Here is a 285,333-nt window from a genome sequence, read left to right as displayed (position 1 = left end):
TACCTGATTTCAAGCCAATTATAAATCTATAGTACCTAAAGCAATGTGCTACCAGCAAAAAATTTGACATAAAGATCAATGGAACAGATTAGAGAGACCTGAAATAAACCCAAGCATATACAGTCAATTGATTTTCACAAAAGTGCCAAGGTAATTGAATGGGGGAAAGATGGACTTTTCAACCAATGGTGCTAGAACGACTAGATATCAATATGGAAACAAAATGAACCCGACTTTCACCTCCTATTACACACAAAAATTAATGTGAATAGATCATAGAACTAGACATAAAAAACCAAAATTATTAAATTTATAGAAGAAAACATAGGAGAAATCTTTTTGACTTTGGATTAGGAAAAGATTTCTTTAGATCCGACACAAAATTCGCTAACCATAAAACGAAAAAATTGTATGTTGAACTTCATCAAAATCCAAAGCACTGCTCTTTGAAGATGTTATAAAATGAAAAGGCAAGCTACCAACAATACAAGATTCTGAGAAAGGATTTGTATCCAGAATATATAAACAACTCCCTCAACTCAGTAATAATAAGAAAATCCCATTTTAAACATATTTGAACAAACACTTTACCAGAAAAGTATACAAATAGACAATAAGCACGTAAGATGCTTGACGTCATTTGTTATTAGAGTCATTAGGCAAATACAAACAAAAATGACAGTGAGATGGCAGTACACACACACACCAGAATGGCTATAATTAAAACGACTGACAATATAAAGTGTAGACAGAATGCAGGGCAACTGGAATCCCCATATGTTGCTGGTAAGGATGTAAAATGATACTTTGAGAACAGATGGACATTTGCTTTGAAAGTTAAGCATTCGTTTACCACATAATCCAGCAATTCCACTCCTAAGCATTTACCGTAGAGCAGCCATGTCCAACTGTTTGAATGCAAGGACTTTTTTGCTTATCTGTGGTGGTAGATATGAAATTTATGCATGGACTTTTTTTACTTTTAAGCTCATCAGCTATCATTAGTATTAGTGTATTTTACGTGTGGCCCAAGACAATTCTTCTTCTTTCAATGCGGCCCAGGGAAGCCAAAAGTTTGGACACCCCTGCCCTAGAACAATAAAAACACATATTCACATAAAGACTTGTCCACAAATGCTCATAGTAGCTTTATTCAAAATACAGTACTCTCGAACTGGAAATAATTCAATGTCAATGAAACAGTGACTGTATAAGCAAACTGTGATATATCCATACAATGTACTGCACAATCAAAGAAGTGAGCTACTGATATATACATGAATGAATCTCAGAAACACTGTACTGACTAAAAGAAGCCAGATAAAAAATATCCTTGGCTGTATGATGCCACTCGTATGAAACTCCGTAAAAGGCAAATCTAGTCTATTGTGACAGAAAGCTGATCCATGTGGACTAAGGCCAGGGGTAGGAGGTATTGACAGTGTGGGTTATGAGAGAATTTTTAGAGCTGATGACAATGTTCTATATTTTGATCATGGTGGTGGTTACATAGACGTATAGGTTTGTCAAAACACATTAAAACATGCATTCAAATGGATACATTTTATTGCCTATAAAACTGTATCTCACTAAGATTGCTTTCTAAAAAGTAAACAAAATGTTTGTGGAAGGCAAGCAAGACTGTAGAATTGTTTAATCCTATAGCATTTACTAAAGACCTAAAATGTGTCAAGTTCCTGGGAAAAACATATCATGGGAAAGATAAATATAGGCCCTGCTTTCAAGAAGCTTGCAGCAGAGTCGCTGCTGTGGAGGTTGGTACCATAGAAGGTTAAGTAGAGTCCTGTCCTCTATGGAAGTTGGTTCTAAGGTCAGCACTAGGGCCGAGCGTGGTGGCTCGTGCCTGTAACCCCAGCACTTTGGGAGACCAAGGTGGGCAGATCACTTGAGGGTAGGAGTTCAAGACCAGCCTGGCTAACATAGCAAAAACCCGTGTCTACTAAAAATACAAAAATTAGCCATGCATGGTGGTGCACTCTTGTAATCCCAGCTACTCGGGAGGCTGAGACACAAAAATCACTTAAACTTGGGAGGCGGAGGTTGCAGTGAGCCACTACACTACAGCCGGAGCGACAGAGTGAGACTCTGTCTTAAATAAATAAAGTCAGCATAAAAGGAGAACACTGGACACCATTAAAATTATTCCTGAAAATTCTTTATGGAATTTCACCATGTTGAAGTCCAACATTCTATAACATCTCTCACTATGTCCATCACAGCCAGCTTTTCCCCGGCACGGAGCTGACTGCAGTTTCTTTGGTTGAATGAAAGATGGTTGGTTTACTGGGGCCTTGTTACAAACACATGTGCACACACCCACACACATTTATGGGTTTTTTTTCTTTTTTTTTTTTTTGAGACGGAGTCTTGCTCTATCTCCAAGCTGGAGTGCAGTGGCGTGATCTCAGCTCACTGCAACCTCCGCCTTCCAGGTTCAAGAGATTCTCCTGTCTCAGCCTCCTGAGTAGCTAGAACCACAGGCATGCGCCATCATGTCCATCTAATTTTTGTATTTCTAGTAGAGACGGGGTTTTACCACGTTGGCCAGGATGGTCTCAATCTCTTGACCTCGTGATCCACCTGCCTCTGCCTCCCAAAGTGCTAGGATTACAGGCATGAGCCACCGTGCCGGGCCTTTTTTCTCTTTTTTTTTTTGAGACAGGGTCTCACTGTGTTGCCCAGGCTGGAGTGCAGTGGTACAATCTCAGCTCACTGCAACCTCCACTACCCAGGCTCAAGCAATCCTCCTGCCTCAGTACCCCAAGTAGCTAGGACTACAGGCACCCACCACCACGCCCAGCTAATCTTTTGTATTTTGATAGAGACAGTGTTTTGCCATGTTGCCCAGGCTGATCTCAAACTCCTGAGGTCAAACAGTCCTCCTGCCTCAGCCTCCCAAAGTGCTGGGATTACAGGTGTGAGCCACGGTGCCCGGCAACATATGTGTTTTTAAACACTAGATCCACACTCAGTCTGGAAAGATGGCACCTGGGAACTAACACCTCCAGGAAGAATGGAAGAATGACAGACTCTGGTCTCCAATCTTGCGCTCACTCCAGGCCATACATTCCCTGGGTGGAGTGGAGGGCGGAACCATCCACAGCATTGACCGTGTTCAAATTCTCTCTTATTCTCATTCTCTCACTCTCACTCTCTGAAACCTTACAGATGATTGTAGACTGTGTCCTCCACACCATTCAGTAAGGAAGGAAGGCCTTGGGATGCAGAAATGAAGTGATGCCATTGTCCCAGCCCTGGGTGTGCTTACTGTGGCAAAGCTTTCGTAAGTTGTGATGTTGGTGCAAGAATGAACCCACCATCCAATGAGACAGAATCCAGAAGCTGACTCAGGCATACCCCAGCAGGGCTGGGGATGCTGGAGCCAGATGCAATCAGAGTTGATTTATGACAACTGTCATGTGGTGGGGAAAGGATAGTGTTTCAACAAATGATGCTGAGTACGGATGGAAGCAGACACATAAATATCCATGATCCAGGGCTAAGTGCTGCAAAGGATGAAGGCAGAGAGTTCAGGGATGAAGAGGGGGCTGTGTGTGTGTGCATGCATGTGTGTATGTGTGTGTGTATCGGTAGAACTTGAAAGATACATTCTAAAACGTATATGGAAACTCAAAGGGCCAAGACACTCTTGAAGAAGAATAACAAGATAGAAGACTTGCCCTACCAGCTGTTAAGACTTAGCATAGTACAGGGTATCGTACATTAAAGCTATGTTAAGAGTGATGCTGGTGCAAGAATGAACACACCGTCCAATGAGACAGAATCCAGAAGCAGACCCAGGCATAGATGGACACATGATTTATGACAATTGTGATGTGGTGGGAAAAGGACAGTGCTTCAACAAATGATGCTGAGTCTATCAGATATCCATATGGCAGGGAAAAAAATGAACCTTGTCCCCTACTACACACCACAAAAAAAAACCCCACTGCAGATCTAAATATAAAAAGTAACCATAAAGCTTTTAAAAGATATTACGCACTTGAGGTAGGAAAGGATTTCTTAAAAAGCAGTAAGCATAAAGGAAAAATTTGCTGCATTTATTACATTACATTTTTATATGTCTGATCACCAGAAAGTGCAATCAAGAAAGTGAAAAGACATCATTGGGTGCAGTGGCTCACACCTGTCATCCCAACACTTTGAGAGGACAAGTCAGGAGGACGGCTTGAGCCCAGGAGTTTGAGACCAACCTGGGCAACACAGGGTGACCCCATCTCTATAATAATAAGAAAAATTAGCTGGGTATGGTGGCATGGCATCCAGCTACTTGAGAGGCTGATAGGGGAGGATCGCTTGAACCTGGAACCTGGGAGTCTGAGTCCACCAGTCTGGGCGACATACCAAGATTCCATCTCTAAAAAATTTAATAAAAATAAATAAATAAATAAAAAGGACTTTTAAGGGATAAAATTAAACTCTGTGGTTTAGGAATGCCTATGTAGATGCAAACCTATAAAATAAAGCAAAATATGATCAAAAATCAACCAACTCTAGTAGACAGAGAAAGGTGCACTGGGGGTTCTAGTTGCTGATAATGTTCTATATCTTGACCCCGGTGTTAGTTAGGTAGGTGTTGGCTTTAAAATTATTTGTTAAACTATACACATATGTTTACACTCTTTTCTCTCTATATGAAATATTTGAAACTAAAAATATCATAAAATATAACAAGAAAGAAAATGCTGAGAGATGTGCAGTTGAGAGAGAAACTATATGTGCCCGAGGAAATCAAGGAAGACTTCATGGAAGAGGGAGTTCCTCCCTGCATACTAAGAGTCCTCCACATGCTAGACCCTGGGATGACAAAGGTAACCAAATACACACTCCCTGCCCCCAAGGAATTTACATTCCAGGAAGGGAGACAGACAGGAATCAAATAAACATGCTGTAAATGCTTAAATTGCAGACCAAAATAATGGCCATATTGGTCTGTTCTTACAGTGCTATAAAGAAATACCTGAGACTGGGTAATTTATAAAGAAAAGAGGTTTAATTGGCTCATGGTTCCATAGGAACCATGGAATGCTATGTATGCTATGTAGGAAGCATAGCAGCGTCTGCTTCTGGGGAGGCCTCAGGAAACTTACAATCATGGCGGAAGGTGAAGGGGGAGCCAGGACCTCACACGGGCAGGGCAGGAGGAATAGGGAGTGGGGAGGTGCCTCACACTTTTAAATGACCATACCTCAGGAGAACTCACTCACTATCACGAGAACAGCACCAAGGGGGAATTCTGCCTTCATGAGCCAATCACCTCCCACCAGGCCCCACCTCCAACACTGGGGATTACAATTCAACATGTGATTTGGGTGGGGACACAGACCCAAATCATATCAGTGGCCTTGCAGGTAAAGTTCATGGGCCCTCACTCTGAATATGCTGGAGATGCCGAATGAGCTGAGATTTGACGGGTGGGCATGGGTTGCTCAGCATGGTGAGTGAGAGGGGGCAGAGGGTGCAGCACCCAGTAGAGGTCCTCAGGAGGGCAGGAGCTTGTCTGTGTCCCCTCAACCCACAACTGCTGAAGGGTCACGTGGCCACGTGCAGAGAACCAGTGAGGGAGTAGTATGACATGAGCAGCATGGAGAGGTGGGAGAGGATATTTGAACTGGATTTTGAAGGGTGGATAGGAGTTCAACAGACAGAAATTATGAAATCCTTGAGGGCTTGGAATTCTGTGTCTTGCTCACCTATGTCTCCTACGTAGTCATGCTCAGTAAATACTGTTTCTCCTGGAAAGTGAAAAGCCAGAGAACAGAAGAATGGAGAGGTTATAAAACGGAGGCCACTGGTCTTGACCTCAGGGGAAAGGAGTGCAACTCGGGGAGAGAGTTTCCTTAGCATCCTGGGTTCTGTCTTCTCTGTCAGCAGCTTTAGTGGTCCAGTGAAGTCACCAACAGAGGGAGGTGGCAGCTGGAAAGGACGACTCCAAGAGACAAGTCATCTGCTTCTGGAAGCGGCTGAAAATGTTGCCCTACCTGCCACCACCACCATGAGGCTGGCTTGCACCATCTCTGCCACACCCCTAACCCAAACCCCAGGGTCCCATGAGGGTGACAGCAGCAGGGCTGGGGATGCTGGAGCCAGACGCAATCAGAGTGGGCAGCCGCGGCTGCGGTGGCTTCGGAATCTGGTTGTTAGTGGGCGGCTGAGGGAGCCGTGCTGTCTCCCCTGTGTTTACTTGGCTCCATTGAGGGACTGGAAATTCGATCTCCGTGGGGACCAGGCCCTGGTTAGCCCCTGCCTGGAGTCCAGTGGGGTCTTAGCCTCTCAGAGCTGGTCAGAGGCCATCCTGTTATCTGGGGAAACTGAGGCCAGGGAGTAAGTGGAGAAGGGACTCTCCCAGTCATAAACTGAGTGATAACAGCCACCGTTTAGGGGGTACTTCTGATGTGCCAAGCACTGGGACAAATGCTTTCTATATAATATCCCTGCAAGGAAAGTACTATTATTCTTGTTTGGAAACTGGTGCTCAGAGAGGGCAAGTAATTTGCCCAAAGTCACACTGAGCTGGAACCAGATTGGCATCCAGATCTGCCTGATTGCCAGTGTCTCTAATCAGCCTGCAATCCTGCCCGCAAGGGCAGTGTTCAGCATGTGGCTGGGGCTCCTCAAAGATCTCCGACCACAGTGAACCTGGAGTTGGGGACATCTCTTCTCACCTGGCCTGCCCACCTTCTCATAAGGAGGCTTCACACCTAGTGCCCTCCCTAAGCCCACATTTCTTGAGCCCCTGCAGCTCTGTCTGGCGCTCCGACTGCCTCTATTTACTTATTTATGTTTCTTTCTTTTTTTCTCAGGCGTGGGATTCAAACCCACGTTTCCACGGGAGACTGCATCCACTGCCTTTATGTCCCTGGAATGGGTCTGGGATTTTGAGCTCCCAATGGCAGGAATTCCTTCTCTAAACTGGCCATAGAAAGTGTGTAACTATGAGAATGGGGTCTGTCCTGTTGTTCCTGATCCACAGCCCCCGACCACCACCATGCAGCACAGCTCCTGACACAGAGAAGGAATGAGAAAGGCCCCCAGCCTGGGCACCTGGCACGGGTGTCTGTGGCACAGCAGAGAAAGCTAGATCTGTGTGACCCTGGGGGCAAGGGATGCGACCTCTCTGAGCCCACAGCCCTCTACTGATACTGACTTTTCACCACACACTCCACGATTTCATGCAGGCAAAGGACTTGGCCCTCAGTGTGTACTCAAGTTTAATGTCCTGGATTTGAACTTTGACTTTTTTTTCCTTTTATTTTGGATTTTGACTCTCTAGTTTTCAGATTCTTCTAGCAATGTACTACTAAGTTCTGGGGTAAAGGAACCATGTGCCCCTGCCAAGATGCCCAGTGCAATACCAGCAAGATGGCCAATGCCTAGAGTTCCCTTGTTGATCTGAAACCTCCCCTTTTCCTTACTTCTCCCTCTTTGTTCAGAGTTTGTAGACTTCTCTAAGCTTTGTTAAACCTGTTTACAACTTCAGGCCAAATCCCTCTCAGCGTAAAAGATCCAAGTGACTACTTAATCTGGTTGAACTAAGTGTCTAACTGTAATCCCTCTTGTAATTCGAGCCCATTTTCTCACATTCGGTCAGAAGCATGGAAGCAGCTGTTCTTTCTCCTCTGGGAATCCTGTGTCCTAAGCAGGGAGAAAGCACCCACGCCCCGCAACCCAGGAATCTCCCTCGTACCTTTCCTATAGGAAATTCCTGCACAGCATTGCTTTCCTCTCTTTGATGCAGACATGCTTCTTTGGGCCAGTCCCTCACCCACCAGGCCTTTTAGGGAAATGCTTTGAGCTTTCCCAGCTTGGGGAATTCCAAGGAACTCAAATCAGACTTCCACGACCCTCCCCACTGCACAGGAAGGAACCTAGCCAAGGCCCCTTCTTGGATAGATGGGGAGCGAGAAGGTCACCCAGTGTGTTGGTGGCACAGCAGATTCCTGACTCACTGTCTGCTGCTCCCAAGCAGCTGGGCCCACCTGTGGGGCCCTCGCTCCCCCTGTCTCCTGAGGCAGGGTCCCCTCCAGCCAGTCTCAGAGAACAGAGGGTCAGGCTTTCTTGCATAAAGAATGTCAGGTATCCAGTGGTCTCCAAGCCTCCAGCCCTCCTGTCACTGTCCTCCTGGAATTTCGTGCCCATGTCCTGTGTCAACATTTGTGACCTCAAGTGCAGACTGTTCCTCATGAGATGGTGAAGGAAAGAAAGCAGTGTCAACTCAGCATATCTACGCACACACGCATGCGCACATGCATGCAAACACACACACACACACACACACACACACACACACACACCGCTCTACGTGTGTTAAGGGCAGCAAGGGGGCTTTGTGAATCAGCCAGGTTTCTTAGCAATGCCTGGCGTTCAAACTCTGTGACCCAGTCGTGGGAACTCATCAGCAATCCCCACAATCCTTCCCAAAGCCCACAGGTGCATCAAAGAGCTAAGTCCTAGAGCCAAGGACCATCTATTCTCCTTTCCAGAGCAGAGTCCTCTCCCAGTTGGCCCAGTGAAAGAGAGCTCATTACCTCTCAAGGCATCTTACTCCGCTGTCAGATGACTCAGGAGGCTGCCTGGAGGAGCAGAAGCAGGGCTGTGCAGTCAGAGAGACCTGAGTTCAAACCCTGGCTCCAGTGCTTCGTAGCTGTGTGACCTCAGGCAAGCCACTTCCCCTCTCTGAGCTTCTGATTCTTTTTTTTTTTTTTAATTAATTAATTAATTATTTTTTGAGACCAAGTCTCGCTCTGTCGCCCAGGCTGGAGTGCAGTAGTGCGATCTCGGCTCACTGCAAGCTCCGCCTCCCAGGTTCACGCCATTCTCCTGCCTCAGCCTCCCGAATAGCTGGGACTACAGGCACCTGCCACCACACCCGGCTAATTTTTTTGTATTTTCAGTAGAGAGGGGGTTTCACCGTGTTAGCCAGGATGGTCTCAATCTCCTGACCTCATGATCTGCCCACCTCGGCCTCCCAAAGTGCTGGGATTACAGGCATGATCCATCGCGCCCAGCCAGCTTCTGATTCTTTATCTGCACAACAAGGAGTCAAATATTTGCCTTGTGGACTTGGTGTGAGCATTAGATGAGAAAGCGTACTTGAAATCCAAATGTCAGCCGCCACCTCCCTGCCCCCAGAGACAAGGAAGCATAGGAACCATAGTCTGTGATCAGTATCAACTAATATCAACAGAGAAGTGTGTCAGGGGCTGCGCTCAATGCCTTTTACGGATCCTGCTATTTCATCTTCGCAACGAAATCTAAGGAAGCACTAATGTTACCCCCATTTCACAGATGAGGACGCCAGCACACTTAGAGAAGTGTGTGTGACTCGCCAAGGTCACATGGGTAGAAAGGGCAGGGCTGCGATTTGGGCCCAGGTACCCTGAACGGGGGAACCTACTTGTTTAGCCACGGTAACTCACTACAGGCCCGTGGAAGTTGCAAGCCCTCCCCGAGATTTTCTCATGGGGGCTCTTGCCTTCTCGCAGTCTCTCTGCTCCTCACCACTGCCTCCTCTGAGTCAGACCAGCTGTGGTTCATCTCAGTGGCCCTTTCATCACCATCTCAGCTCCTCAGTGTGTCTCCTAAGATAAACCATTCAGCCTCTTCCTCAATTACCAGGAAAAACACCTATTCCCAAGAAGCATGTGAGTGGGTGTAGACTGAACTGATGATGGAATGTGGAGGCATGTTTACACCGCAGTACACACTTCACACTGAACATTTGACGTCCCTGGTTTTCAATATGCTTTTCTGCCCAACTCTGCCCCTCCAAGAACCTTCCTCTGCCCACTTTGCCTCCGAGGGCCCCCACCTTCCAGGGACCCAGTGTTCCACCCATGCCTTCTCCTCTCTCCTCTCCTTCCACGCCTCCTCGCCCTGCACCCATTCAGGTTTGCTCTCTCTGTCTGTTAAGACTAGGAATTCCGATCCCTCCAACCCTTAATCCCAAACCTTCCCACAGTCACACCCACCAAGGGACCTTCCAGCTAGCCAGACCCACCCTCTTATGGGACAGTCTTTGAGGGGCTTCTTCATTCCTTGGCTCTGTGCCTGTTGACTCCAGTTACATTAGCATAGAAAAATTCCTCCTCAGATTAAGTAGCAATGAGCTCCTTTCCAATAACAATCTTAAAATATCAAAAGCCACAGACCTGGGAAATGATCCTGCCCAGAATTTCTCAATGAGACACAAATGGCCTTCATGATATGAGACTATCCTGTGCATGGCAGGACACTTAGAATCCCTGGATTCTCGGCATTAATGCCAAGAGCATCCTGCCTTCACCCTTGTGACAACCAAAGATGCCACCCCATTTCCAAATTTCCCCATCTCTCACACAGGCACACTCATGCACAGCCCATGAACACACACACACACACAATGAATGGAGATCCAATCATCTCTTTGTACACACGGGTTCATGAGACCCAGAAAGGCAAAGGTCTCTGCCTGAGATCACACAGCAAGTGAGGTTAGAAGAGAGGACTGGCGGACTGGGGGAGAGCCTCTCTCCCAATATGCAGGCTGAGGCTGCCCTGCCACTAGGCTGGGAGCCAGGGGACAAGGGCCCTGTCTTGCACCCCACTCCAGATTTTTGCAAACCCAATTCCCTGGATCCCTTGGTAAGGACCAGCAGGATGCCAGACAGACACCAGCAGAGAAAACCTCAGCCTCTCATATTTTGAGGACTCGGCAGATTCTGCCTGGTTCCCAGTAAACCAGAAACATGGTCATGAAGTGAGGTTAACACGGAGTGCTGCCCAAGAAGGCTGAGCCAGCCAGCCCTCTCTGGGGAGGCAGAAATCCTTCCCAGAGCCTGAGACCCCTCCAGCCTGGCTGTGGGGAGTCAGCTGCTCTCAGCTGCCCAGAGATGGAGGTCAGGGGACAGGAGCGGGGATTTCCAGAACCCAAAAGCCAAGTGTGCCAGCAAGCCTATGCCTTCCAGATGTGAGGACCTACCAGGCCAAACACAGCTCCAGTCTCATCCAGAGACACAGTGCCAGGAGACGGGGAGGCAGGCTCAAGGAGGAAGATGTGATCCTTGACGCACCCCTTACAGTGCACAGAGCACCCCCATTCACCTCTGTGAATCCTTATAGTGACCCTGCAAGGTAACCATAGCATCCCCATTTCACAGATGAGGAGACAGAGGCTCAGAAAGGCAAATCTGCCACCTACTAGCTGTGTGACCAAGGACATGCAATGTAACCACCCTGGGCTTCAGCTTCTCCTTCTGGATCATCTGGAGGGTATGGCCTGCCTTTAGGATGTTTTTGAGGCTAAATGAGGCAAACCTTTGTTATAGTAGCCCAATGCCTAGCTAGCAACAGATGCAGAAATAATGCTATTGGAACCAGCAGGTTGAGCAAGCCAGACTGGTAATGTAATCAAAAGCACAACCTTATTTTTGTGTCCCATTACCTCTTCAAAATGTAGTCAGTGGGACAACTCCAGGAAGGGTGGGTGGGGGTGACTTTTTTGCTCTTAGTAATGACTGTTCCTTTAAATTGCAAACACAGTCCAAGACAATCATGAGAATGCCCAGACCACTGCAGAATTCTCTGGTCCAGAAATAGAGAGAATGTCGCTTCTTCTCACCTCCAAGCCCATTCTCCAGGCTGCGGTTTCAACCCACCCAAGGTTTGAGTAGTCAGGAAGAAAGAGGATTAAAGCGAGTGCACAGAGGGTTCTTTCTCAGGTCATTTTAAAATTGAGACACACATGACATTTCTTAGATGTCTGAGTGTGTGGTTGCATCTTCATCTGCTACACGCGCGCACACACACCCACACACACACATATTCTAATACTGTTACTTTTTAAGAATTCTGGTATGTATAGAGTATGGTAGATACTGCAGCTAAGTTATGTGCCTTGTGCTTTTCCTTTAATAAACAATGAACACTGTCTTCTCTCATTGCACACACTTTTTTTTTTTTTTTTTTTTGAGACGGAGTCTCACTCTGTTGCTCAAGCTGAAGTGCAGTGGCGCCATCTCGGCTCACTGCAAGCTCCGCCTCCCGGGTTCACGCCATTCTCCTGCCTCATTCTCCTGCCTCATTCTCCTGCCTCAGCCTCCCGAGTAGCTGGGACTACAGGTGCCCGCCACCACGCCCGGCTAATTTTTTGTATTTTTAGTAGAGACAGGGTTTAATTTATTTTTTGAGATACAATTCACATAACGTAAAACTCACTACTTTAAAGTGTACAATTCAAGCCTGGCATGGTGGCTCACACCTGTAACCCCAGCACTTTGGGAAGCCGCAGCAGGTGGATCACCTGAGGTCAGGAGTTCGAGACCAGCCTGGCCAACATGGCCAAACCCCACCTGTACTAAAAATACAACAATTAGCCATTAGCCAGGTGTGGTGGTGGGTGCCTGTAATCCCAGCTACTCGGGAGACTGAGGCAGGAGAATCGCTTGAACCCGGGAGGCAGAGGTTGCAGTGAGCCAAGATGGTGCCACTGCACTCCAGTCTGGGCAACAGAGTGAGATTCTGTCTCAATAAATAAATAAATAGTACAATTCAGGGGCTTTTAGTATATTCACTACCTAATTCTAGAACATTTCTATCATCCCCAAAAGAAATCTTATACCTATTAACAGGTTGGTGCAAAAGTAATTGCAGTTTTTGACATTTTAATTTTAAGTGGCAAAAACCACAATTACTTCTGCACTGACCTAATACTAGCCAATCTCTACTTCCCTTCCCCTCATCTCCTGGCAACGGATCTGCTTTCTATTTGTCTAGATTTGGCACCTGGATAGGTTATATAATTGGAATTCTACAACATTTGACTATTTGTAACTGGCTTATTTTCAAGGTTAAACATTTCAAGTTGTAGCATAAATCAGTACTTCATTCTTTTTTATGGCTAAATAATACTCCACTGTTTAGATAGATCACATTTTGTGTATCCCGTTAGCAGTTGATCAACATTTGAGTTTTTCTACCCTTTGGAAATTATTAATCCTGTACTATGAGCATTCGTTTACAGGTTTTTGCGTGAATATATTTCCACTTCTCTTGGATCTATACCTCGGAGTGAAATTTCTGAGTCCTGTGGTAACTATTTTTTTCCTTTTTCCTTTTTTCTTTTCTTTTTTTTTTTTTTTTTGAGACGGAGTTTCATTCTTGTTGCCCAGGTTGGAGTACAATGGCATGATCTTGGCTCACTGCAACCTCTGCCTCTCAGGTTCAAGTGATTCCCCTGCCTCAGCCTCCCAAGTAGCTGGGATTATAGGCATGCGCCACCACACCCAGCTAATTTTGTATTCTTGTCAGAGGCAGGGTTTTTCCATGTTGGTCAGGCTGGTCTTGAACTCCCGACCTCAGGTGCTCCACCTGCCTCGGCCTCCCAAAGTGCTGGGATTACAGGCGTGAGCCACTGCACCTGGCTATTTTTTTCTTTTTTTGAGACGGAGTCTGGTTCTGTTGCCCAGGCTGGAGTGCAGTGGCATGCTCTTGGCTCATTGCAACCTCTGCCTCCCAGGTTCAAGCAATTCTCCTGCCTCAGCCTCCTGAGTAGCTGGGATTACAGGCAAGTGCCACCACACCTGGCTAATTTTTGTATTTTTAGTAGAAACGGGGTTTTACCATCTTGGTCAGGTTGGTCTCAAATTCCTAACCTCAGGTGACCCACCTGCCTCATAACTCCCAAAGTGCTGGGATTACAGGCATGAGTCGCTGTGCCTGGCCCCTATGGTAAATCTATGTTTAGTTTTTTGAGGAACTGCCAGACTCCATATCCACTTCCAATTTCTCCACATCCTCACCAACACCAGTTATTTTCCCTTTTTAAAAAGTTACAGCCATCCTAGTGAGTGTAAAGTGGCAATTCATCATGGTTTTTATTTGCATTTCCCTAATGACTAATGCTGTTGGTCATGGGTATGCTTTTAAATTATGATTTTAATGGCCATGCAAATTCCATTGTAGGTTACTATAATATATTTTTAAATTGGCTATTATTGAATATTCAAGTTGTTTCTATTTTTTCAAATTCACTTATACATATAAGCCTTTATGAATCATAGTCATCTCTGATTCCACGACATTCATCCATTCACTCATTTATTCAATAGCTATCTACCAAGCCAGGCCTGTTCTAGACAAAACAGATCCGATCTCTGCCCACCTAGAGCAGACGGTCCAGTGATTTATTAAATGGTTGTGCAAATAAGTCTATCAGCAGGCTGACGAGTACCAGTAAGGGAACACACAGGACACATAATGTAAGAGGAGCACATCATTCAGAGTGGGTGGCCAGGAAAAAACAGCCAGGGGTGGGAAATGGGGAAGAGCGTTCCAAATAGAGGGAACAGCATGTGCAAAGCCGTTGAGAAACTAACAGAGACCTGAGTGCCCAGGGGAACAAGAGCAAAGAGGGAGGTGAGGGCTGAGGGGGAGGGGATGGAAGTGGACATAGGATGGACTGTGCTGATTGGTAGCCCGCTGCGGGAGGGCTGAATATGTTGACAATTGTTTTATTTCCAATATGCCCTTTAAAAATAGCAAAGAAGGGATGAAGAGAAGGAAGAAGACAGGGAGAGGGGATTTCTGAAGATGGAACACTTAAAGGAATGGGGTCCTGCCCTATCTGTGCCTACACTGGCCAAGGTGAGCATCTGTCAGTTGTCCAGCCTGTCAGTCACCTGCCAGCGTCCATGCCCAATCTCAACAGCTTACACCACACATGAGACTGAGTGATCTTTACCCCTGACCAAGTGGGTATTTTGACCTAAGAGCAGCCAATCTTGAAGTTGGCCAGTGGGCTGAGAAGTGACCTGGTGTGGTATAAAATATAAACATTTGGTCTTGGTCTCTGATTCCTGGCACAGAGCTCCTAAAACCCTTGAACATATTGCCTTTCATATGCTAATGAGATGACTTATGAAGGAGCCTAAGAGAGCTTCATGATGAGGGCTGGTTACCCCTACACCCCCCAGCCTCCAAGGGGGCAAGATGGGCTGGAGATTGAATTCAATCGCCAATGGCCAATGATTTAATCAGTCATAATGAAACTGCAAGAAAAACCCCTAAACAATAGGGTTTGGGAGCTTCAGGGCTGGTGAACACAGGGACTTGCTGGGAGGGCATGGAAGCTTTGTGCAAACCACCCCATGTTTTGTTCTCTGCATCTCTTCCATGAGTCTGTTCTTGAGTAGTATCCTTTATAATCCACTGGTAATAGTAAGTAAAGCACTTTCCTGAGTTTTGTGAGTTGTTCTAGCGAATTATCTAACTAGAAGAGGAGGTTATGGGAACCCTGAAATTCAGAGCCAGACAGTCAGATGTACAGATGGTTCCTGGATTGTGACTGGTGGCTGAAGGGTAACAGCCATGTGGGGCTCAGCTCTAAACTTTGGGGTCTGCACTGACTCCCGGAGTTAGTGTCAGAATTGAACTGAATAATTGAACACCTAGCTGGAGTTAGGGAATCAGAGACCTCATATAAGAACTCGCTAATCCACTGCCTGTCCTGATGGGGGACTTCCAAACCAATCAAGTCCTCCCTCTGGGGCACTGAGTATAAGTTAAGAAGTTGGGAGTGAGCGTCGAAGCAGGAAAGATTCACAGAGGGAAGGAAAGAGAAACTGGGCTACAGAAGCCATGAGCTCACCGGAACTGGACGGCAAGAGAAACCACAAGGAGGCAGAGGCTGCAGGAAGCAGAAAGCATGCGACACAAAGGGGAGGAGAAGACACAGGAGGTAATAGGGCAGGTAGAGGAAGAGACAAGCTGATCACCAGAGAAGGGCTGGAGATGACAAATTACCCTGGCTCTGAGCAACTCTCCACTTCTCCTAAGAGCTTCTCAGGCTCTGAAAGCCCTGGCTAGGCTACGGCGGAGGTTCTGTTTTCCTCGTTTCCTCCTGGAGTCTACTGCAAGTGACCTGGCAGTATCTGCTCCTTACGCTGTCTCTGGTTCCAGGCACGTGGGCCTGGGCTTGGCTCAGAACTCCCCACCCTCATTTTGCAGAAAAGGGATCTAGGAGAAGGAGAAAGTTCTGAAGAATGGCATAGGAAACCCTTAGGGTGGGGCCGCCATGGAGAACAGGGGTGCTAGGATGGGCATAGGGGTCCTGTGGGTACAGCTCAGAGATCCAGGAGCCAAAAGGCACAGATTTGACTCTGAGTCACTGGAGGCCCCTGAGAAAAGGCTGTGCCCTCTCTGGGTCTGAGTTTCCCCATCTCTGAAAGTAGGTGACTTCTGCATCCCACCCTAGTATGAATATTTGTTGAATCTGTGACATGAGAGGAAAAATCATTTACAAAAGAAAGAGCCAGAAACTTAGAAATCCTGTAAGCCAATAAATGTTTAAGAAACACAACATCAAACATTTAAGATAACTAATCCTATTTCATTTCTAAAATCTGAAGTTTCAAACTTCATAAAGTTGAGATATTTGAAATACTGGGCTCTGAGGGCTGGTGGGAGGACCTCCTCTACACCAAGAGGACACCATCCACTCTAAGACCAACAGGGCCCCAAAGTGAAATCTCTCAAATTCCACAACATCAAAAGATTCCTAAAGTTCCCCAGGTTTAAAGATTCTCTAGATCCTAAAATGTCCAAGATTTCAAAAGATGCCGAAAGCTCTGAAGTTTCCCAGGTTCTCAAACTTTCACAAGGCCTCAACTTCCCAAATTCTAAAAGTCCCAGATACACACTGTGAGCCTAGTCAGGATCTGGCTTGAGAAGCTTGAAAGCACAGGGCCACCATCTTTACCACCTGCTTTTTCTCCAGCCAGAGGCTGAGGCCCTCCCTTTGGGCACAGCTGTCCCTGAGGGCAGTGTTTTCTGTGATCAGGGTGGTCCCCAAGTGGAGTAATTTGGGCCTTAATCCTTCTCCATGCCTCCAGGGGCCCTAACCCATCTCTCAGTAAGGACAGCTGCTGTCTGGGGTCCTGGGCCCCAAGACTCACCTTGTCATTCATTCCCAATGGCTCTGTCCTTGAGAGCTTACTGTCTAGTGGGGGCCACAAACAAGCAAGAGAAAGGGTCCCTGGAAAGGACATTCACAGGGCAGTGGCCTGGCCAGGTGTGACCCCCTCTGGGCGGCCTGAGCTCCTGCCCTGCATGGCATCCCCACCTGCTGGCTGCACCCAGGTTACATCCCAAGGATGCCATTCATCAGCTCCAGCCTCAGGAGAAAGCATCTTAGAGGCTCCAGTCCATGGCAGGTCAGAGGGCATCTCCGAGACTGCTGCCTGCCTTGGCTTCTGCTGTTTTGGACCTGCTGGTCCAACTGCCCATCCCAGGCCTAAGCCTCCACCTCAGCCCCATCAGGGCAACTCCAGCTCAGCTTCCGCTCTGGTTCTGCTGCTCCCTGAGCCAGGCCCCCACTTTCCAGCTCTGATCCTTCATGGGATGACTGTACCTCAAGTCTCAGGAGAGATGGAAGATGCCTGAGGTTAGCTCCCAGCCTCCAAGTCAGGACCCCTCCCCAAAGGGATGTTGGGTAGCACCAGGTAGAGGGAAAAGAGACCTTGGAGGGAGCACTGGCCCAGAACCCAGACTTAACTATATATCCCCAGGTTGCAATCTTAGAAACATCCATTTCCTCCACTATAAAGGGGGATTTTAATTTCTACCTGACTCGGTAGTAGGGGAATTGGGTGACCGGCTGCCTCCCTACTTGTTAAAGGACCTATCAGACGTACTCCCCTTCCTTTCCATTCCCCACCCCCAACCCTGAGTGAATGCTGGGAGCCGAAAAGGTCAGTCTCTCAGGAACCAGTAGCACAGAGCTAAGGCTCGCCCAGGGGTGGAGAGTCAGAGAATGGGTTTTAACACAAACACTAATTGTGGATCCCAGAATGGACTCCCTGGCTCCATTCATGAAACTGGTATTTTTAGCCCAGGATCAGCTGCCTGCGGCCCCAGAGGGGGTGGCCAGGCCATGTGTCATGTCTCAGTGATGATGGACTCACTCTGCCCAGGAAACAAGCCCACAGGGGCCTGCTGCCAGATCCCAGGGCTGCCACTGTATCCGGGAAGAGGCAGATGTTCAGTTAAACCCTCTCATCCCCAAGGGGCACACCACAGGGTGTCAGGAATGACAATAATAATGAATATGCATTAAACATTTCCTAGGTACCCAGCACTGTCCTGGCATTACACGCATTAACTTATTTAATCATCACTACGAGGTAGATACTATTATTATCCCCATTTTATAGATGAGCAAACTGAAGCTGGAGCAGTTAATTAACCTACCTGAGTCCACACTGCGGTAGCTAGTGGAGCAGCGCGATTTAAAGCCAGGGAATCAAACCCCAAAGTCCATGCTCTTTCTGCCTGGTCACTGGGAATCTGGACCAGGAGTGGACAGCCTTCAACAGCCAGTAGGTCCTCCTGCCTCAGCCCACTGAGTTTTCTGGGATTGCAGAGTGCATCTAGTCGGTCCTTCCCTCCTGCAGAGGTGAGGAAATTGAGGCCCACCTTGATGTCCAAGGTTAAAGAACCATTTGGCCCTAATTCCCAAACCACAACTTTTCCCACTGAATGACTCCATGGGACAAGTTCACCTTGTCACCCGCTCACCTCCTCAGCCTATCCCCAGCTCCCAGATCAGATGAGCTTGCTTTAGGGCAAAGAGCCTGGACTCTGGATGCAGATATGAGCCCCGATCCTGATGTGTTATGTGACCTTGGGCAAGTCAGCTCACTTCTCGGAACTTCAGTTTTCCCCTCTGTAAAATGGGTGTGACTGGGCTATCTTCATAAGGCTGTGTGGTGGGTATAAATTGCCTGGAGATTCATCAAACATGGGTCTCCTTACTTTGGGCTCCTTGAACTATTAATTAATCCCCACTCTGAACAAGACACATGGTATACACCTTCCCAGGGTTACTCCTGGAAATGGAAGATCTGGTGATGGAATTGTAGACACTGTGACCACCTGTTGGGGAGATATTTGGAGCAAATCATGCCATGACTGCATCTATCCAGTCTTCAGATTCCCAACAGAAAAGAATTTGGCAGAAAGAAAGGAAAGAGAGACAAGGCCTGTCCATGCTCTGAGCCAGCTGCCAGGGTAGGAAAACAGAACATGCATGGCAGAGCTCAGAACCAGCTTAACCACGTCCCCTCTGGATGACCATGGGTCAGTCTCTCCTCTCCCTGGGGCCTGAATCTCCCAAATGCAGAGAGGGAAACAAGACTCATGCTCTCCCTGTCCTGATTTCTGTGACTTGATTAGGACAAGCCCCTCCCTCAGGGGCTTGGGACCCTGTGTCCTGCCCCATACTCCAGCATGTGCGCGCACGCGCACGCACACACACACACACACACACACACACACACACGGACTGTCTGCTCAGGAAGCCGCCACAGCTCAGCTTCCACATTCACTCTGGGCTTGCCCAGGGAACACGGGGGTGGGGCTCCCTGGGTCCTCAGCCTCTGAGTCACAGTCCGCAAGTGCAGCTCCCATCAGAACAGGCGACTCTTTCCAGCTCTGAATCCCAATCGCAAATTTCCTGACCGGAAAATCCGATTGGCCCAGGTGGCATCAGGGGGCCCAGTGGGCTGGGTCATGTGTCCTGTGTCATGGGCCAGGGGTGGAGCAGTTCTCCAAGAAGAGGGGGCAGATGAGAAGGAAATGAAGGCACCTCTAAGTCAGAAGCAAAATGAGTTCACCCGGAATGTAAATTAGTTACGTAGAAAAATCTATCTACACTCATTTCGCATTGATCTAGAAAGCTCTCAGAAAGCATCTGGTATTGGGGTGAAAATTAGAAAGAAAAAAAACTACCCCTTATTCTCAGCTGCCAAAATAAATGTCAAAAATCCATGTCCCTGACCCATCAGAGAATCCTCTCATTCATCGATCATGAACTCTTACACTACATACCATCCTGATACACATGGATTATTGGTTTTTCATTTGAAGGAGTCATGATAACATGGTGAGAAGTAACTGCTGATATCTCACAAGGAAGAAATCTTTAAAAATATAGAAGCAAAGCAGAACTTTTAAAAGCAGATACTAGGGTTAAGCAGCTTGGGGGACATTCACAGTTCAGGCACAGTGAGTTTAGGAGTCCCTAAAATTTACATCAATGCATATGGTAGTTAAAACTCACAAAGACAACCCTGGAGCATTGAGAATGAGTAAAATTACATTTCCTGACCTTCACTTAAGGTGGTATAAATAGGTAACACATGGGGAAAGACTTCCATTTAAAAAAAAAATAAAAAGAACAGTTTTAAGTTTTTAACAGAAAAAATAAATCTCATCTGGAAAATGCATTCTTGTGGAATAATGCACTATAAATGATGTATGACTATACGAGGGTTTATAAGCCAATCCAACAAAAATAATAAATGGCACAATTTTGAAACCAAACTCTGTAACTAGCAGCTCGAGTTTCATTACTGGAGGAATAAAGTGCTTTAACAGTGATTTCAGTTGGATCAAGGACCCCAGAGACCCTGCCAAGAGCTTGAAAGCAGATAATTGTTAGGAGCAATGCCCAGTTCCAGCCCACCCCATAATTTTACCCTCTAGCTTCATAACTCTACACTTCGTTATGAGGGGGAAGGAGGCTGAAGAACTGTGATGTGTTCAAACTTGAGACTGGGTGGAAAATTCAAAGTCCTTGGTGTCGTGGGTCCCAAAACTTACATACATCAAAATCATTTAGAGGTGCATAAAAACTTTAGGAGGTCTGGAAGAGGAATCAGAAATATCAGGAACAGGCATAAACACATTCCCTAAATGATTCTGATACAAGGTGGTCCATGGACCCCTTGTTGATGAATGTGGCTCCCCTCATTCTGCAGATGGAGAAATCAAGCCCAAGGAGGAATAGAAAAGTGGCTCTAAGTCACACAGCAAGTCAGAAGCTGAGCTGGCCTCTGGCCCGCGCCTGGGGCTTCTTTCCACCAAATTCCGCCTGCCCATGGGCTGCCCCCTGGGGCTCACATTCCAAGGAGCCATGTAACGGGAAAGGAAATGTCAGCCGTGACTGTTCCGATGTTTGAAGGTCCATTGTAACTCCAGGTTCCGCCAGACACAGTCCTCAGAGCTCGGGCGGCCAAGATTCATGAGCCTGCTTTTTCCAGATGGGATCAGGGATGAGATTACAACAGCCAGTATTTATTTTTATTTCCCCAGGAAAATAAATCGGCAGTTTTGCTCCAAGAAAAGTGATCAGAGGAAGGAGTGTTCCTAAGCAGAAGGAGGGCCTGGACCGTCTCCAGCCCCTCACAGCCCCCTCCAGGCCTGCCTCCCATCCTGAAGGTACCTGACATTAAGTCCCAGCCTCAGACAAAGCACCCTTTGGGCTTGGACTCAAGAACCCTCTCCTGCCTATCTACGGCAGTGGATAAAAGTCTTAGGAGCTAGAGGGTTACTTTCTCCCACCTCAACTTAGGTGAAAGACATTTGGCAATGTCTGGATTTGAGAACTGGAGAGGGGTGCTACTGGCCTCTAGGAGGTCGAGGCCAGGATGCTGCCAAATATCCCGCTAGGAAAAGGACAGCCCCCACAACAAAACTCCTTGGCCCAACATGGCAACAGTGTTGAGGGTGAAAAACCCCCAAACATGCGCAAGTGGCCGCAGATGTTAGGAGTCGGGATGTGAGTCCGGGTTTTGCCTGTAAATGCTGTGTAAGCCTGGGCAAGGCTCTGCCCTCTCTGGGCCTCAGATTCCCAACTGCACAAGGAGGAGGCAGGGGAGGCTTGTCTCTGGGGCCCCTGCCATTTTGGTCATTCCAGGCTTGGGAGTGTGCCTTGCCTTACAACTGAGATGTGGCTGTCAGAGGGGAGGGGTCTACGCAGCCCCACTTGCCTGAGGGATGCACAATCAGCTCTGTAGTGCCCCTCCCCCAAAGTGCTGTATCTGGAACTCCTGCTCCACCAGGAACGGAAAAACCATTATCTGCAGATGACATCACCTTGCAAAAATGCAGGCGGGTGGTTGCCAAGCAGAACTCCAGGGAAACGGCGGGAAGGAAGGTCTCAGAGCATGCCAGCCACCAGCGCACCAGCATCCGGCACCTGCACAAATCTCAGCACAACCCTGGGCAAGTTACTCCACTTCTCTGGACTTCGGTCCTTCCATCCATGCAAAAAGAGAATGCATCTGGGTTTTGCCAGGAGCCCTTCCACTGGAACAGTCCAAGATCCCGCGACTCTTTCATGTCAAGCCTCGGAGGGCTTCTGGGCTGCAGGAGCACAAAGGGAGCCTCTCCGGGTACAGGAGCCCAGAGTTAGGACTGAAAGGAGAGGAAATTGGCTGCCCTGCTTGACTGACCACACAGAGGCTGCTGATGCCACCAAACTGCTTGAGAGCACTGGTCATGTGTCCTGCCCACCGACCCAATTCCTTTCTTGGTCTAGCATTTGGAGCACATCGTGAACCAGCAGAGTGCTGGCTAATTGCGAGCCAGGGGACTTGCTTCAGTGGGGGAACCACAGTGACCTGCAATGCCCATCTTTCTACCTGTGGGCTCCCAGGATACGAAGGGTGGTAAACACCGGTTCTGATAAGCAAAGCAGGCTCAGGTCACACTGGATGGAGTCCTGGGTTGCTCCCCAGAGGCCTGGGTTCTAGCCACAGCCATAGGACCTCAGTTTCTCCTTCTGGACAGTGAGTAGTTTGATCCAGAGAGTCTGTGGGGTCTCTCTACGCTGTAGCAGGTGGTGGCTCCAGGAGCAGATAAGAACAAGTTACACATAAGGCAGAGCATGGAAGAGCTGTGTGTCTTCAGCAGGGTGACAATTCCCTCTGCTGCCTGCATGTTCATCAAGAACAGAATTGCCTTTCAGACCTGTTGCTTTCTAAATGGAAGAGGAAGGCCGAGCACGGTGGCTTCACACCTGTAATCCCAGCACTTTGGGTGGCCGAGGTGGGCGGATCACCAGAAGTTGGGAGTTCGAGACCAGCCTGACCAACATGGAGAAACCCTGTCTCTACTAAAAATGCAAAATTAGTCTGGTGTGGTGGCGCATGCCTGTAGTCTCAGCTACTTGGGAGGCTGAGGCAGGAGGATCGCTTGAACCTGGGAGGTGGAGGTTGTGGTGAGCCGAGATTACACCATTGCACTCCAGCCTGGGCAACAAGAGCAAAACTCCGTCTCAAAAAAAAAAAAAAAAAAAAAAAAAAGGGAAGAGAAAGGAAGGAGAAGGCAGATCAGCCTCAGTCAAGCTGAAGGGAGGGGTGGCATCTGGCATGAAGGGCACTGCCCCCGCACCCTCCCTCATTGGGCGCTGCCCACTGCCAGGAGGCAGTGTAGCTTACAGGTTAGAATAATCAGGCTGGCATCACCTAGACGAAAGTCCAAATCTTGATCCAATTCCCTCTAAACTGTACCAAACATGACTCTCAGTTTCCTCAACTGTAAAATGGAGTCAGCAACATATCCCTCTTTTTGGGGTGATTCTAGTTCCCCCCTTGCCCCCACCACCACCGGATTCATTCTCACCCCTCCCTGTCCTGCTCTGATCCCCAGGAGGCTGACCTCACCCAGGTAGGATATTGGAAGGCAGCAGGAAGAGAGAGAGGTCGAGGACTTTCCCCACTCCCTCTGCTGGGCCATAGTTTGGCTGTGGCTGCATCCCTGTCCCAGGGTCCCCCATCCTGTCGGGCAGCCCCTTCCACAGCTCCTGCTCTGTGATTCTGGTACCCAATGCCCTCCTCTGGCCCACAGGGCTAGAGGTGGTTACAACATGCTGCTTTCACTAGTCTCTGGTGCATCGTCATCCCCTACCAGGTCTTTTCATTATTTCTCCAAAGATGATTTACAAACAGCCGACAAGCACATGAAAAGATGCTCAGCACCATTCATCATTAGAGAAATGCAAATCAAATTCATAATGAGCTAGTACTTCACACCCATAAGGATGGCTACCATCCAAGAAACAAAATAACAAGTGTTGGCGAGGATGTGGGGAAATTGGAGCCCTTGTGCGTTGTGGGTGGGATTGTAGAATGGTATGGCTGATGTGGAAAACAGTAGGGTGGTTCCTCAAAAAATTAACAATAGAATTACCATATGATCCAGCAGTCCCAATTCTGGGCATATATATTCAAAACAATTGAAAGCAAGGTCTCAAAGAGATGCCTGGAACCCCATGTTCATAGCAGCATTATTCACAATAGCAAGAGGTGGAAGTCACCTCAATGCTCATGGACAGATGAATGGATAAAGAAGAGGTGGTACATACATACAACGGAATACTGTTCAGCCTTAAAAAGGGAGGAAATCCTGCCATACATGACAAGGATGAACCTTGAGGACCTTATGCTAGTGAAATCAGTCAGTCACAAAAAGACATTCTATGTAATTCCACTTCCTTTTTTGTTTGTTTGTTTTTTGAGATGGAGTCTAGCTCTGTCACCCAGGCTGGAGTGCAGTGGCATGATCTCAGCTCACTGCAACCTCCGTCTCCTAGGTTCAAGCGATTCTATGCCTCAGCCACCTGAGTAGCAGGGATTATAGACGTGCGCCACTATGCCCAGCTAAATTTTTTTTTTGGTCTTTTTAGTAGAGATGGGGTTTCACCATGTTGACCAGGCTGGTCTCGAACTCCTGACCTCAGGTGATCCACCTACCTCAGCCTCACCAAGTGCTGGGATTACAGGTGTGGTCACTATGCCCAGCCTGTGTTCTATGAGGTACCTAGAGTCATCAAAGTCATAGAGACAGAAAGTAGAATGGAGGTTGCCAGGGGTTGGGGGAGGGGGAAATGGGGAGTTGTTTAATGCGTGCAGTCTTGGTTTTACAGGATGAAAAAGGTCTGGAGATCCTCGCACAATATGAACATATATATGAATACACTTAAAAATATACCGTGGAATGATACATTTAAAATGGTTAAAATGGTTTTTAAAAACTTATCAAATTGTATTTTTTGAAAATATCCAGTTTACTGTGTGTTGATTATACTGCAATAAAACTTTTTTAAAGTCCCTTCATTAAACTCTCTTCAGGAAAACTGGTGGTTCCCAAACCTGTGTGCATGTTAGAATGTTCTCGGATCTTTTAAAAATTTCCAATCCCGGGCCACTCCCCAGAGCCATTAAAGCACAACCCCTGGCAGTAGGATATAGGCAGAAGGCATATCTGATACACCCCAGCTAATTTCAACACACAATGACACCCTACAGAATTGCGTCCTTCAACTGGGCCATGTGTTTTTTGTCAGGAATCTGCATAATTAGCTACTTCTTAAGCTTATTGTGAGGATTAAAGGGGATGGTGAGTGCAAAGCATTTAGCACAGCTGCTGGCACTGACAGCGCTTATACAATGTACTGAAAACATCGTTGGTGTTGTTGTTATTATTATTAGCATTATTTCTCTGGGCCTCCAGGTTGCTGTGGGTCTCAGAGATACTACAGAGGAAGGTAGAGGGGGTATCAGGACCAAAGGCAAGGTACGACAGGAAAGCAAGCAGGGCAGGAAGGAGGGGTGTCCTCAGAGGCAGAGAAAGAGGGGAATTCCGTGCTGGCTGGGGAACCTAGTTGCAAGACTGTGAGGAGCCCAAGGCAAGAGGATGGCAGATCTGCCACGATGCCAGGAAGTGCCTGCCTCCAGGGGCTGCTGCCAGGCAGCAGGCACCACTCAGAGGCTCCAGAAAACACTGGGTGACACCCAGGGCCATGGAAGAGTTGGTCCAAGCAGCAGCAGCCTGCAATGTACATATGCTTACCACTTAAGGACTTTTAGCTGGTCTGTGCTTGCGGGGCCCCTTCTAATTTTTCAGGGTCCCCAACCACCCTTGGCAGCTGTGACAGGCCCTCTCTCAGCCTCTCCTCTGGGCTCCCTGGTCTGCGGCAACCACGGACTGCCACATCCGATTACCTGCAAGTGTCTGCCCTGGGGCCCTTCACCTTGCTGGGCTGGCCGTGGTTGGGGGACAGGGGGCACGGGCCGTCAGGGAGGGAGACCACATTACCTCCCTTGGTTGCCACGTGGGAACTGGAAGATGGCCTAAGGCCATGGTATCGAGGTTCACCAATATGGTAAACTCTTCCGGCCAGCAAAGGATTCTGGTCAAGGAGGTGGAGCCACCGGCCCAGCCTGGATTTTCTGCCCTGCAATGGTAGGCCAGGCATCCATTCCAAAAAATATTTCCTAGGCTCCCACTACATGCCCGGCCTGGGGCCCTGAGATCCGATAGTGAACAAGACGCCCTGGGAGAGCTCAGGTCTGACTGGAGGGAGCGGGAGTGCAGGAGGAAGGAGAGGCCCCCGTGGCAGACAGACAGGGCTCACGTCCCAGCTCTGCTCAGTACCAGCTGCAGGTCTTGGGAGAAGTCGATCCACCTCTCCAGCCTCAGTTTTATCTTCTACAAAAGAGGGTGACAAACCCAGCCTCACAGAGCTACTGCTGGAGGGAATGAGACAAGATGACATGAGGGTCCCGTTTGGCACCACTTGGAGTTCCTTCCAGGAATGAGGAGCAAAGAGCAGGCGCCTCCACCGGGTTCCAGCACAGGCCGCTTGCAGGGGCCTGAGCTGCAGATGAGAGAGGCAGCTCTTTGGGGACAGAGCTGTAGCCAGAGGCCAGCACCTGGGGCTCCAAGAACCACAAATCCTCCTCTAGAGCCTGGAGCCTGGGTGCCCGGGTCCCCACACTGCTGGCTGCTGACAGCGCTGGGTGAATGTGGGCAGTCCCTTCCCCAGTCTGGAGTCCCCCTTCCTCCTCTGGCCAGCAGAGCTCAGGCTGGACACCAATGAATCCTCCAGCAATGACATTCCAGAAAAACGGAAAGCCCTCATGATCCCTTCTTGCAAGTGGGAAACTAGAGGCCTAAGAAGGACAGTCTATTCAAGGGCACACAAGTTCACACAGCAGAGTCAGAAGTAGAAAGCCAGATCCCCTGACTCCAAATCCATAGCACCTGTCCACACTAGCACCTCTCCAAAGGCTTGTGTCACGGGATGAGCCAGAGTACCAGGAAACTCAGTTAGAAGGTGTGGCTCCTTCTCCAAGGAACTCCTCGACAAAGCTCTCAGCTCCAATGAGGTAATCAGCCTCCCCTCCTCCAAGATCTAGAGAAGTCACTCCTTTAATCAAGAACCTTCCACAGCTCTCCATCACCCAGTGAACATCTCACCCAGCATCCAGGGTCCCAACCTTCCTCTCCAGCGGCTCCCCCGGGTCCCCCACCTTTGCCTTCCATCCTGGTCGCCACACAGTAATGACTATCCCCATCTCCTGGTCTTTCGGATTCTGTTTCCCCATCCTAGAACTTCCTTTCTCCTTCCTTTAAGACCATCTGAATGTTACCTCCTCCAGGAAGCCTTCCTGCTCCCCAGGTTAAGCATGACCTCTCCCTCCCCCAGGCTACCAGAGGAGGCAGGCTCAGGCTGTATCTGGATACCTCATGTGCCCATCTGTCTCCATGAGATGGGGAAGTCCTTGGGCACAGAGTCTAAGAAACGTCCACTCCTTGTCATCTTCTCATCCTCTGTGCCAAGAATTGAAAGAGGAAGGGTTAAGTGACTCCTGGACCCACAACAGGACAAATAAACAGGGACTGTTTGGTGCCCATTTGGGACACAATTCCAGGTCAGAGGTGGCTAGAGGCTGGGCCTGGCGCCCAAACACAGGCGTTGATCCCGCCTCCAACGGCTGTTTCTGTTTTCCTTTTCCCTGGGCAGAGGCTGTGGGGGCGTTCTGGGCCACAGCTGGTTTCTATTGCATCAAGGCTCAAAAAAGCCCTGAGCATATTTTTAGAGAGAAGGGGAAAAAAAGAATCTTTTCTTCCCTGACCCAGGATGAGGGCTTGCTCCAAGTTTCCATCTGCTCTCTCTTCTGGGTGGAGCTGGCCGGGAAGTTTCTCTGCAGGGGGATCCTTCAGGACGGCAGTTTGTGAGCTCATAGTTAGGGCAGAGTGAGAGGCTGCCGGCACAATGTCCGCCTCCCTCCCCGACACACATACAAACACAAATGTGCACACGCACACAACCTCGGGCATGTGATGTGGAGAGGAGAGCCATATGCCTGAGTAAGAACAGTGGAGAAGCAAGAGGGACTTGGAGCCACCAGTGGCTCCAGCCCAATCTTCCACTGGAAGCAGGTGGCTGAATGGTGGCCTGAACCAGGGGTTGCCGCACTTGCACTCCAGAGCCCTGGGATGTGCTGCATTCCCACTGGGGTGCCTGGATCCCCAAGACCTGGGCTCATCTGAGCCTGGAATACAGAACGTGTTTGATGCATCTTTGAATGGCTGGTTTTCAATTGTCTGAAGATTCTGTTGGGAGAAATGAAAGACCAAATCATTTTAAGACTCTGAACTCTTAGAGCTTTGGTTGAAATGCATTTTCTCAATCAAAAAATACTAAATGCACTAGCGCTCTACTGGTATGTGTGTGTGTGTGTTTGTTGTGTGTGGTGTGACATGTGTGTAAATCTATGTGTGATGTATGCGTATGTCCTCTATTTGTATAACACGTATGGTGTACTTGTTGTGTTATGTGGTTGTGTGTTCTTTTTCTATGTGTACTGTGTGTATTTGTAGTATAATTTGTGTGGGGTGTGTGTGTGGTGCATGTGTTTGACATGTTTCATATGAGATGGGGTGTGTATGTGTGTCATATGTGTTTGAAATGTGCTGTGTGTGTATTGTGTCTGTATGATACATGCTGTGTGTTTGATGCATGCTGTGTGTGTGCTTGATGTGTGCTGTGCCTATGTGTGTTGTGTGTGTCAATGTATGTCGTGTGTGTTGTGTGTTTGATGTATGTTGTATGTATAAGTGTGTGTTGTCTGATGTGTGTCGTGTAGCACGTGTGCCATGTGTGCTGTGTGTCTGACATAGGCTGTGTGTCTCTAATGTGTGTTGTGTGTCTGACACAGGCTATGTGTCTCTAATGTGTGTTGCATGTCTGATGTGGGCATGTGTGGATGCTGTAATCAGAGGCCATTCTTGGTACCAGCCAGAGGCACATCTGGAACTGGGGCAGGGGGCTGTGCAGAGGAGAGTGTCCCTGTTTCCCCCAAGCATACTCTCCAAAGTGACACCTTTTAGAGATGTTCCAGGCCAATCTGTTGAGCAAAGCACCATGGGGAGAGAAGGTAGTTGGGGGGAAAGAGCCCTTTTCTTTTCTTTTCCACCTCTCCTCTCCTCTCCTCTCCTCCCCTCCCCTCCCCTCCCCTCCCCTCCCCTCCCCTCCCCTCTTCTCTTTTCTCTTCTCTTCTCTTCTCTTCTTTTCTTTTCTTTTCTTTTTTTGAGACAGGGCTCTGTTGCCCAGGCTGGAGTGCAGTAGCATGATCTCCGTTCATTGCAACCTCTGCTTCCCAGGTTCGGGTGAGTATCCTGCCTCAGCATCCCAAGTAGCTGGGATTACAGGTGCCCGCCACCACGCTTGCCTACTACCAATTTTATGAACTTGCTCCCCACCAGCCCCTGTCCCTGATGTCAGACCAGTCTTTGCCACTGGTAGCACCCAGTTTTAAAATCCCCCAGGCCAAACAGCTGCAGGCCACAAAGCCAAAGCACAGAGAAGCACATGGCCCAGCATTACCGACAGGACAGGGATCAGAGCCCAGACCCTTCCTCCTCCTCATGGTCAACCTGGCGTTTAAGGCCCTGCAGTACCAATGAGACAGCCTGCAGAGAAGAGGTAAGGCTGTGACAACGAAAACCACAGCACACCCAGAGTCATCATTACAGCCCAGCAACTGCACCTGGAGCTGGCTCTCAGGTGCCTGAGTTCTCTGCAAATGCAGCCTTACTTCCCTCTTGCACTCACCCATCAAGGGAGTATCATTGCGCCCTTGCATCAGAGGAAACAGGCTTGGACGGGAGACAGAGGTGAAGGCAGGCCCCTGAGCCAGGAGGGTAACTTCCTGGCTTTGGGGATCAGGTAGGGAAGTCGGCGGCAGCTTCCAGGGTCCAGGGTTTTACTCCACCAAGGGGCAGTGCCTTTTCTGTCCTATCTGCAGAGACACAGGCCCTGCCCAGAGTCAGAGCCAGGAGGCAGGTGGGCACACCAGCGTCGTGGGCCTTTGCTCTGCCCAACTCGCCACCTTTCCCAGGCAGCTTGGTCAGGCCAGGCACCCTCTTCCCCACAAAGCCTCTTCTGTCCCCAGGCAGGAAGGGCTGCTACAGGCTCACCCTCCAACTTCCTGGAAACCGAGGCAGCCCAGGTAGGGCCCAGGAGAGTTTCTTGGAAGATGGGCTTTAAAAAAAAAAGAAAAAAAAGCCCAGATTCAATGCTTCCCCAGTCCTTTGGCCTTGGGCAAATCCTTCTCCCTCCCTAAGCCTCAGTTTCCTCCTCTGTAAAACGGGGCTGCCACCTGTTCCCCCCTGGGATGGTTGGGAGGAACACGTGCGGGTGCATGAAGTCCTTGGCACAGGCCTGGCACAAGGGAGGCGTTCAATCCACGTGCGTCCTGTTCCCCTCTTCAGCTGCTCTGGTCAGCCACGAATTGGACTTGACTGGTCCAAAGGTTCCCCTCTTGACCCCAGCAGAAGCTGCAGGGGAGAAACGGTGATTCTTGGAAAGTCACCACAAAGTCCTTCCAGAAACTGGAGGGCCACTGGTCAACATGTCACCTGGCATCCACACCAACCACCAGGCCCTGAGTAGCCCTACCTGACCTCTCAGCTGACCACATCGAACGCCACAGTCCTGCTCACCACTCTGTGTCTACCCCGCCCTGGGCAGTGGGGACTCATCAAACACCATCAGGTCCTCCCTCTCTAAAGTCATCTCGCTCAGCTCTCCCCTGCTCAAAGCTGCCAGGCGATGTTTTGGACAAATGGATGATATCCATATACATTTACACACATGCCACACCACACCACACCTGCAGAGTACTCCTGCATTTAGCACGAAGTCCCTAGTCTGCAGCTGGGCATTCCAGGCCCCTCTTTGTCAGGTCAGCTTCCCCTGTTGTCTTTCCTGCACCTCTTCAGCCTGCACCCCAAACCCAAGCCACAGCCAGCTCCCCACTCCCACATGGCCGCCTGCTTTGGTCACCATGGAAAGAGCTTAGTTTGGGGCCTGGGCCACAGGAAGATGTGATCCGGAGTCTGCAGAACCTCCAGGCTTCAGCCTCGCAGGGTCTCGTGCTTGCAATGCCACTACCCTTCTCTAGCAATCTATGACACACGTCCAGACCCACCTTGGTCTTCACCTCCTCCAGGAAGCCTTCCTTGATGCCCACTCCTCCAGGCCAGTATAGGTACCTTATTCCCAGGGGGAGCTGCCTGGTGTCCCCACATCCTCCTGTCACTGATGTCCCATCAGGATGAAATAGCACTGGTCCCCACCCACCATCCTGGTGTATCCTCTCCCCAGTTCCTATAAATGTGGGTGTCCACCGGCCAGTCCTCCTTGCTCTCAGCACCTGCAGCTGTCCTCTGCCCAGCAACCTCCTGGGCTCCATTCTGGAGACACCCCAACCCTCCTCTTATCCCAAGGGCCTTGCAATGCTGAGTTAACTTGGATAAGAGCAATCCCAATGCTGGCCACCAAACAACTTGACATTCAGGGTTAGACATGATGCTCCTTAGGAATTTGTCAACCATCTTTCCCCACAGAGAATCTCTCACAAGCTGGGAGTCGGGAAACCTAACCTCTCAGAGTGTTCTGGAAACTCCTTCTCCCTTCTTGGGTCCCCTCACCCTTCTCATTTCTAATGCCAAAGCTATTTAGAACTTCTGCTCCTTGGAGGTCCCAGGAGGGGCCTCACCTGACAGGATTTACTCTCTGCCAATATGCAAAAGTGGCTACTGTCAGTCATTTTAAATCGACATTGCTATGGAATGAAAGGTGTCTCCCACATTTCCAATGTTGAAGTCCTGACTGCCAGTTCTGGAGAATGTCACTGTATTTACGGAGGTTATTAAGTTACAGTGAGGTCATTAGAGTGGGAATGGCTATCTTCCTAAGCCAATGTGACAGAAGTCCTTATGAGAAGAGGAGATGAGGACACAGAAGGGTGCACAGGGAAGACCCATGGAGACACAGGGAGAAGATGGCCAACGACAAGCCAAAGAAAGCAGCCTCAGAAGAAGCCAACCCTGCTGTACCTGGATCCTGGATTTCCAGCCTCCAGAACTGGGAGGAAATAGATTTCTGCTACTTAAGGCACCACCAGGCTTGGGACTGCATTCTGGCCGCCCTAGCAGACTCATGTAGATGTTTCTCATGCATCTTGCTCATTGTGCCGTCCTCACCTATTAATGAGCCTGGGCAGATCAGACCATTCATCCCACAGGACCTAGAAACCACTACGCCCAGAATGCATTTCCTGGGTGAAGACCTTCTGTGGTGAACAGAACTGGCTTCACCGGCTTTTTAAATCGTCAGACACGGGAAGATGGCGGCCGGACAATGTTGCTCCCTCCCCATCTGCGAAGCACCATCCCATACGCCCTGAATGAAAGGCTCCCCAACATTTTACCAATGAGTAAACCAAGGCCGGGGAAGACAAGTGATTTGCCTGAGGTCATTCATGGAGTCAGAGTCGTTAGAGAGGAGAGACTGAAGCCCATAGGTCCCAGGGGGGCCTGAGAGGTAGCAGGCTGGTTTGGGTGGCTCTGCAGTGTCCACACTCTGGAAGGAGACAGAGAGGGCCTGGGTTTGAATCCTGACTCCTCCTCTTATTTGCTGTGTGTGAGCAGGTTCCTGGCCTCTTTGAACTGGGCCTCAGTTTCCACATGTGAACAATGAGGCTGATAAATATGAGAGGACATGCAGTGCTCAGCACCGTGTCTGGCCCACGGAACGGGCTCAAGAATTGTTGGAAAGGCTGCTGCCGCCGCTAACAAACACAGCATTCCCAAAATACTTGCCGACTCCGCACCTGGCCCCACAGGAAGTCTAACAAAGAGCTTGGGTAGAAGCTTTTCCTGCCAGTCGGCATGGGGGAGGTGGCCACGCAACCTCTGTCCACCTCTGAGCACTGCCCCCACTCACTCTATCATTTACCCTCCTCCTGGCCTTATAGGGCCCAGGGGCTCGATAAGGTTCAATGGCTCATTGTTCTCCATCCAGGCCCAAACCAGGCCAAGCCTGCCGGGAACCAGCAACTAAAAATAGCCCCACCGGGTGTTTGGGTCCAGCTGCTTCTCTCAGTCCGGGGGTCAAGAGGTGCCCGTGCTCTTCCTGGTCACTGCTTTGGGTGAAGGCCAGCTTGGCCGACTGCCAGATCACCCTGACTGGAGAGCCCAAACTCACACCCGCAAAATATTTAATGGAAAATTCAAGAGCTGCTATGATTCCCCAAGGGACAGAGCCTTGGTGCAGACTTTCAGAGGGAGTTCAGAGTTCAGAGGTGGGGCGGGGCTCAGCCTGCCAAGGACTGGGAGAAAGGGCCTGGAAGAACAGGCTGGAATTGGCAATGCAAAGAGAGACAGGGAAGGCATCCCAGGTGGCAGGGACCGCAGAAGCAAGGGATGAGGAGGAGGCTAGGTGTGACAATGAGAGGCTGCAGGAGGGCTATTTGGCAGAGCAGGAGGGGCATCTTCAAGGGGAGGCCCAGGCTCATTCTAGAAGGGCCCTGAATGCCTGGTGAGACTTAAAATAAATAAAAGAATAAAAGAATAAAATGGGAAGACTCACTCTACCTGATTTATTATTTATTTATTTATTTATTTATTTTGCGGAGGGGACACAGTCTCACTCTGTTGTCCAGGCTGCAGTACAGTGGCATGATCTCAGCTCACTGCAACCTCCGCCTCCCGGATTCGAATGATTCTCCTGCCTCAGCCTCCCGAGTAGCTGGGATTACAGGTGTCTGCCACCTTAGCTGGCTGATTTTTGTGTTTTTTTAGTAGAGATGGGATCTCACCATGTTGGCCAGGCTGGTCTCGAACTCCTGACCTCAAGTGATCCGCCCACCTTGGCCTCCCAAAGTGCAGGGACTACAAGCGTGAGCCACCATGCCCGGCCCACTCTACCTGATTTTAAGACATCCTATAGTACAGTAACCAAGACTGTGTGGCACTGGCAGAGAGATGGAAACACAGATCATTGGAACAGAGAACCTAGACATACACCCACAGGGTGTGACCAACTGATTTTTGACAAAGGTGCAAAATTTCACACCCACTGGGATGGCTGTAATAAAAAAGACATCATAAGTCCCGGTGCGGTGGCTCACACCTGTAATCCCAGCACTTTGGGAGGCTGAGGTGGGCTGATTGCTTCATCTCAGGAGTTCGAGACCAGCCTGGTCAAGATGATGAAACCCTGTCTCTACAAAAAGTACAAAAATTAACTGGGCACAGTGGCGGGCACCTGTAATCCCAGTTACTCAGGAGGCTGAGGCAGGAGAATCAGTTGAGCTGGGGAGGCAGAGGCTGCAGTGAGCCAAAATCATACCATTTGCACCCTGGTGAGGGCAACAGGAGTAAAACTCTTGTCTTTAAAAAAAAAAAAATCATAACAAGTGTTGGTGAAGATGTGTAGAAACTAGACTCCTGACACACTGCTGGTAGAGATGTAAATGACAAAGTTTGGCATTTCCTCAAAAGGTTACACACAGAGCTTGTTTATGACTCAGCAGTTGTACATCTAGGTAAATACCCAAGAAAAGTGGAAATGTAAGTCCCCCAGAGAACTTTGTACATGCCCATTCACGGCAACATTATTCATAATCGACAAAAAGTAGAAACGACCCAAATGTCCATCAACTAATGAATGGAGAAATCAAATGTGGTCTATTCTGTGGTATATAAAATGTGGTATACACAATGGAATATTATTAGGCAATAAAAAGAAACTAACTACTGATAACACGCCACAACACGGTGAACCTTGAAAACATTATGCAAAGCGAAAGAAGCCAGTTGCAAAGGACCACGTATTATGTGATTCCATTTACGTAAAAGGTCTACAACAGGCAAATCTGTAGAGGCAGAAAGTAGATTCGTGGTAGTCCCAGGCTGGAAGAGTGAGGTATATGGGAGGGAGTGACTGCTAACGGGTATGGTGTTGTTTTAGGGGCTGATGAAAATGTTCTAAGATTGATTGTGATCATGATTGCACAACTCTGTGAATACACTAAAAACCACTGAATTGTAACCTTGAAAGAGGTGAATTGTCCCATATGTACTTATACCTCAATAAAGCTGTTTTTTAACAAAGCAATTCAGCAGAAGGATAGTCTTTTCAGCAAATGGTGCTGAAGCAACTGGCTATCCTTTTTTCTTTTTATTTTTTTGAGACGGAGTTTCCCTCTTGTTGCCCAGGTTGGAGTGCAATGGTGCGATCTCGGCTCACTGCAGCCTCTGCTTACCGGGTTCAAGCTGTTCTCCTGCCTCAGCCTCCTGAGTAGCTGGGATTACAGGCAATCACCACCATGCCTGGCTAATTTTTGTATTTTTAGTAGAGAAGGGGTTTCACCATGTTGGCCAGGCTGGTCTTGAACTCCTGATGTCAGGTGATCCAGTTGCCTCAGCCTCCCAAAGTGCTGGGATTACAGACGTGTGCCACTGCTCCCAGCCGCAATTGGCTATCCTTGTGCAAAAAAAAGAAGAAATTCAACCTAAACCTCACATCATACGAGAATTAGCTCAAACTAGATCAAAGATTTAAATGTAAAACAATACAACGAAGGCCGGGCGCGGTGGCTCAAGCCTGTAATCCCAGCACTTTGGGAGGCCGAGACGGGCGGATCACGAGGTCAGGAGATCGAGACCATCCTGGTCTACACGGTGAAACCCCGTCTCTACTAAAAAATACAAAAAACTAGCCGGGCGAGATGGCGGGCACCTGTAGTCCCAGCTACTCGGGAGGCTGAGGCAGGAGAATGGCGTAAACCCGGGAGGCGGAGCTTGCAGTGAGCCGAGATCGCGCCACTGCACTCCAGCCTGGGCGACAGCGAGACTCCATCTCAAAAGAAAAAAAAAAAAAAACAATACAACGTTCAGAAGAAAGCAAACGAAAAAATCTTCAGGATTTTCCTGTACAACCCAGCAATTGCACTCCTGGTTATTTATCCCAGATAAATGAAAAGTCACATCCCCACAAAACTCTCTCTACAATAGTTCATAGCAGCTTTAATATGTAACAGCCTCACTACCTGTACAGCTCCTAGGGCTTATTGAAAAGCTCTTAGACAACGACAAGAGCATGATCCATTTTTTAAAAAGGACAAATTGTACTTCAACAGTAAAAACTTTTGCTTTGCAAATGACAGTGTTACAAGGATGAAAAGACAGGCTACAGACTGAGAATATTATTTGCAAATCGTATATCTGACAAAGGATTCATACATAGACTGTATAAACTCTCAAAACTCAACAGTAAAAAAGCAAACAATCTGATTAGAAAATGGGCAAAAGACATGGAAAGACATTTCACCAATGAGGACATACAGATGGCAAATAGTACGTGAAAAGATGTTCAATATCACCAGCCATTAGGAAAATGCGAATTAAGACCTGGATGAAAATCACCACATATCTGTTAGAACAGCTAAAATAAAACACTGGGACAACATTAAATGCTGGCAAGAATGCAGAGACGTTGGATCTCTCGTGGTACCGCTACTCTGGAAGATAGTTAGTTGGCAGTTTCTTAAAAACTAAACCTATACTTAACAGCACAACCCAGCAATTGCACTCCTGGTCATTTATCCCAGAGAAATGAGAAGTTACATCCACACAAAACTCTCTCCACAGCAGTTCATAGCAGCTTTATATGTCATAGCCCCAAACTGGAAATGACCAAAGTGTTCCTCAAGAGGCAAATGGCTAAACAAACAGTTGTACATCCACACCACAGAATGTTACTCAGCAATAAATAGGATTGAACGCAACATAAATAGGATACCCACAACATCTTGGATGAAGCTCAAGGACATTATACTGAGTGAAAAAAGACAATCTTAAAGGGTCACATACTGTACAATTCCATTTATATCACATTCTTGAAATGACAAAATTATATAGAACAGATTAGTGGTTGCGAGGGGTTAGGGATGGGGAATGCGTGTGCCTATAAAAGGGTATCGAGGGAGATCTTTGCGGTGATGGAATAGTTCCATATCTTGATTGCGGTGGTGTTTATACAAGTCTGCATGTGATAAAATGGCATAGAACTCTACATACGTATTGTCCCAATGTCAATTTCAATTTTTGCTATGGTACCATAATTATGTAAGATGTGCTCATTGGGGCACACCAGGTGAAGGGTACATGAGACCTCTCTATACTACCTTTGCAATTTCCTGTGAATGTATAATTATTTCAAAATTTAAAAGTTTAAAACACATACACACGCTTTCACTGCAGTGAGAACTTTCCCCAGGTAGACCCTGACCCTTCTGCCTGGGGGAAAAGAGTTACAGTGAGCAGATCTGAGCCCAGCCCACAGGGAGGGGCCATGTCCAGCCCAGCTCCTCCTAGGTCAGTTGACTCCAGAAGCATAAGAGAGAATAAGTGATGGTTATTTGAGGTCATTGTATTTTGGGATGGGTTTTATTGATTCATTGATTGATTGATGATTATTATTTTTTTCGAGATGAAGTCTCGCTCTATGGCTCAGGCTGGAGTGCAGTGGCGCAATCTTGGCTCACTGCAACCTCCACCTCCTGGGTTCAAGCGATTCTCCTGCCTCAGCCTCCCAAGTAGCTGGGATTACAGGCATGTGCCACCACACCTGGCTGATTTTTGTATTTTCAGTAGAAACAGGGTTTCACCATGTTGGCCAGGCTGGTGTTTAACTCCTGACCTCAAGTGATCCACCCCCCTCAGCCTCCCAAAGTGTTGGGATTACAGGCGTGAGCCACTGCGCCCGGCCCGGGGTGGTTTGTTTTGCAGCACTGTTGTATCGATAGCTAGCTGACACATACCCACTTGCCCCACCTCCTCTCCATAGCCCTACGAGGATGGCCATCTGTCATTGATGACAGTGGCGGAGACAGCTTGTTGTCCCTAACGTCTGCTCTGCCTTTGTATTACCCGAGAGTAACAGAACCTCTGATTTTTATCTGGTCACATGGCTATCTAGATTAACACTACATTTCCCAGCTTTCCTTCTTCTCATTTATCTACTTATTCATTTTCAGAGACAGGGTCTTACTAGGTCACCCAGGCTTGAGTGCAGTGGCACCATCATAGCTCATTGCAGTCTTGAACTCCTGGGCTCAAGGGTTTCTCCCGTTTCAACCTCCTGAGTTCACTACCAAGCCTGGCTGATTTTTTATTGTTTGTAAAGACAGGGTCTCACTGTGTTATCCATAGTGAGGCTCCTAGTGAGGCTGGTCTCAAACTCTTGGCCTCAGGTGATCCTCCACCTCGGCCTCCCAAAGTGTTGGGATTACAGGTGTGAGCCACCGCTCCCAGCCTCCTTCTAAACAGGTGTGGCCATGTGCTCAGTTCTGGCCAATGGGGTGTAAGGGAAAGTGTCATGTGACAGTTTCTGAGCACCTTCTCGGATACAACTGAAATTTACCTTTTACCTCCTCTTTTTTGGCCTCCAGCCTTGCATGATGGCTGAAGCTCAAGTAGCCATCTTGGACAGGAAGCAGAAGCTACATTTTGAGGATGGTAAAGTAACAGAAGAGACAAAATCAGGGTTCCTGATGATCACAAAAAGGCCACGCCAGCACTAGGTTGCTTATACCCAAGTTTCCTTTATGGGAGAGATAGAAACTTCTGCCTTGTGTTTTTGTCACTCACAACAGAACTCAGTCTTTACTCATGCAGTGGCTTCTTATCCAGACTTTTTGTTCATGGGCTTGTCCTGTGCAACCCACCATGCTAAGCAATATATGGCCTTTTATCCAATAAATAATTTAGTAAGCACCTCCCATGCACGAGGCACTGTGATTGATAAGGCTGGGGATACAGTGAGAAGTAAGACGAACAGTGTTCCTGCCCTGAGGGGCTTATGGTTGAAAGGAAGAGACAGCAATGAATGAACACATGCCTGTGTATAATTACAACCTGTGACAAGCGCCATGAAAGAGGAGTAGGAGAGTTTGGGAGCAGTCAGCAGGGGCCTTCTTATAGTCAGGGTTATCGGGGGAAGGGATACAGCCTACTGAAGAGCACAGGCTTCAGAGCCAGCCCAGCCTGAGTTCAAATCCCATTTCCTCTTGCTACTATGGAACCTTGGACAAGGCGCAGTCTCTCTGTGCCACAACTGTTTTATCTGAAAAATAGACATTTAGTTGATAAAACATTGATACTGCATTTACAATGTGCCAGGGATGGTTCTAAGCACTCTGCAGGTAGTAACTGTGGAGTCTTATAGCTACCTTCTAGTACAGGCACTATTCCTATCCCCATGTACTGAGTACTGGGTAAACTGAGGCCCAGAAAGTGAAGTCAGTTGCCCGAGTTTACACAACTAAGTGGAAGAGCTGGGAGTTCCCCTAAGCAATCTGTCCCCAGGCCTGGCCTCGGGGCACTATGCTGTGGTGATTAATAATAACAGCTCTTAACTCCCAGGATTTTTGGGAGCATGAAAAAATAAAACATCAGTCAAGTACTTAGCACAGTGCCTGGAAAATATTAAATGTTAGCTATCATCCTTATCCTCCTCCTCACCATTATCATTAACTAAGGGAGCGGGGGAGTCTCCAGGGAGGGAGGATTGCAAGTGCTAAGGCCCTGAATGGAAGGAAGCGTGGTGCCTTCGAGGACCAAAAGGCAGACCAGAGAGGCTGAATGCAAACAGCTCACCCCTATACTGTATTTTATTTGATCACAACAACTGTACTAGGTAAGAACTATTATTACCTAGTTATAATCTCTTTAATGCTCTATAAATGCGGAAACAGTGGCCCAGAGAGGTTAAGTGACTTGCCAAAGGTCACGCAGTAAAGAATCATCTGAACCTGGACTCAAGCCCAGGTCTGTCAGCCTCCGAAGCCCATGCCTCCAGTTACCACCCTCCCCTGCCTTAGAATGGACAGAACTCGAGAGCAAGCCAGTTCCTGCTGCAATAACACCTCAGAAGGAAAAGCTACACAGCCTGAGGTGTCAAGAGTTGGATGGTTCCTGGAGAGCACTTTGAACATGCCCCACCCACTTTTAAGATGGGGAGTGTGAGGCCCAGCGAGGAAAGGGACTTGCCACTGACAGACTGGCAGCAGAACTGGGCCCAGAGACTGTATTCCCCTCCAGTCTTGGGGGGACCATCAGCTTTGCCTTTGTTCAGGCCCTTCTTTTTTATATCTCCCTGGGGATAGCAAACTGCGCTGACTCCCCCGAGAGGGGCAGCTCCAGTGGGTGCTGTGCTTGTGTGTGCTGGGGGTTATGTGGGGATGGACTTTGCCTCAAGGGCAGGAGCTTGTAAAAAACCAGCAGATCAGGTCCCCAGCCTGGCTGGAGGACACAGGGGGCAGTGTCCCCATGGGCATGAACCCTGTAGACTGTGGGATTCCTTGGTAAACAGACTGCTCCATCCAAGTAGGCCTTCCAGTACCCTGGGAAGCAGCTCAACAGAGCCCTAGCAACTCGAATGCACAGCTCACATACACACGTGCATACACATGCCCATGCACACACACCCCGCCGCGTACAGAGGCAGCTTGGCCTGGATCCCAGCCCCTCACACCCCACAGAGCACCATCTGCTCCTTCAGAAGATCCTCACACAGGAGGAAAAGGGGGATTATCCTTGTGTGTCAAGAGAAGAAGCCAAGGACCAGAGCAGAGAGGGGCCTCATCCAAGGTCACACAGAGGTTTGGGACAGATCTGAGCGCAGAGCCCAGAACTCCTGACTGCCAGGCCAGCTACCTGATGAGGCAGATGCTATTCGGTTGTTTTTGAAACAGCAGGCAGGCAGGACCCCGCTGAGCCCATGTGGAACCTAGGGTGCAAACCCCACCCCCTTGGGGCCCTGCCCGTGTAGCTGAGTCACTGGCCTTGGAGCAGATGCGGGGGCAGCTTCCTCCTGCACAGCTAGTTGGGGCTTGGCCTGACAGCGCCTCCTGGACCAGCCTCCCTCCCTCTGCCCCGCAGGGCACGCTCCGTCTGTGCCTGGCCCCGTGCTGAGGGTTCACACATATTCGTGAACCTGCTGAGTCCACACGAGTCCCGGGAGGTGGAATTATCATTCCCATTTCATAGTTAAAACAACTGAGGCTTGGAGAGGTAAAGCAACTTGTCACACAGTTCTACCAAGAACTGAGATTCCTTGCAGGACCAGACATCTGCACATTCATAAGCTCACTTATTCCTCGGACTTCCTTAGAAAAATTCTGCCCACAAGCCAAAGAGAACCATCAAAAGCCCCCATCTGCAACTCCAGCTGAACCACTAAGTCTCGCAGACTGACTGGAGATGTGGATTCTTTTGGAAAGGCCTGGCTGAGGCTGCCTGGAAGTCAGGGATAGAGGTCCCCGTCCCTGTTCAGCCACGATGGGCTGTCCACTTTCTCTAAATCCTAATTTTCTCATTTGTAAACTGAAAATAATACTCAGCCCTTCCTCCCAGGGCTTTGTGAGGATCAATGGCAATGAGGCATGGAATGTGTGGTGTGTGCCTCTGCGTGGTCTAGGCTCCTATTGCTACCTGCCGCCTGGTACCGCCCTTCCCACTCCCAGCCATGCCTCCACTCTCTTCTGAGATGAGGCACTCTCATCTGCCGGGTGGCAGATGGGATCAGTCCCACAGCTGTTCCTCAATCCCCCCCTGCCTCCTCCTACCCAAGGAAGGGGGCACCACTGCAGCAGGGGGCCCAGGGTACCCCTTTCCTCCTCCCTTCCCTGGCTAGGGAGAGGAGAGGCAAAGCCAGATGTTCCACAGATGTTGCCAGTTGTTAGCAAAACAACAACAAACAAGTGACTTTTTTGAGACCCCTGTCAGGTCCATTACTTGAGGGCCTGAGAGCTCTGAGGGAAAGGTGGGGCTGTGGGGGAGTCGCCAGGAGCCTGAGGTTTGGGCAGGAAGGGAGGTTAAGCAGAGAGGCCTTCTGGGGTGGGACGTCAGTGGGAGGAGTTTGGGGAGGGGACAGTAGGCTAAGGGACCCAGGGATGCAGAGGCAGGGAGGTAGGCGGGGAGCTGAGAGCTTGGTGCAAGCAAGAGGAGCAGGGAGGAGTGAAGCTGGAGAATCTGGTAGGTCCAGGGGTGGCTGCCTGGGCAGGAGGCCTGCAGGGGTGGTACTAACTTATCCCTCCTTCCCCACCCCGCCCCAGGACCCGACTTCAGATGGAGAGAACTTTGGAACCCCCAAGGGGCTCCCAGGCCCTCCTGAGCTCCGTCATGGAAGGAATCAACAGAAATCCAAGGGTCCTAAGCGCTGGGCAGCAGTTTGGACTCAATGGTCTCTTCCAAGCTGGAGAATCTAGGAGGCCGTAGCTGGCCCAAGACAGGTCAAGAGAGCACGTCACTCACATGGCAGAGGCCGAGAGCGTGAGGGACTTGACTCTCCCACCAGGAGCCTGGCTGCAGTTGGCACCTCTGCAGCTATCATCCAACTGAGTGGCACCCCCTCCTGCTGGCATCCAACTGAGTGGCACTGCTGTGCCCTCTTGCCTCTCCACCCACCACAACCTATTTGCCAGCTGACCCCAACTGCTCCCGGCAGGGCCAAGACTGGGCAGCAGTACGGAACAGGCTGTTTCTCACTTACTCCCTGGAACTGGCTGGCTTTGTCCTTCAGCAAAACTGTTCCTGGAAGGACAAGGATCTGGGGTCTGAGACTAAAGGGCCCCCATCTTCTCTGGCCTGGGCAAGTGGAGAATGAGTTTTGCCACTCATCCTGTGACCCTGAATAATGAGATTGCTAACAGCAGCTCATGTTTATGAAGCACCTACCCCACGCCACGCACTGAACTAAACTTGTTGCATGCACGACCTCACTTAGTCATTGCAACTCTGGGGTAAGTGCCAATGTGCACAATTTATAGATGAGAAAGCTGAGGGAAAGAGAAGGTATGTGACTTCTTCAAAGATTTGCAGCTAGTAGTAAATGGTGGAGTCAGAGACTGAGCCCCAGAGCCTGACTCCAAGGCCCTTCACCTCTATGGTGAAGAGTCCTGCTTCCCTTCCCTCCCCTCAGTCTTCCCATCTGTGGGATGGCGAGGAGCTGGATGGAATGACCTCACAGCTCCGCCATCCCACATTGACCGCCTGGAATTACCAGAGACCAGAGAGCACTGCTCCTTCCTCTCCTGTGAAAGAAAATGGGAACCAGCCCAAATGACACTGTACAGATGAGGCAACTGAGGCCTAAGCGGGCAGAGAATGTACCTAAAGTCCTCCAGGGAGCCCAGGCAGGGCCCAGGGAAGGGGGTAGGGGGAAGGGGGACCCAGACACCTTTCTAGTCTGCCCTCCAGCTGCTCTGCACGGCCAAAGCCACTTGGAGGCCAAGGGAACCAGGGTGTGTGTAATGGAAACCAGGCAGTGGGGCCTTCTGAAATGGGAATTCCATCTGCCTGACTTTGTTCTCCTGGACTTTGGTTTCCATGGCAACTCTGGGAACCAGGAGGTTGGGAAGGTAGAAGCGGGAAGGCCTGGCCCTAAACTGAATCCCTAGAATCTAAAGAACTGGAAAGGTGGGTCTCCTTGTGGACCCAGTGGCTCCTCCCAGCAGAAGATGTGAGAGAGGCCAGGTCAGGCAGGGAAGTCCTAGGCTCAGACCCAGTGTTGCCTCTACCATTTTGGGGGAGTAGGGGGTAGTATTATAGTCCTCCCTGGGCCCCAGTTTTCGCAGCTGTGAGGCCCCCACATCTCAGGCCTGGAAAAAACCTGGAAGGTGCCCTTGTTCAGAATTAGGAGCACGACTGTTCCCAGGCCCTTCCAGCCTCAGTGAGGCCGCGAGTCTCTACAGTGGGAAAGCTCTTCAGTCTGTAAAGCCCAATGACACTCATTGCCAGGTCCTGGAGAAAGACCCAGTGCCGCTCCTGGAGGGGCTCACACTCTGGTGCCAACATGTATCCAGCACCTACGGTATGCCTGACCGCAGCTTAGGACCCTTCTGCAGAACTGGCTCACCGGCTCTTCATCCCAGTGCTGAGAAGACAGTAGAATCATCCCCATTTTTGCAGGCTCAGGGATGGGCAGTGACTCGCCAAGGTTACAGAGCAAATCAGTAAAGACAAGACTCAAACCCAGGACTGCCTGATTCCAAAGCCTGGCAACCTTTGGAGACAGAAAAACCCATGCCTGACTCAGTACATGTGGTAAGGGCTAGTCAAGGAGAGGCCGCGGCTGCTGGGGAGCAGAGGGAAGGGGTTCTCTGCTGACCCGGGCTACTGTTGTTGCACAGAAGACTCTTCCAAAATGGGTTTCAAGGTTTGAAACCTGTTACAAGGTTTCCATTGTTTGATCTGCTGGTTTTTTACAAGCAATGTTTCAAGCAAGCATTAGGGATCCCATTTGCAAGAGGGGCAGGAAAAGTCAGGTGCGGTCAGAGCGGCAGTCAGACAGCCCACCTCTCCCTCCTGATGAAGGTCTACCCAGCACCGGCTCCACACCCAGGCCCTGGCCCTAGTCCCCTGTAACCCTGAAAGGGCTCAGTCCAACTCCCTGAAGGCCTCCAGAGACCAACAATTCTGATCCTCTCACTGTGCAGAGGGGCCAACAGGGCTGGCCTTGCCCAGGGAGATGAATGAGGGGAGGCAGGGCAGGGAGGAGGGAGCTGTACATGTCATCTGCAGCTGCAAGTCTCTGAGACCCTGGGCAGGGAAGAAGATCCAAGGAGACGGGGCCCAGCTCCTCCTGCATCAACTCCATCTAGCTTCATCTAAGACAGCCCTGCTGAGCCAGACCCCACCCTGGGCCATGCCCTGGCCCCTGGGAGGTTGTATATGTGGGGTCAACTTTGGCATCAGCTTATACGGGGCTCTGGGCCTCTTCTGCCCACTTCTAGGCAAGTGGCCCACGTCCTCTCTTGAAGGATGCCCTGGGCCATTCCTAAATTTGCATCTCCTGTTAGGTAGGAGGGGAAACAAAGGTACAGTGGGGAAAGCCTTGCCCGGGGCCACAGAAAGACTGTGAGTCCCATCTCCTGTCTCTACAGCTGTTCCTTCTGTCCAGAGGCCTCCGTAAGCTCACCACCACCCTTCCCGAGATTCTGGCCCCATCCACCTTCACCAGCCATCCCTGCACCAAGTGAAAGTTCTATTCGAACCTCAGGGTGTGGCGAGGCAGAGAAGTGAAGGAACTTGCTGAAAGACATGTGGCCAGCCGGCGACAAGCAAGGACTCCATCCTGTAGCCGGCAGAGTGCAGGCTTTGCAGCCAGTCAGACTTGGGCTGAACCCCTGTCACCTGCTGGCTACGTGACCTCCCCTGTCTGTGCTTCCATCTCCTCATCTGTAAAATGGGGATAAGCCCTACCTCCCAGGCTTGGGGAAGAGATGCAGTGACCACTAGAATGAGTGGCATGGCGCCTGGCACAGAGGAAGGCGTGCGAGAGCAGCCCTCACTAATGTATCAGTGTATCTGGCTCCAGGATGGGGGCAGGTGATGGCAAGAGAGAAGTGGCTGAATCAACAGCCCAATGACCAACCCTCCCAGCCCCAGCCACCCTGCGAAGGCTTGAGACCAGGAACACACAAAAAGGGTCAAGAACAAGAAATAACACAGGCCTTTTATTTGCTCCAGAACTCGGCTACTGTGTGGTCTGAGGGTGCCATGCTTTCCCAAAAGCCCCCAAGGGACACCCCACCCAGGGGGTGCCAGATCTCTGTGTGCAGCCAGACTGCAGGCTGCCTCAGTCCAGAAGGCCAGGTGCCCACCACTGGTGCCTGGGACAAGCACATCCCCTGAAGCTGAAGAATGATGTCCACCTTTGCGTGGCAGCTTCTCGCAAGGCATTGGCTAAAATATTGCACTTGTAAATCAGGAAAACTGATGAGGCAAGGATTTCCTATTACAGGACAACGTGCCAAGCATCCAACTACTATTTAAATAAATAAAACTCAAAGTGGGGGTCTGAGCTGCGAGCTCCAGTGCCCCTCCTGGAGGGCCTGAGAGCCCAGGCCTGGACCTCCTGCCCCATCAGCCAGTTCTTTAAGGAACTTGGTCAACATAAAGCCTCCGCGGTCTCCGAAGCAGGGAGCAGCAGCTCCAGATCTGGCTCGGCCGGGGCCCCTGACCTGCCAGGGTCCTTGGGCCCCCTCGTACCGGGGCAGTGGGGACCCCACGGAGCCCATCCTTCTACTCCTCCAGTAGCCTGGGCCTCTCTTGGTCCAGGCCTCGCTTCCGTATGTCTATCCGTCTGTCCAGAGACACAGCCTCTGGGGGCTTGCTTGCCCCCTCCGTCACAGTGGGGAGGGAGGCAGGTGGGCAGGAGACCCAGCCCGCCTGGTGTGAACGCTGAGCTCGACTCCAGTGGCTGGCCCCTAAAGCGGGGGACTCATCTTCTTCTGGTTAATAAGGTCCAGGTAGAGGTCAGAACGGAGAAAGCGAGGGTACGAGTCCTTTTCCATGAGCCCGAAGATGCGCTTCTGTGCCAGGTCGAAGCAGCCCCGCGTGACGCTCTGCAGGTTGTCCTTGGTGTGCTCCCGCGTGTAGGAGTCCAGGTTGACCTGCGGAGGCAGAGGGGCACGTGGTCAGGGTTGCCTGCTGGGGACTGACCGTAGGGCCCACGTGCCTGGAAGGGACCCATCCAGCCTCTCACCTCCAAGCCCCTCTGCCCACATCTTAAGGTTCATCTGAAGTGGAGACCCTCAGACCAGAGGATTCAAGTCCTGGCTCAGTCATTTCCTGCGGGGCTGGCAGCATTTATAAGGCTGAAAATACCACTCCGAGGGTTAGGCTTCCTGGGTTCAAATCCTAGCAGTGCCACACCTGGGTGTGTGACTTTAAGGAAATCACTTAAGTGCACTGAGCTTTAGTTGTCTTATCTACCAGCTAGCAATAATAGTACATTCCTCAAAGCGTGAAAACCAAGCAAGATCATCCATATAATGCACTTTGCACATCCTGCCTGGCACACAGTAGACGCTAAATAGATGGGAGCAATTATGATTTATCTCTCTGAGGCTGTCTCCTTTTTTTTTTTTTTTTTTTTTTTTTCGAGACAAGGTCTTGCTCTGTCACTCAGGCTAGACTGCAGTGGTGCGATCTCGGCTCACTGCAACCTCCACCTCCCAGGTTCAAGCAACTCTCCTGTCTCAGCCTCCTGAGTAGCTGGGACCACAGGTGCCTGTCACCACACCTGGCTAATTTTGTAATTTTAGTAGAGATGGGGTTTCACCATGTTGGCCAGGCTGGTCTCGAACTCCTGACCTCAAGTGATCTGCCTGCCCCGGCTTCCCAAAGTGCTGGAATTACAGGCATGAGCCACCGCACCCAGCCTGTCTCTTTGTTTCACAGGTTGTTGTGAGGATTAAACATGAGAGCACATACACAAAGGGCTCAGCACATGCCTGGCATGTGGCAGTGCCCTTGGTGGTGGTCATTTTTATTACTAACTGGGATTCTGTTCTTCCCCTGATCTTAGCTTGCATCTTCCCCGCTGGGTACCGGGGCTCATGGAGTCATTGTGGCCTCTCCCCTTCCTATGCTGCTGGCTGCCACCTTGCAGCTGAAGAGCCACTGGGTCCTGGGGATTGGAGGGGCTGAGGGTTTGCCCTGAGGTCCTACCTCCTTGCATGCCTGGATCGCAATGTATTCAGCAAAGATCTTCTTGGCCTTGGATGCCATCTTGGACTGTGACTTGACCTTCTTGAAGTCCTCACAAGCCAACCAGAACTCCAGATTCTCCTCGCTGAACTCAGTGCGAAGGAAGGCTTGGAACACTGCTAACCCGTCTGTGAGGAGAACAGATCCTGGGGTAAGAGGCAGAGTCAGCCTCTCCTACCCTTAAGACCCCCCAGCTTACCCCTACAGGACTTTGAATATGGGCGTGCTGGGAACGGAGTACAATGCCCATCTCCGACAGTCAGGAGCCCTGGGATGTAGCCCCAGCCCTGCCACTGCCTCTTTCAAGGTCTCAGCCGGGTCTCTCCCTTTCTATGCCTCAGTGTCTTCATCTGTGAAATGGGGACTATCGATTCTGTCTCACAGAGCCATGAGAGGAGCCGATGGGACCGAGTCCATGAGATGGCAGGCACATTACTCCCCGTGAAAGCCCTCAGTACGTAGAAATGTTTATTCTTATTCTGGGAATACGGATCTGAGCACACAGGTCCCACGGGCCTCTGGCAGGCAGTGCCAGCTCCCATGGATGGGGAGGGGCTGGCAGAAGCTGGCTCCAAGGCCAGACCAAGGGCCTTGGCTTGGGCTCAGCCTCTCTGCAACAGCAAGGACACCCTGACGGCCCAGGAAAGGGAAGGCAGCCTCTCTAGCACCAGCTATACAGGGTCTGGATGGGGGTGAAGGGGAGAGGGAGGGAGGGCGCAGGGAAGGGGTAGGCCAGCCCAACTTACATTTGTGAACCAGCAGCTTCTCCAAGGACTCGCCCCACTTGAGCGCTTCCTCTGAGGTGGGCCTGAGGGGTGAGGGAAGAAACACAGTGAGAGCACTGAGAGGCTTGGGGACCTGGGGGGAAGCTGGGCCTGGAGGCCTTTGTTTACTGCCCTGGGCCCAGGCTGTAGCTGAGTCCAGCTGGGGTGCCCAGGAAGGAGGCCCATCCTCTTTCTTGGGGCCAGGGTCCCTTCCAGCCCCCACCTCCATCCCACCTAACCTGCCCCCTAGGGCAGCCCCTCCCTGTGAGGGCAGCTGCTCGCCAGGTACTCGGCTCCGTCTGTGAGAGCCTCTGTCTCCCCAGAGCTGGATCAAGCCGGCAAGCCCCTTCCCCTCAACCCAGCACTCAGTCCTACTCCCCGGGGAGGCAGTGAGTCCCCAAAGGGTCCCCAGGTGCCAGGGAGGACCTACTTGAATGACTTCATCACTTTGTCTGCCTTGCCCGCAGGAGGGGCTCCAGGGGACTCGTTCCGCCGTCTGAAGATGCCCAGCTTGTTCTTCATGTCCTTGGCTCTGGGGGCAGAAGCAGAAAAGAGGATTGCTCAGCCTGGCCCACTCGCCCCGCAAATACAGGGTCGGGAGAGCTGGGTCAAGGGCACCTACTCCTTCATGGTGTGTCGCCTCTGCAGGTTCCCGTTGCGAGTGAGGTACATGCCTCGGAGCATCTCTGTAGGGCCCCCCACCTTGGGGCCGCAGAACGGTCTGCAGGAAACACCCCTCTGGCTCCTGTCCCCTACCCCGCGTCCTGGGCAGCTGGCAGCAAGGGTGCAGGCTGCAGCCACACGCGCTCGCTGGAATTCTGGCCTGATGACTGGACTCCCGGGCACAAGCCGGGCTGGGACTCAGACAGGAGGAGCCAGGAAATGGGAGGGACCAGGACGGGGAGCGGAAAAAAAAAATTCCTTCTGGCCAACCCTGAGAGGGAGCCGTGAAAGGGGCATGTGTCTGCAAGGGATGGCCTCTGGGGCCGCCCCGGCAGGAAGCTAGTCCCAGCTATTTGTGACTGGCCTCCTCGTTACCATGGCAGCAGGAAGACAGTGGTTGGGGGTGGGGGACAACAAGTCAGCAAATTGCTGAGAGGGAAGGAGGGAGCCAGGGGAGGCTCTGCCCACCAGGGTGGCAGGACAGGCTATTTTTAGCCAAGAACCATTTTTAGCTTTGTCAGTCCCCAAGGAGGCAGCAGAATTCAGCACTGGGTGAAACTGCTGGCAAGAAAGGGGTTAAATGCCTCTTGCTCACGTTCACGCCCCCCCCCCTTTTCCCCAGACCCCCTGTACAGGGCACCTCCCAGAGAATGGCTCCTGCCAGCCAGCCTCTCAGCCTCAGTCACACCCGCATTGGCGACATCCAGTCATGAATACACAGTGGTTCCCCAACGTCTTAGTAGTTTTAAGCCTGAATAACTTCAGAAGCAGAAGTCCTATAAACTTACAAAAACACCATTTTAAAGTTTAATTATGTAATGTTGTGTACATAGTTTTGTGATTTTCGAATAATTAATTTTTCACTTTAAGGTTTGGTCTCCATCCTCCCAAAGACAGAAAATGCTCACTGAAACCAAAAATGAAAATGAAAAATTGATTATTCAAAAATCACAAAGCTAAAGACGCGCAAAAGAAATGTTAATTTTAATCTTTCAAGGGGGTTTGGTAAGTTTGAAGCATTTATACCTCTGAAGCTCTTCAAGCTTAAAATGGCACTAAGACCTAGACACCCTGTCTAATGAAGGAGAGTCCTACGGGGAGGCTGAGCCCAGGCTTTGGAACCAGACAGTCTTGGGTTCAAATCCCAGCTCCAGCAGTTACCAGCCGTGCACTCTTTGACAAGTTTCCTGACCTCTCAAGTTTTCTATCAAGCTTTTTTCTCTGTCAAGCTGTTTCCTGTCAAACAGAAGCCAGCAGGCCAGGTCTCCAGGTCCCAGCTCCACCACTTTCTTACCATGTAACTTAGCCTCTGCACAGTAGTTTATTCATGTGTAAAATAAGGGTAAGGTCAATAAGAAAGAACGGAATGTAAAATAAAAGTAGTAGTAAAGATTAAATTAGATCACATATGAAGTACGCACACAACAGTGCCTGGCATAATAAACAATAATGATTATTTTTCTTATTAGCCTAGATGTTCTAAGACTCTTCGTCTAAGCTTTTAAGAGTGTGAGCTTCAGAGGCCAGGCGTGGTGGCTCATGTCTGTAATCCCAGCACTTTGGGAGGCTAAGCCTGGAAGATCACTTGAGGCCAGGAGTTTGAGAACGGCCTGGCCAACGTGGCAAAACCCCCGTCTCTACTAAAAGTACAAAAAAGTTTGCTGGGTGTGATGGCACACACCTGTAATCCCAGCTACTTGGGAGGCTGAGGCACGAGAATTGCTTGAACTTGGGAGGCAGAGGTTGCAGCCAGCCAAGATCGCACTCCAGCCTGGGTGACAGAAGGAGACTCTGTCTCCAAAAAAAAAAAAATGTGTGGGCTTCAGGCAATTCAAAAGGCAGCACCTACACTGAAAGGAGGCTAGACAGGGCAGCTCCAGCACCCGGGGTGCCTGCCCTCTGCTGCCACACACTGCTTCCCTCACCTCCCACTTTAGCGCCACATTCAACAGTCCTGGCACCCCCTGGACCCTCTCTCATCCTACAAAAGGTTAAGTGAAGATGGTTGGTGCAAAGGACTGTTTTGGCTTGTGCATTTCACCTTGCTAAGAAAGTGCAACTGGCTGTGGAGTAAGAGAAGCCAACAGTTGCTGCAGAAAACTGGAGAGGTCAAGGCAGCTGGGGCGAGAAAGGTTTTCTAGGGTAGTGGACCCCACCCAAGGTCAAGGCCAGGGAAAAGGGTTGCAGGAGACTCCTCCCCATAGCCCAATTCCTGCCTAGTGGTGGGTGCTACAGGACCTGGAAGGGAGGGGCTTCCTCGGGGGGGGGTCACTGTGCACGCACCCCACTGCCTCCTCCCTATACCTCCCCCGAGTCTCCAGGGCCTTAGGCCTGGGAATACAAGGAGACCTGAGGAGAACCCACACACACGTCTTTTTCATTGACACATCTAACAAACCTCCCAAAGTATAAGAAGGCCTGAGTGTGGCCAGAAAGGCTTGGGGAGTGCGGGATTCGGCAGCTGGGCCAGCAGCGCCCCCTCCCGGCAACGCCTGAGACTATTAGCATTCAGGAACTCAGGAGGAGAAAGAGGAGCCCCATGACTGTTAGTTCCACCCTTTCTCGGGACACTCGTGGGCCCAGAGGGAGCAAAGGAGTTGTTGAAGCCATTTGGCCCTGCTTGGCTCAGAAGCTGGGCTAAAGCCAGGACAACAGGGCTGGTGGCCTCTGGTTCACTGTCTTCCGAGTACTGAATCAGCACTTTGCCTCACCTGGAGAGAATGCTCAGGACCCAGGTGACCCCACTCTGGGGTCACTGCAAAGTTCCAAGATCCAGTTTTACCTTGGTGTCTGTCTGGGGTTGTGGACAGGACCAGGCACAACCCCTTCTCCCCTCCTGGACCCCTAGAGGAGAGACCCCTGGGGCAGGGGAGGAAGAGGAGTGCAGAGCCAGTGATCTTCCCAACTTACAGGTTTTTGCTCTTTCTCTTCCGGGAGGCTTCATCATCATCCCCAACGGTGTCGGCCCCGCTCATCTGTGGAGAGAAGACAGACACAATGCAGTCTGAGCACTCAGGAGCTCCTGCCTAAGCAAAGAGAGGCTCGGAGACCCAACAGTTCCTGCCACCAGCCCCTTCCACTCCCAAATCCCCCCACCCCCGGCACACAGGTGAGGGAGGGAAACCCCCCTGCTGGGAACAGCCTGGCCATGAAGTGGAATTGGCCTGGCAGACCCTCTGGCCACAAGGATCTCCTCCTGGGACATTCAGGTCCCCAGCTTACTGGGGAGAAGCCAGACAGCTGGCACTCATGACAGAGGCTTCATTGCAGGCAGTGAGCAGGTGAGAGAGCAGGGCTTCTGCTGTGTCACTAGGCCAATCCCTGCCTCTTTCTGCACCTCTGTTCCTTAATTTCTAAAATCAGGATCATAATGATTAAGTCAGGATTCTGAAGCTCAAAGGAAACCTCAGATGGTCAGCAGTGCATAAAATAAATCATTACATAGGCCTGAGCGCACGTCTCTTGCCTTATAGCTTTCCATGGCTCCCTAGTGCCCTCAGGATAACGTCCAAACTCCATAACATATCTGTATCTACCATCTTAGGATTAGGGCAGAAAGTTCCATTTTAACATCAGTTACAACTCCTTCGGTTATCTCTCCAGCCTGGCCCCTACTTCAGCAACCTCCTCAACTCTGCCTTCCAACCAACAGAAGGTCTTCATCTCCATGTGCAATTCCTTCCCCGGAGGATGCTTTTGTGAGTCTCCCACCTGCCTGCCTGGATGGATGGATGGATGGGTGGGTAGGTGAATGGATAGATGAGTGGATGGATGGATGGATGGATGGATGAATGGATGAATATATGGGTTGGTGGGTGGGTGGGAGGGTGGATGGATGGATGAGTGGATGGATGGATGCATGAGTGGATGGATGGAAGAGTGGATGAGTGGATGGATATATGAATGCATGGGTGAACAGATGGGTGGGTGGATAGATAGATGAATGCATGGGTGAATAGATGGATGGGTGGGTGAGTGGGTAGGTGGATGGATCAATGAGTGGATGAGTGAATGGATGGGTGAATTATACCTTCGTTTAGCTCATACTATAGGCCAGACCCTGGATGGGGCATAATTCAGATACTATCTCATTAAACTTCACAATAAACCTATAAAGTAAATACAGGCTCAGAGAATTTAAGTCACTTCCCCAAGGAGACCCAGCATGTAAGTGACAGAGGTGGAATCTGCCTCAATTCAAGACCTGTGTTTCTCCACCAGAGGATACTGCTACTCAGAAATGCAAGGTCAGAACACATTTTAATGTTTCCGTGAAAGACTCGGGAAGTGTTGCCTCCTTCCTGAGAATGCTGCCCCACCAGCATTGTAAACACACATGTGTGTACGTGCACACAGAGGCACACACCGTATGGTGTGTGATTTCAGAGCAAGGGTTTGGAACCAGACCTGGATATAAATCCTGCTTTCATCAACTTTGGGTAAGTTTCCCAGCCTCTCGGCTTCTGTTGTTTTACCTATGGCTTAGGCATAGTGACAGCCACTTTACAGGGCTGATGGAAGGTTCACCAGGATAAACTCTGGACCCCAAGGCCCAGTCCTGGCACCTACACTAACCTCAGTAACCAGTGGTCATTGCCCAGTGAGTGTTACCACTGTCACCATTCAGTGCACCCTTCAGTGCACACACAGGCTGCAGTTACGCTGGCCTGGTGAGGCCATGCCCAAGGCCCCCACCCGTGGGAAAGAGCCCTCGGGCCCTGGGCTTCCTCCCATTCTAACCTCAGCTTCCGTACTTTATCGGCTCCACACAATGGGCCTGGGGACCGCTCCCACCCAGCGGCCATCCCCAGCCTCTGTGCTGCTGTGAAATGGGCTCTTCCTTCCACTGAGGGGAGAAGAGTGTCTTCAGCAGGTACTGACCCAAGCCCAGCAGCCTGACAGAGGTGCTGGGCAGCTCTGGCCCTAGGAGTCTGCCCCCTGGGCTGCTGGAAACCCCAGCACCAAGAAGAGGCTGTGGGCCAAGGAGAAATTGAGGTGAAAAAATTGGGTTCTGATTCCCAGCCCTAGGGACTCCCCATAGCTGCCAGGAGGCTTTGGCCTCTGACCTTGGAGGGGGCCAGAGTGGCCCCCCCGACTCCTCCCTCCCACAGCTGCAGCAAGGCCTGCCCAGGGCCCAGCCTGCAAAGGCCCTTCAAAGGAATTCTCCTTTCCATCTTCTCCCTACTGTCTCACTATGCGACCCTGTCCGGCTGAAAAGCAGATGGAGGTGAGTCCAGGATCATGCAGCCCTTCCTTCACTCCAGGCAGAATCCCCAGGCCCTGCCCAGCCTCATCCAGCCACCTCCAGGGACTAGGAGCTCATCACCTCTTGGAACAATAATTATAATTCTTATTGTAATTATAACTGTAATTATAGTAATGTTAAGAGTGTAGATTTTTAATTGCCTGGATTTGAAGCTTAGCTCAATCATTTATTAGCTCATTGACCTTAGCTCAGTTACATCCCTCTCTGTGCCTCAGTTTCCTTATTTGTAAAATGTGGGTAATAACTGGACCTCCCTCAAAGGGCTGTGGTGAGGATTATGTAAGTTAACACGGGGGATGTGCTCAGCACAGCAACCAGCACACAGCAGTGAGCAAGTACTCTCAGCTAGTGTGGGTTTTGCCATGATTTATTGAGCATTCACTACATGCCAGGCGCTGGGCCAAAGTGTTTTAACATACTTTATCTCATTTAATCTTGGCAACAATTCTAAGCGCTAGTTACTGATATTTCCCTCAGTGTGCAGCTGAGGAAACCAATGCCCAAGGCAGCTTGGTAACTGGCCTGGGCTCTCTGAACTGGCAAGTAGCAGAGAATTGTGGTCTGGGTCCAGAGCCCACTGGTGACAGAAGGCTCGTCTGTAAGCAGGGCTCAGTTGGTTTCCCCTATTGGTCCTGGTTGAACTTCTGGGGCTCCCTGGCCATCCATGGCTGCCCTCTCTGATCCAGCCCAGCCTGGCAAGCCCCATGGAACCACATGGAAACAGTGGATCTAAACTCTATACTTACTTGTTTACACATCTGAAATAATTCTTTAGGCTTTTTAAAAACAGGAGACTTGAAGGTATTATCATCTTCGAGCTGGAAGGCATTTTGGGGGTCCTCTTGTCTGACCTCTGACCTACATGGGAGCTTATGAAACAGGGCTGGCACCCTCTGTGGACCACCTCTGCCCAGGCCAGTCCCCTGTAGGGGAGGAAGGAAGCAGGGCTAGGGAAGGGCTGCAGCTTGTGGTCTCCTCACTGTCAAAGAATAGCCCATGACCCTCTGTGCTGAGCCAGAAAGGCTGGAATAGAATTCAATGGCAGCATCCTGGACCTGAACACAATTATTCTTCAGAGCGTCCTTGACTCCCCAGGAAAAAGGCCTGTGGATCTGCTCTGCAGGTCCTCCAGGGAGCAGCCAGGAAGGCAGGGGTCTGGCGGCAGGGGGCACCATGAGACCACTCAACTCAGCACAGGGTGCCAGACCCAGAGGACGGCCAGCTGGAGAATCGTGGGGGATGGGGGGGGTGGCAGCGGGGGCAGGGTGGGGGAGTGGCAGAGGGGGTGTTCTCCCTCTCTGGACTCAGTTGGCCCATCTGTGAGATCACCATGGCCGAGCCGACCATCTCTGAGGTCTGCCTGTTCTGACATTCCTACTCGCAGTAGAAATTGCTCAGCACACAAGACAGCAGAATACCAGGAGTGTGGAGTGGTGACAACGGTGAGACTGAAAGTCATCCTGTGGCAGGCAGCATGCGCTCTGGACAGCCTCAGTTTATCTGCACGGCAGCACAAATGACCAGCCCGAGCTTTCTATGTACTGCTCCCTGGAACCCTTGGTACAACTCCCGGGGGACTCTGTGTTCCATTTATAAGAGAAAACCGAAGCTTAGAGAAAGAAGCAACTTGGCCAAGGTCTCAGAGCCAGGGAGAATGAGGCAGAGCTGAGACTTGAACCTGGGTCTGTCTGACTCCACAGCCTGAACACTTCACCCCTCCCCTCTTCACCTCTTGCCTGGCATTGCCTGGGAATAATGGCCCATCAGCATCAGGGGACCCTCCCAGAAGAGCCAGGCCAAAGCCAGGAAGACAGAAGTCATGGGGGAACCCGCCGCAGTCCCTCTGCCAGTCCCCCACCCCTGGACCCTCATCAGCATGAGGTCACAGGGTCTGCAGTAGAGCCACAGAGGAGTGACTGGACAAGGGTGAGACCTTGTCCAGCGCCATCATCACTTGCTGTTGTGTGGCTGGGGACAAAACATCTCTTGCTAGCCTCAGCCTCCCACTGTAAGACAAGTGCCTGTCCACCTTGCAGCGGTGTTAGGAAGGTGAGAAATGGGGTCTGGTGCTACTTTGAATGGTGGCACAGCCAGTACTACCCTGGTTACTGCTCTTCTCTCCCTCCCTCTCCTCATCACATGATTACCATTTATGCAGCACCCCCCAGGTGCTGAGCGCCAGATACTCCCCTAAATGTTTTACCTGTGTTAAGCTATTTAATTTTCCCAGCAACCCTAGGAAGGATTATTACCATACCCACTTCACCAGTGAGGAAACTGTGGCTCACAGAGGGGCAGGGACTTGCCCAAGGCCCAGTACCAGTAAGAGATGGAGCTAGACTACGGTGTTTGTCCCATCTGGGCTTCATCTCCTTTTCACAAGGGTGGGTTTCATACTGAAGCTGCTGGCGGGACAGGGCAGGATGTGAATGGCAAAGCGCTCAGGGACTGGTGTGTGGAAGCCACATGGAAGGGTGGCCACCACCAGGCTGGAGGCAGTCTCAGGTGTCTCTGCCAGCTCAGCCACTCAAACACAAGAAAGGCAGTGACCGGCTAAAAGTTGGTGGGACAGGGGAGGGTGCCAGTGGGAACCTTGGAAACCCAAAGGAGGAAGCTGAGACAAAAGAGAGCTGGTCCAGGCCTGCTGGACTCCCAGGCATAAGTATCTGTCCCAAAATAGGAGCTGAGGCCAACTGAGCCGGGGAATTAGATAGATGCATACACATGAATGTGTATGAATTTATCTGTATATAAATAGTTTTATTGGAGCAAGTGTGCTGGGGGGAATAGAACTGGGAAGGGTGTAGTGGGGGAATCAGGATTGGGAAGCCCAAGGCAGGTGGGCCTCAACCGCCCTCCTAAGAAGAGTGGCCAGGCCTGATCCGAGTGAGCCTGAGGCCTTGCCTTGGAAGGACAGCATTCCAGACTCTCTCTTGTAGAAACCATCAAGAAATGGCCTAAGATGGTGATATTCAAACTTTGGCAAGATCATGATCCCTCAGGGCATGTTTAAAATACAGGGTCTGGGAACCACCCCCTAGAGATTCTGATTGTAGAATTCTGGGTATGGGGACTAGGAATCATATATTAATAACCTCCGCTTGGTGATTCCGGAGCACACCACAGTGTGAGAACCACACATGCTTACAGATAAGGAAACGGAGATTCAGTTCCCAGGCCAAAGTTCAAGACCCTTTTCTGGAGGGCCCCAGCCTGCCCTTTGAGGATGACTAGCTTTCAGCAGAAGGCATCTCCCCAGATGCCAAGTCTGCCTTCTTGTTAGTGGCTAAGAAGCTGAGCAGGCTTCTGAGGACATGTCCCAACTTGGTGAGGAAGTATGCTGGAATCCGTTAGTGATGTCTGCCGCTGGTTGGAGGGAGGACTAGCAGCACCTGTGCCAGGCATCTGTCCTTTAGGAATGCTCTGCTCTAGCCAAAGAATGCGTGCCTCTACCTCTCTGTTTATTCTAATCCTGCTCAACCTTCAAGGCCAGGCTGAGAGGTATCTTCCTCCAGATGCTTTCCCTGATGACCTTAGGCCCTGGGGTCTGTCCTCCTGAAGTTCTAGATCTCTGAGTCAGTTGCACTCCATGGGCACTGACCACCCCTACTCACCTGGCCTCACACCAACACCTTGTACAGGCTGTTGCATTTCAGGAGAAGGAGTGGGGCCCATCATTCCCTGAGGGCCACCGCTCATGTGGCTAGTGTTGTCAGGCACCAGCCTCTTCCATTCATCCTCAACTGTTCTGGGATGTGAGTGCTATTAACCCCTACTTTTCAGAGAAGAAAACTAAGGCTCAGAGGAGTTGAGTGACTCAACCAAAGCCACATAGTAAGAAACAGAGCCCAGACCCAAACTAGATGGTGGACTTCAAGATCATGGCACAATCTGTTCACTGTTAGCCCTCTTTCAAGGCTCACACAGATAACTTATTTCTCTCAGGCTGAGACCAGCCTCACACACTTCTGTGGCTCCTGCCTTGTTGCACAGCCCAGGGCCTGGTACACAGCAGGAAATCGATAAATACTTATTTATCTACGTATAAATATTCATGAGAGGCAAACAGTGTGGTGGTTGGTTAAGAGCACTGGCCCTGGAACCAGATTCTAATTCTGGTTCAGACACTGATAAACTGTGTAACCTGGAGCAAATTAGATAACCTTTCTTTGCCTCAGTTTCCTCTGCTGTAAAATGGACACCAAAATACTATCTACTTCAAAGGGCCATTGTGAGAGTTAATGAGTTAATGTAAACTGCTTAGGATAATGCGGACATGGAATAAATGTGTGTTGTCGTTGTGACTGGCTGATGGATTTCTAGTCTGGCTAAGCTGTAACTCTATTTCTCCAGCTACTACCTCAGATCTTTTAAATCCAAATACACAATGGCCTGGGCTAAGCTACACCTGTTCTGCTTTCTGTGGGGACCAGTGGAGCTATAAGAACACAGCATCTAGAGTCCTAACGTCATGGGTTTAAGTCCAGGCTCTGCCTTCTTGGTCCCACTGGGCCTCAGTTTTACCTTCTGTCCAACAGGTGGAAGGTTCGCTGGGAGGCTGCCGGGACAGCGGGGGTGGAACACGGTGACTGCTCATTCCCTGCAGCCCCTGGGCCAGCCCTCCCCACATTGCATGTATCTTCTCCCTCCCCCTTTAGCTTTCTCACCTTCCTGTGTCCCGTGAAGAAGAGGGAAAGGTGGTGCATGGATCCACCATTGCGGCCCAGCTCTTTCTTGAGGGTGCTGGGCGAAGGCATGCCCCAGGTGGAGGTGGCGCCCTCACCGTCTGAGCAGTGCAAGGTGGTGTCGGAGGCGAAGCAGGGCCCTCGCGGCTCCTGCAGCAGGCTGCCCTCGCTGTGCGTCCGGCGCCGCAGCGAGTTCTGCACACGCAGTGAGAGGCCACCCTCAGCCCCCTGGCCCGTCTCGATCATGCTGCTGCGCTTGGCCTCACTGCGCTCTCCATAGTTGTCATCGCTGGTGTCCTCATCCTCGTCCTCCTCCCCTTCCTCCCCTTCCTCCCCCTCCTCGGCCTCTTCCTCCTCCTCATCTCCTGAGCAGCCCCGCTCTGCCCCTGCCTTCTGGCTGTAAGTGCTATCCAGCCGGACCTCGGGGATCACGAAGGCTGGCCTGGAGGCCGTAGGTTGGTCCCCGGTGGTTGCTAGTGGGTCCCCAGAGCTCATGGTGTCCTCAGTAAGGGCCTTGGCCAGCAGGGAGACCTGGCTAGGAGGCAGATCTTGACAGGGTGGAAGGTCCTGGGTGGGGGGTTCCTGGATGGCAGGGAGGTCTTTGGTGAGTAGAGGGTCCTGGTGAGGCAGGGGTTCTTGACCAGCAGGCAGGTCCTGGCAGGGTAAGAGGTCTTGGGCTGGAGGGGGTTCCTGGCATGGTGGTGCATCCTTGCTGGGCAGGGCATCTGGGCCTGGAGGGGATTCTTCACAGGTAGCTGAGTCTTTGCTGGACAGTGGTTCTTGGCTGGAAGCGGGTTCCTGCCCAGAAGGGGAGTCCTTGTTGGGTGGCAGGTCTCGTCCTGGAGGAAGCTCCTGGCCAGGAGAGGGCTCCTTGCTGGGTGGGCAATCCTCGGCACCAGGCCCCTTCCCTTCCTCCAAGGACATCTCCGTCTTCTCATCTGCCTCCGTCTCAAACATCTGGGAAACAGAAAGAAAACAAGAACGGTTCAGAAGAGGAGGCGCTGAGATGCCAGACACCATGCATGAGCTGACATGGAATCAGGCAGTAGCCTGAATCCCGGCCCCCCAGTCTGAAAGCTGAGGTGCCAGATGGAACCCCCAAAGCCCCTTTGACTTAGCTGTGTAACAATTCTCACCCTGTCTTCTTGCTTGAACTTTCCACTCCATCAAAAACACAGCTGGTCATTTACAGGAGAAGAGGGAGAGGTAACCACTGTCTATCTAGCTCCTGCCTTGGCAGTTGCTAGGGCAGCTTGACCCCACTCTCTTATATGGCCTTCCCAACAACCTTATAAAAGAAGCATCACTGTCCCCATGTTACAGAAAAGGAAACAGGGTCAAAGTCGCCTCTGGGGATAAAGGAGAACGGGCAGTTTCTGCTCATGGACCAGAACCAAGTCAAGCCCCAAACCCAGGGCAGTCACTGAACCCAGCCCAGGGTGTCTTCTACCTGAACTAAATGAGTCATTCAAACAAGAATATGCTCTGAACGCTTAAGTATCTTTTTGAAACTAGTAAACTGGAATGAAACCGGAACTTTAAAATATTGTCCACACCTGGACTTACCAGATGTCACAGAAACATGGAACCTCCCTGAGGAATCACCCATCCAGGGATTTTTCAACTGCTTGGAGGAACCTCAAGGATTCCTCAAAAAACACAGCATCTCCTGCCTCACACACAACCCTCGGGATCCTAGGGGGTTTTGCTGAGTTTCAACAGTAGATTTCATGCACAAAGAGAAAAATGTTTCTCTTGATGAAAGTCTGAATAGCAGCTACGTCACCAGAAGATTGGGGCCCCGAGAAAGTCAGGAGTGTCCATGGTGCCACAATCACACTGGGAGGCAGTTCTCAAGCCTGGGCTAGGCCCCTCCCACTCAAGGTCCAGGAATGCGGGAGCTGGAACTATTTATTTAGAGCCCAGGTTCCGTCCTTTAAGAAGCCATAGCTGCTGAGAACAAATGAAAGAGAAATACCCCACACATACTCAGGAACTGAACAGATGCTTGGGAATGTGTGCACATGCGGGCACATGTGCACACTGGCAGAAAACTTCAGAGGTAAGTACCCCCAGAACGTGGATTAAGAGCTCTCATTGTAGAAATCATTAATGTCCATTTGATGGATAACAAAACTGAGTCCAAAGGCCAGTGACTTACCCACTATTATACAGCTGCCCTGATACCCAAAAGGCCATGCTCGAAGCTGAGAAGTCTTTGAAGCCCCGGGGGGTCTGTAATGGTGAAGCCCCACAGCTGGGAGTCAGTGATCAGCCATGGCTTGGAGCAGCTGCAGGCTGCTGCACACACGTGTCAGGGGTCACACTGGCATCTGGGAGCACAGATGTGAGCGGATGTGAAAGCGCGGCACGGGTAAGAGCCACAGCCTGGGAGCATGAAAGTGAAAGTGGAGCCCTGTAGAGCAGAGACGGTGGCTGGACGAGGGAGGGGAGGCCTCGGAGGACTCTAGTATGATCTGGCTACGGTCAGGAAGGGCATGCCTTAGGCTGTGGCTCACAGGCCAAAGACAGGTACCTGCTGATGCTGTGGCCTTCTTGCCCTGGAAATCCTGCCTGCAGCTCAGAGGTGACTCCACACAAGGGCCCTCTCAGACCTTATAGTCTCAGATTCTGGAACAAGAGCGATCTGAAATCCCCACTGCATAGACAGAAAGGCTGAGGCCCAGAGGAGCAAAGGGCAACCTAGAATCACACAGGCATGTCAGGTAGAGCCAGTCACCAACCTTCAGGCCTCAAGGTGTCCATCTATGAAATGGGATAACCAGCGTGCCTGAGTAACAGATCAGGAGCGTATGCTGGAAAAGGCGGAAAGCTCCTATAGGAGACGGTGGTGTTGGAGGTAGTGATTTAAAAAGCATTGATCTAGAGGGAAATTCTGAAGTTAAGGACCTTAACCAGTGGCACATGTTTCCCACGTACCCCAAACTCTGTCAAACACCAGAGTCAGTGTTGGCAATTGTAATGTCAGGGCCTCCAGTCCAGAATTCTCATCTGGAAACTAAGGGCTGTGCTTCAGTCCCATCAGGCTGTTCCCAGGTGGACAGAAAGACCCTCCACTGGGTAGACAGGAAGGCTGAGGGCCCAGTCTGGACAGTGACTTAGTGACTTGCCCAAAGCCACCCTGCACAAATCAGGGGCTAGGCTGGGGCCAGAGCCTAGGCCTTCTGGCCCTGTTCTTCTCAAGCCCACTTCTGATCTCTGTCCCCATGAGCAACCCAGTCCCCAGCCCATCTCCCCACCCACCAGGGAGCATTCTCCATCAGGAGGAACAAACTGCCCTGCAGCCAGCTCCCTGACGCCCCTCAGTCCTATCACCCTAGCACATGGCCAGACCTCCCCCCGACCCACCCCCCGGCCCAGCCACCTGCCTCTGATAGTCCTTGGGGAAAGGCGGAAGGAAGCAGCAGCCGGGTGCCCTCAGGGCCTGGCACAGAGTGGCACTGAGTGGGGAGCAGGCTGCATTTCCCCTTTCCTGGGTGGTGAGGGTGGGGCCCAGGCCTGTCCCAGCGGTGATGACAGTCGGAGCCCGCCCACCCCTTGGGGAAAGTGCAGCAACAAACCCAAAACCAGAAATGCAAGTCAGCCTGCCTCTGCCAACCCTGTTCTAAATCGAGGCCAAACCAAACAAAGCCAGGAGGGGAAGTGCCGCTCAGGCAGGGGTGCTGTCCCCAGAGGGCCCCTACCCAGAGGGATCAGCTGAGAAACTAACCAAGATGGAAGGGTTCGCAGAGGGCCCAGTGGTTATGTGCTCAGATACCCGAACCAGGCTGATTTTGATCCCAATGGGGCCACTTTTTAGCTGTGCAACTCCGGCCAAGCCTTTCAACGCCTCAGAGCCTCTGTTTCCTCATCTGGAATTGAGCCCAGTGATATCACACTGGACTCACAGGACTATTTGAGTCTCCTCACAGTGCCTGGCCCTGGAAAAGCTTTTGACACAATGGGAGCTATCAATGGTCTTATTTTAGAGATAAGAAACCTGGGGTCCCAGAGGGTATGGGAATTACCTAAGAATGAGAGGCTGATTCAGGATTAGAATTCACATCTCCTGCCCAGGGTCTCTCCCTGTTTCCTTGCAGCCTTACACACAAGTGTTTGGGGCCCTCAGGGGGCTGTAGAGGGAGGAGGAACAGCCTGGAGTGCTGCCTGAGGCCCCTCACCTGGGTGCATCCCACACCAGCAGATGCTGGTGAACAGGGCCCAGAGCTCATGGTTTGTGCTCGCAGGCAGGCCTGTATGAACAGGGACTGCGTGCAGGTTTGGTACGGCCTGTGTTCTTGGGAGAGCTGGGGTGGGAAGTGGTTTGACGGGAGCTCCAGAGCAATTACAGGACACCCGAGAAACCCAGGGGCGGGGGTGGCAAGTGTAGGAGAAAATTAGGACAGGAGGGGAGGCAAAGATGAGGGGGAGGTTGCAGAACACATGGTAGGCATGGGATTGCCCTGTGAGCAACGAAATGCCACAGGCAGAGCTGTGCTGTGTCAAAGCTGCTCTGGGGAATGTGGGCAGGATTTGTGGGTGGCAGGGAGGACTGGGGCATGCACACATTCATGCATTCATTCATTCATTCTCCAAGCACTTAGGTAGGTACTGGGGGGATGGCAGGGAACAAGTCAGACAATCTCTGCCTTCACTTAAGCAGAAAAAACAGAGGTTAGATAACTCGTCTCAAGGAGCATGGGGATTGCTCTGATAGAGGAAGTACAGGCAGCTGGGGACCCTGTGAGGCAGCTGTTACAACCAGCTGGAGTAATAAGAATCCAGCCAGGGTGCCAGGGAGACCAGCCTGCTCACCCAGGGCCTTGGGTCCAGAGTGCTGGAAGCCACTGCCCCGCCCTTCCGAGGTGCGCGTCTGTGTCTTTCCCATCCATCACTTCTTTGGCTTGACTAGACCAGGTTAATTCTGCCCGTGTCTCATCTGCTGTAAGCACACAGGAAATGAACCAGGCCCTCTAAATGGAGCCACTATTTAGGACCTAATCAAATCCTCTCCCAAATCCAATCCAGAGCTCGGAACAGGCTAAGGAGGGATGGCAGCTATAACACCCAGAGTTCACACTCATACCAGCTTTGGCTCCTGGGCCCCAGACGCCCACCGGCTGTTGGGTTGGGGGTAGTGGTGGGCTGCTGGAAGTGACTTGTCCAACATCACACAGCTACTCACTGAGCAGTCAGGTCTGCTGACCCAGGGACAACCTGCAGCTCTCACTCTGATGATTCATCACAGCCACCATGAATGCCGGGCTCCGCATCTACCCTCGAAAACCACTTCCTGCACTGGGGGGTGTAAACTGGGGTTTGCCTCTGTCTCAGGGTGGCCCTTAACAGCCAGGATTTTACCAACAGAGCACTGGACATGCGGCCAGAAGACCTGGACTGGAATCCTCACTCCATCATTTGCTAGCTGTGTGACCCCAAGCTACCCCACTCCAAGCTTGGTTTTCTCTGCCATGAAAGAGGGTGAGGATGCCTGCAGCTTCCTATGCCAGAGACTAAGGGGACCAAGTCTGAGAAAGGGCAGGAAGGCACTCTGTGAACTGTAAAGTCCTTTGAGAAAGGGAGAGGCTGTTAGAATTCCTGCCCCACATTGGACCTCCAGGCTTTCAAGATGGGCTGTTCCTTCAAGCGTGGCATGCTCTGGTTCCCTAGCTTCAGGTCCCTGACTCAATGCTAGCTTCCAGGAACCTTGACAGCTCAGCTAACACTTAGCTCTCCCGGCTCAGCGTCAGCCCAGCTCCTCCAGGTCTGGCCTCTTGACCATCCAGAGTCTGGCACACCCAGTGCTTCCTCCATCACCAGCTCAGAGACCCTTCAGGCCATTCTCCTGTCCCCTCTACCTCCACTCTCTCCAACACAGCAGGTTTGGCAAAATTCAGGAGGATGGAGGCGGTGCTTACATTAGGGGGAGCTCCAGATACTAACTTCACACTTACTTGCTAGGTGACCTTGGGCTTAACCTTTCTGTGCCTCAGTTTCCTTAGCCATAACACAGGATTTCTAGAACACAGGATTTCTAGAACCTCCTCACAATGTTGAGAGGAATAAATGAGCTAACGAGTATCCAGAGCTCAGCACCATGAGGGCACACATGAGCACCCAATAAACAATAGCTATGGTCACCCCAGCACGGCGTGGTTTTAACATCTCCCTCCCTGAATTTCCACTGACCCCTTCTCCATCCTCTCATGGGCCTGTCTGCCTGTCCCTTAGGACCTGCTGCAGGGCCCCTGTCATCACAGTCCTGTCTACTCCCTTGGGAACCCATCCACTCCCCAGGCCACAATCGCTATCTGTACCATCTGGCTACTGATGACTCGCAGTCCACACTGCCAGCCCAGACCCCTCTCCTGAGTTGAGATGCCACAGGCATTCACCAAATCCTCATGGAATAGTTCTGCATCCAGACACTGTTCTAGGCTCTGTGCATAAAGGAGGGAATAAGAAAGACACGATCCCTGTCCTTGTGGAGCCTACAAACTAGAGAGGAAGGAGGGATATTGACCAAGTCATCACTGCTGTAAACACAGGATAAACAGAAACCAAGATCTGCGGTGTGAAGGAAAACCCTCGGGTGCTGTGAGGGAGCCCAGGGGAGTGTTGGGAAGGCCGCCCTGTGGAACGGCTGGAGACTGAAATCTGCTCAAGGGGCAGGGTGGGGCTCACTAGAGGAGGAAGCAGCATAGGCCAAGGCCCCAGGCCAGGAAGAGCCTTAGCATGCTGCTGAGACAGAGGACAGCCGTGTGGCTGCAGCCCAGGAACAGGGATGGAGGCCTCCTTCTGCATATCTCATCAGTGCCCCCAACTCAACAAGCCTTACACTGAATGTGTGATCTCCCCACAAGTTCATCATCCCTCCTCTCATGACCCCTGTATCAATGAAGCCACCACCAGTTGCCCAAACCAGGGAACTGGCCAGCATTTTCTCCTCCTTTTCCTCCACGACCACCCCCATGGTCAGTCCTCAAATCCTGATCATCACTTATACAACTTCAAGGATCTTTCCACTAGGGAGGTTGGCAATAAGGAGGACAGAGTATATGGGAACTCTCTGTACTTCGTGCTAATTTCTAAAGCTACTCTAAAAAATAAAAGTTGAGGCCGGGCACGGTGGCTCAAGCCTGTAATCCCAGCACTTTGGGAGGTCGAGGTGGGTAGATCACCTGAGGTCAGGAGTTCGAGACCAGCCTGGCCAATATGGTGAAACCCCGTCTCTAATAAAAATACAAAAATTAGCCAGGCGACATGATGTGCACCTGTAATCCCAGCTACTCAGGAGGCTGAGGCAGGAGAATCCCTTGAACCCAGGAAGCAGAGGTTGTAGTGAGCCGAGATCATGCCACTGCACTCCAGACTGGGCAATACAGTGAGACTGTCTCAAAAAATAAAAAATTAAAAAGTTGATTCATCTTTTTTAAAAAGAATGTTGCTACTCTCTCCGTGTCCACTGCCACCACTTCCCTCCAGACCACCGTCATCTCCCATCAGGATGATGCGGGGCTCACAGTGGCAGTGCAGACCTTGCTGGCCATTCTCTGTGCTATGTCAGGGGAGCTGTCTACATGCAAACCTCAACTTGTCACTCCTCTGCTTAAAACGTTGCTGTGGCTGGCTCCCCAATACCTCTCAGATAAAGTCCAAATTCTGTAGCCCTGGAAGACCCTGGGCTCTGTCTCCCTCTAGCCTCACGTCTGACCACTCCCCACCTGAAGTGTTTGATGAATGAATAAATGAACGAAAGAACAATCGCCGGGGGCGGTGGCTCACGCCTGTAATCCCAACACTTCAGGAGGCCGAGGAGGGCAGATCACGAGGTCAGGAGATCGAGATCATCCTGGCCAACATGGTAAAACCCTGTCTCCACTAAAAATACAAAAATTAGCTGGACGTGGTGGTAGGTCCCTGTAATCCCAGCTACTCAGGAGGCTGAGGGAGGAGAATGGCTTGAACCCGGGAGGGGGAGGATACAGTGAGCCAAGATCACGCCACTGTACTCCAGCCTGGTGACAGAGCAAGACTCTCGCTCTGTCTCAAAAAAAAAAAAAAGAAAAAAAAAGAAAGAAAGAACAATCCAGTGAACCTCACAGGACCATCTAGACTCTTAGCCTCAAAGTGCAGCCCAAGAGTCAGCAGCAGCAGCACCCAGGAGCTTATATAAAATACACACTCGTTTTTTTAAAATGTTGAGGAGCATCTTACAAATGCCTGTCTGGACCCAATCTAAGACCTGCTGCATCACATTCCCTAAGAGTAAGGCCCAGGCCTTTTTACTTTTTTCTGACTCCCAAGACAATTCTGGAGAGTGGCGTCAGGTAACAGGCAAGGTGACTGTCTGTTTTGTGAGGCCCAGAGAAGGGAAGTGATAAGACCAAGGTCATACAACAGAATCAGCACTAAAATCCAGCCCAGAACCTTGCCCAGGACCAGTTTCAACACATAAAACCCTGTCTATAATGAGGAGCCCGTGCAGAAGAGGCATGACCTTGGAGCAGGATTGGGGGCTGGCAAGTTCCCTGGAGGCAGCTACCCATTCATGATCCCCAAACAGAGGCCCAGCTGCAGGAGGAGAGAGGGGCAAAGGAGGAATTCGACCACAGACGAATTCTGTGAGGTTCAGGAGGGCGGCACACCACAGTAGGGAGCGTACCCACTATACAGAAAGCAATACTGAGAAACAGAAGGTTAGCTCACCCCCGCACAGGGACTCTCAGGACAAAGCCAACACTCATGGAAAGGGAATCCCTGAGGAAAGAGGAGATAGGAGGGCCTCTCAGAAACCCTCCCTACTCTTGACTATCGCCTGACCAAGCCAGAAGGACATGACATTTGCAGCCTGCTGGAGACCCACCACCACCTGCCTGGATGCCCAGCTTCTCCCTGGGCGGGGAGGTGGCTCCTGGGGTCTGGGTTTCAGCATGGTGCTGCCCTGTCACCACCCCCCCCACCAGGCCCCTTCTCCTCTCGCCTCTGTTTCTGACACCACTGCTTCAACGTGGGGTGGACTCGTAGTCTCTGTCCCCACCCACCACCCCAAACACCCCTTCGACACCTCCAACTCTCTTCTCTGAAATGCAGGGAGTTGAGAGTTGAGAGCAGGGGAGTTCCCAGTCTCTTCCTGAGCTAGTAGTGACTGACACCTTGTAAGAAGGGGAACTCCAGGACCCCTGGGGCTCTGCTAAGGAATCGGTTTGCCTGTGGGATCCATCCTCACTCCCCTTCCCACCTAGCACTCTGCTTTTCTGCCTGCTCCGTGTGTGTGTGTGCTGGGGCCATCTCATTTCCCTAAGCTCTCTATCCCTCAAGTCCACTTCCTGCCCATCCCTGTGAGCACTGGTTCAATCTGCCTCGGATGCCCTGGCTAGAAGGCTCTCTGCTGCCCTGCCAAGACCCAGCCTGCCCTGCTGTCATGGCCCTGGGCAGGTCCTGTTTGGCTCATCAGAATCATGTCTGGCTTATTCACACCATTTCCCTCAAGACTTACTCAGCAAATACCGACAGAGCTGCAGCCATGTGCCAGGGCCTGTGCTGGCTATTGCTGCCAAACAGCAGCAAGCCATGTTCCCTGCCTTGGAGGTGCCAGATCAATCTCTCACCCACCTGCTACCACCCTAGGAGGCTGTGGAAGTAGAGGCAGCAGGGACAACTAGGATGGCTCTGGGAGGAGGTAATGGGGGAAAAGATGGGACAGGATATTCCAGGCTGAGCCAGAGCCAGCAGGGAACATTCAAGGAAGTGGAGGTGGTTGGATGGGGCAGGAGCATGGATATATTAAGGAATTCCGACGTTACCCTGAAAGCAGTTTTACTTAGTGCTGCAGAGGTAGGGAAGGTAAAGCTAGAGGTGTTTGAAACAGATAATGATGACAAAGAGGAGAGAGAGAGAGATCATTAACTGAGCATCTACTGCACGCCGCACACTGTGACAGTTGCTTTATACTTTAGGCTCTACTTCCAACAATCCTGTGAGATCAGTATCATTTTTAATAAGAAAACTAGGACTTAGAGATGTTAAGTAACTTACACAAGATCAAAAAGCAAGTCAGTGGAAGAGTCAGAATTGAAACCACTGTCTGCCTGACTCCAAAGCCCTGCTCTTTCTACTCCTCTGTGATCTCCTTTCCTGCTCTCTTCACTTCCTCCTTCCCTTCCTTCAAAGGATGCTTCCTGAGGACAAACCTGGGCCAGGCTCTGTGCTAGGCAGTGGTGAGCAATACCAGACACAGGGGCCCTGCTCGGACTCCACATGGTTGGATATTGAGGGGCAGGAAAATGACACCTGGTGTTGGGAGGGGCAGTGCAGAATTCTGTACACCTGGTGACCCTCCCAAATCCTCTCCCTCCCAGGGGCCCCTTCCAGGTGGGGAGAGCTAGAAGCGTGTGGCTTCTCTGTGATGTTTTATGCTAGGTTGATCAAAGAAGCTCTGCCATGCCAGGACGACCTCAGGAAAGGACACAAACAGCGCTGCCGTCATGAGGTCAGCATTTGGAAGCAGGAGGGCCTGGGGGTGAATCCCACTTCCTACCCATATGCCACCTCCCTCACAGCCAGTATGCTGCTTCCTCACAGGGCTGCTATGGGGCATACGGAGGCACTGCCTGACACACAGTAGCCCATGGTGGTGCGCCTCTGCTCCTTGCCTTCCTCTCCACAGCTTGACTCTCTCATGAGTGGGCACCAGGGACCAACCCAAAAACTAAGATTTTAACTCCAAGCAACAGCTCTGAGAATAGGCACAACTGAGAGCCAGAGGTGGAAGGAAGGAAGCCTATTGCTGATGAAGAACTGGGGCTTGGAGACCAGCAAATCGAGCTTCAAACCCTGGCTCTGCCACTTCCTAGGTCAATGCACTGCACAAGCTGCTTAACCTATTCAGGTTTCCTCATCTGTAAAATGGCAATGTGAATATTGAGTATCTACATCACAGCTCTGTGGGGAGGGCTTAGCATAGGGCCTGGCACCTAGTAAGTGCTCAATAAGCACCTGCAATTTCTATAATCATAATTGTTACTCTCATCATGATCATTGACATCATCAGCTCCCTCTCCTGCATCCAATTCCGGAACAGGGCACTTGGCATATTCTGACCCTTACAGCAGCCTAGAACAGGAGTCCTATTAGTTGCAGGTTTCAGGGGAGGAAACTTGGAAGCTGAGAAGGCACATGAGTCTGTGCTCAGCCTGCCCCTAGGTTGGGTTGGACTGGCTCACTGCATGGCCTGGGCCAAATCACTCCCCTCACTGGGTCTTGCTCTCCCCAGCATGTCTGTCCAGCTCTGCATCTCAGCTAGCCTAGAAAGATCAGAGTTCAGGGCCCAAGGCATAGCCAGGTCTCCTTGTGGGGGCATCAAGGGCAGGAGGAACAGAAACGTCCCCCTTTCCAGATATGCTCCCTTCCTTTTCTGTCTGCCCCAGTCTGCCCCACTGCCCTCCTCCTTCAGGGCCTGCAGCTCTGGGGGCACTGGGTGGTGGCGGGGGGTTCACCCAGAAAAAAGAGGCTTTTTCACTCGAGGACACCGGAATGGACATGTGGACATGAGACTAAGCCACAACCCTGTGGCTGAAGGTCACCCTCCCAAGCCTCTGGTACCCTTGGCCTCACTGCTGCCTTCTGAGGCAGGCGCACCCCTATCTCTGCTTGGGGGTGATGTCAGGGTTAGGTTTGGCTGAATTTGCTATCTTCTCCAAACCCACCCTCTCGCCTCCCTCTGTCATAAGACTTTATCTTATCTCCCTCGGTCCTGCACCAACTTGCCTACCTTGTTCTCCTGTTCAAAATGCTTCCATCCCTCTAGGATAAAGTCCCATCCTCTAACCCTGTGTGTTCTGCCCCTGCCAACCTCTCCACCACACTGTTTCTCCTCTTTTCCCTCCAGCCAGTCTGATACACTCTACCCTCAGGCTCCTCTAAACCTATGCTCACACCATACGTCCTGCCTAGAGCAACTTCCCCTCCCCCGTCCACCTGCCGAAGCTCTACTCATCCTTCAAAATTCAAGTGACCCACACATGTATTGCCCCTCAATTTCTGACAAAGGTGACATTGCCCTATAGTGAGACAGGATAGATTTTGAATACATTGAATATTTATCCAAAGAAAATGAGTCTTGACCTGTACTTCATATAGTGGACAAAAATCTATTTCAAGTGGATTTTAGATCTAAATATGAAACATAAAACATCTAAAAGAATACATAAAAGTATATGTCCATAACCTTGTAATAAGCAAAGAAACAGGACTCAGCAAACACTCTCCATAAAAGAAAAAAGATTAACAAATTGGACTGCGTTAAAATTAAGAACTTCTGTTCTTCAAATATACCCTTAAGAGAGGGAAAAGGCATGGCCGGGCGCGGTGGCTCAAGCCTGTAATCCCAGCACTTTGGGAGGCCGAGACGGGCGGATCACGAGGTCAGGAGATCGAGACCATCCTGGCTAACATGGTGAAACCCCGTCTCTACTAAAAAAATACAAAAAACTAGCCCGGCGAGGTGGCGGGCGCCTGTAGTCCCAGCTACTCGGGAGGCTGAGGCAGGAGAATGGCATGAACCCGGGAGGCGGAGCTTGCAGTGAGCTGAGATCCGGCCACTGCACTCCAGCCTGGGCGACAGAGTGAGACTCCGTCTCAAAAAAAAAAAAAAAAAAAAAAAAAAAAGAGAGGGAAAAGGGGAAAAGGCAAATCCCAGAGTGGGAAGAGATATTTGGAATGCGCATAGCCAACAATAAACACATATCTACAATATTGTTTAAGCTCCTACAAATTAATCAGAAAAAAAAAATCCAATAGGAAAATGGGGGAAAGACTTGAACAGGCACTTTTCAAAAGAGGTCATCCAAATGGCTAGTCAACACATGAAAAAGGGACTCGACCTCACCAGACATCAAGGAAATTCAAATTAAAGCCACAATTAGATATCACAATATCTAATACCAATAATGTTGGTACAGACATGGAGTAACAGGCTCTTTCATGTACAGCTTGAAGTGAGTGTATTCCCGTCACACTTTGGAAAATAATATCATGGTATTTACTAAAGCTAACTCTGTACAACTCTATAACTCAGCAATTGCAAAACTTAGGTATTTACCCAACAGAAGCATCCATAGTACATCAAAAGATATGTATGAGAATATTCATAGCAGCACCATTCATTATAGTCTCAAACTGTAAACGACACAAATGTTCATCAACAGCAGATTAGATAAACTGTGGTGGTATATACAAGGAAATACCACAGAGCAACAAGAATAAACAAAATAAAACTTGATACAATATTACTGATGAATCTTGCCATCAAAATGCTGATCAAAAGAAGTCAGCATGAAATAATATGTACTCAATGATTCCATTTACACAAAGGATAGGCTCCATTCATCAATGAGAGAAGTCAGGACAAGGGCCAGGTACAGTGACTCATGCCTGTAATCCCAGCATTTTGGGAGGCCGAGAAGGGCGGATCACCTGAGGTCAGGAGTTCAAGACCAGCCTGGCCAACATGGTGAAACCCCGTCTCTACTAAAAATACAAAAATTAGCTGGGCATGGTGGCATGCGCTGGTAATCCCAGCTACTGGGGAGGCTGAGGCAGGAGAATTGCTTGAACCTGGGAGATGGAGGTTGCAGTGCACTGCACCCTAGCCTGGGCGACAGAGCGAGACTCTGCCCACCCCCCCCCCCCCGCCAAAAAAAAGGAAGTCAGGACAGGGGTTACCTTTGAGGTCACAGAAACTAAAAGAGGGTTATTTGTGGGGATTCCTAGGGTACCAGAATGTTCTATTTCTTGACCTGGATGGGGTCTATGCTTTGTGAAAATTCATTGGCTGTATTCTGATTTTTCTGGAAGTATGCTATACTTCGATTTAAAAGGTTTATTTTAAAAACAAATAAAACCCCTCATCCCAGTGTCTCCTCCTCTGCTCCCTGGGCTGAGGCTCACTGCTCCTCAGTGAGTTCCTTGCTTTGTACACATCTCTGATTGCGCATTCCAACTGCTTCCCTCCAGCAAAACGCTGCCGTGCTGCCTCCTGAATGCCTGCTCATGCCAAGCGCCTCACGTACATCGCTGCATTTAATTACAGCCACCCATGAGATAGGTGCTAGTGGCACTCCCACTGCTGGCAGGACACAGAGTCCAGTCACATGAAACATGTCTAAGTGCTTTACAGCTGTCATCTCATTTAACCCGAGGAGGCTAGACCACTGCTCGAGGACATGAAAGCAGGAGAAGCTCCATTCTTGTCCAAGAGCACATGACTGTAAGGTAGGAGAGAGCCTTCCCTCAAGTCCAGAGCCCCTATTCCTATACAACCTCCCTAGACAAGGAGAAGCATGAGGCTGGACTCACAAAAACAATTTCCATGGAGGGAATCACGTCTACATCTCAGAGGGGTGGATAGACTGGAATGGAGACCTGCTCTTCAAAGGGCAAGCATCTGTACAATCACCTTCAGCTTCACCTCTTGTAGGAAGCTTTGCTGAGGCTCCCAGTCTGAACTGGGTGCTTCCCTGGCAGGTCCCACAGCTCCACACCACCACCCCGTGCCTCTCCATTAAAGCTGTGTTGTTAATGTCCATTACCTGACCATCCTGGCACTAGATTAAAGATGGGAACTTTTAGATCTAGGCCTCCAGTAATTTGCAAGTACATGGCACACAGTAGGTGCTTAACACACATGGAAGGAAGGAAGGAAGGAAGGAAGGAAGGAAGGAAGGAAGGAAGGAAGGAAGGAAGGAAGGAAGGAAGACAAGGAAGGGAGAGAGGCAGAGAGTACAGTACAGAGCTGCTGCTGTTTGAATCAACTGGGAACTAACTGCAGGAAGTGAGGTCTAAGAAGTGAAGATTTCATGTTCTGGCTGGACATTACTTACAACCCTTGACTTGAGGAGTGGCACAGCCATGCCACCTCCCATTCCACGGTCCTTCTCCTGGCTGCCTCCAGCTTGCTGTCACGGTTCCTGCCAGTCATTTGGTCCCCAGAGGCGCTACCAAGACCTTTCTCTGCCTCTCCCCTTGTTCCCTTACCCTCTGCCACCCTTCCCCAAGTCCCCGAGCTCTGCTATTTGCCCAAAGCTAACCCCAGTAAGAGGTAACTGAGGACACCACAGAGAGCCCTGGTTATGTAGTGAAAAGCATGCCCAGTTCCAAATAACTTCCTGCACACCCCCCTTTCTAAGTTGGGAGCCGCTGACAGTTCTCCAGCAGCAGCCTGAGCCATGGTGCCAGGTGCAAGCGGGCTGGCCCATGGAGGGCAGGGAGAGGGGAGAAGCCCTGGGCCATCTGGAGCACCGGGCATACCTGACAGCTATCCACACATCTCAAGTGATGACTCAGGCCCACTGCCAGAAGGAAGAGGGTATCCTGGGACCCTCTTCCCTCTCGTCTGTGCCTGGAAGCTCTGATTTCCCAAGAGGCTTACACCCCTCCCACCATCCTGCCCCCATCCCCACTCCAATCCTGGAAGCCAGGGTACAGCTGGTTGTGTAGGGGCAGGCAGCACTCCATGGGGCTGAGCCTGGCTGGTCTGCTGTGAGTGGCTCCAGCTTCTCCGGGCTTAGGGGGCTGAGCCATAAGCAGCCTTGTTTATTCCTGGGAGGAATGATGGTTTCCCCTAAGCAATGACATCTTGGAAACCATCTGGCTCCACAAACAACAACAAACCTCCCAGCTTCGGCTTGGGCTACAGCTTGCATGAGAAGCCTCCTGCCCAGAGGCACCTGGGGAACAGGCTGGGGGCTGCTTCCCTGCTGCACCAAGCCCTGGCCCTGACCATTGACTCTTGGAAGCCAGGAAGAGGAAATGGCCTGCAGAGAATCAGAGAACTGGATATTTGGAAGGCACCTGGCAATACTTGGTCCAGTCCCTGGTTGCTACAAAGGGGAAACTGAGGTGAGAAACAAGACATATTTGCCTGAGATCATCAGTAAGAAGGGACTAGAAGGTGCTGCAGTCTCCAGCCCACCGACCAAGGGCTTTGTCTATTGCACATGCTGCTTTTCCCAGAGGATAGCAGGGCTCTAGTCAGTAAGCCCGAAGGTCCAAAAGCGACATGTAACTGGTGAGTCCAGAAAAAGAGAGAGCCCCAAGATGAAACCTGGATACTCAGACATCCAGTTGGTGCAGTACAGAGAGGCCTGGGCTGGGGAACCTGAGCTCTTGTCTCTGCTTTCCTGCTGAGTCGCACGTCACCTTAAGCAAGTCCTTCCTCTCCTGCCTCAGTTCTCTATCTAGCTATCTATTAGGTTGGTGCAAAAGTAATTGTGGTTTTACATTACTCTTAATGGCAAAAACCGCAGTTGCTTTTACACCAAGCTAATAGAAGGCAAGGAGACTGCCATCTCCAGGGCCTTAAAAGGCCAAATGGGAAGCAGCTGTTGGCCCCCAGGGACCCAGCTGGGGCTAGGCACTCTCTCCTCAGCTGTGCCTGTTCTGAGGGAGCCACACAGACCACTGACTTGAGGATCAATCCCCCCAGACCTACTATGGTTGGCACCATCCCAAGAGGGTCCAGGGAGCTGAGCTCCAACCCCCTGTAGTCTGTTCAAAGGATCTTGAGCACTGCATTTCAACCAGCCAGGGATACCCCTCCACTCTTCATGGCCCAGGCTATGTTGTGGATACCACCTAGCCCAGCATGACCCCTGAGTGGATTCTCCCTATGGTCCCTGCCACGATGAAGCCAGAATTCTCCCCGCCTCACCTCCAATCAAACCCAGCCCACATCCCTTGGCCCTATGGACACAACTTTGACATTCAGAACCTAGGCCTCTCCTAAAGGAGCTCCCTGACAGGCCCTCTATGCCAGGCACAGAGCTAGGAGATGGGCAGACACAGCTGACTTGCACGTCAGTGTTTGTCCTCAAAGAAAACCTGCCCTAGCCAGGACAATGCAAAGTCCCTCTCCAACCATGCCCCAGGCCCCTGGCCAGGTCCTTGCGACTAAGGGATGAATAAGGCCCAGATTCTGCATAAATAGGACACAAAGCAATATTCATGGGTGCCACCACCAATGGACAGACTCATTCTGGCTGGAGTATTTGCTCTAGTTGTGGAAGTTTGGATAGAATAAGACATGGAGAGGGGAGGGGAGGGGAGCAGAGGGGAGAGGAGGGGAGAGAAGGGAATAGGAGGGGAGGGGTTTCCAGGTAGCTGGAATAGCATGTGCAAAGGCAAGAAAGCCTGGAAGTGCAGATTTCACTGATACTACATACTTATCATCAGAAGCCCCATCAACAATTTCTGGCTCAAAGCCCTGGAGACCTCTCACGAGGAGTGGTCACTTGCCTCAACTGCCTCATCTTCACCATCTGCCTGGTTCTCAGAAGCCAGTCTGGGCTTGCAATGAGCCCTGTTGTGGAACTCGGCTCCCTGAAGGGCCTGCCCTAGGCTAAGCCACACTACGTGTTAGGGCTGGGGAAAAGGGGAGGTGCCCCTTGGCTGGGCGCAGAGGACTCAAGGGGCCTTGGTGGAAACTTTGACTATGCCTGCAGTGCCCTGGCTGGGATCCCGCAAGCACCAGCAGGGCAGCCTCTGCAGCTCCTTCCCTCGAGGAGATGTACCCACTCTAGCACTGGGAGAGGGAGCCAGATAGCCACCCAGCCAGAAGGCCTGAGGGCAGCAGGATGTGGAAAGTTTTCAAGCATCGCTGCCGGGCCTGGTGTACCAAGCTTCTCAGGCCAGGAGGGTCAGATTTGAAGTTGAGTTATAATACTTAGCACAGGTCAGGGAAATGGTTTCCCACATATCCTGTTCTTGCTGTTCTAGGAGGCAGAAGTCCTCCATCCTGGTCCCTGCTCAGCCAGAGACCTGCTGCTCAAACTTGGACTAGGCTCCTCCCTTTCTGGGTCCAGGTTTATCCTCCTGCCCTGAGTCCTAGGGTTCGAGGGTTCTTCCTGGACACCCCAGAACAAGAATAGAGATGTGGACCCTCCAGGCTGGGAAAAATAATTCGCTTCTGCCTGCTCACAGTGGCCAACTCTGTGGTGTGAGCCTGTCTCTACCACCACCCCCTGCCTGATGGGTCTCAGCTGGAGCCAAGGAAGCAGGTGCAGGCCCTCTCCCATGGGGTTGGAGCTCGGAGGCAGAGCATCTTTGCTTGTGCTTCCAGTGGACATTTCAGCAGAGGCCGTCTCTGGGACCAAAGGCTACCCACTGAGACTAGTTCCAGAGACCACCTCTTCCCCCGCCAGTGAAGCTAGACACGAGCTTCCATCCCTGGTGCCTGGTGTGCGGCCAGCACCCCTGACACAATAGCCAACTCTGCTGACTGAGCACTCCCCTCCCATGCAGTGTCCCGACTTCTTGGCCACCAAACATTTCTTGTTTCTCCCAGAAAGAAAAGCTGGCTGGCCAGCCTAGAAGTGGGGAGCAGCCAACAGAGGAAGCATCCCCCCAAACCTGCAGGGCTCCCAGCCCCTGAGACAGCTGGACAGACAGACAGACAGACAGACAGACAGACACACACACACACACACACACACACACACACAGAGCTATCTCAGAACAGAGCATAAATGGTTTGGTTGCAACATGCCTATCAATGGCTGCCCTGGGGAAGAAACAATAGAAACAGGGGCACAGGGTGGCTTGGACTCCCGCCCACCACATACACAGCCCTGTCACCAAGGCACCTACCCAGCACACTCCAGCAGGAACCCAGGCGACTCCTGGCTGCTGCTCCTGCCAGCTCGCCCGCCCGGGTCTCCACCCGGCTCCTCCCGCAGGCGGGCGGCCGTGGCTGTGGCAGCTCCTGGCGGCCGTGTCAAGCGGCCGCCTTCCCCAGACAGAGCTCCTTTGTGTCAGCAGAGCTATTTATGGACTTACCCAAGTTCCCCAGGGGAGCGATACCTGCTAGGAAAAGCAGAACCAAATGACCGGGTTCCACCTCCCACATCTAGGTAGCGCTTTAAAAACCCTTGCATCACCCATCCCTCCTCCTCTTCCTCCTCCTACTTGTCCTCCTCTTCCTCCTCCTCCAGCGTCTTTCCCAAACACACACCCTGTCCAGCCGGCCACCGCCACTCTGGAGAGAGGCTGGATTTCTTTCTTCCATTAAACAGAAAACTCTGTGGTTTCTCAAAGCACTTTCATCCGAGATGGAGTCCGGGATGTCTCAAAGAAGAGAGTCCTGGGCCAGCCCGTCCTTCTGCCCACCCTGCGAGGGGCTCAGCTGGCTCCCGGGTTACATGCTCACACGCATGAGCTGTGGGTCCCCTGTGGCTTGTCCCCAGGGCCCAAGCTAGCCCCAAAGTGCTGCTCCAGGGGGAGAGGCATCCATCCCTCACAACAGCACCCCGTGGCACTGGGATCCCTAGCAGGCTCCACCCCACACACATCCTGAGGGCTCCCAGGCTGGGGCAGAGCAAAGCCGCCTCCAGCCAGCCTGCCGGCAGCCGCTCCCTACAAGACCAAGCCAATCATCACCGAGGCTTCCCTGTCACACCCCCACCCCGACACCGTTCCTGTCCCAATGGGAGGCTACAACTGAACCCAGGGTCCTGAAGCCAGCACACGCTTACTTCCAGAATGTGACCGCCCCCAGGGTGGGGGGCGGGTGGCAGCTTCAGTCCCTTCCCAGCACACAGCTGAATCTTTGAATGCTAAACTCTGGGGAATCCTATGTGGAAAGAGACCCTGGGGCTTCCTCTCCCGGAGACAGACAGCTGGGAGGGCAATTTGGACTGTAACAGCCCATTACAATTAGTGAATGACAGAGACATCCCCAAGGAGGAACTGCGGGGGCAGTGGAACAAGCCCTGGACTGGGAGGAGAGGGTCCCCAGCTCCAGTTCCAGCTCTAGCACTAGTTGATTGGGTGTCACTGAACAAATTCCTGCCCCTCTTTGAGCCTCAGTTTCTTCATCTGTAAAATGGGGCTGCTAACCTTGACCCGCCCACCTGTGGGATGAATAGAGGATTCTCTGAGCTGGCTCTTGGCTACCCTTTCTTGACCATGAACTCCATGCCAGGCCCTGTTTCCAGAGCTCTGCCTGCATTAATTCACTGAATCCTCACCAGCAGCTTGTGAGGAGGACTATGATTATCCCAGTTACAGATGAAGAGTCCGAGGTACAGAATGGCAAAGGAAGTTGCCCACAGTCACACAGCCGGTTGGCTATATAGCCAGGACTGAAAACTACTCGCTCCTACTCACCTTGCCCGCTCTTAACCACCATACAGCCCGACAACTGCAAGACGCTGCTGTGCCAGCACAGAGCTGTTCTCTGGCGCTGCAGCTTGTCACAATGTCAACAAATGCACCCTGGGCTGTCCCTGAGACCCAAGTTGGGAATGCCCAACTTCTGACTGGCTCCCACCAGAGCAGCAGGCATCCTGGGATGATGGCACAGAGAAAATGGACAGAAGGAGCCTCTATTTTCCCGTGCCCAGCCCGCCCATCTTGGCCACCGAGGCTGAAGCACAGTCTCTCTGTCTCTTTCTCTCCCTATGTAGAGACCCCCTCCAGGGTCTCGGGATGTTTCTGCCTGTATCCCTGCCCCTGTCTATCTCTGACTCTCTGTTCCTGACTCTCTCACATACACAAGCATACACATGAACACTGCTACAAGAAAACATTCTTTATCAGGTCGACTCAGAACAGCCCTCCTCTGAGTTGGTCACTCACAAACTCCAACCTGTGTTTCATCTTGTCTCTGGGGGCAGAACCAAGGCAGTCCTTGCAGGGCCCAGGAATCTTCTAGATTGGAAGGCTGTCATCCTGCTGGCTCCTGAAAAGCAGGATTCACCCTTAGCCTGGGAAGCTAAGGAGGTGAGTCTCAAGAGATGGCCAATTCCAATGGAGCTGACCAATCACCAATGAGGCTGGCTGGTTTCCAGGATGGAATTTCCGGTGCATGGGATAAGATTTTCTTAAGGTGGGGAGCCTGAATATAGGATTCCTTCATGTCAGAGGTGCCCTCGAGCTTCAGCTGAGTTGTCACCTTCTTTCAATCAACAAACAGTTACAGAGCATAGACTGTGTGCCAGGCACTGTGCTGGGCCCCGGGGATGTGGTGGAGAACTGATAGGCTGGGCCTTGCATTCACAAAGCTGACAGTCCAGTGAGAGAAGCAGACATTAGCCATGGAGTGAGACTAATGACTCCAAAATTACACCCTATGCTGTGATGGGCAAAGCAGTTCTGCCAACCCAGTGCACCAGTTCCAGAACGAGTCCAGAATACATTCGTCAATGCTCTGGACCATAGCATGGTGAGGAAAGGGTAGAGCAGCTCAGTACCCCAAGGTCCAGAGCCTGCCAGGCCCGGATAGGAGAGCATCCCATGACTGGAGGAGCCCTGCGGCAGCCACTGCCCTCTGCCTCCCATAGCTCCAGACACAAATCAGCAGGGCTGGGGGGGTCTCCCAGTGTATAGCCTAGGGCAGGATAGGGGAGTCACTGGCAGCCAGGCTATCTAAGCCAGAGGGCCCTCAGAGATCTTTCACTGTTATTTCCCATTTACAGCCAGTGAAACTGAGGCCCAGAGAGGGAAAGTAGCTTTCCCAAGGAAACACAGTAACTGAGTGGCAGGGCTGAGATTGCTAACTCCCAGTCCAGTGCTCCTTTCACCACATCCCAATGCTTCTCAGAGGTACATAAATGATTGTGCTGTTCAGTACAGGATAAATTGGGATCTAGAGAGTGGTAAGATCTAGGCGGCCCACAGGCCCAGGGGTCAGCACTCAGGACCTGGGCCCCAATCACTGATCCACATATTTCACATAACAAACACTTATTTGACACATGATAGCACTGCTCTAAGTACTTTCTGAATACTGATTGATTGATTGATTAAATCCTCATAACTCTATCAGACATGATTTCTTTTTTTTTTTTTTTTTTTGAGACAGAGTCTTGCTCTGTCACCCAGGCTGGTGTGCAGTGGCACGATCTCGGCTCACTGCAACCTCCGCCTCCTGGGTTCAAGCAATTCTCGTGCCACAGCCTCCCAAGTAGCTGGGACTACAGGCGTGCGCCACCACACCCAGCTGATTTTTTGCATTTTTGCCATGTTGGCCAGGCTGATCTTGAACTGCTGCAGGCCTCAAGCAATATGCCTATCTCAGCTTCCCAAAGTGCTGGGATTACAGGCAAGAGCCACGCGCCCGGCCTCAGATATGATTTCTAATATCCCTATTTTATGGATGTGTAAGCAGAGGCATAGAGAGACTATGAAACCTGCCTAAGGTCACACTCTAGTAAGTGCAGGGCTACAGATGAAGCCCAGTTCACTTTCCACTGTGTCCTGTACCATGGCCCAGGGCAGCCCATGGAACAGATGAGCCCATCAGTTACACAGAGAACTGTACAGCCCGACCACACAGGTCAGGCACTGTGCTGGGCCCTAGGGATGTGGTGGAGAACAAACTCCCCACTGTTCACACAGGTTGGCAGCAGCTCCCAGGGCTAGGACCAGGGAGGTTCAGCAGGGACCTGCCTCCTATTTTTGGAATACAGTACCCTCAAGCAGAGCCCAAGTCTTTAGACAGAGATGCAGCAACAGCCTGGGATGCAGCCAGATGCCAGAGACAGGCTGTTCCCCTACAGTCCACACCACAGCGAGGTTTCCACTGTCTTCCTTTACTGCTTCCACTGCGTGAAGACCAATGCACCTTGTGGGTTTATGCTCCCAAGACCCCATCATGAGCATGTAATTCAGCACTTTGGGAGGCTGAGGTGGGAGGATCATTTGAGCCCAGGAGGTTGAGACCAGCCTGGGCAACATAGGAAGACTCCATCTCTACAAAAAAAAAAAAAAATTAATTAATTTAAAAAAATAAAAATTAGCTGGGCATGGTGGTGTGTGCCTGTGATCCCAGCTACTCAAGAGGCTGAAGTGGGAGGATGCTTGAGTCCAGGAGGTTGAGGTTGAGGCTGCAGTGAGCCATAATAATTGTGCCACTGCATTCCCACCTGGGTGACAGAGCAAGACCCTGTGAGAGGGAGAGAGAGAGAGGGAGAGAGAAAGAAAAGAAAAGAAAAGAAAAAGACAAAGAAAAAGAAAAGAAGGGAAGAGAAGGGAAGGGAAGGAAAGGGAAGGGAAGGGGCCGGGCGCAGTGGCTCACATCTGTAATCCCAGTACTTTGGGAGGTGGAGGCAGGCGGATAACTTGAGGTCAGGAGTTTGAGACCAACCTGGTCAACATGGTGAAATCTCATCTCTACTAAAAATACAAAAAAGTAGCTGGGCATGGTGGCATGCGCCTGTAATCCCAGCTACTTGGGAGGCTGAGGCGCCAGAATTGCTTGAATCTGGGAGGTGAAGGTTGCAGTGAGCCGAGATCACATCACTGCACTCCAGCCTGGGCAACAGAGCGAGACTCCATTTCAAAAAGAAAAAAAGAAAGAGAGAGAGAGAGAGAAGCCAGGGAAAGGTGTGGTCCCAGGAATTCCAGAGCACTTCAGAGTAAGACTAGCCCCTTGCCTCTACTAAGCTGCTTAGCTTTCATCACCCCCAGACACCCCAAGACTGTGCTGAGTACACACTGGCTTCAACTTCTGTAGAGCCCTGCCACTGTCCCAACTCACTACAGAAGAAAGTGACAACCCCAGGCTGCTCTTTGAAACTCTCTGGAAGTGTCTGTATATGGCCACCGCAGTCCAAGCTTTGAATCTGCTAACTCGCTTAGAAAGTTCTGAGCTTTTACTCCCTGGGGCTCACAGCCCTGGTTTGGGGGTCTAGAGACTCTATGCAAAAAGGCCCTCCCACTGCAGAATCGGCCAAGCAATGTTAATTAGTTATTTCAATAACCACTGAATCCCTGCTCTGTGCTGGAGCCAGTACTAGGAACTAAGGATACAGAGCTGGCCGGAGCAGCCCACCCATGGGATGGAACTTGGAGGGCATCATGGCAGATGAAGCCACTGATGCTGCAGGCGGGGGCTGCCTTGCCATGTTTTGGACTCTAGGACCCTAGCACCCGGGCAAGGGACACATTCTCCTACTGCTTGCTTGGTGTAGGTCTTGCTCTTCCTGGTGGCACGGGCCTTGTTCTGGGGCACCTGCCACAAGTGGTGGGGTGGGGTAAGACAGAGCAGGTATCCTTAGGTTCAGGTTCACAGGGAGCTGTGGCTTGTGGCCTGCAGAACCCAGGGTAAGCCCCTTCCCCTTCCTGACCTCAGTCCTCCATCTCTAAAATGAGACCAGGAAGTGGGTGTCTAGTGGCCCTAGCCCTACTCCTCCCCTCCCATGGACAGTCCCACACCCCTCCAGGCCCTCTCACTAAAGGAATCAGCTCAGCCAATGGAATTTAGAGAGAGCACAGTCTTTGGAGTCTAAACAATCTGAGTGTGAATTATCCTGGGCAAGTCCCTTTACTATCTCTGAGTCTCAGTTTCCTCATCTGTAAAATGGGCCTCACTGGACCCTGAGGAGGACTAGACGACGTGGTATATGTGGAATGCCTGGTACACAGTAAGTGCTCAATAAATAAGAGCCATCATTGTTATTGCTATGATGTCATGGTTGCTATCATCTGTGAAAAGACAGAATACACCTTGAGAGGGTTAATGTAAATAGTAAAATTAAATGTGATAACACCTGTTGAGGGGCTACCAGATGAGGGCATGGTGTGTCCTAATAGCTGAGAATCATTTCCATTTTTTGATAAACAGGCTATTCTCATCATGCCCAGCTTACAGATCAGGAAACTGAGGTATAGAAAAGTTACAAGGCAGAAGCCCAGAAGGCAGCATGGCTCCCAGGCCCATGCTCTTAACTGTATATTCTGCCCCTAATCTCTTATTCCCCAACTGTCTCCCCCTTGATATCTGCCTCTTCCTCAGCAACTTGAGGTAGCAATGGATGATTCCCAACCTGCTAATGGAAACGGTTGCTCCCAACCCAGCAAGGAGAAGGCCACATGCAGCAAATCCAGGAGATCAAATGTCCCCCCCACAGAGCTAGCCCCGAGGCCTGCTGCTGGCTGGATTCTGCCTCCATCCGGGGCACGCTTTGCAGTCACCTCAGCAGTATCAGTCTGACCTTGGGCAGCTGTAGCAGGTCAGGATGGCTGGGAGCCATGACTGTCTCCCTTCCTGGCTCCGGTCCAACCAGCCACATGCTGTCCAGAGACTTCGAGGTTTTGGGAGCAATCCTCGACCCACTGTGCTTGTGCCAGCTCCAGGGCCAGGCTGTGTCCTGTCAGCCCATGTTCCTGGGAAGTGTTCAGCACAAAGCCACTGACTCAGCTACGGGGAGACCAGGCCTGTGACCTTGGTTGCTGGAAACAGTTCTCCACACACTCCCCTGGGTCCACCCACTGCCTGGACTGTTAGGGTTGAGCCCAAGCCATCAAAACAAAGGGTCAGTGGGGGAAAGACCGAAATGCTAACTTTGCTGCTGCCTTCTGCGAACCCTGGGGCAAGGCCAATCCCCCCCACCACCTTCAAGCCTCAGTTTCCCTGTCCCTAAAATGCACCGGGGTTGAACTAGATCAGTCTACTCAAAGTGTGTTCTGCAGAACCATATGGGTTCACAGGCTGCTTGTTACCAGTCTGCAGTGAGATAGGTAGCAAGACTGAGTGTGTTTAAAGATCTTCGACTTGACATTGCCACGTCCAAGCATGAGATGAGTGGACTGGTCTCACTGAATAGGGCATGAGCTGGCTCAGGTGTTCTCAAGCCAGCATAATAAATCACATGCAGTGTGATGCTACAAAATGTCAAAGACCCTCACCACAGGTAGCTTAAGGAATCCTGATTTAAATGGCTTTGTTTCACGAGAACTCACTAACTCAGACCCTATTATGATACTTACATATACAGTAGGACTCGATCCTGCCACCCAAACCACCCCTCCTCCACTGCTCCCAACTCAGAGAATAGTACCAACTGTTTCCCTGAGCTAGACATTTTTTTTTTTTTTTATGGATGGAGGTTCACTCTTGTTGCCCAAGCTGGAGTGCAATGGCACAATCTCAGCTCACTGCAACTTCCGCCTCCTGGGTTCAAGCAATTCTCCTGCCTCAACCTCCCAAGTAGCTGGGATTACAGGCATCTGCCACCATGCCCCGTTAATTTTTTGTATTTTTAGTAGAGACAGGGTTTCACCATGTTGGCCAGGCTGGTCTCGAACTCCTGACCTCAAGTGATCCACCCGCCTAGACCTCCCAAAGTGCTGAGATTAGATGCGTGAGCCACCGCGCCTGGCCTGAGCTAGACTTTTGAGCACCATTCTTCTCCCAAACATTCCCCCTGCAATTAATCACAGAATTTTGCAGACAACTCCTGCTATACATCCTGTGGATCTCTCACCTCTCTCTCAATCCCTGGTGCCTCAGTCTTAGTCCAAGACGCCATCAGTTCTCCCTGGCCGAGGGCAATAGCTCCATACTGCCCCGCCTCTCATTTTGCCTTCCTCCTCACCATTCTGAACCCTATGAGGCCAGCATCAGCAACACCCATCAACACCTGCGCTCAGGATAAAGTCACACTTCTTCCTACAGCTTCTCAAGACCAGCGCTGTCTGATCGTGAACACACCTCCAGCTTCATCTCATGCTCTGTTCCCCTTCCTTGTCTTCCTGCCTACGCTGGCCTGCGTTAGGGTCCCCAACTAGAACAATCCTTACATCCCAAGCCTCCCCTGCCTCAGAAACTCTCCCCAGGTCCTCCCGGTAGGTGCTCTCATTAGGCCCTTTGTCACCACTGTCATCGATTTATTATATGCTGTTCATGACTGGTGTCCTGGCCCCACACTAGACTGTCAGCTCTGTCGGGTGAGGACCATGCTGGTTGATGAGCCGGGAAGTAGAGGACATCTGAGATCTGCCTAACCAGACCCCATTCACTTGAGGAACTAACCTTCCCTCTCTCATTCTCAAGCCAGGTGATTCACAAGGAACTGACCCAACTCCTGCTCCAGGGAAAGGCATATGACCCAGGACTCAGTCCATTAGTTTAACCCATCCCACTGTCCTCAGTGGCTGGGATGGGCCTGTGATCCTACTTGTGCCAATGAGGCTCAGGCCCAGGGACTTTGATGAAATGATTGAGGGAGTCCAACTCCAAGGCCATGGCCATAACCCTGGCCCTTCTGGCAGCAGCACTGCTACCACTAAGGGAGTGAGCTAACACCTAAGTAAATAGAACCAAGAGATGAAGAGGCTGAGGCCAGTTCTCAGTGACATTGCTCAAGGGTCTGAATCCAACTAGGCCTGAAGGCTATCCTTCCTAATCCAGTAAATTCCATTTACTGCTAGAAGCTAATCTGAGTTGGGTTTTTGTCAATTATGCATACTGCATTGCCAGTACTTAGCACAGTGTTTGATGCACATTAGGCACTGTAAACTTCTTTGCTCACTCACACAGTCATTCAACAAACACTCAACAGAGCGAAGGTGACCACGTGTGTTCTATAAGAAGAGTCATCGTGGCTGCTGTTGACAGAGGTGACTACATGGACAGGAGTAGGAAGAGGGAGACTCACAAGAAGCAATGCAGCAGTCCCAGGGACAAAGAAGAGGCCTGAAGAGGGTGGCTGAGACCAAGGGAAGAGGAGGGAGGGGAAGAGTCCCAACTCTAAATTCACTGGAGAACCTCTGACAATCCCTGCCCGTCTCTGGCCTCAGTAGCCCAGTCTGTTTCAGATCCATCATCCTAGCATCCCCAAGCTTTCCCCCACTGATTACAGAGTCCCTGCCTGTTGATACTCAACATTGTCACTGGAGAGTACCGAGGGGAAGGGCAGGGTGGGCTCTGGGGTTGGGACCCAACAGGCAGGGAGTACAGTATAGCAGCTAAGGACATGGGCTCTGGAGCCAGGTGCTCGGGATTAGAACCTGGCCTGCATCTCCTAACTAGGAGACCTTGTATAATCTGCTCAATCTCTCTTTTCCTTTGTTTTCTCATCTATGACATGGGGATAATAACAATACTGCTGGGAAGATTATATATTATCACAGAAAGAAAGCACGCTTTAATGTTAGGCACTATTATTATTATTATTATTATTATTATTATTATTATTATTTGTAGTAGGAAGTCCAGAAAGAGGAGATTGAATACATAGAATAGAAACCATTCCTAAATTAATAGAAAACTTCCCTGAACTAAAGGAAGACTTGGGTCTTCAGACTGAAAGGACTTACCTAGTTAGGACCAGGAAAAATTACCAAAAGAAAACAAACAACTAGAAATAATCTAGGGAAATTTCTGAATTCCAAAGATTGGAAAGAGGAATCCTGGTTGTTTCCATAAATAAATTTTAGAGAATCAAGGAAAAACTGCTCTTAAAACACTAAATACTGGGGAAGCCATAGAACACTGCTCTCAGGCTTCTGGGAGAGAAGGACGATTCACTTAGAAATTTCTATTCAAGCAAACTATGACTCAAACATGAGGACAAATATTTTCAGGCTTACCAGGATAAGAAAGGATACCACCCACAGACCCTTTCTGGAAAAATTACTCAAGAAAGCTCTACAGACAAAAGTGAATTAAAATCGAGAAGTCAAGAATGAGATGATGTGGTATGTGAGAGACAGAGGCAAGCCATGAAAACGGAAACATTTAGAGCCTTAACTACTGATAACTAAAAGTGCAATTTTAAGTAAATGATTCTTAAAACAGAATAGTGCTAATGTTTAAAAATAGTCACAACCGGCAGGCATGGTGGCTTACACCTGTAATCCTAGCACTTTGGGAGGCCAAGGCAGGCAGATCACGAGGTCAGGAGTTTGAGACCAGCCTGACCAACAGGGTAAAACCCTATCTACTAAAAATACAAAAATTAGCCGGGCGTAGTGGCAGGTGCCTGTAATCCCAGCTACTCAGAAGGCTGAGGCAGGAAAATCACTTGAACCCGGGAGGTGGAGGTTGCAGGAGCTGAGATCGCACCACAACCGGAAACTGAAATTCCAGATAATTAGAACAATACCTAGGAGGTAAGGAGGAAAGCAGAGAAGTATGGTCCAGCCGACATGATCATTATGGGTTAGAGGCCATGAGGACAGGCTGCTATGGATCTGGTGTCATTCCTGATGTTGAAATATGTTTGTGACAAAGGTAACGGTAAAGCCACTAGAATTAGGGTGTATAACTCCAAAGGAAATTTTGCAGAAGAATAATAGGGGTTGGCCTTGGGATGTTTACTACTAAACCATATTCTGAAGCTAAAGTCATTAAGTCTAACCTGATGTAGGAATAGACAGATCAACGAGGGAGATGAGAGAGCTTAGAAGCCAAACCACCCATATGTGGAAATTTGGTCTATAAGTGAAGAAAGGAAAGACAATTCAAAAAAATTGGGTTGGAAAAACTGGCCAAACCATTGGGGGGAAAAAACTAATAAGAGTTCCATCTGACACCAGGCACTAAATTAATTGCAGATGAATTTAAAATATAAATGCAAAAAATAAAAGAATAAAAGTACCTGAATAAAATTTAGATGAATATTTCTCATAATCTAGGGGTAGGAAAGACCTCAGAAAATATAGGTGCTCCCAACCCCACCAAAAAAACTTGATACAAAAAAAGTTTACTTCTAAATGATAAAAGATACTATAAAGTTAGAAGGTAAATAACAAACTAGAAAAATAATTATAACCCATATAATAAGCACATGGTTAATATTCTAACCACATAAAGAGCTCTTACAAATGAGATAATGCCTCAGTCAAAAACTGGGCAAATGACATGAATTGACAAGCCAAAGCAGAAATATAGGTGACTGATCAATATAAAAAGAGGCTGGGCACAGTGGCTCACGCCTATAATTCCAGCACTTTGGAAGGCTGAGGTGGGTGAATCACTTGAGGTCAGAAGTTCAAGACCAGCCTGGCCAACATGGTGAAACTCCATCTCTACTAAAAATACAAAAATGTAGCTGGGTATGGTGGCATGCACCTGTAATCCCAGTTACTCAGGAGGCTGAGGCAGGAGAATCGCTTGAACCTGGAAAGTGGAGGTTGCAGTGAGCCGAGATGGCGCCACCACACTCCAGCCTCTGTGACAGAGCAAGACTCCATTTCAAAAAATAAAATAAAATGAATCTCAACCTCACTAATAATGAAATAAATGTAAATTAAGATTAAATATAAATTTTCACTTCTTGTACCAACAAAGAATTAAAAGCAATTTAACATTCCATTTTACATAGGGTGAACTCTCATTCACTGTTGAGTAGGAATGCAAATTGTACATGTACTTAACCTCTGTTCCTCTGGTTTCTCAATTATAAAATGGGATAAGAACAACAGTGTTGGGGAGATGACGTGTAAACAGAAGGAAAGCATTTTTAGAGCACTTCGGCAGTGTGTGCCACACTCTCTCCTAACAGAAAAGCGCAGCAAGATGTTTATTGCAACATTGCTCAGAATATCAAAACATTAGAAACAATCTAATCATGCATCAATACATTAAATACATTATGGTAACTGGGACTACAGGTGCCTGCCACCACACCCAGCACATATATATACATATATATATATATATATATATATTTAGTAGAGACAGGTTTTCACCATGTTGACCAGGCTGGTCTTGAACTCTGGACTCTGGATCAGCCTGCCTCAGCCTCCCAAAGTGCTGGGATTACAGACTTGAGCCACCAAGCCCAGCAGTACAGCCACTTTGGGAAACAGTCTGGTAGTTTCTCAAAAAGTTAAACATTAGTTACCATTTGGCCCAGCAATTTCACTCCTAGGTATACACGTAAGAGAAATAAAAATATATGACCATACAAAAAAACTTGCACACAGATATGTATGGCAGCATTATACAGAATAGCCAAAAGGTATAAACAACCCAAATGTCCATCAACTGATGAACGATTAAACAAAATGTGATATTCCATACAACAGAATATCATTCAGCCATGAAAAGGAATTAGGTGCTGATATATGCTACAACATGGATGATCCTGAAAACATTATGCTATATGAAAGAAGCCAGTTGCAAAAGTCCAAATATTATATAATTCCCTTTATATGAAATGTCCAATATAGGCAAATCTACAGAGATGAAAAGTATGAACAAATGGTCACTTCGGGTTGGAGGAGATGGGGGAATTAATGGATGATAGCTAAGTAGTATGATTTCTTTTTGAGATAATGAAAATGTTCTAAAATTGATTGTGGTGATGGTTACACAAGTGTGTGAATACACAAAAAATTATTGAATTGTGTACTTTAAATGGGTGAATTGTATGGCATTTGAATTAAATCTCAATAAAACTACTCTAAAACAAATTACAGATATGACTAATAAGTCAGAAACATCTGTAGTTTAAAGAAATTATAAAAAAAAAGGTTAACATACAAATATCCTTATTATAGAAAGAGCTCTTTGTGAATTAATAATTAAACTATAAAAGTCCCAATAGAAAAATGAGCAAAAGACTTGCACAGGCTATTCCCAAAAGAGGCAACACAAGTGACTAGAAGGCATATAAATAAATGTTCAACATCTCTAATAATGAAAAAAATGAACCTATTAAAAAATGTAACAATATACCATGTTGGTAATGATGAGGGGGAATAAACATTTTCTTATCCAGACTACCTCAGTTTGCTTGATTTGACAAGATTTTCAGTGCTAAAAAGGGAAAATCCCAGGCAAAGCAGGATGAGCTGGTCAATCTAGATGAGATTAGAAATCAGTACAACCTTTCTGCAGGGTAATTTGGCAATAGGATCAATAATCTATTTTATAAATATATAACCTTTGACCCAAAACTCTACTAACAGGCGTTTATTCTAACAAAACATTCATTCATTCAACAAATATTTGTTTATTCAGTTCCTTTTTGAAATGAAGTTTTACTCTGTTGCCCAGGCTGGAATGCAGTGGCACAATCTCGGCTCACTGCAACCTCAACATGCCAAGTTCAAGCGATTCTCCCACCTCAGCCTCCCCAGTAACTGGGACTACAGGCATGCACCACCATGCCAGGCTAATTTTTGTATTTTTTGGTAGAGACAGTGTTTCACCAAGTTGGCTAGGCTGGTCTCGAACTCCTGACCTCGGTGATCCACCCACCTTGGCCTCCCAAAGTGGTGGGATTACAAGCATGAGCCACTGCACCCAACAAATATTTATTTAGAGTCAAATGTGTACTAGGTGTTGAGCTGGATGCTGGGGATGCCAAGATATACCTAAGAGGATTTTTTTTTTTTTTTTCATTCAGAGATAGGGTCTCACTGCTGGAGTGCAGTGGTGTAATCATAGCTTACTGTAACCTCGAACTCAGGCTCAAGCCATCCTCCCACCTCAGCCTCCTGTACAAGGATTTTTATCTGAGGTTTTTGTAACAAAGAAAAATTGCAAGCAACCTGAATGATAAACCACCGAAGATTACTTAAATAAAGCATGTTTCATCTACACAATGAAATACTCCACAGGCACTAAAAATGATGTTGTAGAAGAATATTTATTGAAATGGAAACATGGATACACTATGCTGTTAAATGGGGGAGAAAAAGCAGGTTAGAAAATTGCACCAGTAACCCCAATTTGCAAATAAGATATATGTATGTATAAATGAATGCCTGACAGGACACATTCCAAAATGTTAACAGTGGTTTATCTCTGGGTGCTGGGATTGAGGATGAACTTCATTCCCTGTTCCTGGTTCATCTGTATTAAATGTTTTCTTCATAATAAACATCAATCACATGGATTACTTTTGCTACAACACAACAACAACAACAACAACAACAAAAGTCAACTGCATTAAAACAAACAAACCAAGAAAAAAACAACTTCCCATGCCCCATGAGTGGAGGCCCCAAGGAAGGGGGTTATAGAAAGTCAGATACATGTTCATGGCTTGGTTTTGCAACAAGAGCTACTATTAAGTACCTACTGCATGCCAGGCATTACAATAGATCCCCTTTGATCCTCACAAGACTCCAGTGAAATCAGCGTTCTTGTCTCATTTTACAGATGTTCTGTGACCCACCAGTAATCCCATGGCTAGTGAGAGGAAGAGCTAGGATTTGAACCCTGGCCTGTCTGTCTCTAAACCTGCAGGAGCCTGCTACCACCTCAGCTGCCTCTGTTCCTGGGGAGGCGCAGGGAAAGGTCCTGAGCTACTAAGGCCTCTGTCCAGCAGGCCAGATCTAGGCTGGTCCTTGTCCTCCCTCCCTGCAGACAGTCCAAAGAAAGGAGGACAAGTCAGCAAGGGAGGGGACACCAGCAAGAGGAGGTGTGGCACTGGACAGCCGGCTGGCTGAGGTCAGGGCTCAGGATGGGCTAGCCGGGGACTCCTCGCCTGCCAGGCGACTCTCAGGAAGCCTGACCACATCCGGTCCCAGGAGTTCCCAGGCTCTATGCACCCAAAGGCAGTGACAGCAAACCTCACAAGGCCTGCAGCCACTGTGCTGAAACAGCCAGGGAAAAACAGCCTGCCAACTGGGCCCTTCTCCCTGGGTTTGTTCGCCACCAGCCAGTGCTTTCTGCTCTCTGGGCCTCCAGGGCCTCCTCGCCTGTATGAGGAGGCGGTGTGAGAGCTGATGGCTCCAGGACCCTCCCAGATGGAATTATGTGACTCCATGGGACTTCCGCACATTGGGCCTGGCAGGAAGAGGAAGGGGGTGAGGTCTCCCCACCCAGCTCCTGAAGGAGCCCCCTCCTCTTCCCCTCAGCTCCATTCCCACTGCTATTTTTAGAACAGATGTCAGGGAGCATCTCCACTAGTCCAGCCATGCTCCTAGCTGCAGGTAAAACACAGCAGCCCCATTCATTCTGCTCCAGCAAGCACACGCCAGGAATTTAGACAAGCCAGAGAACTAGACAACCTCTCCCCACGCCATTAGCTGAGCTGCTTTCTCACTATTTCCATTACAGCCCAACATGGTGACTTGTATTTCCTAAGGCCAACACAGTGAGTTGCTGAGTGAGACAACTCTGAGACCATCTGTGCCCCTCCTCCACCCCCAGCCCAGCAGAATCTTCAGAAGTCACCAACTACATGCCCTTGGCCAAGTTTTGGCCTCTTTCACTTGGTTTCTACAATCTAGCTTGTTAATCAATTGATCTCAGTGAGGGAGGGAGGAGGCTTCCAGCTCCATATTCAAAGTTTCTATGGTTCTACCAATATTCTAGTCACTCATAAAATAAATGCTATATTTCCAAAGTCCACCTGAGTATTGATTATAGGCCTCTAAATGCATTTTCCCACTCAAAAGTATGTTATAAATGGTGGTCAGCTTCCTAGGCCAGCCTACTTAACCCTTAATAGTCTTCCATCAAGTAGAAACAGTAGAAAACCATATTGCAATAATAGACTTAAACCAAAACAGAAACCCACTAACATTTAGGACAATTTTTTTGAAAATTTATCTTGGGTAGGATTATCCCAGCAGAAGTGGGTAGGTACTAAAGGTAATGAAAAAGTCAATGGCGACTTATGGGGAAGAGTCTGAAGGAGACTTCTGACCACACCAGAAATGAAAGGACTGCAAACCAGTGACCACAAATTCCACACAGAAATTAGCCTGATGCCTTGGACTGGGAGTTGCAAAGGTTAAAGAATGTACTTGCATACATATTCGGCTAGTGCCAAAGTAATTGCAGTTCTCATCATTACTTTTAATGGAAAACACCACAATTACTTTTGCACCAACCTATATATACGTGAAGTTGAAACAAAAGAGTTCAGTGTGTGTGCCCAGCCACCTGAGCAGAAAGGAAGGAGGGAATGGGAAGATACAGGGTTGGAGAGCCCGTCTTGTGCTGGCCTCCCACGAGGGAGGCTGGAAGAGGCACCTCTAGGGGAGAGGAGGCATGTGCTCATAATTTGGGTGTCTGTGATGAGGACCCCTTTCTGTCTAAAATATACCTATGTGTGATGAGTACTTGATGAATATTCACCAGGAACAACATTTGCATAGGGCCAAACACATATACTCCGTTTCAATGTGAAAACTAAAATGCCTGTTCCTTCTTTTCACCTGGTATTAGAGTACTGAGGCTTTGCAGTCTGCCCATTCTCCCCTCTGAAATCCCTCATGGAACTGTTTCTATGAAACACCTGTGTGTCTCCAGACAGTGACTGTGATGAAGAACCTAGCCAATTCTCCCCCTAGACCAGGATCTCCACCTTTTCTGAGGGGAGTAGCTACTTTATCATACTCATCTTTACTGTTATATCCTGATATTCTGGAATCAGATGACTCCTGGAGACCATCTGAATTCAACTCCCTCATTTTTCTTGGTAAAGGAATGGATGATCAGAGATGTGAAGCAATTTGCTCAAGGTCACATGGCAAGTACCAGCAAAATCAGGACTCAAGGCAAGATTTTCAGAATCGCCCGCTGGTTTTCTCTGTGAGCAAGGGGCCCGGTGAGTAAGCTCTGCAACCCACAGCAGCGGCTCCAACTGGGTTTCCTTTCCCTCTGGGAATTCCCCAGTGTCAGCGTGGGAACACGGTGGTATCCACGACCCTGAAGTGAAACAGGTCAGACCTTCATAAACCAAGTGTAGATCCATGCTCTGGTCTCCACAAAGCTGAGGTGCAACAGAAAAAGCTCTGAATCCAAAGAATCAGGAGACCTGAGCTCTGGTCCTGGCTCTGACAGTAACCTTTCTCATGATCCTGGCCAGGTCATTTCTCTTTTTGCACCTGTTTCCTCGTCTAGTTCTAGAATATAGGAGAGTTGAACTGGACAGCCTAATTCAATCCTAACTCTACGGAGCACCTACTATGGACCAGACAACAATAGAACCAAAGACAAATAAAATATAACATCCACTTGCTCCCAAGAAGGAAGCTCATAGTCATCCAGGTGCTAAGGATGAATTGTGCTAAGGCAGATAAAGTACTCTGGGAACCACGAAGGGGGAAGTCAGGACTCCTGATGCGTGCCTGAGAAAGGTGTTCTCAGAGGAGCCATTAAGCCTCGAAGGTTGAGGATTACATCCGGCGGGGACAGCCAAGGAGGGCAGTCAACCTCAGGCAGATCAAACACCCTAACTGTGAATGTACACAGTGAGTTTGGAGAAGGGGAAATAGTGCGGTGTGGCTGGGCTCCAGGTGCAAAGCAGGAGTGTAGTGCTACCAAGGAGAGCCTGGAAAGCCAAGCTTTATTCTGAAGACAGTGGCCTCCCACAGTGGTCTTTAAGCAGGAATGTAACAGCCCAGCCTCCCTGGCCCTCCCAACTTGGATGGTCCGCACTTACAGGAAAGTTGTATAGCTAAATAATCCAAAGCAGGTGCCCTGGAGCTGGGCTGCCCAAGTTTCAATCCTAGCCACCCACTAGCTGTGTGACCTTGGGCACGTTTCTTAACTTCTCTGAGACTCAGCATCTTCATCTCTAAATTGGGCATAGTGAGAGTAAATGTATAACAGGGATAACACATCTCATAAGTCTGCATGAGGATTAGATGAGACAGGGTAGGTGAAAAGCTTGGCCCTGTGCCTGGCTCCTCTTGTAAGAGCCCGTCAGATTACCTTCTGGTATCATTCTACCTTTAAAACCAAGGATCTGGGAACAGTTTGGAGGATGGATGGCTCTATTGAGAGAAAGTCTTCAGGGAAGAGAAGGCAAAGACAGGATAGAGGGTAAGGTTGCACCGTCTTCTTCAGGAGCTAAAAAAAACAATAGCAAGACAGCTGAGACCAAGAGCAAGACAGTGAAGAAGGCAGTCTGTCCAGCAATAGGGCAGCAGCAGGGAACTGGGAGGAGAGCTGGAAGCTGCCTGGAAACAGCTTTTTAGGGAGAAGAGTCTGCATCTCTTGGGGGAGATGGCTGAAATCAGATCCGATTCCCTGTTATTCAGGGCTGAGATTCTAAATCAGTCAATTAGCAAAACCTGGGCACAAAACCTGGCAGGTTCAGCATGGGCAGGCTGTCTCCCTACCCTCAGCTGGTCTCAGGTCAAAGGCCTCCTTCCAGTACTTACGCTGGGCACAAGCCACCCTGAGCCTGAAGTTATACCTCTCTGCCTTTGGCCAACCTTCCATCACTGCCAAGCACTTCAGGACTCTGTCTGCTGATCCTTTTGATGCCAAATTCAAAAGGGGAAGGGGTGTAAGCTACCCATTCCAGAGCTCCCTGAGAACCTGTCTTAAGGAGCTCAATCTGATCTCTCCTTTTAGGCTTTTTTCAAATCTTGTGGGAAGCTATTGATCTTTTCAGCCTGTGCCACCCTCAGGAAAATGCATTCTGGAAGTTTATCCTCCACTGGGTGGAAATTAAGGCATCTCATTTTATTTATCCTAAAAGCATCCCCTCTACAGCTTGATGGGCCACAGCTTCTGACATGCCGGATATCCCTCTCTTGCCTCTTCCTGGAGATGATTGATTTCTCTTACTTCTATCCCTAAAAGGCAAACCTTTTTATCTGAAATGAGCGGTAGATGAGGTTCAAAGGCCTCGGCTTGAGGGCAAGCTTGGCCCTTGGCAGCTGTGCGACCTAGGATAAAACATCTAACTTCTCAGAGCCTTGGTCTCTTTCACCCATAAAACAAGGCTGCTGGGAGGCTGAGGGGAGATCATGCTTGGGGACCCCAGTTGCTGTCTCCAAAGTTCAGGCTCTCACTGTGGGGCTTTCGCTGTGCGGAGTCCTTCCACATTGCAAAACTGCCTGCATCTTCACTTTGCAAAACCCTCTTGGTGCCTTGGTGCCAAGTGTGACAAATGAGGACTTTGGTGGGAGAATTTATGGGGAAAAAAATAAAGAATAAAAATATAAGACATATATAAATAAATGTCATTATTTCCAAAAGGTCTGCAAAGTCCAAACTCCCAAATGGCCAAAAGACCCAGGTCAGCAGAGATCCAGGACTGATGGCTTACAGGATAAATGAAGAGTTTTAAAAGACCCAGAGCCTGAGGCATTAAAAAAACAAACAAACAAACGTGAAAATAGGATCAGAGAGTCGGGGGTGAGTGGTGAACTAAAGAATAACTTTGTATTCAAGTTGCACAGATGGTCTTTCCAACAATAAATGGTTGTGCTCCCATCCTCCCAGCTCCTGGGCCTGAGACACCAAACCAAGACAATTGGCCCATCAGGAAAGAGGCCATTGTGTGCTTCTTAGCATGATTTATGTAGTAGGGAGGGGCTCGGCAATGCTTCCCGTGACTATAGCTCTCAAGTGCAATTTCGATAGCTTGTTCATCATCCTGGACAGCTAGGATGGACTGGGATGCTGGACAGCAGTGGCCATCAGGTCATGTTTCATCTTCTTGAGCCTGTGGAGCCAAATTAATTGTTCCATCGATTTGAGAGGCAGAGCAGCAATGGTGCTATGGCTCACCACAGTCACTGCCCAAGGCCCACCAGGAACTGATGTCTGCTTCCCTAACAGCTGGGCCTGGGACCCTGATGTGAGCATCTGCTCAACTCAGCAGCTTGTCAGGACAGGCTGCGTGAAAAGTCCTGTCCCCAGGGCTGTGTGCTGCATTCAGATTGTCCATTTCTTTGTGGTCAGAGCTTCTGTCCTCTGCACCTGTCTGGTAGACACAGGTAGGTCACCAGGTCCAGGAGAGACGAGCTTGCTGCCTTCCCAGACAGGCGAGTCTCCTGTGCCTCACATTCCCCTTATGTCATTTTGTAAGCGAATCAAATGAAATCAAAGTGCAGCTTGCTGTCTGTGCAGACCCAGCTGCTCAGCCTCTCACAATTCCCCGCCGGCCGGCTGAGCCCTGGAGGACAGAGATGCTGTGTATCACTGGTCCCAGTCCAGGCAGCATCTACTCCCCTGCTGGGTGGGGGGCATTGGTCTGGTCACGGGCAGATCCAGCCCATCCCCTATTAGACTGCTGAGTCAGTATGTCTGATCTTTTCTAGGTTGAGAGGAGGATAAGTGGGAGGTAAGGGGTGTATTCTCTTCAAGGCCACTATTTTTGGGGTTCAAGTGGCCATAGCAGCTGAGCAAGCTCACAGGGGCACAAGAACCTTTCTCTAAAGATGCTGAGGTCTTACACAACACGAAGAATGTCCAAGGTCAGGCAGCCTCTCTGGCCTGAGCCAGCCCTCAGCCTCTCTGATCCTCTTTTCCTATGCAAGTGACTCTAATCCTCTTGATACACTTTTGCCCATGAGCCGTGCAGCAGGCAGTCATTGGGGTGGGCTCAAACTGCTGTCCCCTTGGTTGGTCTTCCTTCAGCCCTGTGGCAGGACAGTCTCCACTAGAGCTGCCAGGCCACCTCCAGCCCAGTCCCTGGCCCTTGGGAGCCCCACAGAAAGCAAGCCAAGTCAGTTTCCAGGGCACTGTGTGGCAGCTTCTATCACAATGCTCAGCATAGGATGGAAAGACAGCACAGTGGCCCCTGCTAAGGCCTGGGCAGCCGTGAACTCTCCCACCTAGCCCAGGCTGAGCACTCACTGCTCCCAACTTCCAGGAACATTCCTAGAACTCAGCACTGGCCCCCTACCCAGGCCTGGCCAAAAGGTGGCTCTGTGAGGAAGGTCCTAATCCTCACATCCACTGAGAGAGGGGCCATTGAGGAGGAGGGTAGGCAGGGGGATGAGGCAGGGAGTCATCTCTTCTCCTCCAGAGCCTGGCATTCAGGCACCCACCTCCCCAGCCACCATCCAGGACAAGCCAGCAGGACAGACCTCACCTGGTTAACTGAACGAGCCCTCTAACTGATCTCACACCCACTTGGGTCCCTCCTATGTGTAAACTGATCTTGTAGAAATGTACCTGCAACTCCCTTCCTCAAAAGCCTTCAATGGCTCCCCAGTGTATCTAGAATGAAATCAACAAGACATCAACCACCAAACCCTGCACAGTCAGGCCCTCACCCACTGTGTCTTGCCCCTCACTAAGCTCCAGTCACACCGGCCTGCTCGCCATTCCTCCAGCCCGACGAGCTCCTTCCCATCTCAAGGACTCTCCACGTGCTATTCCATCTACCAGGAACACTCTTCCCCAAGTCCAGGACTGGCTCCTTCCTCTCCAGCCCACAAGTCTAGGTTTAAAAGTTATGTCTTTCCCCATCCCCACCCCGACACACAGCAATCTAAGTACAATTCCCTCTTGAAGAAATCTGTGCTTTTTCCTTCATAGATGATCACAGCTTGCCATCACGTGTGTGCATGTGTGTGTGTTGGTGCTGACTTATTTAATGCTCACTCCCAGCTGGACTGAAATCTTGATGACAGCGAGACCGTATCCGACTTTTTCTCCACAGTATACCCAGCTCCTAGCACAGAGCCTGGCATAAAGTAGATGCACCCGACATATCCATCGAATGAAGGAGTCAATGTGTACAGGTGGAAAATGAGTGAATGGGCAGAGATGTCCTCTGGCAGCAGCAGATCATGGCATTGTTCTTCATCAGGGTGACCTCTCCCAACCTCTCCTGCTGCCCCCAAGGCAGGTCCAGGAGCCATCACTGGAAGCCCAGACATGGAATGTCCTCCTCCTCCTCCTCCTTGGAAGGAAGAAGCCTCTGAGTCCTCTCCTCTTGGGGCTTTCTGCTGCCAGTCTCTGCATACCCACAAGGCCTCTCACACCACTGTGGTCCTTCTGTTGACACACCCTTGGGACCGCTCCCTTCAGATGACCCTAGGCCCACCATCTTGGTCCTCTGTTTCGGGTCCAGTTGAGGTGAGGTTACTGTGTGGTAGGGGATGCCCAAGAAAGGGTTAAGTTGCCAGAAGCAGAGTCCCGCCCTTGGGTTTGCTCAGCCAATCAGAGTCTGTCCTGATGAGGTAAAGCTTCTATCCTGGGTGGCATTGGTTGAGTTGACCGGCCCCATCTCCTGCTGGAGAGAGCCGAAAGGGTGGAGTTTCTGTGGAACCAGACAGAACTGGAATTAGCTCGCTTTCTACTCAGGCCGGGCTGCCTGACTGCAGGACCTGCCTCTGCTCCTTTCTAATGCACTCACACACCCTGGCATCTCCAGGGCTGTCTCTAGTGGCCCCAGTGGAGATGACAAGGTGGCACACAACTCACTGTCACATCTGGGAGAAGTCTTAGAGCCAGAGCAGACAAAGAGGCCTCAGTTTCCCTGCCTGGGCCCCTGGAATATGGCAGGTGTCTACCAGGAAGTGACATGGAGCAGTTGTCACATGTGCTCCGAGCACCAGCAGCAGCTTCAATGAACAAGGCCCCCGATGAATCTTCCCATATGGGCAGCACTTTAAGACCATGACAGTGAGAACGATAGCAGCTAGTTCAGAGTTCGTCTTGCATGCCACTTTGCAAAGCACATCCTGAGTTCAATCCTCACAAGAAGACTCTTAATCCATCCACTTTACTGATGCAAAAACTGAGTCTCAGAGAGGCTAAGTGGCTCACCTGAGGTCACATCACTTACTATGTTATTTTGAACTATCTGTCATGTCTGTCTCCGCCACCAGACTGTGATTTCCTGAGGAAAGGGAGTGATGGATTGCTCTGTGTGTCCCCCCTGTGGAGCACAGGACCTGCCCTGAGAATGGGGCCAGGCCCCACTGCACTGCGTCTGCCCTTATCCTAAGGGCTCGGTTTCCATGCTTCTCAGAAGGCTTTCTGGAGCCCATTGCAGCAGCAGGCACATGAAGGATACTGAGCAGGAGGCTCACGGCATAGATGATGCTTGGATAGCTGGATCCTTCTTAGGACCCACAAGCATGGCTTTCATGCTCAGATCACCACTCCAGTGCCCTCCTCACCTCTCTCCTATTAGGAGAATTCCATAGGGACAGGGACCAGGTCTCATTCATCTCTGTGACCCCAAAGGATCTAAACCAGTATCTGGCACTGAGAAGGCGTTTATTATGTACATTTGCTTGAATAATCAAAAGAATATATAACTGCCTCTTCCTTCTAGCTTAGAACCTGAATGGCCACAGGTGGGCCCAGCTCTGGGTTATTCTAGATTAGAAGCCTCACAGCAGTTCCCCATGCAGGGAGTTTAGTACAAGGATTCCCAGGCAGAAGAATAAAGGTAGGTGGCCCCCAGCTACAGACAATGAAGCAACAGAGGGGCAGAGCTCTGAAGAGGAAGGAGGGGGTGATGAACAGGACTAGGAAGTTGAGACAAGAGAGAAAGTAGTTCATTTATTTCTACAAGAAATGGAGACTAGATGGCCCCCGGCCCTCGGCTTTCACGAAAATCACAAAGCTTGGAGAGACAGAAAGAGCCATGGGCCCAGTGCCCAGATGGGACTACTGAGGCCACAGCAGTCAGCGGCTGCTGAAGGTCCCACAGCAAGGGTGTGACCTCCCAACTGTTCTTTAAGTCCATCTTCCCCTGACTCCCTCCACCTTCCCAACAAGCATATATTTCATCTTCAAGGTAAACTGCATTTACTATGTTTTGTGAATTTGGGAAGAGCTTTACATTCCTTAAGATATTTAAAGAATCCCCCACATCTGGGTGTCAGCAGACACTATTGAAAGTAGCATGGGAGTTTGGAAAGTTGCCTTACAAACCCCCTTTTCCCAGAGAGGCATTTGGGTGGGGCAGGGGTAGGGTGGGGGGTCTAGGCAGTGTTTTCCTTTGTTCAGCAGAAGGTGGAGCATCCGCAGAAAGAACACAGAAAAGGCATTCAAAGGTGTGCTACTCTTGAGGTCAGGAGTTCGAGACCAGCCTGGCCAACATGGTGAAACCCCATCTCTACTAAAAACACAAAAATTAGCCAGGCATGGTGGCATGTGCCTGGGGTCCCAGCTACTCAGGAGGCTGAGGCACAAGAATCACCTGAACCAGGAGGCAGAGGTGGCAGTGACCTGAGATCGCACCACTGCACCCCAGCCTGGGTGACAGAGCGACACTCCATCTCAGAGCAAATTGGTCCAGCAGGACCCTTATACCTGAAGAGCAAGCAGTCAGCCTCTGAGCTCTGCTTGGCCCTTCTTCTTCTGCCCTGAAGACGGAGACCTTAGTGGCCAGCCCTTGGTAAAGAGGTTCCTGGTCACCCCGAGGCTGCCAGGACCTGATGGAACTGAGCACAAGTGGACAATGCTGTGGACCAGCTGGACAGCCAGGTGGGCCCTGTCAGTAAGGTTGCTAAAGCACTGCCAGAACTACCTACGGCTGGAGAGAATCATATTTACTGGAATTCCTCTCAGGAAGCATTCCGTAAGTGTCTAGAAGGAGTAAGTTGCTAAGACTCTTTGCATGTGCATGCTGGCGGTAGGGATGGGGAAAGTTGAGCAGTGAGACCTCTAGGGCCTGCCTGACAAAAGACAGTTATATCATGGGCTTCCTAGGAGGGTGGCCCAAGTGGGGTGTGCCGGTGTGGTGCCAGGCCCAGTTCTTAGGCCTGGGAAGTAATTCTGAGGCTGTCCCAGCACTCGGGCCCCCTCCTTCATCCTTCTCCTGTCCAGCACACAGCTTCTCCATGGAACACGCGTTTGAAGAGTTTGGGTTTGAAGAGGTGTCCAAACTGCTCTGCCCAGGATTCCCATACATCCTAGTGTGGCCCTGAAGCCAGGCCTCAAACCCTCGGGCCCTTCCAGGGTCAGCCAGCCAAGCCCAAAGCCCTTCAGGGACCAGAGCCTGACCCAGAAACAGCCTGCCTTCAGTCACCCTCTGTTCTCCCGAACCTGAAGATGGAGAGATTCTCCAAGGTATTGAGAAGGCTGCTGCTAACACACTCCAAAGTCAGCAAACTCTGATGGTGAGGCACAAAGAGCTCTTTCCCCGAGAAGAGGAGGCACAAGCCCAAAGGAAAAAAAAACTGAGGGCATGGGTTCAGCCATTCGACGTCCCAGGGGCCACCCCAGTGAAGAAGAACTGGCCTGGATTCTGACTGTGACCAACCCAGGATCAGTGGGGCAGGGCAACCTATAGGCATGGTGACAGGTTTCTGCTCAGTAGAAGAACCTGACAGTGGCAACCAGCCAGTGTTGCAACAAACCACCTGGGGCTGGGCAGGGGGCAATGCATTCCCCACAGCTATGGTTGAGCGAGTGCCTACTGCATACCAGGCACTGTGCTATAGCCTGTATATGCACCCTCTCATTTCATTCTCACAACAACACTTTGAGGGAAGGATTATTGTCCCAGGTTACTGGTGGGGACATCAAAGCACAGAGCAGCAAAGTGACTTTCCCAAGTTCCCACTGCCAGTTGGTGGTAGAGGGTGGCTCAGAAGTCCGTGCTCTTCCTACTGTCTTCCCTCATCCAAGTTATTCTTGCCACTAGCTAGTGTAAAACAAGAGAACGTTCACAGCTAAGATGATGTAATTCTCAGATCCTCACTCCTTTCGGGAATAGCTGGGGAGCTGCTGTCCACCACTGGCCCTCAGAAGAGGTTGCCAACTGCCTCTTCCCCACCTCCTGCCTCAGAAGGCCTGACCCCCAGTGCCCCCTGCATAGGCCTGCTGCCCATGGCATGGGGGCCTGAGCGCACCAGGGAGAAGCAAAAAGGCCAGCAAGTTCATAGGCTGCAGCTCTCTTTCATCTCTCCTCTTTCCCCAGATCCAGCAGAGGAACCACCTCAGCAACTTCTGCAGCCAACCAGACCCAATTCCCAAATGCCCAGCACTCTTAGCAAGAGAAGGGACCTGAATGACTCACCAATGAGGTAATATAACTGTATGTTGTGGCTGGCATCAGAGTGTCAAAGGGGAAGGCTGTGTGGTCCAGCTCCTATTCCATCCCCTCTCCCCAGGCACTGGATGGGCTGAGCAGTGCCTGGCCCAGAACAGCCTCCCCTGGGAGTCTCTAATCCTCCCTGATGCTCCTGCCAGCCAGTCACCAGCCCCCAGTAGTCGGCTCTACTTGGCTCTGGCCCACATGGAACTATACAGCATACAACAGCTTCTGCCGCAAACATCCCCTCTATCGCATCCGCCTGGGGCCAATGTTAAACACCAGTGTGCAGCCCCTGGGCACAGGCTACCCAATGGCAGAGGTGAACGCATGCCAGGCAACATCGGGGAGGCCAGCCCAAATTAAACCTTGCCATAGGCAAACCGAAGAACAGAGTGCAGAAATGATGGGCCACGCTTAATTTGACTCTGTCGCTCTACATGAGCACTGTCAGACCCACTCAGCAGACCCAATGACATGCCAAGGAGGAGAGACATTCGGGCACAGGCCCCCACTTGCCAAGAGCTCATTGCCCAGAGCCAAGTTGGAAGCTCAGGCTGGCCCCCAGCTCAATGCAGAGGCTCAAGGGTCCAGGCTGGCTGAGGGGAAACAAGGCAGTCAGGCCATAGCCATTGTCAAGGCCCTTACCTTGCTGTCCGGGGACGACGCTGCCAGCTGTTGCTGCTTGGCGATGTTCTCCGACAGGCACCAGCACACTCTCTTCTTCTGCTCCTGCGAGTGCGCTTCCAAAGTGAATAAGCACTCTGCCTTCTGACGTCAGGGAAAATAGAGAAATGGACAGTCAGGGCTGCTCCCTGGTTCAGGGGGCTCCCAGGCCCAAGCCCATCCCTGTGCTCCAGAGGGTGAGGCTGCAGCCGGGAGGGGAGTGTCCACCAAAAGCCGCAAATGCACACTAATCCCCAGTGACATCGAGGCAGCCAGAGGCGCAGGGAAGTGGGTTCAAGGGCCAGCTGGCGAGCTGTTGGCCCACAGGTTGGGGGAGGGGAGGGAGGCAGTGGCTCCCAACACAGCAGAAGCCTGTGGAGAGCTGCAGGACAGAGCCGATGAGGTCACCCCCAGGGGCAGGCAGCACAAAGCAGCAGCTGGGAGAGCACGTGGGGAGCCCAGAGGGCCAGGGCCTCGGGCTGATGCTCTGTGGAGCCAGGAACCCTCCCCACCTCCCCGGGCTTACAGAACCCATCTCCCTCACAGCGCTCTCCTCTGATCCCAAGGCCAAGGCTGAACGGGTGGTTGGACGGGCATACCAACAGAACCCAAATAGCAACTCAGGGCCCTTTGGAAAGTCTTTGACGGGCAGGGTCATGTGGCCCTTTGCAGCCCCACTGCCCAGCACATGATCTCGGTCTAATTAGTAACTGTTCGGCTCAGTCGAGGGCAGCAACATCCCCAGCACTGCTGACATTTAGGTCCCGCTTCATTATTTAACCTTGTTAAGTACTACAGTCTCCTCTCCCCAACTAAACTATAAACCCCTTCTAGAAAGGCCTTTTTCATCTAGGCCTCGTATAGTGCTTAGCAAGCAATGGCCTTGGTAAGCTCTGGTTGCCAGCAGGGACTTCTGGGATGAGGTGAAATCCAGGTCAGCTTTGGCACAAGCACCAGGGAGCTTCAGGGACCCAGAGAGTCGCCCCTAAAGCAGTCAGAGTATGCTAGGGGTGGGGTAGGGATGGTGGTACATGCCCAGGATTGCCATCCACAACCGGGTACTCTCATCAGGGGATTACAAGCTCTGTCTGCCTCCACTGGAATTTGATTATAACCCCAAAGGGCTGCGATTAGATGAACTCAGCCAGGGAGCTGAGAGCATCAGCTGATCCCTTGGAACAGAAAAAAAAAAAAAAAAAAGACAGTGTTTCTATCCAGCCCTTTCTCATTTTGCAGTTGGACAGGCCTGGTTTGAATCCGAGCTGGGCCACTTCCCAGCTGTCAACCTCAGGAAAGTCCCAAGCTGCCTGTGAAATGGGGATATAATGGCATCACTTGGCTTTCAGAGCTACTAGGAGGGCAAGCAAGGAGGACAACAATCAGGCCTCAACAAACAGTCACTAGTATTACTATTCAGCAATTCATTTGTTTAATAACTACTTATTGACTGGGCGCTGTGGCCCATGCCTGTAATCCCAGTACTTTGGGAGGCCAAGGTGGGCGGATCATGAGGTCAGGTGTTCAAGAACAGCCTGGCCAACATGGCGAAACCTCATCTCTACTAAAAATACAAAAATTTGCCAGCATGGTGGCACACGCCTGTAATCCCAGCTACTCAAGAGGCTGAGGCAGGAGACTCACTTGAACCTGGCAGGTAGAGGTTGCAGTAAGCCAGGGTCGCACCACTGGACCCCAGCCTGAGCGACAAAGCCAGACTCAGCCTGGGTGACAGAGCAAGACTCAGCCTTGAAAAAAAAATAAAATAAAATAACTATTTATTGAGCACCTGCTCTGTGACAGGGATAGTCCTAGGCATTGGAAATAAAGAGATAAATGAGACATTTATCTTAGGGACAGTCCTAGGCATTCGAAATAAAGACGTAAATGAGACAAACTAAGCATGGGCTCTCAGGTTAGGGGCAAATACAATAATATTTATTATTTATACAAATAAACAATTAAAGAAATAATATATAGCCCTCCCTATCCATGGGTTCTGCATCCATGGATTCTACCAACAGAGGATGAAAAATATTTGAAAAAATATTTTAGGCTGGTCACAGTGGCTCCCATCCGTAAACCAGCATTCTGGGAGGCCAAGGCAGGGGGATCATTTGCGCTCAGGAGTTCTATACAAGCCTGGGAAACACAGTGACACCCAGCCTCTACAAAAGTTAAAAAATAAAAATTAGTTGGGTGTGGTGGTGTGCGCTTGCAGTCCCAGCTACGTGGGAGGCTGAGGTGGGAGGATTGCTGAAGCCCAGGAGCTTGAGGCTACAGTGAGCAATGATTGTGCCACTGCACTCCAGCCTGGGTGACAGAGCAGACCTCGTCTCAAAAAAAAAAAAAAAAAAAATTTCATCTGAACTAAATATGTACAGATACCTTTTCCTGCCATTATTCCCTAAACAATACAGTTCAGCAACTATTTACATAGCACGTACATTGTATTAGGTATTATAAGTAATCTAAAGATGATTTAAAGTACATGGAAGGATGTGTATAGGTTATATGTAAATACTATCCCATTTTGTATCAAGGACTTGAACATCTTTGGACTTTGGTATCTGTGGGGTCCTGGAACAAATCCCTGGTGGATACTGAGGGACAGCTGTAATTACAACTTGTGAAAATGTCATCAAGGTCATAAAGGGAGAGGTCGTACTTGAGGTGATCAGAAAAGGCCTCTTATATAGGCCTTTTATACAGGCCAATACACAAGCTAAGCTAAGGCATGAACAGTAAGAAGGGGCCAGCAAAAACAATGTTTGGGAGAAGCTGTTCCAGAAACAGCGAATGCAGGTCTTGAGCTGGGGTGGACTATCGCATCAGATGATAGCATCTAGGGACTTCTTCTACCCTGCATCCAACCCAACCCTTAGGAATGCCACCCTTCAGAGTGGGGGCACATCCCACGCTGAGTGCCAGCCATTCCTCTCAGGCCCAAAAGTGCTCAGAAGTTGATCTTCCTAAAAGCATCTGGGGAAAGAGGAAAGAAAGCCCTGCCCGCTGGTTTCAGGGAACTGGGTGGTGCGCTGAGGCACTCCTGGAGCTTCCACTTAACAGCTTCCCTCCGCTGCCCAGAACCCTCTAGCCCATGGCAGGGGAAGGATATGGCCAGCAGAAGACCCCAAGATTTCCCAGGGAGAAGCCGGGTGAGGCAGACGCTGACCAGAAGGCCCTCTGCTCCTCGTCTCCAGTGTTCCCATGTAAAGGTTGGGGGTGAGGCAGGAACTGTGGTCCCTTCCAGCTTGGAAAGGCCATCACTCCATGAACCTGGCCCTGGCCCGAGACTCCTAGTCCTGCTTTTACCCAGCTGGGTGGGCTTTAGCCCATTCCTTAATCTCTCTGAGCCTCCATGTCCTCTTCTCTTTCTGTTCTGAAGCAGGAATTCTGCCTTAGTGATAATTCCTTTTGTCTAACTATCAATTTTAAAAAGAACTTTCCAGCTGGGCGCGGTGGCTCACGCCTGCAATCCCAGCACTCTAAGAGGCCGAGGCAGGCGGATCACCTGAGGTCAGGAGTTTGACCAGTCTGGCCAATATGGTGAAACCCTGTCTCTACTAAAAATACAAAAATTAGCCAGGCGTGGTGGTGTGCACCTGTAATTCTAGCTACTCGGGAGGCTGGGGCAGGAGAATCGCTTGAACCCAGGAGGCAGAGGTTGCAGTGAGCTGAGATCGCACCATTGTACTCCGGCCTGGGTGACAGAGTGAGACTCTGTCTCAAAAAAAAGAAAAAGAACTTTCCCAGCCATGATCTCATGTTGATCTTGGCAATGCAGTGAAAGGCAGGGATGGTATGGATTGTTGTCCTCATTTTATGGAAGGGAATGGCCAAGGTTCAGAGCAGCTAAGGACCTCCCTGAGTCTCATCACCAATGAGGAGCAGAGCTGCAGCTCAAAGCCTTGGAGAACCACCTGCTGGGATCGCATCTCCAACACCTGGGGAGGTCTCATCACCTGGTCAGGCTGCCACATCTGTGGCTGGCAGGAATGTTCCCCCTTGCAGACTAGACCAAGAGGCAACAAGAATGCAAAGCCTCCAGGAGAAATTCTGTAGGTAGCTGGGTCTCAGAGCAGCTGCAGAGTTCGCTGGTAGCTTTTTGTATAACTGTCCACTGCTCTAAGCTCCAGGATGGGGTCCCCCTCCCTACAAAAGTATGAAAAAGTTCCCCCCATGCTGGGAGGGCCTCTCACAATGAGAGCCACCTACCCTCAATACAGAGGCAGCCCCTCAAATCCCATGCCCTGCACAGTGCTAAGACACTTACCAGTGATACCTTGACACTTCTTCCAACAACTTTGCAAGGTAACAGCCATGATTATGCCCGTTTTACTGACACCACAAGAACCACCCTCCACTGCCCTGCACCATGGGAATCTCCTTTGGAAAGCCATATTTCTTCACCTGAGATAGTGACCATATTGCCTGTCTCAACAGCAGAGTGTAGGGCTGGGTCTCTGGCTCTCAGAGCTTGAAGCTCTAATACTAGAGGACCCAGAAGGCTTCCAAGGCAGGGGGCAGAGCTGGCTGGCTTAGACGGGCAAACATTTTTGGGAGACCTAAGCTTTGGTCTCTCTGTCTTGGCCAGGCCAAGAGAGACAGCACTAAGCCAGCACCCTCCAGGGACGCTGAATTCCCATCTGCCTAAATCTGTCTAATTGGGGACACTCATTACCTTCCTGGCTTCCCTCACAAGTAACCCATCTCTTTTAATGCAGGGTGTGATCCAACTCGTCGGTCTCAACACTGATGCGCACTGTGCCCTCAATACCAGGCTCTGGGGTCAAGGCCATAAGCTGCCCTGAAGGCCTCTTCACGTAACTCACTCAGACAGTGCCTCCTGACTATGGGGTGGTCAGCCAAGCACAGATCTTTCAGATCCACTGGCCCTGGCCCAGCAGCACTGGGCACAGACCTGTGTATTTAAACACGGGCATCCTGAAATTCAACCAGACACCCACCTCCTCTTGGCCTCTTTAAAATCCCCTCTTGCCTTACCTCCTTGCTCCTGAATTAACTGTATCTTTGTAAAAACCAAAACCTCTTCAGCCATAAATTAAGTTGGTTCATTTGCTTTGATAAAAATTCTGTCATTTAATTCAGTTCTTCTAATGACCCTATAACATAGGTAGGAAGGAAAGCAGCTGCTACCATTTTTCACATGAGAAAACTAAGGCTCAAAGAGGTTATGTCACTGGCCCCAGGAGGTCTCGGGAGAGGAGAGATTCACTGTTTGTCTTCTGCCTCCTCCAGAGCCTGTGATCTTACCATATTTGTATAACTGTATATGCACATTGCAAAGAATATGAGCTATTCCTCTTAGCTTTCTTTTTAAAAGACCAATAAATCATTTGTGATTTCTCTAATGGAGAGTAAATGAATATGAAAAGCCCTTCCCCTTACTTTGAAACTGACAATAACAGTAGCTACCATTTATTGAGCCCTCATTGTGTGCCAGGCTCTGTGCTAAGTGCTTTGGATGCAAGTCTTACTGAATCTCATTTAATCATTACCACAACCCTGCAGGGTAGGCCTCATCAGCCCCATTTCAGAGATGAGTTTGTAACTTGCCCCAGATCACTCAGAAAATGGAAGAGCCAAGATTCAAATCTAGGTCTTCCTAACTCCAAAACTCTTAAATTAATGGAGCCAACATCAGATTCTAGGTTAGAGAATAGTCCCCGACCAATGTGCCCATGGACCCAACTGACTTCAGAGCCCCCTGTGTTCTGAAGCCAATTGTGGGCTGCATCTGTCCAGTGGATTTGTAGGAACTGAGAAACACACCTGTCCGGGCAATAGAGACCCAGAGCCCAGGACTACTTTAGGATAACACCACCCAGGACCTTGCAGCTAGAGAACAATCAGAGCTGCCACCACCCAGGCAATTGGGCCTTTCTCAATGCAGAGTCAAAAAATGTCTCCAAATCCTGATTCTCTTTTTCTTCTCTGGGTGCCACCTGCATGTCAGGCAATGAAGAGAAATCACTTTTCAGAAGTTCCAACTAAGATCTGAGTTTCAGGCTCTTGATAGGATCCAAAACCACCCATGTTAAGAGTGGCCCAGGCTACAGAGCAAACAGGCACCTTGTCTTCCCTGAATTACAGATGTGCTTCTCCTAAATAGCAACCCACTAAGAGAAGGGACAGGCTTCTAGCTGCCTGTAAGCTCAATCCCACAGCCCCTGGGGATCAGATCACCTGGCACTTTACTGAAACAAAAAGCCCCAAATCAATATCCCTTCACAATCTCTGGAAGCTGGGAGATCACAGATCCCAGGAAACAATACAGCAGAAGTCCTTTTCTCTGGGAAAAACTAACCCAACCTGGCAGGAAGCTCTACTGGCATTAAAGAACCTGGAGCCTCCTTTCAGGGACTGCCCCAGAGAAACAGAACCCAGTGTGGTGAGGCTGGAGGAGGAGCCTAGCCTGGACATGGCTTCTCCTCTCTGCTTGCTTGGCTCTGTGGAACTAAACACCCTCCAGCACTGAAGTGATTCCACCAGCCACTTCCTGTACCCCAAGGGGAATGTGGCTGACACAGGGGAGGACATCCAATGCCCTCTTGGTCCTCAGGTCTGCATTTCAGGCAGCCCAGTTCCCCAGCTGAGCCGCAGCAATGTCCACTGCCTCTTTGCAACTCTCTGCCCTCCGCTAAAGCTAACTTTGCATCAACTGTCTTCTCCTCCAGGGGGCTGTTCAAAGACTCTCTCTTGGCCTTGCACTTCTTAGCTAGAAACAGAAGGAATGGTTTTCAATCACAAACTGTGTACAATTCCTTTTCAAAAGGGTGTGTTCCTCTTGGCCAGCCAATACAGACCATGTCCCACCTCCCATAAAATAGGTTCCCTGGACTGTTGCATGAGACAAACAAGCAAAGGCAGAGGGCAGGAATGTGTCTAATGCATCCTTGCTTGGAACAGACACTGCCCTGCGGTGAACAGAAAATTCACTGAAAATTGAAAAGTATTTGTATAGCTCAGTGGCTGTCAATTTTTTCATCTTCAAGGATCTCTTGAGTGAAACCTCAGCTTGAATGATATTTTATCTACCAAGCCATATCAAGTAATAAGTTACTTGCCAGATGTTGCTCAGCAAAGGCACAGCACTGCCTATCTAAGCTTCTGATCAAACTGAGATAACCAGGAATCTCAACCACACTGAGTGGGTATCATTCCAGACTGAAACCCAGACACTTGATGTTTGCTTTAGCCTGTATTATCTGGCCCAGATAAAGGTACAAATACCTTCAGACCTTTTGAAACACTGACAAGACCCTGTATGAGGGGTCGTGGGTGGTCCTTCCTGGGAAACGTGGAAGCAAGAGGCAGGTGCAAGAATCAGGGTGATCTCTAGAGGAAGGGCTATTAACCAGTAAACAGGGTGATGCACAGCTGCCCAGCCACACCCCCACTGAGATTCCTGCAGTTCAAGAGGTCCTGCACAGAAAATCTCAAGGGTCTGTTCTAAGCACTTGCCTTTCCACTGCTCTTTAACACAGAGGTGAGAGAGGCATGGGGCAGGAACGGCTAGTCCCATTCTACCTAGCAAAACAACTGCTACTCTGGCCTTGCCCAGGACTTTGGCCTGAGTGGGTGTGGAGGCTGGCATTAGAACACTGGTCTAGATCCCAGCCCCGTGTCTCCCCTCAAGCACCAGGTCGAAGATCTCTCTCCTCAAATCCAGAGGAAAGGACTCACCTCTGCTAGATAGAGCACGCAGAATTTCAGGTCTTCTGAAGAACCTTTGAGGGAACAAAAAGTAAGATTTGCATTAGAACTGGCTAAAGAGCCTCAGTAGTTTGCTCCAGCACAGTCAGCTGTCTTGCTCAGAAGGCTGTGTGTGGCACCTCCTGGGAAAAGAGAGGCAGGCATGGGAGGCAGGGAAGTCTCTGGAGGAAAACTGGCTAAGTAACTAACCAGGGTAATGTACAGCTCTAAGGCATTTGCCTGCGGGTCAGCCTGGCCCAAGGAATGCTGAAACCTCCTCCCTAGGAGAGGTAGCCAGGAGCACCCTCTGGGCATGAGGTACAGGGAGGGAGCCCTCATCCATCCCAGGAGGCCTCCTCCCTTCCATGATTTCTGCAGTGAGAGACCTGGAGGCAGCACACATCTGGATTTTCCTTTAAATGCTCCAACTGCCTTTGCCATTTTGAAATTCAATAGGGAGGCTTGTTTTCCACCAAGGAATGGGGGACTGTGCAGTCATAGACTGGGTGGAGCCCAGAGATGGCTTCCAGGCCCAGGCTTCACCTCTCTGTGTGTTTTCCTAGAGACTTCTAACCCCTGGTCCAGGATCCCAGTTGCAACCATTCACTAGCTCTTCTCTACCTGGGAGGCATCTGGGACGGCTGTCAGCAACTCCCTCCTCCAGTGTCAACCCGGGAAAGGTGATTGCTCAGAGCGCTTCAGAAGCAGGAGGACCAGGAGATAACACTCAGATTCTGGGAAAAGCTTCCTGAAGAAGGGTCCTGTTGAGTTTGGACTCAAGGTGAGAAGAAAGGACATTCCAAGAGAAGCACAAATTGTGTTCAAGGAAGAGCAAGTGCAGTGAAGCAGACTGTTCCCTTCCTCCAGGACACCGGCCCTGCCCACTGCAGCCACTCTTCAGGGTCTGGCAGCACTCCCGCTTAGGGCACTTGTCTGGGCATGGGCCCGGGATGGTTCTCCCTGTGCAATGGGCCTCGTTGGGCAAACTGTCATTGTTGAGGGAAGCAACCACAAGCACGTAAAACAGTAAATGCTTAAAGGGATAGGACCCTGGTGCACCACAGTGCTCCATGCCAACCACTGTTCCCTATGCTTCCCATGGATATGCTTGACCCTCACAACAACCCCTGGTAGGCAGGGCTCTTTTCACTCAAGACTCTTGAGAAAACTGAGGCACAGATGAATTGAGTAACTTGCCCAGGAGTAAGAGAGAGAATCAAGATTTAGACCCAGGTAGGCTAGATCCAGTGCCCACACTCCCACCACTACACACCCCACCTCAAATGCCCACCACATAGGCCCTATCCAGCTCCTCTGTCCTCTCAAGGCACCAGACCAGTGCTGAGCTCGAGGTAGAACCCTTAACACATACTTGAAGTAAAGAAATTGTCAAAGACACCAAAATTAGTTGCAAAGAGAAGACAGCAAGATAAAAATAGAGACTGTGGGTCAAGTCAATTCCTAAGAAAAGCTGTGAATAAGGGCCCTGGTGTGGGTGAAGTCCAGGGCCCCTTGAAGCAAGGTATATGGGCAGTTCTGAGACAAAGCTATCCCTAGGGTCAGGGGCTGCCAACCAGAGCCAGATTTAAAAATCTCCCATAAGTAAATGAGGGTTCACTTCAGACTTAGGGAGAATAAGTCTTTCTACTTCTTCCCACCTAGTGATGGGCTGGGGAGAGAGGGAGTCTTGCCTAAGAAGTCCATCATGTTTAAGAAAACTGTAATTTCAAAGCTTCTGCTGGTTCCTTGTGTTGCTGAGGGTAGAGACAAGAGGAGGTGGTTTCTTTTGTTTAAGAGAACACACTGGGACATTTCTTTGGCTTTCCAGAAGCAAATTCTAGTGCCAAGTAAGAGTCAAAAAGATCTATGTAAGAAAATAACAGAAATTTGGGGGTTAGAAGCTGGCAGCGAGAAAAGAGAAGGTTCTAGAAGGAAGAGGAAAGCCCAGGAGATGAGAGCTTCAGGGAAACAGGAGGCTGAGGTTAGGGGAATACTCCCTGAGACATATTCCCTATGGCAGGGAATGGTGGATGGATTGCCTTGACAACTTTTCTGTGCTGTGACACCCTTGCCTCCTTCCCCAACCTCCCTGCATTACTGCAAACTTTCCCTGAAATCTGTTCCACGTCACAGCCTTGTGCTGGCAGCACTTTGAGAGGAGGATGGAATGGGGGCAGCACTCAGCATGGTTCAGAGCCTCATAAAAGAAAAACAAACTGAAGAAGCCAAGGGTGCCAGAGAGGAGCTGCAGCTGTAGAAAAGCAGGCTGCAAAGGGCTGACCCAGGAGAGAAACTCTGCCCCTCCTAGAACATTAGAACTGGGGGCTAGGAGGGAGGAGAAGGGCAGCACACATCTGGGTTGTCCATTAAACATTCCAACTGCCTTGGCCATTTTGAAATTCAACAATTAGCCATTGGGTTCCAGAGTGGGCCTTGCTTCCCTCAAGGAATACATGGACCATGCAGGAGGGATCCCCAATCACGGGCTGGGTGGACCCCAGAGATAGCTTCCTGGCTCAGGTCTGACCCCTCCATCACTTTCCCAGAGCCCTCTCTCACCTGGTCTGCGATCCAAAACTCAACAATTAAGCAAACCCCCTTCACTGTCTGAGGCAAGCAGGGTGGGTATTGTCCCCATTCTCCAGATATAGAGACTGAGGCCCATGGAGGGAGAACAACATGAATAGGACATACAGTGAGTAAGTGGCAAAGCCGAGCTTTGAAGCGAGGACTGCCTGCCTTGTCACATTTCTACCCCTCCATGGGTTACTCATCTACATTCCACCAGGCTATGAGCCCCAGAGGTGGCAATGTGTCCCTTCCACTGCTACCACCCCAGCACTGCTATCACTGATGTGGGCTCTGAGGACGTGCTCAGAAAATGGGGACTAGCCAAGAGTTAACTCCAAACATTGCAGCAGCTGAGACCAATGCAACTGACTTTCTGCAACTGCCTACCTGGCTCCAAGGTGAATGGAGAGCCCAAGAAGCAGCAGAACATTTCCAGGCCACTTCTGAGACACCAGAGCAGGCCAGAAAGACACACTATGGGCGTGACACTGGTCGCCTGGGAGGCAGCAACACAAAGAGTAGCAAAGCCAGCAGGGCGGCAGAGGCAGGAAGAGACCACAATGGGCCCCGGCTGACCGGAGATGTCCCAATTGTTAGCGCCAGCTCTCCGCCTGTTCCCATTACACTGCCATTAGGCCCTGCTGAAGCCTGGGGAAGGCTGGGCAGGACCGGGGCCGACAAGATTTAAGTGACTACCACCCAGGAGCCCTGGGGGAGAGGTGCACCCCCAGCTCCCCAACTGAGGCAACACTTCTGCTCTTTTAGTCATTCATTCACGCAACAAACATTGATCAGGCACACACAGTGTTCCACGCCCCAGGCTAGGCCCTGGGAGTATGCTTGGCCAATGGAGCTAAGGACCCTTCAGACAAGTTACACAGGCAGACCTTGGTCCCTAGTGTGGGGCTGCTTCTCCCCGGCCAGGGAGCAGCCCTTGCCAGCCCCAGCCAACCAGAAAGGTTGGGTGCATTCCTTGTTTGCCATCTTCTTTGCCCCAAATTGAATTCTGCATACATGGTGATTTGAAAGAGACAAATAAGAAACCTAGGAGTCATGAGCAATATTAATCAGAGACCATTCTGCCAACAGAGGCTCCAGCTGAGGTCCCAAATGCATCCCTTAAAAGCCTCAGGCCCTTGCTGCTGCAGCAGGTCTCTTGGGGCACAGGGGAGGCAGGCAGGAAATTGGACGCTAAGACTCAGAACATTGGGTCCTGTGGCTCCAATTTGGACTGCAGGAGAAGGGGTCACTAAACTTCCATGAGCCTCTGGACCCACAAGCCTATCTCAGGGGAGTGGGGGCAGCTGGGGGAAGGCAAGGGCTCCATCAGTGCCTGGAAAGAAATCTAAGCGTTGGATTGTGCACCTATAAATGGAGCCATTTCCATCCTCTCAGCAGCTCTCAGGCTCCCTGGAGTTCGGCCCCAAACCATCTGTCCAAAAAATCCAGGGCAGGCAGACACATGCACGCACACACACATGCCCCTCTCCCATGCCAACCCAAGGGGCTCTTCTGGCCATGTTGGTCTCTCCTGAGAAGTGCTGCCTTGGCCATCCTCAGCCCTTGTGCAGCTCGCACTCCCTCTGCAGGGAGAGGAAGCCACAGTGCCAGGCTTGCACAAGGCTGCGGCTCAAACATAGCTCAGCACCTGGAGAGACTCTCTGTGACACCCCAAGTCCCCATACCACCCGCCTTGACCAACACCCAGTGGAGGATGGAGCACATCCCACCCCTAGCTTCAAGTCTTGGGCCTGGGGCCTCCAGAAGGGGAGATCCCAACCAATTCCCCATCCAGCCCCCAGAGGGGTAGAGGCAGGATAGTATAGGCATGGTCCAGCTGCTCACAGCAAGCTCTGGGGTTCTGTGTGGGGGTGTCAGAGCTGGGAGGGACACAAAGCGCTGGCCCCACCCTTAGTTCCCAGTCAGAGAAACTGAAGCCTGGCAAAGGGAAAGGGCCAGCTGAAGCCACACAGCACAGCACAGCAGCACCACACCCAGACCCCAGACTCCCAGTCACTGCCCTCAGCTCCTCTACTGCCTTCTTCCCACAACCTCCACGTCCACCCAAATTACAGCCAATGTGAGCCTTCTCTTCCCTCCCTCCTTCTCGCAGGAAGCTGAGCAAACCAGGGTCCTGGGTTATGGCCTCAGCCTTGTAACGTGCACAACAGAGTGAGGGTACCACTTATACCAACCAGGGCATATTACTGAGCCCTGCCCCATCCAGTGCTCCTCCCTCAAATGTGACAGGGTCCTAGACTGTCTGGGCTGGGGGCAGGGAGGGGGAAGCAGAGAAGAAAGGACTCAGTGTGAGCGCATGTGTGAATATGCACACTGCAGCCAGGCTGGAGCGACAGGGAGAATGGGCATATGGGAAGCTGGGTGTGATGAAGCCAGAGAGGGGCTGGGGGGTATGGAGAGGATGGCAGGGAAGCTCAGGAACAGAAGCCACTGGAGCTCCCACCTGCTTGCCTCCAGCAGGCATGGGGAACTCTGGGAACGCCAGTGCTGGAACTGGGTTGCTCAGGCAGCTCATTCCCACTGCCCCGTGGTCAGGCTGAGCCCGCCCAGAGGGAGGAGCTGACCCAGTGAGGTGACTTGCTTTTCCCTTCCATGGGCAGCGGAAAGGCCAGAGCCCGAGATGGAGAAGTTGTCAGTGGCTTCCTGTGGGGAAGTGAGAGTGGAGGTTCTCACACTGAATGGGTTTCCGAGGAGGAGGAATACTCAGGCACTGAGCACACAGGACAGTTTGCAAACAGCCAGGAAGCTTTCCCGGAGCAAACCCCGCCAAAACAGAATTCTTTCACTGGGTAATATTTTCCTCTCTGCCCCTGTCACTCATCCTCAAACAGGTCTGTTGTTTTCATGATCTGGGAGAGGAAACCGAGCCCCTCTCAGCGGAGACCTCAGGCGCCAAACCAAACCACCGACAGATACTCCCAGCTGGCTTCCCCTCCCACGAGTGGAGGGCATGGTGGAAAGTTTGGGTTAGAAATTCCCTCCACGCTCCCACATGCGCCTGAGGCCCAGCAGCTTGGGCTCTGCAGGCCCATGTAGCTGGGTAGGGCCAAGTTGCAGTCTCTGTCCACAGATCTGTAGGGTGAGTGGGTGGCAATAAGTATTTATTGGGCACCTGTTATGGGCCAGGCCGTTTGCATTTATGACCTAGCTTAATCTTCACAGCAACCTTGTGAGTGACTATTTTTCTCCCTATTTACGCAGGAGGAAACAGGCTTCGAGAGGCTGAGGAAAGTGCCCACAGTCATCCCGGTATGGAGGGACAGCGCCAAGATTTGAACACAGGTCTGTCTGAATCCAAAGCTCCTCCTACCCCACTCCATAGCTTTCCTGGAAAGTCTCTAGAATAGAAACTTCCCTGAAAAGCTCAGGTATATCAGAAGGCTTACCAGCCTGGAAGAAATGCCAGTGTCTGAGACCTACCGGCCCATGGACAGAGCCCAGCAGCACACACTCCAGTGCCCTGTGGATGACTGGCAGCCAGGGCCCAGAGGGCTGCCCAGAGGGACTGGTGCAAGTTGAGAGGGGCTCCGGGCACCTAGAGCATCTGCTTACCTTCCTGCAGCTTCACACTCTGGAGGTAGAGGGGGTTCCTCAGGACGTCGCAGCGGCCAGGCTCGTCCTCCTTGGTGAAGAGCAGCAGGTCCGAATAGGCAAACAGTGTCACCTGGGTTGACAGAGAGCAAACAGAACTGGCTACTTTGCTGTCCCCTGGAGGCTGGGAGCCACTACCTCCCTGAGAAGGTGGGGAGCCACAGCCTCCCCAGGTAACACATCCTCATCATCTCACACAGAACCAGGAGCAGTGCTCAGTACAGCCTCAGCCAAGGGCAGACCTGACCTGCAGTCAAGATGGCCCCATCACCCTCCAGTTTCCTATACTTCTACTCCTCAAAGTAGGAAAAAAGCAAACAGAAGGGGGAAAGCGGCCCTCATGGCAGCTGGTCTCTGCAAGCCTCTTCACAGCCTGATCCCCTAGGCCTACCTCTCTGACCAAATGCTCCCGGAGTTTCCAGCCCAGCACCTGGGGCTTGGAGCCACCCTTAAGCTATAGGATTTTCCATATTTGCTTTTATTCTGCTGTAAGTGTCTGGCTGAAAGAGCACTGGACTTGAGAGTCAGAAATCGGGAGACTCCTATCCCAGCTCTGCCACTAACTAGTCACAAAAAAATTGGCTTAAACTCCCTAACCCCTTCAGTTTTCTCAACAGTCCAAACAGGGAGAGGAGTCCCTGCCTGGCGTTCTTACAAGCTCCTTCCACAAGCTCTTTGCAGACTGAGTAAAGCACCACACAATGTGAGCTAATATTACCAAATTCCTTGCGGATAAGTTTAATTGCATTAATGAGAAATCAGTTCAAGAAACAGCCAGTTACTCACACTCTAGTACAGACATGCACATCACATTTATCTCTTTTATGCATTAGCTGCTCCAAAAATAAAGGCAGAGGCTATTCTTAGACTTTATAGGTAAACCAACAGGCACGCTCAGCACATTTTTATGCTAAGAAAATCCACTTGATCCTCTAATGCCACTAAAGATTACACTGTTCTTTGTTTTGCAAATCCTGCAGTGGACTTTCGTCAAAAGCAATAAAATCCAATTTTAGATTCTCCAAACAAAACAAAATGTTATTAATTATGTGAACTTCCCTTTGAGGTATCAAACACCTGACACCGTGTCTCTTCTGAAGAAGAACCAGCCAGAAGGGCCTGGCATGCACTGAAGGGTACCATGAGTGTGTGTTGCACTGTTTGTGACATTTACAAAGCCAACAGGTTAACATTCAGCTATCAACCTGTTAAAAATGACCCCACAGCCCCATTTCTGAGACTCTATCCTACAGAAACACTTACAAGGAGGTATCAATATGAACATACAAGGATGTTCTCAGCAGCATTTTTGTAATTTAAGAAAAGAAAATGACAAACATTCATCAAGAGAAGATGAATAAAATGAATTATGCTACCTTCATATGGCAGAATTGTATGCAACTATTAAAAAATTAAGTACAGCTAGCTATGTGGGCAGAAATAGAAATCTGTCTATCATAAATCAAAATAGTGCAATGTGCAAAAATACCTAGCACAGAGTCCAATTTTGTAAAACAATAATGATACATTTCTCATAGTTATACCTTTTTAAAATAGCTAAGATACCACACTCCTCACTCCAGGGAGTGGGATTTTAATTGATACATTTTGCTTTAATGTGTATTATATTTGCAATCACTGTTACTTTTGTAATTTAAAGATATAGAATATATATTAAAAGATGGCTTGGCTTCTTGAGTGTAGCACAAATACAGAGGCTTGAGGAAATCTGGGCTGCAGAGACAACAGGGAGATGTCCCTGAAGGAGCTCTTAGGGGCTTTGGCTTCTCCGATGGGGCCCAAACAGGAAGACTCCAGAACACTGGGCTATAAGGCATCTTGGTGATGACCCTAACCCTTCCCACCACAGCCCTGTCTCAATGCAGCCCAAGAGAAGCCTTCATGTGTTGAACGCTTACTTTCTGCTCAGTGGATCCTCATTTGTAAATAACACCACTGGCCTCATTTACAGACGAGGACCCTAGAGATCAGAGAGGTTAAGTGACCTGTCCATGGCCACACAGCCAGGGACCATTACCCAGGTATGGCTGACCTAAAGCTCTCACTATACAGAGAGGTAGCAATGTGCCTACAGCTGTTCAGTTCCTGAATGTGAAAGAATCCAGAGACCAAGCAGGAGGAGCAAATGAGGCAAAAATAATAAATAATAATAATAATAATAATATTAAGAAAAGAGGGGAAGAAAAGGACCCAAGAGCTCAGAAGGAGTCAAGGAATTGGTTGTCTGAGAAGACTTCAAAGTCTGAGCAATGGAAAGAAGGCTCCAAACTAGCCAGAAACACAAGGCAAACCCTCAGAGTCCCACAAAACATGTCTTCCCTGACTCAAGGGAAATCTGGTAGTCACCTCCAGACCCAGAGGGAGGCTGGCAGGGCAAGGGCTAGAGCCAACAATCTGTCAGGAGCCTAGAAAGTTAAAAAAATAAAAAATAAAAAATAAAATAAAATAAAATAAAAAAATAAAAACAGCCCAGGCCCAGAGAGGGGTGGAAGTAGGGCAAGTGGGAGGAGCCACCAGCAACTGGGGAAGAACCATGAGCAAGGTGAGAAAAGGCCCAGGCCACCACTCTGGCTCAGATTCCCAGGGCTGAGAATATGGTCTAGACAGGAAGTGATTAAGACATAAATGAAAAATTTCCCAAAGGTTGGGTCAGGGAAAGGCCAGAACTGGCACACAGCTAGAGGCAGAGCAGAGGGGCAAGCGCACCAGGGAGGGCATGTAGACTCCCCCATCTCACCAGCACCAGCAGGGGCCATGGCAGTCCATGGGAGAGTGATGACCATCTCCATGGCCCAATCACCTGTCGCGTTCCGCAGCAGGCCACAGGGGTCACCCGGTGTCTTTCCCACACTTGCTCCAAGGACACATCTGATTTTCCAAAGGGTCAGAGTTGAGGGACCACTTGGTAAGGGGGTCCTTACCACTTGGAGGGTGGCTTCTCCCAAGTGGCCCTAATCAAGCTTCTTCTTGGGAATCTGACCTAAGAGCAGGGTTTACTGAAAACACATTGGTGCCTTAGTTAATGGTAAACTCCATGAGTCAGTGTGTAAAGGGAGGGTGTGTCTGTCTTGTGCTTCATGGTATTCCCAGGACCTCGCACAGGGTGATAGACCTCAGGGCACGTTAATCAAGTCTATTACTTCTGGAAGCGGGTGTGATGAGGGTAGTTCATGGTGTGGGACTGGATCAGCTCACAGATGTTAGCAAACTTGAGCATGCCCAGAGAAGTGATGACACAAAGAACCAAGGAGGAACATTCCACAAATAAAGATTTCTGTTGAGTGTAAGGAAGAATGCTCTACAATTTAGCCCTCCCCGGTAACAAAACCACTGCTCTAATGGCTGCCCTAGAAGATTCAAGCACCAATCAGAAAACCATTTAACTGGAAAGTTACAAGGAAGCAATTAGAATGGATGACTCCTGAAAGCCTAACCAACGCTGAGATTTTATGAATTTATCCAAATCCCTTCGAATTTTTTTTTTTTTTTTTTTTTTGGTGTGAGTAGCATGATAGGGTGCCCAGATCTACATGTTTGGTTGGTATCATACTTCAAGAAAAAGGAATATATTAATATTTATTTTACTTGTCTTCAAATTGCTTCCTTCAATCTTTAAGGCAAAGGGAAAGGAGTCTCTTGGTTCTAAGATTCCAGAGATCTATAAAGCAGGGCTTTTGGACGAATTGCAACTGTCACAAGGCTCTGGCTTCAGCTTGTGTTCCTAGGTTTGTCTCTATGCAGACATGCCAGAAGCAGTATGGGGTCATGGAAAGCATTGCTGAGCCAGAAAGACCCGAGTGCTAAACCCGGCTCCATTTCTTACCAGCTTGGAGACTCTTGGGTCATGGTGAATCTCACTGGAGCCTCAGTTGCCTCAACTACAGAGTGGGGACAATCGTGCCTCTCATGGGGGTGCTGCAAGAGCTAATTGGGGTCAAGTATGTAAAATGCATACACAAGGCCGGGCGCGGTGGCTCAAGCCTGTAATCCCAGCACTTTGGGAGGCCGAGACGGGCGGATCACGAGGTCAGGAGATCGAGACCATCCTGGCTAACACGGTGAAACCCCGTCTCTACTAAAAAATACAAAAAACTAGCCGGGCGAGGTGGCGGGAGCCTGTAGTCCCAGCTACTCGGGAGGCTGAGGCAGGAGAATGGCGTAAACCCGGGAGGCGGAGCTTGCAGTGAGCTGAGATCCGGCCACTGCACTCCAGTCCGGGCGACAGAGCGAGACTCCGCCTCAAAAAAAAAAAAAAAAAAAAAAAAAAAAAAAAAAAAAAAAAAAAAAAAATGCATACACAATGAGGATACACAGTAAGTGCTCAATGTTTGCAGATTCAAGGGTAAGTGCACAAACAGAAGAGTGAATTTAGACTTATGTGTACATTTCAGGGTGGCTGCCATCTCTAACTGGCTTCTTGTGAGTCTGGTGAATTTATGGCCACACCTCAATTTCTGACTCTTGGATGCCTGACTTAGCTCCATTACACTCTCACTCACCAAACGTAGCTCTAAGTGACTTCTCATCCCTAAAACTTAAATCCCTCCCAACAGATGAAGTTTTACTCCCACTGAGACAATTCAGAAGATATGCAAAGATTTTTAAGTTCCCAAAGTTTGCAAAGTTCCCAAGAAGAGGTTCGGAGAAGAGGAGGTCCAGACACAGTAGACAATAGCGATGGTGGAAGGGAGAATGCAGACCCCCAGGGCACTCCCTTGAAAAAGATAATGTGCATTTGGAATAGATGAGTTCCAGTCCAGTCTGCTTACTTAAAAAACAAACCAACCTCCTGCTTCGGCCACAGTCACACATAGTGTCCCAGAAGGCTGAGGTTTAAAGGGTCCTTAGAGACCAACCTCTGACCCTGCCCTTACTGCCTCAAATACACACATACTGCTGCTGCTGCTCAGATGGGAAGACTGAGGAAGAAGGAAGAAATCACATGTAAGCCAGCAGCAGAGCTGGGTCTCGATATAGACTTCCTGTCTCCAAGTTTCCTGATCTTTCCACTACCCCAAGCTGCCACTCGACTCAGCCAAGGCAGCTCTACACTGGGGCCTGATCTGCAAAGACTCTGCTACCCTCACTCCATGGCCCCAGGTAGCCAGGGCAGAGCCCAGGGCTCCAACTTCTATACCCAAGTAGTTTTAAGCTCAGAGACTGAACTGGCCAGCTCCGGGGTTGTGTGGATGAATGAAGTTCTCCCAATTAGAGAAAAGCACCCCAGGCCAGCTCCCAGAAGGGTGGCACAGCTCCCATGTCAGCACCCTGCTGGGAGAGCTAGAACCCAGGCGAAATCATAGACTCGTCTCTCAGAAGAGGATGTGGGATTTGGGCTAATACAGGCCCAGAAAACTTGGGTAAACTGATGCTGGTCTAAAAATTCACTTCGGCTAATAGCTTTACTCTTCCCACCACCAAAGTTACCCCCCACAGCCAGGGTAAATTGCCATCTCTTCTGCTCCTGAGAGGAAGGTGGGGTAAACAATGGGGTGTCTTTAGGGGCTGGGGAAACTTTCTTTTTTTTTTTTTTTTTTTTTGAGACAGAGTCTCGCTCTGTCTCCCAGGCTGGAGTGCAGTGGCCGGATCTCAGCTCACTGCAAGCTCCACCTCCCGGGTTCACGCCATTCTCCTGCCTCAGACTCCCGAGGGGGCTAGGGAAACTTTCTAACCATCAAAGAAGGATTCAACAGCTTTGAAAGGAGATGTACAAGAAAAAGCTGTAGCCTTTGCTAGGGAGAGTGGAGGGTCCTTTTCAGGTCTCCCCTACCCTGAGAGTGTACACTTCTAAGATACTCAGAAAGAGACCAAAGTGAGGGTCCTGGAGGATGCCAATGAAGCCCACAGAGAAAGCCCCCTAAAAAACGCAGGTGAAAGTCTTACCTGGGCAGCCTTGTTCCTCCCTTCGTACAGCAGCAGCTCCTCTGACAGCAGGAGGGTCCGGGCAGGGTTACAGAGATCTAGAGGCTGGAAATAAAGCAGGCTGAGTGGGCAGTTCAAAAAGAGGCTGGGTGAGGAGCTGGGGGGAGGAAGCGGCAGCTTGTCAAAGCCAGCCACAGAGAACCCTCTGACCCAGAGAAGACTGTCAGCCCGCCACCAACCCGAGAACCCACACACCCCCTCATACATAAGATGGAAACAGAAAGACAGACGCTGCTGTCCTGTGGAACTGTTGCTGCCACCTTCCCCATCAACCCTCTCCGTGAGAGCTACACTCACTGACAGGAAGTCTAACCACAGGCTTAGGCCCTCTGCAGTCCTCAGTCCCAGCTCCCACCCCCTACTGCACTGGGCTCCTGGGCCCTCCCAGCCCCCGCCATCCCCCATCTATCCTGTTCATGCCTCACAGGACTAGGAGGCATCCTGAGAGCCACATGCCAAGAGATTTGGTCACTTGAGTTCCTTCAAGGCCAGGCCAGTCCCTGCTCTGCATTCATAACACACTCGAACTGACTGTGTCCTTCTCAGCCAATCCCCATAGGGTCAATTCACACCCAAACCTCTTACCCTATTCCATCACCTTGCCTAGCCCAGCCCAGAGGAAGCTCCCTAAGCTCTGGATTACCCAGCAGCACTTGTCCTTATGACTGTATATTTCTAACATGGCTTCTAAGTACATGACATCAAGTAAGGTACTTGAAGAAAGATCATGAAACAGACAGCAAGCTGGATCTGAAATCCCAGCTACTTGGGAGGCTGAGGTGGAAGGATCATTTGAGGCCAGGAGCTTGAGGTTACAGTGAGCTATGATCATACCACTGCACTCCAGCCTGGGGGACAGAGCGAGAGAGTGTCTCTTGAATAAAAATAGTTTCTTATACAAATATTAAAATGAATATGAAAATTAGACACAGGCCGGGTGCGGTGGTTCAGGCCTGTAATCTCCGCACTTTGGGAGGCTGAGGCTGGTGGATCATCCGAGGTCAGGAGTTCAAGACCAGTCTGGCCAACATGGTAAAACTCCATCTCTACTAAAACTACAAAAAATTAACTGGGCATGGTGGTGGGCACCTGTAATCCCAGCTACTTGGGAGGCTGAGGCAGGAGAATCGCTTGAACCTGGGAGGTGGAAGTTGCAGTGAGCCGAGATCGCGCCATTGCACTCCAGCCTGGGCAACAAGAGCGAAACTCCATCTCAAAAAAAAAAAAAAAAAAAAAAAAAAAAAAAGGAAAGAAAATTAGACATTGTATATGCCAAGAACTTTGTGTCACATGCTAAGAAAGAGACCAACAGAAAGGCCAAGGCCAGGACCTGCTGACAGAGTTGTCTAAGGGGAGGCACGTGAGCTCCCAGAGATGTGTTGCATCCTAACAAAGTGTGCCTACTGGACAGTGACAGGCCCAGACTGGGATGCCAGGGAGACCAGAGAGGCATAGGCAGAAATGAAGCCCTTGGGGCCAAGTCACGTCTATGCTGCTGGTAAGATGATAAACCATTAGAATCTTCCTGCAAAGCAATTTGTCAATATGTGTAAAGAGTCTTTAAAATGTTTATGACCCATGACCCAGTCATTTCCCTTTCAGCAATCTCTCCCGAGGAAAATAATCAGAGAGGCAATCCATGAGCAAGGATTTTCATCACAGGGTTATTTACGATAGCAAAATAGTAGACAGAAGTATCTGAATATAGAACTGGTTAAATAAATACAGTATACCCATTTAATAGAAGAGAGGGCAACTACCATAAAGCACAGAACATTTAGTGGTGTGGGAAAGGTACATGCTACAATTTTCATTTTAAAAAAGCAACATGATATAAAATATAGAATAAGATCTGTTTTTTAATGTGTACATGCACACAGAAAAGATGCTGAAATGTTCACACTATCATATCTGGGTGTTGGAATAAATAAAGGTTTTTGGGTTTTGTTTTATTTTGTTTTGTCTTGTTTTGTTTTTTTGAGACAGAGCCTTATTCTGTCTCCTAGGCTGGAGTGCAGTGGTATGATCTCGGTTCACTGCAACCTTCGCCGCCCAGGTTCAAGTGATTCTCCTGCCTCAGACTCCCGAATAGCTGGGATTACAGGCGTCTGCCACCGCGCCCAGCTAATTTTTTTTGTAGTTTTAGTAGAGACGGGGTTTTACTGTCTTGGCCAGGCTGGTCTTGAACTCCTGACCTCAAATGATCCACCCACCTAGGCCTCCCAAAGTGCTAGGATTACCGAGCCACCATGCCCAGTCCAATAAAGGTTATTTTTAAAGAGAAAGAGAGATAAATGGGGAGGAAAAGGGGAAAGAAGAAGAGGCTGAAGTACAGTGTTATGATCATAGCTCTCTGTAACCTCAAACTCCTGGCCTCAAACGATCCTTCCACCCCAGCCTCCCAAGTAACTGGGATTTCAGGCCCAGCCTGCTGTTCATTTCATTATCTTTCTTCAAGCATTTTGTTTGACGTTGGAGAATAAGAGAGATCTAGTGAATCGCAGGCCACCAGTGAATACAGGTCAAACATGTTTGCAGAGACCAGGGAGACCAGATAAGCCACAGACCCCAAGGGTCTCCCCTCAGTTGTTTCCAAATAAAAAAACCACTGGGTGAGCCAAGGAGTGGGGGCATCAGCAAACCGGCCCTGTGACATGGCAACAAGCAGCTGGGGTGTACCAGCCCTGTCCCCAGAGAAAGGGGAGGCAAGGTGGGGGAAGGAAAGGACCCTTTCCTTGCTGGGCTCCCCTGGCCTCATTTTTTCCTGTGTATCTCCCTGGAAATCTCTGCTCCCTCAGTATAAGCCCCTAGAATCCTGTGCATCTAAAGCTACTTATCTTTCCCAAAACGGGGCCCTCAGTCCTGGGATAAGGTATCATCCCTGAGTCTTGGGGCTAGGGCCCTCCTCTTTCTCCGTTCCTCCTGAGGAAACCCTTAGGACCAGTCACGGGCTCACCTGAACAAAGACGGGGAACACCAGGACTTTGGGGGCCAGGGTGACATAGGTGCCGTAGCTTGAGTGTGTGGCATGCGGCCTCACGACTGGGCAGTTTTGGTAGTTCCCGTGGCCCTTCATGGTCTGCACTGTCTTCATCAGCCGTGACTTCTTCCCCAGGCCCGTGTAGGACTTCCCTTTACTGGGACTCCCTGATTCTGTGAAACAGAGATGGGGGACTGTGAGACATTTTCATCACTCCTGCGAAGGTGTCCCCTCTGTAGAAACGGGGCACGGACTCATTCTGTCAACAACCACTTACTGAGCAGCTACTTTGTGCCAGGTCCTGCACACGATGCGAAACACAGGGAGGCCTCACATGGGCTCGGGCCTCAAGGAATTCCCTCACACTCTAGTGAGAGACATTGACACGTGAGAAAGCAAGTCCAGGGCTAGCACAGCGCTGGGCACCACCAGCTATGACGGAGGCAGCATGCTCCACCTGCTGCCCCAGGCCTGGCTCAGACTTTCCAGTTTGGCCTCACGCTTTTAAAAATCAAGAAATCGCTCAGATTTGAAAAATCAGAAGATCTGGCCTCACTGAGCCCACAGTCCCATGTGGAACAATCAGTTAGAGCAGAGTGGTGACCAGCCTGTGTGGCAGGGCACATGCTCTCCTCACCAGACCCCCACACCATTCCCACTACTCCCCACACAACCTCAGCCCAGCCCAACCTGTTTCCTCCCTCCCCGCCCCACAGACAAAAATCCACAGCAGCAGCAGCAGAGACCAAAGGCTTTCCCAGGATGTACTGGAGTCCGCCCTCTGTAGCCAAGGGAGCTAGAGCAGCCTGGCCCACTCCAGTCAGTTTAGAATAAGGAGTAGCACTTGCTGCCCCAGGTCACAGTAAAGCGCACAAGCTTCGAAGCCAGGTGGCTGTGCTCAATCCTGCTCCCCTGCTTACCAGCTCGGTGAACTTGGGCAACTTATTTCACCCTCAGAGTCTTGATTTCCTCAACTGTAATAACAGTGCCAAGCTCACTGGGTTACAGTGAGGATTAAATGAAATGCTCTAAGTGAAGTCTTTGGAACAGTGCCTGGAACCTAGTAAGTGTGTGATAAAAGTTAGCTGCTAACTCGTTGTTTCGTTGTTGTGATTTCTCCACTTGGAAAAGCAAGTTTGGGAGTCAGGTGCCCCGTAGGACTCTGGGAATCCCAGGCTTCACTGTATTCAGGAGGTACTCCAGCTTGACCACCAACTCACAAAGCATTCTAATCATAAGGAAAGACAGAGAGAGAAACAGAGAAACAAGGCCATCCCCAGGAAGGAGAGCAGAGGCTGTAATGGTGGTGGGGGGGTCCCTCTTTGAGGGGACACTGATGGACACACACCCCTCACCCAGAACAAGGGATGGTGCTCAGGTTTTTTGTTGTTTTTTGTTTGTTTGTTTGAGATGGAGTTTCGCTCTTGTTGTCCAGGCTGGAGTGCAATGGCCAATCTCGGCTCACCGCAACCTCCGCCTCCCAGGTTCAAGGGATTCTCCTGCCTCAGTCTCCCAAGTAGCCAGGATTACAGGCATGTGCCACCACACCTGGCTAATTTTGTATTTTTAGTAGAGACAGGGTTTCTCCATGTTGGTCAGGCTGGCCTTGAACTCCCAACCTCAGGTGATCCGCCCGCCTCAGCCTCCCAAAGTGCTGGGATTACAGGCATGAGCCACCATGCCCAGCCTGTGCACAGGTTTTTATCATGTCCCATCTAGTGGGCAGAGGGACAAAACACAAAGTTGCTAAAAAGTCAGGGGTTCCTGGACCAAGCAGGTGGGAAGGAAACTCCAGAGCAGTCAGGGGAAACTCCACACACTCCTGGGCCCCTTCTAAGGCATTCCTCCTACTGCGTGGCAACTACCAGGTCCTCACTGACCTGGGTGCCCAGCCTGGGTCCCGGGCGCAGGCCTCCTTCTGCTGCCAGCAGCCCTGACCGCGAGGGGGGAGCCGGTGGCCTGACCCCAGCTATACCTCAGGGAAGCTCCCCACCAACGCGCACCCACAGTGTCGGAGGAAAAACTCACCTCAGAAGGTTTCACACTGGCTTCCTCCTCCCACCGCCTGCCCCTTCTCACCGAGCAAGGTGAGAAAAACAAGTTGACTCCCCCCATGCCCCTGACAAGTGACCACTGATCATAGACGAATCTGGGGGCAGTGCTCAAACCACCATAACTCAAACCACTTCCTGCCTCTTCTGTGAGTCACATAGAGAGGAGTAGAATGAGCATGAGCTCAGGATGGGCACAGGAGGAACAGACACAAGGAAGATGTCACATAGCTCCCTGTCTGATCTGGCCCTGCACATCAGCCCCAGAGGGGTGTGTGCTGCCAGGCTCTGGACCCTTTGCTTAAAGCTGTGGGGAAAAGAGAGGTCAGCCTGTTACTGTGTTATTATAGAAAGAAGTAAGTTTAAGAGACTCCATTTGGCTCTGTATTTGAGATGCTGTTAATCTGTGACCCTACCCCCAACCTTGTCCTTGCAAGAGACATGTGCTGTGGTGATTTAGGGTTTAAAGGATTTTGGGCTGTAAGGAATGTGCTTTGTTAAACAAATGCCTAAAGGCTGCTTGTGGTTAAAGGCCATCACCATTCTCTTAAATCTCAGTAAAAGAAAAACATCTGTCTCCTGCCGGTCTCTGGGAAATGGAACATCTCCGTGTATCTGTATGTCTTACTGCTGATTTACTCCCTTATCTTTTGAGCAATAAATACTGAGGGAACTCAGAGACCGGTGCCGGTGTGGGTCCTCTGTAAGCACAGCACAGGTCCCCTGAGCCCCGCTTTTCTTTCTCTATACTTTGTCTCTGTGTCTTATTTCTTTTCTCAAGTCTCTCATTCCATCTAACGAGAAGCACCCACAGGTGTGGAGGGGCAGGCCACCCCTTCAAAAGCACTATCCTGAGTCTCAAGATCGTCACTGAATTTGAGTTGGATAAGACACCCGAGCTTGATCACTGACTTCCCAAGTCAGAGACAGTCTGTGTAACCTGAACAGCTTCCTTCCTTCTCTGAATCAAAGTTTTCTCCACTTTGAAGTGGAGATAATACTGATTGCTGCCTTGCTTTCCCCAGGGCCAGTGGGAGGTTCACACAAGAGACCTGATGGAAGTTTGGTGGATTGTACCACAGTGTGAGTAGTCAGGACATTATCACAAATCCTAAGCCTCCAAGTAATCTACCTATCAGGGCCAGTAGAAGGACAGGCAGGGCTGCTGGGTCTCAAACTGTGCTGTGAATGAAACCCCATGGCCAGCCTGGATCTAGACAGTCTAATTTAACATGGTCAAGCCTAGAGCAGAGAAGGCAAAACCATGCAGGACTGACAAGTAGGTGACTGGAGCAAAATAGACCAAAATTAAAGATGGGTACCCTTTGTAGATGCCAAAATCTGGGTCCTGGGCCCCCAGTCTCAGATTAAAAAATTGATTTCTTCCCTTCTCTAGCCCAGGAGCCCAGGGCTGTCACAGAATCCTCACCAAGGGCCTCACCTAAAGCAACCAACACATAACTCTGCCTTCAGAGAGGAAAAGTTGGCTCAGCCCCATTCGGTAGACAAGGAAACAGGTCTGGAATGGTAGGGTGACTGGTCATTTGGTCAGTAAATTATACAAGGCAGGATTAACCCAACCCATGCAGCAGTCATGCCCTCGTGTCCAATCTCCACCACCCCTGGATAATATGTGGCCAGTGGGAGTGGCTCTGGCTCTACAAAACTGATTTTTTTTTTTTTTTTTTTTTTTTAGAACAGTACAGCTTGCAACCCAGTTACTGAGCTCTGTGAAGGCAAACTCATTTACTTCCCACCTGCTACCAATGTCTGGTCCAAACCCCCTTATCACCCTTTTTTCCTCCAACACCTGCTTCACCGACCAAATACAGTAATTACAGGGCTCTGCTCCCAGATTCTGAGGCGAGCCCTGGCAGCCACCCTGCCCTGACAGTGGCAAATCTGAAGCCAGGTCACCTTTACAGGGCAGGGACAATGCCAAGGACACCAGCAGCCCTGGGAAACATGCCAACCACAGCCAGGCAGCCACTCCAGGCTCCGGAAGGGCACCAGACCCTATTCAACTCAGGATGGCTTAACTCTCCCTTCTATTCAACTTAGGATGACCCAACACTCCTGAAGGGCTATATCTTGGCAGCCCAGCCAGAGGAGGGGGACTGAGAAGCCGGCACCCTGGTGACAGCCTTAACCTCTGGACAACTCCAAGTGTGTTTAAGGGAAATTATGTGCCCTGAATTTCACCCTTTCCTCTGAATCCTAAAACTGTGAGCTACAAAGACTTCATCCCTGGTAAAGAGTGAAGATTTATTATTACGAAGAATACATAAAGTTAAGATCTTAATACAATGCATTCAAAGAGCTACCATGGTTATTAATATCATCATTATTTCCTCACTTGTCCCTTTCCCCATGGCTTAGATGACTGTGCTCTTGCTGACTTACTATGTATTATACTCTGAGGGGAATGCAACATGGATACAGACTAGAAGCACAGCAGGGAGACACAGAGGTACCTCTAAAACTGAGAAGGGATCAACCCCAGACACCAGCTGTGTGCATTGGCCCACTCCGGGCAGCACACTTCTCCAGTCCCCCTCCTCCACGAGCAGACTCCAAAGCCTCAGAGGCAACCCAAGTCATTCTCCTTCAGTCAGTCACACAACCAAAATTCTACTGAGTATCTGCTATCTGCCAGGCCCTGGGTCCTGCACTGAACCTACACAAATGAGCTAGGCCTAGTCCTTAACCCTAATGAATTCCCTACTGAGCAGCGGCATCTTCACTCTAACCTAATGTGCCAACCGAAAGCTTTTTAAAAACTCATCGTTGATGGAATACTACTCAGCCATAAAAAAAAAAAGGAATGAATTAACGGCATTTGCAGCAACCTGGATGAGATTGGAGACTATTTTTCTAAGTGAAGTAACTCAGGAATGGAAAACCAAACATTGTATGTTCTCAACGATACATGGGAGCTAAGCTGAGGATGCAAAGGCATAAGAATGATACAATGGACTTTGGGGACTTGGGGGGAAGGGTGGGAGTGGGGCAAGGGATAAAAGACTACAAATAGGGTGCAGTGAATACTGCTCAGGTTATGGGTGCACCAAAATCTCACAAATCACCACTAAAAATCTTACTCATGTAACCAAATACCACCTGTACCCCAAGAATCTATGGAAAAATAAAAAATAAAAATAAAACTCATCATTGAATTGCTGTGGGACTTCTCCCCAGAAGGAACACAGATTTATTTCCAACTGACCAGGCTCAACTGCCCAAATGCCCTAGACCGGAGAGAAAGAAGGTGTTTTCCATCAGCGTGCCTGAGCCTGATAGGAGTGCTTTACACACGCAAAAGTCACAAGCACTTTTCCAACTACCCCTATAAGCATCGCCTTCACATCACTGAGAGGGGAACAGCAAGGAAAAAAGTCTATGAGTGGCTAAGCAAAAGCCACTGTCAAGGAAGGCGGTCCAGACACCAGATGGACTTCCGAGTCAAAGCTCTCTGGCAGGCACTTGAAGGATCTCAAGGAATGCCCAGCCAGCTTCAGCCTCAAGACCGATATCTCAGCCTTCCTGGGAGAAGAAAGTGGTTTTGAGCTCAGCTTCCATCCCGATTTTAAAAGCCAAAGAAGAAGAATCCATCCAACAGCAGAGACATCTGTGCATTTCAAAGACAGCTACCCTCTGTACAGCATCTCTCAGTATACAAGCAACTACTCACAACCATTCTCTCATGGGATCCTCCCAACAACCCTCTGAGGTAGGAATTATTGACCCCATTTTATAAATGAAGAAACTGAGGCTCAGCGAGGGGACACGATTTTGTTTTGTTTTGTTTAGACAGAGTCTCTCTCTGTCACCCAGGCTGGAGTGCTTGGCTCACTGCAACCTCCGCCTCCCAGGTTCAAGTGATTCTCCTGCCTCAGCCTCCCGAGTAGCCGGGACTATTGGCACGCACCACCACGCCCAGCTAATTTTTGTATTTTTAGTAGAGACGGGGTTTCACTGTGTTAGCCAGGATGGTCTCGATCTCCTGACCTGGTGATCCACCCACCTTGGCCTCCCAAAGTGCTGGGATTACAGGCATGAGTCACCACGCCCAGCTGAGGGGACATGATTTACTCAAAATCACATAGTTAGAACTCTAACTCAAGACCTCCCAGCTCCACGCTCCATGACTCCCTTCCATGCAAGCCCAACCATATTGCCTCTGGCACCCAACATATATCAGTTGCTCAGTAAAATTGGATGAATCTCAGTTGAATGCCTGAAGCCTGGACACACTGCCTCTTAAACTGCCCTGGTAAGATCCCCTCTCCTCCTTCTTAGTTCTGGCTTCAAGGAAGAAAGACATTGGTTCCATGAGTGAGAAAAGGTACCACATGGAAAGAGAGTCTGTGTCGATAGGCTAAGTGACCTTGACTCCATTGGAAAGGCCTCAGAACTCAGGGCAGAGGCTGGGCCAGGCCTTAGCTGACCCTTGCTGTCTCTCTGAGCTAGGAGGGCACAGCAGCAGCAGGAGACTCACCTTCAGGGATGGTATCCTCCTGGTACACAGGCCGGAGCAGCTGTAAGGGAAAGACAGGAGAACCACCTCAGCCCCAGGAGCAGGGCAGGACAGCCCAGGAGGCTGCTGGACACAGGGGCCCCAGGGGAGAGGAAGTGGAGCACCTCAGGGCACAAGAGAAAAACAGCAGTTCTGGTAACCAGCTGAGGGAGGAGGCAGGGAGAGAACACAAAATCCAGGAATATTCAAGTTAAAAGAGGCTTTATGGGTTATGAAGTCTAACCCCTTGGCAAGTCCCCAACTTCCTTTACAGCAGCTCATTCCAAAGTGAATTCCATGGAACACTGGAATGGTAAGACGGTACCAACCACGCCCTCAAGGGTGCCCCCATCAGGCAAGTTTGGGAAATGCGGTGTTATTTGGGTGACACCACCTGCCAGAAGAGCCTCTACTAGGCTCCTTTGCACTGGGAATCTCCTAGATGAGAAAGAGAGTACGGGATATGTCTCAAGCTTATCTGGCCTCAGAACACCTTTTTTCTAGAGTATCTATTGGACTAATGTTTTAGGGAGTGCACTCCATCATCCCACCATGCAATCATGCAGTGTCTGCTTTCACCCCTCCTATGATGGGGGCTCACCACCTACCAACACAGCCCATTCCACTGGGCAAAAGCACAGGCTGGTAGAAAGCTCTTCCTTCTGTGAGTTGAAATCTTCCAGCCTGTGCATGCCCTGTTCTTGGATCTGTGCCCTGAGGCCACATAGACCCATCTGTCCTCCCCACAAAGAACAGCCTTGAAGAAGGCAGAGTTAGCACATACCCCATCTCCTTGCCCAACATCGCAGCCCCTCGCAGGCTCCTCATCACACAACTTTGGGTCTTCAAGTCTTCCTGGCCTCCCACAGGGACCCAATACCCTTCACCTTCCCCACACCAGCTGTCCATACCTGGCTCCCAGGATTCAGCGGGGCCAGGATGATGTAGTTGGGGTCAGTGGGGGCAGTGGCACGGGACAGTGCAGGCAGGGTGTGCTGGCCTCCGCGCTTGGCCACCTCGGTGTAGCGCTCCCAGCCGCCAAGCAGCAGCCCATCAGAGCTGTCACATACCAGGTGGCAGCTGTGGCGCTGCTCTGGCCGTGCCTGGGCCCCATGGGTACAGTTCTTCTCCCGTTTGTTGGGGGGTGACTGGAGGTCATGTGTTGACTTGCAGGAGGCCCGCCGCAGGACCCCGCCATCTGGTCCTGGCTTGACCTGGGGGACCATGCGCCACACGAGTAGGATGATCTCACTGGGGCAGCTCCTAGAAGTTGGGGGATCACACAGAGAGGTTGAGTCTGGGGAAAACCAGTATCAGCCAGAGTGAGGGCCCACAGGGCAGGGAGGATGATGGGGGGAAAAGGAGGCAGACACAGCGGGGAAGCCCCCAGTGTCGGGGCAGGAAGGGATGCAAGAAGCCATTTAAAGAAGAGACAGCAGGCCGGGTGCGGTGGCTCAAGCCTGTAATCCCAGCACTTTGGGAGGCCGAGACGGGCGGATCATGAGGTCAGGAGATCGAGACCATCCTGGCTAACACAGTGAAACCCCGTCTCTACTAAAAACTACAAAAAACTAGCCAGGCGAGGTGGCGGCGCCTGTAGTCCCAGCTACCCGGGAGGCTGAGGCAGGAGAATGGCGTGAACCTGGGAGGCGGAGCTTGCAGTGAGCTGAGATCCGGCCAGTGCACTCCAGCCTGGGTGACAGAGCGAGACTCCGTCTCAAAAAAAAAAAAAAAAAAAGGAGACAGCAAATGGGTCACCTAGGTCAATTCCTATTGATGGGCAGTGGCTGAGAAGGACCCTGAGGTCAACGCCAGGTTCAACAGGAAAGAGTTCCATACTCAATCCATGATGCTTGTCATAAGCAAGATATAAGCAAGTAAAGCTCGGAGGTCACCTAAGTGCAAGCCCTCATCTGGCATTCCAGAAGCAGACCTAAAATCAGGCCATCGGGGTATCACCCTAGGGGATCAAAATTTGGGAGACTCCAACATTTTCAAGAATAATTTTTTAATTGTGCAACTGAAACATTTGCAACATCTTCATGTCCTTAAATAACAAATGGACTTAGCTCTAAGGTAGCAGAAATAATTAGCTAAAGCAGAAAGTAACCCCCTGGTGCTCCATCCTGAACCACAGAGTCTGCGAGCATCTTCCCTGCTGTTTGCTCTGGAATCCCAAAGTGCTCTGAGCCTGAACCTTCCATTCTCAGGCCAAGAAACAGATTCCTTGAGGAGCAAAAGGAATTGCCTGCTCACAGCTGGGCAAAGGAGGGAGCAGCAAGAGCTGGGCCAGGCAAGGCAGTGTGCCCAGGGGTGGGGAGGGTGTGCCATCAGCCTGAGGCCCCAGGCCACCCGCTGCCCCCTGTCACCGGATCTCGTGGGCCAGCTCCACACATTTCCAGTGCTCCACAGGCCTCTCGTTCAGCTGCAGCACCGTGTCCAGCTGCTGCAGCCCTGCCCGTTCTGCCGGACCCCCTGCAGGGACAAAGAAAAGCCATTCAGGGGCCCCTGAAGCCCAAGACCCCTTCAAAGGACCTGGAGTCCTTTGCTGCCATGGTGACCTCAGACAAGGACCTCCCTTTTTCTCTAAGTTTGTTCATCTGTGAAATGAGGGGCTGAACTTGGTGCCTCTCAAGAGTCTTTAAAGAAGGCATCCCTTTGCCTTCCCTTCTCCCTGCTTGCCTCCCCTACTGCTGGCTCACCTCTCTGCAGTCCACCCTTCCACCCAGGCCCTTACCCCTCCCCAGGGCCTCCTACTCCATTGAGAACCTTCCCTAGGGCCAGGTTCCCACACACCATTCATTCCTTCTCTGTCAATCATTGTGCACAAACCTCATGCCCACCCCTGTGCAGGCACTGGAAACACCCTGACCACTGAGCCCTGGCTTCTGTCTTTGAGATGCTCACTCTGTGATTAAGAGAAATCTTCACTTGTAAAAAGTAGGGAAGGATGGCTCTTTTTAAGCGCTGATCAGGCTCAGGATAGGATACAATACCAGCTTCAAATAGAGTTCACAAATGACTCTCATTTTCCCATGCAGCCATTGCTGAAAATATAGGTTTAGTTCCTGTTCAAACTGATTGGGAAACAAAATATAAAAACCTATTTTCATTTTGATAAAAACAACAAAAAAAGTGGGCATATTTTATAAATGGCAGTTTCATCTATGGTCACTTAAAAATATTTTGAAAAGCCAGGACACTTTGCTCCAGTTTGGGGCTCCCCTTTTAGTTCCAGCCTCTGTTTGCAAAGCCCATATGTGTGATGGGCAAGGGGAGCTGGCATCCCCCTGTCACTCACTTACCAGAATCCACGGCCTGGACTCGGACTGGAGAGTCACAGCAGATGGTGAAGCCAAAGCCGTCCTTTCCCCTCGGAATGGTGATCTAGGACACAGTCCTGCCCAGTCACTGCCAGAAGCTGGAGGCTCCGGCCTCTATCCCAAGGTCAGGAAGCCCACAGCCCACCCCTGCCAAGAGCCACCCTCCTCTCCAAAGGAATTGGAGCCACAAAGGAGCTGGCCAGTCCCTCAGTGTCCCTATCTCAGCCCAGACAACTTGAGCACTGGGTTGTGGGCCAAGCAGGAAGGCCAGAGTTCAGCAGGTAAACCCATGCCGATATGGGGAGGACCTGGGATGGACAAGGTCTTGGAAAAGCAAACCTTGCCATCCTGAGCCCCAGCAGCTCAGCCCTTGACCCAAGGGCCCATCAGCACTGCACAACTCAGCCTCACCTTTGATCCACTGTTTTCCTGGCTCCCTTCTTCCTTTCTCACAGAAGTTCACAGAGCATTAGCCTGGGGCTGGCCCTGTGCTAAGGGCCCAAAGACAAGACCAGCCTGGTCACTGCTCTCCCAGAGCACAGAGGAGGGAACACTGGGACACACTCACTCCATCTCAGGCCAAGGGTCAGAGGAAGAGAGCTGGGGTTCTGGGGGCCAATCTGTGGCCAGGGCCCCAAGGCATCCAGTGAGGACTCCCAGGTAAGGGGCAGGTAAGGTCACAGGCTTCCTGGCTGAACCTGAACTAGCCACTGACTCATGTGCCTGCTGAGGCCCATTGGCTTGACAGATCCACAACTCCTACTTTCAGAAGTCCATGAGAGGGCCTTGCCATCTGGATGCTCTTTTCTTTTCAAATTGGCACACAATTATTGAGCTCCTACTGCATGCCAGGCTCTGCGGACGTACAGAAGCACACAGCCTTGGTCTCTGGCTCCCAGAGGAGCACGAGGGTACACAAACCTCTCCAGAGCAAAGCAGGGCACAGCAGGCACTAAAGTAAAGCAGGAGGACTGGGCCATTCTCAGTCCTTTATGCTCCGACTGTGGACACCATGCTTGGCACACGATAGGAATTCAGCAGTGGCTACTGTAGGGAGGACAACCCAGCAGTTTCCCTCCCACAGGAGGATGTAGGGTGGTATGCCAGCCAAGTCTGGCTGCTAAAGACAGCACAAATCAGAAAAGGGATTCAAGGGGTCCCAAGAGACCCCCTAGAGAAAGTGGGACTTGGGGTGGGCCCTAGTGAGGCACAGGGAAGGGTGTCCCAGGCAAGTTGAAAGAGGCAGCTCAGCAAGCCTGGAAAAGGTCAAGGGTGCCGGCCTTGTCAGGAGACTTCTGTCTCCTTCCTTTGAGGGTTGTCCCTGCAAGACTGGGCACCTGCACTCATTCACCTGCCAACCATCCCAGAGCCAGGCATGAGGAAGGTGAGTGGGAGGGAGCCCAGAATGACCAAGGGCCTTGGAAGCTGCAGGGACCTCTGAGGCTCTGCTTCCCACCAGCCTCAGGCCTGGATTCAAAGCGAGTTTGTAAAACAGGAAATCTGACAGACAAGGGGAAGGGGGAGGAGGCAGGAAAATACCCTGTTCCCATAAGAATTCTGGGAAAACACGCAGCTAAGACAGGAAGAGAAAAAAATGGAAAGAAAGAAAGAAAAACAAACGCGGGTGTGAGTGTGGAAAGCTGGGGGAAAGGAGCAGCCACTCGTTGCCAGGCCTGCCTGAGGCCAGGGAAGATGCCAGGAGCCTGGCTCCCTCCATGGAACCAGCGAGGATTTTTTTAGGGGTCTCACAAGCCAACCCTTAACCTAAGCACAAGCCGGGATCCCAAAGCCCATCCAGCACTTCCACACCCCTACCCCACCCAGGGCCAAAGCCCCCTGCATAGAAAACCCATGCCAGCACCCTGGGCTCTGGATGGCCAGTTTTGGGGCAGTAGCTGGAAAGTGGGGTCTGGGAAGGAGTGTGCTCCAAGAAAACAGCCTCCTCCTTCCACATCCAGACCCCACATCCAAGCAGGACTGTGGGCTGGGGCCCTTTACCCTCCTGTGCCAGCCCAGATCACAGACCAAGCCAGTTGGGGGTGTGAAGGAGGGGAAGAGGAGAGGGTGCCGGGAGGCAAGCTCACCTTCTAGCTCAGAGGAAGCAGAATTATGCTCTGTCCACCATGATCACTGACCACATTGAGAGGGTAGTATCCAAAGAACCTGACCATCCCTGCAGCCCCCAGGGAAATGAGTACACCCATTTTACAGAAAGGAGATAAGACCCGAAGTGCCACCCCCTCCACCCTCCTGCTCTCAGCCCTGCTCTGACCAGGAGGTGAAGGGAGCAGCCCTGCCCCAAGTCCTTGGCAGCTTCTGACAGAGCCTATCCTTCCTGCAGGTGGTTCTCACTCTTTCCTGTCCAGGGCAGGAACAGCCACTGCTCCCAGGTCTCACCCATGCCAGCCCCTCACTTCTGCTCTCCTGCCTAGTTTCTGCTCCTCTGTCCTGCCTAGACTGTAATCCCCAAATGCCGCCACGTATTAAACACCTCCTAGATAGATATGCACAGCAGACACTGAGCCAGGCTCTTCGCACACATCATCCCATTCACTCCCACGGCACCATCGCTGGATTTCATTATCCCTATTTTACTGACTAGGAGATAAAGGCTCAGAGAGGAACAGTGACTTGCTCAAAAGCTGCAGCTAAAGAGGAGCAGAGCTAGATTTGAGCTCAGACCTGACCAAAAGCTTGCTGCTCTCAATTCGGCACTGGTTTCTAACACAGAAACCATCTTGAACTCTGAGTCCCTGAGCCCTAGGTCTAGCCCACAATTGCTCCTGGCCCCACGCTGATGGCGAGCATGCCCCATCTTCTAGCCCATAGCCCCAAGGTGACCAAGAACTTCTAGATGTCCCATCCAGTGCTCTCTCTGTCTCACCACTCTGTCACCCAGATGCTAGTGTCGCAGGGGCTGCTTTTCCCAGCTCCGGGAGGGCAGGAAACACAGAGTGGGGCCTGCAGGGCAGAGCCTGAGAGCAGGGGAGGGCTAGAGAGAGAATATTGGGTTCCCTAGCAGGCAGGTGTGGGGGAGGGGGGGGCAGAGGCCCCTCTGGGCATCCTCCTGGGACCTAAGCACTGCCTGTCAGAGGAGTCAGGACCCACAGTCCAGTCTGGTCATTAAAACAAATAGAGGGGCTTCTCTATGTGATTTTTTAAAAATCAGAACAATTTCAGAACTCCCTTCCAGTTTAGATATCACTTGCCTTTACCATCCCTGATCCCATTCCTATTTTATGAGAAAAAATGGTCCATCACAGTTCTAGAAGAGGCACAGGGGGGCTAATGGGATCATCATGGCCCACTCTGCCCGCTTTCCAAGACCGGAGGCTGAGGCCAAACCCTCACTGTAAAGTTGGATTCCAAAGCCAAAGGAATCCGGAGCCATAGTGAGGCATCAGCAGTAGAAGAGAGGAAAGTTATATGTATGTACATAAACACGAAAACACCCGACCTCACATACGGGCACACGCCAACACACCCACGCACAGGGGGCAGAATGGGCACTGCTGTCCTGTCAGAAGCAGGAAAGTTAGCAAAAATACAAACTCCGCTCCCAGCTGCTCCGCAACCATGGCATTTTCAATCTCACACCCAAAGCCCCTCCCCAAATAAAAAGAACAGAAAGCTAGCTGGATTATCTCACCAAAAACACCACCCAGCCAGTGGTTAGTACTCCACACAGAGCTGGGCCTTAAAGGGGCCTTGGGTCCAGCTCCTGCCTCTATCCTCCTCCCCATATCCAAGTGAGCCTGCAGGGAGCAGGAGGGGGTAACAGAAAACCTTGTTGGGAGCAAGATCCTGCTCAGATGGTCCCTCTACCCCCATCCCTGAACACTCCACAGGCTCCCCACAAGAGGCCAAGCACCCACCTGGCGGTAGCGGCGCTCCGAGCACACCTTGCAGAGCCCATTGAAGCGGTTCATGGCTGCGGGTCCTGCCTCGGCTGCCGCCCCATGAAAACCCAGCTCTCCCCCAGCAGCGGGAGCCCACACTGGACCCGTCAGCCTGGCATGAGCACCCTGGGAAGCCCGCCCCACAGAAGAATGGCAGGAAATCACCTCTCACCTCCCCAAGCCCTGTCTGTGCTGTGTGCCTCTGCACGATAAGCCTGAAGGCTTCCTGAAACCTCAGAATGACAAGGAAGAGGGAGAGTTTTATATTAAAATTCCTGTCAACTAGTTAGTATTCCCCGGGCCCGGCGGGGAGAGGGCGCCTTTGTTCTGGCTGCATTCTCCGCCATGGGCCACTTTGTGATTCCAATGTTCTCACAAACACCCCTCACTGGAGGAGAACCCAGGCAGAAAACGCAGCTGCTCTATAACAACGCCTCCTCCCCCTGCAAGTCCCAGTGTCCCTACTGGAAATCCAGGAGACTACCCCAGCCTAAAGAATCCAAGGACACCTTAGGGGGTTACACTCACAGACATCCCATCTCAAGACAGGGAACATAAAACATTTAGAGTCTGAAGACCTGCCTGCCACTTGGAAACTACTTAAAAGTCAGTTTCGGCCAGGCGCGGTGGCTCATGCCTATAATCTCAACACTTTGGGAGGCCGAGGCAGGTGGATCACTTGGGGTCAGGAGTTCGAGACCAGCCTGGTCAACATGGTAAAACCTTGTCTCTACTTTAAAAATATAAAAATTAGCTGGGCATGGTGGCAGGCACCTGTTGTCCTAGCTACTTGGGAGGCTGAGGCAGGAGAATCGCTTGAACCCAGGAGGCAGAGGTTGCAGTGAGCTGAAATCACGCCACAGCACTCCAGCCTAAGCGACAGAGCAAGACTCTGTCTTAAAAAACAAAAAAGTCAATTTATTTGTCTTTTGTCCATGGAAGTGGGTTGCTGTCAGGATCTGGTAATACATGGACTACAAAGTCAAATGTAGAAGGGATTTCCAGGCCATCAGACAATCCAGACTCCTCATCTTACTGACAAACAAACTGAGGCCTGGAGAGGTTATGATCAAACAGCAGGGCAGTGTGGGGCTAGGACCAAAACCCGGGTCCTATTTCCTGCCTGGCAGTCCCAGGATAGCATCCTGCAGAGCAGCACATGGTGAGCCCAGCTGCTTTTGCCCATCTCAGAGCCCCTGGGGAAGCCCAGCCACACACTCAAGTCCTTGATGACAGAGGGTTCCTTGGTTCAGCCCAGCTTTTGTTGCTGTGTGACTGTGGGCAGGTCACCCAGGTTTCTGAGCCTCCATCTCCCCACCTGCACAGCGCAGGAGCTGAAGAGATGGACTCCGGGGGCTCTCCCCGAGCCACAGCCAAGCATCTGACAAGGACACCCTCTTTGCTGAGTCCCACAGACATCTCTGAGCACACAAGCTCAGGAAAATCCAATACACCTCAGAAAAAGGCCCCCAGGGGCTCGAGGCCTGTGTGCAGAATCCAGCACGCAGCAGGATTTTACAAGCCACCAAGAAACCTATGATGTTGGAGGAAGCAAACTTATGGTGTTGACACCCATGTAATTTCCATGAATCATGAGGCAGACCCCTGATCACCATGCTCTCTGTGCGTGGCAAGTAGAGAGACAGGGGGAAAGGTCTTTGCAGTTCCCCACAGAAGGCAGAGGAAAGCTTTTCAACTAATGAAGCCACAGAAAACAAACCTGACAAGTTACTCCTGGCAAGTTTCTCTGTCTAACCCAGTCGCAGCTAGACACATGTGCCTGGTAAACTGAAATTACTTAAAACTAAAGTTGACACTCAGTTCCCCGGTCACACCAGCCACAATACAAGTGCTCAGTAGCCACAGGTGGCAGGTGGCACCACACCGGCCAGCACAGCTCTAGACTGCTCCATGGGGCAGGGCCTTGGACAGGTCCAGAAATGCATCCCAGCACCTAGCACAGGGCCCAGCCCTAGGTGTAAATATTTAATGAATGATGAATAAGTGAATGACTTGAGTCAGTGAACATGAAAATGTTTGGTACGTTGTAATACGCCGATATTGTGTAATATGTAAGATACTATTAGGAACTACAGCAATGTTGTATATTCCCAGGTAGGCCATGCACAGGAGGCAGTGTGCCACAGCACACTGAAAAGGCAGCCAGCCCTCACTCAGAGCCTGCCTTCACCACCTGCCAGCTGTGTGGCCACGGAGAGGGCCTAATGCTCTGAACTGTGTATGTCCCTCTCATCTGTGAGATGCCGAAGTAACACCTGCCTCAGAGTGGGCAGTTAAGATTAGGTAAAAGCACCTGGTATACAGGGGCTAATGAATTGCTGGGAGTTTGTTTTGGCTGGAATGCAGTGGTGCGATGTCGGCTCACTGCAACTTCCACCTCCCAGGTTCAAGCAATTCTTCTGCCTCAGCCTCCCAAGTAGCTGAGACTACAGGTACCCGCCACCGTACCTGGCTAATTTTTGTATTTTTAGTAGAGACAGGGTTTCACCATATTGGCCAGGCTGGTCTTGAACTCCTGACCTCAAGTGATCCACCCACCTCAGCCTCCCAAAGTGCTGGAATTACAGGCGTAAGCCACCACGGCCGGCCTGTTGTTGTTTTTTTTTTTTTTTTTTTTTTTTTTTTTTTTTTTTTTAAATTGAGACAGAGTCTTGCTCTGTCGCCCAGGCTGGAATGATCTCTGCTCACTGCAACCTCCGCTGCCTGGGTTCAAGTGATTCCCCTGCCTCAGCCTCCCAAGTAGCTGAGACTACAGGCACCCACCACCATGTCTGGCTAACTTTTTTGTATTTTTGGTAGAGACAAGGTTTCACCATGTTGGCCAGACTGGTCTTGAACTCCTGACCTCAGGTGATCACCTCCCTCAGCCTCCCAAAGTGCTGGGATTACAGGCGTGAGCCAGCATGCCTGGCCAAGTAATTCCCTCTCTTATTTGTTAAAGAAAACCATAGATCCCCTGCCATGCTCTGCAAAGAGATGGAATGAATTTTGGAGAATTCTCCCAACTCCTTATGTGAAAAAGGCTCCTTTCCAGACTTTAAGCCCTAATAGAGTGAGAACCCCTTGGTCTCAGGTTCAGAATCACAGCTGCCCCCTGACATCAAGCAGGTCTAACCTGAGAGGGTGATTCAGCCTCAGTCCCAGCGGAAGCAGGGGGCCAAGAAGGCCTGTGGGAAGGGGAGGACTCGGTTTCTAGAGGCCCAAAGTTAGTAAGATCCAGATGCTTACATTTCCAGAGGTAGGTGCCTGGCCCTTTCCCCACCCCTGCCACAATCATGGATACCCCAAGAAGAGCATTTATTTCCTGTAATACACCTCAGGAAAGTCAAGAAATCATTCCTTCCAAGTGCACGACTTGCTGAGTTTCAAGCACAAATGCTACCCCTTTAGGGGTTTCCTGGGCCCGGGGGCTGACAAGGAGGAGATCCAGCCTCTGGAACAATGCCCTAGCTTGTCCCCACCTACCTTTAGTTTCTTCCCATTCTCAGCATCCCCACCTCCTGGCATTCTCAGCAGTGGGTCTGGAAGGCAACAGAACAGAATCAGAAAACGCCTGGTGGCATAGAAGGCTCCCCTCCTCAGACCACCCAGAGGACAGTGCTGGGAAACAGGCCCATGGGTTCGCCCAGGACCACTCCTGGCCTCAGGATGTGGGGACACCTGAGGCTCGATCCAGACAAGGACTCAGGAGCCAGGGCTGCATGTGGGAAAGGCAGAACATAGAAAAGGGCCATGAAATCCGTGTTCTGAGCCTCAGGGATCATGGCAGGACCTAAACGCCCTGTCTGTAGAGGTGGGTATCCCAAGGTGAGCAAGGCAACCTGGGGGATCCCTGAGACACGGAGCTGGGAAGGAGCCATTGGGGAAGTATAAAGTACCCCACAAACAAGGGAGCTAAACCACATGGGGTCAGGCCATATTCTCTCCAATGAAAAGTCCAACCAGACAAGCAGTGGAGGCATGGGCAAGAGGCTGCCTGCAGCGTGCACTCTAGCAGGTGCTCCTGAGAAGTCCCTGCACCCAGCAGGCTAATAGCAGCCTGGGTGGCAGGGGCCACCAAATACCAGAACTGATGCCACTATGCAGGAAAGGAGGGAGGGGGCAGGTCCTGGGAAGGGAAGCTGAAGGGGGTGTGCAGGTACCTCGCAGCGGCCGCAGTCGCCGCCTGGCCACCTTCAGGTGCTTGGTCCGGCCCAGATGCTCCCCTAGGAGGTAGTACCAACCACTGATCTCCTGTCACGAGAGAAGGAATGACACACTCAGACACAGGAGGCAGAGGCACAGGTCAGGCAGCCACCAATCCCCCTCCAAAAGTAGCCACTGGACACCCTCCCACAGGAGAGAAAGACTCTCCAGCCTTCCTGCCCCTGAGCTGCCACGCCTGTACCTCCAGGAAGCCTTCCATGATGCTCAGGGCAGAGCTGGCTCTCCCCTCTGCCAAATTCCCACAGCCTCTTATCCTGGAGGACAACCATCTACTTGCCCGTCTCCCCCACTAAGTCGTGCACAGGCTCTTTGATGTGCCTTGCACTATGCCTGGTATACAGTAGGAGCCGTATTTGTTGACAGAACAGAAGTGAAGGAGTGAAAGATGGATGGAGAGGCCAAAAGGCATCCTGTGGCTCCTGAGCAGTCTGCAGGGGGAACATCTTTTCCAGGAGAATGAAGCCAAGGCTGCAGTCAAGAGAAGCTCTAGACCAGGCGTGGTGGCTCACACCTGTAATCCCAGCACTTTGGGAGGCCAAGACAGGTGGATCATCTGAGGTCAGCAGTTGGAGACCAGCCTGGCCAACATGGTGAAACCCTGTCTCTACTAAAAATACAAAAATTAGCCAGGCATGGTGGTAGGCACCTATAATCCCAGCTACTCAGGAGGCTGAGGCAGAGAATAGATTGAACCTGGGAGTCAGAGGTTGCAGCAGGCCAAGATCACACCACTGCACTCCAGCCTGGGCAACAGAGTGAGACTCCATCTCAAAAAAAAAAGAAAAAAGAGAGAGAGAGAGAGAAGCTCTTTAGGACTCACAAGCAGGATAAAGGTTCCTCAGTCACCCACCCCAAGACACAAATCTGCGTGGCAGGCCATGCCACAGGCCACCAGGACATTTCCAGGGATGTGCAAAAGGAGTGCTCCCCACCCTCCACCTTCCAGTTCGGGGGGTCCAGTGCGGCATAGAAATTGATAAGGGACTGGTGACCCAGAGCAAGGAGTCTTGGGTCCCAAAGAGTCCTCCTCCAGCCTGAAGAAAAGTTCCACAGAGGATGGTGCTGCTCACTCCATCCTTGAGCACCTGTTAGGCCCAGAAATATCAGGCCTGGTAGACACAAGAAGAGGACCCCTGGAAGGCACCATGGGCGCACCTGGCCTTCATCTTCTGGGGCAGGCCCAGGAGTGCTCTGGGCCCCAAGGGATCTGCCAGTATCTTCAACAGCAGACACCAGACTCAGAGCCTCCTGGGAAGACTTGGGGCTGCCTAACAACTGCTCTCTGGCAAGACAAACCAAGAAGGGGACCCAAACTCTCAGCTAGGCAGGTAACAAACACAGTGCTGCTATGCAGGCCACCCCACCAGGCAACTATCTCAGTGGGGCACCATCTCACAGAGAGAAGCCTTGCTCAAGGGCTGACAGAGAAACCCTGGCTGTACCGGCCCGGTCCAGTTGGGATGATTCTGACAGAAGCGTCCTTAGGACCCACCTTGTCTGGAGTCAGGAGAGACTTCATCCCAAAGCTCATGCAGCCAATGAGTCCACTCTGTCTGGGAGAACAATTGAGGCTTGAGTCAGCACTTTTTGTTGGGCTCTATTGGGAGGTCCATTATCAAGTATAGCATGGGTTTGCCTGATGCACTGCAGTTTACAAAGCACTTTACCTGCATCATCACGTTTGATCCTTCTGACTCTGTGAGGCAGGCTAGAGAAGAGCTATTATCTCCATTTTACAGAGGGAGAAATGGAGACTCAGAGTCAGTCCCTTTCCCAAGGTCATAGGACAAGTTCAACACTCCCTCTACCAAACACAAAAGCTTAGAGGTACTTCACGAGTTTTAGCTGTTCTGGTGCTGGGTAGATCTGAAGAGCTGGTCCCCAGAGGGAACCTCCTTGCCCACATCAGTTGGTGATGCTCAGTGGAGAACAGTTATGAGACCTCAAGCTCAAGAAGTTTTGTCTCAGGTCCAGGAAGGAGCTGAGCAGTTCTTAGATGGCTACACATCAAGGTCCAAACCAACCTGACACAAAAGCTGCTGAAACTAATCTGACCTGGCCACCAGCAGCGCAGATAGGCATGGGCCAGGGTCAGGCTTCATGGGGATGTCAGACTATGGCAAGGGGCTAAGTTCAATCTTCTTGGTTAAAAAGAATTCACAGCTGGGCATGGTGGCTTATGCCTGTAATGCCAGCACTTTGGGAGACATAGGCAGGCAGATCACTTTAGGTCAGGAGTTTGAGACCAGCCTGGCCAACATGGCAAAACCCTATCTCTACTAAAAACACAAAAATAGCGCTACATGGTGGTGCATGCTTGTAATCCTAGCTACTCAGGAGACTGAGGCAGGAGAATCACTTAAAAGCAGGAGGTGGAGGTTGCAGCCTGGGTGACGGAGCCAAGACTCCGTCTCAAAAAAAAAAAAAAAAAAAAAAAGAAGAAAAGAAGAAGAAAGAAGAATTCAGAGTTCCTGAAGAATGTCCACCATTGAGGCTCAATGTCCAATAATCAGGGAAGAAGAAAGAAGAAAGGAGGAGGAGGAGGAGGAGGAGGAGGAGGGGGAGGAAAATAATTCAGAGTTCCCGAAGAATGTCCATCATTGAGGCTTAATGTCCAATAACCAGGGACTAAGATTTGGCAGCTTTTAATAATGATGGCATGGGCTGGGTGGAGTGGCTTACACCTGTAATCCAGCACTTTGGAAGGCATCACTTGAGCCCAGGAGTTTGAGACCAGCCTGGACAACATAGGGAGACACCATTTCTACAAAAAATTTTTAAAATAGCAGGGCATGGTGGCATGAGCCTGTAGCCCCAGCTACTGAGGAGGCTGAGGTAGGAGGATCACTTGAGCCTGGGAGGTCAAAGCTGCAGTGAGCTGTGATTGTGTGTTACTGTTCCTCCCTCTTGGGAAGTGACCAAGTCAGCACTAACAGGAGGCAGTTGCAGCGACAGAGCGAGACCCTGTCTCAAAAAAATAATAATGATAACATTGATTAATATTAATAAAGTCCAAAAATATCTTGCTATTGTTAGAGAAAAGGAAGTTTACAAAGCTGCAAATTTAATGAGTAATGTGAGTTTAATGAGAAAGATACCCACAAAAATACTACAATGGTTATATCTGGTAGGTGGGATTACTAGGGGTTTAATTTTCTTTCATGGGTTTTCACTGTTTTCATACGGAACAAGTACCTTTTTTGTGATCAGGAAAAAAAAAAAAGACAGTATCAGTCTACTTTTAAGGACTTTTATTGTGCCACATCCTGTTCTATCCTGACAGTAGGGGTTTTTTTATGTTATCTTTCTGTTCTCCTCTCTCTTAGCCCATCCTCAACTTGGACTCCCTCACAGGTTGGCTTAATAACTATTAATCAAGAAACATCATGGATATTTAGGCTGGAGCATAACCCTGGAGGCTGGCTTCAATAGCTGGAGGACCCATATAGCTGAGAGATTTGGCATGTCCTATGGAAGGCACAATATCAAAGCCAAAGATGGAACAGGCTGCAGGATAGGTAGTAAACTCCCTAGAGATGCGTTTTCCAGAACCTGGTCTAAGGGAGCCTGAGCTAGAGCAGTGGTTCTAGCCAGAAGCGTACCACAAATCCAACTGAACAGCCTGTCTGAAGTATATGGCTCAGAACTTCTTCCTGAGCACCCAAAACTAGTTGGTCCAAGGTGGGGTTTGAGCATGGGAGCCTGGAGAAAGCTTTCCAGTGGATCCTGCCAAACACCCACTTACACCTGCCCCAGTCAAAGACCAGTGATCTATAAGGTCTTGATAAAGACATATTGTTCAGATTCTCCAGAAAGGGTGGCAGCTTACCACCTGACAGTCCTAAGCAAAACAAAACTAGCTTCTCACAAGCAGCCAAGTCAAGCAAGGGGTGGGGAGGCAAGATGCCAGGAGATTGTTCCTCAAAACTGGTCCACCTGCCTGCAAACTCATGCTCTGCCCCATGGCCCAGGGCTGAGGCCCCTGCTTCTGGCTGTCTCTTAACAGCTGCTCTCAGTTCATCACTCCTGCTCCCGGTTCCTCTAGCCTTGGCTCCATCTGCTCCCTTCTTCCTTGCCTCTCTCATCATCCAAGGCTTTATTAATAACCTATTCAAAAGGGACAATGTGCTCACCCCAATAAAGTGACTCTTCCATATCCACCTCCCCAGCCTACCACCAAAAACAAATACTCCTCCCCCTTGGGAAGTAGTCAAGTCAGCACTAATAGGAGGCAGTTGCAGTGACTATCATAAACAGCTGACACTAATCTGAGCTCCCATTCCAGAAAAGCCTTGGCAAGACTTTGCCAAAGTCCTCAAACCGATTTCATTTTATTTGTCACACATTTGAGAGAAATCCAGCTGCTATCCAGGTGCCCACACTACTCTGCTGTACACTTCTTTCCTACTGGGTAGGGCTGAAACTTTCAAAGTCTCCAGGCCAATGCATTAGCTCCACAGCCTCTCCCTGCTCTTCACTAAGTGAAATTTTCATTCCCTGTTGTTTAGAGAATGTTAAATGGTTAATAGCCTCCCTTGAGTTTTACTTCCTGCTAAGGGGCCTCCTACCATTTCATGATAACTCAGGCAGGGTAAATTGCCACAATTAACGTCCATAAGCAGGAACTTCTCTCTAAGTGTTCTTCAATTAGCTATTTCTTACACCTGCTTTTGAAAAATCTTTGGAGGAAGAAAGACTTCTTTTAAAGCAACCTGAGTATATGACAATACAGCAGTCAGTTTATTAACTTGGGAACTAGCACTCACCCTGAGGAGTGCCTGAACTCTCACTAGATGCAAAGTCTCTGGAACCAAGCCTTGGTTATTTCTGACTACCAATCCCTCAGCTCTGGGCTTGGTGCACTTAGTGAAGGCTTGACAAATGGATGAATCTATCACGCCCATGGTTGGCAGGCACTGGGCAAGGGGCCACAGCGTTAAGGAAACAAGACAAACATCCAGGAATTTAAATAGCAGTTCAAGACAGCAATACAGGGGATGTCACAAGACAGGGTGAGATTGACAGATGAACAGTGCAGGCAACATATTCTGAAGGTTCGAGAACACAAGAGGTAGCTTCGGGCTGAAAGGCTGGAAGAAAACCTATGAATTGAGCCAGAGAGAATGAAGAGCATTTTGGGCAGAGGGAACAGCCAGTATAAAGGCTTAGAAGTAACTTCATGCAGCACATATGGGGAATAGTATTCAGTTTACTTTTGAGCATAGGGTTGCAGACTCATTACAAGATGAAAAAATCTATTATTTTTTGAGGAAAGGCACTTTAGTTCTCCCTCTCAGGTAAACTATTTCTCTTACAGGGTTATACCATTTAATCTTAATTGATTTTTAATTTGATGACTTAAATTGAACTTAGATTTTTCCATTCACTTTTTCTGTAAGCTCAGTACCCATCGCTGGTCACAAGCTTTCTAACATTAGGCCACTGTACTTGGCACTGAGATCTCATTTATAAAACAGATTAAAGGACAGTGTACACTTACAGTGCCTGGGACAGTGCAGGGCAAATCACAAGCAGAATCTCCTTAAATGTAGCTACTATTAGTATAAAAGATTATGCCCTGACCAGGCATGGTGGCTCATGCCTGTAATCCCAGCACTTTGGGAGGCCAAGGCAGGCGGATCACTTGAGGTCAGGAGTTTGAGACCAGCCTGGCCAACATGGTGAAACCCTGTCTCTACTAAAAATACAAAATCAGCCGGGCATGGTGGCATGCGCCTGTAATCCCATCTACTCGGGAGGCTGAGGCAGAAGAATCACTTGAACCCAGGAGGTAGAGGTTTCAGCGAGGTAAGATCGCGCCATTCCACTCCAGCCTGAGTAACAGAGAGAGACTTCATCTTAAAAAACAAAAAAAGATTATGTCCTTGGCTGGGCATGGTGGCTCATGCCTGTAATCCTAGCACTTTGGGAGGCCAAAGCAGGTGGATCACTTGAGGTCAGGAATTCGAGACCAGCCTGGCCAACACGGTGAAACCCCATCTCTACTAAAAACACAAAAATCAGCCAGGCATGGTGGCGTGCACCTGTAGTCCCAGCTACTTGGGAGGCTGAGGCAGGAAAATTGCTAGAACTTGGGAGACGGAGGTTGCAGTGAGCTGAGATCATGCACAAGAGCAAAACTCAAAGAAAAAAAATTACTTAAAATCCGTCTCAAAAAAAAAAATTACTTAAAAAAAAGATTATGTCCTTTAATTACATATATGTAATGTTCTTTAATTACATATATAATTAATGTTCTTTAATTATATATAATTAATATAATAATATATAAAGAATTGTATATTATATATAATTTATATATACCAATATATAATTATAATTAGGTTATATATATATAATTACATATACCAATATATAATTATAATTTATATATAATTATATGTCAATATATAATTATAATTAGGTATATATAATTATATATACCAATATATTATAATTAAGTTATAATTATATTTTATATTTTATATAATTTATAATAATATGTAATATATATTGAAGATAATCTTTGGAGGTATAAATATAATACATATATGCATTTTTTACCTTAGTACATAACATTATAATTCTCTCCAAGTCTGTTCCCTGGCCACAAATTCTGAAAATGCTATGATTAATACTAGAAGCTTCAATTTGGCTTTCGCCGTATTATCAAACAGAATTGTTAAATAGCTGAGTTCCATATTCAATGGCATATTGAGGAATTACTATTAATTTTTAAGTGTGATAATGTCATCATGATTATTTTTTAAAGCCATCTTTTAGAAATATATACTGATGAGATGAGGTTTTAAAATAATTAAATTTGCTTTAAAATAATTCACTGGAGAAGGGGAAAGTGGATGGGTGTAAATGAAATAAGATTGGCCATATATTGATAATTGATGAAACTGTGCTATGAGTATATGAGGGTTTATTATATGATACTTTCTACCTCTGCATGCATTTGAAAGAGCCTATAAAAAAACTCGCAGAACCTTGAAGCTGAAAGAAACATTAGTGATCACTGCATTTTACAGACAAGGAAATTGAGGCTCAGCATGGGAAAGGGACTGACCTGTGGTCACACAGCTAGTCAAAGCTAAGCCAAAATCTACTGTGCTGAGGCCTGGTTCTCCTCAGTTCCCACTGTGATCACCATGATGAACTGAAATCATCTGGCCCTCCCCAGAACTTCTTTGTAGATCATCTTGTTTTCTCTAATACAAGTTCACAGCCATCCCTGGAAGGATAGTGAGAATTAGCGAAACAGATGCTTTCCTGTTATCTCCTATCAGTTTCAAAATGTGACCACCACACATTTGGCTGAATAATTTATATAAAACTCCACTATAAATTCTGCAGTAGCTCATGTCTGTAATCCTAGCACTTTGGGAGGCTGAGGCAGGAGGAGCACTTGCAGCCAGGAGTTGGAGACCAGCCTGGGCAACATAGCAAAGCACCGTCTCCACAAAAGCAAAAAAAATTTAATTAGCTGGGTGTGGTAGCATGCACCTGTAGTCCCAGCTACTCAGGAGGCTGAGGCTGGAGGATCATTTGAGCCTAGGAGTTTGAGGCAGCAGTAAGCTCTAATCATACCATTGCACTCTAGCCTAGGTGACAGAGTGAGATCCTGTCTCAATCAATCAATCAATCAATGAAACTACACTATAAATGCAATGAGAAGCAGCCTGAGTCCTGAGGAGCAAGCATGCTGACACAGAAACAGTATGCTCTGGAGTCATTTATCATCCATGTGAGATGGTCAAGTGTACTGTAATGTGGCTACAAGAACCTGGGCTTGGCGTCAGCTAGCCTGCATCTACATCTTGTTTTCATGGCACCCTATCTGTGTTACCTTAGGCAAGTTACCTAACGCCTTTGTGCCTGTTTCCTCACCTATAAAAGAACAGTAATAATAATACCTACCTCTTATGGTGTTGTGAGGGTTAAATTGGATAATGTGTGCCATGTGCTTAATGTCCACACACAGTAAGTGCTTGATAAATATGAACTGTTACATAACCTCAAGCAAGTGCCTCGGCTTTCATAAGCCTCAGTTTCCTCTTCTCTAAAGAGAGGGGCAATAATAATTCCTACCTCTCAGGATCATGATGAGGATAAAATGAGGTAATGTATGTAAAGTGCTTGGCACAGAGAAGAATTCCGTAAACGTTTGTTTCCTTCCTTCCACAACTGTCTTTCACGTTGATAAGTTGAATGTCCGTCCTTCGGAGAGGCACAATTTGATTTGAGAGCATTCAGCAGAGCCAAAGTTTCCTGCAATCACTCTGTCTGCCTCCTCCAGCTCAGAGGGCTTCTTGCTCCGAAATGGATCGACAAAGGAGAGAGGACGAGGAGAGTGCAAGGAGGCCAGGCCAGCCTGCATACTGCTCACAGCTTCACAGGGCCCTCTGCTCCAAAGGCCCTGGTCCTCTTGAGCTTTGGGCTGGGACTGTGACTGTGAGTTTGGCTGTATTTTCTTTAATAAGGCATCTCACTTTCCCAAAATAGGCAGCACATGGAGACACTGCCCCATGATGCTGACTCACTTTCCCTGGCCTCATTCTCTTTTCCAAAAACCATGAAGGGCATGACCGGCTCCTTCTCCAGCAGTTTGGTGTCTGCCTCCACCCAAAGGGCTTGCTGGGTGTCCATATGCCTCTCTGACACTCTTCTGTCTCCTTCAGGACCTTCCCTTCATTGGCCTGTCCCTTCAAAGACAGGGATCAGACCCTTGGTCCTTAGCACTCGATGTTCTTCCTTGACATCTCACTTGCTCAGAATTTCACCCACTGCCTTCCTGCTCGTGGCTCCCATCTCTCTGTCTCCCAAGTTACAGGTAGGCAAAGACAAGCCCTCCTTCACAGCTCTGACCTGGCTCCCCTCCAAGCACCTGCATCTCACCATATCCCAAGCTGACTCACCTCCACCTCCAGTAACTCTGTCTTAGGTGGAGACACCGCCAGCCACCCAGGAGTTACCCTTGACTTCTCACACTGCTCTCACAGCCAAATCACCACTAAACACTACTGATTTAATCTCCTAAATATGGCCTGAGTCTGTTTTCCCCTCCCTAGCCCCAAACCCTCTCTCTCACCCCAACCTTCCAAAGACCTGCCAACGCAATAGATCTAGAATGTGCATCCGTCATTCCCTGGCTCGACACACTTCAGCATCTCCCAGTGGCCAGACATTCCCAAACACCAAAGTGGCTGCAGGAGGTTCACCCTGCAAACACGTTTAAATGCAGATTTCTCAGCCCTGCCCATGAAGAGCTGGATGTAATTAATCTGACGTGGCACCTGAGAATCCAGGTTCCTGACAAGCATCCCAAGGAATTCTGATGCATATCCAGGATCGAGAACCACCCGCCCTTAGGAGAAACCTCACACTCCAAAGAGAATCTACAGAATCATCTGACTTGGCTTATACCAACCTCTTCAGCTAATCTTTAGCCAGTCCCTACTTTGTACTTAACCTTCCAGCAACATCAATGAGTTTACAGATCCCTCCTCACTCCACTCTTGCCCTGCCCTCTCTACTTTACTGGCTCTTTCCTCTGTCCTTTCACCTGTCCACCGCTGAGTCAGTACAGTGTTGAGAGGAAGGACCCTGGGGTCCAACTGCCTGGATTCCATCCCGGCTCTACTGTTAACTGGCTGTATGACCTTAGGCAAATTCCTAACCTCTCAAAACTTTAGTTTCCTCTTCTGAAAACTTAGGACAAAACCATACTCTTCTTAGAGTTGTTGTAAGAATTAAATGAGATTTTTAATCTGCACTGTTAACCCCTGGCTCTAGGTCAGCACCCAGTCAGCCATTGCTCTTGTTATTAACATGATGTTCCCCTCCTCACTCTCAGCTCCAAGTCTCTATGGGTGATCCAATAAGAAAGTCTTTGACCCCTATGCATGCATCCCCAGCATGTTGTTGCCACAGTGATACCCAGGAAATGGCACCTGGATGGATGAATGAATTAATGAATGAATGAATGAGGTTTACTGTACAATACTACCCTATGATGAAAAGTGGATACTTTATTAAAAAGGAAATCCTTCATTTTGTAGGTTAAATACACCCTGACTTTAAAAACATATTAGCTAATAACATTTAGGGTACTAAAGAGCATTGAACCCAAAAATGTTTTCCAGGTCTCAGATGTTGACTTGAGCTGATTTTCATTCACGGAAGCCCCTTTTCAGTCACCATTCAGTGATGCGATTGCTCCACAAATGATCCTGACAATGGGGTATCCCAGATTCGTTACACTGCACCAGCCAAATGAGCCACTGCCGCTAACCGTGGGCCATGGCAGTCCATTGCTGTCACTTAACAGCCAATATCATGCTCACCTGCCCAGCACTCCTCCCCTGCTCTGCTCTAACTGCCGTCACTAATGGCCACTTCTGCCCTCCTGTGTCCTGCACTGCCTGCAAGACCAGCCTGTTAGGATTCTCCTACACAAAACTTCTATACTCCTCCACCTGGTCTCATCATAGCAGCCTGAGCTTACAGTGAGTATTTCTGCCTCATTGCCTTTGCTCATGCTGTGCCCTGCCTGGAATGTCATTTCCAACCTTCTTCTTTAGTTGTATTATTCTTCATCTGTGCCCAAGTTCAAAATTCCACTTTTTCCATGAAGCCTTCTTTGATCATCTCAGACCACAGTGAACTCTCCCTCTTCCCACACTGATGGTCTTTATTACTCATGTCATTCTTTTATTCATGCAGCTAATATCTAATAAACACCTATGTGCTAGGCACTAGGTACCATGATGACTAAAAAAGAAATAAGCCTGTTTTTCAAGGTGCTTAGAGTCATATAGAACTGAGCATGTACATGTTGTCATTGTAATTTCTCTCCATGCAGTGTCTGGTGTCCCCACCTGAATAGTGGGCACCTTGAGAATAAAATTCGTGTGTAAGCTGGTTGGCATCCCCAGTGACCAGCACAGTGCCTTGTTTGATACCAAGTGCTCAGCAAATATTCACTGATAACACAGTCCTTGGTAACACCTGGAGTGATGGGGACTCAAGGAGGGGCAGCCTCTGCAATTTAGTATTGCCACTAACACTCATTTATCCAGAAAGCACTAATCGAACCCCTGCTGTATGTTGGCCACCTGGCTGCCACCCACTAGCCCAGAGCAGAGTCCCCCTCCAGCTCAGCAGCTCTCCTCACCTGGACTGGCTGGCCCTGTTCCACACAGTAACCAAGAGACGCTTCTGATCATCCTCCTCTCGGACAGGACTGCAAAGTCAATCATCAGACCATTGGAGTGTTAGTTTGGGCCGAGCTCTAGACCATGGCTGACTCATAGAGTCAGTCATAATTCCAAAAATGTGGAAGTAACATCAACAGCTGGTTAAATAAACTATATTACAAATAAAGTAAGAGATGAGTACCTCCATGCATAAAACAGTTTATATTATGTTGTTAAGGATAAAAAGGAGGTTACAACATGCTATTATAAAACAATTCCATTTTTGGGCCGGGTGTGGTGGCTCACGCCTGTAATTCCAGCACTTTGGGAGGCCGAGGCGGGCAGATCATGGGGTCAGGAGATCAAGACCATCCTGGCTAACACAGTGAAACCCTGTCTCTACTAAAAATACAAAAAAATTAGCCGGGCATGGTAGCGGGCGCCTGTAGTCCCAGCTACTCCAGAGGCTGAGGCAGGAGAATGGCGTAAACCCAGGAGGCGGAGCTTGCAGTGAGCCAAGATTGCGCCACTGCACTCCAGGCCGGTCCGTCTCAAAAAAAAAAAAAAAAAAAAAAAAAAAAAAAAAAAAATTCCATTTTTGTAAACAGACACACACAGACATACACACACATGCAAACATACACACCCACACAAATTAAAAGGTCTGAAAAGAAATACAGTAGGGCATATCTGTGAGTAGGAGGGCGATAGGTGTTTTCTATTTTCTTCTTTTTACTCATCTATATTTTCTATTTTCCTGTCATAACCAAAATTACTTTATGTAGTAAGAAAAAAACCAAAATATTATTATTAATTTTCACTAATTGGAAAATACAAAATGTCCATTACCTTCCCATTGGCCCCAGAGTTTAGAGATTGGGGAAAGGAATAATAATAGCTGGTACTCTGTGTTATGTTATACTGTCCCATTTATACCCCACAGCTCTCTGAGGTTGCTACTATTATTAGCCCCATTTTACAAATAAGGAAGCCAAGGCTCAGAGAGGTTAGAAAGTTGAAGTAAAAAGGGGGGCAGGGAGGTAAAACATCCTTCAGCTTGGAAAATTCCTTCAGCTAAAGGAGAAAGCTTGGCCCAAGGCACAGTGGGAAATTGCCTACACTTTTTAGGGGCTGCCAGCCCCAGGCTGGGCATTTTAGTTATGAGAGCCAGCCAAGTGATACCTTATCACTACGGACCTCACTGCTGGGCCCGGTGCCAGGGATGCAAGGACACGAGTGAGTGAGAAAACAAAGACATCCTTTAGAAGGCACTGTTTTGTTGTGTTTTCTTTCTTTTTTTTTTTTTTTTTTTTTTTTTTTTTTTGCATAGACCTAGTTCTAGATTTGGCAAACAGAGCTGTTTCCAGATAAACACTCCTTCCCTCTCCTCTCTAGGGCCCAGCTGCACCAGACTCTTACAGGAAGAAGTGCTCGTGGAAAGCTGGGTCTCTGCAGTCTGGAACAGTCTGCGTCTTCTGATGGTGTAGTCTATCATCTTCAGGGATCAAAGAAATCTTGAATTGGAAAAAAGGAAGCATGATTAGCGGATCTCATGGCCCACCTAAGCTCAGCAGCAGACTCTGCACATCTCCAAGTTGGAACAAGGAGCCCAGGGCAAGAGGCATTGGAAGCAGATGCCAGGACAGGGCCTCATGGTGGGTGGTACCAAAAAGGCAGCCATGGCTCAGCCAGAGCTGTGGTACGACTTTATCATCTCTGCTCTTCCCCCAAGCAGAATGGTTTCCCCAGAAGTGAAAGGCCTCCTCTCTTAGAAGTTCCCAGCAGCTGCTGAATGCTCCCTTCACAAAGGTTCCAGGTCAGCCTCCTGCCAAGGCCCCAAATCCATGCTCTCACCCCAGGGCTGTTCTAGCCCTGCTCCTGATCAAGTCCTTGCCAGCAGGGGCCTCTGATCAGCCTGAAGGCTTCAGGAAGAAGGCTGAGGGCCAGCACCTGGCACCCCAGCTGCCACACTTTAGGAAGTTACTGGCCTTTGGCTCTCACTGAAAGCAGAGCCCCACTCCTGCAAGGACCCTGTCTTTACAGCAAAAGCCAACCCAGAAGGATCTTGCAGCTCTCAGAGACACTCCCTCCACTCTACTGCCCAAATCTGGCCATCCTGCCCCTAGTTTGGGGTGAAAGTGGATGAAAACGGTGCTTTTCACAAGAGGGCTTGGGATCGCCTGTGGATTTCAGCCATCCACATACTCACTGTGCCCACCTATGTGGATGACCAAGATCTCCCTTAAGATTTTGGCTGTTACAGAAAACACCAGGGACCCAGCCGAGCTAAGGGAATGGGTCTGTTCCAGCACTGGGCCCAATAAATGCCTATTGACAAGATGAGTGAGATGGCAACTGCCTCCTCAAAGGTCACCAGCCCCACAGGTGTGCTGGGACCTTGGGACTGAGCCCAGTAACATGACCCCTCAATATCCCGCTCCCCACCTCTGGCCCCACCACATACCTTTACATACGGATCACAGGCGCCAGGCTGTTTGCTGATCAGGCCTTTACCTTCTATAACTAAAAGAGAAGTCAGACATTGGGGTGGATGAATGGAAACATACACACACACAGCGAGAAAGAGAGACACACATAGGAATATCCACCCACACGAATAAAGAGACCTGAAAAGAAAAGCATATCTGTGAGTAGCAGGGTTATGACCCCTACTACCAGGCCCTTAACCTGCATAACCACCATTGGCTATTAACCTGCTCCAGTCTAGGCCATCCCCACCATCCCCCACGCTCTGGCAGCACCCTCACCAATGCTGCCAATTCAATTCACCAAATGAATGGAGTATATTCAATTCCCTGAATCTTATAGCTGGAAGAGAACTATAGTTTATAGAATCCAACCCCTCATGTAATGGGGAAAATGAGGCTTCGGGGAGGGGGGCACAAAGATAGTAAGAAACTTGCCCACAATCACAGAACAATGGGAATGACTGTTGGATTTGGAACCCATGTCTCTTGACTGCCAGCCTAGTGCTCTACCACACAAGACTGCCTTCTAGGAATGAAGGGGCCGCTGACCGTGTGCCATGAGCCATACTGTGGCACTCACAGTATGCCATGAGCCTTGCCGTGGCTGGCGGACAGCACAGCACAGGCGTCACAAGCTGGGGCCTCAGGGGGTGACGGACCCAGGCATGAATCCAGCTGCACTGCTTACTCACCATATAAGCTAGAGTGAGTTGCTTTGCCTGGGACAGAATTTGCCATTTTAATGGATTAGTGATAATAACATGCACTTCACATGGTAGTTGTGCCAATTAAATGAGGTAATGTGTCTGAAGTGCTCAGAGGAGTGCCTGGTAAATAAATAATTGCTCAAAACATGTTTTCTAAAGAAAAATAATAATAAATAAAGGCAAGGGGAGAGGTAATAAAGGCAAGGGGAGAGGTGTGGGGTGGGTGCAGGTGTGGTCCCGATAGTAAGCAGCACCATTTGCCTGAGGTCTATAGAAAGCAGACAATAGACCTGATAGAACCTGAGCCTCTGTTCTATCTCCTTTTACATCTGTTTGTTTGTTTTTGTTTTCTTTTTGTTTTTGTTTTTGTTTTGAGATGGAGTTTCCCTCTTGTTGCCCAGGCTGGAGTGCAATGGCACGATCTTGGCTCACTGCAACCTCCACCTCCCAGGTTCAAGTGATTCTCCTGCCTCAGCCTGCCGAGTAGCAGGGATTACAGGCATGTGCCACCACTCCTGGCTAATTTTGTATTTTTAGTAGACACAGGGTTTCTCCACGTTAGTCAGGTTGATCTCAAACTCCTGACCTCAGGTGATCCACCCGCCTCAAATCCCAAAGTGCTGGGATTGCAGGCGTGAGCCACTGCACCCAGCCTTATGTCTGGTTTTCATTGAGCCCTAGGGTTCGGCTCAGACAGTACTCCCAGTAGTCTGAGGTGCAAGGTCTGGGAAGCCAAAGGAAGGAGTGGGGACTGGCGGGAAGGGATGAAGGGCCTGAGACTGGGGTGAAGCCAAAGCAAACTGTGCAGGACAAATGGAGTGGTGGAGGCCAAGATGCATTTTGCAAAAACTGTTTGCACAGCCGGAGTCAGGCCCTGGCAGGCAGAGAACACCCCTCTACTGCTCCTTGGGAACTTCACATTGAGCCCCCCATGGCCAGGACCAGAGGACCCAAGTGCCTACTAGTCTACTCTGCCCAGTATCCTAGTTACTGTTCCTGTGTGCATCCCTTCCCTCAAGGGCATGGTTCTTGAAGGCAGGACCCAGGCCTGGTGACCTCCTGGGTCTCTCTGGCCAGCAGTGGCAATGAACCGGACCCAGTCCCTGCCCTCATTGCATTCTCAGTCTGACGGAGAGACCAGACACAGGTGGCACAGTGTAGTCAGGGCTGTGACAAAGACACAAAGGAGAAAGCAATAAACCCAGCCCAGACAGGTGGGTCGGGGGGATGATTCCTGGAGGGGAAACAATAAGGCAAAATGAGTCTTCCTTCCTGAGTCTTAATGATGATGAAGGCAGGCATATTTCTTGCAAAATCAGAGCAGAGAGAGAGTTATTTTTCAAAAGGAGTTAAAAAAAAAAAAAGACAGGTTATTCCAGGCACAGTGAACAGTGGGTGCAAAGGCACAGAGGCAGGAGCAAGCAAGATGCATTCAAGGGAATGCATGTAACTGGATAGAGCTGGAGGTGGAGGGTACCTTCAGCAGCAAGAGCCAGGGAGGCTGGAGAGATAAGGCCTTCTGCGCTAAACAGAAGAGTCCTGGCAGTGGGGGCCATGAGAGCAACTCATGTAACTATGTGCTGGATGGAAGGATGGACACATGGACAGACAAACAGGTGGAGTATGAACTCTTCCTGTGCTGTGCTCCAGCCATGCCAGACAGCTCTTCAAATGCATCCTGCTCTCTCTGACCCCCAGGCCTTTGCACTTGCTAGCCCTGTGCATGAAGTGCTAGCCACACCCTCCCTGCTCCTCTCTGCCAGGCTCACGCCCATTCCTCCTTCAGGATACTGTGTGGACATCACCCCCTCCACCAAGTCTTCCCTGACATCCCATCAACACCACCTGGACAGGGGTGGGTGCTTCTCCTTGGTGTTCCCAGCCCCTAGCACAGAGCTAATGCTCAATTGCTATTTTTGGAATGTATGGTTTGTTTTTTTTTTTTTTTTTTTTTTGAGAGGGAGTCTCGTACTGTGGCCTGGGCTGGAGTGCAGTGGCATGATCTCGGTTCACTGCAACCTCCGCCTCCCGGGTTCTAGTAATTATCCTGCCTCAGCCTCCCAAGTAGCTGGGATTACAGGCATCTGCCACCACGCCCAGCTAATTTTTTTGTATTTTTAGTAGAGACAGGGTTTTACTATGTTGGCCACTTTGTAGGCCTGGGCACAAACCCCTGACCTCGTGATCCACCCGCCTCGGCCTCCCAAAGTGCTGGGTTTACAGACGTGAGCCACCGTGCCCGGAGAGTTTTCTATTTTATCTAACAAAAACTTATACAGGATTGACTACAAGTTCAGCACTGTTCTAAGCACTTTACTAACAGTAACTCATTAATCTTTGTAGCAACCTGTAAGATACATACTATTACCACCACTACTTGACAGATGAGAAAACTGAGCTTGTTCAAGGCCACTCAGCAAGTATCAGAGCCAGGGTTCAAATTATAGTGGTCTGGCTCCAAAGACTGTGATCTTAGCTATGATACTATGCTGCCTGTCAACCAATGAATAAACAAATGAATGAGAAAAATAGAGAAAAGAAGAAAGGATGGAATTAAAGAAGGGAGGGAAGATAGGAAAACTCTTCTGTGACCCTGCTCTGCTGGGGCCAAGAAGGAAGTTGAGATACCCAGGGGCAACTGTAGCCTGTCAGTGAGAAAGGTCTACCATGTGGACTCCAGACATATCCAAGGCAGGACCAGGGCTGCTCTGTAGAAAGAGCCCTAGGTGAATACTGGCTTTTATCAATAGACACATGGCAGGACACTATACAAGAATGAGAAAAGAAGCCTTGGCTTATGGTGCCACCATGCCCTGACCCCAGCCCCAGGCAGGAAGCTGAGTGGCCCGCCCCTTCCTTGGTGAGCCTGCACAAAGCCATACTCACTGTGAAGCAGCAGAACCCGGTCCTGGGCATCAATGGACAGCCTCAGCTGACCTAAGGAAACAGCAACAGAAACAACCTTGCCTCAGCTACCTGGTGGGTAGGTGGAAAAAACTGGAGGAAAGGTGACAGGAATGCTGTTTTGTTTGTGTGAAGCCATTCAAAGACTCACACAGTCTCTGGCTGGAAGGGACCTCAGAGTTCAGCCCCCGCTGAACTCATCAGGAGTCCCTTTCGAATGCCTCCAGCAGTGGTTGTCTAGCCTTGCTTGTGCCCCTCTGGTGATGGGAAGCTCACTACTGTACGGGCAGCCAGGTGGATGCTGGGAGCTCTCACTGCTGGGCCATTGTCAAATGTTGGTAAAGGTGTAGGAAAACAAGTACTCTCATTCTCTGTTGGAGGGAGTGTAAATGGAGGGTAATTTCTGCCAAGATCTACTGAAATTTAAATGTGCATATTCTTCCACCTAAGTCTTCATTCCAGGTCACTATTGTAGACAAACACAAACATGTGCACACTAAGGCTGGTACTACAGCATTGTTTAAGGAAAACTGAAAATACCTGAAATGTTCATCAATATAGAAATAGTGAAGTAAACCATCTATAGCTGTACATGGAATAGTATGAGCTGTTATAAAGAATGGAGGAGCTCCATATGACCTGGCAGGGGACTATTACTGAGAAAAGTTTTAGGTTTTTTTGTTTTGTTTTTGAGACAGGGTCTGGTTCTATCACTCAGGCTGGAGTGCAGTCATGTAATCATAGCTCACTACAGTTTCGACCTCCTGGGCTCAAGCAATCCTCCTGCCTCAACCTCCCAAGCAGCTGAGACTACAGGCATGCACCACAGTGCCCAGCTATTTTTTAACTAATTTTTATAGAGAAGGGCTCTTGCTGTGTTGTCCAGGTTGGTCTCAAACTCCTGGGCTCAAGCGATCCTCCCACCTCAGCCTCCCAAAGTTCTGGGATTACAGGCGTGAGCCACCACACCCCACAAAGACGAGTTTTTAAAGGAACACACACACTTCAGAACAATACATAGGGTATGTATCTGGCAGGGGAGGGGGTTTCTGAAAGGATGCCAAATTAAAAACAGTGATCCCTTCCAGAGAACAGACTAGGAATTGGAGGAGGGTAGTCAAGAGGAATTTCAGTCTATCCCCATTGTTGTTTTAATAATTGGAATACATCAATGAACTATAGCACTTCTATAATTAAAAAGAAAGGAAAGAGGAAACAAAGGAAGAAGGAAAGAGGCAGGAGAAAGGAGGGGAGGAGGAGAGAGAGCAGGGAGGAAGGGAGGAGAGCAGGGAGGGAGGGGACGTGTAAAGAGAACAGAAGGACGGGGCTGGAAGGCAGGGCAAGAATGAGTGGCCAGGCGAGGCTTATCCCCTGGCTTTTCCTATTTTTGTTTAAAGTTTTTAAAAAAGGAAAAAACAGGACAAAACTTCAGGTCATCCTCACGGACACCCAATGGCCTCCAGCCAAGACAGAGAAGAGAGAGAGGGCCACACTCCTCTTCCTCGGTGAGAGACATCGAAAATGTTTCTCTCAGTCCAGTAGACTTTCCCTGGGACCTCAAAAAGCTGCTGAACTCAGTCCACCCCATGGACAGGCACTGGAGACATCAGAGAGCAGGGCAGGGCACATCTACCAGAAAGCCCAGGCATGGCTCCATCTATGACGACCCTGACTAGCAGTGCCCTCCCCCTTTCCAGTCACCTGTAGCGATGGGGAGCTTGCTTCCTGCGGTGGGAGCCCTTTCCCCTTTGAAAGAGCTCTGATTATTCAATGCTGCATCTTATATTAAGCCGACAGTGGTCGCTCAGTAACTTTCATCACCCGGATCTAGTCCTGCATTCTCTGGGCTCTTTCCTTTAGACCTGAACTCCAAAGTCCTTCCACAATCCCTCGCAGCACAGTGAGACATCCCCTCATCATCCCATCTGGCCACCTCTGGACATGCCTCATGAAACTAGGCTGGCGGCTGGGGCTGTGCTTTGTTGCTGGTTCGAGGACAGGTTTGGAAAACCCTTCGTGTCTCCTAACTCTGAATAAGTCCACCAATCACTGTGACCCAGACATCACTTGACCCTCATACTTCTGGTGTTTAAGCTTCAGTCCCAAGCAATTCAGGCTTCCGCAAACCCTGGTCCAGCCCTTCATCCATCAGAAATATCTGCTGTTCTCCTGTCCAGGACCCAGATCTCAGAAGCCCAGGAATCCTCTTTCAGTTCCAGCCCTAACTGCCCTCTTCTTTCAGGACCACGGTGGTCATGGATGTGAGGTGGAGCTAATAATAGGGGTTATGGCACTCTCCAAGCTGTGATCAGATAACGCTGGTGGGTGAGGAAGACTCCTTGGATGAAAGGCGCCGGGAGAACTGACGGTATCATTATCTCAAAGTCTGAGCAATTTCTTCACTGTGGCTCCCTAGAGTTGAGAAACCTATGAAAACTGTGCCCGATCTAGTGTGGGGTGGGAGAGAGGGAGGTTTGGAAACAGGCAAATGAAGCCAGTAGTCATGGGTTGAATTTCACCAACTCAAAGACACCTATGTTTAATATGAAACATTTGTTCTGAAACTACTACCTGTGCAAAGCCAGCTCTGGCACAAACATGCTTGGATCCCAAAGCCACAGGAGCCCTGTGCTCCACAACACCTATCACCTAACAAACAGTGGCCCTTTGCCCAGAAGTCAGGGTCAAGACATCTCCAGACACAAATGGTCACTAATTCCATTTAGCAAATATTTGCTGGGCATCTGCACGAGGCTGGGCAAGTGCCTGCCCTCACAGGGCTCACAGCCCAGTGGCTAGGACAGGGACTTGGGCAAGGCCAAGCAGGAAGCTGGAGCTGACGAAGGGCTAGGGACAAAGGCTGACTCAGGATTGAGACGAGTCTGCACCGTACTGCACAGCTCCCATTCCAGGTCCTGCCAGCCAGGGGCTTCTCAGGAAGGCCAGGGTGCCCTGTACCCTGTTACAGCAGAGAAACCAAACCCAGCAGACCAGACTCCAGGCTCCCCAGGCCAGGACACACCAGCCCCAGTTCACAAGATCCCTCCCTCGGCCATGCCTGTCCCCTCCTTCCCCTCATCAGGCTGCTCCACCAAATGTCTGACACACAGGTCCCTGAAGTCATCTTGTCCAGTCTCCTCATTTTGTAGCTAGAACAGTCATGCCTGAGATGGAAGGTGATTTGCTCTGGGCCCAGAGAATCCAGGGCTGGAAACTAGAACTCCACCCCAACTCCAGCACTCTTTCCTGTGCACAGTCTTCTGGAACACCCACAGCCCTCTAGCATGCACCTCCTCTACTGTGCCCGCTGTGTTTGCCAACACAACCTTCAGATCCAGGGACAGAGAGAGCCATCAGGGACAGTACCAGGTGCCACAGCTTTTCTCAAGAAACCAAGAGGTTAGCTGGGCATAGTGGCACATCCTATAGTCCCAGCTGCTTGGGAGGCTGAGGTGGGAGGACCACTTGAATCTAGGAGGTTGAGCCTGCAGTGAACCATGGTCACACCACTGCACTCCAGCCTGGACCTTGGGGAACAGCGTGAGACCTGTTTCAAAGAAAAAAAAAGAAAATGAAAAAAAGAGAGGGCAGCCTCCTAGAAATGTCTCCAATCTAGAGAAAGAAACCTCCAGGTGAAGGGGAAGTTGGGCTTAATCCCTGGAGCCTTCAGCTCACCTAGGCACCAGCTAATTTGGCATCCTTTCAGAACCGCCCCCAACCCCGCCACTCGCCTCCCTCCACAGATACATACCATATGTATTGTTCTGAAATTTGCTTGTTCCCTTAAAAATTTGTCTTTGTGGCGTGTGGTGGCTCGTGCCTGTAATCCCAGCACTTTGGGAGGCTGAGGTGGGAGGATCGCTTGAGCCCAGGAGTTTGAGACCAACCTGGACAATACAGCAAGAGCCCTTCTCTACAAAAAATTAATTTAAAAAATAGGTGGGCACTGTGGTGCATGCCTGTAGTCTCAGCTGCTTGGGAAGTTGAGGCAGGAGGATTGCTTGAGTCCAGGAGGTTGAAGCTGTAGTGAGTTATGATTGCACAACTGCACTCCAGCCTGGATGACAGAACCAGACCCTGTCTCAAAAAACAAAAACCTAAAACTTTTCTCAATAATATTCCTGCCCCTACACCTCTGGTTTTTTCAACACTCCCAGTTCCTCCCTAGACTCGGGGAGTGTTCAGGCTAAAGGACTTGAAGTCATCCTCATCGAGGTTGGGCAGGGCCCTTCGACAGGGCACGGCCCCTGTTCCAATGAGACCGCAGTTGGGCACCAACACTATGTGCAAAAGGTGGTGATGGATGCCCAGAGAAGCGTGTACCAGGGCCCAGAGCCAAAGGGAAAATAGACAGGGCCCCATATGGCAGGAAAAATACTGGACGGGAGTCAGCTTCAGAAAGCCTGGAAAAGGCAACAAACCCATATTCTGCTGGGCACAGGACTTGAAGAGCTCAGACTTACTGGGCACCATGGAAATGGATGTGGACACCAGCTAAAGAAATTCAGTCTGGCAGACAACACTCAATAGAGGACCACAGGAAGATGAACTCCAACCCGCAGGCCACCATTAGAAAGAGACATACTCAGACAATAAAGGAAGTAGATGGGGACTGCTCACCTTTGCTAGACTCAGGGATCAGCTGGAATGTGTCCCAGGGGGAGCCCATGCCACCCTGAGATGTGCAGAGAATACATCTATGATGGACTTGCCTGGTTAGCATGAAGCAGCAGGCATCCTAAAATCCAACTCACCCCAGAAGCTGCTGCCCATTTAAGAACTGTCACATGTTAAAAGCTACAGTAAGGGTGATGATATCCAGATGAACATACAAAGGCAGCTGGTTCTACATGGAGCCTAGCCAGCCACCAACATCCACAGATTTCCCCTCCATTTATAAGGACACGTCTGTACTCAAGTCTTGCTCACAGGAGAGAGGTAGCCCAGCCAGATGCCAGGCACACCCTCTCTCTGTGGTCTTCAGCTGCCTCATCCACACCCCAGCCCTGATCCAGGCTCAGAAAGGGTTAAGCATGTGTTTACCAATTTCACTGCCTGCTTGATCTAAGGGAGAAATGGTAGGCTGTAGTGGCACTAGGAAACAGGCAGCCACACAGCTCTACGGACATAACCCAGGAGAATCTCCCATGGCTACTGTGTTAAAAGAGGGAGAACCTTGAGTTCCATTCAAAAAAGTGGCCCTGGTTTGTGAAGGTGAGGACACAGGACTCACAGTGCCGGGATAAAAATTGTGATGGGTCAGTTCAATCCCCTGGACTCTCTGCTTCCTGTGAAAGCTGATACTAATGTGGTTTCCCAAGCTTTTTTTCCTTCCAGAAAGACATTGCTCTGGCCAGCATAAGTCAGAAATTCTATTTTTCAGCATAAACTAATAAATCAGCATTCAGGTCTCCTGATAATTTAGATTCCCATGGATCACTCACAAGGGATTCTAGGTCCATCTGGGCAAGCTGGTAAAATAAAACTCCTGAATCTACTGCAGTCAGCATCTACTCTTGGCTAGCAGTCCTGTGGGGGCTCAGACCCAAACATCCTACAGGATTCATGCACATCTCAACCCAGAGTTCAGGACCATAGTGAACTACCAGGCTAGGCACACACATGGAGAGAACAAAGTCAATGTTTCTTAGAGGTTTACTAGGTACTCAGCACTTTACTAAAAGCTTTTTATTTCCTTTATTCCTCATGATAACTCCATGAAATGGTTACTACTTTTTTCCCAATTTACAGGCAAGGAAGCTGAAGATTATTATGAGGTAAACAGGTTGGCTGGGCATGGTGGCTCACACCTGTAATCCTAACACTTTGGGAGGCTGAAGCAGGATGATCACTTGAAGCCAGGAGTTTGAGACCAGTCTGGGCAACATAGCAAGACTCTGTCTCTCCAAAAACTTTTTTTTTTTTTTAAATTAGCCAGACGTGGTGGTGTGCACCTATAGTACCAGCTACTCAGGAGGCTGATGTGGGAGGATCACCGGAGCCCAGGTGGTTGAGGCTGCAGTGAGCCATGATCACACCACTGCACTCCAGCCTGGGCAACAGAGTGAGACCCCAGCTCAAAAAAAGAGCTAAAACAGGTTGTCCAAATCACACAGCCAGTAAGTAGCAGAGGTGGGGTTTGCATTTAGGCAGTCCAGGGCCCCCACTGTTAGCCTCTCTATACCTATGATGGGTTTAAAATTTGTCAACAAAGTCTTTGATATTCTTCCTTTCAAGAGGTGAAGCCTAGTTCCTCCCTTCAGACATGGGCTGGACTTAGTGACTTGCTTCTAACAAATAGAATGTGGTGGAAATTACAATGGATGACTTTCAACATTAGGATATTAAAGGCATTATGAGTTCCTTCTTTTTTTAACAGCTGCATTGGGATATAATTAACATATCATACATTTCATCGATTTTATTTATTACTGAGATGGAGACTCACTCTGTCACCCAGGCTGGAGTGCAATGATATGATCTCAGCTCACTGCAACCTCTGCCTCCCAGGTTCAAGTTATTCTCCTGTCTCAGCCTCCCGAGTAGCTGGGATTACAGGCATGCACCACCTACACCTGGCTAATTTTTTGTATTTTTAGTAGAGACAGAGTTTCACCACGTTGGCCAGGCTGCTCTCGAGCTCCTGACCTTAGATGATCCACCCACCTCAGCCTCCCAAAGTGCTGGGATTGAGCCACTGCACCCGGCCACACTTCACCAATTTAAAGCATGTAATTTTCTTTTAGTATAATCACAGGATTCTGTAATCAACCACCTCTAACTAATTTTGGAACATTTTCATCCTCTCCTAAAAGAAATCCCATACTCTTTCTCAGTCACATCCTATTCCCTTCTCCCCTCAGCCCCTGTCAACCACTAATCTGCTTTCTGTCTCTAAGGACTTGCCTATTCTGTATACTTATGTAAATAGAATCACACAACACATGGTCTTTTGTGATTGACTTCTTTCACTTAGCATAATGTTTTCAAGGTTCACCCATATTGTAGCACGTATCGGTATTTTATTCCTTTTGTGGCCAAATAATATTCCATTGTATGGACATACCACATTTTGTTTATCCACTCATCTGGTGATGGATATTTCAACTTTTTCGCTATTATGAATAATGCCGTTTTGAACGTGTGTGTACATATGTTTGTGTGATCATGTGTTTTCATTCCTCTTGGATTTATACCTAGGAGTAGAATTGCTGGGTCAAATGGTAACTCTACATTTAACTGTTTGAGGAACTGCCAAACTTTTCCAAAGTGGTTGCACCATTTTACATTCTGGCTGGCAATGTACAAGGGTCCCAATTCCCCTTAACTTCTTCAATGCCTGTTATTGTCTCTTTTTTTATTATAGTCATTCTAGTATAATTGTATCTCATTGTGGTTTTAATTTGCATTTCCCTGATAACTAATGACATTGAGTATTTTTTCATGTGCTGTTAGCCATTTTTCTTTGGAAAAAATGTCTTAAAATCCTTCACCCATTTTTGAACCAGGTTACTCATCTTTTTATGGAAGTTCTTTCTTGCTTTCACTTTTGTATCACTTGCCTAGAGGGAAGCCAGCTGCCACATAATAAGGAAGCTCAAGCAATCCTACGAACAAGTCCATGCAATGAGAAACAGAAGCCTCCTAATTACAGGTAGCAAGGAACTGAGGCCTCCTGCCGAGAGCCATGTGAATGAACCCTCTTGGAAAGGGACCCTCCAGCCCCAGTAATGCCTGCTCGGACAACTGCAGGTAGGCAGGCAGGCAGGGAGAAAGGAAGGAGGGATGGAGAGAGGGAGCAGGGAAGGAAGGGATGGAAGAGGCAGGGAGGGAGGAGAAAAGAACCGAGAGAGGCAGAAAGGGAGGAAAAAAACAAAAACCAACTCAAAAAACTTAAAAAACATATGTAGAGGACTTCCATTTCTGGGATGACAGATCCACTGAGGAAAACTAGAAATGCTAAACAAAGTATGTTAAAGCATCTTCTTAGATAAACAAGAGAGAGAGGAGCTACCAGGCAGGATCTAGGGGGATGGAGGACTGTAGAAGGAAGCCTAGTGTTTTTCTGGGCTAATTTTCTCCTGGAGTGTTTTCAAATTCCAGAGGGCTGATTGAGAGATCAAGAGGCTGAGGGAGTTTCTGCCTGCCTCTCAGGGCTAGAGGAATAGGAACTAGGGACCAGGGCCCAACGAGAAGCAGGGTTCTTCTGAGCCCCACATTTTGCGTAGGGACCCTGAAGGGTTGCTCCATAGGAATAGGATGAACTGTAATCAGACACAGCTCCTCTAGGGACTACAGCTCAACTTCAAGTACTCTCAGTCCTAACACTGAATTAAGACTATCCCAGTGACCCTAAGCACCTGACAAACGAAGATTTTTTTGAAGGAAAGTATCATCCTAGGTCTGCATTGAGAAGAAAATAATAATAATAACAACTCTGTGCCTGTACTGTTTGTTTGTTTGTTTGTTTTGAGTCATGGTCTCACTCTGTCACCCAGGCTAGGGTACAGTGTCACAATCATAGCTCAGTGTAGTCTTGACCTCCTAGGCTCAAGTGACCCTCCTGCCTCAGCCTCCCAAGTAGCTAGGACCACAGGTACATGCCATCATGCCCAACTAATTTTTTTTATTTTTTGTAGAGATGAGATCTTACTATGTTGCCCAGGCTGGCCTCAAACTTCTGGGCTTGAGAGATCCTCCCGCCTCGGCCTCCCAAAGTGCTGGGATTACAAGCATGGGCCACTCACCACTCCCAGCCATGTGCCTGTTCTTTGTTATAGACACAGTACGCCTACAATGTAGATCCAGAAAGGTTGAAAGAAAAAGGATGGAAAAAGGTATGTCAGGCAAATATTAACTGAAAGAAGCATGGGTAGCTATGTTAATATCAAGAAAAGAGGACTTTATCCCTACTAGAAATAAAGAAGACTTCACAACAATAATAGACTTCATAATAAAAATTCCAGCTCACCAGAAAGATAATAATTCTAAATCTGTATGTTGTTAATATAGCTTCAACATATGTAAAGGAAAAACTGACAGAACTGCAATGGAAAATAGACAATTTTATAATCGCAGTGGGAATTCGAATATATCTCTCTTAGTAACTGACAGAGAAAACAGGAAAAATCAACAAGAATACAGAATATTTGAACAATATAAAGAGCAAACTTGACCTAAACTTGACATACACAAACAGCACTGCACCCAACTGCTGCAGAATCCTTTTCAAGTACACACAGAACATTTATAAAAACTTACTCTCTTTGGGAGGCCAAGGCAGGCAGATCACATGAGGTCAGGAGTTCGAGACCAGTGTGGCCAACATGGTAAAACCCCACCTCTACTAAAAATACAAAAATTAGCCAGGCACAGTGGTGGGCACCTGTAATCCCAGCTACTGAGGAGGCTGAGCCAGGAGAATCACTTGAACCTGGGAAGGGGAGGCTGCAGTGAGTTTACATTGTGCCACTGCACTCCAGCCTGGTGACAGAGTGAGACTCAGTCTCGAAACAACAACAACAACAACAACAAAACTAATTCTATGCTAAGCCATCAAGTAAATCTTGATGAATTTCAAAGAATTAAAAGGATAGAGGTTATATTCTCTGACTAAAATGCAAAGTAAATATAAAAATATTACCAGAAAATCCCCAATATTTAGAAATTTAGAAACATACTTCTAACTAACCCAAGGATTGAAAAAGAAATGACAATGAAAATTAGAAAATATTTTGAAGTAAATGATAAAGAAAAAACTACATTATCAACATGAGTCTTCTGAATACTAGAAATGTTCAATTTTTGACTCTGGTGAAAGCTACAAAGGTATTTCCTTTGTGATAAGTCACTGGATTGCACATTATCGGGGGGGACACTTTTCTGTCTGTCTGTATAATATTTCAAAAATTTTTAAATGTTTAAAAAGAACATACAAAGCAGAATGGGAAAAGTGGACAAAGGGCTATTTACAGGCCAGAAACTTTGAGGAATTTCTGAAAGCTCCCGAGCAGATGGACTCTGAATGACACAAAAGCCAACAAATACTGAGGAGTATGACCAGCAAATGATGAGCTCCTGAGAAACAGTTGGATAGGTTTCCCCAGCCATGCCAGGGAATCTCCCAGGCTCAGAGCAGCAGGAATGGAAACACGTGCCAGTCAGGGGCAGCTGGCAGGGACACGTTGGAGGCCTCCAGCTCAGGGCCTGACCGTGCACTGCCCAACACACCACGCAGCTGGCTGGCATCTGTTCCCAAGCTTCACTCTCACTACAGAAAATGAATTATTTATCTCCATGGCTTCTAAAGAGAGGCAGGAAAGGAGTGGAACGGGCCCCAGCTAACATTGTGCCAACACAACAAACATGAGGCAAAAAAAAAAAAAAAAGTTAAATGTTGAGCAAATCAATGACACTCCTAAGTCTACTATGTCTCCAGAACCACATCTTCCCAACTTCCCTCTGGCAAATCAGGGACTCCAGGCAGTCCTCTAGAGCCTGCATTTATAGCTGCTCCCGACAGCTTTCATTTTGCAGGTTTACAGGGGGCTGGCATTTCTAAAGAGAGGTGCGTTGTGTCACCCAATGTCCACGGCCACCTGTGGACCTCAGAACATGTCCAGCTTGCCCATCATCTCCAGACCCAGACACCCTGTAGAAAAGGCAACCTGTTCTCTCTCCTGACCACTCACCACATCCAGGTGACTAGAGATCCCAAGCAAGTTAAAAATTTGGTTCAGAGACCCCAGGTCTCTGATTCATCAGTCAAACTAATAAGTTGGTATCCCTTCAAGATGATATTTTAAAACTATTTATCCAACATTTTTGTGAACTTGGGTTTTTTATTTTCTATATAAAATATTATGCCTAAAATTCATATGGAAACTCAAGGGACCCAGGACAGCCAAAATGATCTTAAAAGAGAAGAAAAAAATTGGAGGATTTACACAACCTGATTTCATAATTTACTACAAAGCAACAGTAATCAAGACAGTGTGATACTGGAATGATAACAGATAGATCAATGGAATAGAATTAAGAGCCTAGAAATAAGCCCGTGGGTCTATGGGCAATTGATTTTCAATAAAGGTACCAAGATCATCCAACAGAGAAATAATGGTATTTTCAACAAATGGTACTGGGACAACTGGATAGCCACACAAAAGAATGAAGCTGAACACTTACCTCATACCATACACAAAAATTAACTCAAAGTGGATCAAATACCTAAATGTAAGAGTCAAAACTACAAAACTCTTAGAAGAAAACATACAGGTAAATCTCTTGGTAACTGACAGAACCTTAGATTTGGCAGTGAATTCTGAGATATAACACAAAGTACAAGTAACAGAAGAAAAAGTAAATTGAACTTCATCAAAATTAAAAATGTTTGGGGTTCTGGCTGGGCACAGTGGTTCATGCCTATAATCCCAGCACTTTGGGAAGCCAAGGCAAGAGATTGCTTGAATCCATGAGTTCAAGACTAGCCTGGGCAACATAGGGAGAACTCATCTCTACAAAAAGTTTTTTTTACATAAGAAAATTTAGCCAGCTATGGTAGTGCAAGTCTGTAGTACCAGCTACTCAGGAGGCTCAGGTGAGAGGATCACTTGAGCACAGAAGGTCAAAGCTGCATGGTCAAAAGGGAGCCATGATCGTGCCACTGCACTCCCGCCTGGGCAACAGAGCAAGACCCCATCCCAAAAAACAGTTTGGGGTTCAATGAACACTATCAAGAAAGTGAAAAAACCCCACAGATTGAGAGAATATATTTGCAAATCATATATCTGTTAAGGAGCTTGCATCTAGAATATATAAAGAAATCTTACAACTCAATAATAACAAGACAAAGAGCCCAATTTTAAAATGAACAAAAGATCTGAATACATTCTTCTCCAAAGAAGATATATAAATAGAGCACATGAAAAAGATGTTCAACATCACGGGTCATCAGGAAATGCAAATCGAAACCATAATGAACATCAATTCACACCCATTAGGATGGCTAGAATTGAAAAGTCAGATAATAACAAGTGTTGGTGAGGATGTGGAAAAACCAAAACCCACATACACTGCTGATGGGAACGTAAAATGATACACACACATTGGAAAAGAGTTCAGTAGTTCCCTAAATAGTTAAACACAGAGTTACCATAGGACCCAGCAAATCTACTCCTAGGTATATACTGTGTGTATATGAAGAGAAATGAAAACATTTGTCCACACAAAAACTTGTTCACAAATGTTCATGGCAGTATTATTCACAATAGTCAAAAGGGAGAAACAACCAAAATATTCATCACCAGATGAATAAATTTTTAAAATGTGGTATATCGATACAATGAATACTATTCAGCCATAAAAATGGATGGAGTACTGATATCTGCTATAACATTATGCTAAGTGAAAGAAGTCAGTCACAAAAAAAATATTATTCCATTTATACGAAATGTCCAGAATAGGCAAATCTAGAGAGAGAGAGAATAGTGATTGCTTAGGGCTGGGGACAAGGGATGACGGCACAAGCTAAAGAGCATAATATCTCTTTTTGAGGGAATGTTCTAAAATTGTGCTAATAGTTACACAACTCTGTGAATATACTAAAAACCATTGAATTGTATGGTTTAAATGAGTGAATTGCATATATCTGAATTATATCTCAATAAAGCTGTTACAAGAAAAACTAGCAAATATCCTAATCAAACGAAAATACATAATCCTGGAGAAAAATATTATGTATACCTATAATGACTTCACATTACATCAGTTTTTACAATAAAGAAAAAAAATCCCTCTAGAGTAGCTGGATCCTAGCTTCAACTTGCCTACTCCCTTCCCCTGAAGTAAGGCCACCTCCTCAGAAGGCAGTGTCTTTCAATTAATGTCACTTGAACATATCCCTTTTGGGGGACAAGGGGTTGTGTTCATGTGTACACACAAATATATATATATATATATATACACACACATATATATATATATATATATCATGCAATACTCTCCCCAAAGGGAATTCGGATCAAAACAGTTTTGTCTCTTTATATTTCCATAGATGATTATGCTCCCTTTACATGTCTGTGTTCAGGAAACTACCAGCTAAGCAACATCTTCACCTGGTTCTACCAAGGCAAAGTTCACTGTAGAAGGCCAGGGGCTACCTACTATGTTAAAGAAAGGCCAGTGGACTGAAAAACTTAGCCAAAACCTTCACAGTAAAAGTGGTCCCCATTGGCTACAAAACTGACACTGAATCCATAGCTTCCAAACCTGGATGACAGTCAGAACACTCTGTGGCTTCTTAAATGTTCATATTCTCAGGCTCCACCCCAGACCTATTAAACCAGAGTCTCCGGAAGAAGATTCTAGGAATCTGTGTATTTTTAACAGGCTCCCCACATGTTTCTGATATTTGGCCAGGCTTGGAAACCACTGATAGGAATCTTTGCTCATAAGCAGATCAGCGAAGATCATAGTGGATAAAGAAAATCAGCAGCCTGAAAGAGCGGCACCACGACAAATGACACCCAGGGAAACACAGCCAGTGCAGGAAACAGGAGAGAATTTCTCAAATACTCTCATGAGAGATGTGAGAGGAGCCTGCACAAATAAGAGCAGGTGGCTTCCCACCCCACCCAGGCTCCTGCCTGCCTCCTGCACACTCAGGTCACAGCCACTTCTTCAAGCAGCAACCTTCCCGGATACCCATCGGACTCAGCCCTGAGGCCATGGCTGGGCAGGAAGATCCACTCCCTGCTGGGCCTGAACCCTCCCCAACTTCCCAGATCTGGCAGGGAGATTAATCCAATAGAAGAATATGGACCGATGCAAGGAAATATTCACATCAGGCCACTAAGGAAAATATATGGGTTACAAAATTGTCCATACAAACTTGATCTCAATTGTATTGAAATTTGATGTTTAAATACACACACACACACACACACAGAGAAATAGGTATGGAAATAAGCATGGAAGGATATAAATCAGAAAGTTAACAGTGGTCTGTCTCCCTGGGAAGTCAGATTACAAGTGATTTTCACTTTCTTCTTTTAACTAAGTTTTCAGCAGTAAACACATGTTACCATGATAATAAGGAGGAAAAAGGCAAACATATTTTTACTTTTTAATCAGGACACAGCTAAGGTAAGAGGGCCTCACAGCTCCGACACCCTTTCCTGACCACTCCTAGCCCAGCCAACGCAGATCATCCTGGAAACTACCCTTGTCTCATAGAGCCCTGCATCCCAATGGGGTTAGCAGGAATTGCCTCCTAGGCTGGGGCATTAAATGAGATAATGCAGGTAAAACACTTGACATAAGGAATGGCAATGGTAAATTCAACAAATGATGGCTAGTTAATTGCCCTTTATCTTCCACCAACTGGACCAGAGAATTCCTGCTGCCAGACGTCAGGCAATTTCAAGGGGCCAAGCCGTTGCTCTTCCATCATTCCCTCTACCCCTAGGGAAAAAAAGCAGGTTGTGGAAAACCAAGTGTGTTGGGCAGGAGTAAGCCTGAAAGTAGAAGAGCCAGGAACCCCAGGGAGGGACCAACTCCTTGGGCAGTCTGTCTTTGAAAGCTGGGCAATGTCCAGTTATGCTGCAATAATAGCCCCAACCTTTAGAAGGAAATTGTATGCAAGTTCAAACAAAAATGCGCTGGACGGGTCATCTCTTGAAGGCTTGAGCTCAGCTACCAACTCTGCCACTGGCTCATGGAAGACTTCTTAGTTTCAAGTCTTCACAGAGGAAAAATAACCCCTCTCCACAGAGGGTTGCAGGACCAGTGAGGAAATGAAGGGTTACGCTCTAGGGTAGGGTTGTTACCTTTACTATGGCTATCGGGAAGGACAGGTTTGTTCAGGCCTTTGGGCAGCTGCCGCCCAGCTGTTATTTGGGGGAACTCAGTCTGCTACCTAGGGGCTTGTGAGTGAGGCCTACTGTTCATTTCTTTCCACCTCAAACCCTGAGACAGCCCTGGGACCCTCCTAAGGGATTGTTCTGTCTTGGAGGAGAGAATTCTCCCATCTCTACTGTGGCTCAGATACGCAACAAAGTCAGATTGCAGCCTCCAAGGTGAGCCTGCAAGGCAGCAGAGCCAAAGGGCCCAGCACCTGTCTGCTCCCTGAGCCAAAGGAAAGTGGGTGAATGAGATCTCCTGTTGCTATAACAAGACCTTGATTTAACCTAAGCTGCTTGCTAATGAGAAACTCAGTGGTGACAACCCGACAACCCGGGTCTCTGAAAGATTAACTAGAGTGTGATTATTCCAGCCAAGTGAGGCAGAACCAACTGCAGATGGCACCCATGGTCGGACAGCAGGTGGTGTTCAGCAACTTGCTTGGACTGAGCCTGTGCCCTGAGCCCCTCCTGGGCAGTCACAGGAGAAAGGGGCCAGAGAAGGTGACCCCAGATAGAAAGAGCACCTGCTCCCAGCCTCGCCTCTCACCACGAGGGGCTGCATTTCCGGGCGCTGGGAACAGGGTGAGGCAGCCCCTGCCGCTGGCCCCAGCGGGCACTTACCAAAGGTGGCGAGGTAGAAGGACAAGTCCGGGTGGGCACGCCGGCTCCCGAGGGAGACGCGGTGCAGGGAGCGCTCCATGGCGTCCCACTGCGACTTGGACAGGAGTGCCTGCAACCCAAGGCGGCTGTGTTGCTCCCCAGTAACCGAGGCAGCAGGCTCACCGCCCCCTGCACCGGAGTCTCCAGGGAGGGAGGAGCGCGAGCGGGAGGCAGGGCTGCCCCGCGCGTTGGAACGGCCCGGGCGCGCCCGGCCCTGATTGGCCCGCGCGGGTTTGAATGGGGAGAGTTCCACCTGCCAGAGCAGCGCAGGGCCGGGGTGGGAGAGGCGGTGCCGCCGACCCGCGCTGAGCAGAGAGGGCAGCCACCCCAGGAGCCGGCAGGACCGTGCGGTCACCCCGGGACTCCCGGCCCCAGCACCGCGCTCCCAGTTTGAAGGGCCAGTCCCACGAGAGGCCCCAGTCCAGGGTGCCCACTCTACTCTGGGCAGGCTTGGCCTCTTCGTCCAGCTCTCCTAGACCAGCAATTAGTCGGGTTTATAACCTGCTTTGAAGCTCACACCTATAATCATTAGATCCAAGCAAAGGAGCACCCGATGGTCCAGGGCAATGAGGTTTGGAGAAGTGTTCTCTGCGCTTGGACAGGTCGCCCCCCACCACGCTGCATCCCCTTCCCAAACCCTGTGTCCTGGATCACTCTCTTGAGCCTCCTCTTGAACAAGTGCTGCCTGACACAGGTCCAGATGGGAGCAGCTTGCTCCAACCAACCTGATGGCCCCCCATCCCACAGCCTGATGCCATCGGACAGCAGGACAGGCCTACAGCCTCTGAGAAAGAGGAACGCACAGGAAACGGAGGGGATGGGCGAATCCCCCAGCCTGGTGCAGTGAGGCAGAGTTGGAAGGTCAACCCCTGTGCTGCTTTGTCGGCAAACATTTACAGGACACCTCCGGGTAGCAGTTTCACACCAAGACATCTGCTCTGCAAATCTCTGACTGTTGCCACTGTGGGAAGGAAAGCTGTTAGTCTCGTAAATCTAAAAATGGGAAGTGTTGGTATTTGTCCCTGTTCCCCAGACTTCATCGCCAAGTGGATATTTGTGGTTCAGTGATCCACTCAAAAACAAGATGGGGAGATGCAAGAGAGAAAGTGGAGAGAAGAGTTATGTGTTGAGTACCAGATGCCAGAGGCTGAGCTGGGCAATTTACACACATCATCTCAGTTAATCTTCACAGTATGTCTAATAAGTATTAGCCCCACTTTACCAGGAAGAAATCTGAACCTCAGGCAGAGAAGACAGGTGACATGCCCAAGGTTTGTAGAGCTAGGAATAGGCACAGCTGAAATTTGAACCCAGGCCTGTCTGACCTAAACACCACTGTCCTATTCTTCCTTGGCCTCCACATCTGCCCCATGGCCAACAGCAGGTGCAGAGAGCAAACGCCACAGGGTCAGGTGGCCACCAGTGAGAAGCAGAAACTGGAGAAGGAGCCCTGAATCAGCAAACTGGTCATAAGTCACATCAATGCCATAGGATTGTTTGAATCCTGGCACTTCGTGAAGTCCTGCCCTGCTCTTTACTGCACCCGCCACCCCGCTCTCCCCGTCCAACCCCGGTTACACACACACACAGTGAACACTGTCTTTAACAAGAGCAGGTCCACTCTCCTAGCCTCAAGCCAATGACAGATGGACTTACCTGCACCCTGGACTTGGGCATGCCTGATCCTCTTCCTGGCTGGAGAAGTTTGAGTTCACTCATCTCTTCTGGGTAGAGTGATGTCAGGGCTCAGTCACTCCATCCAACCAGGGAATATGGGCAACCTCAGGCTCAAGCTACAGGATGTAGACAGGACACTGAGCACAGAGACGTGGCAGACCTGCAGGAGCAAGATGGGAGCATGAGTTTGGCCTGAAGATGCGCCATGCAAGGGGTGTTTACTCCCAGGAGGAACTAGAAAGCATGGTGTTCAGGAAACAGAGCAAAGCAAGGCCCACAGGGAAAGAAAAGGTGATGTGCCCAAGATGACAGTCACCTCTTCACAACTTTGCCAGGGACCACTGTAGAGCCTCCTCCCAAAGGGGAGACTATCTTGGACTCAGGAGGCTGTGAGCAACCTGCAGGTGCAACACTCAGGAGGGTGAGATCCAGAAGGAGAATTGGGCAGAGGTGTGCTGTCTGAATGTGACCTAGGAGAGAAAAGACCGAGGCCCACACTGGGCACTTACACCCGGTAATGGGAACAAAGATCCCACTGCTTTGTAGGTCCCCTCCTGATTCCTGCCCCACTCAGCAGCTAACCTATTCAGTTGGAAGACTGCAAGGCCAGCCTGATCCTGAGCTGGCCCCTCTGGTGATATCACCTTCACCACCACCAGTAAGGCTCCTTTACTTAGTAGCATGCTGGAAGCTTCCTTTTCCTAAAAGGACAGGTCGATTACCCTTTCCTCAAGAGATGGAGGAGAGAGGTGAGTGGGAGTTTGGGCAGGGCACTTCAGGAGATACTGGCCCTATTAACCCATACTGCTGTCCACAAGCAACATCCAGAAAGGCTCATGGTCATGGCCCTGCTTTCCCCAAGAAGGCAGGAGAGTTTGACCAAGCCTGGCTTTCTCACATGTCCTGAGCATTCTAGCACCCCCTGGGGCTCTTCCACCTCACACATGTCCACAGACGCTCCACACATACATCATCATACCACACACATTATAACAATAATACACTCTGTGCACATAAATACACATACCTTAACATATCCCATGTATACACACAGTCACATCATATGCACATATACACATACATAAACACACTACATACACACCTCACATACATATACAAACACACCCCACACATTCTATATGCATCCTATGCATATATATAAGCACACACATCACACAGACACATGCACACAAAACACATACACTACATATATACCATATTCATATACACAGATTGATTTGAAGCACTTAATAAAATATCAAGCAATGATGTTAGGCTTTTTTTTTTTTTTTTTTTTTTTTGAGATGGAGTCTCGCTTTGTCGCCTAGGCTGGAGTGCAGTGGCACGATCTCGACTCACTGCAAGCTCCGCCTCCCAGGTTCACGCCATTCTCCTGCCTCAACCTCCTAAGTAGCTGGGACTACAGGCGCCTGCCACCACGCCCACTTAATTTTTTGTATTTTTAGTAGAGACAGGGTTTCTCTGTGTTAGCCAGGATGATCTTGATTTCCTGTAATCCCAGCACTTTGGGAGGCCAAGGCGGGCGGATTTTAGGCATTTTTTTAAAGACTGACTATATCTGGAAGAATAAGGAATACTTGAGTTTTGAAAGGAAGGGACTAAATGGATTTATTTGGGTGCATTTTCATAATAACTCTTAAAGAAGCTTAGTAACTTTAAGATATCATCTAGCCCAATAATAACCAAGAAAACTTAGAAAAATAATAATAAAGGGAACTTGGACTACCAGATGTTAAATGGTGTTAAATAATATAAAACTAGAAAATAAAACTAGAAAGAAAAGACAGATCAATGGAATAGAGTAGAAAGTTCAAGGGGATAATTTATTTAGAAAATAACAAAGATTTAAAGTGTTTTAACTAAAAATTCACTTCAAAAAGTCAGAAGAGGAATAAGCTAATTCAGAAGAAAAAAAAAATTTTTTTTGAGATAGTGTCTTTGTTGCCCAGGCTGGAGTGCAGTGGCGCAATCTCGGCTCACCGCAAGCTCCACCTCCCAGGTTCATGCCATTCTCCTGCCTCAGCCTCCCGAGTAGCTGGGACTACAGGCACCCGCCAACACGCCCCGCTAAATTTTTGTAATTTTAGTAGAGACGGGGTTTCACCTGTTAGCCAGGATGATCTCCATCTTCTGACCTTGTGATCCGCCCATCTTGGCCGCCCAAAGTGCTGGGAATACAGGTGTGAGCCACTGAGCCCGGCCAGAAGAAAATTTTAAAAGGAAATAAAGTTAAAGAGGTAGCAGTGAGCTGAGATCGCGCCAGTGCACTCCAACTTGGGCGACAAGTGTGAAACTCCATCTCAAAAAAAAAAAAGAATTTAAAATGTTTATAAAATATATGGCAAATATGTACAAAGAAATCTTATAAGTCAAGTAGAAAAAGACAGATGTACCAAAGAACATGAATAAGCATTGTACAAGAAAGGAAAAATAATTGACTAATGCATAAAAAGAAAACTACAAATAAACAGCTTTAGGAAAGAGAAAGAAAGCCAAGATACAAAGATACTTTAAATTGTAAGAGAAAAGCATTGCAAACTGGCTGTATAAATTTGCAAATTTTACAATTAGTAATAGGCAAAATTTGAACCATCTTTGCATTTCTGAGATCAGTGCCAACTTGATCATGCATACACTGTGGGATTTGGTTTGCTAATATTTTATTAGTATTTTACATCTATAGTCATCAGTCAAATTGGTCTATGTCGGGATTTTTACCTTTGACCTTTTGTCTATAGTTTCCTGTTTCTAACCTTATTTGGTTTTTGTCTTTGTCTAGTTTCCTACCTAGCGCTGACAACCCTTAATTTTTTTCCTAGTTTCTGAAATAGCCAAAATTGCATTGGCATCATCTGTTTCTTGAAGGTCTTATAGAATTTGCCTCGAAAACTACCTGGGTTTTCTAGTAACCAAGGAAATAAAAAAGAAAAACAATCTGGTCACATCATTTGCTTTCAGAAAGTTCAAGCATTTGTATGTATATATGAAGCAACAAAGATGCAGAGTTGTTAACTGAATCAGGTTGCTAAGCTAGTAAATAAACAGTGGGGAAACAAAAAGCCAGCTCCCAGCAAGAGAACCATTATAGAATACCATCTCTCCCAGCAGTCCTCCTGCTCAGAGTGGCGAAGCAGCAGTCTAGCAGGACTGAGACTTCTGTGGCTACTGACACATTAAAGTTCAATTCAACAAGTGTTTGCTAAGCACCTATGGAGCTGAGCCTTGTAACTGGGCACTGGGGACACGTATAGCAGTGAACAAGATGGAGTTTATAGTCAAGTGGGAGATAGGGTGAGCATTACCATAGAGGAAACACAGCAACCTCCAGAAGCACAGAACAACATTTCACTTAATCTGGGGAGCTAGGCAGATCAAGATGATAAAGGAGATCGGGGAAGACTGTCCAAAGAAAGTCACCTGCAGGATGAGTTAGCCAAGTATAGGAGAGGAAGGAAGGGTTACAGGCAGAAAGAACAAAACATTTAAAGGCCAGAAAGTGAGAGGGGATGTTGTACGTTTGAGGAACTGAAAAATGGGAAATGTGGCAGGGAACTTAGAATATGAGGGAATCAGTAATATGCAAAAAGGCAAACAGGGGCCAAATCATACAGGGCCTCAGCCAGGCGTGGTGACTCATGCCTGTAATCCCAGCACTTTGGGAGGCTGAGGCGGGTGGATCACCTGAGTTCAGGAGTTCAAGACCAGCCTGGCCAACATGGTGAAACCCCATCTCTACTAAAAATACAAAATTAGCCAGTGTGGTGGTGCATGCCTGTAATCCCAGCTAATCGAGAGGCTGAGGCAGGAGAATGGCTTGAACCCAGGAGGAGGAGGTTGCAGTGAGCCGAGGTTGCCGCATTGCACTCCAGCCTGGAAGACAAAAGTGAAACTCTGTCTCAAAAAAAAAAAAAAAAAATCATACAGGGCTTCATATTTTATTATAAGGAGCCTGGGCTTTATTTTAAGAGCATACAGCAGTTGTCAAAGATTTTAAGCAAGATCTCAACAGCCTTTAATTCACATTTTAGAAAGACTGCTCTGGCTAGAATATGAAAAAAAAAAATGAATTGGTTAGGGGTGGCGGCATTTGCATGACATGAGGGTTGGAAGCAAAAATTGCTCTTAGTAGTCTTAGTCTTTTCTAGTCATCCAGGTAAAAGATGACAATGACCAAACTAGCGAAATGGCAGTAGGGATGGAAAGATATAGAATCAATAGGCCATGGTGATTGAGTAGAAGATGGAATGCAAGGAATTCTGGCTTGAGAGATTGTTTAGAAGTGCCCTTTACAGAGATGAAGAACATGGGAGGCAGGGCTGAACTGAGGGGAGAATGGATGAGTTCAACTGAGAGCCTGCTAAGGTTGAGTGACCCATGTGCCACCCAAGTGAAGATGTCAAGTGAACAGTTGAACATAATGGACTAAGCTCAGCAAAAAATACTTAGGCTAGAAATATAGATTTAGGAATTCCCTGTGAGGCCATGGGCATGCATAAGACAGCCCACAGGGAATGTTTAATGTGAGAAAGCTCAAGACAGAACCAAGAATCGTACCAACTGAAAAAACAGGCAGAGGAAGAAAGGCCAGAAAGGGGAAGGAAAAGTCAAGGGATGTATTAAGAAGGAAATAACAGTCAACAGTGTCAAATATTGTTAAGAGGTCCAGTAGGTTAATAACTGAGAAGTGTCCATTAGATTTAGCAACAAGACAGTCCCTGCTGACCTTTCATCCCGAAATAAAGTGCTGGGGGGCAACGACTTCACATGAATGAAAAGGTACCACATTTACTCTAAAAGGAAAAACACCCTGGGCTCAAAGCCAGACCATATTTCATGTCCTAAATTTAACCAGCTGGAATGCTTTATTACGTGGTATTTTATTCACCCTTGAAATGAAGGATTTGCCTTTTAAAAGTGTCTCTGCAAGTCATCTTCAAGGTAGAACAACATAGTATCTTTGGGTTAATTGTTCTCTACAGGAACAGATGCTGGTTGCTGTAAATATCACTGAGGAACTTTAATTTGCCCCAGATGTAAAAGTCTCTAGTGACCTAAATACACAAACAGGGACTGAAGAGAACCAAGTAAAAGATTCAAGATTTCAAGTGTAAGCTGAAAGATACTGCTTCAAAGTGGAAAAGGCCAAACCTTCACCACCAAAGGAATGTGAACTAGTAAGTTAAGTCCAAAGATAAAAGCTAAAGACTTGATAAGAGCCAGAAAAGCAGAGTGCCCCGTCTCTGCTGGAATGACTCAGCGCCCTCGCAGTCAGGCTGGAAGCCCTTTCAGCCTCTTCAAGAGCTGCTTTTCCTGGCCTGATAATGAGAACTTGGCCTGGCATAATCCTACATTCCAGAGCCCTCAGTTTTTCAAAATTAAAAAACAATATAGACTTCTGCTTCTAGCCAAGATGGAATAACAGGAACTGGATTTTCCCTTCACCTGAAACAACTAAAAGACTGGACAAAATACATGAAACAATGGTTTTTAAGATATCGTACATGAGGCAACGAAGGACAGTGATCCCTGAGAAACAGAAAACAGACAAGCTGCGCCCTGTGATCAGCCCAGCTTATTCCCGGGACAGACTTTCCAAGAGGGAGAGGGAACTCAGGCCAACTCCAAATCCCTGAACTGAGAAGTTCAGGAGGCCAAGGCAGCTAGAGTTCCAAGGCAGAGTACCAGAGAGGAGACAGTCACACAAAGAGACAGCCCCAGAGGTCTCCAGGAGGTCCCCACTCACATCTTCAGCTAAGTGCTAATGAGCTCATGAGTTTGAGGAAAGTATCCCAAGGCTGGGGAAAGAACCACCAAAGAATTATAGGGAACAATTTTTAAAGCTCACACAGGGCCAGGAATAGTTCTTAAGCTCATCAACTGAGTGGAAAGACCTTCTAATTCCTTAGGAGGTGTTAGATAGAATACTCAGAAAAGTCTTGCCTCAGCTGTGGGGAATAATCAACCCTAGATTAAATGTTGCACTTGTCCATCTAAAAAAACAAACAAACAAACAAAAACTTAGAATCAAGACCCAAAAGGATCAAACTGTTTTTGATTGTGTTTTTGTTTTTGTTTTTTTGAGACTGTCTCGCTCTGTCGCCCAGACTGGAGTGCAGAAGCATGATCTCAGCTCACTGCAACCTCCACCTGCCAGGTTCAAGCGATTCTTATGCCTCAGCCTCCCAAGTAGCTGTGATTACAGGCATATGCCACCACACCTGGCTAAGTTTTGTATTTTTAGTAGAGATGGGGTTTCACCATGTTGGCCAGGTTGGTCTCAAACTCCTGACCTCAAGTGATCTGCCCACCTTGGCCTCCCAAAGTGCTGGGATTACAGGCATGCACTGGACCCAGCCAGGATCAAACTGTTTCTAAGTAACTTATCTGCATCCCAGAACAAGCTCAAGAATACTTGTAAGAATATAAAAATATCTAGAACCCAAAAAGGTAAAATTTGTAACATCTGGTATCTAATAAAAAGTGAACAGGTATGGCAAAGAACAGAAAAAATATGACCCATAATAAGGAGAAAATCAATAGAAACCAACTCAGAAATGACATGTTAAGTAGGCCAGGTGTGGTGGCTCACACCTGTAATCCTAGCACATTGAGAGGCTGAGGCAGGAGGATGGCTTGAGACCAGGAATCTGAGACTAGCCTGAGCAACTTAGACCCCATCTCTACAAAAACTTTTAAAATTAGCTGGGCATGATGGCACATGCCTGTGGTCCTAGCTACATGAGAGGATGGCTTGAACTCAAGAGTTCAAGGTTGCAGTGAGCTATAATCACAGCCTGGGTGACAGAGCAAGACCCTGTCTAAAAATAAAAATAAAAAAAGAATATGTTAAGTAAAGACATGGAAGATATATATATCTATTATATAATCATTATATAATGAGTATATTATATATATTATAATAAATATATTTATATATGTAAATTTATATATATATAAAAAACCAAATTGAACAACTAGAGATGAAAAATATAATGCCTGAGATAAAAAACACAACAGGTGGGATTAATAGTGGGTTAGACACTGAACAAAAAGAGATCAGTGAACTCAAAGACATAGCAGTAGAAACCATCCAAAATTAAACATAAAGAAGACCAAAATAAATGAATAAATGGATCATCAGTGAGCTGTGGGACAACTTCAAGCAGCCTAATAGATACCTATTATTAACTGGAATAGATATGTATAATAACTGGAATCCCAGAAGAAAGTAGGGGACAGAAAACACATTTAAAGAAATAGCGGGCCAGGCGTGGCGGCTCACACCTGTAATCCCAGCACTTTGGGAGGTTGAGGCGGGTGGATCACGAAGCCAGCAGATCAAGACCATCCTGGCTAACACAGTGAAACCCCATCTCTACTAAAAATACAAAAAAATTAGCCAGGCGAGGTGGTGGGTGCCTGTAGTCCCAGCTACTGGGGACGCTAAGGCAGGAGAATGGCGTGAGCCCAGGAGGCGGAGCTGGCAGTGAGCCAAGATCACACCACTGCACTCCACCCTGGGTGACAAAGCGAGACTCCGTCTCAAAAAAAAAAAAATAGTGGTTGGCTTTTTCCAAGTTTGATGAAAACTATAAACCCCACAAATCCAAGGTCAATGAACTCTAAGCAGAAGAAACGTGAAGAAACCTAAAAGTACATCACTATCAAATTGCTTAAAACTAGTGAAAAAAGATAAAATCTTAAAAGCAGCCAGAAAAACAAAAACAACTACACATTACATGCAGAGGAGCAAAAACAAGAATGACATCAGACTTCTCATCAGAAACTATGTGCCAGAAGACAGGGAAGCAATATCTTTAATGTACTGAAAGAAAAAAACAGGCTGAGTGCAGTGGCTCATGCCTGTAATCCCAGCACGTTGGGGGGCCGAGGCGAGCGCATGGTTTGAGGATGGCTTGAGGCCAGCCTGGGTATATAAATAATAGCAAGACCCATCTCTACAAAAAAAATTTAAAAAGTAACCAGATATGGTGGTGCATGCCTGTAGTCCTAGCTGTTCGGGAGGCTGAGGTGGGAGGATTGATTGAGCCCAGGAATTTGAGGCTGCAGTGAGCTATGATCACACTATTGCACTCCAGCCTGGGCAAGAGAGTGAGCCCCTGACTCTTAAGAAAAATAAAAGAAAAAGAAGAAGAAGAAGAAAAAAAAAAAACAGAATTCTTTACCCAGCAAAAAATATCTTCCAAAAATGAAGGCAAAATAAAGATTTTTCTCAGACTTACAAAAGCTGACTGAGTTCATCATCTGCAAACATGCGCTACAAGAAATGTTAAAGTCTTTCAAGTTGCGGGGAAATGGTACCATATGGAAGTCTGGATCTACACAAAGGAATAAAGAGAACACTGGAAATGCTAACTACGTGGGTATATATAAAAGAGTTTTTCTTATTATTTAAATCTGTTTAAAAGAACAATATAACTAGGATAGGAACCATTGACTAAAAAAAAAAAAAAAAAAAAAACACCCAGAGCTCCCTGCATCCCGTAATAAACTGCATATGTTGCCTTCTGATGGGATAATTGCAAGAAGCAAACTCCAGGGAAGCTATTAGCAAGTTAGCAATTGCAGTCATGTGGGAATATGGATTCTACTTATGGAAGAAAATAATATAGATATGTGTAGTCTAAAATGCAACAACCACAGTTGAGATCAGCTGGATCGCACTCAGGTTTGAATGTAAGGCTTATGTAGAGTAAAGTCTGTTTCTGGATCCATGTACTGTGATGGTGAAGTGCCCCTCCAATGGACAGAGCCGACCATACTGTAAAGAAACAGGGGCAGAGGTCATGGCATCCAGAGATCCCAAATGTTCTCCAGGGAAATCTGATTGGAAACTAGAGGACATATCTAAGTTAGTTGTACTGGAGCTGGAACTTAGAGAAGTGGCATGTATTCCCTTTGCTTCCAGATTCTTTCCAATCACTCAAGGACCCCTTTTTTCTTTTCTACATTTTTTTTTTTTTTTTGAGACGGAGTCTCGCACTGTCACCCAGGCTGGAGTGCAATGGTGCGATCTCAGCTCACTGCAACCTCCACCTGCCACGTTCAAGCAATTCTTCTGCCTCAGCCTCCTGAGTAGCTGGGATTACAGGTGCATACCACCATGCCTGGCTAATTTTTGTATTTTTAGTAGAGACAGCGTTTTACCATATGGGCCAGGCTGATCTCAAACTCCTGACCCCGTGATCCGCCTGCCTCAGCCTCCCAAAGTGCTGGGATTATAGGCATGAGCCACCGCCTCCAGCCTGGGGACCCCTTTTTTTGCCCTCGCCACACTGCTGAAACTTCATTCACTCAGCAGTCACCATTGTCTTCTTCATTATATGCAGACCACTTGCCTATTCACAGTCTTCACCCCCTTGCGTGAATTTTCCTGCTGCTTCTCTGACAACTCCTCTATTTTCTGACTCTGCTTACCTTCTTGTGTGTTCCTGGCTGTGGCCTTTAGTCCTCTTCCCTCTTCAATATTATTTCCCTCTGAGAGCTCATGCATGCCTATTGCTACGCTCACCTGTTCTAATGACTCCCAGATGTGTCTCCATTCCCAGGGCCCAGCACCACCTCTGCCGTGACACGCCAGCCACCAGTCTCCTTTCCCTCTGCCTCCACCCTTCTCTCTGCTCACCTAGACTGTAGTGCTTATTGTCTGCTTCCATATCTTTCTACCCAACTAGACTGTCAGCAGCTCCAATGCAGTGACTGACATGCATTTTCTTAGTATCTGCCTACTGCCCAACCTGGGGCCTGGCACACGCTTTAAAAAGCAAAATCTGGCCGGGCACAGTGACTCACGCCTGTAATCCCAACACTTTGGGAGGCCAAGGCGGGTGGATCATGAGGTCAGGAGATTGAGACGATCCTGGCTAACACGGTGAAACCCCGTCTCTACTAAAAATACAAAAAAAAATTAGCCAGCATGGTGGCATGTGCCTGTAGTCCCAGCTACCTAGGAGGCTGAGGCAGGAAAATCAATTGAACCCAGGAGGCAGAGGTTGCAGTGAGCTGAGATCGCAGCATTGCATTCCAGCCTGGGCAACAGAGCGAGACTCTGTCTCAAAAAAGTAAAAATAAATAAAATAAAAATACACAAAAATAAAAAGCAAAATCTGGCCAGGCACGGTGGCTCGTGCCTGTAATTCCAGCAGTTTGGGAGGCCAAGGCAGGCAGATCACCTGAGGTTAGGAGTTCGAGACCAGCCTGGCCAAATGGTGAAACCCCATCTCTACTAAAAATACCAAAAAATTAGCCAAGAGTGGGGGTGGGCGCCTAAAGTCCCAGCTACTCAGGAGGCTGAGGCCTGGAGAATCACTTGAACCCGGGAGGCAGAGGTTGCGGTAAGCCAAGATTGAGCCACTGCACTCCAGCCTGGGCAACACAGTGAGACTCTGTCTCAAAAAATAAAATTAAATTAAAAATAAATAAATAAAAAGCAAAATCTGGCTTGAGAATTTGGTTCTAAAATCAGTGTATAAGACATAAATCATGAATAACCATAGTTATCCTTAAATAATCCCTATGTCAACCATAAAATACACATGGTTGACATGAAATGAGGAATAGCAACTTGACCTTCCCCATCTCACACTCCCTCTGGGACGTATTTTCAGAGTGGTAGAGCTGGAACAGCTCCCATTAGTTGTAGTACATCTTCTTTGTCACTCCCTCCCACTTGGGCTTTTGTTTTAACCCCACACATTGATTGAATTTTCATAAGTAAAATGTATATATAACCACAACTTCATTGTAAAGGTTTGATTAATGATCTCTATCTTTCCTTAAATTGGTTCTTCCTCTTGACTTCACATTTCCAATAATAAGGCACCTCACTCCTCCCTTTCCCTTACTCTTCCTTTCTGGTTTCCGGGTTCTGGTTCATTCTTCCTTTGCATAGTATCCCTTTGTCTCCATTCTTATTGACATTTACATAATTCAGGCCTGATCACCTCCCATCTTGATTTCTATGATAGCCTCCTAACTGATCTTGCTGGTCTCTCTCCAATTCATGTTTCACTCTGCCATTAGATTAGCATTTTCTAAGGCATTGATTTAGTGCTATCACTCTCTGATTCAAAAGCCATCAATGTCTTCCCATTGGCTATCAGAGTCGAGGCCCTGCAAAATCTAGTCACAAGCTGTCTTCAGTCCCACTCCTACTCTTCTGAGATAGGAACACTATGCTCCTTGCCCGCTCCCCAAACTTTTCCCACCTATGTCACTTCCCTCCACTTCAAACACCACCTCCACAAACACCTTCACTTGCCAAAACCCAACCCAGCCTTAAATGGTAATATCCAAAGCGACCTCTCCTTCTTTTCATCACTGTAGTTCTTTCTTTGTACCACTTATCTCACACTGCTGAATTATAAGTACACTGAAGAAAGAAGACACATTAAATATTTTTTTCATTTATTCCCTCATTCAACATATATTATTAAGCACTTACAGTGTGCCAGGCGCTCAGTGAGGTACTGGATATTTATACAGTGAAGACAGAGAGAGCTCTGCCACTCACAGAAGTCAGTCTGGCAGCAGAGGGTGGCAACAGACAAGATGTGAACCCTAATAGTGGCTATAAGAGAAAAAGTGAAAGAGGTGAACCTCATCTTGACAGTGGTCAGAAAAAGCTTTTTACCAAGTAAGTCATATGTAAGCTGAGACCTAAAGAATGAGTAGAAAATAGGCAGAAGGGGGAAGAAGAAGTCGAAGAAAAAGTACCAAAAAAAAAAAGTCAGAAGGTAAGAGAGGACATGGTTCGTTAGAAGAACCTAAAGAAAAAAATCTTGGCTGGAGCACATAGAACAAGGTGAGAGTGAGCAGCAATGGGGCTGGTGGGAGACAAGCCAGGTCATAGCCCTGCCTTGTGAGGCTTGTAAACCAAGTGAAAGAGGTTAGGCTTGATCCTAAGGGGAAAGGAGAGTTTTAAGGAAAGATGAATCATGATATTCACATGGTGGAAAGATGGAAGAATGGATGGTCGGGGTAAAGATCAGGGGTTAGGCTTGGCGTGGTGGCTCATCCCTATAATCCCAGTACTTTGGGAGGTTGAGGTGGGAGGATGGCTTGAGCCCAGGAGTTTGAGATCAGCCTGGGCAACATGGTAAAACTCCATCTCTACAAAAAATAGCTGGGCATGGTGACACCCACATGTAATCCCAGCTACTTGTGAGGCTGAGATGGGAGAATAGCTTGAACCCAGGAGGTCGAGGCTGCAGTGAGCAGTAATTGCGCCACTGCACTCCAACCTGGCAGCCTGGGCAACAGAGCTGTCTCAACAAAAAACAAAACAAAAAAAAGACTAGGGGTTAATGCAGTAACCCAGATGCAAGAAGACAGAGACCTGGACTAGGGTAATAGCAGAAAAAGCAGAGAGAAGTGGATAGATTTGGATGCTGCACCTAATATGACTTGGTGATTAACTGAATTCAGATGGGCCATAAAAAGAAAAGGTCAAAGATGATCACACAAGCTTGACCAGTGCTTTGTACATAGTAGGTGCTCAATAAATATTTGAGGAATGAATTTATAGCAAATAAATGAGCAAATAAAACAATGAATGAGAGGCAGAGAAGAGTAAAAAAAAAACGATTTTTGAAGAGGATTCCATCCAAGGCAAAGCCATCCCAAGAAGTAATATAGACCTCCCAAAAACTATATATATATCTCTCTCAGAATTTACTGGTTTACACCCTCCCTGCATTTTTCTCTCTTTTTTTTTTTTTTTTTTTTTTTTTTGAGACAGAGTCTTGCTCTGTTGCCCAGGCTGGAGTGCAATGGTGGAATCTTGGCTCACTGCAACCTCCACCTCCTGGGTTCAAACAATTCTTCTGCCTCAGCCTCCCGAGTAGCTGGGACTACAGGTGCGTGCCACCACTCCAGGCTAATTTTTTTGTATTTTTAGTAGAGACGGAGTTTCACTGTGTTAGCCAGGATGGTCTGGATCTCCTGACCTTGTGATCTGCCTGCCTCAGCCTTCCAAAGTGCTGGGATTACAGGCGTAAGCCACCCTGCCCAGCCCCTCCCTGTATTTTTTAACAGATGAAATCTGGCCAAGGTAAGCTTAGGGGATACAAAGAATTATAAGTGCCTCAGATCACTTTTGGTATTTCTGCCCTTCCGAATACTGCCTTCCTGATTCTCTGCCCAACTGATGATGTCAGGATCATCAATAGCTCCTAACTTCCCAAAATCCTAGGCCTTTTGGACATGTGCCACCTTTTTGCCACACTCTTGGAATGATCCTTTCAATGATCATCAAAATTGTTCAGAGATGGATTCATTCATCAAGCATTGATCAAGGGCTTCCTACATGCCAGGGCTATCACCTGGGGTTGTAACCACGAAAATGATAGGCACAGACCCTTCTCTCAAGGAACTACCAGTACCCTGGAGCATTTAAATTTACATGTGTAAATTTATACATGTAAATGATGGAATGTGTTTTTCTTCATTTACTCACTAAGACATTTCTTTGGTTGTGGAGACACTGGCCTCAGAAGTGACCAGACGCCTGCAGTTATTTGAAAGGTGTCAAGGAAAGCATGTCATTTTCATAATGTACTATCACCACCTAGTGGTTCCAGAAAACGTTACCAATTGATCCAGGAAAATTTTCTTACAAAGCTATATTCCTGGGAATGACTCTCCACCATTTCTCCAGAACTTTTCCTTTCTCTATCAAGAAAATCTAGGGGATGATTCTCTAATACGTATTAGGTACCCAATATCTGTTAAATAAATGCATATATACCAGGACAAATTAATTTCATACCCTGGTACCTTATGTCAATGGAAAGAGAAAATTTAGAAATTCCTTCCCAGATTTCTCTGGACTTCTAACCATTTCTATCTAAGAAGCACCTTCTAATCATTTCTATCTAAGGCCAGAAGTATTACTGTCCTTAATTTATCAAGCAATTCCTTTAGGTACATTTGAATAAACTAATTTTTTAAGTGTCACTGTATCATGGATGAAACCCTCACTCCCTCCCACCAAACCCAAGGGGCTTTCTATAATTCAAAAACATTTTGGGCACGGTGGGTCACACCTGTAATCCCGGCATTTTGGGAGCTCAATGTGAGCAGATTACTTGAGGCCAGGAGTTTAAGGCCAACCTGCCCAACATGGAGAAACCCTGTCTCCGCTAAAAATACAAAAATTAGCCAGGCTTGGTTGCACATGCCTGTAAACCCAGCTACTCAGGAGGCTGAGGCGTGAGAATTGCTTGAACCCAGGCGGCAGAGGTTGCAGGGAGCAGAGACTGCGCCACCACACTCCAGCCTGGGCAACAAGGGGAGATTCTGTCTCAAAACATACAAGAACAAAATCAGTGAAGAACAGCATATGTCACCCCAGAGGTCGGGACCAATACCAGAACAAAGTCCAGCTGGCTCTGAGAGTATGGGCCTAGAATGTCTGAAGATGCTTTCATTGACTCTTGCTTCTACACAGGTGTCAGACTGGGCCAGGTGTCACTAGGAAGTGTGCTTAGAAAATTATGGGCCAGGCGCGGTGGCTCAAGCCTGTAATCCCAGCACTTTGGGAGGCCAAGACGGGGGGATCACGAGGTCAGGAGATCGAGACTATCCTGGCTAACAGGGTGAAACCCCGTCTCTACTAAAAAATACAAAAAATATGAGGCAGGAGAACGGCGTAAACCTGGGAGGCGGAGCTTGCAGTGAGCTGAGATCCAGCCACTGCACTCCAGCCTGGGCGACAGAGCCAGACTCCGTCTCACACACACACAAAAAAAGAAAATTATGGTAACTCAGGCCGGGCGCAGTGGCTCACACCTGTAATCCCAGCACTTTGGGAGGTGGAGGTGGGCGGATCACCTGAGGTCAGAGTTCGAGACCAGCCTGACCAACATGGAGAAACCCCATCTCTACTAAAAATACAAAAATTAGCCGAGCGTGGTGGTGGACACCTGTAATTCCCAGCTACTCAGGAGGCTCAGGCAGGAGAATCACTTGAACCCAGGAGGCGGAGGTTTCAGTGAGCCGAGATGGCGCCACTGAACTCCAGCCTGGGGAACAAGAGCAAAACTCTGTCTCAAAAAAAAAAGAAAAAGAAAAAGAAAATTATGGTAACCCGAAGCAAGTGGCTTGTCTCTAGCAGGGATCACAAAGTAGCAAAGAACAAAAGAAACTAAGGACTAGTTTCTTGGGAATATAAGCCTCTTAGAACCATATTCCAACAGGCTAAATCTTAAGTCCTCTTGTTGGTTTAAATAAGTAAAGTGAATCTCCAAGCAATCCTGGCTATTAATGAAGCCTTACTTCTGCTTTCTTAGGCCCAGATGGTGGGAAAATGGCAGTTAGCAGCAGTTACCTGGCTCCTCCTCTCTCAGAAAATTGGGAGGCTCAAGCAAGGGGTTCATGAGTGTTCCTCTCCTTCTGTCAATTCTTTTCTACATGGCCTTGTCCTTCCTTTCAGTCTAAGGGTATCCCAGTCTCAGTTGTACATCAAAGAGAAGGAGTCAAAGAGGTGTCAGGATACAATGGATGAGGACAGGCTCTAAGCCCAGGCCCCTTTACTTGCTTGCCTTTGACTTTTGGCCTCTCTAGCAGGGCCACTAGGTCTGCTTTGAAGGTTGTGGACCAACTCTAGGGGTGCTGCTCATATTACAACCATCTTAGATTTGTATAGTCATTGAGTTACTTTTCAACAGATGATAGTAAAGTGTTTTAAAGGGTGTCTTTTTCTAATTCACTTAAAGGTCCCAAATGGGCTCTCATCAGCCCTGTATTCTGAGCCTAATTTATCAACTGGATACAGTCCACATCTATCTATGTAGTTGGCCAGAGAACCAACTGAAATAGTGAGTGTAAAGCACCTTGAAAACTAACATGGTTTGGAGATTATATTTCCCAGGGTTCTGTTTGTGATCGTCTAAATTTGAGGGATCGCTATGTGAAAGGTAAAACAAGTTTCAGTCTGCAAGTGTTTTATCTCCCTTTGAAAAGAGACACAAAAGTCAGCATTCAGATAGTGCATATCTTCTCAAAATCCACCAGGATTCAAAAAGTAACTGTGTACTCATCAACAGGACTTAAAAGAATGTTCCAATTTCTGAGAGTTGCTTCACCAATAAAGTAGTTGAATTAGTTATAAAATAGTTATAACTTCTCTTCTCTGCCTGAGTCTTTAGATAAAATAAGCAAATGGAAGGCAAACCCTGCCTTGTCCTCATCTCCACCACTGACCATTAGAAATTGGGTTTGCTCCAGTAGACAGGTCTGAGGGTAGGCTAATAAGAAGTGAAGAAAATTGTAGGCTGGGCACGGTGGCTCACACCTATAATCCCAGCACTTTGGGAGGCCGAGGCAAGCAAATCACCAGAGGTCAGGAGTTCGAGACCAGACTGGCCAGCACGGCGAAACCCCATCTTTACTAAAAATACAAAAATTAGCCAGGGCGCGGTGGCGAGCACCCTATAATCCCAGCTACTTGGGAGGCTGAGACAGATAGGAGACACTTGAACCCAGGAGGTGGAGGTTGCTGTGAGCCAAGATAGTGCCACCACACTCAAGTCTAGGCAACAGAGAGAGACTCTGCCTCAAAAAAAAAAAACAAAAAAAAAAGAAAGAACGAAAATTGTAAATTTTTTTTTTTTTTTTTTTTTTTTTTTTTTTTTTTTTGAGGCGGAGTCTCGCTCTGTCGCCCAGGCTGGAGTGCAGTGGCCGGATCTCAGCTCACTGCAAGCTCCGCCTCCCGGGTTCACGCCATTCTCCTGCCTCAGCCTCCCGAGTAGCTGGGACTACAGGCGCCCGCCACCTCGCCCGGCTAGTTTTTTTGTATTTTTAGTAGAGACGGGGTTTCACCATGTTAGCCAGGATGGTCTCGATCTCCTGACCTCGTGATCCGCCCGTCTCGGCCTCCCAAAGTGCTGGGATTACAGGCTTGAGCCACCGCGCCCGGCCGAAAATTGTAAATTTTTAAAACCCAGCCCACATAAGTCATTCTTCAATGTAACGCACATTCAAGAAATAATTATTTTCAGGGAAACAGCCCACATAACACCTTGTTGATTCCTTTCCCTATGAAGATTCAGCTAAGTATAGCTCAGTCTACTAACACAAATGATGTCATATACTTTTGATTTGGCTTGGAAAAGAGGAGGCCTAAGCAGGCAGCAGATTTAGCTTTCTAATTTGGCCTGTTTTGAGACAATGTTTTGAAGGAGTCGAACATTTAATCTGCCTTTCCTGTACGAACTGTACTTAGGGGAACCGAATAATTGATGAGTGAGAAGTTTCACTTTAGAAAAAGATCTCAGCATTGTCTTGGCTATGCGGGCTCCTTTTTGGTTCCATATGAAATTTAAAGTAGTTTTTTCTAATTCTGTGAAGAGAGTCAATGGTAGCTTGATGGGGATAGCACTGAATCTATAAATTACTTTGGGCAGTATGGCCATTTTCATGATATTGATTCTTCCTATCCATGAGCATGGAATGTTTTTCTATTTGTTTGGGTCACTCTCAGGCCCAAGCCAGAGTTCCACTTTCAGTGTGACACTGAGGACCTCCAAGGTCTGCTCTCCAGTAAAACTAGTGAGAATTGTTTAAAAAACAAAACAAAACAAAAACAAACAAACAAACATTTAAAGACTCTGGAAATGGCCCTAAGGGCATCCACAAATGAAGAAATATTTGTTCAAGAAAAATCTACAAAAACTCAGAATTTCAAGAATCTGAGGTATGTGAACCAAGACCCATGCCCTCTCTGTCCTCCCACCCTCAGTTCAGTGAGGCAAAAACTATACTTCAGGCTGCTTCAGCCTGGAACACAGGGCTGCCTGTCCCCTCAGCTATCTTCCCAGGAGGGACAGGATGTCAGCATTTCTCATCCTTCCCCACTACTTGTTGCTGCGGGCAAAGTTCCAGGTGAGTACAACTGATATAAATCCATCCTCCACTTGTGGAAATAGGCTCTACCTTGGGCATGGTACCGTTGAAAATACTAGGACTCTGAGTTTGCCCCAGCTCATGGGCAGGTCCACACTGAGAGGCAAGCCAAGGAGACCTGTGACTGCTGCCTCTCCCATCTACCAAGCACTCAGAATCTAATATGGGGTGTCACTCAGGAAGAAGCACATCTTTGTTCCCATGTCCTCCACCAGGAATTTGGCTCAGATATTTCCTCAGATACAGATGTAAGTCATAGAACAGAGAAATTTGGGAAACTCTTAAGTATATGGAAATTAAACAACACAGTCTTAAACAACCAATGGATTTTTAAAAAATCAAAAGAGAAAATACTTTCAGGTGAATAAAAATGAAGATGTATCAAAACTTACAGGATACAGCTAAAACAGTACATAGAGGGATATTTATAGCTGTAAATGACCATATTACAAAAGAAGAAAAGACCTCAAATCAGCAGTCTTATACCACCATAAGACTTCGGAAAAGAAGAGCAAATTACACCTAAAGCAAGCAGAAGGAAGGTAATAAAGATTAGAGTGAAAATTAATAAAATCAAGAATTTTTTAAAAAACAGAAAATCAATGAAAACAAAACTGGTTCTTTGAAAAGATAAACAAAATTGACAAACTACCTAATCGACCAAGAAAAAAGGAAAGATGACTCACATTACTAGAACCAGATATAAAAGAGGGGACATTACTACCAACCTTTAAAGGATTAAAAGAAATACTACAAGTAGGCTGGGCACGGTGGCTCACGCCTGCAATCTCAGCACTTTCTAGGCCAAGGCGGGTGGATCACCTGAGGTCAGGAGTTCGAGGCCAGCCTGGCCAACGTGGTAAAATCCTATCTCTACTAAAAATACAAAAATCAGTCGGGCGTGGTGGCAGGCGCCTGTAATCCCAGCTACTCGGAAGGCTGAGGCAGGAGAATCACTTGAACTAGGGAGGTGGAGGTTGCAGTGAACCAAGATCATGCCATTACACTGCAGCCTGGGCAACAAAAGCAAAACTCCATCTAAAAAAAAAAAAAAAGAAAAGAAAAAGAAATACTACATGTAAATACATGCTAATAGATTCAACAAGTTAGATGAAATGGACAAATTCCTAGAAACACACAAACTACAGAAACTGATTCAAGAAGAAATAGGACCAGGTGTGATGGTTCATGCCTGTAACCCAGTACTTTGGGAGGCTAAGGCAGGTGGATCATCTGAGCTCAGGAGTTCAAGACCAGCCTGGGCAATATGAAACCCTGTCTCTACCAAAAATTAGCCAGGCATGGTGTGGCTCATGCCTGTAGTCCCAGCTACTCAGGAGGCTGAGTGGGAGGATCACTTCAGCCTGGGAGGTGAAAGTTGCAGTGAGCCAGGATTGTACCACTGCAGTCCAGCCTGGGTGACAGAGTGAGACCCTGTTTCAAAAAAAAAAAAAAAAAAAAAGAACAACAACAACAACGAGAACAAGAAATAGGCAATCTGAATAGGCTTATATCAATAAAGAGATTGAACAAATAATCAAAAAAACTACCCACAAAGAAAAGCCCAGCCCCAGATTGCCTTACTGATAACTTCTACCAAACATTTAATTAATACAAGGCTGGGCACGGTGGCTCACGCCTGTAATCCCAAAACTTTAGGAGGCCGAGGCAGGCAGTCACTTGAGGAGTTCAAGACCAGCCTGGCCAACAAGGAGAAACCCCATCTCTACTAAAAATGTAAAAATAAGCCAGGCATGCTGGTGGGCAACTGTAATCCCAGCTACTCAGGAGGCTGAGGCAGAAGAATCACTTGAACCCAGGAGGCAGAGGTTACAGTGAGCTGAGACCACACCACTGCACTCCAGCTGGGGCAACAGAGCAAGACTCTGTTTCAAAAAAGAAAAGAAAAGAACTAATAATACTACCACTCCTCACAAACTCTTCCAAAAAACTGAAGAGAAAGAAACACTTCTCAACTCCTTCTACGAGGTCCTCGTACCAAAACCAAAGACATCACAAGAAGACTACAATATCTCTTATGACCTGGATGCAAAAAAAAATCCTAGCAAACTGAATCTAACAACATATAAAAATAACTAGACAATACAATCAAGTAGGATTTATCCCAGGAACACAGATTGGCTTACATTCAAAACTCGATTAATGTAATACACCAGATCAATAGAAGAAAAACCAAAAATACATGATCATCACAATAGATGCAGAAAAAGCATTTACAAAATCCTATGCCTTTTCATGATTAAAAACAAACAAACAAAAACAAAAAAACACACAAGCACTCAACAAACTAGGCAAAAAAGGGAACTCAAGGCTGGGTATACCATAGCTCACACCTATAATCCCAACAGTCTGGGAGGCTGAGACAGGAGGATCACTTCAGCCCAGGACTTTGGCAACACCACAAGACCTTATCTCTACCAAAAATTAAAATTAAAAAATTAGCCCGGCATGGTGGTGCACCTGTGGTCCTAGCTGAGGTGGGAGGATCACCTCAGCCCAGGAGGTTGAGGTTGCAAGCAACGAGCTATAATTGTGCCACTGTACTGCAGCCTGGGCAACAGAGTGAGACCCTATCTCAGAGAGAGAGAGAGAGAGAGAAAGAGAGAGAGAGAGAGAGAGAGAGAGAGAGAGAGAGAGAGAGAGAGAGAGAGAGAGAGAGAGAGAGAGAGAGAGGGAGAAAGTAGTGCCAGTCGTGGTGGCTCACACTTGTAATCCCAACACTTTGGGAGGTCAAGGCAATAGGAGCACTTGAGCCCAGGAGTTCAAGACCAGCCTGGGCAACAAAGTGAGACCTCATCTCTACAAAAAATACAACAAAGTAGCCAGGCATGGTGGCACACACCTGTAGTCCCAGCTACTCAGGAGGCTGAGCTGGGAGGATGACTTGAGCCCTGGGAGGTCAAGGCTGCAGTGAGCCATGATGGTGCCACTGCACTCCTGCCTAGGCAACACAGTCTGTAAAAGAAAGAAAAGAAAAGAAAAGAAGAAAAGAGGGAATGCAATATAATAAAGGGCTTCTATGAAAAACTCAAAATGAACAGCATACTTAATGGGGAAAGACTGAATGCTTTGCCCTAAGATCAAAAATAAAACAAGGATGTCTAATCTCTTCATTTCCATTAAACATTGTACTAGAGGTTCTAGCCAGGACAATTAAGCAAGAAAAAGAAATTCGAAGCATGAAGATTAAAAGAAACAAAAACATCTCTGTATGCAGATGATATAATCTTGTATACAGAAAATCCTAAGAAGACCTTCCAGATAGCTGAACACATGGAGATTCCTGAAGGGTGCCTCGCCCAGGGAAAGCATGGAAGCCCCTTCCCCCGTACCTCGACCTACACATCTCTTCATCTGTATCCTTTGTAGTATAATAAACCAGCAATTGGGCAGGTGCAGTCTTAGCTCCTGCTGGATGAAAGGAATGATAAGCCAAAAACGAGCTGGGCTGCACGTCAGAAGGCATCTTTCCCCACTTTGCCTGCAGGAGCATCACATTAGAAAAACACACTTCACTCATGAAGTGGAAGCCTCAGGACCACGTGACCACCCCGAAGTCACCTTGACATGTTAGGGATGAATTTGGAAAAGGACAATGATGGGGTTCAGGACATGCAACCCCAAAATATGGCACCTTGCCATTTGAAAACACAGAACCAGGAAGGTCACTCTCATCATTCCCTCCTCTCCCCAAAACAAGTTTCTCATTTTGAGAGGGACCCTCCCTATACCTAAAGGAAAAGAATATCCTTAGCTCTGAAGACACAAGGGACACAAAGAAGAATCTGCACAAACAGGCCTTGCTAAGTTCCTCCAGTTTATTACCATTAGATCATACTCTTTGGTCCTCCAATCACATTTCTCCACAACTGTCTACTCTTCATCAAACAGCATAAAAATACCCAGGTTTCCCTGTTTGTCTTCAACAGGGAGGCTCCCGTGTCATGTAAAACTTATATTAAATAAATGTGTATGCTTTTCTCTTGCTAATCTGTCCTTTGCTATAGATGTCTCCTGGCAATAAGAGAGAAATCTTTCCTCTGTCCCCAAAAACACTATCAATAAAGGCAAAACACTCCAAAAAAAATTAGCCCGGCATGGTGGTGCACCTGTGGTCCTAGCTGAGGTGGGAGGATCAGAAAATAATAAGAAATAGAAAAGAAAAAGAAAATAATAAGAAATCCAATAAAAAAACTACCAAAACTAAATAACAAGGTAAGTAATGTTGTGGGATACACGATCAACATACAAAAATCAGGCAAAGATTATTATTATTGGCCTCTAAGAGGCCAACAAAGATTATTATTGGCCTCTAAGACCAGAGAAGAGACACCCAGACATCATGGGCCTCCTGATGGAAGAACACAATGCCATCTATGAAATTTTCTTGCCAAAAAAAAAAAAAAAAACTCGTGAAGCAGTTCAAGCCTCTGGATCTAACAGTTTGCAGGAAATAAAGAGAATGAAGAAATGTGTTAAACAACACCATGAGGATACAACTGGCAAAATCAAGAATGTAGGAATCTACAGACCAAACAACCCAGTTTCTTCAGCAAATAAATTGCAAGGGAAGAAAAAGGAAAAAGGAGAAAGTGGGACCTATAGATTAAAGGATTTTAGGGGCCAGGTGGCTCCTACCTGTAATCCCAGCACTTTGGGAGGCCAAGATGGGAGGATCACTGGAGCCCAGGAGTTTGAGACTAGCCTGGGCAACATAGCAAGACCCCATCTCTACAAATAATTTTTTAAAAATTAGGTGTGGTGGCGCATGGCTGTGGTCCCAACAATTTGAGGCAGGAAGATCACCTTAGCCCAGGAGGTCGAGGCTTCAGTGAGCCATGATCGTGCCACTGCACCCCAGCCTGGGTAACAGAGTGAGACCCTGTGTCAAAAAGAAAAAAAAAAAGAAAGAAATTTTTGAGCGTATCAACCAAATACAATTTATGGGCCTTATATGGATTCTAGTTTGACGGTATCAACTGTGAAAAGAAATAAATAATAGAGGGAAATTTGAATTTGCCTGGATATTTGATATTAAACAGCTATGATTAATTTTTGTAGTTATTTTTAACACTTTTCTTTTAGAAGTGTATGCTGAAATATTTATGGATAAAATGACCTTTGCTTCAAATAACCTTGTTCAGGATGGGGGTGTATATATATGAAACAAGATTGGTCATAAATTGATAATTCTTAGGTAATGGACACATGGGAGCTCATTAACTTTTGTATGTTTCCAATTTTCCTGATTAAAAAAAATGGAGCCAGCATCCTCGGGACCCACATTAATCAATTATAGAGGAAGACAGACAGCACACCAGGAAGGAGAGGAAGTCAGACTCGGGTTAAATATGATGATGAATAACCTACCATTGTTTCTGGAGAACGAGGTGAGAGAACAGCAGAGTGGAATAATGAAAAGAGCTCTGACCTAGCACTAGGAGAGCCAGATTCCAGCTCAGCCCCACTTACCAGCTCATGAGCTCAGTCAAGACATATCCCCTCTCTGAGCCTTGCTATCCTTACCTTTAAAATGGGGCTGCAAATTAATGATCTCTATGTTGTGTGGTTAAATTCTTCCTCCTTAAAATTTGTCCCAAATGATGGCTCTGGGCAGTCCTAATGTTTTGCAGGACTCAGGATAAGTATACAAAAACAGGTCTACTAACCATGTCTGAACATTTAAAAACTATAAATTAAGCTAACAAATTGTTAAACACGTTCTAACTTGCTATCTTGATCAGTATACCTTCATGATCTAGAAAGCCAGGTTCATTCAAAATCCACAGATTCCTTGAAGTTCCATACTAATATGCAGCACTAGAAGAACCAGCCCTCACTTCTCATCCCCATGATCCCATCCTTACTGGGAAAGGCCACAAATGCTGATACGCCAGTCTATCTGTCCAAGCTCTGGACAAATTCCTCTCCAAATACCCTCCTGTTACCCCCCTGAACCCAGCAGTGCACATACTGGTGGGATAGTCCACTCTTGGGAGGATGGACCCACAAAAGAGGCCTGCAGAAGCCATGGAAGTAGGCAAGAAGCCACTGGGCAGGGAATTCCAGGGTTCTAAATACCAGGAACAAAGTCTAAAAGGGGAGTCACAGACTCCAGCTAGGTGTACATTCACTTGGCTCTGCAGATTTCTCTGCCATGAGGGGCAGCACAGCCAGAACACCAGAGGACTTTCTAAAGCACAGGGCCAAGGGCCTTCCTTGCCCAGATCTAAAATACTGAATACATCAAAGTTTCATTATATTATTCTCTTTCCCTTTACATAATTTTGAAATTTTTACATTAGGACTAAAACATGAAGAAAAAAAAAAAAACCTCCAAAACCAAGTTAGAGGTTCCCTGAGACTCTGAAATTCTGAGCCTTTATGAGTATTACTGAAACTTTCCTGAAGACTCAGTACCTTAGAAACTAGAGCTTTTCACCAGGCGCGGTGGCTCATGCCTGTAATCCCAGTCCTTTGGAAGGCTGAGGTGGGCGGACCACCTGAGGTCAGGAGTTCGAGACCAGCCTGACCAACATGGAGAAACCCCCCGTCTCTACTAAAAATACAAAATTAGCCAAGCATGGTGGCATATGCCTGTAATCCCAGCTACTCGGGAGGCTGAGACAGGAGAATCGCTTGAACCCGGGAGGCGGAAGTTGCGGTGAGCCGAGATCATGCCATTGCACTCTAGCCTGGGCAACGAGAATGAAACTCCATCAAAAAAAAAAAAAGAAACAAACAAACAAACTAGAGCTTTTGGCTGGACACAGTGGCTCCTGCCTGTAATCCCAGCACTTTGGGAGGCTGAGGAGGGAGGACTGCTTGAGCTTAGGAGCTTAAGACCAGTGACACAATGAACATTATTTGATAACAATGTAGATCCCATCTCCAAAAGAAACCATTTCTAGGGAATGAGAGAAAAATCTAGGGAGCACCATGGCAGCTCCCATGAGCCAAATTCAGCCTCCTACAACTGGAAACCTTTCAGAGCTTCAGAGATGAGAGTGACCCAAGAAAACAGATACCGAGAAACATCTTTCCCTTCCTCCTAGAAACAGAAAATGAGTCTTTTAATTGAGAAGCAGTTGTGTTTAATCACCAAAGTTATACTGACCCTAATGGAAGAGAAACAATCTAAATTTAAAAGGGCTGGGGATTTTTCTCCTACATTTATTTTAGAGGCAAGTAGAGGTGAACAAAGAAAACTGAATCCCTAAGCTCAGATCTTAGGCCCTGGTAAAGGCTCCAGAGAGCAGAAGCCCCTCTCCTCTTGCCCTTATGTGAAACGTTGCTGCCCTCAGGATACCAACCATCCCACTTTGGAACACAGCTGCCCCAGGGGATGCCTTCAGTCTATTCCTCCAGAAGCTTCTCTGCCTCAGAGGACTGGTTCTCCTCATCCTCATCATCAGTGTCCTGAAGAATCCTCAGTAGTCTGAGCTCAGAGTTCCAGCCTGTTCTAGCCATAATTTCTGAAAAGTTAAAGGAGATCTTCTTTTGCCTGGCAGCCTGGGCTTCTAGCACAGCTTCCACCGGAGCACTAATGTCCTTGTTAGTGGGTTCTGTTTCATACAATTCAGGACCTAAAAGAAGATGCAGTCATTAATCGTACCTGTAAACTCCTTTCAAATAACTACGACAAATGGAGGACAGAAAAGGAAAAACTGGGATGTTTTTTAGGACTCGTCTGAGATAGGGGAACTATGCCTTCAGAGAGGTACACTATCCTGGACAACACAGGTTCAACTCTCCCTATCCTCAGTCACTTACTAAGGTTCCTCTACTCTAGTAACTTACTTTTTACATTGTGGTGGAAATCCACATGGTCACAGTAGTCCATCTTTGGTCTCTCTGTGGAATCCTGAAATTCATCGGGGTATAAGGAAATTTGAATCAAGACTTTAGGAAACTAAAAGGATTTTTCTAAAAGATGCTTTTCTTGAAGAAATTAACATCTAAGATGAGCCAGAGACCCACCTCTTGGGACTGAAGAGAAGCTTGTATCACACGTTCTTTGCCCTCCATGCTGTCCAAATGAACCTAGAACCACTCCTTCCCATTCCCTGCAGTCAACTAAGGGCAGACGGCCTCCAAATATGGCTTCCAACAATTCCTCCCATTCCAGTATGCACATGCTATTCCTCCCATCAAGAGATAGGGCCTATTTCTTCTCTTATTTACTCTGGGATGGACTTGTGACTTCTTTGGCCAAGAAAACGTGGCAGAAGTAACAATGTTTTAGTTCCAGGCCCATCCCTTAAGAAACTGCTTTCATGAGACTACTATGCTATCAAAAAGCCCAAATAAGCCACATGCAGAGGCCTCAGGAAGGAAAACCAGCAACTCGGCCAACAGCCTCAGCCCAGCTGCATTAAGTGACCTCAAGCAGGAGAAGAACTGTCCAGTCAACCCACAGAATCATTAGAAATAACAAATCACTACAGTTAAGCTTTGGGGTTGTTACACAGTGATAGATAACTGAAACCGGGTCCTAGCAGAGGCCTGGTACACTGTCACCTGTTTCGAGGTGGTTCCTTTTTCCATCTGCTGCTGCTGCTTCCTGTCACTGTTCTGACCTGGCAGAGTTCCGTAACCTAGTAACCAAAAAGTCAATTCAATCTTCCTCTTATTGGCATATCATATCCTCTTTTGGGGCTTCTAGGTGACCCCTCGTCTACAAGTGACTCCACATCCAGGAAAAGACAAGACCTTGATGGCAGGTAAAAGGTAGTTAGACCTTCTGAGTTTTACTTGAGATTCTGCTCACCTGGGACTGTAACTTTATCTATTACAGAATTAGAGATTACGGTCAAGTGTGTGTTAAAAGACCCAGGATTCCTCCAAGAAACCCTAATCTACCTTTTCACAGCGTATGAATACTCCGCTTACCAGAATGTGACTCATGTTCTTGCGCCATCCCTCATGCACCCACAAACAAAGCAAAAACAAAAACCTCTAGTTTTATGTTTCTTTTGCATCAGCTGCTTCCCCAACTAGTCCGTAAGAAGATTCATTCATTCTTTTCTCAATCTCCCTTTCCCTAAACAAACATCTTCCAAGCTGCCACCTGAGGCATTGTGCTAAAATATAGCATTTCCATCGACTCCCTACCAGCACTGGTTCTCACCTTAGCTGTACACTGGGTGAACTGAAGAGCTTTAAAAAACAAACAAACAAACAAACAAAAAAACAAAAAACACTGAGGCCTAGTTCCTACCACCAGAAATTCTGATTTAACAGCTGGGACACAGCCTGAGTATTAGAGTTTTAAAAGCTTCTTGGCCGAGCGCAGTGGCTCATGCCTGTAATCCCAGAACTTTGGGAGGCCAAGGTGGGCAGATCACCTGAGGTCGGGAGTTCGAGACCAGCATGACCAACATGGAGAAACTCCATCTCTACTAAAAATACAAAAACTTAGCCAGGCGTGGTGGCGCATACCTATAATCCCAGCTACCCAGGAGGCTGAGGCAGGAGAATCGCTTGAAACCGGACCCAGAAGGCGGAGATTGTGGTGAGCCGAGATTGCACCATAGCACTCCAGCCTTGGCAACAAGAGCGAAACTCCGTCATAAATAAATAAATACATACATACACACATAAAAGCTTCATAATTGGTCTTAGTGTACAGTCAAGGCAGAGCACCACTGGCCTGGATGATAAAGGTCAAATGACTCAGCAGTCCACACAAGCTCCTGCCTACCTCTCTGGCGTGGTAGACCACTCTCCCTTAAATACCCAACCCCACAACCACACTCAACTGCTCAGTGTTTCCTGAGCAGCTATGATCCTCCTAGATGCCTTTGCACAGGCTACTCCCTCTCAAGAGTTATTTTCCATATCAGGAAAACTCCCACACATATTCAAGATCCAATGCAAAAATCATCTCTTCCATAAAGCCTTTCTCAACTCAGTGAGGACAGGCCACTGCTCTAAGAACATGACTCACAGGGGCACCCCAGTCACCCAAGCAAAACTGCTCCTATTGGAGGCACTGGGAAGGGGTACAAAAGGCACCAGAATGGAATTCAGGGGAGTGGTAGTGGTCACCCTAGATGGAGTGCTAACCTTGGATACATCACCTCCTGCCCGGGGCCAAGCCCTGATTCTGTCCACCGCCCATGAGAAGGGCAGGAACCTTCCAACCTTCAGGTTAGAGCAGATCATTGGCATCAGACAACTAAGTGAGATGGGAAGGAAAGCAAGAGGGCAACATCCTTCTCAGGAAACCTCGTCTCAGCCCTCCCAGTGCCCCAGGATTGGAAAGCTCTTTCTGATGATTAAACAGTTGTTTTCATATGAAAGTCTGCAATGTCCAGTCTGAGAAGGGCACAACGATCCTCCAAGGTTTGGGGAGATTCTTTTTCCCTCCTCCCATTCTCCACTCAAGTTGAAAAATTTCAGAGGGATAGGGGTAAGTATATGCCTGAGCTCAGACATGATAAGGACTCCAAAAAGGGGAGATGTCCATTCTCGTGTCCAGCATGAGCACTGGAGCAAAAGAACTGCCTGACAAGAATTGTCTCCCTGACTCCTGGATGGAGCTAGACAATGTGTTGACTTTACCATGAGGCTCCAGAGACTCTCTACTTTGTGGCAGGAAAGTCAGGGGGCCCTGGGGCTCTGCTTCCTTAGAACTCTTTTGGGGTTCTAGTGAGGAGCCCCAGCTCTCCCTGCCTCGTTGGACAATGGGCCCTCAGGGTTTTCTCTTCAATAACCTGGGCTTGCTGCTCTCCTGATCCTCAAAGTGCTCTGCCTTTTCTAAGGTAGAACCTGAGGAAAAGATGACTGTGATTCATGTTCATGGTCATCTTTCAAGCCCCCATGTGAAGCAGACATCTGGCCCAGCTTGTTTGTTTAGTAAATTTCTGAAGGAAGGATGGTGCATGAGAGACCAGACAGACTGAAGCATTCCAAGAAATTCTGAGTGCCTGACAAAGGCAGGTCTCAAAATGACAAGAGCATGTTTAGCTTTTCCAGCCCTCAGATACCTACCCCTCAGGGATCCTATCACCCCCAACCAAGCATATATTCCCCTTACCATAGAGAGGGTCATGAACAGTGGTAACTGGATGTTTATGTGAAGTGCTCTGGCTCCCTGGATCACTCTTGGCTTTCTTTTTAGCCTCCTGAAACCCACATCAGGAGGAACAAATTAGGATTTTTGGAAGTAAAGATAACCTTTTTCAAAAGAAATCAAAAAGAAGGAATTTAACATCTACAACCAGACAAGAACTTTATATCTATAACCAGATAGAAAACAAGGAGACTCCCACCCTTCACACGTCCCTTCCCAATCCAGACTGTAGCTACCTCTCCCGGTCCCAGCAAGCCCCTCACTGCCACTCTACCTGTTTCTTAATAGGTGTTTTCACTTTCCTCTGTTGCTGCTGCTGCTGCCACTGCTGCTGTTTCCTGTAACCTGGGGACCAGAGAGCCAGCTTGATCCTCTTCTAACAGCCCCCTCTCTCCCACTGGAATGCCTGCTGTGCCTTCCTTCACAATGGTGACTCTCCCTGGTAAGGACCAACACAGAGGGGCTGCTTCCTGAAACCATTGTTTCCTGAGTTCTACATGTGACCCTGTATGACTGTGACCATAAATATAACTGAATTGGACCATGTTAAAGTATGAGAAATGTGGGCTAACAGAAAATGGTGCTTAGCAATCTAGCAGCAACAGCAAATCTACCTTCTGTCTTCAGGTTATGTAATTTCTTCAAACGTTCAGGATATCGCAGTGCAGGTCTCTGGAGAAAGAAACAAGAAAAAGAAAAGCTCTACTGCAGGTCTTTCCCTTTCTCCAAATGTATCCCCCAAATGCGTTTATTCATCCAGTCAACAAGCACATTTTAAGAACCCAGTGTTTTGCAGCATTGTACCAGGGACTACGGAGGAAGGGAAAAGGTACGGGGAACAAAGTGCAGAAGAAACAGAGAACATGGCCAGGCATGGTGGCTCATGCCTGTAATTCCAGCACGTTGGGAGGCTGAGGCGGGCAGATCACTTGAGCTCAGGAGTTCGAAACCAGCCTAGGCAACATAGTGAGACCCTGTCTCTACAAAAAATTAAAAATTAGCCAGCCATGGTGGCACACGCCTGTAGTCCCAGCTACTCTGGAGGCTGAGGTGGGAGGATGGCTTCATCCCAGAGTGTCAAGGCTGCAGTGAGCCATGATCAACCACTGCACTCCACCCTGGGTGACAGAGTGAGACCCAGTCTCTCAAAAAAGAAAAGAAAAAAAAGAAAGAAATAGAGAACATTGCTCTCTCAACACTTTCCCCTTGACTGACTTTTACCTACATAGAGCCCGGTCTTCTGTGGGGTTTGGGTTCAGAGTGGAAAGGAAGAAGAGAGATAAGGAATAGAATGTCAACTCTTCCAGATTTGAGGAGAGATGGGTTTGAATTTTCACATAGGCTTCTTCCCTGCTGCTTCCTTGTTCTTACTTCCAGGGTGAGGCGGTGTATAGATAGAAACATCTTAGAAGAAATCGCACTATCAGGTCGGTTCCTTTCCAAGGGAGGATTCTTTTTCATCATGGCCAATTTTATCTTCATCTCCAGACAGGGCATGGTTTGCTTTCCATCTGGCAAAAGTCTGAAGGGGACAGAGGACAGCCAGACAGTCAGCAACAGCTCTTCCTGGAAAGCACGACTGAGGAGAAAGAGATGTAAAGGGCTCCAAGAAATTTCCACTTTGGGTCTGAAAAGGCCTGTACCAACAAGTGCTCATTTGGTAACACCTTTCTGATGCAACTACGATCATCATGGCTGCATATACCCAGTGCTGATTCTATGTCAGGCTCATGTGCTTTATAACACTGAATCCTTACAACACCTGAGAACAGATATTATTTCCACTTTGCAAATGAGGAAAATGAAGTTTTAAGAGGCTAAATACATTACCAAAATTCATATAGCCAGTTAAGTTTCAATGTAAAATTCAAAGGTCATCTCACTGCAGACCACATATTCTGCCTACCACTTATTCATAATTCACCTATAAAAAGAAGAGAGTGACAGTGCCTACCTCCTAGTGGAAATTTAAATGAAAGTACATGTGATGCGCCTAGCACAGGGCTGGGCAAATGGTAAGTCTGATAAATGGTGGTGGTTATGATGGCCATCTCTGCCTGTTGGTAAGTCTAAGAGTTCAGTAAACAAGTTGGGGTGATCGTTTTCTCCCAGCCCTACTCAGAAAAAGCACACCATTTAGACCCATCTCAGCTTGAGTGAAAAGCAGGTGCTTGGCTCTCCCACAGACCTACATGATACTTACTCCTTCAGTAGATCCTGAGGTAATGCTTCGGATTGAGCCCAGAGAGGTAGGAAATCTGAAGTGAATTGTTCAGACAATTGCACTGGGGTTGGGGGAGGCACAGTCATCCCTGGAGTTCCTACTCGTGTTTCTGTGGACTGATTTCCGGAGAGACCCAGAAATGACTTGCTTTTCTGGAAGAGAACCAATGGAAAGAATTCTCCAAAGCACTCTTTTTGAGCCTAGTCCTTTCCATCAACATTCTTGCCTCTCAACACTACCCTGGCATGTACTCCAGCCATGCTTGCCTCCTCTAAATGACATGGGCCGCCTCATGTTTCCCTCTCAAGCTCCCAATTCTATTGTTGTATTCAGATCACACAGGGATTTGTTGTTTTGTTTCATTTTCCCGAAAGGTCATTCATTTATTCACTCAACAAACTGAACAAAAATTTATTGTCTAATTATGTGTCAGGCACAGGGCTAGGGATAGGGATTCACCAATGAACAAAATGAAGCAAGACACTACTCTTATGGACATAGAAGTCTTACAGTGATTTATCCAAGGTCACATTTACCCATAAATGGTACAATTAGAATTAGAAGCCCAGGTATTATAACTCCTTGTCCACTGAAATTCTATTACATCACATTGGAGATTAGTTTTTAATTGACCAGAAACTCCCCCTGAATACACAACAGTTCCTCCTATTATCTCAAGGTGCTCCTCATCTCCCTACAGGGAGGAGACAGAGAAAAGGAGTCTCTGAATAGAGAATGGTTTGGTTAATTATTCCTAAAGAAGGGTTTTCTTTAGCAGATTTGGATCATTTCAGGAAAGAATGGGGGTAAGGTGGAGGAGACCTGAAAGGAAAACAAAACTCTACATAGCAATATTATAAAGGTTTGCACAAAAACATCAAACTCACCACTGTCAAGTTCTTTCTTTTCTTCTTCCCATGCTGGCTGGAGAAAAACAAAACAAAACAAAACAAAACAAACATGCTTCTCAGCTGGACTTGAAATAAGAATAAGCACAACTTATTCCCAGATATCTTAAACAGAAGCTCCAAGGATATTTGTGAATGATGACCACAAAGATTCCTATCTTTGATCAGTACTCGAAGATAGCTGGTTGGGAGCCCAGCAGCACCTGCTGCCCAAGCACCTTCTGCTAAAAAGACCCCCCATCCTCCTATCTAAATTAGGTTTCCCATTAATCTCTCAGGCAATCCAGTTATCTGCTTTCATAGCATGAATCCAAATTAGAAATGATATACGTAGGTGTGGTTATGTCTGTAATGGCTGACTCCCCCGACAAGGCTCCAACAGGACAGGGACCAAATCTATTTGGTTCACCAAATCCTCACTGCTTGACACAGAGATTTTGTAAGAAGTATTTTTTGCTCTGTCCTCTTCCTCCTTGCCCAGGACATGGATATGATAGTGGGAGCTCTAGTAGCCAACTTATACCTTAAAAGCACCCATGAAACTCCTTAGAAGTTGGAATTCATGGGCCAAGGAGATGGCCCAAAAAGCTAGAAGGAGCCCTGGTTTCTGATTATCTCATGAAGCTCACATGCCCTAGCCTGCCTACTTCTGAGCTTCTTTCACATGAAAGGAAATAAACCCTTAGGGTTGTTTTTCATTTGTTTATACCATATATACACACACACGTATGCATACATATATAGAGAGAAGCACTCATAGCATTATTTTTTAAAAAGAAAAACAAAACGAAATAAAAAGAAATTCTTAAGTTTCATCATCTCTAAATGTCACTTAAGAACCTAGAAGTCGGCCGGGCGCGGTGGCTCAAGCCTGTAATCCCAGCACTTTGGGAGGCCGAGACGGGCGGATCACGAGGTCAGGAGATCGAGACCATCCTGGCTAACACGGTGAAACCCCGTCTCTACTAAAAATACAAAAACTAGCTGGGCGAGGTGGCGGGCGCCTGTAGTCCCAGCTACTCGGGAGGCTGAGGCAGGAGAATGGCGTAAACCCGGGGAGGCGGAGCTTGCAGTGAGCTGAGATCCGGCCACTGCACTCCAGTCCGGGGGACAGAGCGAGACCCCGCCTCAAAAAAAAAAAAAAAAAAAAAAAAAGAACCTAAAAGTCTCAGGATCCTAAAAGGATCAGGAAAGAAGAACCAAACACTTTCCTGATGGTTGTCAATATTAGCAAGCCTTTGGGCCTTCACCAAATGATCTTTGTCACACTCTGTTTCGTACACAAGTCCTACATGCTATTGCTTTTGTACACTGTACTAGGCCCTGGGGTTGAGATCAGAGATTCACATGCTTCACTGAGAACTTTTTCACTTGTTGCAAGTGGCTAACAAGAAAAACTAAGAGAGAGCATTTATTTCTTAGTCAAGCCTTACAAGTAAGTTGAGCCTTATCTTGTATGCTATTTACTGCCATGTGAAATTTGATATGGAGAAGTCCCACAGCATGAATCCCAAAATGCATTACGTTAAAATTCCAGTGTAGCAAAAGGCAGATGCAAGAGACCACGACCTTCTCTGCTTGGCCTCCTGCTACTTGCAATGAGCTGGCTAAAAGGAAGATCACAAAAAGGAGGCCTGCAGAAGACATCAGAGATTTATAGAGTCAAAGGCCTCTGAGTTCCAGATATGATACTCACCTCACATGTATCTCTGTTTCTTCTGGGATCCACAATACAACCATATTTCTAACATCTTCAGGGCAGGGAAGTTGCGTCTCATTCAAATTCAACACTGGAAGCTAAGAGAAAGATATAAAGCCTATGTATGTCTTGAGGTGCTAAACTCCTGTATCAGATTAAGGATATGGTAAGCAAAGAGTTTGGTGGCACAGAAGATGATTTTAAGTTTCCCATCTCCAAGACATCTTCATAATACTCTCCCCCCCCAAAAAAAAAAAACAAAAAAAACAGACTCCTCCATCAAATATCAGTATAGGTATCTGCAAGAGTTAGTATTAATAAGCAAATAATCTCCCCTGCTTCCCTGTGCCATTAGGGTAGCATTTAGCAACTCCCAATCCGATCCCATATGAGGGTGCCCTGGGGCTTGCCTACAGGAACACTACTTATCCTGCCTACTCCACTCCAAAGACTTAGATCCTGCAGACATTACAATCTGCAGCTTGGGAGCAGAAAGAGAACTGATAGAAACAGCAGCAAGGTGTTTTCTTTTACAGTCTGACTACAGTTATAGGCATCTATATAAAATCAAAGGCTAACTCTTCTCACATTTAGCTATTTAGGATCCTAGAACACTAGTGCTCAAGGAAACCTTGTAAATCACCTAGTTCATATTCCTGGTAAGATACACACACGAAAAAACTATTCAAAATAAAGTTGTCCCTGTGAAGATGAACTGATGGACTTGGAAGTAATAGGAGAGATTCCTTTTCATTATAAATCTTTTAATGCTTTTTGAAGTTAAAAATCACGTTCATACATTATCTCTTCAAATAATTAACTTAAAATAATTTAATCTAGGCCAGGCATGACAACTCATGCACTTTGGTAGACCGAGGTAGGAGGATTGCTTGAGGCTAGGAGTTTGAGACCAGCCCGGGAAATAAAGTAAGACCCTGTTTCTACAAAAAGTTTTTAATTAGCCAAGTGTGGTGCTGTGGGCCTGTAGTCCCAGTTACTCAGGGGTTTGAGGCAGGAGGATGGCTTGAACCCAGGAGTTTGAGGCTACAGTGAGCCATGGCCATACCACTGCACTCCAGCCTGGGTGACAGAGCAAGACCCTGTCTCTTTTTTTTTTTTTTTTTTTATTTTTTTTTTTATTTTTATTTTTATTTTTTTTTTATTATACTTTAAGTTCTAGGGTACATGTGCATAACGTGCAGGTTTGTTACATATGTATACTTATGCCATGTTGGTGTGCTGCACCCATCAACTCGTCAGCACCCATCAATTCATCATTTATATCTTGTATAACTCCCCAATGCAAGCCCTCCCTCCTCCCCCCTCCCCCCTCCCCATGATAGGCCCCAGTGCGTGATGTTCCCCTTCCCGAGTCCAAGTGATCTCATTGTTCAGTTCCCACCTATGAGTGAGAACATGCGGTGTTTGGTTTTCTGTTCTTGTGATAGTTTGCTAAGAATGATGGTTTCCAGCTGCATCCATGTCCCTACAAAGGACGCAAACTCAGAATAATCATTATTATTGTTGTTGTTACTATTTAATCTAATCCTCTTGTTCTAAAGAAGTCAAAGAGGTAAAGTGATTAGTCAATTTGTCCATTCAAAACCATTTACCATCGCAGTTCCTTATATTCTCCGTTATACATAATATTGAAAAGTGAAGCATCTCATGAAAAAAATAAAAGGAATCCAGTAGAACTGCAAAGAATAGTAAATCTCTCTTTACCGTAGTTAAGTAGGAGGGATTTTTCTTTCTAAAGTTCTAATTTAGCTCTACCCCTAACTAGCTGTGTGCTTTAGCAAATCACTTCCCAACTGAGTTTCCTCATCTGTAAGATATATAAGATAGACTGTGGTCTATCAAACCATTGTAGTGTTCTTCAAACTGCAGTTGCAACTATCCATAGGTCATAAAATCAAGTTTTTTGAATCACAGACCATATTGTTTAAAAACAAAATAGAATAAAACAGAATAGGACAGAAAATATTAGAGTACATCACTCATAGTTAGGTAAGGATTGTTCCATGATTTTTTTTTGTAAAATCTATTTCTTACTGTAGATCATAAGCTGAACAGTTTGTAAGTTATCAGATTAGATGACTTTAAGGCCTATTTGGGTTTGACATTCCAGCATTCCAGTTTCCCTGATTATGAGATGACAGTATTTACTAAGTAGCTGAACATGTTCTATGCAGGAAAGAGACAGAAAATTCTCACCTACACCAAACCTATACAAATCAATCCCACTGACTTCTAGGATTTCTGAAAACAATATGGCATGTATATAGCACAGAGTCTAGCATACAGCAAGGACCCAATATTAGAAGGTTACTATCAATATTACTATTCAGATTATAGTCCTCCTGAGGAATAATTTCAAATAAAGGCAGAATAGTTTATTTCCACTAGTAAAGAAAAAATGTTGAGCAAGTACCTTTTAAAATCTGTGACTTACTTTGGGAAGTCTATTAGTACAGTTGATCCAACTTTTGTCAGGTAAACCCTTCGGAGGCCTAAAAAATGGGTTCCACACATAAAACAGAAATACAAAACACTTACTGGAATGATAAAGTTAGTGCTAAGAGGAAACCCTTCTACTTATCTACAGAAAACCTTGGGCTTTATGCTTACCAAACGAATGTAGGGTCTCACCATATCCTTAAGTTTTGTTTGTTTTTCCTGGAACAGCTCCTAAACAGACATTGCACACTGCAAACACTTCACAACTATTTGTTTCATCAAACAGAATTCATAGCCTACTCTTCTCTCCAGCTAGAGACAGTCATATCACCATCAATAAAAGTTTAAGTACTTTGAGATAGATGCTCAAAATATAAAATAACATAAAATATAAAATAAACAATAAACAAATAAAAATATAAATAAAATTTTTAAATTTATTATAAAAGAAACAAAATGCAGTATATACATACAATAGAATATCATTCAGCTTTTAAAAGTCATGAAATTCTGATACAGTAAGTCCTTTATTCATGGTTTCACTTACCCACAGTCAACTATGGTCTGAAAATAGATAAGCACCTGTAAGTAAGGTATTTTGAGAGAGAGAGACCACAAGAGACCATATTCACACCGTGAGTTTTTATCACAGTATATTATAATTGTTCTATCTTATTGTTGTTAATCTCTTAGTGTGCCTAACTTATAAATTAAACTTTACTATAGGTATGTATGTGTATGTAAAAACATAGTAAATATAGGGTTTGGTACTATTCACAGTTTCGGCATCCACTGGGGGTCTGAGAATATATTTCCTGCAAACAAGGGGGAACTACAGTATATACTACAACACTGGAAACATCATACTAAGTGAAATAAGCCAGACACAAAAGGACAAATGTTGTGTGATTCCACTTATATGAGGTACTTAGAACAGGAAAGTTCATGAAGACAGAAAATAGAATAGAGATTACCAGAGGGTGGGAAGAGGAGGGAATGGGGAGTTGCCATTAATGGATACAGTTTTTGTTTGACATGATGAAAACATTCCGGAAATGGATAGTGGTGATAGATGTACAACATTGTGAATGTACTTAATGCCAATGAATTGTACACTTAAAAATGGCTAAAATGGTCAATTCTTGTTATATACATATTTACCACAGTAAAAAACTCATATCCTTATATTTTCAAATCACTTGCTATTTTTCCTATTTGTTAAAAGACACGTTACATGCATGGATGAATGAACAATGTCAAGAAGTAAATGAAAACGACTTTTAGGAATGATAGTAAGAGGAGTTTAAAAACAATAAAAAGATAAAGACCTAACACTCAGCCTGCTTTATGAAGTTCTACACGACACAGACACCTGCTTTCTGTTTCTACTGCAGCTCCCCAGCCTCATCTCTGACCACTCTTCCATTCCTGCTCTATGTTCTAGGCACAATGAACTATTTTCCTGATACAGATAGAATTTCCTCTCGCCTCCAAGCCTTTGGATATGCTATTCCTATGGTTTAGAAATCTCTTCCTGCCAACCTCCCACCTACAACCCCCATTTCACTAGACTGCTCAGACTTCCGGTCTAGGCACAGATGCCACTTACACAGAAGACAGTGCCCTGGTTTGGGAACCCTTTCTGGTGTTCCCACACACCAGGTGGCAGTCCTCTCATGACACTCATCATACGACCTGCTTATTTCTTTGCCTCCCCAACTAGGCTGAAAGTCCCTTGAGGGTAAAGACTGTATGTTGTTTACTGTTGTATCCCCAGCATTCGCCACAGTGGCCCCTACTAAAATGCAGTTGTGAATTGAATGACTAAACAAATGTCATGGCCCCTGCTTTCAAAGGGCCTAAAATCCAGCTGGACTTAGGAGATAAACATATAAATATCAATAAGCATGTCAGGAACTTTAAGTACTGGGGGTGGTTTGGAAGAGAGAATATCAGAGGCTAATGGGAAAAGAGAAAACTCAACCGTAACAGAAGAAAAGGACCGTATTCTCTCAGTCAACAAATACTTATTATGTTTCCACTATATGCCATGCATTATTGAAGGCATAGGAGACAGAGCAGCCAACAAAAGAAACATACAGTCCCTGCTCTTGTAGGGACTGACATTCTCATGAGAGGCAGCAAACAAATCAACAAAAATAATTTCAGATCAGAAGAACTGAAGAAAAAGGATGCTTGGTTAAATGATGATGAGGGTGTAAGGAAATTTTCAATAGACTGGTCGAGGAAGACTTCTGTGAAAAAGCAACATTTAAGCTTAAACTCAAGGACCGAAAGGAATTAGCTGGAAGGATCTAGGGCAGTATTTCTCAACGAGGGGGCAATTTTGCCCACAGGGAACATCTGGTAATGTCTGGAGGCATTCCTGGTTGTCATAACTGGAGGTACGGTACTATTAGTATTCAGTGAGTAGAAGCCAGGGAAGTAGCTAAAATCAGATAATGCACAAGACAGCCCCAAAGGACAAAGAATTATCTGGTCCAAAATGTCAATAGTGGTTTGTTTTTTTTTTTTTTTTTTTTTTTTAAAAAGTGGGGGGGTAAGTGTTCTACTCAGGGGAAACAGTAGGGGCATAAGCTCTGGGGTGGAAGGTGTGGCATAGATGAGGAATTGAAAGAGCAGTGTGGCCTGAGCCTATTCAACAAGGAAGGGAGAAATGCGAGATGAGGTCCAGTAGGAAGGCCAGATAAGGCCAGGCCAGGGACTTAATGAAGTGACAGGAGCGAAGAAGGCCTTTACAGTTAAGGAAACTGCATGACACAAAAGCACAATCAGAAAACCAGTCTCGCACAGAGAAAAAGTTGGTGTTCAAGAAGAGAGGACTCTGATTAGAGAAGCCAGACAGTAAAGAGAGAGGCCACCAGTCCAGAGTTGGGAGGTTTGAGTCTGTTCTCTAGTAAACAAAGTGCTGATAAAGGGGCTTTTCAAGCAAGGAAATGAACAAAGCAGTATTTTTGGAAGATGAATCTGTTGGCCATATGTAAAATAGCTTCGAGGAGAAAAGGCAGAGAAGCCAGTTCAGAAGCCACTGCAAACACCCACCATGTCATGAGGGACTGGTCTCCGACGGAGAGTGTGAAGCAGAAAGCAAGACACACTGAAGGAAGAAGATGTGGAAATAGGGAACTGACTAGAGGAGGCCGCTCTCTCACAGCTCTGCGCTATACACGGAGGGCATGGCAGGCGTGGAGTGTGTCCCTGCGTGTGAATGTGAAGCACATCATAGGTCCTGACTGAGAAACACCACTGTTTAACCAAAATTCAAGTCCTAGAGAACATGAAAGTAGTCATGCCTCTTCCTATACCATTGTTAGCCAAAGAAAAATCATCAGGGGCTACTTAAATGGAACAGGAGAAAAGAAATTACTATAAGAGCCATCACTGGTGCTTTGATTCCAGGTAACAAAGTCTTTGAATTTTTTTAGTCTAAGCTTTCCACAGATACCTGTCCCTTAGTTTCGTGTGTCAGCAAACACTCATTGGGTACATAGACATTGTAGGAGACTCAAGAAAAGAAAAGAAAAAAAAAAAGCCACTGCTTTTTCCTTTAGGAGCTTACAAATAGTTTCACACCTAAAAATAAAATATTATTATAGAAAGACAGCGGCCGGGCATGGTGGTTACAAATAGTTTCATGCCTAAAAATAAAATATTCATACCGGGCATGGAGCTTACACATAGTTTCACACCTAAAAATAAAATATCATTATAGAAAGACAGGGGCCGGGCATGGTGGCTCACGCCTGTAATCCCAACACTCTGGGATTACAGGATAATCCCTTTATGTTATTCATTCATCCATGCATGTAACATGTCTTTTAAAAAAGAAGAAAAATAGCAAGTGATATGAAAATATAAGGATACGAGTTTTTTACTGTGGTAAATACATACATAACACAAATTGACCATTTTAACCATTTTTAAGTGTACAATTCATTTGAGCTCAAGAGTTCAAGACCAGCCTGGGCAACACGACGAAACCCTGTCTATACAAAAAATCCAAAAATTAGCCGGGTGTGGTGGTGCATGCCTGTGGTCCCAGCTACTTGGGAGGCTGAGGCTGGAGAATCACTCGTACCCAGGAGGTGGAGGTTGCAGTGAGCAAGTTCGTACCACTGTACTCCAGCCTAGGTGACAAAGTAAGACCCTATTCCCCACCAAAAAAAAAAGAAATAGAAAGACAGGGTTGGGCATGGTGGCTCACACCTGTAATCCTAGCATTTTGGGAGGCTGAGGCGGGTGGATCACTTGAGGTCAGGAGTTTGAGACCACCGTGGACAACATGGCAAAACTCCGTCTCTACTAAAAACATAAAAATCAGCCAGGCATGGTAGTGTATGCCTGTAATTCCAGATACTCAGGAGGCTGAGGTATGAGAATTGCTTGAACGTGGGAGGCAGAGGTCGTGCCATTGCACTCCAGCCTGGATGACACAGTGAGACTCTTGTCTCAAAAAAAAAAAGAAAGAAAAAAGAAAGACGGCATATATGGACAGTTTTCGATCTACAGATGTTGATAAGACTGGCTGAATTGTGTCCTCCCAAAAATCGTCTGTTAAAGTCCCAATTAGTACTTCAGAATTTGACTGTATTTGGAGATACGGTTTTTTAAAAAGTTATTAAGGGCCAGGCAGAGTGGCTCACGCCTGTAATCCCAGCACTGTGGGAGGCCAAGATGGGTGGGTTGCCTGAGGACAGGAGTTCGAGACCAGCCTGGCCAACATGGTGAAACCCTGTCTCTACTAAAAATACAAAAAAATTAGCCGGGCGTGCTACTCGGGAGGCTAAGGCAGGGGAATTGCTTGAAGCAGGGAGGCAGAGGTTGCAGTGAGCTGAGATCAGGCCACTGTACTCCAGCCTGGGTGACAGAGCAAGACTCCATCTCAAAAAAAAAAAAAGAAGTTATTAAGGTAAAAATGAAGTCACATGGGGGGCCCTAACCCAGTAAGACTGGTGTCCTTGTAAGAAGAAATTAAGACACAGACGCACAGAGGGAAGACCATGTTAACACATAGAGAAAGGGGCTTGGTACGGGGTCTCATGCCTGTAATCCCAACAATCTGGGAGGCCAAGGCAGGAGAATCACTTGAGGCCAGGAGTTCAAGACCAGCCCAGGCAACAAAGCAAGACCTCATCTCTAATAAAAGCAAAAAACAAAAAAATTAACCAGGCACGATGGTGCACACTTGCAGTCATAGCTACTTGGGAGGCTGAGGTGGTAGGATTGCTTGAGCCCGGAAAGTTGAGGCTGCAGTGAGCTATGATCACACCATTTTACTCTAGTCCAGCCTGTGTGACAGGGTAAGACCCTGTCTCAAAAAAAGTAAATAAATAAAAAGGACACAAGGGATAAAAAATTACCATCTACAAACCAAGAGTGGTCTCAAAAGCAAACAATCTTGGCAACACCTTGATAATGGACTTCTAGCCTCAAGAATTATAAGAAAATAATTTTGTTGTTTAAGCCTCCCAGTCTATGGTACTTTGTTATGACAGCCCTTCTGAACCAACATACCTCCCAAATTAACCAATTCCTAGAGCACAAGCAGGAAGTGTTTCTTTCTGTCTCCCACTGCCTATTCACCACTTCTTTAACCAAATTGGTATTTTCTTTTTAATCTGGCTTTCTCAAAGTATACTACATGGATAAGGAAAATCATAAGCCAGAATTTTGAGACAATAGGCTGTTAAAGGAAGATTTCACGATAATTTACCTGCCATGAAATTTGGAGTAAAACTTTGAACTCCGAGACAATAAAGAACGGGCCTTACTAAAGGTACATTCTGGTAGATGACGAGGTGCAAAGCAGGAATCTGAGATGTTTACCACAGTGAGCACTGGGAGTTTATCTGAGAAGGCAGACCAGAAGAAAACATGTTAACATGCTGCCTGGAGAAAGGAAGTCACATACATAAATACATTAAGGACCTCGTGAGGGAGAGGACAGAAGCTGGCTAATTCACCTTCAGCATCCAGGGGAGTTTTGCAGGTTGAGCCAAGGATTCGAGGATGGCCCCTCTCAATGCGGCGGATAGTTGCCCAGCATTGTGGGTGCTGACAAACAGGAAAGCCACACGTGGTTTCATCCCACTGGCTCTCATCTGGCAAGTCCATACCTAGAAATGGTTTAGGCCAAAGGTCAACCCTGCAGTATTCTAGTCCTCTGGAAAATCAACAACCACATAATTAGGGAGTATTATACATTAGCCATACGGTCCAGATCTTAATTTGAACTCAAAGTATAAAATATTTCTGGCGGGGCGCGGTGGCTCACGCCTGTAATCCCAGCACTTCGGGAGGCCGAGACGGGCGGATCACAAGGTCAGGAGATCGAGACCACGGTGAAACCCCGTCTCTACTAAAAATACAAAAAATTAGCCGGGCGCAGTGGCGGGCGCCTGTAGTCCCAGCTACTCAGGAGGCTGAGGCAGGAGAATGGCGTGAACCCGGGAGGCGGAGCTTGCAGTGAGCCGAGATCGCGCCACTGCACTCCAGCCTGGGCGACAGAGCGAGACTCCGTCTCAAAAAAAAAAAAAAATTTCTATTGAACCTATATAGGTAAATGATGGCCACAAAATAGTTAAAGATTGGATAACAAACAAGTATGAAAACATCTCAGCATGAGGTAGAATGGCAAGAGTTTGAGAGCAGAATGACTTCAGGTCCCCTAATTGGCTATTTAATAGCTGAGTGACCTGGGACTTAACCAGTCTGAGCTTGTTGACTTCACTGTAAAATGAGGATAAGTTTATTTCACAGGGTCATTATAAAAATTAGTTAATGAATATTAAAAGCCTGGCATATTGTTCCAAATAAATATTTGCATCCTTTCCTTTTCCCCTTTGTTAGTCATCAGGGAGAAGATGCCACCATCTCCAAAAAGCATTATCATATTATGACCAAAGTAGTCACAGAAGTGTCTCAGAAGGCCCAAACTCCTGGAAGACATGTTTCATTTTTCAATGTGCTTCAATTCCCATGCAGGCAGATAAAATACCCACCAGCAATGAATGTGTTTGCTCAAATAGCAAATCACTAGACACTCCTAGTTGCATCAGAGGCCATTAGCTTTTCATTTACTGGCCATATGGCCTTGGACAAGTGACTTCACACCTCTCTCTCAAGTAGGGGGAGGGGTCCTGACTTGGTGTCTCAGGTCTGTAATCACAGCACTTTGGTAGGCCAAGATGAGTTACCCCTTCTCTACAAAAAATAAATAAATAAAATAAGCAGAAGGAGGGGAATCCCTAAGTAGGACTGCAGAAGCATTAAATGAGATAATGTACTTTTACGCATGGGAGGTGCTCAAATATTACCATCTTTTCCTTTCTAGAGGTGTTTTAGGCAATCAGTAACTACCACCTTATCCCTAAGAACTTTTTAAGGACAGCGTCCATTTCTTTCTTTTATTCAACACATTTATTGATTACTAAATATGTGAGGGGACCTGCTTTGGACATGAACCGTAATAAACTCCCTGTTCTAAACAGTTTATACTTTAGATCAAAGATAAACTATCAGCCTAGGATTGCACCTGGCCTATGACTTGTTTTGTTTGGCTGGCACTTTGAACCAATTTTAAAATTGAAATAGCCCACAATGTCCAGATTTCTGATTCCTTTTAGGGACCAAAATATTTGACAACACTCGACCCAATTCCAGCTGAACTGCAACTGACTAGCGCTGAGCAGCCCTGACGTTTTCAGCCAGGTCTGTTCTATCCAAGCGGAGTTCCCCCACCAGACCTTATGGTCTCTAATTGAAGCACTTTAAGTTGCCACTTATCACAGCATTTGCTCTTTTGTTTTAAAATATTTCTCTGTAAACAGGCTTCTATCGAAAGAAGGAAAACTAAATGGCGACTTGAGACTTCCCTTTTGAAGGGAAAAAAGCAGCATTAATTCTCAGTGGGAGGCCGGGCACGGGGGCTCATGCCTGTAATCTCAGCACTTTGCCAGGCCGAGGGCAAATCACCTGAGCCCTGGAGTTCGGGACCAGCCTGGACAACATGGTGAAACCCTGTCTCTACGAAAAATACAAAAAAATTAGCTGGGTGTGATGGAACGCACCTGTAGCCCCAGCTATTTAGGGGGGCTGAGGTGGGAGGATCACCTGAGCCCAGGAGGTCGAGGCTGCAGTGAGCCGAGACCGCCTCACTGCACTCCAGCCTGGGGGACATAGATCCTGTCAAAAATACATACATACACACAAATCAGTGGGAGTGAGAATTTCTACAAACGTAATACAAAAATAACTTAAAAACAACTTATAACGCCATTGCAAAACCTTGAGAATGATTTTAACTGGAAAAGAGGTATGATGAACAATTTAACTGAAAAATAAATACAATTTTAACACGGTTTGTTTTTGAAAGCGAATGCAATGTTGCATTCTTCTTACAATGAAAAGGCTGGTTCTCGCCCTTTCGTTACCTGCCCAGCCCGAATAGACTCCTGAGACCTAATCAGGAGCATCTCTGTATGGCCAACATTATCCCCGGGCTACATAAATAGTCCACGTTAAAAACAAACAACAACTACAACAAAAATCTAAATAAGACTCAGTTTTAGTACCATTATTACAAAGGTGTGAGGGGCGAAAAGATTAAAAATGAACATCAACTTCGGTAGAGATGGAAAAAGATTGCCCGCTCCATTTCAGGAAAGCAAAAAAAAGTGGGAGAATCTGATCACGACGGGCTGAGGTCCTGTAAGAGCAAAGCGGATTCCAAACCGCTTAGGGTTGCTAAACCAAGTGGTAAAACGCGGCCCCTTGCGGCGCGGTGAGGAGATTAACGGACCCGGCCGGCCACACCCTGCCTCCGGTCCTAAAGGGACCCTCCCAGCCGCGTCAGCCACGCCTCCGTCTCCCACACGCTACGCCCGGCTGCACCGTCGCCAAGCAGCGGCGCAGAGCACCATGGAAAACGGACGGAAACTCCATTGAGCCATAATAAGCTGGTGAGAAGGTTCCCGACGCAGCGATGGCTAGAGGCAGAGAAACAGACCTGGGGAGGGGCGTGCGGGGTGGGGTGGGGTTGGATGGAAGCCTCGGCGGGCCAAAACCACTGCGCCTTCAAACTCCGGATGCGCCGGTATTTGAGGCGGAGGCGGGGCTGGGGGGGAAGAGGGAGGCTATGGCGCGCGGAGCACTGTGGGACACTGTGGGCCACGTGGGGCGGGACGGAAGCCCCGGAGGGTCAGACCGTAGCGACGCGGGAAGTCCGGACGCAGTAGCTGACTGAAGTGGAGTCGAGAGGGAGGCTCAGCCCTGGCGGCGGCAATGGCGGAGAGGCCCGAGGACCTAAACCTGCCCAACGCCGTCATCACCAGGATCATCAAGGAGGCGGTGAGCAGCTCGGGGGGGCGGACGAACGGGCAGGAGGGAAGCAGGTGCTGGACCGGCAGCTTTGCTCACCCCCGGTCTCCTCGCAGCTCCCGGACGGTGTCAACATCTCCAAGGAGGCCCGGAGCGCCATCTCCCGCGCCGCCAGCGTCTTCGTGCTATACGCCACATCCTGGTGAGCCGGGTAGAGGCATAAGGGAGGCCCGGGGATACCTGGCTGGGAGTTTCTGGCCGGGAGGCCACAAACCCCAACGATTATGTCCTCCCTCGGTCGGGACAGGTTCACAGTCCTCAGCCAGTTCCTACAAGTTCTGAAGCAAAGTAACGCAACAAAATAACTTTGCTTAAGCTTTTTTGTGCAGAGAAGGGAAGGACTTATCCGTGTCACACCAAAATCCATGCATGTAAGAGGCAGGTTTTCCCGTTCCACCTCTGGGTGCTCCTTTTCCCACTCACCCCTTACAAACAAGAGGGAGTCTGACAGCCTTTCTCTTCTCTCAGTGCCAACAATTTTGCTATGAAAGGAAAGCGCAAGACGCTGAATGCCAGTGATGTGCTCTCAGCCATGGAAGAGATGGAGTTCCAGCGGTTCGTTACCCCATTAAAGGAAGCTCTGGAAGGTAACGAGCCTCCTGTCTTCTAAACCACATAGATGGTCATCCTGTGTGACCTGTTCATCTGGCCCTGAGACTTTCTCAGCGCGGGTCCCTTTAAGTCCTCTAAGCCAGCACTTGATGTGACTCGACCCAGTTCGGTGGGCACTACCTCAGATCTGTTTTGTGATGCTGAGCAAGTTATTTTTCCTTTTCTGTCTCTTTTTTTTTTTTTTTTTTTTGGTCTTGTTTTTCTTGTTGTTTTTTTTTTTTTGAGATGGAGTCCTGCTCTGTCACCCAAGCTGGAGTGCAGTGGTGGGAACTCGGCTCACCGCAGTCTCCTCCTTCTGGGTTCAAGCAATTATCCTGTCTGCGCCTCCCAAGTAGCTGGGACTACCACGTGCGGCTAATTTTTGTATTTTTGTAGAGATGGGGTTTCACCATATTGGCCAGGCTGGTCTTGAACTCCTGACCTCAGGTGATCCGCCCGCCTCAGCCTCCCAAAGTGCTGGGATTACAGGCGTGAGTCACCGCACCCACCTGCCTCTGTTTTTCCAGTTGTATAATGTAATTACCTCCTGCAGTCTGTCTGGCTCACTTTCAGCTCTGTCTCCTAACCCCTTCTTTCCTCCTTACAGCATACAGGCGGGAGCAGAAAGGCAAGAAGGAGGCCTCAGAGCAAAAGAAGAAGGACAAAGACAAAAAAACAGACTCAGAAGAGCAAGATAAGAGCAGGGATGAGGACAATGACGAAGATGAAGAAAGGCTGGAAGAAGAAGAACAGAATGAAGAGGAAGAAGTAGACAATTGAATAGGGTGGGAGACTGTAGCACCTTGGAAGGTACCACTTGAGATGAGACGTGCTACATGTTTCTGTGAAGCTTTTCCATGCTGGGCAGAGGAGTCTCAGGCAAAAGTGCCTGAAAAGATCAGAATAAAAACTGACTAGAAATACCATCAAAACCAGCACTTACCAAACTGAAAGCATCTGAGTAGCAGAATCCTGTTTTCCTTCATCAATCTGAAGATTATTACTTTTTGACAAGAGGGATTCTGAGCGGCTAAATTAGTCAGTTTGATCGCTTTTGGTTACTTAAATGTATGGTTAGATGGTTTTTGATCTGCAGTCTTCCCTATTCCCCCAAATAAGTAATAATAACTTCCATGCTGCCTGCTGTGTTCCAGATCACAGAAGCAGCCAGGGCTCAGGAAAAATTGGGGCTTTGCTTATGGTCAGCCTATGTTTGATTGCACAGTCTTTGACAGTAGCTTACTAAGACTGCTCAGAATGAGTAAGCTTTAGGAAAGTACTAAAATGCTGTGGGAGAATAACAAAATCTGTCTCTTCACTTGACAGGAGCATTAACTGGGTTTTGTTTTTCATAGACCCGCTTGGCCCAAAACCTTTCTATATTGCCTGCAGATGATTGATCTGCTGGTGTGGTGGTAATCTGATCACAGATACTCTTAAATCAGCAGTGTAGAATGGTGTTAGTCAAGCAAGGGTGCCAGTGTCTTACTTTTACAAAAACAGATGGCATAGTGTCAGGTGTACCTTACTTTCTGCCACTATACAGCTTTAGGATTTGTCATCACCTCCTGGAAGGTGTAAAACCCCAGGCTTTCTCTTCTTGAAGTCCATCTCCCAGACTTGTGACTGTAGCTTTTCATTCTTCAATTCATGAGTTCTGAGCTTTATTTCCTGTAGGCACAGCTTTCTCCCTCTGTGCCTCTTGCTTCCTTTCTCTCCTCTGCCTCTCCTCTGTCCCCCATCCCACTTTCTCCTCTCCCTCCTTTTCTCACTTCTGTCAGTCTGGAAGCTTTGATTACCTGCTTAATACTCCAAAGTGTGAGTTCCTCTGATCTCTTGTTTCCTTAGTTCTAATCTCATGTTTTGTTTTGTTTTTAAGAGATGGGGTCTCTCTGGCCCAGGCTGGAGTGCAGTGGCATGATCATAGCTCATTGCATCCTTGAAATCCTGGACTCAAGTGGTCCTCCCACCTGAGCCTTCTGAGTATCTGGAGCTACAGATGCGTGCCACCAAGCCTGGCTAATTTTGTCTCGTGTCTTCTAAAAATTATTTTGTGAAGCCCCTCTGAACCTTAAGGGAAATCTGATGGTGCTCAGGAATCTAACTCTCCCCAAACCGTCCTCTTTAACTGCTTCTAAAATATCTCTGTTGGCCTTTCTTAGTTTTTTTCTGTTTCCATTCAGTGCTCCAAGCACTTTTTGTTTCTAAGTTCAGCGCTTGGGGTTTGACAGGTAGTGACATAGTTTGACACTGTTAACTTGTTAAATACAGTGAAAAGTTTATGAGTGAAGAATGCTGAGAAGATTGTAATGCTTTGTACAAATAAAAGTCTTGTTAAAAAATGATGCCTCCTGTTTCATGCTGCTTGTTCGTAGTGTGTTTTTGGAGAGAACCCCTGATGATACTCTCCATAAAAGTTTTTGGCGTGTGGACTTGGCCAAACCTTTGTAAACATGAGATCCTGCATCGCCTTGGATGACCAGCAGGTGCTGCTCATTCACAGGCAAGGGCTCTGAACTGCAAGAGTGTTTTTTTGTTTTTTCTTTTTTTTTTTTTTTTTTTTTTTTGAGACAGAGTCTCAATCTGTCACCCAGGCTGGGGTGCAGTGGCATTATCTCGGCTCACTGTAACCTCCTGGGGTGCAGTGGCATTATCTCGGCTCACTGTAACCTCCTTCTCCCAGGTTCAAGCAATTCTGCCTCAGCCTCCCAGGTAGCTGGGATTACAGGCGCCCGCCACCACGCCCAGCTAATTTTTATATTTTTAGTGGAGACAGGGTTTTACCATGTCGGCTAGGCTGGTCTGGAACTCCTGACAGGTGATCCACCTGCCTCAGCCTCCCAAAGTTCTGGGATTACAAGCATGAGCCACCACACCTGCTGAAAGCTTTTTTTTTTTTTAATGGATCCTTGTTCTGTCTCCCAGGCGGGAGTGGCGTGATCTTGGCTCATTGCAAGCTGTGCCTCCAGGGTTCACGCCATTCTCCTGCCTCAGCCTCCCGAGTAGCTGGGACTACAGGCACCCGCCACCATGCCTGGCTAATTTTGTTTTTGTATTTTTAGTAGAGATGGAGTTTCACTGTGTTAGCCAGGATGGTCTCAATCTTCTGACCTTGCGATTCGCCTGCCTGAAAATGCTGGGAGTACAGGGGTAAGCCACCATGCCCGGGCGGTGCAAGAACTTTTCATGGGTCTGGCTATGTTGCCCAGGCTGGTCTCCAACTCCTGGACTCAAGCAATCCTCCTGCCCCGGCCTCCCAAAATACTGGGATTACAGGAGTAAGCCACCACACCCAGCCCTAAGTATTAACTCTTAAACCCTATGAAGCAGCACTGCTGTTACCTCTATTATCTCTCAACCACAGTGTTTTATTATCTATGTAAGCAGCTTTTTCTTTTCTTTTCTTTTGAGACAAAGCCTCACTCTGTCACCCAGGCTAGAGTGCAGTGGTGCGATCTTGTCTCACTGCAGCCTCTGCCTCCCGGGTTCAAGCAATTCTCCTGCCTCAGCCTCCCAAATAGCTGCGATTACAGGCCTGCGCCACCACACCTGGCTGATTTTTGTATTTTCAGTAGAACAGGATTTCACCATGTTGGCCAGGCTGGTCGCGAACTCCTGACCTCAAGTGATCTGCCCGGCTCGGAATCCCAAAGTGCTGGGATTATAGGTGTGAGCCACCGTGCCCAGCCAAATCTACATAGCTTTTTCAAATCATAAATTTATAAATAACATTTCACAAAGATACAACCCCCAATACTCATTAGATCTAATAGCTTTTTCCTTCGCAGTAGAAACATCCTTTCTTAATTCCCATGAGCACTGCTCACCTCCTGTGGCTTCCTTTAAGCTCAGTCCCCTGCCTCATCTCCACTTCCCCTAGCTTCCTCTGTGGATTACTTGGCATGTGGATCTTCCTGGAGCATTGCTGGGTTACAGACCCTCCTAGTTTCCTATTAAATATATACTTAAACCTATTATTCAAAGCCTGCATGAGAAGGGCTCGCCCTGCTACCAATTTTAACCAGCCACTCTAACAAGGCTGTGTGCTCTAGTCAAGGATGAATCCTCAAAAGAACTCTTCCATATGGCTTTAGTTAATTCTGTCCCATTCATCACCAAACTTGGACTACCTAAGAAAAACATGTTTCCTGAGAATAGGGACTATTACTTTAAAACTACAGAATTTGGCCGGGCACGGTGGCTCACACCTGTAATCCCAGCACTTTGGGAGGTTGAGGCAGGTGGATCACGAGGTCAGGAGTTCAAGACCAGCCTGGCCAAAATGGAACCCCTTCTGTACTGAAAACACAAAAATTAGCCAGGCGTGGTATCCTGTAGTCCCAGCTACTCAGGAGGCTGAGGCAGGAGAATCATTTGAACCTGGGAAGTGGAGGTTGCAGTGAGCCAAGACTGCACCACTGCACTCCAGCCTGTGTGACAGAGCAAGACTCTGTGTGGAAAAAAAAAAAAAGAAAAAACTACAGAATTTAACAACTGGGAAAAATCTTTGACATTACCCACCAGTTTTTCCCCCACCACACTTCTATCACTACTATAGTGGTTATCTGGACTTTTCAAGTTCCTTACTAGGCTAAGGTAATGTTATACTTTTAAACCATAGCCCTTCATGCCCAGAGATGCTGATTTGGATTTGAGAGGTGGGGTGGGGGGTTCTTGTCCCTACCCATTCAAAGCTACTTTTGCAGCCTAACCTCTTATTTTTACTGATAGGAAATTGAGGTTCTTCAGAAAGAAGTGACTTGTTCAAGATCTTACCACGAATTTATGAAAACTGGGATTCTGTTCCAAAGACTTTTGGCCTTGCTCTGTTTTTAGGGTTTTTTTTTTTTTTTTTTTTTCTTTGGTTTTTGGTTTTTTTTAAATAAGCTTTTTGTATTTCAACAGTTTCTCTACTTACGTCCTTTTTCGATTACAGAGGCCAACCCAGAATACCACATTGCATCTAGTGAACTCACTTTTTAAGACTGAGATGAAATTCAAAGAAGATAGAATTAACCGTTTTTAAATGAGCAATTCGGTGCATTTAGAACATTCACAATATTGTGCAACTACTACCTCTATCTGGTTTCAAAACATTTTCCTCAGACCCTGGCAATCAGCAGTCTGCTTTCTTTCTTGTTCCTTTTTTATGCTTTTCACAGCATTTAGCACAATGCCATATACCTACCTAAGAGACACAATAGTTTAGTTTTAATTTTTTTATTGAAATACAATATACAAACCAAAAGATACAAATAAGTGTGGAGCTTAATGAATTTTCACCAATTAAACACAGCCATGTAACTCACCCAGACCAACAAACATTAACTGCACCCAAAGAAACCTCTTTAATCTCCCCCTGCTGCCCCCCTTTTTTTTTTTTTTTTTTTTTTTTTTTTTTTGAGACAGGCTTGCTTTGTCACCCAGGCTGGAGTGCAGTGATACGATCACAGCTCACTGCAGCCATGACCTCCCAGGCTCAACCAATCCTCCCACCTCAGCCTCCCAAGTAGCTGGGACTACAGGTGTCCACCACCACATCCAGTTAATTTTTGTACTTTCTGTAGAGATGGTTTCACCATGTTGCCAAGTCTGATCTTGAACTCCTGGGCTCAAGCGATCCACCAGCCTTGGCCTCCCAAAGTTCTGGGATTACAGGCATGAGCCACCACACCCAGCCTAATCTCCCTTTCAATCCTCCCCATCTCTCCAGTGGAAATCACCTATTCTGAGTCCTAACAGCACAGCTTAATTTTGCTTGATTGTGTAGTTAATATACATGAAATCATATTATATACTCTTTTGTGTCTCACTTCTTTTACTCAACAATGTGTTTAAGATTTATTCATATTATTGCATTCACAATACTGAAAGATTAAGGTAAAATGTTTCAAAAGGTGGAGGCTGGGGGGAGAGTGGGAACAGGTCTTTCAGTCAAGAACAAAAAAAGACATAAGAGAAATAGGCTACACCAAACAGCCACATTTTAAAATTTCCCATTCTATTTGGGCTCTTAGATGGTCCTAATTATTTTTAGTTATCAATAACCTCAGGGAGGGAACGGGTGTCAGGAAAGAAATGTTGGGCAGGGAATCTGGGAAAAAACAAATAATAATTGCCCCTATGGAGTGTGGTTATTAGCAGGCATTGCAGAGAGAGCCCAAAGTAACATGGGGCAAATTATTTAATCTAGCTGGCAATTGTTTTCCCAATCCGTAAAGTGAGAACAGTAACATCGTTGCTGTCAAGATTAGATAAATGAATGTAAAATGCATGGTACTGTCCCTGACTCTTTAATGCAGAGCAAACATTATTTCCTTTCTACCCCCTTCCTTGTTGAATACAGATCAGAACTCTAGTAGCTGGAAACTAAGCAGTGTCATATTTCCCTAGCCTTAGGCCGCTATGCCCCTTAAATTTAAAAGTATAAAGTATACAACAGGTTTGGGGTACAGATTTTGAGAAATAAAAAAAAATTTTTTTTGAGACAGAGTCTCCCTCTGTCACCCAGGCTGGAATGCAGTGGCATGATCTCAGCCCATTACAACCTCCGCCTCCCGGGTTCAAGCGATTCTCCTGCCTCAGCCTCCCGAGTAGCTGGGATTACAGGAGCCTGCCACCACGCCCGGCTAATTTTTTGTATCTTTAATAGAGATGGGGGTTTCACCATATTGGTCAGGCTGGTCTCGAACTCCTGACCTCAAGAGATCCGCCCGCCTTGGCCTCCCAAAGTGCTGGGATTACAGGCGTGAGCCACCGAATCGGGCTGAGAAATAAAATCTGAGAATAAGTGTAATGTGACCCACTAGTGTCCTCTACATTTCGAAGTCAACTTTTCAATAATCCCTGAAGAACCACTTGAAAGGCATTCCTTGGCTAGGGCGATGATCCCCGATCGCTATTTTACCCATCCAATCCTACTAGTTTACCCAAGCCCCCATAAGCCTCATCAGATCCCTCCTGCCTCTGCACATACAGACCTTTGGTCGGATCTATCATTGTACCTATCGTAGGTCTGATGCCCCTATCAAGACTTGGAGTTTTCCTAAATGCCCATGTCTTTCACATCACATCTCTCAACTCATAGCATTGCCGTACCCTGAGAAATAAATGACACTGGTACAAAATTTCTCTGAAACCTTAGAAGTCTGGCGCTGAACTCAACAACTTTAGCTTAGTCCGCAAAAATGGACTAGCTAATACTGTGTTAGGCATAATGGTGCTGTTTTAACGGCTTTGACATCCAATTATTCTTTCACCAAGGCATTAACCAGAGCCAAGTTTGCCCTAGGCTGGGAAAAGGAATGCTGTGAAGTGAACCCTTGGCTGTAACCGCCTCCGGGACCGGCTCACACCCAGGGACCCTCCCACGCGGTTCCTGCGCCCCCTCGTTGCCTCCCTCTTGTGGTTTGCTGCACAAGCGCAGGACCCGGAGCGGGGAGGGGAGGGCCCTCCAGGCACTCGGCACACCCAATTGGCCAGGCCTCAGTGCGTGTGGGCGGGGCTGCGGCTGGAGCGGAGGAGTCTCCAGGAGAGCGCCTTCAGGGGGCGTGGCCTGGATTGTGGAGGGGGCGGGCTGTGGGGGAGCTGCTTCCGGATGAGCCCCTCCGCCCCCCACATGGTCCCTGGGAGGCGGGAGCGGGAGACAGCGGTGACTGGCGCAGCGACCGGGAGGCCTTAGGGAGGCAGGTGAGCGGGGGCTGGATGCGGGGAGATGGCGGACTTGGAGGACGGCTCCAGGGCGAGGCGGGGACTGTGGCACCAAGAGCCCCGCGTCCCCAGATTGTGCTGTGCGCCTGAAGCCCTGGCGGTGCAGCCGTGTACGGAGTCCCGTGGAGGGTTTGTTTGGTCTAGATTGTCCCACTGCAGCCGGGGTTGGAGGCCGGGGTTCGGGGCTCCGCGCCTCTTCTCTGGGGTTTACTCCCTCGGATACCGCCGGGGCAGACTCCATCGATGCAGAGCCCGTGGTGTGGGTGGTGGTTGGTGGTGGGGGGGCGGGTAGGGAGGTGAAAACACTAAGAGCCGTTTTGTACTAAGCATTGCGTGCATTGACCCTTTTTTTTTTTTTTTTTTTTTTGAGACCGAGTTTCGCTCTTGTTGCCCAGGCTGGAGTGCAATGGCGCGATCTTGGCTCACTGCAATCTCCGCCTCCCGGGTTCAAGCGATTCTCCTGCCTCAGCCTGCCAAGTAGCTGGGATTTTAGGCATGTGCCACCATGCCGGCTAATTTTTGTATTTTTAGTAGAGACAGGGTTTCTCCTTATTGGTTAGGCTGTTCTCGAACTTCCAACCTCAGGTGATTCGCCCGCCTCGGCCTCCCAAAGTGCTGGGATTACAGGCGTGAGCCACCATGCCCAGCCTGACCCATTCATTTCTTACAACAACCCACTGACGTCGGTTCAAGTCCCCATTACTAAACAAAGAAACTGAGGTCACACAACTAGAAAGCTACAGAACTAGGATTTGTACCCACATCTATCAGACTCCAGAGCCCACACACTTAACCATCCTGCTACCAACAGCAAACCAGGTCCAGAGTCAGTTCACTCAAAGCTCTCCACAAGCCCAACATGCTGGGAAACAGATTTGATATCTATCCTTAAAGTATGGAGGTGTCATGGTGGGCACTGAGGACCGGGCTGCTGGAGACCTTCCCCCAGATCTGCCGCTGACCCACTGCGTGATCCTGGGCCTGTGTCTACCCCTCTCTGAGCCCAGTTTCACCCGTTTCAGTGATACAATCAGCAAACTTTAAGAAGCCTCTTAGCCAAGATATTCTAGGATTCTGGGAATGGCAGCTTCTCCTTCTACCTCCAAATGGCTAACCCCAGAGAGGGTCAGGCTCTTCAAAACCCCAGGGCAAGGCTGGGTTCTCATTCTTCTCTTTAATCCCTGTGTCTAGCACTTCAGCAGGCCCATAGTAGATATTCAGGAAATGTGGGTTGGCTAAATGAACACTTCGTCCCTTTTGAGAACTGCTTGACAGCCACTCTCCTGGGCCTTTGTGGGGCTTTGGATTTCTCAATTCTGGCCACCTTCTACCTAGCTGGCTCTCCTGACTGCCTCCTCCCTGACCAGTGGCAGAGCCTGCCAGGGCTGGCAGCAGGTCCTAATCGTCTGTGCCAAGACTCACAGCCTCTGGAATCCTCAGCATAGTACACAACATGCTGGGGTGGGGGGTGGCGTATGAAGCTCTGTCTCAGCCCCTCCTGGTGGCAGCGCTCAGGGCGCAACTTCAGTTACTCCCAGTTTGGGGATGTTGCCTTCCATGGGAGGAGATGCTTTCATATTAAATCTGAAACACTTATTATCCTTCACTGTCCCCTCTTCCATGAAACCACCCTTGACTCAGAGACACAGTCCCTTTCACAGCACCTGGGCCACCCCTCTACTCTGGCAGCTGGATGGTGATTATTTTGTTTTTCCTTCACCACATAACCTGCTGGAAGGCAGAGACTCCACTTCAGAAATCTTGGAAAACCCTGTGGCCCTCAAGGGTTTGAGCGCATATTCCCATCTGGGGAGGTGCAGAAGGTATAGAGCTGTGCCAGGACATCTTGTTCCAATCCGGCCCCACTTCTAATAGTAATAAAATTAGCTACATGTTTACTGTGCAGCTACTTGGTGCCAGATACCTACCTCAGCCCTATCAATAATCTCCACAGCCTTGCAAGTTAGAGATATCATGCCTATTTTGTAGATTATGAAACGAACACTGAAAGGTCAATGACTTTGCCCAAAATTACACAGCAGAGCATAGACCTTTGTAACTGGGACTGTCTGACCCTGAAACATAGTTCTTTCTGCACCGCCCTATACTCTGCGTCCCAGCAAAGCTAACCTGTCTGATGTGGGTGGACAGAGGTGCTGGACCTCCTGGTGGCTCGCTCCTGTCTTCAGTGTGATGATGTCATAGGAATTTAAGTTGTGGTTTGCAAGCTCACTTGATTTGGGAGAAGTGCCCTCCCAGTCTGTGAAATCCTCCCAAACTCTAAGGGCATTTTTGCAAAGCAAAACCCATCCTGCATTTGGCTGTGCCAAGTGGAGTGGGAAACTCCACTTATTAAGCACCTCTTAACAATGGAATGACTCTATGGTGTAGGTATCATGGCATTGAAATAGAAGTCAGGAGCTGCAGGGTCAGTTTCTAGCTCTGTATGTCATTCACTGTGATCTCCAATAAGTCCCATTGCCTCTCTAAACCCCATTTACCACATTAAAATGTAAGGGATTAAACAGGATTGGCAATTTTCAAGCTTTTAATATTTTCAGCACTGACACCCATTTCTCAAATCAAATCTCTCTCTGAATCTTAAAATTCAAAAACAGATCAAAGTGAACTGCTATAGTGAGACTGTTCCCTTTACTCTAACCCTGTCCTGGTCTCCTAGGCAGTCCTGCCGCAGGGTTTCTGCTAAGCAGGAGCCAGTAGTTCCCTCAGCTCCTAAAGGCGATGAGGAGTTGAGGCTAGTGGAATGCAGCTTTGGATTCCAGAAGCCAGAAAACAACAGAAGTTGTTTTTTTTTTTTTTTTGAGACGGAGTCTCGCTCTGTCACCCAGGCTGGAGTGCTGTGGCCGGATCTCAGCTCACTGCAAGCTCCGCCTCCCGGGTTCACGCCATTCTCCTGTCTCAGCCTCCCGGGTAGCTGGGACTACAGGCGCCGCCACGTTGCCCGGCTAGTTTTTTTTTTGTAGTTTTTAGTAGAGACGGGGTTTCACCATGTTAGCCAGGATGGTCTCGGTCTCCTGACCTCGTGATCCGCCCGTCTCGGCCTCCCAAAGTGCTGGGATTACAGGCTTGAGCCACCGCGCCCAGCCTAGAAGTTGTTTGTGGGAAGTGAATCAGAGAGATTAGCCCTCTCTTCAACATCTGACTAGACTCTAGAATGGCATTAAGCAAGTCACTAAACCACTCAGAGCCCCGTTTCCTTATCACTAAAAGTTAGAACAATTCGTGCAATGAAATGAGATACTACTACAAAGTACCTTAGCGCTGTGCCCAGCACAGAATGAATATACTCAGTATGTTTTCCTTTTGTTTATTCTGTCTCTCCAGTGCCCAAAGCAGAAACAGTATGGGCAAAGAGACGCCTACTGAATCAGGTGTTTATCAGTATTAAGGAATACAGTATATAAAACCCAGCATTTGGAGTCCAGAACAAAGTCAAATTCTGGCTCGGTCACCAAGTAGCTATGTGGTCTTGGGCAACTGGGTTACATTTTGGTAATTCTCTCAATATTCAAAAATAGTCTGTCAGCCAGGTGTGGTGGCTCACACCTGTAATCCCAGCACTTTGGGAGGCAGAGGCTGGCGGATCACTTGAAGTCACGAGTTTGAGACCAGCCTGGCCAACATGGCGAAACCCTGTTTGTACTAAAAATACAAAAATTAGCTGGGTGTGGTGGCACATACCTGAAGTCTCAGCTACTTGGGAGGTTGAGGCAGGAGAATCGCTTGAACCCAGGAGGTGGAGGTTGCAGTGAGCCAAAATCGAACCACTGCACTCCAGCCTGGGTGACAGAGCCAGACTCCATCTCAATTAAAAAAAAGAAAAGAAAAAGAAACTCCTAGCAGACATGAGAGCAAAATCAAGTAGAAAATGGGTAGTCAGGACTATCTACTGAATAATTGTCTGTTTGGAGGTTGAGACATGATTGGGGAGGCCTGGCCTGCCCCTGTGTCAGGTGATGGGGCTGGCCCCCCAGGGGTGTGGCAGCAGGGCTGGCCCCTGTGTGACTTGCGATAACCCCACCCTACCAAGGAGGAAGACCGGATAAAATGGGCCCCTGAGATGGCTGTGGGGAGCCAAAGGGACCTAAGAGACTATGGGGAGAAGGACAGCCGGTTCCTAGGAAGCCCTGCCCCACTGTTTCTGATAAGCAGGAGGCAGTTGTTCCCTCAGCCTCCTGAAAGCAATGAGGAGTTGAGGCCATGGGAATGTAGCTTTGGATTCCAGGCCTGTTACAAAGGTGGTTTTCTGGGAAGCAAATCAGAGGGATTAGACCTGGCTTCAACATCTGACTTGACTCCAGCCTACCAAAGGATCTCCCAGTTCACCTGGGAGTTAACACACCAGGGTTCTAGTCCTCTTACTTGCTGTGTGGCTTTGGGTAAGTCCTTGCCCCTCTCTGGACTTTGAGGTCCCATTCATACAAAGTGTAGTTGGACTCAGGCCTGCCAGCCCCCATTTGTGGCCCTTTTCCCCCCATCCTTTGGCTATGGGATATTCTCCCAGGCACCTCCAAAAGGAAGTGTCTGAAACAGAGCTCTCCACCTCCTCTCCAAGCCCAGCTCCCCACTGCCCTCTTCCTACCCTGTCCCTGTCTCCGCTGCCGTCCAGGTCAGGCAGGCAGGCCTAGAGCATCTACCCTGAGACATTGCCTCTTGGCTGCCTTAAGACGCCCCTTTCTTCTCTGCCCCCAGCCTCTGCATTCCTCAGCCTGCAGGACTGACACCTTCCTAAAGCCAGATGTCAACCAGGCCACTAACCCTACCCACTGTTCAGAAATCTTCCCACAGCCTCAGCCTGCCCCGCTCTCATCCATCCCCTCCATACACACTTGCCCCGATTGCCTCCTCAGCTCCTCAGAACAGTCCACAGCCATCCTCCTTCCCCACCTTTGCCCCTTTCTTCCCTTCCTAAGGAAATGTTGGCCCCCTTCTCTCCACCAGGCTGAACCCATTCATTCTGCAAAACCAAGTTCAACCCCCTGTCATTTCGGGGTTTTTTTTGTTTTTTGTTTTTTTTGAGATGGAGTCTCACACTGTCGCCCAGGCTGGAATGCAGTGGTGCACTCTCGGCTCACTGCAACCTCTGCCTCCTGGGTTCAAGTGATTCTCCTGCCTCAGCCTCCAGACTCTGACTACAGATGCACGCCACCACACCCAGCTAATTGTTTTATTTTTATTTTTATTTCTATTTATTTATTTATTGTGAGATGGAGTTTCTCTCTTGTTGCCCATGCTGGAATGCAATGGTGCCATCTTGGCTCACTGCAACCTCTGCCTCCCAAGTTCAAACGATTCTCCTGCCTCAGCTTCTGAAGTAGCTGGGAGTACAGGCATGCGCCACCACACCCGGCTAATTTTTTTTTTTTTTTTTTTAGTGGAGATGGGCTTTCATCACGCTGGTCAGGCTGGTCTCAAACTCCTGACCTCAAGTGATCCACCTGCCTTGGCCTCCCAAAGTGCTGGAATTACAGGCGTGAGCCACCGTGCCTGGCCTAATTTTTGTATTTTCAGTAGAGACAGGGTTTCACCAGATTGGCCAGCCTGGTCTCAAACTCCTGACCTCAAGTGATCCACCCGCCTTGGTCTCCAAAGTGCTGGGATTACAGGTGTGAGCCACCACACCCGGCCCCTGTCTTTTTCTAATACACCTCTTCTGACCTCCTCACTCCCACTGGAGCCATGGCTCACTTCTGGTCAGGCTCCATGCACTCAGTCAGCCCTGCCTCGCAGGACTGCAGTACCTACTCAATGAGAAATCACCCGTGAAAATGCCAGGCATGGTCTGGCACACAGTAAGTGCTCAAGAAACAAATGTTAATGCCCCAGCTTCCTTCTGTCTTGTATCCACGAATTTGGCATTTGGGGCATGTTTTTGTACTTCACGTAATTAAATATTTACTGTGTGCCAAGGTCAGTATGTGACAGAGCACTGTGGGGGAGGCAAAAATGAACCAACTCTGGACCTTGCCCTGCAGAAGCTCTGTCTACTGGCACGAGATAAGACAGGTCCACAAATAACTTATAGAAGAGAGACTGCAATCTGGACAAGAAAGCCTCAGTGCGAGAGGGAAGGAGAACTCTGTAGATTTGGGTGTGGGGAGAGCACAGCCTTTCAGGTAAAGGGACAAGGTGAAGAAAGCAAGAAGGTGTACTTGTGCTCGTGGAGCCCAGGAAACTCCTTGGGCTAGAAAAGATTTGGTGGCACTCTATACAGTGTATGTATGTATCTGTCTGTCTATCTGCCATGAATGGTACTATTTTCTCCTATTGGTGTGCATTGTACCTAACAAGAAGTCCATGTCCCAAGGTGTTAGCCGTACTTTTCTCTTTTCTTTCTTTCTTTCTTTCTTTTTTGAATGAAGTCTTGATCTGTCGCCCAGGCTGGAGTGCAGTGGCACGATCTCGCCTCACTGCAACCTCCTCCTGGGTTCAAGCGGTTCTTCTGCCTTAGCCTCCCCAGTAGCTGGGATTACAGGCACGCACCACCATGCCCAGCTGAATTTTTTCTTTGTATTTTGAGTAGAGGTGGGGTTTCACCACGTTGGCCAGGCTGGTCTCGATTTCCTGACCTCGAGTGATCTGCCCACCTCAGCCTCCCAAAGTGCTGAGATTACAGGCGTGAGCCACCATGCCTGGCCAACAGTACTTTTTTCTAGAGGTAGAATTGCAGGGGATTTTTCTCTTTTTGCTTATCTGCACTTTTCTAAAAGTTCTGCCATGAACATGGGCATTTTTTGTGGAATAAACAAAGTTTAAATGTTGGCTTCTCAACATGCCCAGCTAGAAAATTATTTTTTTGGCCAGGCACCATGGCTCACACCTGTAATCCCAGCACTTTGGGAGGCCGAGGCAGGCAGATTGCTTGAGCCTAGGAGTTCGAGACCAGCCTGGGCAGCATGGCAAGACCTCCATCTCTACAAAAAATACAAAAATTAGCTGGGTGTTATGGTGCACACCTGTAGTCCCAGCTACTTGGGAGGCTGAGCTGGGAGAAGCAGTTGAGCTCGGGAGGTCAAGGCTGCAGTGAGTCGAGATTGTACCACTGCACTCCAGCCTGGGCGACAGAGACCCTGTCTGAAAAAAAAAAAAAGAAAGAAAATAATTTTTGTAAAACAGTCATTGCCTGCTCAGATGTTTACTTTAAAAGATAATAATGAACAGAAAGCAGTCATATAAAATACAAGCCCAAATTTTATATCATTAGATTCTGATTATTATGAAAGTTTCTAAAGACGTACTTTCATTTCTCAACTTACCTTTTTGACCAGCAGGGATTGGTGAACGATGCTGTGAGTAGCATTAGGCTAGAGAGAGGGGAGGCAGGAATCTGGAAGAGCTGTCTTCCAGATGTGACCATCTCCTGAGGACAAGGGACCATGTCTCATGTGCTGCCCATCTCGCCCCACAGACAGAGCCTGCAGCCAACAACGCCCCAGGAGCCCTCGGTTCCAACCAACTGATGCCCCTGTGCCCACTGACCCATGCCATGCAGCCCCAGTCCGTTCTGCACAGCGGCTACTTCCACCCACTGCTTCGGGCCTGGCAGACAGCCACCACCACCCTCAATGCCTCCAACCTCATCTACCCCATCTTTGTCACGTGAGTCTCCAGGAATGGGCCAGGCCTCTGCTCTGCTGGTTGGGACTGGGGAGGGAGTGTTGACTGCAGCAGGCATCAGTATTGCTGGGGGTGGCAAAGTGAGCTGTCAGCTTGAAATTCAAGGTACTGGAAGCAGCCTACTTGGATTAAGGGCAGGAATCTTAGGAACAAAACAAACTTTGAAAGAACTCATTCATCCCATTTGGAAAATTAGAAGAGTAACCCTTGCCTGCCATCCTGAGCTCTTGCAACAAGACAGAAGCTGAGAAGGTGCTCTGTAGGTTGTAAAGTGCTATGTACCTGTAAGAGATGGCAATTGTGATTGTTAATAATAATGCAGACATTTACTGAGTACTTACTCTGTACCAGGTACTATGCTAAGCACCTACACACATGATCTCATTCAATTCTGAGAGCATTTGTATGAAGAAGGAGTAGCTATCCTCTAGAACATCAGCTCCTTGAGGGCAGGGATATTTGTCTGTTTTGTTCACTTTTGTATCATCAGGGCCTAGAACAGTACTTGGCACATAATATAAGTACTCAATAAATATTTGTTGAATGAATGAATTAACCACGCATGATAGACATGAAGACCTAAGTCTCCAAGAGATGATAGAACTTGGCCACGGTCACCCAGGCAGTAAGTGGCTGGGATAAGAAGCAAGGACCTGCCAAATTCAGAGTCCAAGTTCTTAACCACTTACTTCCTTCCTGTAATTACCATTCTTTTAGTACAGTTGCTACTGTTGTCACTGTTATTTTTGTTGTTCCTATTATTATTTCAGGCCCTGGGCTTGACCAGGCAGGGAAGCCAGACACTGGATCCCACCCTCCTCCCACCATCTCCACTCCCATATTTCTTCCCTGCTTCCCAACCATCCCTCTCAGTTGCCCCCTCACCACTGGCCCTTCCCACAGCCACCAATCCATATCCCACCCCCGCTCTTACAGGGATGTTCCTGATGACATACAGCCTATCGCCAGCCTCCCAGGAGTGGCCAGGTAGGAGACATGGAGTTGGGGGGCCAGGGTGTGGTGGAGGGAAAGACTCCACAGGTGGAAGTGCCGGGAGGTAAAAGCAGACCTAGGAAGTAGAAGATGCGGACAGGCAGACATCAGCTCAGTAGAGGGAAGGGTTTCCCCGGGGCCAGAGCTGTTCCACAGTGGGAGGGGCAGCCCTATAAAGTAATGAGCTACCCATCACCAGAGGCATCGCGGCAGAGGCTGTTGCAGAAGGGAGCTGAACTGCAGATGGGAGTTCAATAAGAGGGCCTCGGAGGAGCCTTCCACAGCCGAATTCCAGAAGAGCTCTGCTACTCAGGGCCTCGGTCTTCCCTCCTATTTAGTGGATGTGTCCCTGCCCCTTCCTGTCCTGGGGTCTTGAACTCTCCTGGTGCCATATGCAGCTTGGTTTCTAACAGAGGCACAGTGTGGTGGAGTCCAGAGGACCTTTGCCTGGGACCTGCATTCCTTCAACTCCTCTACCCACCCCCACACAGGTATGGTGTGAACCGGCTGGAAGAGATGCTGAGGCCCCTGGTGGAAGAGGGCCTACGCTGTGTCTTGATCTTTGGCGTCCCCAGCAGAGTTCCCAAGGTGAAGAATCAAAGGAAGGGCTAAGAAGGGAGGTTGCGCTCACGCCCATAATCCCAGCACTTTGGGAGGCCAAAGCGGTTGGATCACTTGAGCCCAGGATTTTGAGACCAGCCTGGGCAACATGGCAAAATCCCATGTCTACAAAAAATATAAAAGTTAGCTGGGTGTGGTGGTGCATGCCTGTAGTCCCAGCCACTCAGGAGGTGGAGAGGTGGGAGGATCGCTTGAGCCCAGAAAGTCGAAGCTGCAGTGAGCCAAGATCACGCCAGTGCACTCTAGCCTGGGCGACAGAGCAAGACCGTCTCCAAAAAAAAAAAAAAAAACAGAAAAAGGAAGGGATGTTGGGCGAGGGTGAGCTGAGGGTCCACACTGACCGCTTCCTCACTCCCACATTATGCTGGCCCTGGGGCCACAGGTAAATGGACATGGTCCCTGCCCTTAAGTCAGCACCCGGGTAGGGTCAGTCCTCTGTGCTTCCTTATCCAGGGGCTGTGAAGATGAAGGAAGGAGAGGGCCAGGACTGTGCTTTGTGATGGCTGCCATCCTGCCTTCCGAAGCAACATGTAACAGATACACTGTTTTGTCCTTCCCCTGCCCCTAGGATGAGCGGGGTTCTGCAGCTGACTCCGAGGAGTCCCCAGCTATTGAGGCGATCCATCTGTTGAGGAAGACCTTCCCCAACCTCCTGGTGGCCTGTGACGTCTGCCTATGTCCCTACACCTCCCATGGTCACTGCGGTGAGCTCCCTTCCTCCAGCCCTGCTGGCACCCACACTCCCACTGCCCACTTCTCACCAGGGTGGGGACAGGCCAGGGCCCAACGTGCTCCCTAAAACCCAGTCATCTGTCCTGCAGGGCTCCTGAGTGAAAATGGAGCATTCCGGGCTGAGGAGAGCCGCCAGCGGCTAGCTGAGGTAGCACTCGCATATGCCAAGGCAGGTGAGTGAACCACCAGCAGGGATGGGTACCTCTGGGTTAGGGAGGTCACAGAGTAGCTAGGAGGGTCCCAGAGTTCTGAAGACCACCCTCTGCCCCACAGGATGTCAGGTGGTAGCCCCGTCAGACATGATGGATGGACGCGTGGAAGCCATCAAGGAGGCCCTGATGGCACATGGACTTGGCAACAGGGTAAGGGCAGGGAGTGCGGCACGGGGTCGGGAGGAGAGAGTCTGCACCAGCCCTGCCCCTGTGTCTGCTAAGAATCACAGAACTGCCGGGAGCAGTGGCTCACGCCTATAATCCCAGCACTCTGGGAGGCTGTGACGGGTGGATCACTTGAGGTCAGGAGTTCAAGACCAGCCTGGCCAACATGGTGAAACCCCGTCTCTACTAAAAACACGAAAATTAGCTGAGCGTGGTGGCAGGTGCCTGTAATCCCAGCTACTTGGGAGGCTGAGGCAGGAGAATCGCTTGAACCCAGGAGGCGGAGGTTGCCGTGAACTGAGATCATGCCACTGCACTCCAGCCTGGGCAACAGAGCTAGACTCTATCTCAAAAAAAAAGGAATCACAGAACTGAAGACAGTGCTGGATGAGGTTTTGGGGAACGATGTCAACCTCTGGGCCTCTGATGGGGAAATCAAGCCCAGCACTCCAACAGGACCAGAACACAGGCACTCTCCCTCCCAGCCTAGGTTCTTTCTCTCCCTGCCACATCACCCTGGGACACCTGGCAAGGGCCGACTAAGCCAGGATCCCTGTTGTCTCCCCATAGGTATCAGTGATGAGCTACAGTGCCAAGTTTGCTTCCTGTTTCTATGGCCCTTTCCGGTGAGCGAGGTGGGCAGGGGCGGGCAGGGGTCTGCTGTTAAATCCCTGCCCATTTGGCCCAAAGCTGGAGTCCACCCGGATGACTCTGTTTTGCAGGGACGCAGCTCAGTCAAGCCCAGCTTTTGGGGACCGCCGCTGCTACCAGCTGCCCCCTGGAGCACGAGGCCTGGCCCTCCGAGCTGTGGTGAGTCACTAGGACTTGAGCCCCACCCTCAGCCCCCTCCCAGACACCGCCCACACTCTACCCTCATCCCTTAGGACCGGGATGTACGGGAAGGAGCTGACATACTCATGGTGAAGCCGGGAATGCCCTACCTGGACATCATGCGGGAGGTAAAGAACAAGGTGAGCGCAGGTCCGAGGCAAAGAGGGCTCAGGGGGCTGGGACAGAGTTTTCCACAGACTCTGGAATCTCAGTGTTGGAAGCAGTCTGCCCTTGAGCAGAAATCCTCTCCTCCCCTTCCCTGCCCAGGAACCACCATGGCCTTCTGTGTCAGGGCTTGCAGGAGCCTCAAACAGCCCTGCTTTAACAGTTCAAGAGTGGGCCAGGCTGCTGGCCGCAGTAACCCAGGACACGGGGCTCAAGATGGTCACAGATTGAGCAGGGGGGAAGGGACGCTCCCAGAGCCACATCCACCCTCCATTTCAGCCTGTCTCCCTGTCTGCTTCGCTGCAGCACCCCGACCTCCCTCTCGCCGTGTACCACGTCTCTGGAGAGTTTGCCATGCTGTGGCACGGAGCCCAGGCTGGGGCATTTGATCTCAAGGCTGCCGTACTGGAGGCCATGACTGCCTTCCGCAGAGCAGGTAGGCAGGCAGGGGTTGGGTGTTTTGACGTGCGCCACAGGGACTGATAAGCACTCTGCCTAGATCAAGGAACAAAGTCCTGAGAGCTTGGAGTCTTATTTCGGGAATTACTAGTGATCTAAACAGACACACATTGAGGAAGAGATATGGAACTGCAGCATAGAACACGGCATGGTGAAGCAAGCAGAGCCCTTCATTCATTTTTGGTTGTGAGAACGTGGGCAAGCCACTTCTCAGAACCTCAGTATCCTCACCCATAACTGGATAACTGGGGACAAGATACCTGGTGCGTGGTTGTCCTGAGGATTAAATGAGGTAATATCACTCCATAAAGGGAGCTCATTTTGTTAGAATTGTACACCAGCACAGGAAGGGAACTTGCATCTTACCTATATCCTTCAGTGTGCATTTTATTCTTTGGTAAACTGAGGTCCCAAGAGAGAAAATGACTTGCCCAAGAAATAGAGCTGCCCAAAGCGGGACTCCGTCTCACGTGGTGTGCCCACAGGCTGTGCCTCTTCATGGTAGCCTTTGTCCCTGCCTGGCCTTCCCATCCCAGAAGGTATGCTCAGAGCTGATCACCGTCCCCCGCAACTTTCCGCATCTCTCCCAACACAGGTGCTGACATCATCATCACCTACTACACACCCCAGCTGCTGCAGTGGCTGAAGGAGGAATGAAGGAGACAGTGCAGGCCTGAGAACTAGAACTTTAAAACGTTCCCGGGGCCTCAGAGAAGTGAAAACCAAAGTAAATCCTGCTTTTAGAACTGTGCCCTCGTGCCCTCTTCCTGCTCACATGCTGGCGGGTCCCAGCAGCCCTGGGTGGTTTTGCCAGCATGCTGACTCTTGTAACTCGCAGCTGCATCCTGTGAGCTCGCCCAAGCTTCCCCGCCCCTCGCCTGGGCAGCCATGAGGCTCACCTTTGCCACCCTCAGCTCTTTCCTCTGGTGTGGCTTCAGCTTGAAAGCAACCTGGAATCGGGGGCACAGGCTTTGGGGCATGGCTGGGAGAGAGTCTTGAAGCATTAGGGGAAGAGGAGAGCAGAGAGATCTTGGGGCCTGAGAAGCCTTGGAACGCTTCTGGCAGCAGAGCTGGGTGTGGGAATGAGGCCTAGATCTATATCCCTGGGTTAGAGGTGAAATTTGCTGCGATTCCACTGGAAGGCATTTCCCACACAGGCCAGAGGTTGCCAGGCTGCCTGAGGTCTCCTGTTCTACTCTGAACCATAAACCTAGAGAAGAATTACTCATTAAGCAGCAGAAATACTGCCTGAGGATCAAAACTCAGAGGCAAAGAGGGAGTTCCTGACTGCTGGAGATGCCACCAGCACAAACACTTTTTATTCAAGAGATACTTTTTGAGAATCTCTGCTCTGTTCCTAGGTTCAGTGCTGGGTCCTGGGAATACAGCAGGACAGACCTCAGCTTGTCTCTCCATAGAAATTATACAAAGAGAATAGGGGAGACAGCTAAGAAGAAAACAAAGAAATAAAGCAGTTACAAATTGTGATAAGTGCTCTGAAGGAAATAAGGGGTCTGAGACAAAGAACAACAGGGCAGGGGCCTCTCTTGAAACGGTAGTTGGGAAGGAGGCAGACATGCACTGGTGATGTGGTGACAGGTGCTGTGAAGGAAGTCACCAGGACTTGACCTGCTTTGAAGGATCAGAAAATACTTCCCTGAAGGACTGACATTTGAGCCTAGACCTGAAGGGTGAGCCATCAAGCTAAGACATAATTGGAGAAGAATGTTACAGGGAGAGGGAGGAGTTGTGCAAAGGCCCTGGGGCTCCTAGCCGGAGGAATGCAAGGCTAGCCTGTCTGGAGCACTGAGAGGATGGCCTGAACTGAGTGGAGACAGACCAGGACCAAACCATGCAGAGATCAAGGGCCACATTCACCTTTTCAGAGTGACTCAATCAAATTTTGCAGTTTGTAAAAGTATTTTAACAGCCCGGTGGCAAAGTGTAAATGAAAAGTCTTGATGCCATGGACTGGAGCGGGGACAGTGGGGATGGAAAAAGGGGAATGGATTGTGGATGTGTTTAGAAGATAGATTAGGCCGGGCGCGGTGGCTCAAGCCTGTAATCCCAGCACTTTGGGAGGCCGAGACGGGCAGATCACGAGGTCAGGAGATCGAGACCATCCTGGCTAATACGGTGAAACCCCGTCTCTACTAAAAAATACAAAAAACTAGCCGGGCGACGAGGCGGGCGCCTGTAGTCCCAGCTACTCGGGAGGCTGAGACAGGAGAATGGTGTGAACCCGGGAGGCGGAGCTTGCAGTGAGCTGAGAGCCGGCCACTGCACTCCAGCCTGGGAGGCAGAGCAAGACTCCGTCTCAAAAAAAAAAAAAAAAAAAAAGAAGAAGATAGATTAGATGCGAGAGAAGAATCTGGCTTGATCTTCTGGGTGGCTGATGGGCCATTTACTGAGCTGGGGCAGCCTGGAAGAGGAACAGAAGCAGGGTCAGGGTGGAGGAAGAATACTAAACTTAGCTTGAGACATTTTGCAACGAGGAAGCTATATCTAGAGAGCTTATGGGACTCACCTAAGGCCACTCAACAAGTTTGTGGCAGAACTGGGTTAGAACCACCCAGAAAACAGCCAAGCTGGGATCTGAACCCATGTAGTCCAACTCCAAGGCCTCTGCCCCTAACCACTGTGCCATACCACCTCCCAATAATCAGCAGCAAAATTATGGGTCTTACAATGTTATACAGATATCTCTCCACTTAAGTGATGGGTTTGCATCCTGATAAACCCATCATAAGTTGAAAATATGATCGTAAGTCAAAAATGCACTTAACCTACCAAGCCTAGCCTGCCTTAAATATGCTCAGAACACTTACATTAGCCTACAGTGGCCAAAACTATCCCACACAGAATCTATATTGTAATAAAGTTACAAAGATTTTTGAATCAAAATTCAATATTTGAAGTACAGTTTCTACTGAATGTCTTGTTTCATACCGTTGTAAAGTCAAAAATCGTGAGTTGAATGATCATAATTCGGCGACCATCTGCAGTTAGTTCCAGTTATAAGGGGAGACCAAGGAGACCAGGCACCTACTTGGTTGCAAGTGATGGAAATCCAGTTCAATAGTGAAGAAGGACATGATTGGTTTTCATAACTAGATTGAGATAAGAATAGGTGTGGTTGGACCCAGGGTCAAACGCCATGGAGGACTCTGTCCCTTTCTAGCTCTCATCTGTGTTTTCCCCAGCTTTATACTCAGGTGGATTTTTGCCACTTGCCAGCAACATGATCCTCAATAACTCTAGGCTTAAATAGTCATTAAGATTTGTAATCCCAGAGAAAGATCCTTTCTGTCCCATCACTCACATAGGAAATCTCTGGAGGGCTCTGACTGGGCCTGTTCAGGTCACATGGTCCACTCGGCTCAGTCACTAAACAGTGGGATGGGAGATGGGAGCACCACGATTGACCAGGTAGGCCTCATTATACAGAATGCCGTCTTGGAGTGAGCTTTTGCACCAGTGGCCTCCTTGGCCTGGAATGCTTTTCCCCTAAATCTATATGGCTGTCTCTCTTGTTAAGATCTCAGCTCAAAGCATCCCTTCCTCTGAGAAACCTGACCCAACACCCAATCTAAAGTCATTCTTGTGGCTGGGTGTGGTGGCTCACACCTGTAATCCCAGCACTTTGGGAGGCCAAGGCAGGCAGATCACTTGAGGTCAGGAGTTCAAGACCAGCCTGGCCAACATGGTGAAACCCCATCTCTACTAAAACTATAAAAAATTAGCCGGGCATGGTGGCAGGTGCCTGTAATCCCAGCTACTTAGGAGGCTGAGGCAGGAGAATGGCTTGAACCCAGGACTCAGAGGTCGCAGTGAGCTGAGATTGGGCCACTGCACTCCAGCCTGGGCAACAGAATCAGACTCTGTCTCAAAAAAAAAAAAAAAAAAAGGTCATTCTCCATCACTCTGTATTAATCAGGATTCAGGTTCAGTGAATATAACAAAAGCCAAAATACTGATAGCTTGAGATGAAAATTTACTTCTAAGCAATCCAGGGCTGATATGCCAGCGATATGTTGTGAGGGGGTCTCAGCTCTTGCCTCGTTCTGTCATCGTCAACACGTCTTGCCCTCCATCTCATGAATAAAGATGGCTGGTGCTGGGCACAGTGGCTCGCACCTGTAATCCCAACACTGGGAGGCTGACATGGGTGGATCACTCGAGTCCAGGAGTTTGAGACTAGTTTGGGCAACATAAGGAAACCACGTCTCTACAAAAAATACAAAACTATCTGGGTGTGGTAGCCTATAGTCCTACAGATGCCTATAGTCCCAGTTACTCGTTACTCAGGGGGTCAAAGACGCAGTGTAGTTGTGATTGCACCCCTGCACTCTAGCATGGGAAACAGAGTGAGACCCTATCACAAAAACAAAACAAAAAAAATGGCTGGGCCAGTTCCCATCATCAGGTCCTCTTTTCAGCCAGTGGGAAGAGAAGAACAAGTGGAGGGCATGGCCCTTCTTTATAAAGTCATGACCCAGAAGTTGCACACATCATTTCTGTCTACACACCCTTGTCTCAAATTAGTCACACAGTCATGCCCGGTTGTCAGGGAGGCTGGAAATAATCTAGTGGGCCAGGCATATGCTCAACTAAAACTCCGGAGTTCAGTTACTAAGGAAGATGGAGAGAATGGATAGTGGGGCAAATGGCCGTTTCTACCTAATGGAGGTTCTTGGGATCACAGAAACAGTGGTCAGAATATTAAAGAAAAAAGATCCTTAGAGACTATCTGGTTAAACACTCTGATTTTATAGATGGGGAGACAGACCCAGAGAGGTGACTGTCCAAAATCAGACAGCAAGCTCATCAGTGGCAGACCAAGGCTAGAATTCAGGTCTCTGAACTCCAAGCCCAGTGCTCAAAACTCAGGAAGGGACTGGGCATGGTGGCTCACACTTGTAATCCCAGCACTTCAGGAAGCCGAAGTGGCAGGATTGCTTGAGGCCAGGAGTTCAAGACCAGCCTGGGCAACAAAGCAAGACCCCATTGCTACAAAAACATTTTTTTTCAATTAAAAATAAAACTAGTGAAGGGATTCGTTTTAGAGGGACTTGAGCTTTATATGTATTATTTCTATTCATGTATTATATGTAACAAGGATATATTCATGTGTGGCTATGTAAATAAAAATTGAAAACTATATGAAAAGGTGTTATCTTCATTAGTGGAGAAATTCAAGTTAAAACCACAATGAGATACCACAATATATCCACAAAAATGCCTAATACTGTCTGGGCGCGGTGGCTCATGCCTGTAATCCCAACACTTTGGGAGGCCGAGGTGGGTGGATCACGAGGTCAGGAGTTCGAGACCAGCCTAGCCAACATGGTGAAACCCCGTCTCTACTAAACACACACACACACAAAAAATAGCCAGGTGTGGTGGTGCGCACTTGTAATCCCAGCTACTCCGGAAGTTGAGACAGGAGAATTGCTTGGTGGAGGTTGCAGTTAGCTGAGATCATGCCACTGCACTCCAGCCTGGGCAACAGAGCAAGACTCCATCTCGAAAAAAAAAAAAAATACCTAATACCTAAAGGACAATGGGACAACGTCAAGTGTTGAGAATGTAGAACCACTGGAACTCTCAGATATTACTGGTACACCTTTTCAAAATGCCTGGCTTAGAAAGAAAGAAAGAGAGAGAGAGAGAAAGAAAGAAAGGAGGGAAGGAGGGAAAGAAGGAAGGAGGGAGGGAGGGAGGGAGGGAGGGAGGGAGGGAGGGAAGGAAGGAAAACAAAACAAAATGTCTAGCTCCAGCCTGGGCAACATAGTGAGACCACGTCTCTACTAAAAAATAAAAATAAAAATAACATCAGCGGGGTATGGTGACACACGTCTGTGGTCCCAGCTACTTGGGAGGCTGAGGCAGGAGGACTGCCTGAGTCCAGGAGGTGGAGGCTGCAGTGAGCCATGTTTGGCCTGCACTCCGGCCTGGGCTACAAAGGAAGATCCTATCTCCAAACAAACAAACAAAAAAAATGTCTGGTTCTGCTAAAGCTGAACATTTGCATACCTTATGACTCTGTGATTCCACACCTAGGTATTTACCCAACAGCACCTATGTTCATCAAGAGACATGTTCAATAGTGTTCGTAGCAGCATTTTATAATATATGTAATAAGGCTGGGCATGATGGCTCATGCCTGTAATCCCAGCACTTTGGGAAGCTGAGGTGGGCGGATCACTTGAGCTCCGGAGTTCAAGACCAGCCTGGCCAACATGATGAAATACCATCTCTACTAAAATACACAGATTATCCAGGCGTGGTGGCAGGCACCTGTAATCCCAGCTACTTGAGAGGCTGAGGCAGGAGAATTGCTTGAAACCGGGAGGTGGGAGGTTACAGTGAGCTTAGATGGTGCTGCTGCACTCCAACCTGGGTGACAGAGTGAGAATCCATCTCCAAAAAAAAAAGAAAAAAGAAGTGTAATAAACAAAATTGGAGATAACCCAAATGTTCATCAACAGTAAAATGTGGTCTGTTTATATAATGGAATATTAAAGGTGTGAGAATGAGTTAACCACAACTACACGTAGCAACATGAATGTATCAAATACAATTTTGAGCAAAAGAAGCAAGGCATAAAAGAGTGCATGCTATATTATTCTGTTTATATACAGTTCAAAAACAAGTAAAACTATGCAATTTGAAGTCAAAATAGTTACCTTTTGGGTGGTAAGTGACTGGGAGTGGACAGGCTGTGGGGGGGTTTTGGAAATTGTTCTTTTTCTTGGTCTGGGTGCTGGTTGCATGGGTATGTTCACTTTGTGAAAATTCACATTTTGAATATTGGGAGACTGAGGCCCAGAGAGAAAACTAATTGAATGGAGAGCTCACAGACAGATGGCAGAGCTGGGACCAGAACCTAAGGGGTTAGGTTTCCAGTGACCTTGAAAAGTGGACAGTATCAGACATTCTTGGATTCTGTGAAACGCAGCTAAACCTCTGGTCTCCCAGTCGCCCTTCCCACCCCCACTTGTGCTTCATGCTTATAACACAAAACCAGTTTTGCAAGTGAGTTCCCAAGTGAGTCGGGCTCTCTCTTGCAGGGCCAAAGTCTGTGACTCTGCACTTCGTGTTTCTTCCCAGGCCTGAACCCAGTAACAGACCAATTTGGAACACAGGAGAAAGTTTTGTTTTTTTTAAGAGTTGAAAGGAAGACAATTAGACCAGGCGCAGTAGCTCATGCCTATAATCCTGGCACTTTGGGAGGCCAAGGCGGGTGGATCACTTGAGGTCAGGAGTTCTAGACCAGCCCGGCTACATGGCGCAACCTCGTCTCTACTAAAAATACAAACAATTACCCGGGCACAGTGGCGCACACCTGTAATCCCAGCTACTCAGGAGGCTGAGGCAGGAGAATCGCTTGAACCCGGAAGGCAGAGGTTGCAGTGATCCTAGATTGTACCACTGCACTCCAGCCTGGGTGACAGAGTAAGACTCTGTCTCAAAAAAAAAAAAAAAAAAGAAAAAAGAAAAAAAAGAAATGGGCTGGGCGCGGTGACTCGTGTCTGTAATCCCCGCACTTTGGGAGGCTGAGGCAGGCGGATCACCTGAGGTCAGGAGTTCAAGATCAGCCTGGCCAACATGATGAAATCCCGTCTCTACTAAAATACATAAATTATCTGGGCATGGTGGCAGGCACCTGTAATCCCAGCTACTCGGGAGGCTGAGGCAGGAGAATCACTGGAACCCGGGAGGTGGAGGTTGCAGCGAGCTGAGATGGAGCCATTGCACTTCAGCCTGGGCAACAAGAGTGACACTCCATCTCAAAAATGGAAGAAAGTGAGAAAAAGACAAGAGAGGGAGGGAGAGGAAAGCAAGAAAAGCAAGAGAGAAAGAGAGAAAGGGAGAAAGGAAGGAAGGAAGGAAAGGAAGGAAGGGAGGGAGGGAGGGAGGGAGGGAGGGAAGGAGGGAGGGAGGAAGAAAGGAGGGAGGGAGGAAGAGAAAGAGGAAAGAAAGAAAATTAGATGTATGTTTATGTGCTCCTAGAAATCTGTGTTGTAGCATAACCAAAACTGTCACCTCAGCAATCCCTGGGGAGTAAGTAAGATGGGGTGGCAAAGCCCTTCTCTCCCTGCCCCAAGGCTGCTGCCCTTGTTCAGTAAGCAGGCTGAAGCCCCGCACCCTTCTCCTTGCCAGTTCCTCACCTGGAGTATTTGTTCCTTGATCTTAACCTGACAACCTCCTTCTCACCGTTCAGATCTTTGTTCCTCCCTTGACCACCTCATCCAAAGAGATACCCTGTCACTGTTCATAAAATGATTCTGTGTTACTGCTTCCACTTCTCACTTTCTGAAATCACTTTATTTATCTACTCGATGGTTGTCTGCCCCTCCCATGTCCCATGCAGGCAAGAACCACCTTGTTTCCCACTGAATCCTCAGAGAAGGACAGGGGACACAGAGCCCACAGATGCTAGGTGTTCAATGAATGAGGTTGGGTGGTGGGGGGCTGGCTTTTTACTTTGTACACATTTGTATTTTGCATTATTATTATTATTTTTTGAGACAGAGTCTTGCTCTGTCACCCAGGCTGGAGTGCAGTGCTGTGATGTTGGCTCACTGTAACCTCCGCCTCCCAGATTCAAGTGATTCTCCCGCCTCAGCTTCCCAAGTAGCTGGGATTACAGGTGCCTGCCACCATGCCTGGCTAATTTTTATATTTTTAGTAGAGATGGGATTTCACCATGTTGGTCAGCTGGTCTCAAACTCCTGACCTCAGGTGATCCACGCGCCTCAGCCTCCCAAAGTGCCAGAATTACAGACATGAGCCACTGCACCGGCCTGTTACTATTTTTTTATGAGATGGGGTCTCACTTTGTTTCCTAGGCTGGTCTCATATCCCTGAGCTCAAGCGATCCTTCTACCTTAGCCTTCCAAAGTGCTAGGATTTCAGGCATCAGTCACTATGCCCAGCCCTGAACATGCTTGTTTTTTTTTTAATAGGAGAAAAAGCACCCGGCCAACATGCATTACTTTTGCAAACAAAAATAAAAGTCTTTTTTTATTCTTCAAAAGAATAAAAAAGCTCCCTGGTGGTCTAGTGGTTAGGATTCCAGGCTCTTACCACAGGGTTCTTAAAAACAAAAAGAGGCCGGGCGCAATGGCTCACGCCTGTAATCCCAGCACTTTGGGAGGCCGAGGTGGACAGATCACCTTAGGTCAGGAGTTCAAGACCAGCCTGGCCAACACAGCGAAACCCTGTCCCTAAAAATACAAAAATTAGTCAGGTGTGGTGGCACAGGCCTGTAATCCCGGCTACTCCGGAGGCTGAGGCAGGAGAACTGCTTGAACCCAGGAGGCGGAGGTTGCAGTGAGCCGAGATCGCGCCGTTGCACTCCAGCCTGGGGCAACAAGAGTGAAACTCTGTCTCAAAAAAAGAAGAAGAAAGAATAGGCCTGGTGCAGTGGCTCAGGCCTGTAATCCCAGCACTTTGGGAGGCTGAGGCGGGCAAATCAGTTGAGACCACTCTGGCCAACATGGTGAAGCCCCGTCTCTACAAAAAAAATACAAAAATTAGTTGGGTGTGGCGGCACGCGCCTGTAATCCCAGTTACTCGGGAGGCTGAGGCAGGAGAATCGCACGAACCTGGGAAGCGAGGTTGCAGTGGGTTGAGATCGCACCACTGCACTCCAGCCTGGGCGACAGAGCGAGACTGTCTCAAAAAAAAAAATAGAAAACGAAAGAATAAAAAAGCAGGTTACTGCAGTTGGATTTAACCTCACCAAATTGGATTTAACAAGTTTCCAACTGAAAGCAATTTCCTCCAATACAAACTGGGGACCCTGAGACCAGAGAGGGGCAGGGCCTTGTCCAGGTTCACACAACACTAAGCAAGCCAGGCTGGGTCCCAGCTCCCCTCTTCCCAGTCAACCTGGTACTTCTCGGGGGTATCCCGATCCAAAGGAGGCAAGGAGCGGGGTGAGGGATGGGGAGCGGGAAGAGCGCGGTGGGGAGGGGCGGTGTGGTGGGCAGGAGGTGAGCAGACAGGGTAGAGAAGGTGCTGGTAACGGGGGCTGGAGAGCGGAAGGGTGTGCGGGCTGGGGAACCGAGAGGGTGCGGGGAGGGAATAAGGGGCGGAGCGGGCGCAGAGTAACGGAAGCGCGCAGTGAAGGCGGCTGACAGGGGCGCACAGAGGCGCACAGTGAGACGAAGGAGGGAGAGGGGACGGCGAGGGCGACGAGGGAGGCGGGTGGAAGAGGGCGAAGGTGAGGGGACAAGGGCGGGGAAAAGGGCGAGGACAGACAGTGGCGTGTGGGAATGGGAGGAAGGGGCGGCCCGCACGATCCCCGCCCCGCCTCCCGGTGCCTGCGCACCTCCGCCCCAGCCCGCGGCACTTGCGGCTGCGTTCTCTACCGGCTTCCTTGCAACTCTGGTAGGTCCTGGGCCCGGGAACCGGCGCCGAGCCGTGGACGCGCTACAGCGAGAAGGGGACCCAAGGGGTAGGCCGCCGCAAAGGTCCCTAGGACCCCCGCGCCAGCTCACGCTGCTATACGGCAGCTGTAGAGATTCTGCGTGAGGTTCGGGCTCCTGGACTTCGCCTTTCCGGAGCCGTGGAAGTGGGAAGGGCGAGCAGTTCATGACTGCAGCGCATAGCCCCAAACCCGCGCTTTTAGAAATCGAAAAAGCCAGGCCGGGCGCGGTGGCTCAGGCCTGTAATTCCAGCACTTTGGGAGGCCGAGGCGGGAGGATAACGAGATCAGGAGTTCGAGACCTGCCTGGCCAACATAGTGAAACCCCCGTCTCTACTGAAAACACAAAAATTAGCCAGGTGTGGTGGTGGGCGCCTGTAGTCCCAGCTACTGGGGAGACTGAGAAAGGAGAATCGCTTGAATCTGGGAGGCGGAGGTTGCGGTGAGCAGAGACCATGCCATTGCACTCCAACTTGGGTGACAGAGTGAGACTCTGTCTCCAAAAAAAAAAAAAGAAAGAAAAAGCCGGCCGGGTGTGGTGGCTCACGCCTGTAATCCCAGCACTTTGGGAGGCTGAGATGGGCGGATCATCTGGGGTCGGGAGTTCGAGACCAGCCTGACCAACATGGAGAAACCCCATCTCTACTAAGAATTAAAAAAAAAAAAAAAAAAAAAAATTAGCCGGGTGTGGTGGCGCATGCCTGTAATACCAGCTATTTGGGAGGCTGAGGCAGGAGAATCGCTTGAACCTGGGAGGTGGAGGTTGCAGTGAGCCGAGATTGCGCCATTGCATCCCAGCCTGGGCAACAAGAGCGAAACTCCATCTCAAAAAAGAAAGAAAAAGCCATGGGTCAGGAGCCAGAACCCTCTGCTCTAGTCTTAGCTGTGCCAGTGTGACTCCCTGTGTGATTTGGGGGGTAAATTACTGCCCCTCACTGGGTCTCTGTCTACACACCTGCAAAATGAGAGGGTCTTTGGATGAGTCTCGTTAATTCATTTCCTGGACAGACTTCCTCCAAGGCTTCCCCAGATTCACCAGCAATGCCCCTCCCTAAGTATCAACTTGGCTGTACTTTGAACTCTGGCCCCTCAGGTTTCAAGGGGACGGCCTTGTCTGGGATCAGCTCTGTCTGGGGAAAGAAGCTGCACCAGCCTCTGGATAGCAGGCTGAGTCATTTGTTTCTTGTGCCTTGAGTCAATTCTCTCATCAGCTCTCCTAGGCCAGTGTTATTACCTCCAGTAAAGATGGAAAAGTTGGGGTTCAGAGAGGGCTAGAGACAGACAGCCTGCTCTGTCCTTTCTCCTGTGCTGTACAGGTTCACCAATTTTTAAAATCCAAATATAGGCCGGGCGCGGTGGCTCAAGCCTGTAATCCCAGCACTTTGGGAGGCCGAGACGGGCAGATCATGAGGTCAGGAGATCGAGACCATCCTGGCTAACACAGTGAAACCCCGTCTCTACTAAAAAATACAAAAAACTAGCCGGGCGTGGTGGCGGGCGCCTGTAGTCCCAGCTACTCGGGAGGCTGAGGCAGGAGAATGGCGTAAACCCGGGAGGCGGAGCTTGCAGTGAGCTGAGATCCGGCCACTGCACTCCAGCCTGGGTGACACAGCGAGACTCCGTCTCAAAAAAATAAAAAATAAAAAATAAAATCCAAATATATTTCATGGTACAGTGGAAGAACCGGCCAGAGAGTCTGGAAGTTTGGGTTCTGGTCCTGGCTGTGCCACTGACCCACTGTGACCTTAGGTAAGTACCTGCCCCTTTCAGGCTCAGTCTACTCTGCCCAGCAGCCAGGGTATTGTTCAGATGCTCTGCAAGGCCCCTTCTGTCTTTGACATCCCTAATAATGATAATAGCAATCATAATAATTGTGTCCTGACCTACAAGGTCCTGCCTGAGCTGGCCTCTGTCAACCCAAAGCATCAGACTCCTTGCCCTGCCTCAGGGCCTTTGCACTTGCTATTTCCACTGACGGGAGCACTCACCTACCTCTGCTTCTTGCACATTCATTCTTCTGATCTCCATTGAAACTTGCCTTGCAGGGCCGGGAGTGGTGGCTCACGCCTGTAATCCCAGTACTTCGGGTGGCCAAGGCTGGGGGATCACTTCAGTCCAGGGGTTGGAGAGCAGCCTGGGCAACATAGTGAGACCCCCACCGCCCCACCCCACCCCACCGCCCTGTCTCTACAAAAAATTCAAAAGTTAGCTGGGAATGGTGGCTCCCAGCTACAAGGGAAGCTGAAGCAGGAGGACTGACTGAGCCTGGGAGATCAAGGCTGCAATGAGCCGTACACTCCAGCCTGGGAGACAGAGAGAGACTGTGTCTCAAAAAAAAAAAATTAAAAATAAATAAAAAGAAACTTCACTTGCTTATGACATTCCCTAACTACACAGACTAGATGCGTTCCCTGGATTTATATCCTTATGGTATCTATTGACTTCATTGTATTTAAGTATTTGTGTAGTTCTTTGCCTAATATCCGTATCCCTGTTCTTCAGTGCCTGTAAATGCCATAAGGGCTGGAAATCTGTCCCATATGCTAGCAGCTAGCTCAAAAAGGTGCTCAGAATGCTCAGAAATGTGTTGTGGATTCAGAGTGACTTTCTTAGGGTCACACCATTGGCAGCACCAGAATTTGAACCCAGTCTGTCTGATGTCAGGGCCTGAGCTTCCACCTTACCTGCTATTTTTCATTCTAGGATCTTGTGCTGTGAAGACATTTCCCAATTGCTTCATGTTAGCCAGCAAATCTGACCCACAAGGCCTGGAAAGAGGTGATTGTTAGTTGTGCAGAGGTGGTCTTATCTAGCTCAGCGTCCCCCTGGGACCCACTGTGGGACCTGAGGCAGAACTGGGGTGGACTTGGCCTCCTCCATGGCACACCGGCTGCAGATACGACTGCTGACATGGGATGTGAAGGACACGCTGATCAGGCTCCGCCACCCCTTAGGGGAGGAATATGCCACCAAGGCCCGGGCCCATGGGCTGGAGGTGGAGCCCTCAGCCCTGGAACAAGGCTTCAGACAGGCGTACAGGGCCCAGAGCCACAGCTTCCCCAACTACGGTCTGAGCCAAGGCCTCACCTCCCGCCAGTGGTGGCTGGACGTGGTCCTGCAGACCTTCCACCTGGCAGGTGTCCAGGATGCTCAGGCTGTAGCCCCCATCGCTGAACAGCTGTATGACGACTTCAGCCGCCCCTGCACCTGGCAGGTGTTAGATGGGGCTGAGGACACCCTGAAGGAGTGCCGCTCACGGGGTCTGAGGTTGTCAGTGATCTCCAACTTTGACCAACGGCTAGAGGGCATCCTGGGGGGCCTTGGCCTGCGTGAACACTTCGACTTTGTGCTGACCTCTGAGGCTGCTGGCTGGCCCAAGCCAGACCCCCGCATTTTCCAGGAGGCTTTGCGGCTTGCTCATATGGAACCGGTAGTGACAGCCCATGTTGGGGATAATTACCTCTGCGATTACCAGGGGCCTCGGGCTGTGGGCATGCACAGCTTCCTGGTGGTTGACCCACAGGCACTGGACCCCGTAGTCAGGGATTCTGTACCTAAAGAACACATCCTCCCCTCTCTGGCCCATCTCCTGCCTGCCCTTGACTGCCTAGAGGGCTCAAGCCCAGGGCTTTGAGGCCGGTGAGGGAAGTGGCTGGGCCCTAGGCCATGGAGAAAACCCTAAACAAACCCTGGAGGAGCCTCTCTTTCTCCACAGCTCTGGACTTTCCCCCTCTGCCTGTGGCCTTTGTCACCTATTCTGATAATAAAGCAGTGAGTGCTGAGCTCTCAGCCTTGCCCCACTAACCAGCTCCTAGCCTCTGCCTTCCCTCGTTCTCATTCGCACCCTTTTCCACTAGGAGGCCTCTTCACATCCAACAGGATTCACAGAAAGCCCAACTAGCTTCAAAACCAGGCACTTTCAAACTTGGTTTTAGCAGCAGGGGCCTTTTGTCATGGGAGGTCTCAAACCCCATTATGCAAAACTAAAAACAAACTGAAGAACTGCTGGAGTTGAAGCAGAGGTCCGAAGGTCTCTCTTTCAGCTTCTGAAACACCCTCCCTCTGGAAGCCTGGGGTCAGCACTTAGTTTGAAAAGCAGTATGCTAAGCCGTCCTGTAGGGACAGTCCATTAGTACCACATAGTATGAAGAGAATTTAAGCAAGGAACCCCATAACAGTCATGAGAAGAAATCCTGTTGACACATGCCTGCCCCGTGTTAGGTAATGTGCTAAGTTACTTATATGCACATATAACCCTCAAAGCTACCTCGTTGGGCCTAGGTGGTTTGACCCCCACCACAACTTTACGAATGAGGAAACTGAAATTCAGAGGTTAAGCAGCCTGCCTGAGGTCACAGCCAGCATGCAAAGAAGCCAGGATTCCAGTTTAGGCACATCTGAATCCAAAGCCCATTGGCTTGACCACTAGGTTGTAAGTAGATGGGGATGCTTGTCATGTGAAACATGGTACAGTGGAGATTCTGGGAGAATAGGGGAGGTGTCCTAAAGAATGTCAATCTCGAAGGGCACCTCTGTCGCAGAGACCAGTGGGGAGGTAGGAAAGTATGGGAAGCAAGGACTGGAGTGTAGGGAGTAGGTTTGGGGGGAGGGGGGAACAATTGGAGGTTGAAGTAGGTTGGGGTTTTCAATTCCTTTTCTCACTTTAGGAGGCTGAGGCAGGGCCGGGCGCGGTGGCTCAAGCCTGTAATCCCAGCACTTTGGGAGGCCGAGACGGGCGGATCACGAGGTCAGGAGATCGAGACCATCCTGGCGAACACGGTGAAACCCCGTCTCTACTTAAAAAATACAAAAAACTAGCCGGGCGAGGTGGCGGGCGCCTGTAATCCCAGGTACTCAGGAGGCTGAGGCAGGAGAATGGTGTAAACCCGGGAGGCGGAGCTTGCAGTGAGCTGAGATCCTGCCACTGCACTCCAGCCTGGGCGACAGAGCGAGACTCTGTCTCAAAAAAAAAAAAAAGGAGGCTGAGGCAGGAGGATCAGTTGAGCTCAAGAGTTCGAGACTAGCCTGGGCAACACGGTGAAACCCCATCTCTACAAAAAATTTAAGAACTAGCCCAGTGTGCTGGCACACACCTTTAATCCCAGCCACTCAGAAGGCTGAGGCGAGAGGATCACTTGAACCCAGGAGTTCTGTTACAGTGAGCTACGTGCCACTGCACTCCAGCCTGGGCAACAGAGTGAAACCCTCTCTAAAAACAAAAACAACAAAAATTTTTCTTCCTGCCTCCCCACCTTCCCACACCTTTCTACTTGGTATTTCCTGGACATCTCTGTGCCTTGCCCAGTGCCAGGGGATGCCACACATTAAAAACATAGGCACACTCCTGGCAGTGTGTTCTGGTGCCAACAGCCCGGGAGGGCTCTAGAGTGGATGCTGAATTGAGTGGCACTGGGGGTGGCTTTAGATGAGCAGGGGGATGAGGAGGACGTTCCTGCAGCAGGTCCATGAACTGTGGAATGAAGGCTGCTGTGAGGAGCTGGGTTGGTGGGTTGGGAGAAGCATGGCATGGGGGCCTTCAGGTGTCAAGAAAAGCCTTGGCTTTGACCCAGATTTTTGAGCAGGGGCTGTGCCCAGGCAAAGGCAGGGAAGATCTCTTTGGGACTTGACCAAACCCCTTTTGGTCTGTCTTCCTTGGGACTGGCACCAAGGCCAGGCAGCAGTAATTTCCTTTTCTTTTTTTTTTTTTTTTTTTTTTGAGATGGAGTCTCACTCTGTTGCCCAGGCTGGAGGGCAGTATTGCAATCTCGGCTCACTGCAATCTCCGCCTGCCAGGTTCAAGCGATTCTCCTGCCTCAGCCTCCTGAATAGCTGAGATCACAGGTGTACACCATTATGCCCAGCTAATTTTTTGTATTTTTAGTAGAGATGGGGTTTCACCATGTTGGCCAGGCTGGTCTCAAACTCCTGACCTCAGGTGATCCACCTGCCTCGGCCTCCCTTTGAGACTGTCTCAAAACAAAAATTAATTAATAAACACTGGTTTTCAAACTGCTCTGTGGCTCCCAAAGAAAGTGGGGAGGGCTCTGCCTTTCATCTTCTTTGGAGCCATGAGCCTGAAGTTGTAGGTAAGATTACTTTAGAAGAGAGTTCCTGGATAAAAGTTTGAAGACCACTGTTCTAGGGTGAACTTCTCATGGAGACAAGCATACAGGGACTTGCCTTGGGTCTTGGTAACGTCTCCAGGCTCTCTCTGCTACAGTGAGCTGCCACCCACTTATTTCCAAGAATGCAATAAGGGTATGAAGACAGGCCAGCGTACAGTATACACCCGATTAGCAACAAAGAACATGGAATAAATCTTTAATGCTTTCAAGACCTTTACTAATGCCCACATGCCCTGAGGTTGGCCCTCTTGCTCCCTCAGCTCTTTATGGCTTTAAGCCATCACCCCAAGTGTGCAGTTTATGTTAGAGGGGGCCATCAAGTAGGGAAACTTATCAGCTTCTCTAAGGGAAAAGGCCGTCCCTGCTATTACCGGTGAGCACAGGCTGGAGCACAGTCGGCAGGTGTGAGACAGATGCTGATGATGGGGCTGCAGTCAGGTTACCTGGAGACACGATCCCCTGGTCCTCTGAGGGCCTAGGCAGGACATGGGGGAGGACACGGTCCCCTAGGACAGAGTCCGCTGGCCAGGAGCAGCCTTTCAGGTTGCTCTTGTGTGCTAGAAAAAGTATTTTCTCTATGTGCCATGTCATGAAAAAGAAGCACTGAATTAATGGGATGCGGAAACTTTAGCCACAGGCTCCTCTGCCTGTGAAGAGAAGCACTTCTGCATGTGCAAAGCTGGAGCAGGAGGCTGAATGGCAGTGCTTCTCCAGAGACCACCACATCCACCCAAGTCACCTGTCCACCTACATTCACCTATCCATCTATCCAACCACTCACCTGCCAAATATTTATTGCATACTCACTATGCACCAGGCACCATGCTGGATGCCAGAGACAAAGTGAAGACACCCTCAGAGGGGCAGATGCATGGTGGATTTGGGAGACTAAGGCCCAGGGAATAGTGGGTTTCCCACAGATAGCCAGCATTCAGAGCAGCAATCTCCAACCCTTTGAATGCAAGGACTTTTTTGCTTATCTGTGGTGGCAGATATCACAAAAATGTATAAACAGACTTTTTTTTTTTTTAGCTCATCATCTATCGTTAGTGTATTTTATGTGGCCCAAGAAAATTCTTCGAATGTGGCCCAGGGAAGCCAAAAGTTTGGACACCTGTGATTTACAGGTTGTGCCTAGATCTGAAAGAGATTCTCATCCCTCCTAAAGCTGCCCACTAATTGTGGGCCTTGTTTCCCTTAGAAACACCACACACATCATTTGGGAAAAGGACACTGAGTAGAAACATGGCCTGAAAGGGTGGTGGGAGGTGGACCTGGCTTCCTGTGGCCAGAGGTCAGCGGACAATGGAAATGGTCTGATCGGCCACAGCAAAGACTGGGAAGAGGGGCCCCGGGAAGGACCCATGATGGGTATAGAGCACTGTGCCGGAGGCTGGCTCATAGAAGAGCAGCTCCTGAGCCTGCAAGTCCAGCAGTACACCCAGCTGGGCTGGGCCCCGCAGCAGCCCCAGGGGCTCATGCTGCCCATTGTGTGAGAAACGAAACTCCTGATCATAGCGAGAGAAGACCCAGGAGAAGGCATTGTGGCCCAGACGGCAGTCACTGCCAGAACCCTTGCGGGGCAGGTGACCTGACGCCACGCCCACCTTATAGGCACAACTGTTCTGGACATTCACCATCCAGGCATGGAGCCCATTCTGGAAGGCGGTGGCAGCCAGGGCATTGGGCCAGTGGTCGAAGCGCTCCGGGCCATCTGCACAGGCCTTTGACTTCTTGGTGCTGAAGGTCAGGGTCTTTCGATCATCTGACAATTGCAGGAAGGGGCTGACTGTCCTCTCATCGATCCATATGTCCTCTGTGCCTGCCAGAAAGAATGCTCAGAGTTGCCGAGAGCCCACCCTGCCCTAACCTGGTCCTGCCAGGTAGCAAAAGTTCCTCGCCACTCATTAGCATGGTGACCTCATATAAGCCATTTACTTTCTCTGAGCCTCATCTGTAAAATGGGGGTCAAAATAGGACTTCTCACTGGGTGATCACAAGAATTAAACAGAATCATACATGTAAAGTGCCCAGCATGTAAGTGCTCTGTAAACTGTAGCCTTTATAATGATAGTTACTATCAGTCAAGACCCTCATCTGTAAACTCTGATAGAAATAAGGCCCAGAGAGGAAAAAGGGAGTTGCCCAAGTTTACACACTGAGTTGGTGGCAGGGGCAAAATGAAGACAAAGCATTTTGTTCCTATACCTAGCACTGATTATGCTGCTTTCTACTTGGTCATATCTGTGACCTCCAGATTGGACTTGTCCTAGAAACACAGCCTCTGGGAGCTAGGAAGCATGAGATAAGCGATTTCTAGCAAATATCTAAACTGCTGGTAAATCAGGCATCATTTGATACCAGAATCTAGAGTAGACAAGCTACAGCTTGTACCAAAATTGTAAGGATAGTATGAGGAGGGAGGATTAAAACTGAAAAAAAAAGATCAGTCTATTAACCTAACTATTCTAAGAATTGTGCAAAGACTATCATTGGGAGAATGGAAGCTTCCATCTAACTTGGAGGAGGCCTGCTCTGGAGAAACCCTGTGCTAAGTTGGAATTCCTGGAGGCAGAAGACCATGTCAGTTTACCTCTGTGGCCCCAGCATGCGGCACAGGGTGAGGCCCACAGTTGGTCTGAGTCAGTGTGTGTAAAGTGAGTAAGTGAGGCAAATCAGGCAGCTTGATTCTTGGTCCAGATGTTCTTCAGTTGGCCATCAATTATATCTTCTTAAAGATAAACCCCAGGTTTCCAATAAATAATACTGAGCTGCCCTAGTAGGTCAGGATATAAGGAAGACATGACTTGTAGGAATGAGATTTATCTTTGACCCAACCACAGAACATGTTAGTCTGGAAATGGGCAGGACTTGGCCCAGCTGCCCCAGGCCTGTCTGGAACCTTGACCCTACTGACCAGCCTGCATCCAGGATGACTTGTTTAAGCTACCATTTCAGAAGCACGGGTCCCCATTGTGAACCAGGAGTGAACCCCAGACAGACAGACAGAAGCCCAGTTGTCCTAATGGTCCTGGGCTCTACTGCTGCTAACCTGAGAGGGACCCAAGAACCGCCGTTGCCCAGAGTTGGGTCAGTAGTGGGCTCCGAGTGCACTTCTCATTAAAGTTCAACATTTCCGACTCCTGGGGATCCAAAATGCCCTCTGCTTCTTCAGTCCTTATATGGGGAAAAACAGAGACAGAGATTCAGGATGGTTCTGGAAATATATCTGGATCAATATGGGATGAAGAGAAGAACAGAAGTAAAATCCTCCTATCCAGGTGACACCAAGATTGGCAGCTAGGGCCAGGTGCAGTGGCTCTCCCCTGTGACCCTAGCACTTTGGGAGGCCGGAGGTGGGAGAGGATTGCTTGAGCCCAGGAGTTTGAGACCAGCATGGGCAACATAATAAGACTCCATCTCTACAAAAAATTTAAAAATTAGCTGGGCATGGTGAGGCATGCACCTGTAGTCCCAGCTACTTGGGAGGCTGAGGTGGGAGAATTGCTTGAGCCCAGGAGTTCAAGGCTGCAGTGAGCCGAGATCATGCCACTGCACTCCAGCCTTGGTGACAGAGTGATACCCTGTCTCAAAAAAAAAAAAAAAAAAAGAATGGCATCCAGGCCCCAAACAGGGGCTTGGGCCCAAAGGGAAGGTGGCCATTTCCCCTGTTCCCCCCCAGAAACCTTAATTTTAGCAAAGCTGGTGGACAGTTTACAGGGAGATGTATTCTTGGTGCTAGTATTAGAAATTGAAGGTGGTGTGCTCTGGAGAGGAGGCAATTTGCCAGAGTCCCTCAGTAAGTTAATGGCAGAGCTGGGGCTAAGACCTGGGCCTCTGGAACCCCTGCACGATAGTCTTTCTACTCCAACATCTTGCCCTTGCCTAGAAAATATCTCACCTCCCTCTCAGACCTGTTGGGGCAGTCATGTTTCCCTGGGTTTTGTCAGAAGGTACAGCCACTCCTCTACTTTAAAAATGCAAACACCTGAGGGGTCCACAAAGGAAAGCGCCATCAGTTATCACCCCAGCCACAAATGAATCATGGCACTGTGCTCTTAATAACTCTCTCCTCAGCTCACAATGGGGCCTGGGTTTTGCTGGAGAGGCAATTTGGGACAATATGATGCCTAGGGGTTGAAAACTGCCACGTATCAGCAGCGAGGCCCTGGGCTTGCTGTTTTCTCACACTTCCTTTGCTATAACCTGGGAGACAGTGGTTATCTGATTTGACAGGACAGAACGGATTCAGAGCTAAAAAGGGGAGCTGTATTCAAGTCCTTCCTGCATGCAAAAATAGAACAAAGCTGGGATGAAGCCCAGACAGCATTCAACATATTTTTTTCCTTGACCTGGAGTGAAATCTCAAAGGAATATAGGGCAAAGTAGGAGTTTACCATGGAGCTCTGCAGCCTTTTGACCCAGGTGCTGAGAAAGACCTTTCCTACTGCCTCTAATCCTGAAGATGGCTTTGAGATCAGGCAGTGGTTCTGAATACACACACTCTCTCCCCATATCTCATGGCTTTGCCTATAAATGGAGTGAGGAAACAGGGGTGGGGCATATACCCTGATGGCTCTTTGCAAGACTGTCACTGACTGTTCTGTCTTGGAAGGCATGAGGTGAATAGAGCCTTAGAAATGCTGGGAGCAAGCTTAGTAACAAAGGCTCTTTGTGGTCAGGACAACAGAGGGTCTATTGCCATCTTCTCAGAACGCAGGAGCTCCAGCCAACAGGTGGGTAAGAAAGAGAAGCTGATGTCAGCGGTACTAAGCTGTCAGCCCAGGGCAAATCTGAAGCTGAACATAGAGAGTAAAGTCTACAGCAAACCACCTGGGCTAGATGCCCTATGGTACCGAAGACAAAACTCATGGCCTCAAAGGGGTGGAAAGGAAACAGGGCCTGAACACAGCATGCCCCGGCCAGGATCAGAACACCCAGACGGTGCAGCAGGATCTGCTGCAGTGTCCGGTCAGAGTTGAGCCCAGCCACGAGCGTGGAAACACCAGAGCCAACAAGGCACTTCTCAGATAAGTGAGTTTCCAGCTAGATGGGGCTTGACAACTTTTGAACACAGTACATTGAGAGTATATTCCCTTAGCCTGGGGGCATAAAGAACATACAGACAAATCTGGAACTCTATGGATAGGCCTGTCAATAGTAGTATGGGCTTTGCAATGCCCAGACAACTTTGTATGTATTGTAGGATTGAGCAAATATTGTTGTTGGGGGCTGCAGTCCTCACTGTAAAATAATAAAAGGTACAAATGTAGAAAGGGAGAGGGCAAAGGAAAAACCTTGAGGTGTTACATTGGAATTAGAAGTTGTGATATGGGCTGGGCATGGTGGCTTATGCCTGTAATCCCAGCACTTTGGGAGACTGAGGCGGGAGGATCACTTGAGGTCAGGAGTTTGAGACCAGCCTGGCTAATATGGTGAAACCTTGTCTTCGCTAAAATTACAAAAATTAGCTGGGTGTGGTGACACATGCTTATAATCCCAGCTACTTGGCAGGCTGAGGCAGGAGAATCGCTTGGACCCAGGAGGTAGAGGTTGCAGTGAGGCAAGATTATGCCACTGAGCAATAGAGCGAGACTCAGTTTCAAAAAAAAAAAAAAAAAAAAAAATGAAGCTGTGATACAAACTCATGCATCAAACAGCTACACACACACACGCACACTCACTCTCTCTCTCTCTCTCTCTCTCTCTTCCTAGTTCCATCTGCTATACACTGAGTGAGGCCTGGAAGCGAGGTCACTGAGTACCCTTAATGCTCAGATCTTGGTTTCTAAATATCATTCTCCACTAAAAACAACCAGGTCCCCTGGAGAAGTAGCTGATTCAGGGGCAGGAAAAGTACAAGTTGAGCTGGGGTTTTCTTCTTGTGCTTCTTGTGCCAGAGAGCAAGAAAGTGCTCAAAGAATGATGGGAACTTTTCAAAAGGACACAGGGTCCAGTCTGAAGGGGCTTCTACTGGCCAAATCTGGGACAGTCTGAATGTCAAAATTAGTAATTACAGTGACAGATTATAATTGAATAAAATAAGAATCCATGAGTCTGTATTAATATTGAATAAGAGAACAAACAAGCAAATAAAGGAATAATTCAGGCAGGAGTGACCAATGGTTGCTAAACTATTGGGAGAAAGTCTGAAGGGACACAGGTTATATATGCACAAAGTGTCTCCTCACAGACTGCTTAGTAATTATAAAAGGAAAAGTGTAACTTTATAATGAGGAAACCTAGTAGACATCACCTTATCCAAGTGCTCAAAATGGACATCCTTGATAACAGACAAAGGGACATCATGTGCCCCCAGATATGATGAACTGAAGACACATCACTTATGAGGTATTCCTGCTAAAAATGTATAACTTGAATCTAATCATAAGGTAACATCAGATAAACCCAACTGAGGGAGATCCTATAAACTGGCCTTGACCTTGACTCTTTAAAAATGTAAAAAAAAAAAAGCTAAGGAATTATTCTAGACTTAAAAAGACCAGCTGAATTAGGAAAACAAAATAAAACACTGTAAAGAACATTTGCACAATTGGAAACAGTCGACTATGGACTGTGTATTAGATTATAGTATTATATCAATGTTAAATTTCCTCAATTTACACCGGGGTTATGTAAGGGAATGTCTTTGTTTCTAGGAGAAACATGCTTAAGTATTTTGAGAGAAAAGTTCATGTGTTCTGGAATTCACCCTCAAACAGACCATAAAAAAATAAGTTTCTAACATATATACTAGATAGATAAATAGGAAGACAGAGAGAACGAGCGACAATGAATGTGGCAAAATATCAACAACTGATATTTTCTAGGTGAAGCTCATTATACTACCTTTGCAACTTTTTTCTAAGTTTGAAATCATTTGAATAAAAAATTAAAGATCAATTTTAAAAACTCAGATCAGCTTGATATTAAGGATACATTGTATTAAAGGAAGATGATGAAGATAAAGGAGATAGAGAAGATGGGCAGAAGTGTGAAAAGATTGTACAAGGGGAGAAGCGAGAACAAGCCAAGCATGCATTAGGAGACAGTAAAATAAATATGATCCATCTACACTGTGCAATACTTCACAAACTTTCAAAAAAGGGACGTGAATCTAAATGTACTGACGTGGAAAGATGTCCCAGATAGCCTAACAAGTTTCACAACAACAGGTATAACATGATCCTATCTGTGTTTTAATTTTTTTGGTTTTTGAGATAGGGTTTCAGTCCCATCACCCAGGCTGGAGTGCAGTGACAGGCTCTCAGCTCACTATAACCTCTGCCTCCTGGACTCAAGCGATCCTCCTGCCTCAGCTTTCCCAATAACTGGGATGACATGCGTGTGCCACTGCACCCAGCTAATTTTTGTATTTTTAATAGAGAAGGGGTCTCACCATATTGGCCAGGCTGGTTGTGAACTCCTGACCTCAAGTAGTGATCTACCTGTCTAGGCCTCCGTAAGTGATGGGATTACAGGCGTGAGTCATCACACCCAGCTTTCTTTCTTTTTTTTTTTTTTTTTTTTTTTGAGGTGGAGTCTCACTCTGTCGCCCAGGCTGGAGTGCAGTAGCGCATCTCAGCTCACTGCAACCTCCACGTGGGTTCAAGTGATTCTCCTTCCTCAGCCTCCTGAGTAGCTGAGACTACAGGCGCACACCACCACACCTAATTTTTGTGTTTTTAGTAGAGACGGGATTTCACCATCTTGGCCCGGCTGGTTTTGAATTCCCGACCTCAAGTGATCCACCTTCCTTGGCCTCCCAAAGTGAACGGATTATAGGCATGAGCCACCAGGCCTAAAAAATTTTTTCAGACAACAACCAAAAAACCCCCACGTACCCTCCTATGACTATATATAAGTCCACAAATGCACATCTATTCAAACCCATCGCTGTCAGAGAATGGGACTGGGAAAGGGTGATGGAGACTCATTTTTCCTTTTTCTTTGAGACAGGGTCTTACACTGTTGCCCAGACTGAGTGCAGTGGTGTGAGCACAGCTCACTGTAGCCTCAACCACCCAGGTTCAAGTGATCATCCTGTCTCAGCCTTCTGAGAAGCTGGGACTATAGGTTCTCAGCATGATGCATGGCTAATTTTTTATTTTTTTGTAGAGATCAGGTCTTACTGTATTGCCCAGGCTGGTCTCAAACTCCTAGCTTCAAGCTATCGTCCTGCCTCAGCCTCCCAAAGTGCTAGAATTATAGGTGTAAGACACCATGCCCAGAAAGATTCATTTTTCATTTTAAATGGCTTTATATTGGTAGAATTTTTTTCTCTCATGCACATGTATTGCTGTTGAAACTTAAATATGAAAATAAATAATTTATACCCGTTGAAATATAGAAAAATAAGTAAATAAATAAGAAGAATGGACTGTGTTCCCTAAGTATAGCTCTGAAATTTCACACAGAAGGTTTGTGAATTACTCTGCCTGGCAAATTATGTCCTCTTGACCACTTCCTTAGGCCCTCAGCTCTTTTAGAACTCAGGCAGGACCTGGTGAAATTCTTTTATTATTGAAGAGCTAAAATGCAAAGTTTGAGCGGTAATGCAGACTTAAGTTTCAAAGATTCCTCCATCAGGGAAAGGAGGAATGAGGCAGAGGTGACAGTACTGGGCAGGTGTTAGACGGGTCCAACCCCCTGGTTCCAGGCTTAGGGAGGTCCCTTCCCCTTTTAGAGTCTCAGCATTTTCATCTGCAGATGGAGGTGGTAAAACCCTCCAACAGGTAAAAACCCTCTTTTTACAGACGAAGTTTAAGAAAGCAGTGGCAAGCCTTGGATTACTAAGTATTCCACTGCCTTTCCATGTGTATTAAAGCAGTTCTGTAAGCCAAGGGCAGATAGATTCCCTGTCCACAGAGCTGGGCTCCAGGAAAGCCACTCAGCTGCATACCCTGTGCATTCTCCCAAGAGCAGCACGGCCTGAAGGCAGTGGGGTGTGAAGAGGCCTAAGGGTCTCCAAGACTACCCAGTCAAATCACGGGGTCTATACTCACCTCTCAAAAATCTCTTGCTCCTTCTGCTGTGAGAAAAGAAAACAAAGTCAAGCTTGGCACCAGATACCCAGCAGGGAGTCAATGCTAGGACAGATTTAACCACCAGAAAGGGCTCCATGTGGACTCTAGAATAAAAACTTCTACTCTTTAAGACCAGCATAAAGTTTTCTAGGCTGTTCTACACACACACACACACACACACACACACACACACACACACGCACCCATAACACATGCTCACAATGAATCACTCTACCCCATGTCCCAGGGCATCCTGGATTCCCCTCAACTCCACTCAGGACCATCGCCTGTTTACCCGACAGCATCCCCCATGAAGACTGCCAGCTTCTGGATGGCTGCGACTCTTTCTGAGTCTTCTATTGTGACTGTCCCAGTGTCTGTGAAGGAGCATGCTGTGTCCATGGACGCTGTGACTAAATGAATGCACAGTTGCGGGCAGTCATGGAAACTGCCCTACTTGCAGAGGCAGTGGGACAGCTCAGGTGTTCCACATTCTCCTTCCTCTGCTTGTGACTCAGATGCCACCTTCTCCCCTCAAAACTGCAGGCAGCTGCCTATCTATATAAAATGCTTTGAAAGGCTATGTACCAAATATGAATCATGGTGATTTCTGGGTGGTAGGATTAAGGATGAGCTCTGTGTTTTCATATCGAAGACCTCGTCAGCTCCCTGGAGCACAGTGTTCTCTCTACATGCTCCTGAACTCTTTCCACCTCCTCACTTCCTTTGACACAGCTAGTCGTCTTATCTTTCAGGCATCAGCTTCTAAGTCGCTTCATCCGGAAACCTTCCCTGACCCCTCTTTCCCCTAGCCTGGATTGTCAGTCCCTAGCATGGGTGAGTTCCTCTACTGCAGCACATATCCTTCCATATCCTAATCGTCAGTTAGTGTATTTGTCTCCTTTGTAAGGCTGGGAGCAGCTGACAGCTGCATCTGGTTACTCTGCCCCATAGCACAGCGCTTCACATATAATAGGCACTCAGTACACATTGACTCACTATCAAAAGAAAACTATTATCAGTGCCAAAGAAACCTAGTTTTATTCCCTTGCCTCATGTTAGAGAAGAAATTATTTAATGATACCTGTTAGAGCACAGTAAGGCAGACTTATTCAAGACTTCATTGCAATGGGGTCTTGCAATGGGAGAGAGACTGGGTTCAACTCTGAACAGAGTGGGCAGGTAGGAATTTATAGCTAAGGAGCAGGGTCGGGGATTAGTGGATGGAAAGTTACTAAGAGGAAACATTAGGGGTAAGGGGGATTATGGCTAAGCCTACCTAACAGGATTCTTGCTGCAGACAGAACACAGTGATCGGACATCACATGGGGGATGGTGGTGGATGAGGAACCTCATCAGATATCAACGATGATCAGATATCAAAGATGGGGGTTTCTGGCTACATCGACTTAGCAGGGTTCTCTTGTAAAAACTGGATTTTATAATGAAGTGCACAGATGGGCCTGGGAGAAGGCTCAGAAGCCTGACTGAAGTTTGGCCAAGCAAAGAATCTTTGTCACTCATCCCTGCTCCAAATTCTCATCTCCACCCTCCTCATACTGACAAACATTCTCCATATTTTCAGACTTTCGGGGAGCCTGGCCAACTGGTCATGCCCTCACCCTTGCCTGACTTACAATCAGCTGCAGGTCATCCAGGTGGGTAAGCATGCCCACCAGGCTGGTGCGGATGGTGTCAAGCTTCTGCAGTGCCTCGGCCCAGTGCACCCGCTGTGTCAGGATGCTCTGGTGGGCCCGCTCCTCTTCGCCATGCACCTGTTCCAGTAACCGCTGCTCCTCGCTCTCGCAAAGACTCCTCACCAGACTCAACCGCTGGATAACCAGTTCCCTCGCTGCACTGGCCATGCTCTGATGAGGGATAAAATGAGGAGCTGGGTGGTCTGTGCAAAGCCCCGGTCAGGAATAAAAGGGTTTAGGCTCAGTGGAAAGGAGTGTTGAGATTGATTAGCAATGTCTGCCACGGGCTTAGTAATGGAAATAATAGCATGTAAGCCTTTTACTTTGACATCTCTGCCCTAAGACTTCCCAAATATGGTTTAGGGTAAAGAAATTTGAGATACAGACACATATCTCAGGGAGCCATGATCACATAATGGAAGACCTGGGCAGGACTTAGAGCCCAACTAGAATACTTAATCACAGTTGGGAATACAAGGTCAAAGGATCAAGGTCAGATAATCAGAGAATTGCAGAGCAGAGGGCCTAAAAAGTCATCCGCATCAGCAGGATCCATACCAGCAGTGGTACAGTTGAGATTTCACCATTTTGAGGGAAAAAACTGATGGCTTCCTAAAGCTGTCCATTTCAACTGGTTATGTGGTAGAATTTTTATCTGCCACAGAAGAGGCCTGAAATCAATTCTCAGACAATTAAGTTAACAGGTGTCTTCTTGTAATTCTTAGCACAGTGCCTGGCATGCAGTAGGTACTCAAATATTGACTGAATGGGAAATGTTTTCTTTTTTTAAATTTTTTTTAAAAATAGAGATGGAGTTTCACCATGTTGCCCAAGCTGGTCTCAAAGTCCTAGGCTCGATCAGTACGCCCAACTCAGCCCCACAAAGTGCTGGGATTATAGGCATGAGCCACTGTGCCCACCCAGGAAATTTTTTCTCACTTAGGAAAAGATCTCTTGGTAGTGCTCACATGGCAATTCAGTAGCAAAGCTGAGACTGGAACCCAGTTCTCTTGACTCTCGGTCCAATCCCATTCCCTTACACCAGATGCCACCTGGCAACCAATCCTCCCCAAAGGCACCTGTCGCATAAGCAGGTGCACTTGTACTCTTGCCAGACAAGTGGGAATAGAACTGCCTCCTTCATGTGAGAAAGTCAGGGATAGCCAGCAGCTTCCCTATGCCCTGTCCCTGAAGACCTGCTCTGTACAGTGCACGGGGCAGTCATTCCTATTTCACAGAAAACTCTGAGACCCACAGTTTGCCTTACAGGGAGGAGACAGTAGCTAAGTGAATGGCAAGTGAACTCAGAAGGTAAGCCTCCAAGTTTATAGTGTGCTCTTGAGGCAACATAACATAGTGGTCAGGAAATTAAGCTTTAGAGATAGTGTCTAGATTTAAATCTTAACTGCTCCGCTCATTAGCTGTGGAACTTGGAACATCTTCCTTATCTTCCCTATGCCTCTATTTTCTAATCTGTAAAATGAGAATAATAATAGTACCTACCTCATAAGGCTATGGTGAGGGTTAAATGTGTTAATATATATAAAGTAGAACAAAGCCTGCCACATTATGTGTTCAATAACATTCATTCACTATTGTTCTTCTTCATCTTTTTTTTTTTCCTTTAACAGACAGACTCTTGCTCTGATGCCCAGGCTGAAATGCAGTGGCACCATCATAGCTCATTGCAGCTTTGATCTCCTGGGCTCAAGCGATCCTCCTGCCTCAGTCTTCCAAAGTGCTGGGATTACAGTCATGAGCAACTATATCCAGCCCACTATTATTCTCCTGTTTATCCCACCTTAATGCCTTACCCACAGGGTGAGCCCCTGAAACCATGGTTGTACTGTTTGATCCTGGATCAAAACAGATCCTCACCCAAGATGAATAAGATTCTGATTCCTGCCTAAAAGACTCTAGTCAATCTCAACAAGTTTGTTGAGCCATTCCCAGAAAAGGAGAGCAAAGCAAAGAAAAAACTTCCCTTTCCAAACACATGACAGAGAGTAGACAAACCAAAAACCCTCTCAGAATAAGGTAAAGAAATGCTGGAAAAATAGCCTAAGCATCCTTTTAAAAGTGTATTGGGGCTGGACACAGTGGCTCATACCTGCAATCTCAGCACTTTGGGAGGCCGAGGCAGGTGGATCACCAGAGGTCAGGAGTTTGAGACCAGCCTGGCCAACATGGTGAAACCCTGCCTCTACTAAAATACAAAAAATTACCTGGGCCAGTGGTGGGAGTCTGTAATCCCAGTTACTCAGGAGGCTGAGGCAGGAGAATTGCTTGAACCTGGCAGGTGGAGGCTGCAGCGAGCTGAGATCACACCACTGCACTCCAGCCTGGGTGACAGGGTGAGACTGTCTCAAAAAAAAAAAAAAAAAAATTATTAAGTAGAGAGCAGATTTAAACCAACGAATAAGTGTTTTATTTTTTGAGACAGGGTCTCGCTCTGTCACCCAGGCTAGAATGCAGTGGCGCAATCATAGCTCACTGCAGCCTCAAACTCCTAGGCTCAAGTGATCCTCTCACCTCACCCACCCAAGTAGTTGGGACTATAGGCTCATGCCATCATGTCTGGCTAATTTTTTAATTTTTTGTAGAGACAGGGTCTTCCTATGTTGCCCAAAATAGTCTCAAACTCCTGAGTTCAAGTGATCCTCCTGCCTTGGCCTCCCAAAGTGCTGGCATAATAGGCATGAGCCACCACGCTCAGCCCAATGAATACGCTTAATAGACATACATATAGAACTCTACAGGCCAGGCACAGTACCGGGTCATGCTGGTAATCCAAGCACTTTGGGAGGCCAAGGCAGCAGGATCACCTGAGCCCAGGAGTTCAAGGCTGCAGTGAGCTATGGCTGCGCCACTGCATTTCAGCCTGGGCAACGGAGTAAGACTTTGTCTAAAAAAAGAAAGAAAGAAATAATGAAATTAAGACAGAGATACAAAAGAGCAGATCAAAAATACTAGAAGCTGGTTCTAAAGACATTTAATAGTCAAACCTGTGGCAACTTTGATCAAAACTAAGAACAACTTTATCTTAAGTAAACCCTTAAGAAAAAAGAGATCTGTTTCCCAATCCATTGAATAAGGCTTACATAACCTTTATACCAAATTTGATAAGGACTGTACAAGAAATGAAATTCATAGACTAATCTCACTCCTGAGCATATATGCAAAAATCCTAAAACAAAAATTAAAAATGTTTTACTGAGATTAGCAATCCAAATTCAGAAATTTTGTATTAACAATAATACAAGGGGAGAGGAAAGGGTACATTGGCTATAAAAGGGTAGCACAAGGAGTCCTTGTGATGGAACTGTTCTGTATTTTAATTGTGGCAGTAATCACGTGAATCTATACCTGTGAGAAGATAGTAAAATAAACACCATTTGAGAGCAGTGATCTCTCCCACGTCCTTGGAACCCATGCTGGGACACTCTGTTCTCTTAATTTACTTCTATTTCATTAGCTGATTTCTTGGTCCCCTTTGCTGGTTCCTCCTGTCTTCTCAATAGGAGGTGAAGTGCCCTAGAACTCAGTCTTTGGATCCCTGCTCTTTCGTGTCTACACTCATTCACTTAGTGATGTCATCCTTTTCCACGGCTTTCAATACTATTTATACACTGATAAATCCCAAATTTTTATCTCCATCCCAGCCCTCTCCCAACTCATATATGCAGCTACCCACGCAGCATCTTCACTTGGATGTCAAATAGGTATCTCATGCCCACAACAACTTAACACGCCTGATCTCCCCCACTCCCCTCCCCGCCTCCGCCAACCATCACTCCACATGCAGTCCTTCCCCACCCCAGTTCATGGCTGCTCCATCCTGCCAGTTGCTCAAACAAAAGAACTTAAGCATTATCCTGACACATCTTCTCTTTCTTTCATAGCCTACATCTAGTCCATCAGCAAATCCTGTTGCCTCTTCAAAATATATGCAGAATCCAGCCACTTCTCAGTAGCTTTGCCACCATTGCTTGGGTCCAGATCACACTTGTTTCCCACCTGGATTATTACAATGGCTTCCTAATTGGTCTCCCTGCTTTAACCCTTGCTGCCTATAATCACTTCTAACATAGCAGCCGAAGTGTTTCTTTTTTTTGAGACAGAGTCTCGCACTGTTGCCCAGGCTGGAGTGCAGTGCGCAATCTCAGCTCACTGCAACCTCCGCCTCCTGGGTTCAAGTGATTCTCCTGCCTCAGCCTCCCGAGTAGCTGAGAATACAGGCACCCACCACCACGCCCAGCTAATTTTTTGTATTTTTAGTAGAGGTGGGGCTTCGCTATGTTGGTCAGGCTGGTCTTGAACTCCTGACCTTGTGATCTGCGCACCTCGGCCTCCCGAAGTGCTGGGATTACAGAAGTGAGCCACCAAGCCCAGCCAAAGTGTTTATTTTAAATCTTAAATTATACTATCATGCTCTGCTCAAAAATTTCCAACAGCTTCCCATCATATCCAAATAAAAGGAAAAATCCCTATGTGGCCACTGAGGATACAATCTAGCTCATTGCTTCTCTGGCCTCATCTTCTACTGTCTTCTCACTGCGTTCCTCTGCTCCAACCTCACCAGGCCTCCTTGCTGCTCCTACAGCATATCAGGTACACTCCTGCCTCAGGGCCTGTGCATTTGCCATCCCTTCTTTTCAGAACACTCATTCCCCAGATGTGTGGTCCATTCCCTTATCTCCTAGGTTTCTGTGCAAATGTCATCCTTCTTCTTCTTCTTTTTTTTTTTTTTTTGAGATGGTGTCTCACTCTGTCCCCCAGGCTGGAGTACAGTGGTGCGATCTCTGCTCACTGCAACCTTCGCCTCCCAGGTTCAAGCAATTCTACCACCTCAGCCTACCGAGTAACTGGGACTACAGGTGCCTGCCACTACAGCTGGCTAACTTTTTGTATTATTATTATTATTATTATTTTGAGACAGAGTCTCGCTCTGTCACCCAGGCTGGAGTATAGTGGTGCAATTTCGGCTCACTGCAAGCTCCGTCTCCAGAGTTCACACCATTCTCCTGCCTCAGCCTCCCGAGTAGCTGGGACTACAGGCGCCCGCCACCATGCTCTGCTAAGTTTTTCTATTTTTAGTAGAGACAGGGTTTCACCTGTTAGCCAGGATGGTCTCAAACTCCTGACCTCGTGATCCACCCACCTCAGCCTCCCAAAGTGCTGGGATTACAGGCGTGAGCCACTGCGCCCAGCCTCGACCCTCTTAATGAAGTCATTCCTGGTCACAGCACATGTAATTGCAATCCGTCTTATTCCCCTTTCTGTTTTATATTTCCCCAAAGCACATATCACCTTTGGACATAACATATATTTTATTTGTTACTGTCCCTCTTCTGTGACAAGAATGTAGGCTTCATGAAAACAGGAATTTCTGTTTTGTTCACTGGGGAATGCCTAACCCATTGAACAACAGTATCTGGCACATGGTAGGTGCTCAATAAAGATTTGTTAAATAAATAACTGGTGACATGTTGGTAGCTTTCCTCTTAAAGTCAGGATTTGTCAGGCCAGGCACAGTGGCTCACGCCTGTAATCCTAGCACTTTGGGAGGCCGAGGCGGGCAGATCACCTGAGATCAGGAGTTCAAGACCAGCCTGGCCAACATGGTGAAACTCCATCTCTACTAAAAATACAAAAAATTAGCTGGGTGTGGTGGCGGGCGCTTGTAATCCCAGCTACATGGGAGGCTGAAGCAGGAGAATCGCTTGAACCTAGGAGACAGAGGTTTCAGTGAGCGGAGATCACGCCATTGCACTCCAGCCTGAGCGACAAGAGCAATACTCCGTCTCAAAAAAAAAAAAAAGCCAGGATTTGCCACACTAGCTTCTATTTATCTATTTAACACAGTACTAAGGTCATAACCAGTGCATTAAGACAATAAAATAAAAAGGATAAGGAAGAAGAGGGGAAGAGGGCAGAGGAGGGAGATGGAGACCATCATGCAAAGCGAAGCATAGATGGGCACCAAATAGCTGCCTGGACTCCTAGCAGCTTTCTGGTTCCTAGTCTAACCCCTTTTAGGTCCTAAGAGGACCCCTAGTGTCCTGTCAGGAAATGCCCCATTTTCTTATGCTTGTTCAACTGGGTTCTATTCCATGCAATTAAAAGAACCCTGACTAATATGGTACCAAGTCTGCTCCATGTACTATAGGGAAAGGAGGGAGGGGATGTGCAGAAAGAAATTCATAGGCTCTTCCCCTGATATGCATACTTAAGAGTGATGACACAGCAGTGGTCATGAGTCCACTGAACAAAAAATCTGCAGTGGAGGCCAGGCACAGCAGCTCACACCTGTAATCCTTGCACTTGGAAGGCCAAAGAGGGAGGATGGTTTGAGTCCAGGAGTTTGAGACCAGCCTGGTCAATATGGTAAACCCCGTCTCTAATAAAAATTAAAAATATTAGCCAGGCATGGTGGCAGGCACCTGTAATCCTAGAGCTTTGGGAGGCTGAGGCAGGAGAATTGCTTGAAACCAGGGAGGCAAAGGTTACAGTGGGCCAAGATTGTGCCACTGCACTCCAGCCTGGGTGACAGAGTGAAGCTCTGTCTTAAAACGAAAAAAAAAAAAAAAAAAAAAAGAATCATCAGTGGGATGTAGCAGAAGGAGCACTAGCCTGGGAGACAGAAGATCCAGGTCACGGAACCCACTGCCTGGAGGCGGCCTTGGGCAGGTCAGTTAACCTCTTTAACCTCTATAAGGACCCATTTTCCTATTTATAAATGGGGATGTTATTGCTACCTACTTCATAAGATTGTCACGGAGAATATGCAATGTAAAAGTCCTAGGTTATTTTATAATTCTGGAGCTGGGCAGAAAATGACTAGATGATAGGTGAATAGGACCTTTCTTGATCCCCTCTGCCAAGATACCCAAGAAAGTCATTTGCTAGCAGAGTCTTTGCACCAAGTATGGTACAGGAACAAGTCCACCCTGCCCAGATGGTAAAATTGAGTCTCTGAGGGATTGGAAGCTTTGCTAGTAACACAATGAGCCTGTGAGGTTGGTAAGGGACTCTAGACTTGCCCAAGTCCGTAAGTCTAAGGGGGCCGAGTAGAGAGGAAAGAAGAGGAATTACCACTGCTCTTTGGTTCTTCCCTGGCAGGACGTCCGCCACATACTTGGTGATGGCAGCACTTTGTAACTGCAGCCTCTCACACTGGTCCACAATCTTGTTCTGCAACACAAACAACGCTCATGGCATCTTGGTCCATGTACCTGAGCCATTCACTCCATCCCAGTGATTTTCTCCTGTTACCACACCTCAGCCACCCACTCCCATGGTCATAGCCCAGATCTCATGATTATCAAAAACTGTACCACCTCCTAAATCTCCACTTCAAGGATCCACACTCTCCCCACCATGCCCTATCCTTCTCACTGCCTAATTCTAGGATCCCTATTCCAGCAACAGCTCAGTTGAGGCCACCAACACATTAGTGGGACCACCTTTCACTGTCCATCATCCCCTTCTGTGACCTGACTTCCGTCTTTATCCCAGAACCCCAGCCTATCATTATAATAACTTTAAAACAAATTTTTCCTTTATGAACATTCTCAGGCTATATTATTTAGAAACATTTAAGATTAGAATCATTATATGTTGCTGGTGAACTGCACACTCTCTAAGTGACTTTATCTTTAGTAGTACGTTTGCCTTAAAGTCCATTTTGTCTTGTGTTTATTTTTATTTTTATTTAATTTTATGTACGTGTGTATGTATGTATGTATGTATTTATTTTTTGAGACAGAGTCTCACTTGGTTGCCCAAGCTGGAGTGCAGTGGCGCGATCTCGGCTCGCTGCAACTTCCACCTCCCAGGTTCAAGCGATTCTCCTGCCTCAGCCTCCCAAGTAGCTGGGATTACAGGTGTGTGTCACCACGCCCAGCTACTTTTTGTATTTTTAGTAGAGACAGGGTTTCACCATGTTGGCCAGGCTGGTCTCGAACTCCAGACCTCAGGTGATCTGCCCGCCTTGGCCTCCCAAAGTGCTGGGATTACAAGCGTGAGCCACCGCACCCGGCCGTTTGTTTCTTGTTAAATTTATTTACGTATTTATTTTGAGATAGAGTCTTGCTTGTCGCCCAGGCTGAATCCAGTGGCATGATCAAGGCTCACTGCAGCCTTGACCTTCCAGGCTCAAGTGATCCTCCCATGTCCTTTCTGAGTAGCTAGAACTACAGGCATGTGCCACCACACCTGGCTAATTTTTGCATTTTTTGTAGAGATGGACTTTTGCCATGTTGCCTAGGTTGGTCTCCAACTCCTGGGCTCAAGCAATCTTCCCACCTCAGCCCCCCAAAGTGCTGGGATGTTACAGGCATAAGTCACCACGCTCAGCCCATTATAATCACTTTCTGGTACACACACTCTTGGTTCTCTGTCATACAGACAGGTCCCTGACTGTCCATATCTTCTGTTCTGTACAGAACTGCTCTCCCCCAAGTTATCCCCATTCATTAAGCAGCACCATCAATCATTCACCTGTTATCCAGACCTAAAACCCAGAGTTTGTCTCCAACCCCACATCAGTTCCATTAGTGAGTCCTATCAACCCCATCTCCAAGGTCTCTCTCTCTCCTCTGGTCACCTCTACTCCAGTTATTCTATCCAGACTGCCATGATCTCTCACAGGAACCACTGTTAGAACCTCCTAACTGGGTACCCTGCACCCCCAAACCCCCAGCTAGCCAGAGCCACCTTTTGTAAGGAAATCAGACCAGGTCATGCCCCTATGCAAAACCCTCCAATGGCTTTCAGTACACTCACAATGACATCAGGCTTCTTAGCTTAGCCAACCTAGCCCTACCTGATGTGACTCAGCTTATTTCTCCAACATCACCTTCTACCTCTCTCCACGCTGGCCTTTCTTCTTTTTTTTTTTTTTTTTTTCTTAGACGGAGTCTTGCTCTGTCGCCCAGTCTAGAGTGCAGTGGCACGATCTCGGCTCACTGCAAGCTCCGCCTCCCAGGTTCACGCCATTCTCTTGCCTAGCCTCCCGAGTAGCTGGTACTACAGGCACCTGCCACCATGCCGGGCTAATTTTTTGTATTTTTAGTAGAGACGGGGTTTCACCATATTGGCCAGGATGGTCTTGATCTCCTGACCTCGTGATCCACCTGCCTCGGCCTCCTAAAGTGCTGGGATTACAGGCGTGAGCCACTGCGCCTGCCCACTGGCCTTCTTTCTGTTCCTTAAATGCACCAAACTTGTCCTGACCTCAGTGCCTTTGCACATGTTGTACCATTTTCACCAGTCTGTGTGTGTGTGTGTGTGCGCGTGTGTGTGTGTCTCACTCCCCAACTCCATTCATATGTCACCTTTTCAGATAGGTCTTTACTGACCATCTCCTTCCTCACCCAATCTCTTACTTTGCTTTATTTTTCTCCCTTGCACTTATAACTCTCTGAATATATATTATATGTTTGTTTACCTTTTGGGGTATCTGTCTCCCCCACCACTGAAACAGAAGCACCATAAGTCTGACTTCTCTATGTCCTAGTACCACAAAAAGAGTTTCTGAACATAGAAGGCCCTGAATAAATGTTTGTTGAATGAATGAATGAACACCCACTGCCTTGACCACAAGAGGTTCAGCAGTTCAAGGCTCTCAAAGCTATCAGCATCATCCATGAGCTCAGGGGAGTTTTAGAAATGGGAAAGCTCGCCAGGAACGGTGGCTCACACCTGTAATCCCAACACTGCGGGAGGCTGAGGTGGGCAGATCACCTGAGATCAGGAGTTCGAGACCAGCCTGGGCAACATGGTAAAACCCCATCTCTACCAAAAAATACAAAAATTAGCTGGGCGTAGTGGCATGCGCCTGTAGTCCCAGCTACTCGGGAGGCTGAGGTGGGAAGAATCTCTTGAATCTAGGAAGCAGAGGTAGCAGTGAGCTGAAAGAGCGCCACTGCACTCCACACTCCAGCCTGGGCAACAGAGTGAGACTGTCTCAAAAAAAAAAAAAAAAAAAAAGGAAAGAAAAAGAAATGGGAAAGCTGAGGCCCAAAGAGAAGTGACTTGTGACTTCCCTGAGAAGGTATGGGCCAGGGCCCTGCTTTTGCTCTCCTTTTCTCCAGGTGATACCTACAGCCTGTCCAAGCAACAGTTCCTCCACTGTTTCCCCTAATAGTTCTGCCTCAGTTCCATCTGCCAAAAGTCAACTTAGCTACCTCTTCCAGGAAGCCCTTGTAAATCTTTCCAGTCAGTAGTAGAAATTAGTCTTACATTTCACAGGTCCAATTACAAAGTTACAGAACTGAGTTGACTAGGAGGAAGCTGTGATCACCATGCACCATGGATTGAGAGCACTAAAAAGGCTTCTGAAAAACCACAGGGCAGGCGTCCAGAGGTAGGAGAGCAGTAGAACTGGTGCTGGTTTGGTTAACAATCTTGCCCTAGGGTGAGATTTATTTGCTGACTGGATGGATAGAGGAAGGAATGTGCAAAATACAGAAATCTACTCTAATACAGAGGAAGAGAGGGTAAGACCCACCTCCCTACAGGCAAAGGAGATAAATATGCATAGGGCCTCAGAGGGGTTCAAAGAAGGCTCCCTGGGGTAGAGTACAACCGAAACTAGCACTAGGCCTGCCACCTGCCCCAGGCTACACTCTTTCCACCACTCAAATCCAGTCCTGATAGCTACTTTTAAGGTTTCCATGACATTCTCACCCCCATTAGCATCACTTCCTCCCTCCAACCGCCAAAGCAAAGCAGCAGTTTCCTCTTGCCTAGTCAGTGACTCCCTGGGTCCCACCCCTGAACATTAGGAAGCTTGGAGGAGTTACTGCCTTGTTCTGGGCCTCAGGTGCCTCATCTGTAAAATGTAGGTAGGACCCCTTCAAAGGTGTGGTCAAGACAGAATGAGATGACAGACATTTAAGTACTTTGGAGTTTGCAGTTTTTGTCTGTTATGCAAGTTGATTACACCGCATTATCCAGGTTTATCTTCGTCATCATTATTGTTAATAGAGGTAACAGGTAGGACCAACCAGGAACTTTTGGGTGTTGCTGAAAAACTGAACCCCTCCCAAGCCCAGCACCCTATATAAGATGTGCTTATTACAGGTCACTCTGAGTAGGTGAAGTCCCCAGCGACAGCCCTCAGGCTTCACAGCAGGGCTGAACTCCAGAGTGGGGTTGGGAGAAACAAGCTGTTTAATCAAATTGCAAGGAAATCCCCAGGGGCCACAGAGAAGCCCCAAGGTGACTCCGACTCTTCCAGTCTCAGCAGCTCAGGAGAATGGCGATGACAAGGAGGTGGCCATCCTGGAGCCGAGGGGGAAGTGGAGGTGGAGAGAAAGGCTGGGTGAAGGGGAGTCTCCTCATATTCTCCCTACTCCCTCCGTTTATCCAGCTGAAACCCTTAAACCAGCTTGAAGTACAGTCAAGGCCAATCCTGAAAGGGAAAAAGATCACGGCACGAGACGCCAGAAGGCGGCAGGAGCAGGGTAAAGAGGCGAAAGGAGGAGGAGGGCTTTGAGTCCAGGGGTTAAGGGATAAGGACTCGCTGGATTTTATCAGTGTCAGTTTCCACAGGGGCAGGAGCTGGGGCACACCTTGCGCTGAGAACTGGAGCAGCTAAGACTTTCATTGTCCTATGCCAGCGCCAGCTCCTACAACAGAGCAATGGAAGGGGCCTGGGGAGCCTGGATCCCCTTATCACTAAGCATTTTACTCACTATCTTATTTATACCTCACAATTCTAATAAATACGCGCTAGTATTATTGTTGTTGTCCCCAAACTACAGATGAAGACACTGAGGCTCAGTTACGTGACTCACAGAGAGTGGATTCGAACTCACACCAGCCTGACTTCAGAGGCGACACCCTTAACCGCCTAGTCCTACAGCCAAAGCCACCGAGGAGCCTGGGCTCCGGGGCCAGCTGTCATGTCCGCCAAGCCCCAGGCTCCCCAGTCCCTGCCGGGTCCCGCCAGGCGCGCCCAGTCCCTCCAGAGCCCTCGCCTTCCGGCGCCCACGCCCGCTCACCCGCAGCTCCTCGGCGCGCTCCTCCGCCCGGCGGATGCGGTGCCCCCGGCAGCGACCGCCCAGCCCCGCGCAGGCGGCGCACACGGGCCGTCGCTCGGAGCGGCAGAACCAGCTCAGAGCCTGGCCGTGTTCGGGGCAGAGTGGCCCCGGCTCAGGTCCCGGCCCGGGACCGGACCCCGGCCCCGGCTCCGCGCCCTCGGCGGACATGGCCGTGCTCCCGCGCCGTGCGCTCCACCTGTCGCAGGTGGCTGTGGGCGGGGCCTGGTTGACCCCGCCCCCGGCCCTCCCGGTGCGCCAGCGCGCCCCGCCGCTGCGCCTCCTCCCACCCCACCCGCGTTCCCATCCCGCCCAGGGCGGCACAGCAGGTCTCTTTAAATTCTTTGTTGAATGAAATCGCGATTGTATGCGTATTTGTTCTACAACAAACATAAAACTCCAAATATTAGTGTGACCGTAGGAAACTTTATTGAGCACTTATTAAGTGCCAGGCTTTCGCTGAGAACTTTGCAAGCGTTCTGTTATGTAATCCCGACCACTGCGCTTTTTGAGAGGCAGGTTTAGCTGCCTAGCTTCAAGCAGGGCTGTGCTGACAAACTGCCTGAGCTCAGTTCCTGTTTGGCTGTTCACTGGGTGGGAACCCCAGCTGTAAAATGGGGTGAGAGTACCTGTCTCCCAGACGACTGAGGAGTAAATGCGCTAAATACGTAAAACAATATCTGGAACACAGCAGCTGCCATCGCTAAGTGTCTACTAATAGTGCGAATA

General features: G+C 48.4%; 6 protein-coding genes across 25 annotated transcripts; 3 read left to right on the top strand and 3 right to left on the bottom strand.

The window, feature by feature from the left end:
- Nucleotides 1-45,494: 45,494 nt before the first annotated feature.
- Nucleotides 45,495-177,845, bottom strand: RGS3 (regulator of G protein signaling 3). 14 transcript variants are annotated; one of them, XM_030919463.1, is made up of 23 exons: nt 177,705-177,845; nt 162,166-162,216; nt 158,548-158,606; nt 157,503-157,597; nt 156,062-156,130; nt 146,372-146,432; nt 144,816-144,906; nt 144,139-144,194; nt 136,736-136,817; nt 135,800-135,905; nt 134,342-134,693; nt 133,413-133,452; nt 126,840-127,036; nt 123,845-123,928; nt 117,902-118,013; nt 111,749-111,792; nt 104,024-104,146; nt 58,920-59,894; nt 51,897-51,961; nt 48,754-48,855; nt 48,306-48,367; nt 47,521-47,687; nt 45,495-46,460 (listed from the first exon to the last, which is right to left on the bottom strand). In XM_030919463.1, exons 1-23 carry the CDS (start codon nt 177,781-177,783, stop codon nt 46,275-46,277), a joined length of 3,258 nt encoding a protein of 1,085 aa, XP_030775323.1. In that variant the 5' UTR covers nt 177,784-177,845; the 3' UTR covers nt 45,495-46,274. The 14 variants fall into 14 exon arrangements, with proteins under 14 accessions (XP_030775323.1, XP_010368782.1, XP_030775324.1 ...); XM_030919466.1 differs by lacking the exons at nt 45,495-46,460; nt 47,521-47,687; nt 48,306-48,367; ... (1 more) ...; nt 51,897-51,961; nt 58,920-59,894 and adding an exon at nt 91,300-99,640; XM_010370480.2 differs by lacking the exons at nt 144,139-144,194; nt 144,816-144,906; nt 146,372-146,432; ... (3 more) ...; nt 162,166-162,216; nt 177,705-177,845 and adding an exon at nt 140,629-140,832.
- A 26,701-nt stretch (nt 177,846-204,546) lies between these two features.
- Nucleotides 204,547-224,876, bottom strand: C16H9orf43 (chromosome 16 C9orf43 homolog). Of its 2 annotated transcripts, none has more exons than XM_030919133.1 (14): nt 224,784-224,876; nt 221,740-221,939; nt 221,490-221,625; nt 215,751-215,808; nt 213,293-213,393; nt 211,576-211,612; nt 210,668-210,840; nt 209,836-209,986; nt 209,079-209,136; nt 208,739-208,809; nt 208,429-208,516; nt 205,908-205,984; nt 205,188-205,251; nt 204,547-204,973 (listed from the first exon to the last, which is right to left on the bottom strand). In XM_030919133.1, the coding sequence occupies exons 2-14, from the start codon at nt 221,888-221,890 to the stop codon at nt 204,744-204,746; spliced, it is 1,395 nt and encodes a 464-aa protein (XP_030774993.1). In that variant the 5' UTR covers nt 221,891-221,939; nt 224,784-224,876; the 3' UTR covers nt 204,547-204,743. The 2 variants fall into 2 exon arrangements, with proteins under 2 accessions (XP_030774993.1, XP_010368777.1); XM_010370475.2 differs by lacking the exon at nt 224,784-224,876 and adding an exon at nt 224,350-224,697.
- Nucleotides 224,677-228,087, top strand: POLE3 (DNA polymerase epsilon 3, accessory subunit). Its single transcript, XM_010370478.2, has 4 exons — nt 224,677-225,124; nt 225,211-225,296; nt 225,623-225,741; nt 226,353-228,087. Exons 1-4 carry the CDS (start codon nt 225,059-225,061, stop codon nt 226,523-226,525), a joined length of 444 nt encoding a protein of 147 aa, XP_010368780.1. The 5' UTR covers nt 224,677-225,058; the 3' UTR covers nt 226,526-228,087.
- Nucleotides 228,088-233,306: 5,219 nt separating this feature from the next.
- On the top strand, nt 233,307-246,022 carry ALAD (aminolevulinate dehydratase). Of its 2 annotated transcripts, XM_010370473.2 has the most exons (12): nt 233,307-233,434; nt 240,885-241,075; nt 242,030-242,080; nt 242,578-242,674; nt 243,276-243,411; nt 243,529-243,612; nt 243,713-243,801; nt 244,387-244,442; nt 244,539-244,626; nt 244,701-244,787; nt 245,119-245,248; nt 245,867-246,022. In XM_010370473.2, exons 2-12 carry the CDS (start codon nt 240,936-240,938, stop codon nt 245,926-245,928), a joined length of 1,020 nt encoding a protein of 339 aa, XP_010368775.1. In that variant the 5' UTR covers nt 233,307-233,434; nt 240,885-240,935; the 3' UTR covers nt 245,929-246,022. The 2 variants fall into 2 exon arrangements, with proteins under 2 accessions (XP_010368775.1, XP_030774990.1); XM_030919130.1 differs by lacking the exon at nt 233,307-233,434 and having other exon boundaries at nt 240,958-241,075; nt 241,864-242,080.
- Nucleotides 246,023-255,505: 9,483 nt separating this feature from the next.
- On the top strand, nt 255,506-259,516 carry HDHD3 (haloacid dehalogenase like hydrolase domain containing 3). 3 transcript variants are annotated; one of them, XM_030919131.1, is made up of 3 exons: nt 255,506-255,672; nt 257,385-257,458; nt 258,413-259,516. In XM_030919131.1, the coding sequence occupies exon 3, from the start codon at nt 258,588-258,590 to the stop codon at nt 259,341-259,343; it is 756 nt and encodes a 251-aa protein (XP_030774991.1). In that variant the 5' UTR covers nt 255,506-255,672; nt 257,385-257,458; nt 258,413-258,587; the 3' UTR covers nt 259,344-259,516. The 3 variants fall into 3 exon arrangements, with proteins under 3 accessions (XP_030774991.1, XP_010368773.2, XP_030774992.1); XM_010370471.2 differs by lacking the exon at nt 257,385-257,458; XM_030919132.1 differs by lacking the exon at nt 257,385-257,458 and having other exon boundaries at nt 255,506-255,739.
- A 2,516-nt stretch (nt 259,517-262,032) lies between these two features.
- Nucleotides 262,033-284,817, bottom strand: BSPRY (B-box and SPRY domain containing). Of its 3 annotated transcripts, none has more exons than XM_010370472.2 (6): nt 284,569-284,817; nt 279,653-279,751; nt 272,498-272,728; nt 270,840-270,865; nt 264,887-265,011; nt 262,033-263,656 (listed from the first exon to the last, which is right to left on the bottom strand). In XM_010370472.2, exons 1-6 carry the CDS (start codon nt 284,773-284,775, stop codon nt 263,130-263,132), a joined length of 1,215 nt encoding a protein of 404 aa, XP_010368774.2. In that variant the 5' UTR covers nt 284,776-284,817; the 3' UTR covers nt 262,033-263,129. The 3 variants fall into 3 exon arrangements, with proteins under 3 accessions (XP_010368774.2, XP_030776250.1, XP_030776252.1); XM_030920390.1 differs by having other exon boundaries at nt 270,840-270,862; nt 284,569-284,808; XM_030920392.1 differs by lacking the exon at nt 264,887-265,011 and having other exon boundaries at nt 284,569-284,808.
- Between the last annotated feature and the right edge of the window lie 516 nt (nt 284,818-285,333).

This window comes from Rhinopithecus roxellana, chromosome 16 (genome assembly GCF_007565055.1).
Source record: "Rhinopithecus roxellana isolate Shanxi Qingling chromosome 16, ASM756505v1, whole genome shotgun sequence".
NCBI lineage: Eukaryota > Metazoa > Chordata > Mammalia > Primates > Cercopithecidae > Rhinopithecus > Rhinopithecus roxellana.
This window is presented reverse-complemented; position numbering and strand designations above follow the sequence as displayed.

What these genes read in the sequence shown, in the direction of transcription:
- C16H9orf43 (XM_030919133.1), bottom strand. Translation starts at nt 221,890, where the DNA reads ATGGACTTGCCAGATGAGAGCCAGTGGGATGAAACCACGTGTGGCTTT. An exon ending in TACTCCAAATTTCATGGCAG is followed by an intron (nt 215,809 to 221,489) that starts GTAAATTATCGT and finishes CCCATTTTTTAG; the next exon opens with GCCTCCGAAGGGTTTACCTG. An exon ending in AAACACCTATTAAGAAACAG is followed by an intron (nt 208,517 to 208,738) that starts GTAGAGTGGCAG and finishes TGTGGGTTTCAG; the next exon opens with GAGGCTAAAAAGAAAGCCAA.
- ALAD (XM_030919130.1), top strand. Translation starts at nt 240,958, where the DNA reads ATGCCATGCAGCCCCAGTCCGTTCTGCACAGCGGCTACTTCCACCCAC. An exon ending in CACCTCCCATGGTCACTGCG is followed by an intron (nt 243,412 to 243,528) that starts GTGAGCTCCCTT and finishes TCTGTCCTGCAG; the next exon opens with GGCTCCTGAGTGAAAATGGA. An exon ending in TGTTTCTATGGCCCTTTCCG is followed by an intron (nt 244,443 to 244,538) that starts GTGAGCGAGGTG and finishes TCTGTTTTGCAG; the next exon opens with GGACGCAGCTCAGTCAAGCC.
- RGS3 (XM_030919463.1), bottom strand. Translation starts at nt 177,783, where the DNA reads ATGGAGCGCTCCCTGCACCGCGTCTCCCTCGGGAGCCGGCGTGCCCAC. An exon ending in GGAGGAACAAGGCTGCCCAG is followed by an intron (nt 118,014 to 123,844) that starts GTAAGACTTTCA and finishes CTGTCAACCCAG; the next exon opens with GTGACACTGTTTGCCTATTC. An exon ending in GCGTGCTCTATCTAGCAGAG is followed by an intron (nt 104,147 to 111,748) that starts GTGAGTCCTTTC and finishes CCCTGACGTCAG; the next exon opens with AAGGCAGAGTGCTTATTCAC.
- POLE3 (XM_010370478.2), top strand. Translation starts at nt 225,059, where the DNA reads ATGGCGGAGAGGCCCGAGGACCTAAACCTGCCCAACGCCGTCATCACC. An exon ending in GTGCTATACGCCACATCCTG is followed by an intron (nt 225,297 to 225,622) that starts GTGAGCCGGGTA and finishes CTCTTCTCTCAG; the next exon opens with TGCCAACAATTTTGCTATGA. An exon ending in ATTAAAGGAAGCTCTGGAAG is followed by an intron (nt 225,742 to 226,352) that starts GTAACGAGCCTC and finishes TCCTCCTTACAG; the next exon opens with CATACAGGCGGGAGCAGAAA.
- HDHD3 (XM_010370471.2), top strand. Translation starts at nt 258,588, where the DNA reads ATGGCACACCGGCTGCAGATACGACTGCTGACATGGGATGTGAAGGAC.
- BSPRY (XM_010370472.2), bottom strand. Translation starts at nt 284,775, where the DNA reads ATGTCCGCCGAGGGCGCGGAGCCGGGGCCGGGGTCCGGTCCCGGGCCG. An exon ending in GGAAGAACCAAAGAGCAGTG is followed by an intron (nt 272,729 to 279,652) that starts GTAATTCCTCTT and finishes ATCCCTCATCAG; the next exon opens with AGCATGGCCAGTGCAGCGAG. An exon ending in TGGATGACCTGCAGCTGATT is followed by an intron (nt 270,866 to 272,497) that starts GTAAGTCAGGCA and finishes CTTTTCTCACAG; the next exon opens with CAGAAGGAGCAAGAGATTTT.